This window comes from Dipodomys merriami, unplaced genomic scaffold, assembly GCF_024711535.1.
Source record: "Dipodomys merriami isolate MVZ:Mamm:240054 unplaced genomic scaffold, mDipMer1.0.p SCAF_10, whole genome shotgun sequence".
NCBI lineage: Eukaryota > Metazoa > Chordata > Mammalia > Rodentia > Heteromyidae > Dipodomys > Dipodomys merriami.
The window spans coordinates 272,433-520,484 of record NW_027202271.1 but is presented as its reverse complement, the minus strand read 5'-3'; the positions used below and the strand labels follow the sequence as shown (position 1 = coordinate 520,484).

At 41.7% G+C, this 248,052-nt stretch overlaps 2 protein-coding genes and 1 long non-coding RNA gene across 11 annotated transcripts; all 3 read left to right on the top strand.

The window, feature by feature from the left end:
- Positions 1-46,256: 46,256 nt before the first annotated feature.
- Stk38l (serine/threonine kinase 38 like) lies at positions 46,257-189,541 on the top strand. 9 transcript variants are annotated; one of them, XM_070037945.1, is made up of 17 exons: positions 61,552-61,587; positions 92,500-92,687; positions 94,147-94,189; positions 96,488-96,541; positions 99,174-99,318; positions 102,044-102,095; positions 109,783-109,905; positions 110,084-110,167; positions 113,068-113,191; positions 121,294-121,448; positions 122,048-122,150; positions 122,365-122,426; positions 124,624-124,741; positions 125,751-125,874; positions 127,061-127,156; positions 129,450-129,541; positions 166,638-167,186. In XM_070037945.1, the coding sequence occupies exons 5-17, from the start codon at positions 99,185-99,187 to the stop codon at positions 166,811-166,813; spliced, it is 1,443 nt and encodes a 480-aa protein (XP_069894046.1). In that variant the 5' UTR covers positions 61,552-61,587; positions 92,500-92,687; positions 94,147-94,189; positions 96,488-96,541; positions 99,174-99,184; the 3' UTR covers positions 166,814-167,186. The 9 variants fall into 9 exon arrangements, with proteins under 9 accessions (XP_069894068.1, XP_069894039.1, XP_069894069.1 ...); XM_070037952.1 differs by lacking the exon at positions 96,488-96,541; XM_070037967.1 differs by lacking the exons at positions 61,552-61,587; positions 92,500-92,687; positions 94,147-94,189; positions 96,488-96,541 and adding exons at positions 46,257-46,280; positions 189,078-189,541 and having other exon boundaries at positions 166,638-166,772.
- Positions 79,646-81,259, top strand: LOC138836111 (G2/mitotic-specific cyclin-B1-like). The gene is given in 5 exon segments (XM_070034605.1): positions 79,646-79,889; positions 79,921-80,210; positions 80,358-80,456; positions 80,458-80,705; positions 80,920-81,259. Coding segments are annotated over 5 exon segments (1,131 nt in total). The 3' UTR covers positions 81,170-81,259.
- Positions 189,542-195,469: 5,928 nt separating the features above from the next.
- Positions 195,470-204,779, top strand: LOC138836105 (uncharacterized). The gene is made up of 3 exons (XR_011374903.1): positions 195,470-195,623; positions 198,451-198,518; positions 204,246-204,779. It is a non-coding gene; the product is annotated as an uncharacterized lncRNA (long non-coding RNA).
- The last annotated feature ends 43,273 nt before the right edge of the window (positions 204,780-248,052 follow it).

Here is a 248,052-nt window from a genome sequence, read left to right as displayed (position 1 = left end):
ATATGAATTTTTGGACTGTTTTCTGTATTTCAGAGATATACGTCATTGGGATTTTAATAGGACTTGCATTGAATTTGCATATTAATTTTGGCAGTATTGCCATTTTTACTATATTGTCTGCCTATCCAAGAGCATGGGAGGTCTTTCCATTTCTTAGTGTCTTCCGTAATTTCTTTCTTTAACTTGTTATAGTTTTCATTAAATAGTTCTTTTACATCTTTGGTTAGGTTAATTCCTAAATATTTTATTTTGGGGGAGGTTATTGTGAATGGGGTTGCTCCCTTTATTTCCCTTTCTGCTTGTACATTGTCAGTGTACAGGAAGGCAACTGATTTTTGTGGGTTGATTTTGTATCCAACTTCTTTGATGAAGTGATTTAATGATTTCTAAGACTTTGGGGATGGAGTTTTTGGGATCATGAAGGTATAGTATCATGTCATCTGCAAAAAGGGATAGTTTAACTTCTTTCCCTATGCTGATCCCTTTAATGTCTTTTTCTTGCCTTATTGCCCTGGCTAAGGGTTCCAGGACTATATTGAAGAGGAGTGGAGACAGTGGGCATCCTTGCCTTGTTCCTGATTTTAAGAGAATTGGTTGTAGCTTTTCCCCATTAAGTATAATATTGGCTATTGGTCTGTCATAAATGGCTTTTATTGTTTTAAGAAATGTTCCTTCTATTCCTATTTTCTCCAGAGCTTTTAGCATGAATGAATGTTGAATTTTATCAAAGGCCTTTTCTGCATCTGTGGCAACGATAATCATGTGATTCTTGACCTTGGCTCTGTTGATGTGTTGGATTACATTTATTGACTTATGTATGTTAAATCATCCCTGCTTCTCTGGGATGAAGCTTCTCTGGTCGTAGTGTATGATTTGTGTGTGTGTGTGTTTCTGGATTCTGTTAGCTAGAATCTTGTTAAGGATCTTTGCATCTGTGTTCATCAAGGAAATTGGCCTCTAATTCTCTTTTTTGGTTGGGTCTTTGCCTGGTTTGGGGATGAGTGTGATATTGGCTTCATAGAATGAGTTTGGGATAGCTCCCTCCTTCTCTGTTTCTCTGAAAAGCTTGAGGAGTATGGGTATTAGTTCTTCTTTAAAGGTCTTATAGAATTCTGCTGTGAATCCATCTGGTCCTGGGTTTTTTTTGTTGGAAGACTTCTGATTGCTTCCTGTATCTCGTTGTAGGATATTGGCTTATTTAATTGATTTACTTCTTCTTTGCTCAGTTTGGGCAACTTGTATTTCTCTAAAAATGCATCCATTTCTGCCAGGTTTTCTTTCTTTAGAGAGTATAACTTTTGAAAGTAGTCCCTTAAGATTGTTTGGATATCTTGGGTACGTGTTGTGATTTTTCTCCTGGCATCCCTAATCCTGTTAATATGGGTTTCCTCTCTTCTTTTTTTAATTAATCTTGCCAATAGTCCATCAATTTTATTTATTTTTTCAAAGAACCAGCTTTTTGTTTGGGTAATTCTGGCTATGGTTCTCTGATTCTCTAATTCATTAATCTCCGCTCTTAGTTTGGTTATCTGGCTCCATCTAGTAACTTTAGTTTCCATTTTTTCATGTTTTTCTAGCTGTTTTAATTGCAACATGAGATTATTTACTTGGTGTGTCTCTATTTTCTTGATGTGGGCACTGAGGGCAATAAATTTGTAATTTGTCCCTCAGGACTGCTTTTGGTTTTTTTTTTTATTGTGAAAATACTGTACAGAGGGGTTACAATTAGATGGTCAAGATAATGAGTACATTTCTTTTTTTTTTTTTTTTTTTTTTGTCGGTCGTGGAGCTTGAACTCTGGGCCTGGGTGCTGTCCCTCAGCTCTTCAGCTCAAGGCGAGCACTCTACCACTTGAGCTACAGCGCCACTTCCGGTTTTCTGGTGGTTTTTATTGGAGATAGGAGTCTCACGGTCTCTCCTGCCCGGGGTGGCTTTGAACTGCGATCCTCAGATCTCAGCCTCCTGAGTAGCTAGGATTACAGGCGTGAGCCACCAGTGCCCTGCATTGAGTACATTTCTTATCAAGCATTGTAGCCTCCTTTGTTTCCCCTTCCCATCCCTTCCCAGCTCCGCCCCTCCAATCCTCCCCCCCCCCTCAGGACTGCTTTTGCTGTGCCCCACAAGTTTCTTTGTGAGGTGTTTCATTTTCATTGAGTTGTAGGAAAATTTTTATTTCTTCTTTGATCTCTTCCATTACCCAGGCATTGCTTAGAAGTGTGCCTTTCAGGGACTGGGAAGGTGGCTCAGTGGTAGAGCACTTGCCTTGCATGCCTGAGGCCCTGGGTTCGATTCCTCAGCACCACATAAGCAAAAAGAAAAAAAGCCAGAAGTGGCACTGTGGCTCAAGTGGTAGAACACTAGCCTTGAGCTGAAGAGCTGCGGGACAGTGCCCAGGCCCAGAGTTCAGGCCCCATGACTGGACCAAAAAAAAAAAGAAGTGTGCCATTCAAATTCCATGTAGTAGAGTAATTTCTGCGATACGCTTTGTTATTGAGAACTAGCTTGATTCTACTGTAGTCAGATAGGATACAGGGGATTATGACGATCCCCTTGTATTTGCTTAAGTTCCTTGCATGAACTATGATATGGTCTCTTTTGGAGAAAGTTCCATGAGCTGCTGAGAAGAATGAGTACTGTGTTGTTTTAGGGTGAAATACTCAGTAGATGTCAGTTAATTCCACTTGAAGTATGGCCTCACTTAATTCGGTAGCTTCTTTGCCAATCCTCTGGTTGGTAGACCTGTCCTTTGGTGAGAGTGGGGTGTTAAAGTCTCTTAGTATTATCGTATTGGGACCTATTTTATTCTGTAAGTTTGAGAGTATTTGCTTAACATATCTGGGTGCACCAATGTTTGGGGAATATAAGTTGATGAGGGTAATATCCTCCTCTTGGATTGTTCCCTGTATTAATATGTAGTGTCCATCCTTGTCTTTTTGTATTGATTTTAATGAAAAGTTTATTTTGTCAGATATCAGGATTGCAACACCTGCCTTCTTAGTGGGGGCGTTTGATTGGTAGATCCTTTTCCAACCTTTTACTCTAAGTTTGTTTGTATGTTTGGCTGAGAGGTGGATCTCCTGAAGGCAACAGATGGATGGGTCATGTTTTCTGATCCAATCTGCAGTTCTTTTTCTTTTGATTGGTGAATTAAGCCCGTTAATATTAGGAGATAGTATAGAGAGATGCATTGTGCTCCCTGTCATTCCCTGTTTTCCTCAGTTTTTCTTCCTTCCTTTCCTCCTGTGCTTGCTTTTGTAGACTTTGATTAATGCCTGTCTGGGTGCAGGTCCCTGTTCCTGGTTGCTTTCTTCAGGTTATGTTCCTCCTCTTAATATTCTTTGTAATGCTGGCTTAATGTTTATGTATTCATTTAGTTTTTCTTTGCTATTAAAAATGTTCAGTTCTCCATCGAATGTGAATGCTAGCTTTGCCGGGTATATCAGTCTGGGTTGGCAGTTATTAGCTCTTAGGGCTCGTATGGTACTTTCCCAGGCCTTTCTTGCATTCAGTGTTTTTGTGGAGAGATCTGCAGTGATTCTAATTTTTTCCCGTTGTAGTATAGCTTCTTCTTCATTTTTGCTGCATGCAGGATTGTTTCCTTATTATTCAGATCTATCATTTTTACTATAATGTGTCTAGAAGTGTTTCTCCTGGGATCTTGCTTGTTAGGTGTTCTATATGCTTCTGTTATGTAGGTAAGATGTACTTTTTTGAGATGGGGAAAAATTTTCACTGATTATCTTGTTGAATAGGTGTTGCATCCCCTTCCTTTGATATTCCTCACCTTTGTCCTCTGCAATTATACGAAGGTTAAATTTCTTGGCACTATCTGCTTGCTCTTGAATTTCCCTTTGGCATAATTTAAGTGATTTTTCCATATCTGTCATTTTTTGGTCCAGTTGGTATATTCTGTCTTCTGTTTCTGACACTTTACATTCCATTTCGTTCACTCTGTTGACTGTGGCTTCCACTGTGGTTTGCATGAAGGAAATGGTCTCATTTATGGATTCGATGTTGATTCTCAAAGTATTGATCTCACCTCTTAATGAGGTATGTACTGCCTCTATTTTGGCATTTATCTCACTTCTTAGTGGGGTATGTACTGCCTCTATTTTTGCGTGTACCTCGTGTTTGAGATCCTGCATCCCCTTCGATAGTTTGTCCCTGTGTTCTTTCAATTTCTGGTCTATTTCTCACTTTATTTCTTGAGTCATTGCCTCCAGCATCCCTTGGATGTAGCTTTTGTCTTCCATTCCTGCTTTGCTCCCTCTGGGGCCCTCCCCTGGGTGGCTGGCTATTGGGGATAGCTTGCTATCCTGGATGTTAATAACACTTGTAATTTTTCTCTGTGATTTTTGCATGGGGGTTCAGGGATTATTGGAGACTAATTTGAAATTTTGTTTTGGTCAATAGGTGTATGTCTTTGCTTGGTTGCTGTTTCTGTGTTGGTAGAGAGAGTCTATACCTGATCTCGGTTCTGTTGGGGGCTGACCTCCAGCTGCTCGTCTGACCCACATAGGATTTTCGGCTCTCTGCTGTAGATCACTGGCAGTTCCCACCTTTGGAAGGGTTGAGCAGCCTAGACTGCTCCTGTTCACTCCTACAGGTGCTCTTGGCAAGATTGGATGTGCTGGATGCACTCTCCCAGATGCTGGAGTCTGCTATGTGCTCCTGATTGTTATTTATTTGGAGGGGGGGGCCGTTGTGGGCTTGAACTCTGGGCTTGGGCACTGTCCCTCAGCTCTTCAGCTCAAGGCTGGTATCCTACCATTTGAGCCACAGCACCACTTCTGGCCCTTTCTGCTTATGAGGAATCAAATCCAGGGCCTCATGCACCCAAGACAAGCACTCTACTGCTGAGCCACCTTACCAGCCTGAGCTCCTGCCTATTATCAGGTGCTGGTGGCCTGTGTTGTCCAAATCCCATCCTAGAATTTATGGGTCGGGTTCTGGTGGGTTTGGGCTTCTCTTGTCCAGAGCCCCTGGGTCTTTTGCTGTCACAGGCATGCTTCCCAGGGGGTGCAGTTCCCTATTTTTCTCCCCTCTGCTGAAGCTTATGCTCAGCTTCTGACTTCAGTTGGGAGGGGTTGGTTGTGTTGTTCAGGCACTGGATCCCCATGCCTGGTCCCGGCCCCCGGCCTAGTGCATGCCGGTTGGACCTGTGCTGCTGTGTATCCCTCCTAGGTTATGCAGCCTGGGGTACACAGTTCAAATTTCTTCCACTATTGAGTGTCTTGACCCAGGGGCACTGTTCCTGGCTTGGGAGTTTAAGCTCCCTTCCAGGGGCGCTCTTGCTCTAGCCTGGCCAGCTGAGTGTGCTCCACGGGCTGGTGGAGCTCTCAAACAATTCCCAGTTTTAGTGGGTCCTGTGGTCCAGGTGTTGGGGTAGGGAGTCTGGGTCAGGGTCTGGGGATTCCCACCAGCTCTGGTCTCCCTTGAGGGATACACTGTCCCCTGCAGGATACTCACCCTGGAGCTAGTTGTTTTTGTGTGATATAAGTCGTCTGTTCAGTTGAGGTGGTTGTGGGCTGGGCTGGTGGTGGCTCTGTGTGATTCTCTTCTGTCTCTGCTGAGGTTTGGCCTCGGCCTCTGCCAGAGGGGTAGGGGAGGGGCCTCCGTGCAGGTTCATGCTGGGGTTTGTCTCTGTTTGCGCTCTCCAGATCAGCACCATTTCCTTGCAGGTCTTCTGCTCTGCTGTTCTCTGGGCGCCCAGTGTAGCTCTGGGGCTCCCTTTGTGGGGCCCAGTTCCAGGCTTGGAGGTTTCTCCGTTCGTCATGATCAGCAGGTCTGACACCAGTACCTCAGGCAACTTCTGCGCTGGTCATCTGCAGACAGCCCCCTGTGTGTCTCTGGGACTCTGGCAGCCTCCATGCAGGTTCTGAGTGCTGGGGTTTGTCTCTGTTTGCACTGGCCGGATCAGCACCAGTTCCTTGCAGGTCTTCTGCTCTGGCGTTCTGTGGGCATCCCGTGTAGTTCTGGGGTTCCCATCGTGGGGTCAAGTGTCTTTGGCGGGATGGAGCCTTACTGCTGGGATGGAGAGTGAGGGGTGGGATCTTTGTGCAAGCTCCCAGTTTGGAGGTTTCTCTGTTTGTCGCTATCAGCAGGTCTGACACCAGTATCTCAGGCGGCTTCTGCCCGGGTGATCAGCAGACAACCTCCTGTGTCTCTGGGACTCCAGCAGCCCCCGCCTGGCAGGCTGGCCGTGGTTTGGCATGCTGCTGAGCCCCCAACCCTGGGTTCAAGACTCAGTGGCGTGCACGCACGCACACACACACACACACACACGTTCTTGATGAAACAATAAATCTGATACTGTATCTTGAGCATATATCTTTACTATCTCTGACAAAACATAAAGCATGGGGCTGGGAATGGGGCTTAGTGGTAGAGTGCTTGCATAGCTTGCATGATGTCCTTGGTTTGAATCTTCTGTACCACATACACAGAAAATGCTCCTGTGAATGGAGCATGATGGATGTATTGAGTAAAAGAAAACCATACAGGGCTTGGAAAGTGGCTCAGTGATAGAGTGCTTGCCTTGCATGCATGAGGCCCTGGGTTCAATTCTTCAGCACCACATAAGCAGAAAAAGCCAGAAGTGGCACTATGGTTCGAGTGGTAAAGCACTAGCCTTTAGCTGAAGAGGTGAGGGACAGCACCCAGGCCCATAGTTCAGGCCCCATGACTGGCCAAAAAAAAAAAAAAAAGGAAGAAAGAAAATGATACAATTTTTAGAATTGAAAGCTAGCCACTTTTTAAAAAAATAAATGCCATTTATTATTGACTCAGTAAACAAATTATTCACAATAACTTTGTCTCAAAAATACTGTACTTCAAGGAACAAACCTTACAAAGTACTTGTCAATGATAAAATTTAACTAAAATTTTCAAATCAAAAGTAAAATTTTAGAAAATTTAGCTGGTCACAGTAGAACATGTCTGTAATTCCAGCTACAGGAGAATCTCAGTTTGAGTTAGCCTGGGCAAAAGTAACAGATGTTATCTGGAAAACAAACTTCAGGGCAAGGTAAATGGGGGTGTGGGTCAAGTGGTAGAGCTTTTGCCCTGAGTTCAATCCCTAGTACTGAAGGAAAAAATACATTTTTTTGTTGATCATGGTGCTTGAGCTCTAGGCCTCTATGCTCTCCCTCAGCTCTTCAGCTCAACGTTAGTATTCTACCCCTTGATCCACAGTGCTACTTCCAGCTTTTTCTGTTTATGTGGTGCTGAGGAATTGAATGCAGGGCCTCATGCATGCAAGGCAAGCACTCTACCACTGAGCCATCTTCCCAGTCCCCCAATTTTCTTTTCTGTCATGGGGCCTGAACTCTGGGCCTGGGCACTGTCCCTCAGCTCTTCAGCTCAAAACTAGTGCCCTACCACTTGAGCCACAGCACCACTTCTAGCTTTTTTCTGCTTATGTGGTGCTGTGGAATCAAACCCAGGGCCTCAGGCATGCGAGGCAAGCATTCAACCACTGAGCCAACTTCCCAGCCCCCCAAAATATTTTTAAATGGGGTAGTAGTTCATGTCTAAAATCCTAACTACTCCAGGTATCAGATGTGAGGATCAAAGTTTGAAGCCAACTGAAGCAGGAAAGTCTCTAAGACTCCAATTAACAACCAAAAAGCCAGACATGGAGCTGTGGCTCATGAGTGTTAGTAAGCCTTGAGCAAAATATCTCAGGTATAGCAACCAGGCCTGAGTTTAATCCCCAGAACCATGAAAAAAAGTAAATAAAAATTTAAAAAAGTAGAAAACTCATATTCTCCTTATGAGCTTGCTGTGATTTTAAAATATTGTTTAGGGTGGGGAATGTGGCTTAGTGGTAGAGTGCTTGCCTAGCATGCATGAGGCCCTGGGTTTGCTTCCTCACTACCAAATAAAAAATAAATAATAAAGCCGGGCGCTGGTGGCTCACGCCTGTAATCCTAGCTACTCAGGAGGCTGAGATCTGAGGATTGTGATTCAAAGCCAGCCCAGGCAGGAGAGACCGTGAGACTCCTATCTCCAATAAACCACCATAAAACTGGAAGTGGCGCTGTAGCTCAAGTGGTAGAGCACTCGCCTTGAGCTGAAGAGCTGAGGGACAGCGCCCAGGCCCAGAGTTCAAGCCCTATGACCGACCAAAATAATAATAATAAAAATAAAATAAAAAAAAAATAAATAATAAAGTTTAAAAAGAAAAAAACAAAATTTAAACAAATAAGCTGGGACCCATTAGTTCATACTTGTAATCCTAGCTACTTAGGAAGCTGAGATCTGAGAATCACAGTTCAAAGCCACCCCGAGCAGAAAAATCCCTGTGAGACCCTTATCTCCAAATAATGACTCAAAAACCGAAGTGGTGGGCTGGGAGGTTGGCTCAGTGGTAGAGTGCTTGCCTCATATGCATGAGGCCCTGGGTTCGATTCCTCAGCACCACATAAGCAGAAAAAAAGCCAGAAGTGGTGCTGTGGCTCAAGTGATAGGGCTCTAGCCTTGAGCTGGAGAGCTGAGGGACAGTGCCCAGGCCCAGAGTTCAGCCACCATGACTGACAAAAACAAAAAACAAACAAACAAAAAACAACGAAGTGGCACCATGGCTCAAAGTGGTAGGGCATTAATCTTGTGCAAAAGAGCTCAGGGGAGCATCCAGGCCCTGAGTTCAAGTCCCACAACCAACAAAAATAAATAATTAAAAATATATTGTTTAATGAAATGTATCAGCTGGGCACTGGTGGCTCACTTTGCTGAGATCTAAGGATTACCAGTCAAAGCAAGCCAGAGCAGGAACATGCTGGAAATTTATCTCCAACTATCCAGCAAAATACCAAAAGTGGAGCTGTGGCTGAAGTAGGACAGTGCCAACCTGAGTGCCCAGGCTGAGTTCAAGACCTACTGCCAGCAAACACACACACACAAATTCAGGGTATGAAAAATCTGCATAGCTGAACACATAATGAAGGAGTTATCTATTGAAAAATAAGTCCTTTGTGAAGAAAAATTCTATAAGAATTTAATATTCAGCGAGTTTTAAAGACAGCTGAGTGTCCTCATCCTGACATAGTTTGCCTTCTCTGACATGAGCTTATTTGGAAAGCTTCAGTTTCTAAAGAATGTCCTTCCTAAGAAGGTCACTCACAGAGATTTACCCCAACCCTGGCTTAAGACCACTTTATTACATGGATTAAAGTTAATTAAAGTTAATGTGATTTGTACTTGTTCTTTCTCTAGTGGCTGATATACAGTAATTCAGAAAGGCTTTTTGAGATTTGAGTTGCAACTTCAATTGCAACTTCAATTTTTTTTCTTGCAACATTGGCCCATTCCAAACAAAGAAATCATTGCCAACCAAAGCACAACTGTCAGAACCTGGACTTAGGTGGTGATTCAGCATTGAATTTTACTCTCCTGATGATGTTCCTGAGGATCAAAGGCTTTGACTAAAAAAAAAACAAAAAACCAGAAAATAGCACCCAGGCACCAGTAGCTTTAATCCTAGCTTCTTAAGAGGCTGAAATCTGAAGATCGCAGTATGAAGTGGACCCAGACAGAAAAGTCCATGAGGACTCTTTTCTCCAATTAACCAGCAAAAAAGCTGGAGTTGAAGCTGTGGTTCAAGTGGTAGAGCACTAGCCTTGAGTGAATAAGGTAAGAAAATGAGGCTCTGAGTTCAAGCCCTATTACTAGCACACACACAAAAACACTAATTTTAAGCTCAGTGCGAATGAACTAAATGTTTAGGAAAGCAGGATCTTACTATGCAACGCTCTTAGTTTTCTTATTCTTGTTGTTATTATTGCAGGACTGGGAATGGAGCCTAGGTGCTTACACATGCTAAGCAAATACACTACCACTGAACTAAATCACTACCTCCAGCCACCTAATTATTGCTACAATACTTTTTTCTTTTTTCCAGTTAGTCATGGGGCTTGAACTCAGGGCCCGGGCTCTGTCCATGAGTTTTTTTTCTCAAGGATAGCATTTCACTACTTTGAACCACAGCTCCACATCTGGTTCTCTGATAGTTAATTGGAGATAAGAGTCTCACAGACTTTATTACCTGGGCTGCCTTCAAACTGTGATCTTTAGACCTTAACCTCCTGAGAAGCTAGGATTACAGGCATAAGTGACTAGCACCTGGCCTACAATAACTTCTTAGTCTATTGTTGACACATCATCCTACTCTTTTCTATCTGAAAAATATAGTTGTAAACCAATTATTTATTTATTTATTTATTGTGCTGGTACTGGGGTTGAACTCAGGGCCTGGACGCTAGTTCTTAGGTTTTTCAATCAAGGCTGGCACTTTACTTAAGCCACAATTCTACCTCAGCTTTTTTGCTGGTTAACTGAAAATAAAGGTTTTATGGATTTTTCTCCATGGCTTACTTCAAACTCTAATCCTCAAATCTCAGATTCTGACTGAGCTGGCTACGGTTATAGGCATAAGCCACCAGCACCAGGCAACTTCTTAGTCTAAATATTATTGATACATCATCTTAATTTTTTTTTTTTTTTGCTGGTCATGAGGCTTGAACTCTGGCCCTATGTGCTGTCCTGAGCTTTTTCACTCAAGGCTAGCACTCTACCACTTTATGCCACAGCACCATTACTGGTTTTCTGGTAGTTAATTGGAGATGAGAGTCTCATGGGTGTTCCTGCCTGGTCTGGCTTTGAACCACCATCCTCAGATCTCAGCCTCCTGAGTAGCTAGGATGACAGGTGTGAGCCACTAGTGCCTGGCTCACCTGACTCTATTGACTGGAAGACATAAGGTATAACAGTAAATCCCAAATTTATAATAATTAGTTTGCTTTTACTTTCTTTTTTTCAGTGCCAAGATTTGAACTTAGGATCTCATACTCTCACTCAGCTTTCTTTTCCTTTCACTCTTATTTTTAAAAATTGTTATTATCATAGAGATGTACCAAGGGGCTACAATAAACCAGGTAAAGGTACATTTCTTTCTTTTTTTTTTTTTTTTTGAGGGTCCGGTTGTGGGGCCTGAACTCTGGGCCTGGGCACTGTCCCTCAGCTTTTAGCTCAAGGCTAGAGCTCTACCACTTGAGCCACAGTGCCACTTCCAGCTTTTTTCTTTTGCTTATGTGGTGCTGGGGAATCGACCCCAGGGCCTCATGCATGCAAGGCAAGTGCTCTACCACTGAGCCACCTCCCCAGCCCCAGGTACATTTCTTTTTGGACAATGTTACCCCTTCCCTGGCTTTCTCCTAGTCTTTCCCTCTAGTCCCCACCAAGTTGTATCACTCAGCTTTTTCCCTCACAGCTTGTGCTCTACTTTTTTTTTTTCAGGTAAGGGGTAGGTTTATTCATCGTTCCGGCTGGCACCAGGCCATCTTGGTCCTCCATGTGGATAGGGAAAGGCCTAGGAAAGAGAGGAAAGAGAGAAAAGAGCTAGAAAAGAGCAGAGAGAGTTTCTGGGCCTGGACTAGGCCTTATCTAGGGTATGGGCGGAGAAAGGTGTGGCCACATCAAATTCAGATGTGACCTCAGCGGATGCAGATGTGACCTCTCCCAGGTGTCCCAGTTGGCTAGGTAAGGCAGGTTCTGTAGACTTTGCTGCGAGGAGGGTGGAGTCTGTTAGCCATCCAGGAGTGGACCTTACATTACAGCCTTTAAAAATCATGAAATTGGGTGAGGATTCTCTCTGGCTACTTCCTGCTGACAAGGGGCACCGACAATAGGGGTAAATGGCTGGAATTTGGTCCCCTCCCAGAGAAGGCAGTGAGCAGCAGCTGTCCCTTGGTGGCGTAAGTCTGGAGAAGTCTCATGAGCATTGAGGGGTTGGGAAAAAAATACTAGAGAGCAAATAAATGGCAAGAGGGAGGACTTGGGGCTGAAAATGTTGGTAGAAATGTCCCTAGCTACTTCTGACATCTGGTGACTAGGTAGAGAAGTCAGGTGACAAAGGCAACAATATAAATTCCTGTTCAGTTAATAGGTAGACAGGTATAGACATTGGATGGGCAGGCTTCTTACTTCCACTGACCTCCCAGCTCTGGTTAATTTTGAAAGGGCAGGCACAAAGTAGCTGATGTGACATCATCTCCTCTTACTCCTCTCCATGTTCCCTTGTTCCCCAGACTGGCTGAGTCTAAGTGCTCATTGCTGGGATGGCTTGTCCCAGTTGGTATTCCAGGAGATTTGAACTCAAGGCCTGGACACTGTCCCTGAGCTCTTCTGCTCAAGGCCAGCACTGAACCACTTTGAGTTATAGTACCACTTGCAGAGTTTGGCTGGTTAGAGATAAGAGTTTTGAGCCATGCTTCCAGCCTGGCTCTTTGCAGGTTAGCTGGGAGATGGAGTCTTAGGGATTTGGTAGAGTGCTTGCCTTGCATGCATGAGGCCCTGGGTTCGATTCCTCAGCACCACATAAGCAAAAAGAAAAAAAACGGAAGTGGCGCTGTGGCTCAAGTGGTAGAGTGTTAGCCTTGAGCTGAAGAGCTGAGGGACAGCATCCAAGCCCATAGTTCAAGCCCCACGACCGACAAAAAAAAAAAAATACAAAGAAACCCTGAACAAATAGATCAAGCCTACATTGGCTAGCCTTTGAGAGGGAACCTAGAGGGGGGTCCCTGGGACCCAGCCTGCGTCACACTCTTCAAGGCACAAGCCAAAGTGTTGTAGAAAAAAGGGTAGAAAGTTGGACATGAATGGCAAAGAGAGAGCAGAGAGAGCCTGAAATTAAACCGACTTCTGACCATTTACTATTGCAGTAGCAAAAACTGTGTACATCTGAGAATGGCATGAAATTAGGCTCTCTGGCTTTTGTTAAGTTTTTAAAAAGAGGTAGCCGAGTAAGAACAGCAGCACGCATGTGGTATTCAGGTAAGGGCTAGATTTAGGTTTTTAAAAAGAGGTAGCTGAGTAAGAACAGCAGCACACACGTGGTATTCAGGTAAGGGGTAGGTTTATTCAGTAGACCTGCTGGGACCAGGCAAGGTTGACACTCCACATGGCTGGGAAAGGCCTGGGAAAGAGCGAGAGCTGGGAGAGAGAGGAAAGAGAGAGAAAAGAGCTAGAAAAGAGCAGAGACAGAGAAGAGCTAGAGAAGAGCAGAGAGAGCTAGAAAAGAGCAGCAAGAGCTCGTCTGGGCCTGGGCTAGGTCTTATCTAGATTATGGGTGGAGAAAGGTGTGGCCACATCAAATTCAGATGTGACCTCAGCGGATGCAGATGTGACCTCTTCCAGGTGTCCCAGTTGCCTAGGTAACGCAGGTACTGGGTGGAGACTTTGCTGCCAGGAGGGTGGAGTCTGCTAGCCATGCAGGAACAGACCTTACAGCTTTCCAGGGAACTCAGGAGGCATTTCAAAGGGGTTTCATGGCTCAGGCGTGATTCGCAGCACTCCATTAAATGAGTAGGAGAGTCAGTCTGGTGAGTGAAGGAGAGCTGACCAGGCAGAAGCAGTGTCCCGACTTCCCCCAGAGCCCTCTAGAGAGAAATGGCCAAGCCCCCAAAACCAAGCGTCCTTGGCTTCAGAGCTGACCGGCCTTTCAGCTAAAGGCCATAGGAGCTCTCTGGCGTGGCGCCACGTCTGGACAGAGACTGAGCAACAGAGAGCGGTAGAGAGTAGTTTCACTCACCACAGTAGAGAAGTGGTGTGGGCTTGGATGTGAAGGCCAGCAATGGTATTGATGCGCTGTGTCTGCAGCAGACAGATGTCAGAACTGTGGGTATTCCTCAGAGCAAAAAGGGAAAAACAAACAAAAAAGAAAAAAGAGGAAAAAAAATAGAGAGGAATCCCACCTATCCTGACTTTAAACCCTTTATCCGAGTCACAACACCATTTATGTTAGGTTTTTAAAAAGAGGTAGCCGAATAAGAACAGCACCACGCATGTGGTATTCAGGTAAGGGGTAGGTTTATTCATCCTTCAGGCTGGTACCAGGCCATCTTGATCCTCCGGAAAGAGAGAAAAGAGCTAGAAAAGAGCAGAGAAAGTTGTGCTCTACTTCTTGAGCCACACTTCCAGCCCTGCTATGTGCTGGCTAATCAAAGATGGAGTCTTGCAGACTTTTCTGACTGAGCTGGCTCCGAACTATGATCCTCAGATCTTAGCTTCCTGAATAGCTAAGTATTAGAATTAGAGTACTTAGAATTACAGAAATGAGCCACTGGTGCCTGGCTATCTTTTATTTCTTAAGCCTCACAACTCTGTAGATATTTATAGTTATTCCTTTTTTTTCTTTTTTTTTGGGGGGGGGGTCCGGTCGTGTGGCCTGAACTCTGGGCCTGGGCACTGTCCCTCAGCTCTTCAGCTCAAGGCTAGCGCTCTACCACTTGAGCCATAGCGCCACTTCCGGCTTTTTTTTTTTTTTTGCTTATGTGGTGCTGAGGAATCGAACCCAGGGCCTCATGCATGCAAGGCAAGCACTCTACCACTGAGCCACCTTCCCAGCCCACAACTCTGTAGATATTATAAGTAGGTATTCCTAACAGTAAACAGAGTCTCAAAAGTTAATTGTGCAGCTGGGGTCTCGGGGCTCATGCCTAGCTACTCAGAAGGCTGAGATCTGAGAATTGCAATTGAAAGCCAGCCTGGGCAGGAGAGCCTTTGAAATTCTCATTTCTAATAAACTGTTCAGAAAATGCTGGAAGTGGTGCTATGGCTCAAGTGGTAGAGTGCTAGCCTTGAACACAAAGAGGCTTAGGATAGTGCCCAGGCCCTGAGTTCAAGCATCAGGATTGGCATAATAATAATAATAATAATAATAATAATAATAATTGTGCATTGATCTAGAGATTACCTATCTCAATAGCTTCTCCTCAGTCTATAAATGTCACTAATTTTACTAAGCATAGGAATTATAAAAGTTTGATTTCTAACATAAAATTCAAAGGATTTGTGGAATTCATTAAGTTTATAATTTGAACTTTAAAACTTTCTGAATAAAGTATGTATGGTTGAGTTATTGGGTTATTCTTCTCCATTAGCTATATGGTTTTTATTGTCTTTATATTATATTAAAATCTATGTGTCCTCAGTACATGTTTATGGATCAAATGTTAAACTTACAAACTGAACCACATTTGATATGGTTTTCTCGAATTCTAGATGACGGAGACTCTTAACATTGTAATATCCTGTAAACTGATATGGACAATTGAGCATATGAAGGGATTTGTTTACATATTAATTAATATTTGTATTTAATATAATTTTATCCATTTATTTAAGTATTTGTTGATTACTTATTCATTAATCCATAATCATATTTTTTTGTTAGTCATGGAGCTTGAACTCGGCCTAGGCACTGTCCCTGAGCACTTCAGCTCAAGGCTAGCACTCTACCACTTGAGCCACCACACCCACTTCCAGCTTTTTCTATGTATGTGATTCTGAGGAATCAAACCCAGGACCTCATGCATGAAAAGAAATCACTCTACTACTGAGCAACCTTCCCAGCCTCACAAATAGTTATTAAACTCCTACTGTTTGCAGACACTACTTTAAAATACAACAGATGACTTTCTTGTTCTAGAAACTACCTCATGGAGGAACAGGTAAAGATTCAGTAAATTATTAAATATCATAAAAGCTGTGTCCTGGTGGCTCAAACCTGTAATTCTAACTACTCATGGGATACAATCTGAGGAACTCAGTTTGAAGTCAGCCTAGGCAAGAAAGCCTGTGAGACCCTTATCTCCAATTAACCAAAAGAAGTCAGAAGTGGAGATGTGATTCAAATGGTAGTGTCAGCCTTGAGTAAAAATGCTAAGGGAAAACACCCAGGCCCCAAGTTCAAGCCCCATTACCAACACCAATAAAAAATTGTTTTAATGTAAGAGGCCCAGGATAGCAGTAACATTCACTTGAGCCACAACTCTACTTCTGGTGGTTATGGTTGATTATCTTTTTGTTTTGTTTTATGCTTATTGGAGATAAGAGTCTAACAGACTTTCCTGCTCAAGTTGGGCTTTGAACTGAGATCCTCAGATCTCAGCCTTCTGAGTAGCTAGGATTATAGGTGTGAGCCACCCACCTTCTTGTTTTTTTAAATTTTTATTTTTTACTGATCATTTATTGTTTGTGTAGATTATGCAAACATCTTCCTTTTGGGGAAAATCATAGAAGGCAAGATTAGGAATGAAGGTTTCTACTGCACCTCAGAACTTTTCTTCTTCATTGAGGTAATTGGTGTGGGACTGTAACATAAGTACAGTATGCTTATCTATAGACACCATGGCACAGCAGTGCTTTTCCAGCAGAATGCAGAAATCCTGTAAGGCAGAATTCTGCTCGGCTTTATCTAAATTCCTGCCCCAATCTGGGTTTTCAACTTTCTGGCCTGTTGTACACCGTTTAACCCTTCCAGGTTACTTTGCTCCTTAACCCAATTTATGTTTTCTTGTTGGTTATCAAGAATTTCAAAAAAAGTGTCCAATGTGGCCTCTCACACCTGTAATCCTTGCTACTCAGGAGGCTGAGGTTGGGAAGATCAAAGCTTAAGGCCAACTTGGGTCAAAAGAGTTGATGAGATTTCATCTCAACAGAAAACAATAGGTAGAGTGGTAAGCTTCTGACATGCCAGCTTCACAAAAACAATGTAAATAAGAAGATAATTGTGAACTGACCAACCAAAGGGAAAAGTGAAATCCTGTCTCCAAAAGCTGGAGCCAGGCAAATGCTGGTGGGTTATGCCTGTAATCCTATTAGGAAGATTAAGATATGGAAGATCATGGCTCAGGCAGGTAAATTTTCGAGATTGTATCTCCAATTATCCAGCAAAATATTAGGCTGACTAAAAGCAGACTGGTTAGAGTACCATCTATGAGCAAGAAAATCCATGAGCAAGAACACAAGGCCTTGAGCTCAATCCCTGACACTGGCACCAAAATTTTTTAAAAACTAAAATGGGGGCCTGGGAATGTGGCTTAGTAATAGATTGCTTGCCTAGCAGGCAGGAAGCCCTGGGTTCAATTCTTCAATACCACATAAACAGAAAAAGTTGGATTGCACTGTGGCTCAAGTAGTAGAGTACTAGCTTTGAACAAAAGAAGGTCAGGGACAGCGTCTAGGCCCTGAGTTCAAGACCCAGGACTGGCTAAATAAATAATAATAAAATAAGATGGAGGATTTCCTTAAGTGGCAGAGTGCCTGCTTATCAAGTGTTAAGCCCTGAGTATAAATCCAGACTGGAGAGAGCCAAAATTAAAATAACATTTTTTTTCTAAGGAAAAAAAGCATCAGGTGCTATTTATTGGCTCATGGTTGTAATCCTAGCTACTCAGGATGTTGAGATCTGAGGATCAGAGTTTGAAACTAGCCAAAGCAGAAAAGTCCATGAGACTCTATCTCCCATTAATCGGCAAAAAAAAAAAAAATCAAAAACCGAGCTAGAGGTGTAGCTCAAGTGATAGAGCACCCCTATTCCTACCTTGAGCAAGAAACCTAAGCAAGGCCCCTTGTTAAGATTTTAATTAGGATACCAAGAAGAAACCATCAGGCGGTCTTCAGGCAGAAATTTTTATTTCTGAACTGCGGGCCCCAGCACAGGTTGGAGATCCATGGAGAAGGGCATGTAGCTCCCCACCCGGATTTAACCAGGGAAGGTGGGGAGAAAGTGGTGGTGGGGGGGGGGGGTCGGAGGGGAAGGAGTGGCCAGGTGTGGCTGGACAGGGAGATGGTGTGGCGACCTCAGAGCCTGGGACCCTCTCCCGTCTAAAGGAAACCCGGACCTTGCGATCCAGGATGTGACCTCTGAAATGGGGGAGCTAACTGCCTCCAGGTGTGCTAGTTATCTAGGTATCTCAGGTGCTGGGTGGAGACTTCCTGCATGGAATACAGGGAGAGGATATTGCCTTCATGAAGGTTGGCACAGGGACTGGTTCAGGGAACTTCCTGGTGGACTAACAGCCCTAGTTCCAGTCCCAGAACCAGCACAAAAAGAAGATTTGTTATACTGTACCACCCTCCAAACCAGAAAATCCGCAGAGGCACGGCTAAAGGTGACAAGGGAGCTTCATTAGCTGGTCTGCAACCCTGTCCTGGGTAACCTCAAAACTGTAGTAGCTGCAACCTCCAAGGGAGCAAGCATTTTTTCCCTTTTTCTCCTTCCCGCGGGCCTCTCCACTCATGCTGGCCTCTCCACTCCCGCAGGGCTCTCTGATTTCTTCAGGCCTCTTGGAGCTCCGCAGCCTCTTGGCTCTTCACAGGCCTTCCATCTTTCCCTTGGCCTTTCTGCTTCTCCACGGGCTTCTCCGCCCCTCTGTCGTCCTCTCAGCTCTCCTCCTGCCTCTCTGCCCTGGACGGGTGTCCCCAGGCCTCTCTTCTGGCCCAGGCTCCCCTCGGGTGGACCCAGGCTTCCGTGGGCCTCTCCGCAGGCCCGGGCTTCACCTCAGGCCCGCCGGGGCTCTCAAGCCTGAGGAGAGCATGGGCCCTGCTCTGCTCTGGGCAAAAAGCTGCTTGCCATCTCTTGGGGCGTCTCTCCTCCCTGGAGCCCCCTCCTCCCCATACCCGTGGCCCACCCCCCATGTCGCCGTTTGACCCCTTGCTTCCCAGTGGCCTGATGAGTGACATCAGGAGGGGGTGGGACTTCCCCCCACAGGTTCTCACAATATGAGAGAAAGACACTATGAAGAAAACTGACATTCTCACAGAATTACACTGCTAGAAAAGCAAGTTCCTGAAGATTCAAAGAAATACATGTGGCCAGGCACGGGTGTAATCCTAGTTACTGGGAAGGCTGAGATCTGAGTGTAATGACCAGTGTGGCCCTAAGGCCCAGCCTGCGGGAGGGGGCGGGGCATCAAGAGGCTGAGGTCACCACCCCCATTGGTAAGACGCTGAAAGGGGTGGGGCATGCCGCCAAAGGGGGCCGGGCATGCTACTGGAGCGGGTGGGGTGTGGGCCCAACATGGTGAGCTGTCAAGATTGGAGGAGGGCAGGGATGGGAAGGGGAAACAAAGGAAGAGGCAACAATGCTTGATGAGAAATGGACTCATTACCTTGCTCATGTACAGTATTTTCACACAAAAAGTATTAATAATAAAAATCAAAAAGAAGTGATTGGACAGTGGGCAGCTTGGGGAGGAGCATGGGTGGCAGTTGGAAAAACCCATTGGGGGAAAACAATCCCGAAGAAGGAAGAAGTAGAGCAACGAGGAAGTAGAGGGACAGAGAGTGGAGATACGGAGTGGAGGAAGAGACAGCAGCAGGGGAAAGCCTGCAGGAGTAGAGCAGGCCAGGCCAGAGGAGGGCAGGGCAAGTTTTGAGGGGCCATTTGGGACCTCCTCCAGAGATCATTTGGGGCCTCCTTGAGGGGCCATTTGGGACCTTCCTGTGGAGAGGCGCCTCCCAGAGCAGGGCAGGGCAGCCCTGTGGAGAGTGGAGAGGCCTGCAGAGAAGGAAGAAGGGAAGAAAGGGAAAAGCCTTCCCCTTTGGAGGTTTGGAGCTTTGGAGGTCTGAGGTTTAGAGGTTTGCAGGCCAACTGATAAAGGCCAGGGTGGCCTATTGGAGCCTTGGAGGTTTGGTGGTTGAGGCTGCCTTGGTTCTGGGTATCTAGTCCAGGACAAGGTAGTCGCAGGCTCCCTTTGTGGTGTAAATAGTGTAAATAAATTTGTTATATTTAATCGTGCCTCAATGGATTGTCTTGCTCTTTAGAGGTCATAATTTGAGGATCACAATTCAAAGCCAGCCCAGTCAGGAAAGTGTAATATCTGAGTTGCTATTAATAAAGGGCAAAACTTCTTGGTAAAGAAAAACACCAGATAAAGGCTAACTACTGAGCACCCTTTGATTCTCCATCCTTGCTAAAAAGCAAAAGAACATCTTTCCCTCAGTCAAGTTTACCAAGCTGGCAGCTTTGCAGAAGGCTACTGACAACCTTGAGGCTTATCACCAACTGCACTGAGTTGCTGTATTAGTCAGGAGCTTATAATAAAAATCATTTCTGTAATAGTGTCAATAGCATTGATAGTATTAGTCATGCTGACCAAGTCAAAATTATGTTTTGCCTATGCGCCTGTGACTCAAGGCTGTTTTTGCTGTTTTGCTTCTGTAACCTTGCTTGCTTGCCTCAGACCACCAATTGAAGACCACCACCAAGTGGTCCCACTAAGGGCAGCCTATTGCAAATTATAACAAATGATATTTACCATAAAGAATAAATAAATTTAAAGGTCATATGACCAATGAAAATGTGCCAAACCTGCCTTGCATGGCTCATCTATGTAATTCTATGTAATCCACCCCTTAAAAACCCCAGCTTGAGGACTGCTCAGGGTTGCAGTCACAGTCTGCTGCATCCCTGGCTGATCAGCTATCCACTTCCCCAATAAATTCATCTTTTTTTGGGGGGGGGTGGGTCATGGGGCCTGAACTCTGGGCCTGAGCACTGTCCCTCAGCTCTTCAGCTCAAGGCTAGCACTCTACCACTTGAGCCACAGCGCCACTTCTGGCTTTTTTCTTTTTTTTTTTTTTTTTTTTTGTCGGTCATGGGGCTTGAACTCTGGGCCTGGGCGCTGTCCCTCAGCTCTTCAGCTCAAGGCGAGCGCTCTACCACTTGAGCTACAGCGCCACTTCCGGTTTTCTGGTGGTTTATTGGAGATAGGAGTCTCACGGTCTCTCCTGCCCGGGCTGGCTTTGAACCGCGATCCTCAGATCTCAGCCTCCTGAGTAGCTAGGATTACAGGCGTGAGCCACCAGCGCCCGGCTCAGCTTTTTTCTTTTTGCTTATGTGGTGCTGAGGAATTGAACGCAGGGCCTCAGGCATGCAAGGCAAGCGCTCTACCACTGAGCCACCTTCCCAGGCCCATAAATTCATCTGTCTCTGCGTGGTGGACTCTAATGGCATGTAAAATTCCCACGGGGAGGAGAGTGGAATAACCTCTCCTGGACCCCATAACAGAAAGTCTGTAAAAACTCACAGCCCTGAGTTCAAGCCCTACTACCAACTCTAAGTTAGCAAATGCTCCCTCACAGACCTAAACTCCACGCCTCGATGACAACACCTACGAGGTAGGTGAGGTACCTCTCACCTCCTGCCCTTGACTGTATAAAAGGGTCGGAGCCATTTTCTCCTTTTCCTCATGAGAACTTTGTCTTGTCAGCTCTGCTGGCAATAAATCTTCCTCTACATGACTTTTGTCTGTGTGGTCTTTTGGGTTACTTTTCCTTTCACCAACAATAAAAATATATTAAGGCTCTGCCCTGAATGTACTTGTAAAGCTACTTCAAGTGTCTCGCAACTGTAAAGGAGAGAAAACAATGAAGTAATCTTCATCATGTGAGTGCCAGAATTTATGTCGTATGATATTGAACTTGTTAACCAGTATGGACTGTTAATGAAGTCAGAGTCTAACATAACTTTGTTGATCGGAAGCAGATTAGCCCACACTTTTGAACTTGCACCTTAGCACCAACTGTGGTTCTCCTTGGGCCCAAATATAGATATTGACTCATGGCTTAAACATTCTGAGAGACAAAATGATATCATCCAGGGGCTGGGAAGGTGGCTCAGTGATAGAATACTTGCCTCGCATGCATGAAGCCCTCAGTTCGATTCCTCAGCACCACATAAATAGAAAAAGCCAGATGTCATGCTGTGGTTCAAGTGGTAGGGCACTAGCATTGAGCTGAAGAGCTGAGGGACAGTGCCCAACACAGAGTTATGCCCTATGACCAACCAAAAATAAATAAATATATAAAATGATATCATCCAAGCAAAGGAGGATGACATCATTCTGCAAATGTTTTTTGTTTGTCTGGTTTGGAGGATTAAACCTTTTCAGTTCCTGTTTCTCATGTTTTCCATAGTGGATCTTAAATGCTACTTTCCTTGAGAGAGTCAACACCAACTTGTATCTTTAAATTTCCTGCATAGCATCGTTTCCAAATGTGTCAAAGTCTCTGCTTTCCACTTTGCTCTTTTTAAAAAAATTATTATTTTCTGGGCACCGGATGGTTCATGCCTGTAATCCTAGCTACTCAGGAGGCTGAGATCTGAGGATCACAGTTCAAAGCAGCCAGCCCAGGCAGGAAAGTCCATGAGACTCTTATCTCCAATAAACCACTAGAAAACCAGAAGTGGCACTGTGGCTCAAGCAGCACATCACTCTCCTTGAGCTGAAAAGCATAGAGACAGTGCCCAAGCCCAGAGTTCAAACCCCATGACCGATCCCCCCCCCCAAATTGTTATATTTCTAAAAATTTGTGCTTCTATTGGGGCTTGAAATCAGGGCATGGGCACTTTTTTTTTTTTTTAGCTCTTTTGCTCAAGGCTAACACTCTACCACTTGAGCCATAGGACCACTCTGGCTCTTTGGGTGGTTCATTGGAGATAAGAGTCTCATAGATTTTCCTTCTGGGTTGAACCTTGGTCCTCAGATCTTATCCTCCTGAGTAGCTAGAATCACAGGTGTGAGACATCAGCACTAGCTGGAAGATCATGTTTTTATTTTTAATTTTACTTTTCAGAACTACTCTTCTTTGTTATCAACTGCTTCTTTCATGTGCTCTAGATGCTCTACTTCAAGTCTCTGCTATGTGCACCAACCTTTGTGGTAACACGTCCTCCAATTTCCTCACTACTGTTGCCATGAGCTACTCTCAAATTAAATCTCTGCATATCACTCTTTGCTTCCATTTTCTCTCTGCTTTGGGGATAATGCCCATGCGATATCAGAAGAATTTGAAATGTTTGGGGATAAATCTTTGTAAGCCTTTTGAACTTCATTTTCCTCTTACTTCATTTTCTGTTTTGCTGTTTTCATCTCTCTGCACTCCTTATGCTGAAAAGACCTTGCAAATCCTTGAGGTTTCAATTCAAACGTCATCTCCATGAGATGTGGCTCAAGTGGGTAAGCATGGTATACATGAAGCCTTGAGTTCAAATCCTCCTTCTGTCAAATGTAATCTCTGCAAAGACTTCCTTAGGCTCTTTCTACTGTCTTCAATCTTTTTATTCTATTCCTTTAAAAATTTTGTTATTATAAAGGACATGTACATGGGCTGGGAAGGTGGCTCAGTGGTAGAGGGCTTGCCTTGCATGCATGAGGCCCTGGGTTCAATTCCTCAGCACCACATAAGCAAAAAGAAAAAAAAAAGCCGGAAGTGGCGCTGTGGCTCAAGTGGTAGAGCGCTAACCTTGAGCCGAAGAGCTGAGGGACAGCGCCCAGGCCCAGAGTTCAGGCCCCATGACCGGACCCAAAAAATAAAAATAAATAAATAAAGGAGATGTACAAAGGGTTACAGTTACATAAGTCAGATAATGAGTACATTTCTTTTGGGACAATGTCACTCCTTCCCTCACTCCCATTTTTATTTCAAGTGTCAATGTAACACTTAAAATTTCTTTTATTTTTCTGTCTGTGTGTGAGCATGCACACGCGTGCATACACGCACACACGCACGCACGCACACAGGTGCCAGTATTGATGCTTGAACTCAGGGCAACCTGGGCACTATCTCTTAGCTTTCTTTTTTTGGGGGGGTGGTCCGGTCGTGGGGCCTGAACTCTGGGCCTGGGCGCTGTCCCTCAGCTCTTCAGCTCAAGGCTAGCGCTCTACCACTTGAACCACAGCGCCACTTCTGGCTTTTTTCTTTTTGCTTATGTGGTGCTGAGGAATTGAACCCAGTGCCTCACGCATGTAAGGCAAGTGCTCTACCACTGAGCCACCTTCCCAGCCCTATTTCTTAGCTTTCTTACTTAGGGATGGCACTCTACCACTTGAGCAACATCTCTACTTCACACATATTGCTGGTTAATTGTGGATAAGAGTGTCTGCCTAGGTTAGCTTTGAACCTAATCCTTCAGATCTCAGCCTCCTGAGTAGCTAAGATTACAGGTCTGAGCCACTATGCCTGGTTTCCTCAGGCTTTTTAATGCACAGTCAGCTCCTATCTCAGGTCAGCTGGATTCCAGTGCAAAATCATCAGGAAGTTTCTCCTACACTACGGAAAGGAAAGGCCCACTCAGTTAGGTAGATTAAGCTCTTCTGTGACACAAGGGTATCAATTAGTCAATTTCTTCTCCTAAGAGATTAACTAGGTCTTAGGTAGATGTTATAATGGATGCATAAAGCTATAATTTGTTCAGTGAAATTATGTTTTTTTTTAAATATATAAGCCTGGATTGACTCAGATGTATTGGCTCAGATGTAGACAAACCAGATAGCAGCAGGCCTTGTTACAGGAGTTATGAGAACACTGTTATTATTGTGTTGTGTGGAAAACTCTTCTTGGTGAAGATCTGCTTCATCAATGGTCTCCATACAGGTCTATCTAGTACTATGCTTTGGAGCAAGACTGCATAAAAGCAACAGAAAAGTCTACTGTGAAGCCAGGCACGTGTGCTCAAGCTTGTAATCCTAGCTACTCAGAAGGCTGAGATTTGAGGATTGCAATTCAAAGCAAGCCTAGGCAGGAAAGACCATGAGAGTCTTACCTTCAATGAATCAATAAAAGGCCAGAAGAGGAGGTATGGTTGAAGTGGTAGAGCACCAGCCTTAAGTGAAAAAGATACAAAAGAGGCCAAGTTGTGAGTTCAAGCCCCACTACCCACATGCACATGTGCGCGGGCGCACGCGCGCGCGCGCGCGCGCGCACACACACACACACACACACACACACACAGCTTGCATAGTTTCAGTGGGCTATTTATAAGACACAGTACTTCTTTTTTTTTTTTTCCAGTCTTGGGGCTTGAACTCTGGGCCTGGATGCTGTCCCTGAGCTTTTGTGCTCAGGGCTAGAGCTCTACCACTTGAGTCATAGCTTCACTTTCAGCTTTATTTTTTGGTAGCCTACTGGAGATGAGTCTCATGACCTTTCCTACCCTGTCTGGCTTTGAACTGCGACCCTCAGATATCAGCCTCCTGAGTAGCAAGGATTATGGATATGAGCCACTGGCACCCAGCCAACTTTCCTCATCTTTATCCATCCAAAAGACTGCTTGAACCAGCACATTGGTCATATTAAACACTTATTGCCATTTAGTCTTGCCTATTTTGTCATCTAGGTTTGTTATAGTGACTGTACTTTCAAATCTTCTAGCCTGTATGTATCAGGTATGAGGTGAAATAAGGGCCATTCCTGGGCCATATTTTGTCATTCCCATCTCAGCTGTCACAGCCATTACCTTTAGCATATTCCTGGCATGTCCTAGGCATGTTCACTGTCAAGCCTTTTTTTTCCCTCCTATACTGGGGTTTAAACTCAAAGTCTTACATTCTCACTTTTCTCTCAAGGCTGGCACACCTCCATTTCCAGACTTTTGATGGTTAAATGGAGATAAGAGTCTCTTGAATTTATCTGCTTGGGCTGGCTTTGAACCGTGGTCCTCATATCTCTATCCCGTGAGAAGCTAGGATTACAGGTGTGAGCCACTGGTGCTCAGTTTTAGATTTCCTCTTACCATTTTGCTTACCAAATTGACGGTTTTATACCAGTTTGGCAATTCTTCATGTTTATTTCTTTTTATTAAGGCAGATTTGGGGAGTTTCTCTTTTTTATTATCTTTAAATAATTAAACAAGGGGGTTTCAGTTCGGCGTGTCAGTTTGTGAGTATAAGGCATGTTTATTTTATTATTTTTTAATTATCTTTAAGTAGTTGTATAAAGGGGTTTCAACTCACCGCTCCCATCATTCTCCCCTCTTTCTCCCAACCCCACTCTTCCTCTCAAGTTACCCAGTTCCATCCTCACATATGTACATTGAATTTTATGACTGTATTCATCTACTCAAATATTATGATTCAATTAGTCTATCCCTCCCTCCCTCTCTCTTTTTTTTGTCAGTCATGGGACTTGAACTCTGAGCTTGGGCGCTGTCCCTGCGCTCTTTATCTCAAGGCGAGCACTCTACCCTTTGAGCCACAGTGCCACTTCCGGTTTTCTAGTGGTTTATTGGAGATAAGAGTATCACGGAATTTCCTGCCTTGGATGGCTTTGAACTGTGATCCTCAGATCAGCCTCCTGAGTAGCTAGGATTACAGGCATGAGCGCCCGGCGTTATCCCTCCCTTTCTAACAACTCAAGTTGCAGCTTCCTGATATTCATTTTGTTAGCTTGTGAGTTAGTTGTTCAAAAGAGTTACATCAATGAATCCTCTCTGTGTATACCATACTTTAGTTAATATATTTGTGTATATATGTATATGACCCTGTATATGTTTACACATATATTTATAAATAGTATCGAATTTTCACATATAAGAGAAAGCATGTGCCCTTGGTTTCTCTGAGTCTGAATTACTTCTCTTAGCATAATTTTTCCAGGTCCTTTCATTTCTCTACAAACGATTTTCTCTTTCTTGATTGGACCCTGATTTGCATAAAAATGAAGATGAATTAAAGCAATTTAGTATCACAAGCTACAGATTTTTTTTCAGGCATTCTTTAAACCACCCTGCCAACAAAGTTACTCAGAAGGTTGAAACCAGTTTACATTAGACTGAAAATTAAAGCTCTAATATACCAAAAACTAGCTGGCTTAGTTGGTAGGCTCTACTTAGGAAATTCTTACTGGTAGAATAATATTGTCTAAAGAGGATGTGTTAATCAGGAAGAAACTTTTAACTGGCAGTGGCCAACAAAAAAAAATCTGTACTTCTCTTGGACTAAGGATATGTTGTAATTCTTCTTCCTTCCCTCTGTTCGTTCTTTCTTTCTTTCTTTCTTTCTTTCTTTCTTTCTTTCTTTCTTTCTTTCTTTCTTTCTTTCTTTCTTTCCATCCTTCCTTCCTTCCTTCTTTCCTTTCTTCCTTCTTTTTCATTTCTTTCCTCCCTCCTTCCCTCTGTTTTTTTCTTTCCTTCCTTCCCTTTCTCCTTCCTTCTTTCTTTTTTTTGTGCCAGGACTAGGACTTGAACTCTGGACCTAGGCTCTGTCCTTTAGCTTTTCCAGTTAAGACTAGCACTTTCTCTTAGGCACTCCTCTGTGTCTAGCTTTTTAGTGGTTAATTGGAGATAAGAATCTCACAGACTTTCCAACCTGGGCTGGCTTTGAGCCAAAATCCTCAGATCTCAGCCTCCTGAGCAACTAGGATTACAGGTATGAGCCACGAACCTGTAGGAGCAGTTTCAGTAAAGGATTACCACACCCTCCCCTGCTGCATATATGGGACCTTTGGTGCACTAGATTAATATACCACATGAAGAATGTCACCCAATAACATTGCTCAAAGGAAAATGACCTCTGATTGGGTAGACTGCCTGCGTTACACTTACCTGATATGACTTAGGAGCTCCTAGTTTCTCCAAGAGGATAACTGCTTCTACTGCATCATGTGAGTGCTAAAAGGAGTTAGAGGAAATAATGGCTTCTGGTATCCTGCAAGAATGAGACTCCACTGGATGTCAGTAGTTCACACTTGTAATCTTAGCTACTCATGAGGCTGTGATCCTTGGATCCAGATTTGAGGCCTGTCTAGGCAGAAAAATCCATGAGCCTCTCCAGCTAACCAGCAAAAAGCCAGGAATAGAGCTGTGGCACCTGCCTGAGTATCAGCCTTGGGACCCAAGCATGGGCATACAGAAAAAAAATGACTTCCTGCATGGGTCCTTTCTAACACCTTCTATATGTTTAAAGATAGTTTTTTTTTAATCAAATCTTCTCTTCCTAACAAATGGTACAGATTTATGGCTAAATTTCTCAGAGAGCAGGTAACATTATACTTTAATAATTTGTATATAAAAAATTAAAGATTCAGGTCAAATGCCAGTGGCTCATGGAGGCTGAGACCTGAGGTTCTTGTTTGAAGCCAGCTTTGGCGGGTATGTCCAGGAGACACTTATCTCTAATCACTAAAAAGCCAAGAGTTGGGGCTGGGAATGAGGCTTAGTGGTAGAATGCTTTGCCTAGAATGCAGAAACCCTGGGTTCAATTCCTCAGTCCCACATAAGTAGAAAATGTTGAAAGTGACACTTTGGCTCAAGTGGTAGAGCACTAGTCTTGAACACAGAGGCTCAGGGCAGAACCCAGGCCCTGAGTTAAAGGCCCAGGACTGGCAAAAAAAAAAAAGTGGAGGTATGCCTCATGTAGTAGAGCAACAGTCTTTTTTTTTTTGTCAGTTGTGGGGCCTGAACTCTGGGCCTGGGGCTGACCCTCAGCTTTTCAGTTTTTTCACTTGAGCCACAGCACCACTTCTGTCTTTTTCTGCTTATGTGGTGCTGAGGAATAAAACCCAGGGCTTCATGAATTCAAGGCAAGCAGTCTACCACTGAGCCACCTTCCCAGCCCAGAGCACCAGTCTTGTGAATAAAAAGCTAAGGGGCACTGCTCAGGCCCTGAGTTCAAGCCAGCATACACACATACACACAGCAAAAGGGAGGGAAGGAAGGAAGGAGAAAGAAGGAAGGAAGGAAGGAAGGAAAGAAGGAAAGAAGGAAAGGAGGAAGGGAGGAAGGGAGGGAGGGAGGAAGGAAGGGGCATTAAATATCAGGTTATTATCCAATGCTTTTATTAGGATAACTCACAGTAGTGCTGTGTAGCCTGTAGGACAGACAGCTAACAAGGGAGGCAAAGGGAGCTTCTGCCTAGATCTGTCTGCAGTGAGGGAGCTGATGTAGTGTGATTTTAACAGGTTTTAGGGAATTGTAGCTCCAGGGCAGGCTGTTTCTTTCACTCCCTGGGAATGTTCAAGGCTTCTCCCTGAGCTGAGGCTGGCTGGTGGAGTCACAGGACATTGATGTACTCTGCCTTTCAGTCAGGAGAGAGAAAGGAAGCTACAAGGTGGACAGGAAGAATGGGGAGCTGGGAGTCTCTACAGTGAATATGATGATGTCAAAGCAGTCTATGGTAGTTCTGTGTCTTAATGCTGACTGATCCTAGAAAGAGAATCAATGCCATGTAAGGAGAAATGTACACTCTCCCCGATGGCAGTGTTTCTCTTCCTGAGAAGAACAAATATTAGGATCAATAATAAAATTTACAAGGGATGGCAGGAACAAAGTGACTCACATCTGTAATCCTAGCTACTCAGGAGGATTGTGGGTCAAAGCCAGCCTACGCAGGAAAGTCTCTGGGACGCTTATCTCCAATAAGCACAAAAAATGAAAACCAAAACAAAAGGCCAGAAGTGGAGGTGTGTCTCAAGTGGTAAAGTGCTAGCCTTGGGGAAGAAGGGACAGTGCTGAGTCCTTGAGTTCAATTCTGCAATTCCGGTTTCTGGCACACACACACACACACACACACACACACACACACACACACACACACACACACACACAAATAAATAAATAATAAAGTTGTCCCAAGTTGAGGGATGTACTCTTGGATCAGGGTAGCCTTATGCCAGGGCCACCTGCAGTTTGGATGCACCTGTGAGCCAGGTTTCACCATGGCATGGGAAGGAGCATGTTAGTCCTGAAGCTGGGCTAGTGGTGGAGGTCATGATGCCTACATTTTCTTTATACATGTATTTGTATTGGGGCACATTTCATTTCCCTCTTTTCCTCCTCCTCCTCTTCCTCCTCCTCTTCCTCTTCCTCCTCCTCCTCCTCCTCCTCCTCCTCCTCCTCCTCCTCCTCCTCCTCCTCCTCCTCCTCCTCCTCCTCCTCCTCCTCCTCCTCCTCCTCCTCCTCCTCTTTTTTTTTTTGCCAGTCCTGGGGCCTGAACTCAGAGCCTAGGCACTATCCCTGAACTTCTTTTGCTCAGTGCTCTACCACTTGAGCCACAGCCACTTCTGGCCTTTTCTGTGTATGTGGTACTGAGGAATCAAACCCAGGGCTTCATGCATGCTAGGCAATCACTCTACCACTAAGCCACATTCCCAGCCCTCATTCTAATAATTGCTTCCTATCAGGAAGTGTAGTTTATGCAGCAATCTTCTGTGAGATTCTTCACACAGTCAACATAATTTGTACATTCCCCCCCCCTTTTCTGCTATGTGTATTTTTTCTATTATGTGTATATATATATATATATACATAATATGTGTGTATATATATATTTGTGTGTATATATATATTTGTGTGTATATATATATATATAATTTGTTGTTGTTGTTGTTGTTAGTCATGGAGTTTGAACTCTGGGCCTGGGTGCTGTCCCTCAGCTATTCAGTTCAAGGCAGGCACTCTACCACTTGAACCACAGCTTCACTCCCAGTTTTCTGGTGGTTAATTGGAGTTAAGAGTCTCACAGAGCTGGGAAGGTGGCTCAGTGGTACAGCGCTTGCCTTGCATGCATGAGGCCCTGGGTTTGATTCCTCAGCACCACATAAGCAAAAAGAAAAAAGCCAGAAGTGGCACTGTGGCTCAAGTGGTAGAGCGCTAGCCTTGAGCTGAAGAGCTGAGGGACAGCGCCCAGGCCCAGAGTTCAGGCCCCACGACCGGACCCCCCCCCCCAAAAAAGAAAAGAAAAGAAAAGAAAAGAAAATACTATTTTAGCCGGTGCCAGTGGCTCACGCCTGTAATCCTAGCTACTCAGGAGGCTGAGATCTGAGGATCATGGTTCAAGGCCAGCCTGGGCACGAAAGTCCGTGAGACTCTTATCTCCAATAAACCACTAGAAAACCGGAAGTGACACTGTAGCTCAAGTGGTAGAGCGCTCGCCTGGAGCTGAAGAGCACAGGGAAAGCACCCAAGCCCAGAGTTCAAGCCCCACAACCGACAAAAAAAAAAAAAAAAGAGTCTCTCAGACTTTCCTGCCCTGGCTGCTTTTGAACCTCAATCCTCAGATCTCAGCCTCCTGAGCAGCTAGGATTACAGGCATGAGCCAACGGTGCCCAGCAGGGCTTTGATTTCTTACTTGGCTTTTTTCACTCAAGGTGATACTCTACCATTTAAGCCATGCCACCAGTTCCCAGAGCAGATTCTAAAAAGGCAGAAGTAGAAATAGAAACAGAAATAGACCCAAGAGTTTACATGGATTACCAAGCCTGACTACAATAATGGTTATAGCATAAATGAATTAAATGATCACAGTTTGCTGGACAGGGTCCATACAATATCATGAGTTCTTTTTTAAATTTTGTATTGTGAAATTACATGGGCAAGGAAATGAGTACATTTCTTTTTTTTGGGGGGGGGGGTCCGGTCGTGGGTCCTGAACTCTGGGCCTGGGCGTGCTGTCCCTCAGCTCTTCAGCTCAAGGCTAGCGCTCTACCACTTGAGCCACAGTGCCACTTCTGGCTTTTTTCTTTTTTGCTTATGTGGTGCTGAGGAATCGAACCCAGGGCCTCATGCATTCAAGGCAAGTGCTCTACCACTGAGCCACCTTCCCAGCCCCCAATGAGTACATTTCTTATCAAGCATTATTACCTCCTCCTTTGTCATGAGTTCTTATTAGATCTTCAAAATGTAGTTATGCCTGAGCACGGGTAGTCATGCCTGTAATCCTAACTACACAGGAGGCTGAGATCTGAGGATCACAGTTTGAAGCCAGCCCAGGAAGGAAAAAAGACTAATCTCCAATTAGCCAGAAAAAAAAAAAGTCAGAAATGGAGCTGTGGCTCAATTGGTAGAGTAACAGCTTTGATTTTTAAAAAAGCCAAGTAAAAGTCTCAGACCCTGAGTTCAAGCCCCAGGACATACAGACACACACAGATAACTCACACATACACACAACTACACATGTGCATGCAGGGAAAAAAATGGGCGAGAAAAAAATAATTCTGGGGAGGGGGAGGGGAATAACAAAATGCAAATAACAAAATCTTTTCTCCAGTTAACCAGAAAAAAGACAATCTGACTCTGTGGATCAAGTAGTAGAGTGCTAACCTTGAGAAAAAAAAATAAGTGAGAGCTGGAGGCCCCAAGTTCAAGTCCCAATGGCAGCATACACACATTTTTTCTCTCTCTCTCTCTTTCTCTCTCTCTCTCTCCCCCTCTCTCTTTCTCTCTCTCTCTCTCTTTCTCATGCATACAAAACTTTCCCAAGAATCAGGGGGCCACAGCTCATGCTTATAATCCTAGCTAGTCAGGAGGGTGAGATTTGAGAATCACTGTTCAAAGCCACCCCATGCAGGAAAGACTGAGATTCTTAGCGCCACGAAACTACCAAAAAAAATCTGTAAGGAGACCTGTAGCTCAAGTGGTAGAGTGCTAGCCTTAAGCAAAAGAAGCTCAAGGGACCCAGGCCTCAAGTTAAAGCCCCAGGACTGTAATAACAACAAAAGAATCCTGAACTATTTCCAAATCACCCCTCTAGAATTATGTCATCACCCTCCAAACTCCCACACCAAATTTACAAACCACAACTGATAAATGAGTTTCAGTCTAGACAATCATATCATGGTCTCTTTGAGACTTGCAGACAAGACATACAAATTGCTCAATGCTTACACAAAGACTGTCAGCTAAGGTTTCTCTCTTCAGAGACTTTAACCATGCTATTTAAGGAAATATAAGTCTAACTTTTGCACTTTGGCTCTAATTAAAACTTAATATGGGAAAAGGGGGGACCAAGATGGCGACGGGGCAGTAGGGAAACACCACAGCTCTCCCCAACCAAAAAGAGAGTTCGAGTTCCAACGCTAATTTCCCCAAGAGACTGACATCAACAAAAAGATGAACACTCAGAGAAAAACCGGAGGTGGAAAATAACAAAAAAAGAAAGAGAGGAAAAGAAGAATTTCAGAACAGAGAAGAGCGAAGACCCCTCCCCCAACCTTTACTGGCCGCGCGGCAGTGTGCCAAGCCGCCGGCCAGCCGGCCTGGCAGGGGCTGCCGGACCCCAGATACACAGGGGGCCGCCTGCAGATCACACACCTGAGGTACCGGCTTGCAGAACAACTGATCACCAGGAACAGAGAAACCTACAAGCCAGGAGTCTCCAGGAGGATCCCACCGCCACCCCTCACTCCCCACCCGAGCAGAGAGGCTCCATCCCGCCAAAGCTGCCCAGCACCGGCAACGCGGCAAAGGGACCTGTCTGCAGACCACCCTCGCAGAGGTTGCCTGAGGTTACTGGACCGCCCAATAGCGATCACAAGACCTGGTGGGGGTCGTCCGGGTCCCAGAGGCACAGTGGGCTGCCTGCAGATCACCCGCGCCTGAGCCACCGGACCTGCCCAATCGCGATCACAACGACCCGGCGGGGCCGTCCAGGTCCCAGAGGCACAGGAGGCTGCCTGCAGACCACCCGAGCAAAAGCCGCCTAAAGCACTGGTGTCAGACCCACCGGATCTCTACAACCCGCGAAGAAGCCGCCTGAGCGTGGACATTGTGGACCCGACAGCTTTGATAGAGGCAAAGACAGAAAAGAATCACACAGAGCCACCACTGCCCAACCCAGCCCGCAATCACCCCAACTGAACTCGGATTGCAACAACAACTGACGATCTACACCACAAAGAAACAACCAGCTCCAGGGTGAGTACCCCACAGGGGACAGTGTATCACTCAAGGGAGACCAGAGCTGGAGGGAATCCCCAGACCCTGACCTAGACTCCCTACCCCAACACCCGGATCACAGGACCCACTAAAACTGGGAACTGTTGGAGAGCTCCACCAGTCCGTGGAGCACACTCCGCTGGCCAGGCCAGAGCAAGAGTGCCCCCGGAAGGGAGCTTAAATGCCCAATCTAGGAACAGTGCCCCTGGGTCAAGACTACCAACAGTAGAAGAAATTTGAACTGTGTCCCCCAGGCTGCATAACCTAGGTGGTATACACACCAGCACAGGCCTAACGAGCGCGCCCCAGGCTGGGGCCGGAACCAGGCCCCGGGATCGGTGCCTGAACACAACCAACTCCTCCCAACTGAAGTAAAAAGCTGAGCATACTCCTCAACAGAGGGGAGAAAAACAGGGAACAGCACTCCCCGGGAAGCACGCCTGTGACAACAGAAGACCTGGAGTCTCAGGACAAGAGAAGCCCAAACCCCACCAAAACTCCACCCATATACCCTAGGCTGGAAATTGGGCAACACAGGCTTCCAGCACCTGATAGTAAGCAGGAGCTCAGGCAGATAAAGCGGCTCAGCAGTAGAGTGAGAGTCTTGGATGGATGAGGCCCTGGATCTGATTCCTCTGCATCACAAAAGCAAAAAGGGTCAGAAGTGGTACTGTGGCTCAAATGGTAGGGTGCCAGCCTTGAGCTGAAGAACTGAGGGACAGCACCCAAACCTAGAGTTCAAGCCCACAACCAGCCCAAAACAAACAAACAAACAAAAACACACCAGGAGCCCATAGCAGACTCCAGTATTTGGGAGAGTGCATCCAGAGCATCTGATCTTCCCAAGAGCACCCGTAGGAGCAAACACAAGCAGTCTAAGCTGCTCACCCCTTCCAAAGGTGGGAATTGCCAGCAATCTAGAGCAGAGAGCTGAGAATCCTAAGTAGGTCAGAATAGCAGCTGGAAATAGGCTCCCAACAGAACCCGGATCAGGCACAGACTCTCTCTACCAATACAGAATTAGCAACCAAGCAAAGACAGACACACCAAAACAAAATTGCAGAGCAGTCTCCTGAACCCCCATGCGAAAATCACAGAGAAAAATCACAAGGTTTACCACCACCCAGGACAGCAAGCTTACCTCAAAAGCCAGCAGCCACACAGGGGAGAGCCCCAGTGGGAGCAAAGCAGGAATGGAAGACAAAAGCTACATCCAAGGGTTGCTGGAGGCAATGACTCAAGAAATAAAGCGAGAAATTGATCAGAAATTGAAACAGCACAAGGATGAACTATCAAAAGAGATACAGGGTATCAAACAAGAGATGCATGCAAAAATAGAAGCTGCACAAACCTCAGTAAGAAGTGAAATAAACTCCAAATTAGAGGTAATGCATACCTCATTGAGAGGTGAGATCAGTACTCTGAGAACCAACATTGAATCCATAAAGGGATCCATTTCCTCCATGCAAACCACAATAGAAGCCACTGTCAACAGAGTGAATGCAATGGAAGGTAGAGTGTCAGATACAGAAGACAGAATACACCAACTGGACCAAAAAGTGACAGATATGGAAAAATCACTCAAATTAAACCAAAGGGAAATTCAAGAGCAAGCAGATAATGCTAAAAAATTTAACCTTCGCATAATTGGAGTGGACGAAGGTGAGGAATTCCAGAGCAAGGGAATGCAACACCTATTTAATAAGATAATCAGCGAAAATTTTCCCCACCTCAAAAAAGACCATCTTACCTACATTACAAAAGCTTATAGAACACCAAACAAGCAAGATCCCAGGAGAAACACTTCTAGACACATTATAGTAAAAATGATAGATCTGAATAATAAGGAAACAATCCTGCATGCAGCAAAAATGAAGGAGCTATACTACAACGGGAAAAAAATTAGAATCACTGCAGATCTCTCCACACAAACAATGAATGCAAGAAAAGCCTGGGAAAGCACTATACGAGCCCTGAAAGCCAATAACTGCCAACCCAGACTGATATATCCGGCAAAGCTAGCATTCACATTCGATGGAGAACTGAAAACTTTTAATAGCAAAGAAAAACTAAATGAATACATAAACATTAAGCCAACATTACAAAGAATTCTAAGAGGGGGGACAAAACCTGAAGAAAGCAACCAGGAACTGGGACCTGCCCCAAACAGGCGTTACTCAAAGTCTAACTGAGCAAGCACAGGAGGAAAGGAAAGAAGAAAAACTTAGGAAAACGGAATGGCAGGGACAACAATGCATCTCTCTATACTTTCTCTTAATATAAATGGGCTGAATTCGCCAATTAAAAGAAAATGAACTGAGGACTGGATCAGAAAACAAAACCCATCCATCTGTTGCCTTCAGGAGACCCACCTCTCAGCCAAACATACAAACAAACTCAGAGTGAAGGGGTGGAAAAGGATCTACCAATCAAATGCCCCCAGTAAGAAAGCAGGTGTAGCTATCCTGATATCTGACAAAATAAACTTTTCATTAAAATCAATACAGAAAGACAAGGACAGACACTACATTTTAATACAGGGAACAATCCAAGAGGAGAATATAACCATCATCAACTTATATGCCCCAAATATTGGTGCACCCAGATATGTTAAACAAATGCTCTCAAACTTACAGAATAAAATAGATCCCAATACGATAAGACTAGGAGACTTTAACACACCACTCTCACCAAAGGACAGGTCTACCAACCAGAGGATTGGCAAAGAAGCTACCGAATTAAGTGAGGCCATACTTCAAGTGGAATTAACTGACATCTACTGAGTATTTCACCGTAAAACAACACAGTACACATTCTTCTCAGCAGCTCATGGAACTTTCTCCAAAAGAGACCATATCATAGTTCATGCAAGGAACTTAAGCAAATACAAAGGGATCGACATAATCCACTGTATCCTATCTGAACACAGTGGAATCAAGATAGCTCTCAATAACAAAGCATACTGCAGAAATTTCTCTAATACATGGAAATTGAACAGCACACTCCGTAACAATGCCTGGGTAAAGAAAGAGATCAGAGAAGAAATAAAGCATTTCCTACAACTCAATGAAAATGAAAACACCTCACAAAGAAACTTGTGGGACACAGCAAAAGCAGTCCTGAGGGGCAAATTTATTGCCCTCAGTGCCCAAATCAAGAGAATGGAGACAGACCAAGTAAATAATCTCATGTTGCAATTAAAACAGCTGGAAAAACAAGAAAAAATGGGACCTAAAGTTACTAGACGAAGCCAGATAACCAAATTAAGAGCAGAAATTAACCAATTAGAAAATCAGAAAACCATAACCAAAATAAACCAAACAAAAAGCTGGTTCTTTGAAAAAATAAACAAAATTGATGGGACATTGGCTAGATTAATTAAAAAAAAGAAGAGAGGAAACCCATATTAATAGGATTAGGGATGCCACGGGAAACATCACAACACGTACCCAAGATATCCAAACAATTCTGACAGACTACTTTCAAAAGCTATACTCTCAAAAGGAAGAAAATCTGGCAGAAATGGATGCATTTTTAGAGAAATACAAGTTGCCCAAACTGAGCAAAGAAGAAGTTAACCAATTAAATAAGCCAATATCCTATAATGAGATACAGGAAGCTATCAAAAGTCTTCCAACAAAAAAAAGCCCAGGACCAGATGGATTCACAGCAGAATTCTATAAGACCTTTAAAGAAGAACTAATACCCATACTCCTCAAGCTTTTCAGAGAAACAGAGAAGGAGGGAGCTATCCCAAACTCATTCTACGAAGCCAATATCACACTCATCCCCAAACCAGGCAAAGACCCAACCAAAAAGGAGAATTACAGGCCAATTTCCTTGATGAACACAGATGCAAAGATCCTTAACAAGATTCTAGCTAACAGAATCCAGAAACACATTAAAAAAATTATACATTATGACCAGGTAGGCTTCATCCCAGAGACACAGGGATGGTTTAACATACGTAAGTCAATAAATGTAATTCAACATATCAACAGAGCCAAGGTCAAGAATCACATGATTATCGTTGCCACAGATGCAGAAAAGGCCTTTGATAAAATTCAACATTCATTCATGCTAAAAGCTCTGGAGAAAATAGGAATAGAAGGAACATTTCTAAAAACAATAAAAGCCATTTATGACAGACCAATAGCCAATATTATACTTAATGGGGAAAAGCGACAACCAATTCTCCTAAAATCAGGAACAAGGCAAGGATGCCCACTGTCTCCACTCCTCTTCAATATAGTCCTGGAACCCTTAGCCAGGGCAATAAGGCAAGAAAAAGACATTAAAGGGATCCGCATAGGGAAAGAAGAAGTTATACTATCCCTTTTTGCAGACGACATGATACTATACCTTCACGATCCCAAAAACTCCATCCCCATACTCTTAGAAATCATAAATCACTTCGGCAAAATAGCAGGATACAAAATCAAAAATCAGTTGCCTTCCTGTACACTGACAATGTACAAGAAGAGAGGGAAATAAAGGGAGCAACCCCATTCACAATAACCTCCCCAAAAATAAAATATTTAGGAATTAACCTAACCAAAGATGTAAAAGAACTATTTAATGAGAACTATAAAAAGTTAAAGAAAGAAATTGCAGAAGACACTAGGAAATGGAAAGACCTCCCATGCTCCTGGATAGGCCGACTTAATATAGTAAAGATGGTAATACTTCCAAAACTAATATACAATTCAATGCAATTCCTATTAAAATGCCAATGACGTACATCACTGAAATACAGAAAACAGTCCAAAAATTCATATGGAACAACAAAAGACCTAGAATAGCCAAAACAATTCTAGGGGATAAAGACAATATGGGAGGGCTATCCATGCCGAACTTCAAACTCTACTACAGAGCTATAATAACAAAGACAGCATGGTACTGGCACAAAAACAGACCCGAAGACCAATGGAACAGAATAGAAGACCCAGAAATAAATCCACAGGCCTACAGCCAGCTGATATTCGATAAAGGAGCCAAAGACATACAATGGAAGAAACACAGCCTCTTCAACCACTGGTGCTGGGAAAACTGGGCGGCCACATGCAGAAAACTAAAAGTGGACCCCAGCCTATCACCATGCACCAACATCAACTCAAAATGGATTAAAGACCTTAACATTAAACCTGAATCTCTGAAACTACTGCAGGACAGAGTAGGAGAGATACTTGAACTAATAGGCACAGGAAGGAACTTCCTGAACAAAGTCCCAGGGTCACAACAAGTTGGAGAGAGACTCGACAAATGGGACTACCTTAAAATAAAAAGCTTCTGCACAGATAAATCTATCGCAACTAAGCTAGAAAGACAACCAACTAATTGGGAAAAAATATTTACTAGCAATATATCAGACAAGGGGTTAACATCCTGTATATACAGGGAACTCAAGAAACTAATCCCTCCCAAACCTAACAAACCAATTACTAAATGGGCAAGGGAACTAAAGAGGGACTTCTCAAATGAAGAAATAAAAATGGCAAAGAAACACATGAGGAAATGTTCATCATCCCTGGTGGTGAAGGAAATGCAAATAAAGACAACCCTGAGATACCACCTTACCCCAGTCAGAATGTCCCACATCCACAAATCAGCCAACGACAAATGCTGGAGGGGATGTGGAGAAAGAGGAACTCTATTACACTGCTGGTGGGAATGTACACTTATACAACCACTTTGGAAAGCAGTCTGGAGGGTCCTTAGAAAGCTAAAGATTGACCTCCCTTACGACCCAGTCATACCACTTCTAGGCATCTACCCTGAACAACAGGAACCAATATACAAGGACACGTGCACCTCCATGTTTATTGCAGCACTGTTTGCAATAGCTAGGATATGGAAACAACCTAGATGCCCCACCACAGATGAATGGATCCAAAAATTGTGGTATCTATACACAGTGGAATATTATGCAGCCATTAGAAATGACAAAATAATGGCATTTGCAGGGAAATGGATGGAGCTAGAAGGAATCATGTTGAGCGAGGTAAGCCAAGAAAGAAGAGACAAACGGTACATGGTCTCCCTGATAAGTGGATGCTAAATCCAAAATGTTAGGTGATATGACAAAACTAACAGGGCTTAAGAAACAAAGAACTCCCACTCATCTGGTTGAACCACTACTAAATATCCCCATGCTGCTGATCACATATATGGTATATAACATGTGAACACCGTTATATGTTACAGACTGTTATAGACAATTTGGTCCAGGAAAGTTAGAATGAACTTGTGACTTTAAATGAACATCATTATTCCACAATACTGTGAAATTCCGGAAATTATGTAATCACTTAATAACAATTAAAAAAAAAAAAGAACCTTGGGGAAGGGAGGGGGGGATGGTAGGGGGAAAACAATGGAGGGGGTAACAATCTTCAAGAGGAAGTGTACTCAATACCTCACTCATATAACTGTAACTCTCTGTATAGTATCTTTACAATAAAAATAAAAAGAAATGATACAGCAAATTTAAAAAAAAAAAAAACTTAATATGGTCAAGCATTTGTGGCTCATGCCTGTGATCCTAAACTACTCATGAGGATGAGATCTGAGGATCAAGGTTTGAAGCCAGTCTGGAAAGAAAAGTACAAAAAAATTTCTGTCCAATTAACCAGCAAAAAGCCAGAGTTGGAGGTATGGCTTAAGAGTGTCAGCCTTGGGGCTGGGAAGGTGGCTCAGTGGTAGAGCGCTTACGTTGCATGCTCGAGGCCCTGGGTTCGATTCCTCAGCCCCACATAAGCAAAAAGAAAAAAGCCGGAAGTGGCACTGTGGCTCAAGTGGTAGAGTGCTAGCCTTGAGCTGAAGAGCTGAGGGACAGTGCCCAGGCCCAGAGTTCAGGCCCCAGGACCGGACCAAAAAAAAATAGAAAAAAAAAAAAAAAAAGAGTGTCAGCCTTGAGCAAAAATCTGAGAGTGTGAGGACTTGAAGTTCAAGCCTCAGAATCAGCACCAAACCAAACCAAACCAAACAAAATTCATAGCTGGTGCCAGAGGCTCATGCCTGTAATCCTAGCTACTCAGGAGGCTGAGATCTGAAGATAGTGGTTCAAAAACAACCCAGGCAGGAAAGTCTGTGAGACTCTACTAAACTTCCAAAAAAATGCCTGAAGTGGAGCTGTGGCTCAAGTAGTAGAGCATTAGACTTGAGCAAGAGAAACTCAGGGACACAAACAAAAAAATAAATACCATTATTATTATACATGAATTCAGCTGGATAATTTCCTTTATTTCATCTCATAGTAATTTTAATTTGGTCATGTGTTAGCATACAGACTAAATGTGAGGATATTCTTCTGAACATATGGCTTCCTGTTGTTGATTGTGGGGCTTGAACTTGGGGCCTGGTCACTGTCCCTGAGCTTTTCTGCTCAAGGCTAGCACTCTACTTCTTTGAACCACAGTTCCACTTCCAGTTTTGTGGTGGCTAATTGGAGTTAAGAGTCTTACAAACTCCTGCCTGCGCTGGCTTTGAACCACAATCCTCAAATCTCAGCCTCCTGTGTATCTAGGATTACATGCATGAGCTATCTGTATCAGTCTAGTGGTGAATGTTTCTTTTGCATTGATTGACTGATTGATTGCCAGTACTAGCGCTCAAACTCAGGGTCTGAGTGCTGTCCCAGATTCTTCTCAAGGCTGGTGCTCTACCACTTGAGCCACGATTCCACTTCCATTTTTTAAAATACATGGTTTTTCTTCTCTCTCTCTCTCTCTCTCTCTCTCTCTCTCTCTCTCTCTCTCTCTCTCTCTCTCTCTCTCTCTCTCTCTCTCTCTCTCTCTCTCTCTCTCCTTTCTCTCATCATGTGTATATTTATGTGTGTACATAGACACTGCTAATAGCACTTGAATTCCAGGTCTGGACACTGTCTCTTAACTTTTTCACTCATGTCTAGCACTTACCATGTGAGCCACAAATCTACTTCCTGCTCTTTGACAATTAATTGGAGATGAGTGTCTAGTGGAGTTTTCACCTGGTGTGATTTTCAACTGTGAAACTCAGATCTTACCATCCTGGGTAGCTAGAACTATAGGTGTTACCCAGCTGTGCCTGTTTTTATGTACTTTCTTTAGCTGTGCTCTTCTGTTTGCATCTCTTTCCAGTTCAAAGTTCTCTATTCCCTTTTTTTCAGGGGGGTGAAGGGGCAGGTTTAGGGGTCTGGTCCTGAGGCATGAACTGAGGGCTTAGGCACTGTCCCTGAGGTTTTTTTTGTGCAAGGCTAGTGCTCTAAAACTTGAGCCTCAATCCCACTTTTGGCTTTTGGGAATTAATTGGACATGTATGTCATGGACTTTCCTTCCAGGGCTAGCTTTGAATGGAAATCCTCAGATCTCAGCCTCCTAAGTGGCTAAGATTATAGGTGTGAGCTGCTGATGCCTGGCTTCTCCATTGCCTTTGATAATTACTGAGCAATAAGTATTACGTGTGTAGAATGTTAGATTATTTTAGACTTTGCCAGAAAACCATGCAGACATGGTACAGAGAACAAAGAAAGGTTTATTGTCAGAAAAGTGGCCAGCAGGACCCCTTCTCACAGGGAGAAGTGAGAAGAAGCCCTGGCTATTGTCTGAGGTGACCTATATAACTAGGAAGTTTAGGAGGGGCTAGAAGGGGCTAGGAGGCGGAGATCCTGGTGTGGACATAAGGACCAGGGGCTTCATCGTGGAAGACAGGATTTATGGCTGCTGCCCAAATTGTAGATAAGGGACCCCGCAGTTGCCCAGACCTGAAGATCACTCTAAGGGACTCCTGTTGCCTTATATGGTGGTAGCTGCCCCAGAGAAGTGCCATCCCAAGGTAGAGGGGGTTGGCAGCTGATTATTTACTGGCTGATTATTTGCTGTCTTTGCTACATAAGCCTAGCATTTGCCTAAAAGGGGAGCATGCTAAGCTGTGGAAACAGGAGAGTGTACTAAGCTATGGGAATGGAGCTCTTTGGGCTAAAATAGAGCAACTTCAATTAAGTTACATTTTAAATCGTTCCCTGGAAACCAAAGGTATAACTCCACTGAACATTTAAATTACTATTTATCGAAACAAATTTACGAAATGGAAACAGGTGTTTCTTTGGTTCTTGCTGTTGTTGGTGGTGGTGATGATGATGTTTGGCTTTTGATTGTGGGTTTTTGGTGTTTGTCTTGTTTTTTTGTCTTTTTAATGGGAGCAAGAGGGGAATGCAGAAATAGAGGGACAAAGGGTAAACAAATAACAGTCATGGTATTCAGTATACACTATGTGGAAAATGAACTGTGCAATTTGTGGGTGGAAACTGGGAGAAAACAAAGGAAGAAGTGACATTGTTCAAAAAAGAAATGTACTCATTACATGACATGAAATAGTAACCCCTCTGTAAAACAACTTAATAATAATAAATTTATATTTTAAAACAACTGGAAGCACAGCAGTGACTCAAGAGCATAGTGCCAGCCTTGAGTGAAAAAGCTAAGGGAGAAATTTGGAGCCAAAGAAATTTGGAGCTTTAAGCTAGGATGGTAATCCTAGCTACCTGGGGGGGTTAAGATAGGAGGATTGTCATTCAAAGTTAGCCCAAGCAGAAAAATCTGTGAGATTCTTCTTAGCATTATGCCCACCTTTGGTCCTCAGCTCCAACTAGACTGAGCTCCTCCTGGTCCCAGAGTTCCCACCATACAGCTGGCCACTTCCTCTTTCCACCCAGATCCATCTGAGCACATACTACCTCACTTCCTGTCCCCCAGTCCCTCCTGCTACCTGGATAGGGACAGATGCCATGTGCTTCCTCTCCTGAGAAATATGGCCCCTCTAATAAATCTTATTGAAGTGACCCTGAGAGGAGACTGGTACAGCTTCTTTCCAGACTTTGCCTTAGTCTTAGGGGTTTTAGGAAAAAAAGAAAAAACCTAAACAAGGTTAACTCGACCTTGGCTCCAACCAGCCCAGTTCTTGGAATGGAAAGAATGCATCTAGGTTTCCCTCCTCTTAACAACTTAACCCACCTTCATTGTTCTGTTAAGGACTGACCCCTTAAACAGGTAGCCAGTTATCTGGCTCATACGGGCAACATCACGAGCTTACCATAAACTCCACCTTTTTCATGTGCTTATGTCAAACTCCACCAAACTCCTCCTTTGTGTATGCTTACCGTAAGCTCCGCCTTACCATTGAATTCGTGAGTTATTTAAACCAAAAGTGATAGGCTGGTTTAAACAGCCATTATGTGACAAAGTGTAACCTCATTGGCCACCTGCGTGTGGTCTAGTATGACTGTGCAATCTTTTGGATGTGTGACAATCTCATTGGTCACCTGCGTGACCAGGCTTGACCTTGTGAATTTTGCCTTTAAAAACCTAAGTACATGGGCCGCTCGAGGTCGCAGAATCAGCTCCTGAGTCTGTGCTGCCCTGGCAGGTCAGTGTAGGAACCTTCTCAATAATGTTGCTTCTTTATTAACAACTTTGTTGCGATGGGCTCTGTCACTCCGGATGACTAGGTGGGCTTGCATGCCTGAGTGGGGTCTTCCTACTACACTTACAATAATCTTTCTCCTCTGCCTGCTTGCCTCCATGTAGTCCCCTGGGATGGACATGGAGGATCCTTTCAATTCTCATCTCCAATGACTTATTAGCAAAAAGCCAGAAATGGAGGTGTGGTTCAAGTGGTAGAGCACCAATCTTGAGGAAAAAAATAAGCAAGCAGGAACACAAGGCCCTGATTTCCCCCCAAAGCAAAACAATACAAAGGAAAGAGACCAAAACTGGAATTCTGCCAATAAGCAAGAAGAAAGGATGGTTGTATTTTTTTTCTTTTTGTGGCAGTACTGGGGCTTGAACGGAGGGCATGGGCACTGTCCTTGAGCTTTTCCCAGCTCTACCAGTTGAGTGACAGTTCCATTTGTGTTTTTTCTGGTGGTTAATTAAAGTTTCATCCAGGCTGGCTTCAAACCATGATTCTCAGATCTCAGTCTCCTTGGTAGCTAGGATTACAGTTATGAGCCACCAATGCTGATACTCACTGTTGCATTTTGCACCTTTTGTTAAAATTATAACCCGAGGTACCCAGGAGGCTGAGAGCAGAAGATAATGGTTCAAAGCCAGCATGGGCAGGAAAGTTCAAGAGACACATCTCCAGAGAAAGAAGTGGAGCTGTGGCTCAAGTGATAGAGCACTAATCTTGAGCAGGAGGAGCTCAGAGATGGTGCCCAGGCCCAGAGTTTAATCCTCAGGACCAGCCAAAACAAAACAAAAAAAAGTAAGGATAAAGTCTAGAAAGGATGTAGAGAGAAGTGGCCATCTGAGGGCCTGGGTACTGTCTACATCTGAGCCACTGAGTCTGTGCTCAGAGCATGGTACTTGCTGGTTGATTCATTCTTAAAAGTCAGCAATGTGTCTACAAATAGAGCTTCAAAATAGGGAAATATGACATGATAGAGAATATGTTTTAGTCTGAGCTAATTGTAGAAAACTGGTAAATAATTTTTTCTCCTAGTTTCCTAAAGTCTACTCAGTGGTTTTGTGTGTGTGTGTGTGTGTGTGTGTGTGTGTGTGTGTGTGTGCATGTGTGTGAAATTAGGGCTTGGTTGCTGGCCCCCTGAGTTTTTGTGCTTAAGGCTAGGAAGATACCACTAGAGACAGAGTTCCACTTCCAGCTTGTTTTGGGGGAAGTCGTGTGGGGAGAGTTAATTGAAAATAGGTATCATGGACTTTATTTCCTCAGGTCTCAGCCTTCTGAGTAGCTAGGATTAAAGATGCTGGCCATTGGCTCCCAGCCCCACTGTTTGTTATTTACCAGCAATTAGGACCTCCATGTCTCCTATTGTCAAAGAGATGAAAAGCATGACCAATTGTAAATTAGCAGTAAGGAGTTTTTAAAGGTTTTTCAGTGTTTTCTAAAAGTTTAAAGTAGATACAGGCATACAGTAGAAAATGGAGAAAAGTATGATTAAAATACTTATGATTTCACAAATTATAAGTTATCAGCACTATAGATTCCATACTTTCAATCTCTTATGACATTTACACATTGTTGGATATAAATATTCAGTATATAATATACATATAACTATATATATATACTATATATAACTATATATATAACTATATATAGCTATATATAACTATATATAACTATATATAACTATATATAACTATATATATAAAATCACTTTTTGCCCAAGCCAACCTTGATAATGATCCTATTTCACACATCCCACTGTAGGTGAAATGACAGATTCAAACCACCAAACCCAGCTTTACAACACACTTTCTTATCATTGTTTTTCTGAATTATTCTTATGTAGTTATACAAAGAAGTTTCAATTCAACATGCGAGCTTATAAGTGCAATGAATCTTGACCAATGTGCTGCTTTTTTTTTTTTTTTTTTTTTTTGGTCGGTCATAGTGCTTGAACTTGGGGCCTGGGATCTCTCCCTGAGCTCTTTTGCTTAAGGCTAGCACTCTACCACAGTTCCAGTTCTGGTTTTCTGGTGGTTAATTAAACAGTCTCATGATGACTTTTCTGCCTGGGATGGCTTCAAACTGCAATTCTCAGCTCTGAGCCTCCTGAGTAGCTAGGATTACAGGCATGAACCACTGGCACCCAGGTGCAACACACTTTTTATTACTGCATTCTGTTTGGTTGGGTTCACATTCCAACTTATTTAACCAATCCCTTAATTATTGGGTATTTCCATTTCTTCTGGATTTTCATTACTCTAAATGATGATGAATACTATTTGTAACTCACTCCTACCCCTGATTCTTTAATAATAGGAGAGGATGACCATTGTATTTGGGTATCTCTTGTTTCTGTTTGCTCAGAATTCCTATCCTAGTTCAGATCATGGAATTGAAGTCTCTCTTCCTCATTTATTTTCTTCTAGGCACTGCCTCTGCCATCAGTGAGGATATCTAATCACATGGCTGGGGGTGATTGAAGTACCCAGCTCTTGTCACTCAGCACAGGGTACAGGAGGAGCAATTAGAGGGAATTTTTTGAGCCTAATAATGCAAAGTGAGTAATATCTGTTTCTTTCTAGATGTGTGTGTGTGTGTGTGTGTGTGTGTGTGTGTGTGTGTATGTGCATGTGTGCATGCACACATGCATACTAGTCCTGGGCTTGAACTCAAGGCCTGGACACTGTCCCTGAGTTCAAGAATGGCTGATGCCCTACCATTAAGCCACATCTCCACTTCCAGCTTTTTGGTGGTTAACTAGAGATAAGAGTCTCATAGACTTTCCTGCCCTGGCTAGCTCTGAACTGTGGTCCTAAGAAATGAATCTCAGCCTCCTGAGTAGATAGTATGATAGGTGTGAGCCACTAGTAACTGACTCCTTCTGCCATTTTTAAAAGACACTGAAGACCATTTAAAATGGATTCTAATGAGTTTCATTTTGATGAAACATATATAAGAAAACACAGCTGAGCCATAGATCAGAAAGGGGGATCCTGATGACAACACTGGAGCACCTGCTCCAAAGAAAGATGCCAATTACCAGAAGCCCGCTAGACTGGACCAGTTCCTTGCCTGATGATTTTCATTTCTTTCTTGTATTCTTTGCTGTTCATACCAGTCCTGGTGCAGTTTAAATTAGATACAGGTATTATAGACAGTAGAGAAAACTATCATGTAACACACTCAGGGCCTGGGAGTTCTCTTTTAGCTTTTCTGCTGAAGTCTGGTGCTGTACCAATTGAGACACATCTCCATGTCTGGCTTTTTATTTACTTTAAAAAAATGATACACAGAGAGGTTAGAGTTAAGTAGTGAGTACATTTCTTTTTGAACAATGCCACCCCTTCCCTTGCTCTCTCCCACAACTTCTGGGTTTTGTTTTTGTTTTTTTGTTTTTTTTTTTTTACCAGTTAAGAGTCTCATGGGGCTGGGAAGATGGCTCAGTGGGTAGAGCGCTTGCCTTGCATGCCTGTGGCCCTGGGTTTGATTCCTCAGCAAAAGAAAAAAGCCGGAGTGGCACTGTGGCTCAAGTGGTAGAGTGCTAGCCTTGAGCTGAAGAGCTGAGGGGCAGCGCCCAGGCCCAGAGTTCAGGCCCCACGACTGGACCAAAACAAAACAAAACAAAACAAAAAAAAAGAGTCTCATGGACTTTTCTGCCTAGGCTGGCTTTGAACTGAAGTCCTCAAGTCTCAATCTCCTGAGTACGTAGGATTACAGGCAAGAGCCACTAGTTCTTACCTCCTTTCTTATTTAAACTTAGTTGAGCTGAAATGGCATTTTTTTTCATTGAAATCTAAAGTTCTTGGCTAATGGATACGTTCTTAAGGCTTCCATATATGTTTCATTTTCTTTTCCAGAACAAATAGAGTTAGGGAGTATGGGATTTTAAACTGAAGTAAGTCAGTATTGCTGCAAAGGGTCAATATAGACTTACAATGTGACACATTCCCACTGAGATTTTTCATATTGTTATTCAAAAGGAGAACACCACATGGTTCATGAGATGGAGGTGTGTGGAGAGTGAAGAGAAGTAAAGCTGGAGGGAGAGAGGAAGAGAAAAAGAGGGCGTCTGCAAGGACAGAGAAGTGAAGAGAAAAAGAGAGGGGACTCTGGGTGAGTGGGATTATATAGGAAACTTTGGGAAGTATAACCAAAGTGGATGTGTAATTGATCTCAGAGCCTTAGGTACCTCTCACTGTCCTAAGGAGGCATAATGGGGTGTTTCAGGAAGTGATATCAGCAGATGAGGAAGTTACCTCATAGCCTGGGGTCATATGCTGACTCACAGTCAGGTGATTGTTGGTTTCAGGCAGGTGATTTCTGGTAAGGCTACATGTTGTCTTTCACAAAGAGGAAAGGATGAGGCACTGTTCTCCCCAGCAGACCTAGTTGGTATCAGTTCCTGATTAAAGCAAAGCATTCCAGTCAGATCAAAGAAGGGTGAGGACTGTGATGGAGAGAGATCAGAATAAGATTGTATTTTAATAGTGCATCAGGTAAAGTAAAAGTTTTTGTAATTGGAGATTGAGATGACTCAATATACAAAGTAGCCAATTACCTAGTGTGTCTCGAACACCTTTAATTCCTTCACAACTTCAGAAGCAAAGTTAAGAGAGGTCTGAGGATGGATCAGTTTATAAAAGAGGGTTAGAGAGGGGGACCCAAGATGGTGAGGGAACAGTAGGGAAACAACACAGCTCGCTCTAACCAAATAAAGAGTTCGAGTTCCAATGCTCAGTTTCCCCAAGAGACTGACAACAGCAAAAAGGCGAACACTGGAGAAATACAGGAAGTGAAAAAAGAAAAGGAAAAAACTACAGAAACTACAAAAAGGTGGAAACATTCGAAGACCTTCCTCTACCCTGTTGGCAAGACTCTGTGCCAAGCTAGCAAAGTGGCCCTGCCCATGGCTGCCAGGGACCCCAGAGCCACAACAGTCCTTAGAGCACCAGCAAAAAAGACTCCCATAATGCTAGTGCTGGACCCAGACAATATAAACAGAGACAGAGACCATGAAACTCAGACCCAGAGCCCCAGCCTACCACCTGGCCCAGCTTACAATCATCTCAATGGATGCGGAATGTGGTGGTGGCCAGCGACCTACAATGCACAGAAACAGCAATCTGCCACAGCACTGCTGGACAGCCCCCAACCAGTTCCAGGATAAGTGAGTATCCCATGGGTATGCCCCCTCCACCTTGCCATGGGAGATTAGTGCTGGTGGTAACCCCCAGAGCTTGATCTGGATCCCTCCCTCTACCACATGGGCTACTGGTTCCACTGAAGCTGGGAGTTGTGCAAGCGCCCTAGCAACCGGTGGAACACACCCAGCCCACCAAGGTTGACCAAGAGCACCCCTGGGAGGGAGCTGGAACATGGCCCATCCAAGGCTGAATTCAGGAACTGTGCCCGCAGGCCTCAGTAGCCAATGGCTGAAGATGCCAATTACCAGAAGCCCGCTAGACTGGACCAGTTCCTTGCCTGATGATTTTCATTTCTTTCTTGTATTCTTTGCTGTTCATACCAGTCCTGGTGCAGTTTAAATTAGATACAGGTATTATAGACAGTAGAGAAAACTATCATGTAACACACTCAGGGCCTGGGAGTTCTCTTTTAGCTTTTCTGCTGAAGTCTGGTGCTGTACCAATTGAGACACATCTCCATGTCTGGCTTTTTATTTACTTTAAAAAAATGATACACAGAGAGGTTAGAGTTAAGTAGTGAGTACATTTCTTTTTGAACAATGCCACCCCTTCCCTTGCTCTCTCCCACAACTTCTGGGTTTTGTTTTTGTTTTTTTGTTTTTTTTTTTTTTACCAGTTAAGAGTCTCATGGGGCTGGGAAGATGGCTCAGTGGGTAGAGCGCTTGCCTTGCATGCCTGTGGCCCTGGGTTTGATTCCTCAGCAAAAGAAAAAAGCTGGAGTGGCACTGTGGCTCAAGTGGTAGAGTGCTAGCCTTGAGCTGAAGAGCTGAGGGGCAGCGCCCAGGCCCAGAGTTCAGGCCCCACGACTGGACCAAAACAAAACAAAACAAAACAAAAAAAAAGAGTCTCATGGACTTTTCTGCCTAGGCTGGCTTTGAACTGAAGTCCTCAATTTATACTCTTCAAACTTTGGTGCACCCAAATATGTTAAGCAAACACTTTCAGACTTACAGGAAAAAATAGGTCCAAATACAATAATACTAGGAGACTTTAATACTCCACTCTCACCAAAAGACAGGTGTACCAACTAGAGGATTGACAAAGAAGCCTCTGAATTAAATGATGCCATATCTCAAAGGGATTTAATTGACATCTACAGAGTTTTCCACCCAACAACAACCCAGTACACATACTTCTCAGCAGCCCATGGAACTTTCTCCAAAATAGATCATATCATAGTCCATACAAAGAATTTAAGCAAATACAAGAGGACTGACATAATCCCCTCTATTCTATACAACCACAGTGGAATCAAGCTATTTTTAAATAACAAAGCATACCACAGAAATTATTACAATACATGGAAATTGAACAGCACACATCTGAGCAACACCTGGGTCACAGAAGAAATTAAAGAAGAAATTTAAAGTTCCTACAATTCAATGAAAATGAATATACATCACAAAGAAACCCATGGGACATGGCAAAAGCAATCCCAAGGGGCAAATTTATTGCCCTCAGTACACACATCAAGAAAATAGAGACAGGGGCTGGGAAGGTAGCTCAGTGGTAGAGCATTTGCCTTGCATGCATGAGGCCCTGGGTTCGATTCCTCAGCACCACATAAGCAGAAAAAAAAGCCAAAAGTGGCACTGTGGCTCAAGTGGTAGAGTGCTAGCCTTGAGCTGAAGAGCTGAGGGACAGTGCCCAGGCCCAGAGTTCAGGCCCACGACCAGACCAAAAAAAAAAAAAAGAAAGAAAAGAAAATAGAAACAAAGTAAATAATTTCATGATGCAACTAAAACTGCTAGAAAAGCAAGAAAAAAAATTGAACCCAAAGTTACTAGAAGGAGCAAAATAACCAAAATAAAAGCTGAAATTAATGAGCCAGAGAGTAAGAAAACTATAAATAAAATTAATTTTAAAAAGCTGTTTTTTTGAAAAAATCAATAAAATTGATGGACCTCTGGCAAGATTAACTGAAAAAAGAAGGGAGGAAACTCAAATAATAAGATCAGAGATGCCATAGGAAAAATTACAACAAACATTCAAAACATCCAATTACAAAGAACTATTTCTAGAAGCTATACTCACTATGAAAGGAAAACCCAGCAGAAATGGATGAATTTTTAGAGAAATACAAATTGCCCAAACTGAACATAGAAGAAATAAATCAATTAAATAAGCCAATAACTTACAATGAGATAGAGAAAGCAATCAGAAGTCTTCTAACAAGGAAAATCCCAGGACCAGATGGATTTACTACAGAAGTCTATACGACCTTTAAAGAGAAAATAACATCCATACTTCTCAAACTCTTTTGAGAAATAGAAACAGAGGGAGCAATCCCAAACTCAACGTATGAAGCCAATATCACACTCATCCACAAACCAGGCAAAGATTCAACAAAAAAAGAGCACTACAGAAGAATCTCTTTGATGAATGCAGATACAAAGCTCCCCAATAAAATTTTAGCCAATGGAATCCAGACACATATCAAAAGAGTCATACATTATGATCAAGTAGGCTTCATTCTAGAGATGCAGAGATGGTTTAACATGCTTAAATCAATAAATGTAATCCATCAAATCAACAGGTCCACAGTCAAGAACCACATGATTATCTCCATTGACGCAGAAAAGGTTTTTCATATAATACAACATTCATTCATGTTAAAAGCTCTGAAGAAAATAGGAATAGAAGGAACATTCCTTAAAACAATAACAGCCATGTATGACAGACCAATAGCCAATATTATGCTTAATGGGGAAAAACTACAACCAATTCTCCTAAAATGAAGAACAAGGCAGGGTTCCCAACTGGGTGGCCACATGCAGATAATGAAAAGTGGACCCAGCCTGTCACCATGCACTAGCATCAACTCAAAATGGATTAAAGACCTTAACATCAAACATGAAACTCTGAAACTACTGCAGGACAGAGTAGGAGAGACACTTGAACTTACAGGCACAAACAGGAACTTCCTGAACAGAGTCCCAGGGTCACAACAAATTGGAGAGAGACTCAACAAATGGGACTACCTTAAAATAAAAAGTTTCTGCACAGCTAAAAACATAGCTACCAAACCTGAAAGACAGCCAACTAATTGGGAAACATATTTACCAGCAATATACCAGACAAAGGCCTAATATCTGTTATATACAGGGAACTCAAGGAACTAATCCCTCCCAAATCTAACAAACTAATCATGAAATGGGCAAGGGGGCTAAAGAGAGACTTCTCAGAAGAAGAAATAAAAACAGCAAAGAAACACATGATGGGGGCTGGGAAAGTGGCTCAGTTGTAGAGCTCTTGCCTTGCATGCCTGAGGCCCTGGGTTCGATTCCTCAGCACCACATAAGCAAAAAGAAAAAAGCCGGAAGTGGCACTGTGGCTCAAGTGGTAGAGGGCTAGCCTTGAGCTGAAGAGCTGAGGGACAGTGCCCAGGCCCAGCGTTCAGGCCCCACGTCCAGACCCCCCCCCCAAAAAAGAGAAAGAAACACATGATGAAATGTTCATCATCCCTGGCTATAAAGGAAATGCAAATAAAAACAACCCTGAGATACCACCTTACCCCAGTCAGAATGGCCCACAACCTAAATTCAGCTGATGACAAATGCTGGAGGGGATGCAGAAAAAGAGGAACCTTACTGCATTGCTGGTGGGAATGTACATTAATACAACCACTTTGGAGATACCTCAGAAAGCTAAATATAGACCTCCCCTATCATACCACTCCTAGGCATCTACCCTGAGCAACAGAAACCAGGATACAAGGACACATGCACCTCGATGTTCATTGCAGCACTGTTCACAATAGGCAAGATACGTAAACAACCCAGATACCCCACTACAGATAAATGGATCCAGAAATTGTTGTACCTATATACAAGGGAATATTATGCAGCCATTAGAAAGGACAAAATAATGGCATTTTCAGGGAAATGGATGGAACTAGAACAAATTATTTTGAGCAAGGTGAGCCAAGATTAGAGAGACAAATGGCACATGGTCTCCCTGATATGTGGATGTTAAATCCAAAATGCAAGGAGATATGAGAAAGTAAATAGGACTCAAGAAACAAAGGACTTCCACTTAATTTGGCATATTCTTTCTAAATGACTTCCATTTTCTTGACCACATATATGGTATATACATATGTATGTGTGCATCTATCTATCTATCTATCTATCTATCTATCTATCTATCTATCTATCTATCTATCTATCTATCTATCCATCCATCCATATGTATGTGTGCATCTCTCTCTCTCTCTCTCTCTCTCTCTCTCTCTCTCTCTCTCTCTCTCTATATATATATATATATATATATATATATATATATATATATATGGTTAAATTACTCAAGGTAAATTGCCAACTTCAAGTTGTGATCTGAGGCAGAACATTCGAGAAAGAAACTGTTTCTCTCCACACTAGGAAGAACTAGCAATTCTGAGTCAAGCCAGTGGGAGCCAAGATGGGAAGATCTGGGTAAGGAGGCCAAATTTACATTGCAAAACAAATTCCAGCACATCACTGGAGTGAATCAGAAGGTAGGAGCTATTGCCACATTTTTTTTTCTTTCCGCTTGTTGGATAGTTGTGGAAATAAAAGTTGGCCTGGCTTCTGGTGGTTCATATAGGTAGTCCTAGCTACTCAGAAGACCCAGATCTTAGGATCATGGTCCAAAAATGATCTGGACAGAAAAGTCTGTAGAGCTCTTACCTTCAATAACCCAGCAAAAAGCTGAAAGTGGAGGTGTGGCTCAAGTGGTATAATGCCAGCCTTGAGTGAATAGTAAAGCAACTGTGACACTCTGAGTCCAAAACCTAGCAGTGGCACAAACATGTACAAGTGCACACACATGCACATGCACACACATCCACACACAAATTTATTCCAGTTTCACTGAAATAAACAAACTCGATGAGACATCACTGGACTTGGAAGGAGCTCCTACACCAAGCCCTATAAACCAAGTCAATTGGAGTCATCCATGAGTCCTTCATGACCATCCCAGGGGACCACACAGAGGCAAGCAGGCACAGAATAAAGATATTATAAGGTTTATTAGAGGGACTATATCTCCCAGGAGAGGGTGCAATGGTGTCTGCCCCAATCCAATTGGCAGGTTGCTTGAGGGCAGGAAGTGAGGTAAGTGCAGGCTCATGTAGGTCTGGGGGGAGAGAAAGACTGGCCAGCTATATGGGGAGCTCTAGGGCAGGGAGGAGTTCAGGTCTGGGGGGAGCTGAGCACCAGAGAAGGGGATAATACTAACATTCCCAGCTCTTTTGTTTAATAATAATAATAACAACTAGGTATCAGGCCTGGGGTATGGACAGAGGTAATTTCTTCTGGAGCTACTTCTTGCTGTAAAGAGGCAAAGTAGTCAAGGGTTCCTGATTCGTTGCTTGGCTGGGTACCATCCAAGAAGCATTTGCTTGGCAGTCTGGTTGGTAAACATCCTCATCTTTTCCATGACAATAGTTATCTAGAAGGCAAGACACAATTAGTAAAAGGCAAAAATTACTGCTATCAGGACCAAGAGAGGAATAAACCAGGGAGGGATTGATTCCAAGAAGGGGCTATCAAAGACCCAAGATTGCCTTTTCTATCTCATATTGGAGACATAGCATGGTACCTGACTCCCTGCATCCTGGAGGGGGAGTAAGACTTTTCCCTGCTTTAGGATCATAGTAACCTGGGGAGGAGGTAGCAGAGATATTTAAAGGTAGCAGAGCCAGTGGGTGTCATGGGCTCTTTTGGCTACTTCCTTCTGGCCTGGGGGCATGAAGGAGTCCCTGGAGCTAGGGTCTTTAGGGTATGGGTCTGTGCTGGGCAAGGCAGGGCAGTGTAAGTGAAGTCTCTGGTTGCCTTGACTTATTCTCAGGTGGTGTCCTGGGTAGGGGTTGTTATCCTGTTAAAAGAAACTTTTGGAAAGGTCAGGCAAAAGGCTGACAAGGTCAATTAACATGAATAACATAGGAGAACATATACTGGCTATAGGCCAGAAAAGTTCCATTTAGAGCATAAACCCAGTTGTGGCCAATTACAGGGAAGGAGAAATAACTGGACTTGGGGCAGGAAGAGGGGTGTCTAGGGTTTTGGCAACTGGGTAGGAGAAAGCATAGTGGACTGGTTGGGAGTAACCAGTCAGAGACTACTATGAATACAAATGACAGTAACAAAGGCAAGTCTATAATTTTCTGTCCAGTTAGAAGGTATGGATACATAGCAACTATTTCTCTTGATCTCCCAGCTCTGATTAATTTTGAAAGTGTGAGTGTAAAGTGACTCCATTTAGAATGTTATCTCCTTTTACTCCTCTCCATGGGTCCCCATTGTCAGGACTGACTTGGTCCTGGGTCTCAGGTTCATTGCTGGGATAACTTGTCCCAGTTGGCATTTACAGGGATTGGACTCAAGGCCTGGGCACTGTCCCTGGCACTTGTGCTTGAGGCCAGTGCTCTATCACTTAGAGTCACAATGCCACTTCCAGCTGTTGGTTGGTTATGTGGAGGTGAGAGTTTCTCAAACCATGGCTTCAGCCTGAATCTTTGTTAGAGGGATTCTCTGTGCCCAGGCTGGCTTTGAACTGTAGTCAAAGGTGTCTTTGTTACAAAAGCCCTTTTTATTTCCAATTAAAGCAACAAGGCAATCCATGAAGATACAGGTTACTTGAAACTTGTTAACAATTGACTAACAATTACTTGCCAGAGTTTTGTAATGACAAAACTCAGTAGCTGTTTTCAAATGGCAACTGAGTAGCACTCTAGGTACTGCCCATCTCCTTTGGGCAGCCTGTCTAGAATGCTTATGTACAACATTTAACGTTTGGCAAATGCACAGAGCTTTTCCTGGGTTACAGCAATGTAGCCTGTTTAGCACTCCGGTTTGCAAAAACATTTTTCTGTCTGACTGAGGAAAGTTGATCTCTAGTGACCCTAACAATGCCTAAATTGCCTGTGTAGGCCTTTAGACAGATTTCAATAGGGACATAATCTGAGGTCCCCAAACTTTCTTACCTTGATAGATGAATTTATATGACTGGTGCCAGCACCAAAGTCACTGACAATTAGGACTTTGAGCAGATACAGGGGGTTTGGGAGTTAAACTATCCCCCACATTTTACAACCTTAGCTTTTTACTACCCACTATCACAGATGACTGGAAGTTATGAAATTATGAAGTAGACAAACATGGGCATTAGAAAGGCATACTTATAAACTACTTTTCAAGACCTCCAGGCTCTGATCACTTTTGGAAGGGCTGAACTCAAGTAACTCCAGGATCTGATACCATCTCTGTCATCTAGCTGGGATGGCCCAACTTTCCCCTAATCTTTTTTTTGGGGGGGGGGAGCATGGAGGTGAACTCAGGGCCTGGGCTCTGTCCCTGAGGTTTTTAACTCAAGGATAGTACTCTGCCACTTTCAGCCACAGCACCACTTACAGTTTTCTGGTGGTTAATTGGTGATAAGAATCTCATGAACTTTCCTGGCTGGGCTGGCTTCAAATCATGGTCTTCAGATCTCAGCTTCCTGAGTAGTGATTATGTGTATGAGCCACTGGCACCTGGCTCCCTTAGCCTTTTCACTCACACAGGTGCTCCACCACTTTGGCCACACCTCTACTTCTGCCTTTTTGCTAGCTAATTGGAGATAAGAGTCACAGAGACTTTCTTGCCCAGGCTGGTTTTGAACCCTGATCCTCAGATCTCAGCCTCCTAAGTACAGGCACAAGCCACCAGTGCCAAGCTATCCTGTGGCTTTTTATAGGCAGTTTTCTAGGATTCCAGGTTTTACTTTGAGGACTCTGTTCAGGAAGTTCTTTCTGTGCTTATAAGTTCAAGTGTCTCTCCTACTCTGTCCTGCAGTAGTTTCAGAGTATCAGGTTTTATGTTAAGGTCTTTAATCCATTTTGAGTTGACATTAGTGCATGGTGACAGGTTAGGGTCCACTTTCATTTTTCTGCATGTGGCCACCTGCCACCCAGTTTTCCCAGCACCAGTAGTTGAAGAGGTTATGATTCTTCTGTACATCTTTGGCTCCTTTGTAAAATATCAACTGACTGTATGTGTGTGGCTTTATTTCTGGGTCCTCTGGTCTGTTCCATTGGTCTTCCAGCCTCTTTTTCTGCCAATACCAAGCTGTCTTTGTTGTTATGGCTCTATAGTAGAGCTTGAAATCCAGTATCCTGATCCCTCCTGCATTTTTTCTTTTGCCTAGAATTGCTTTGGCTATTCTAGGTCTTTTGTTGTTCCATATGAACTTTTGGACTGTTTTCTCTATTTCAGTAAAGTACATCATTGGGATTTTAATGGGAATTGCATTGAATGTGTATATCAATTTTGGCAGTATGGACATTTTCACTATATTAATTCTGCCTACCCAGGAACATGGGAGATCTTTCCATTTCCTGGTATCCTCTGATTCCTTTTTTTAAGGCTTTTATAGTTTTCATGAAATAGACCCTTTATATCTTTGGTTAGGTTAATTCCTAGATACTTTATTTTTATTTTTTTGAGGTTATTGTGAATGGGGTTGTTTCCTTGATTTCCCTTTCTGCTTGTATGTTATTGGTATACAGAAAGGTGACTGATTTTTGTGGGTTAATATTGTATCCTGCTACTTTCTGGCTCTACATTTTTAAAAATTAGCTTACATTAGTTAGTTATACAGAATGGGATTTCATTGTCATCTTTCTACTATCCTCCAGATCTCAGCCTCCTCAGTAGTTAGGTTTACAAGTGTAAACCACCAACTGTTCTTGCTCCATCCCACTTGAATTGGTATATTTTATGTAGTATGGATTGCAGCATGAAAAGAAAAAAATAGATTACTTCAGTTATACCTATTGTGTCTGTGGTCTAACACTTAATCCTGAAAATGACCAGATAATGTAGTGATACTGATTTTCTCAAGGATAAATTTATGATTAGGCTAGTGCTTTCCCTAAGTACTTATAAAGCAGAGTGTATGGTTTTTTGTTTTTGTTGTTTTTTTGTCATGGGATGGGGCTTGAACTCTGGGCCTGGGTGCTGTCCTTGGTAGTATTCTACCACTTTGAGCCATAGCTCCACTTACAGTTTCTGGTGGTTAACTGGAGATGAGTCTTATGAATTGTCCTGCCTGTGCTGGTTTTGAACCACAATCCTCAGATCTCAGCCTCCTGAGTAGCTAGGCTTAGATACACAAGCCACCAACTCCCAGCTTATATGAGTCATTTCTAAGTGACTGCATTTTACTAGGTCTTGATAAGCCTAATCAATTTGTAGTTTGGGATTTGTTGTTGTTTTTGAACTCTGGATCTTGCACTTGCTGAGCAGACATTCTGCTACGAGTTATAACCCCACCTTTTTTTCCTTTTATTTATTTATTTTTTTTGTTGTTGTTGGTTTTTTTGTCGGTTGTGGGCCTGAACTCTGGGCCTGGGCACTGTCCCTCAGCTCTTCAGTTCAAGGTTAGCCCTCTACCACTTGAGCCACAGCGCCACTTCCGGCTTTTTCTGCTTATGTGGTGCTGAAGAATTGAACCCCGGGCCTCATGCATGCAAGGCAAGCACTCTACCACTGAGCCACCGTCCCAGCCCTTCCTTTTATTTTCATGTATGGTCTTGCTCTGACTATCCTGGAATGAGATTCTTTTAGGTGTCCCAAATGGCTGAGATGACAGGAGTGCACCATTGCACCCTCTGCTGAGATGAGATCTTGCTAACTCTTTGGCTGGGCTAGCTTTGAAGCAAGATGTGCCCAACCTCTGCCTCCACAGTAGTTTTTGTGTTGGTATTTGATAAATACTTCAAGAGTTGTACAAAGGGTTTTCAATTCAACATGTCAGTTTGTGAGTGCAATCCATCTCAATCAATGTCATCACTCCCATCTTTCTTACCCATCTTTCCCACAGATTTTATTTGACCTATCCTTTTAACTTACCTGGTTTCATTGCATTGAATATTATGACTCAAATTTCCCACCCTTCTCTTCATTGGTCTGCCCACCTCTTCTTGCTTTCATCTCCTTCTGACAAAACATGTTTTGGTTTCCTGGTATTCATTTGGTTAACTTATAAGTTAGTTGTTCAGAGGGGTACACCATTGACATCCTCCACTGTGTATACACTAATTTGTTTGTGTATATATGCATATGGCTCTCTATATATTTTCATATAAATCTCCCTTTAACAAAACATATATAATTTGGGGCAATACTTGGTTTGAATTTAGGGCTTTGGGATTACTAACCAAGCATTTTGCCATATCCCCTGCCCTTGTATATCATTTCAACCATCTAAAGGCAATTTAACAACTTCTAATATTCAGATTAAGGATAAGCTGGTTAACAATTGGAAGTGATTTTTCTCTCTTTTTTGTTCTAGTACTGTAACTTTGAACTCAAGGAGTGGACACTGTTGCTGATCTTATTTGTTTTGGGCTCAAGGCTAGCATTCTACCTCTTAAGCCACACCTCTACTTCTGATTTTTTTTGCTGGTTAACTAGAGATAAAGTCGCACTAATTTCCCTGTCTGAGCCTCCTGAGTCTAGGATTACAGGCATGAGCACTAGTGCTCAACTGGAAGTAATTCTCTGAGTTTCTTGTCAGAAGGCCAGCTTTGTCCTCTTCTTCTCAAAGCCACTCCTCTGAGTCACCTTACAGAAAGTTGATTTTCATTATATTGTAGTCCCATCCCCCTTAATCCATCATATCACTTTCCTCCACTTTCAGCTTCCCAGAGTCAACATTTCAAAAATTTTAAGTGGAAAAATACAGAAATAAATGATTCATAACTTTTAAATTGAAGCCATGCTTAATAGATTAATGAAATCTTATACCATCCCAGTCTGTCCCATCCAGGAGGTGAATTATTCCTTTATGGATTTTTGTTGTTATTGTTGGTTATGAGGCTTGAACTCAGGGCCTGGGCTCTGTCCCTGAGCCTCTTTGTGCTCAAGAATTACCCCTTGAATCACAGCACCACTTCTGGTTTTTGAGTGGTTTATTGGAGTACCACAGGGTACCACAGGGGCTTTTTTTTTTTTCAGGCTCAAGACAGTGTTTTATTTCCATAATGAATCCATGAAAGACACTTTTCATACTGGCAAATACACTTTGAATGTCTCAACAACTTTACACTGTCTCCCAACAAGACTATCAGTTCTTAAAGACAGGGAACACCATTTATTTTACAGTCCTCTTAGCATGTGCCTCATGGAGGCAGCCCAGACCTCAGAGCACTTACTGTCAAAATTAAAAACTAAACTAGATCCACAATCTCCGGGCATGCAAGCTGAAGTTCCAGTAGGGTTTGAGGACTCCATCACAAGACAACTGAATCTTCCAGGGACAAAGTAAACCAAAGCCATGTTCATTTGATCCCAGCCACAGTGATCCTTACAGTCTGACCCAGCAATGGCAGCAATGCCCAGCAATCTCACTGAGTTCCCACAGGGGCTTTTTTGTCCGGGCTGGCTTTGAACCGTGATCCTGATCTCATAGCTAGGATTACAAGCATGAGCCATTGGCGCCTGGCCTCTCTCTCTCTCTCTCTCTCTGTGTGTGTGTGTGTGTGTGTGTGTGTGTGTGTGTGTGTGTGTGTGTGTGTGTGTGTGTATTGGTCCTGAGGCTTGAATTCATGGTCTGGAGACTGTCGTGAGCTGTTTTGCTCATGGCTAGTGCTACCACATAGCTAGGATTACAAGCATGAGCCATTGGCACCTGGCCTGTGTGTGTGTGTGTGTGCGTGTGTGTGTGTGTGTGTGTGTGTGTGTGTGTGTGTGTGTGTGTTGGTCCTGAGGCTTGAATTCATGGTCTGGAGACTGTCGTGAGCTGTTTTGCTCATGGCTAGTGCTACCACATAGCTAGGATTACAAGCATGAGCCATTGGCACCTGGCCTCTGTGTGTGTGTGTGTGTGTGTGTGTGTGTGTGTGTGTGTGTGTGTGTGTGTGTGTTGGTCCTGAGGCTTGAATTCATGGTCTGGAGACTGTCGTGAGCTGTTTTGCTCATGGCTAGTGCATGAGCCATTGGCGCCTGGCGTGTGTGTGTGTGTGTGTGTGTGTGTGTGTGTGTGTGTGTGTGTGTGTGTGTGTGTGTGTGTGTGTGTGTGTGTGTTGGTCCTGAGGCTTGAATTCATGGTCTGGAGACTGTCGTGAGCTGTTTTGCTCATGGCTAGTGCTACCACCTAAGCCACAGGTCCACTTCTGGCTTTTGGTATTTAATTCTGCGCAGGGGGGCTGTGGCCCTCGATCCTCAGATCTCAGTCTTCCAAGAAGCTAGGATGACAGGTAAGCTACGGGTAAGCTACCGCTCTTTACAGAATTGTGATGTACTTAAGAAAAACCCTCCGGACATCTAAGACGAAGACGAGTGAGTCGCGTCGTAACACACTGGGAGACAAGTTTGAGGCCTGAATTTAGTGAGGGCGAGCGCGAGGACCACAGACTCGCTCACCATCCAGCCCGGTGGGCGCCGGAGGGCGGAGCCTGCGCTTACGACAAAAGACTACTTCCCGTCGCTGTCCTGTGACGTCAGAGAGAGTTGGACGAGCTTGGAGGCTGAGGGAGGCCCCTCCGGGGCCGGCGCTGTGGAGGCTGCGGCGGCCGCTCGCGGGACGGGGGCCGGGGCCAGGGCCGGGGCCGGGGTCGGGGTCGGGGTCGGGGCCTGCGCCGGTGCTGAGGAGGCTGCGGCGGCTGCGGCGGCCCGGGGGCCGGGTCTGGGCCAGGTGAGTGCGCGGCGCCGCGGCGGCCCGGCAGCGGGAGGGGAGCGGCGCCACACGCGCCTCGCCTCTGCACAGCCGAGGCTGGTGTCGGTGTCTTCGGTGTCCCGGGAAGGCGATGCCGACGGGGGTGTTGGACGTGTCTGACGGCCTGGGCTCTCCACGCTCCCGGATGGGACCGGCCTCGCGGGCCGGGGAGGCGGCTTCCAGCCCCGGAGAGGGGGCTTTGGCCTTGGTGAAGTCGCTCTTCCTCTCTCGACGGTGGGTCTCCGGCATCCAGACTCCTCACCCGGCTTCGCGGTTGCGCGTGGCCTTGCTTTGCGCCAACCGCGCCGCGCCTCGGCCGGTGTCTTCGGGGACCGGGCTGGGCTCGAGCTTCTCGGTGTTGGGGCTACGGGGACGTCAGATTGCCGAACCCGCGAAGATTCAAAACAATTTACAGCCAGGAGCCAGTGCCTCCCGCCTGTCACCCTAGCTACTTAGGAGGCTGAGATTTTAGTCTGGAGGTTCGAAGCCAGCCCAGGCAGGAAGCCTCTTACCTCCAACAACCCAATAACCCTCGTCACAAAAAATCTGCCCTTCAGTTGGAACGCACCCCTTTCAACATCATTTTCTTCCACTCATCCTTTCATTCTCCCACCTTTTTTTTGGGTCCGGTCGTGGGGCCTGAACTCTGGGCCTGGACGCTGTCCCTCAGCTCTTCAGCTCAAGACTAGCGCTCTACCACTTGAGCCAAAGCACCACTTCCGGCTTTTTTCTTTTTGCTTATGTGGTGCTGAGGAATCAAACCCAGGGCCTCAGGCATGCAAGGCAAGCACTCTACCACTGAGCCACCTTCCCCAGCCCCTCCCACCTTTTTTTTTTTTTTTTGCTTAGCTTTGGTATCTAGAAAAAATGGTTGGTGTCTCATATGTGTAAATAAGAAAGATCAAATCCATTGTGTGGGGGTTATTTCACCTTTAAAAAGTTGTCAGGTTGACAGCAAAAGAACAAACTACTTTCAAAACTCAGGCTCTTGCGTTTGCTGATGTAACTTTTGTTTTCTGGGCTAATGGGGTTGGAAAGGGGTCAGGGGTGAGGGCACTATCCAAAGATGTGATAGGATTTTCGTTGCTAGGTAACACCCCTGTGCCAATACCCGAGCTTGAACTGAAGGCCTCACAATCTCGCTTAGCTTTTTTGCTCAAAGCTGTCTTTCTACCACTTTTGTTTTTTGTTGCTTAATTGGAGATGAGACCGGACTTTTCTGCCTATGTTGGCTTTGATCTGGGATTGTCTGATCTCAATCTCCTGAGTAGTTTAGGATTATAGGTGTGAGCATCATTGCCCTACTTGGGGTAATCTTTTATAGAAGCAGCTGACTTGGAAATGGCCTGAGAATTAGCCTTATTACTGATAAAATATGAGGAAACTACTATGCTTATGACTTTAGGAGGGGATTGATGAATGAGAACTTGTCTTCGGTGTGATGTTTGAAAGTTGATTGGTCTTCCCTCTACTGTAAGTTTTTCTTCAGCCTTATTTTGCTTTCCTAATAGAGATTTTTGTAAGTACACTATATATTGTATGCATATATTGTATAAAGTACTGGAAACCTCTTTGAATTTGAATGGCTTTTCTCTCTATGCCTCTCTATATAAAACAATTACGTTGTTTATTGAACTCCTTCTCCTGTGGCTGAGAGGCAGTGCAAGTGAATCAACCCTCTGGTGTTTATTTGGAGAGAGAAATTATTCCAAGATAAGATGTTAAATTACAATGTTATTCGTTGCCTAGAGGTATGAGTCATTTTTTTTTCTTGGACTTCACTGAGCTTTGTAACTTATAGGCATGGATGGGAAGGGGAAACTAGGGGGAAAGTGAAGGAAGGGGTGACATTGTTCAGAAAAAGAAATGTACTCATTACCTTACTTTTGAAATGATAACCCCTCTATATAACACTATAATAATAACAATGAAGTTATATTAAAAAATTAAAGAGAACAAAAGATGAGATGTTTTCCATTTTCCCATTTGGCTGGGATTTTTGAATGACATGCATAGTTGGGTGTAGTTAGTTGTGTTTTGAAAGACCCTGCCACTGGAGAATCAGAAAATTAGACTTAGAAAAACCACATTCAATGAGGACAGCTCTTCTCCAGATTTTTTTTAAAATTTTTTAAAAATTTTCTATCAGTCATGGGGCTTGAATTCAGGTCTTGGGCACTGTCTCTGAGCTTTTTGCTCACGACTCTACCACTTTGAGCCACAGCACCACTTTGTTTTCTGGTGATTAACTGGAGATAAGAGTCTCCTTCTTGGGCTGACTTTGAACCACAATCCTCAGATTTTAGCCTCCTGAGTAGCTATGATTACAAGGTGTGATCCACCCATGCCCTGGCTATTTTTTGTTTTTGTTTTTGTAAACAACAAATAAGTCAAAGAATAGAAATGTAAGATTATTTGTGCAAATTATAAGTTGTCCTTAGCAATTTCTTATTCTGAAATTTAATTTATTTTTATATTATTATAAAGTTGATATACAGAGTTGCAGTTATGTGAATCAGGTGAAGAGTACATTTCTTTTTGGACAATGTTACCCCTTTCCTTTTTCTGTTGGTTTTTTTCCCCTTCTGTCTCTACTCACAAGTTGTGTAGTTCATTTTTTTTTAATTTAATTTTATTTTATTTTATTTTATTTGAGAACATACTGTACAGAGGGGTTACAATTACATGGGCAGGATAATGCATACATTTCTTACCAAGCATTGCAGCCTCCTTTGTTTACCCTTCACCTCCCTTCCCAGCCTCTCCCCTCCCCCCCACCCAATCACCCCCCCCCCCCACACCAACATTGTAAAGCTGGTTTTGACATGACATTTTGTACTTCTCATTGTTGCAACAGGTCCACCTGAATCCTTAAACGACTTGTTTGTCCCCATCTCCTCCATATGTTATACTGACATCAAATATAGTGAAAGCCGGGGTTACCCTGTGGGGGAGGGACATACAAAGCAACAAAGAAATAATCTTATAAATGCGTTAGAAACACATGCATGAAAGAAACGAAAACATTAAAATACATATTTAAGGGTTCATTTTCCTAACATCACATTATCTGACCTTTTCCGCTTGACTCATACCTATACTAGATATTGCAAATAAGGGAAACCATGGGACCTATGTTTCTTTGGGCCTGGCTTACTTCACTTAATATAATTTTTTCCAAACCTTTCCATTTCCTAACAAATGGGCAATGTCATTCTTTCTGATGGAGGCATAGAATTCCATTGTGTATATATACCACATTTTCTTGATCCATTCATCTACTGAGGGGCATCTGGGTGTATAGTTCATTTTTAAATGTATCTAGTGAGTACCATTGTGAAATTTAATTTCAAAAGCTAGGACATTATAAGAATGAAGTAATAATTATACCATCTAGAAAATGATAAAATAGTGGGTTTAATTTAACCCTTTTCAGAAAAAAACTTTTTTTCTTCTTTAAGTAAGGAAAACATTGTCTTAGTAAAGTAAGCTAACACTCTAAAAGGTGATATCCAGTGATCTGCTAAAAAGACTTTAAAAGTGATTTTTTTTTTTTTTTTTTGGTCAGTCATGGGGTTTGAACTCTGGGCTTGGGCGCTGTCCCTGTGCTCTTCAGCTCAAGGGGAGCACTCTACCACTTGAGCCACAGCACCACTTCCGGCTTTCTAGTGGTTTATTGGAGATGTCTCACGGAGTTTCCTGCCCAGGCTGGCTTTGAACTGTAATCTTCAGATCTCAGCCTCCTGAGTAGCTAGAATTACAGGTATGAGCCACTGGCGCCCCGCTAAAAGTAAGTTTTTTGATAGTACATTTTTGTTGTTGTTGGTGGTCATGGGGCTTGAATTCTGGGCCTGGTGCTGTCCCTCAGCTCTTCAGCTCAAGGCTAGCGCTCTATCACTTGAACCACAGCTCCACTTCTGGCCTTTTCTGTTTATGTGATGCTGAGGAATCGAACCCTTGGCCTCATGCATGCGAGGCAAGCACTCTACCACTGAGCCACCTTCCCAGCCCCTTGATAGTACTTTTTTTTTTTTTGGGTCCGGTTGTGGGGCCTGAACTCTGGGCCTGGGTGCTGTCCCTCAGCTCTTCAGCTCAAGGCTAGCGCTCTACCACTTGAGCCACAGTGCCACTTCTGGCTTTTTTCTTTTTGCTTATGTTGTGCTGAGGAATCGAACCCAGGGCCTCATGCATGCAAACGCTTTACCACTGAACCAATTTCCCAGCCCCTGATAGTACATTTTTTAAGAGGGTACAAATTAAAGCCAGAAATTATGAAGATGATTTTATGTTACATAAATAATTGTATGGTAAATTAAGTGAGCATCTGAGAATTCCATCAAAAGCAGCAGATGGGCAAGTTATAATTAGGTTAGACTTGACATATGCAGAAAGTTTGCTATTGGACTTTCTTTTGGGGGGGGTCCAGTTGTGGGGCCTAAACTCTGGGCCTGGGCACTGTCCCTCAGCTCGTCAGCTCAAGGCTGTACCACTTGAGCTACAGTGCCACTTCTGGCTTTTTTCTTTTTGCTTTGTGGTGCTGAGGAATCGAACCCACGGCCTCCTGCATGCAAGGCAAGTGTTCTACCACTGAGCCACCTTCCCAGCCCATCTATTGGACTTTTATATTTAAAAGCACTATAGCTTTTTGAAGGAAATAATGAAAGCAATCTTTGGCCTTGAACTCAGGGCCCTGCTTCCAACTAATTGGAGACAAGAGTCTCTTGGGCTTTCCTGACTTTGAACCCTGATCCTCAGATCTCAGCTTCCTAAGTAGCTTGGATTATTGGCATGAATCAGCCTGCATCTGGCTTGTTAACTTAAAATAATAATTAAGTGACTCCTTTCTTTTTCCCTTCTCCCTAATGTTTTTTTTTTTTTTTTGTGAAAATACTGTACAGAGGGGTTATAATTACATGGGCAGATAAAATGAGTACATTTCTTATCAAGCATTGTAGCCTCCTCCTTTGTTTCCCCTTCCCATCCCATCCCATCCTCCCCCCTTCACCCAGCCCCCCCCCCCAAAGTTGTAAAGTTCGTTTTTGACATAGGACTTGTACGTCTCATTATTGCAATGGGTCCACCTGTATCCCTATTTAAACGATTTGTTTTTTCCCTTCCCCTCCACAAATTTAACAACATCAAATACAGTGAAAGCAGGGGGTTATACCTGGGGGAGGGACATACAAAGCAATGAAGAAATAATCTTATAGATGTTTTTTCTTTTGCATGAAAGAAAAAAACATTTGAGCCGGGCGCTGGTGGCTCACGCCTGTAATCCTAGCTACTCAGGAGGCTGAGATCTGAGGATTGCGGTTCAAAGCCAGCCCGGGCAGGAGAGACTGTGAGACTCCTATCTCCAATAAACCACCAGAAAACCGGAAGTGGTGCTGTAGCTCAAGTGGTAGAGTGCTCGCCTTGAGCTGAAGAGCTGAGGGACAGCGCCCAGGCCCAGAGTTCAAGCCCCACGACCGACAAAAAAAAACAAAAAACATTTGAGGTAGTAGACACCATTTTTGTTCTTTTTGTTGTTGTTGGTGGTGGTCATGGGGCCTGAACTCTGGGCCTGGGCGCTGTCCCTCAGCTCTTCAGTTCAAGGATAGCGCTCTACCGCTTGAGCGACAGCGCCACTTCCAGAAAAAAACATTTGAATACATATCTTAGGGTTCATTTCCCTAACATCAACTTATCTGATCTTTTCTGCTTGACTCAGACATATACTAGTTATTGCAAATAAGGGAAACCATGGGACCTATGTTTCTTTGGGCCTGGCTACTTCACTTAATATAATTTTTTCCAAGTCTTTCCAGTTCCTAAGAAATGGGGCAATGTCATTCTTTCTGATGGAGGCATAGAATTCCATTGTGTATATATATCACATTTTCTTAATCCATTCATCTACTGAGGGGCATCTGGGTTGGTTCCATATCTTAGCTATGGTAAATAAGGCTGCAATAAACATAGTCTTGCTGGTAGCTTTAGTGTGGTCTTGTTTGTGAACATTTGGGTAAATGCTCAAAAGTGGGATTGCTGGGTCATAGGGGAGCTCTATGTTGAGTCTTTTGAGGAACCTCCATACTGCTTTCCAAAGTGGTTGAACAAGTTTACACTCCCACCAACAATGCAGTAAGGTTCCCTTCTGTCCACATCCCCTCCAGCATCTGTTGTTATCAGAGTTCTTGATTATAGCCATTCTAACTGGGGTGAATTGGTATCTCAATGTTGTTTTGATTTGCATTTCTTTTATGGCTAGAGAGGTTGAGCATTTCTTCATGTGTCTATTGGCCATCCTTCTTTCCTCTTCAGAGAAGTTTCTCTTTAAGTCTTTAGCTCACTTATTTATTGGGCAGTTGTTTCTTTGAAGATTTGTTGTTGGGGGATTTAATTTTTTGAGTTCTAGGTATATTTTAGATATGAGACCCTTGTCTGTTGTATGGCTAGTGAAGATCTTCTCCCAATCTGTGGGCTTTCTATTGATCTTGCTAGTTATGTCCTTTGTCATGCAGAAGCTCTGCAATTTCATGCAATCCCATTTGTCCAACCTTTCTTTGATTTGTTGTGTTTCTGGGTCTCTATTAAGAAAATTTTGGCCTGTGCCAAGGAGACCTAGTGTTTCTCCTATTCCATCCTGTAATGTTTTCAGAGTGTCTGCTTTGACTCTGAGGTCTTTGATCCATTTGGAGTTGATTCTGGTGCAGGGTGATATATAAGGATCTAGCTTTAGTTTTCTACAAGTAGTTAACCAATTTTGCCAGCACCATTTACTGTAGAGGCTGTCTTACTTCCATTCTATTTTTTTAGCTCCCTTATCAAAGATTAGATGTCGTTAGGTCTGTAGGTTCATTTCTGGGTTTTCAGTTCTATTCCATTGGTCCTGAGGTCTGTTCTCCCTAATGTTTTTTGTTCAAATCATAAACATTTGGCAATGTATGTCCAGTATTTACATGTACTTAAATAAACTTTCAGTATCTAGGTAAGTACTCATTGACTGGATATTATTATTTACAGCCTTTAGAGAGAGAGAGGAATGAGAGGCAACAAGGAATAAGATACTGCCTAGTACACTAAAGTGTGTTGTGATTTCTCTCTCAAAGGATGTTTCATCTAATAGGAGAGAAATGTACCCATCCAAATTAACTAGGGTACAAAATGCATCTTATCTGGAAGCAAAATAGGGAGGGATTGAATTCTATCAGACCACCTGAACAAGGCCTTTGTGAACATAATTCAGGTGATCTAGTCCAATGATAATAACACTCACTGTATAATGCTACTTGTTATTTGGAACCTTTTTCTTACTTTTTCCCTTACTTACCTGGGTTTAATCCTCACAACTGTCTGGAGTGTTTTTATTGTTCTAATTTTACTAGAGTAAATGAAACATTGAAGTCAGAGTGAGCCAGGCGCCTCTGGCTCATGTCTAGAATCCTATCTATTCAGAAGCCTGAGATATGAGAATCATGTTTGGAAGCTGTCTTGGTCAGTCCAAGAGATCTTATCTTCAGTAAACCACCAAAAAACCAAAAGTGGATGTGTGGCTCAAGTGGTAGAGCACCAGCCTTGAGCAGAAAAAGCTAAGGGACATCATTCAAGACCTTAGTTCAAGCCCCAAGATCAACGCGCTCATGCACGTGCACACACACACATACAAAATTCCAACCTAGGGAGGGGGGAGGCTGGGAAGGGAGGTGAAGGGTAAACAAAGGAGGAGGCTGCAATGCTTGGTAAGAAATGTATGCATTATCCTGCCCATGTAATTGTAGCCCCTTTGTACAGTATGTTCTCAAATAAAATAAAATAAAATTAAAAAAAATTCCAACCTATAGATTCTGGCTTGCTCATATATTTATCAGTTACCTTACTTTTCCTTCCATTCAGAATTGCCTTTCTCAGATATACCTGTCAGGATTCAGAAATGAGAACTTGTAACTGTTATTAACTTCTTTACAGAATAGAATGTTCAAATCATTGTGGTTGTTCTCTTGAATTTTTTTTTTTTCCTGCTAGTCCTAGGGCTTGAACTTAGTCAGGACTGATGCTGCGCCACTTGCCACAACTCTGCTTCCAGCTTTTTGGTGGTTAATTGAAGTGTCTCATGGACTTTCCTACCCAGGCTGTCTCCTGCGCAGGCTGTCGCTGAACTATGATCCTCAGATCTCTCAGCCTCCAGAGTGGCTAGGATGATGGCTGTAAGCCATGGGTACTGGGCATATCTTGAATTTTTTTTTTTTTGTCAGTTATGGGGCTTGAACTCAGAGCCTGGGTGTTGTCTCTGAGCTCTTCAGCTCAAAGCTAGTGCTCTACCACTTGAGCCACAGTGCAACCTCTGGTTTTCTGGTGGTTAACTGGGATAAGAGTTTGATGGATTTTCCTGCCTAGGCTGGCTTTGAACCGCGATTCTCAGATCTCAGCCTCCTAAGTAGTTAGGATTACAGGAATGAGCCACTAGCCCTGGCTTATCTTGTAATTTTTATTTTATTTATTTTTAATTTTTTGGGTCCGGTCATGGGGCCTGAACTCTGGGCTTCGGCGCTGTCCCTCAGCTCTTCAGCCCAAGGCTAGCGCTCTACCACTTGAGCCACAGCGCCACTTCCGGCTTTTTTCTTTTTGCATATGTGGTGCTGAGGAATGGAACCCAGGGCCTCAGGCATGTAAGGCAAGCGCTCTACCACTGAGCCATCTTCCCAGCCCTTATCTTGTAATTTTTAAAAGCCACTTACTGTTTTTGGATGTTACATTTAACTATTTATTGACTGAAATTCAGTGTCAGTACTTTGTTTTTATCCACAAATAACTGTGCTGATAATGGCTGAAATAGGGTTTGAATAGTGTTGCATATGTATACAATGAAAGGAGTTTAGTTATTGATATTTAATGTTGGAGCAACTTTGAAAGTTTATTGAAGGTGGTTCAAAGCCAACCCCCAGGCAATCAGAAAAATATCTGGAAGAGGTATGGCTCAAGTGGTAGAGCTGAAGCCTTGATCAAAAATGCCAAGCAAGAGATCAAAGCCTAGAGTTCAAGGCCCAGAACGTATAATAAAATCATTGTTATTCTCATCCCAGAGATGACCTGGTTTCAGCCTATTCTGAATAAAGTAACAAACTTTCCTATCACTCTACAGGAAATAGAAACTTCTTTGGGATGTTGAAATAAAAGTTGCCTCTTAATACCCTAGTGAATAATGAGTTATTTAAAAAAATAGTCCAAGCTGGGCACTTGGTGGCTCATATAATCCTAACTGTACTTGGGAGACAGTGATCTGAGAATTGAGCTTTGAAGCTAGCCCAGGCACAAAAGACCATGAGATTATTATTTTCATTTAATCATCAAAAAGCTAGCAGTGGAGTTATGGCTCAAATGGTAGAATACCAGCATTGAGCACAAAAGCTCAAGGACAGCATCCTGAGTTCAAGCCCCAGGACCAACACACAAAAAAGAATGGCATAGGGGCTGGGAAGGTGGTAGAGTGCTTGCCTTGCATGCATGAGGCCCTGGGTTTGATTCCTCAGCACCACATAAATAGAAAAAGCCTGAAGTGGTGCTGTGGCTCAAGTGGTAGAGCACTAGCCTTGAGCTGAAGAGCTGAGAGACAGTGCCCAGGTTCAGAGTTCAAGCCATAAGACCAACCAAAAAAAAAAGTTTATTTATGAATTTTCAGTGTATTACCTAAAAATTGGAACCACAGTAAATTCAATTGATTCAAAGGGAGTATAGGGAGTAAATGGTAGTGGGACTATTGTCTACAGAAACTCAGGCTCTTCTGCTCCTTTGTCACAACACTAATCTCTTAGTGTAAGGAGAGTTGCAGAGACTGGTATCTGAACAAATATATGTAAGTTCTTGAATATATGGAGACGTTGCAGAAGATCCTCATATTGGTATAGTATATGGTTGATGAGCTTAAACGTAGTGGGAAAAGTAGCAGTACTAGTCCCTGGATTTAAAACCCATAATTTTATAATAGTAGAATATGGCAGAGATACAAAGCAAAAAACCAAAAACATTTCATTTTTTGTTGTTATTATAAAGGTGATGTACAGAGGGGTTGTAGTTATATAAGTCAGGTAATAGGTACATTTCTTTTTGGACAGTTTTACACCTCAGAAATTTGCTTTTTAACATAATCTTAAATTAGTAGTGATGGTATACTATTACTTTACTACCCCATGATTGACGAAATCTTCTAGATCATCAACCAATAATTTTGTGGAGATGCTTAGAAGTCAACTTAGAAGTCAAATGTTATAAAACATTTACAGGTTACTCTAAGTACAGGTTTTGCAAGTTGTACTTAGTAAAAAGGAGCATGACTTGGTCCATTAAAGAGAAAGCAGACATACTCTCACCCTCCTCACAGAAAAAAATTGTGTGTGGGGGCATTCTTTCCTACAACAGGGATGCCATCTAGGGGCACTGGTCCATTCTTCACCAGGTACAGAATTAAGAGGCAGAGGAGCAGTGAAGTAGGAAAGCAGCAAGATAATTGAAAATAGAGTACAGATTCTGTAGAGAGGCAACCTGGGGTTGAGAGTCCAATGAAGTCCCTCAGGAAAGTGGCCTTTATGCTATATTATTAATTTTCTTCCTACCATGGTTGTGATTGGTCAGTGAAGGTTCACTGGTGAATGTGGGTCCCTCATTGGTCTCTGATACAGGGCATGCACATGGCAGTAAGTTTGGTCATACACTACCAGGCATGCACTACCTTACTCCTGAGGTCAGATTTTGAACAGGAACCATGGTCTTTATGAGAATAAGCCAAGGGAATTATGGGAACAAGAAGTACCATGATGGGCTGTATGCTGTCTGGTATGTTATGTCTTCTATTTTCTAACATTTCCCATTTCTTTTCCTTAGTAGAATTGCTTTGTCTGCACTGAAAACCTCTTGAGATACATAGCCTCCCTCTTAGATCATCCCTGAACAGATCTCAGGGGAGAACTTAGGCTATTTAATGATCTGACCATTCACATTGGTATGTCAGTTGTCTGTGGCTTACAATAAAAGCATTAGTATTATGCTTAGCTTCCTTTCCTTCCTCCCTCTCTGTCTCTGTCTGTCTCTCTCAGTCTGTGTCTCTCTGTTTTTTCTGCTTATGTGGTACTGAGGAATTGAACTCAGGGCCTCATGCATGCAAGGCAAGCATTCTACCACTGAGCTACTTTCCCAGACCTCTCTGTGTCTCTCTGTCTCTCTCTCTCCCTTCCCTCCTGGTTATGGGTCCAGAACTCTGGGCCTGGGTGCTGTCCCTCATCTCTTCAGCTTAAAGCTAGCGCTCTACCACTTGAGCCATAGCACCAGTTCCAGCTTTTTCTGCTTATGTGGTGCTAAGGAGTCGAACCCAGGGTCTCATGCACTCTACCATTGAGCCACTTTCCCAGCCCTCTGAAAGACTGCAAATTAATTGCAAAGTAGCAGAAGTGAAGGTGTGGCTCAAGTGATAGAGTGCTAGTTTTGAACAGAAATCCAAGTGAGAGTAAGAGGCCTTGAGTTCAACCCCAGTATGGGTGCGTGAGCGCGCGCGCGCACGCACACACACACACACACTTTAATGATAAATCAGTTTTTTTGATGATGGCTTCTAAATCTGTTGCATATCTCTATGTCTTGCTCAGACTTGTCTCCTGGGCTCAACTATTTTCTATGGAGTCTGAACTATCTATCACCGTCTCCTAAATATCACTAACTAGTATATTCATGGATGGATGACTCGACTGCCCAGAGCTGAACTTACGTTTTCCCATTCTAGAACACCTTTCTCTTGCTTCTTATTCTCCAGCTGCCGCTGCCACTGCCACTGCTGCCTCTCCTCCTCTTCCTCTTCCCTCCTCCTTCCTCTCTTCTCCCTTCTTCCTTCCTTCCTTCTTTCTCTTCCTCCTCTTCCTCTCCCTCCTTCCTTCCCTTTTCCCCTTCCCACCTTCATTTTCCTCAAGATTTTGCTGGCTTTTAATTCATAACCCTCCTGCTTCAGCCTCCTGAAGTATTATTGTTTACTTGGTAGCCTAATCCACAAGTCTAGAAATCATCCTTGACTTTGGCTTTTATCACTGATATTTTATCACACATTTATCATGAGTCTGATTAAATATCTCTATACTTAAAACTTTCCATGATTCTTCATATCTTCTCATAGATTCACTTTATTTTGTTTTCTGTCTGTACTGGGGCTTGAACTCAGGGCCTGGGCACTGTCCCTTGGCTTTTTTGTTCAAGGCTGGTGTTCCACCACTTGAGCCACAGCATCCTTTCTGGCCACGTTGGTTAATTGGAGATAAGAGTCTCTTGGACTTTACTGATCAGGCTGGCTTGGAATCTTGATCCTCAGATCTCAGCCTCCTGAGTAGCTAGGATTATAGGTGGGGGCCACCAGCCTGGCTCCTACTCAGTTTTGATTGGATTTGTATAACTCTAGATCACACATTTTCTTTTTCAGCAACTTAGTTTGCTGGCTAATTTCTACCACTTCGTTTCATTCATGCTGGTGTTAGAGAGTGATTTAATTTTAAAAATTTAGGGCACTTTCCCTTTCTATGACTACAAGGCCCTAAGCTCATCTCCAAGTTCAATCTACCATTACAGTGTAGAGTATGGTACTTTTTTCCTTAGTATGACACACAAGTCACTTTATGATACAGCACTTTTTTCATTCTATGCCTTTATCTCTCAGTGTACTTATCTGTGTCTGACACACTACTTTCTGGAATGCCCTTTTCCAGTTTTTGGCTAGTTTCTATTCTTCAGTGCTTTTTTTTTTTTTTTTTTTTTGTACTGGTTCTGGGGTTTGAACTCAGGAGCCTAGGCTTTGTCCCTGAGCTTTTCTGCTCAGGGCCAGTGTTTTATCACTTGAACCATAGCTTTGCTTCTGGCTTTTTTTTTTTTTTTTTGTAGACTTTACTGCCTGGGCTGGTTTGAACCATGATCATCAGATCTTAGTCTTTGTATTTATAGGATTATAATAAGTATAAGCAACCACTGGCTGGCTTAGTACTGCTTTATGTTTTGCTTTGTTGTTTTTTAGTACTCTGTTCTAACTTTTTTGTTGTTGTTGTTGTTCATGGGGCCTGGACTCTGGGCCTGGGCACTATCTCTCAGCTTTTCAGCTCAAGGATAGTGCTCTACCATTTGAGCCACAGCACCACTTCCAGATTTTTCTGCTTATGTGGTGCTGAGGAATCGAACCCAGGGCCTCATGCATGCAAGGCAAGCACTCTACCACTGGGCCACCTTCTCAGCCCCAGTTCTAACTTCTGGTGTCTGTGTGCCAGTCTATCTAATCTATCTTAACCTATTTTATCTAGCATCTTTTTAATCTGTTTTATCTAGCTAATTTTTCAAATTGACTTTATACATTTATTTAATCTACATTTTTCTGTCTGTCATATCCATCTTATCTGCCTATTGAATCTATCTTATCTGCTTATAATTCATATAATCTGCCCTGTATCTAGCTGCCTTTTATCTAAATTTATTATCTGTTTATCAGGATCCACTGCACCTATTTTATCAATTTAATCAATCTTATCTGTCTACCCATCTGATCTTAAACTCTGGTCCTCAGCTGTGCTGCCTTCTTCCTACTTTCCTTCCCTTTACTCTCTCCTCCCTTCTTTCCTTCCCTTCTACTAGGGGGTAGGAAGGGGGGAGAAAACTAATACCCTGATTCAAATTACCCTGATTTTATTTTTCATATTGTAACTTGAGATGTAACCCAACTCTCCAAATGTATTGAGATTTATTTATTTATTTTTGGTTGGTTGTGGGGTCTGAACTCAGGGCCTGAGTACTGTCCCTGGGCTTTTTATTTTAAAGACAGCCTGCCCCTACCATCTTAGTATTTTTCAAAAAAAAAATTTTTTTTTTAAAGCAAATCTGCGGGGCTGGGAAGGTAGCTCAGTGGTAGAGTGCTTGCCTTGCATGCATGAGGCCCTGAGTTCTATTCCTCAGCACCATATAAACAGAAAAAAAGCAGGAAGTGGCATTGTGGCTCAAGTGGTAGAGTGCTAGTCTTGAGCTGAAGAGCTGAGGGACAGTGCCCAGGCCCAGAGTTCAGGCCCCATGACCGACCCCCCCCCCAAAAAAAAAAAAAAAAAAAGCAAATCTGAGTAATTTAGGAACTACATAAAATTTGTAATTTCTCTTAAGAGCAAAATGGATCTGAAACTTATTTTACTTGAGTAAAAAAAAAAATCTCTAAGCTTTTTAGATTTAAGTAAGAATACAATAAGAATGAAACCTCCTAGCTTCTAATTCATTCATTTTCCTTGGGCCAGTAGTAAGGGTTGAACTCAGGGCCTTGGACTCTCTCCATGGAGCCTCTCACTTCCAGCTTTTTGTTGGTTAATTGGAGATAAGAGTCTCAGACTTGGCTGCCTGGGCCAACTCTGAACCTTGATCCTCAGATCTTAGCCTTCTGGATTAGATTAGGAAGGATTACTGGTGTCAGCCACTGCCCCTGGCTTTGCCAATATTTTGCATTAAACTCCCTTTATTGGATAGACAAGACTGTGGAGAGCCACTGTGTATATTAGGATAGTGACTCAACAAGGGTGTGCATATTAGTGGAAAAGTTTAAACCTTTGCTCTGTGCCTTAAATACTATGTTTTCCTCTTCTGCTTTCATCAAGAAAGGACCAGGAAAGTAGCTCTTTTCCTTCCTTTGTATGGCCAAAGAAAGGATTACAAACTAATTGGTTGTATTGAAAGCATCACACGACTGAGTTTCCTTATTTGTATTGGAAGGAAATTGAAACTTGGGTGTGGGGTGACTGGTCTGTGCTTTGTGATGCTGGGTTCAACTTCCTTGTATTTCATGATGCACCCCTAGTGTTCATGATATGGAAGTCATTCAGGAGAAACTAACTCACTATATGTGGCTTTATTTTCTTTCAGCAATGCAAAATTTACTTCTGCAGAAGGGTTTGCCATCAGCCTACATGTGACTTTTGTATGTTCTTACTGGGGCTTGAACTCATGGCTTGGGTGCCCTCAGCCTGGTGCTCTACCACTTGAGCCATATATCCACTTCTGACTTTTTGCTCGTTAATTGGGGATAAGAATCTCTCTTGACTTTCCTGCCTGGGATGGCTTTGAACTGGAATCCTCAAATGTTAGTCTCCTGAGTAGCCAGTATTACAGGCATGAGTCACTGGTATCTGTCTCTTGTGGTTTGTTTTCAATTTTTCTTTCCCAGCCTGCCTTCCCCCAATTCATATATAATACATATAAAGGCTCTTTCACCTGCCTGGTCTTTGGTAAAAGGCTTTAAAACCATTAATAGTAGTCATTCCTTTCTGTGTAGGCAGAGAGCAGTAAATTGCTCTCCAGCCTTTTCTGAGGCCTTTGATATATCCTAAAAACACCTGACGGATAAATGTAGACTGAAGCAATATATAAAGAAGTCCTGGGGAAACAAAAATAAACTTATGGATTAAAAGGCCGAATGATTAGAGAGCTGAAATGCAGCCAGTTGCTCGTGGCTCATACTTGTAATTCTAGATACTTGGGAGTCTGAGGTCTGAAGATTATGATTGGGAGCCCGCCCAGGCAGAAGAGTTAGTAAGACTCTTATCTCCAATTAACCAGCAAAAAAGTCAGAAGTGGATCCTTGGCTTCCATGGTAGAATACTAGCCGTGAGCACAAAAGCTGCACCAAAAACAAAAGAAAAAAAATACAAATAATAATAGAATAGAAAAGTACCTTGGAGGGTTTAATAGTGTTAAGTTACTGGTTTTAGTGAGATTGTATGAAAACCAACTCACAAGTAAGTTTTCTATTTTCAAAGAAAATCCTTGAAAAAAGAGGAGCTGTTTACCTTCCCTGAGTGACAGTTTCTGAAATAACATGGTAAAGGAGTTAGGGGATCCCTTCACTTTGCATTATCTCATAATGCTTTTACAATTAAATGACCAGCCCAGGTGTATCCTCACATCTGTAGTCCCAGACATTGGGACAATCATGGCCAGCCCAGGTAAAAAATAAAAATTATAAATAGAAAAAAAGACATCTCTCAACAAATGAGCTGAGTGTGGTAGCTCATCACTATGATCCTATCTACGAGAAAGCCATGGATAAGAATATCATGGTTGGTCCTAGGCAGAAATTAGGAAACCCTATCCCTAGGACAATTAAAAAGGGTTGGGTATATAAATTAGGTTATAGAGCATGTGCCTAGGAAGCATGAGGTATGAGTTCAAACTCTAATACCATTTTTAAAAAGCTACCCCTATTTGAATATTACACAATGTATACAGATGTCAGAACACCATGGCCCCCATAAATAGGTATGTGTCAGTTAATTAGGTACATTATAAAAAATGAGATAACTGGAGTTTGCATATAATTTAGTTTTTTTTTTCTTGGTGCTGGTATTAGGGCTTGAGCTCTGGACCTGAGCTCTGTCTCTTGGCATTTTTACTGGTACTGTACCACTTGAACCACATTCCACTTCTGGCTTCTTGCTAGTTAGAGATAAGTATGTCATAGATTTTTCTACCTGGGCTGGCTTGGAACCTGTATCCTTAGATTTCAGCTTCCAGCTAGGATTACAGGAGTGAGCCACTAGCATCCCACATAATAATATATACACTTTTAAATTAAAAAAAAATTTTTTTTGGTCAGTCGTGGGGCTTGAACTCTGGGCTTGGGTGCTGTCCCTGTGCTCTTCAGCTCAAGGCGAGCACTCTACCACTTGAGTCATAGTGCCACTTCTGGTTTCCTACTGGAAATTTCCTACTGGAAATTGGAGATAAGAGCCTCATGGACTTTCCTGCCTGGGCTGGCTTTGAACCATGATCCTCAGATCTCAGCCTCCTGAGTAGCTAGGATTACAGGCGTGAGCCACCGGCGCCCGGCTTTAAAGTTAAATTCTGATTTAAAAAAAATTCTGTGCCTGTCTTGAAATTTGAAATCAGGGCGTAGGCACTTTGCTCTGCCACTCAGGGCTCTACCACTGGAGCCATAGCACCACTTCTGCATAAGTAAAAAAAGTTTTTTTTGTTTTTTGTTCTGTTGGTTGTGGGGCTTGAACTCCAGGCACTTGAGTCACAGCTCCACTTTAGGTTTTCTGGTGGTTAATTGGAGATAGAGTCTCATGGACTTTCCTGCCTGGGTTGGCTTGAAACTTTGCTCCTCACATCTCAGCCTCCTGAGTAGCTAGGGTTAGCAGGTGTGAGCCGCAGGCAGCAGGCATAATTTAAATTTTTAAATGCAAGTTTCTGCCCCAGTTCTAGATCAATGCTCCTAGTTATGTTGAGCTTAGGTTTCCTTCCTGGGAAGGAGATATGGTGCCCATCTTATTTATCCAACTAAAAAATACTTACCCCCCCCTCTTTTTATAAATATTCCTAGTATTGCTAAAAATCTGACTCATTTTTGGAATTAATTCTCTACACAAGTAGATGAACACATACTAGGTCTTCTGAGTGGCACAATAAGTTCCCATGATGTCAGGATACTGGGTGGCATTTCTGTGGATGCAAGTCCTATAGAATAGGAACTTTTCTGGGTTTGTGTCAGGTTATCAAGATCTGGTTCTGGTATGAAATAGCCTGAGAGCCAAAAAACATTAGGGGACTGGTTTGCCTTGACATTAATCTAGTGGTGGCTGTCATTTATGGGCGTGATCTGAATAGCTGTTGCTTGAACTATGAGAAGTGCTTGCTTATTGGGTCACCTTCTGTGCTGGAAGATGCTCTTTGTAAAAAGCAACTGAGCCAGATGCAGTGGCTTATTTGTGTAATTCTAGCTACTTAGGATGCTGAGATCTGAGGATCACAATTCCAAACTAGCTCAGGCAGAAAAATCCATGAGACTCATTTCCATCTATCTAGCAAAAAGCTGGAAGTAGAAGTGTGGCCCAAATGGTAGAGCACTAGTCTTGAGGAAAAAGCTAAACAACAGAGCTTAAGGCCCTGTGTTTAATTTCTAGTACCAGCACATACATGCACACATGAAAGTGCAAGTTGAGGGCATGCTGGTAAGGAAAAGCTGTTGGTCTGTGAGGCTCCGGGTTCTGCTTCTGCCTGGTGAAGAGGAACCATGGCACTCTGGGTCACCAGAAACATGAAAATTAATGCTGAAAATAAGGTCAACGTCACCATGGCAGGCTCAAAGTGTGTGCTTGTGCCGACTGCGGCAGCTTCTAAACTCGGGCTGAGACCAAGAACTGCTCTTGGAGATATTGGTAATAAAAACAGTGAACAGCTACAGGCCAGAGTGCCTCTGAAGAAGGAAGTAAAAGCTTCAGCTACTGGAAAAGTTGCTAAAAAGCTACCAAAACCTGGTAAAGGCCCCTGTGAGTGTGGGCGAGATAGAACAGGAGTCTGAGCCAGAGCCAGAGCCAGAGCCAGAGCCTGAACCTGAACCTGAGCCTGTAAAGGAAGAAAAACTTCCACCTGAACCTATTTTGGTTGGTACTCCCTCTCCAAGCCCAATGGAAACATCTGGATGTGCCCCTGCCAAAGAATATTTGTGTCAGGCTTTCTCTGATGTAATACTTGTAATGAATGATGTGGATGCAGAAGATGGAGCTGATCCAAATCTTTGTAGTAAATATGTGAAAGATATTTATGCTTATCTGAGACAACTTGAGGAAGAACAGTCTGTCTGACCAAAATACCTGCTAGGTCGGGAAGTCACTGCAAACATGAGAGCCATCCTAATTGACTGGCTAGTGCAAATTCAAATGAAATTCCAGTTGCTACAAGAGACCATGTACATGACTGTTTCCGTTATTGATAGGTTTATGCAGAATAATTGTGTGCCCAAGAAAATGCTGCAGCTGGTTGGTTTCACTGCCATGTTTATTGCAAGCAAATATGAAGAAATGTATCCTCCAGAAATTGGTGACTTTTGCTTTTGTAACTAACAATACTTACACTAAGCACCAAATCAGACAGATGGAAATGAAGGTTCTAAGAGCTTTGAATTTTAGTCTGGGCCGCCCTCTACCCCTGCACTTCCTTCATAGAGCATCAAAAGTTGGAGAGGTTGATGTTGAGCAGCATACATTGGCCAAATACCTGATGGAACTGACTATGATGGATTATGAAATGGTGCACATTCCTCCTTCTCAAATTGCAGCAGGAGCTTTTTGCTTAGCACTGAAAATTCTTTTTTTTTTGGTCTAGTCGTGAGGCCTGAACTCTGGGCCTGGGCGCTGTCCCTCAGCTCTTCAGCTCAAGGCTAGCGTTCTACCACTTGAGCCATAGCGCCACTTCCGGCTTTTTTCTTTTTGCTTATGTAGTACTGAGGAAACGAAACCAGGGCCTCAGGCATGCAAGGCAAGCGCTCTACCACTGAGCCACCTTCCCAGCCCTGAAAATTCTTGATAATGGTGAATGGACACCAACTCTACAGCATTACCTGTCTTATACTGAGGAATCTCTTCTTCCTGTTCTGCAGCACCTGACTAAGAATGTAGTCATGGTGAATTGGGGGCTTACAAAACACATGACTATCAAGAACAAGTATGCTACATCTAGGCATGCTAACATCAGCATTCTACCACAGCTGAATTCTGCACTAATTCAGGACTTAGCCAAGGCTGTGACAAAGGTGTAACTTGTACATTTGAGATGGAGTACTATAATGATAGCTGCAAATAAAATTGGCACCATGTGCCACTTGTACATACTATACTACATTTACTTGGTTTTTAAGGAAGGATGCGGCCATTTTTGCTTTTAATAGCTTAATTCATCTAAATGTCATTACTTCCTATTCTGGGGTAACCTGTAAGTCATATTAAAAAGTTTTTTTTTGGTTTTTAAAAAAAACTTTTTTGTTTTTAAGCTGCTTTCAGTTTACCAGGGACTCCAACTGATGTATATAATTGTCACTTACATGTTTATATACTTGACTGTTTTAATGTACCTAGATTTTCCTTTTGATATGGTAAAGATACATAAGACAGATAGTCTCATAAGACATAACTGCATGTGAGCTAAGTCATTTTAGAGAACTTCTTACCTAGTTCTGTTTTTCAGTCAAAGCTCATACCATCTCATCCCTAATTCCCTTGTGTTGTTTCTTCAGGAGCTTGCTGCTCTGTTTTTACCACTTTCTTGAGCTATCAACTTTATCTTTTTCTTTACTTTCTCATTTTAAAAATCCAGTTTTCATTTTATGTGTTTGTTTTTATTTATTGGTTTGGAAAATAAAACAAGATGTTCAAAACAAAAAAGTTAATTTGCCCAACCTTTCTGACCCTCATCTGTTTAAAGGATATTGACAGATTAGATGCATCTAGCTCCCCTACCCTCTCTAAACATCCATATATATGAGTTGCCCTGGAGAATTTTCAATGGGTCCATTCAGTACACAGCAACATTCCTTCCAATGTGTAGGCCTTTCTGTGTTTATTTATATATCACATACTATGGATATACTGTATGTAATGTACATAACTATTGCCCTGTTGACATTCAGAATACATTTTTCATTGCCTAAACAATGCTGGTTAAAGATCACTTTATACAATTGTTTTCTGATGTGATAGATCTCCCAAAGTGTTTATATTCACTCAATCACATGACTTTCTCAGTGTTGTCAGCAGTGTACACAAATGCTTTTCTCTGCATCTTTTTTAAATCTAAAAGTAATCTGTCTTAAATCTTTGTGAATGTAACTAACAACAACTACTCTATCTCGTTTGTTGTTTTAATTTATACTCTTTTACCTGTACATGCTATGTTACCCCAAGTTAAAGAAATGGTTGGTTTTATCAATGTGAAAGGAAAAAAAAAAGTACAAGTTGAGACACTCTTTCATCACACTTACCTAAAGCCAGAGGGATTACTGGTTTACCTTGTTTCTGCTGGTGTTTTCCACCTATAGCTATCCTAAAGCCCCCAACTCTCCATCTTCCTGCCTCATCCTTCCTTCTAGGATTATAGGTGTGTTCCTCCATGCCTCATTCTCTAAGTTATTTATTTATCTACTACTTACTTTGTGCTAGTACTAGGGCTTGAACTCAGGACCTCACTCTGTTGCTCTACCACAGGAACCACACCTCTACTTTCTCTATTATTTATTTCCTGTCATCTGTAACAGGCATTGTCAGTTAGGATACAACTTTTTTAAACTGTAACTTTCAGCAGAGCACTGGTGATTCTCCTATAATCTTAGTTACTCAGGAGCATGAGATCTGAGAATCTGAGAATTCAAAGTTAGTCTGGGCAGAAAAGTCCATAAGACTTTGTATCTCCACTTAACCAGCGAAAAGCCAGAATTGGAGCTGTGGCTCCAGTGGTAGAGCACTAGCCTTGAATGAAAAAGCCAAGCAAGAGTGCAAGGCCCTGGATTCAACTTCCAATGCTGGCACAGAGAGGGGTGGGGGAAGTGGAGGAAGAAAAAAAAGGAAGGAAGAAAACACTCTGGAAGATTATATTGCTAAATAGGTTATGAAACCAGGCTCTGGTATAAGGCTGGTTAGGTATCCTTTTTTTGTGTGCCAGTCCTGGGGCCTGAATTTAGGTCCGGGACACTATCCCCGAGATTCTTTTTCTCAAGGCTAGTGCTCTACCACTTGAGCCACAGCTTTACTTCTGCCTTTTTTGAAGTAGTTTAATGGAGATGAGAGTCTCACAAATTTTCCTACCTGGGCTGGCTTGGAACAGCGATCCTCAGATTTCAGTCTGTTGAGTAGGATTACAGATGTGAGCCACCAGCTCCCAACTGGTTAGGTCTTTTTTTTTTTGTAGATAGTGGGGTCTCAACTCTGGACCTGGGCACTGTCCCTCAGCTCTTCAGCTCAAGGCTAGCACTCTACCACTTGAGCCATAGTGCCACTTCCAGCTTTTTCTGCTTATGTGGTGCTGATCGAACCTATGGCTCATGCATGCAAGGCAAGCACTCTACCATTGAGCCACCTTCCCAGCCCCTGGTTAGGTCTCTTTTATTGGTTGTATTCACTTGAGCTGCTTCCTTAACTAAGCCTATGTGTTCATTTATTCATGTGTGTACACATGTTCTTCAATGGAAGAACAAAGCTAAGAGAGCATTGTGCATGCTCATCATTTAGCACTGCAGATAGACACGTGACATATATGGCTATTTTTAAAAAATCAATTGATAGCAAATGTAATAAAATAGATTAAGTTCAAAAAGGCATTATTTAAAATACGCTGAGATAGGAACTAGTTAAACAGATTATAGAAAGGCAACTTTATTTTCAACTCAGTCTATTTTCTTGTTGTTGTTGAGCCACAGTGCCACTTCTGGATTTTTCTGCTTATGTAGTGCTGAGGAATTAAACCCAGGACCTCATGCATGCAATGCCACCTTCCCAAGCCCTCTATTTTCTGTTTGAAGGAGATAATCATTTCCCCTTTTAGCCAATTAGACTGAAAGTTGAAGAATTCTTGGTTATGCAGTGAAAGAGCATAAAAGAAAACCTGTAGAAAGAGCATAAAAGAAGACCAGTAGAGATTCCAGCTCCCTTCCTCTCATTTGAGTTGGTACTGGTAATGAAGTTCTTTATTTTATGGAGAACATGAGACTAGTAAGTGAGTTTGAATTTCAGCACAGAAAATTAGGTTAGATGTCAAAAGAACTTTCTAATACTAAAATGCCAAAGGCCTAAGAAGGACTCTTTTGTCACTACTGTGATTCTATGCCAGTGGAACTTTACCTTTTGTACTTCCTGAGGCCTTTTTTAGGGTTCCTGGGAAACCATCTAGATGCAACTCAGATCTGGACTTCATCCCCAAATCCCTGCCAGTGAATTCTGGATGCCATCCATTGAGATTTGTCCTGGTCATGTAAGAAAACCATTCATGATCTTTTTCCTTTTGGAAGTTTTGGGATATGAACTCAGAGCCTCATACTTGCTAAGCAAGCACTCTATCCACTTGAGACATACCTCCAGCCCTTTTTGCTTTAGGCTATTTTTAAAGAAAGGATTTCATGTTTTTCCCCTTAGGTTGAGCCTGAACTAGCCTCCTACCTATAGCCTTCCTACTACCTACAACCATGCACACTTCCTTTGTGAAATGGAGTCTTGTTAACTTTTGCCTGGGCCAGCCTCAAACCGTGGCCTTCCTGATTTCTGCCTCTTAAGGAACTGGAACTCCCATCTCTGCCCATGAATTGCATGGTTCACTTTTGTTAATGTCCAGTGCAGCTGCTGCACATTTTCACCCACTTTCCACTGATTCTGTCCTCTCCCCCCTTTCCCTCAGAGGTGCATGTGTATCACTCTGTAAAGAAAGAATACAGAGTCATCAGAAAATGAAAACACAAATTAAGAAAAGTTGCTTTGTTTCTTCCTTGCAGTTTGTTTCAGAATGTATATTATTTTATGTACATATGAAGAGGCACTTGGGTATTACAACTTGGTGTTTTTCTCTTAACACTATCCTCTTTGTCTCACTGTATATGGGTGTCTAGAATCCTTTTTTTTTTTTTTTGTCAGTTGTGGGGCTTGAACTCTGGGCCTGGGCACTGTCCCTCAGTTCTTCAGTTCAAGGCTAGCACTTTACCACTTGAGCCACAGCACCACTTCCTAGGATCCTGTATAATTGTCATATCCTGTTGCGTTTTCATGATTTTCCTTTCTGCTTGTACATTGTTGGCGTTCAGAAAAGGCTACTGTTTTTTTGCGGGTTAATTTTGTATCTTGCTACTTTGCTGAGGTGATTGATTAGGTCTAGGATTTAGGAGTGGAGTTTTGGGGGTCTTTCAGCAAATAGAGATAGTTTAATTTCTTCTTTCCCTACGTAGATCCCTTTATTTTTTATTTTTATTTATTTATTTTTTTGGTCTGGTCCTGGGGCCTGAACTCTGGGCCTGGACACTGTTCCTCAGCTCTTCAGCTCAAGGCTAGTGCCCTACCACTTGAGCCACAGCGCCACTTCCGGCTTTGTTCTTTTTGCTTATGTGGTGCTGAGGAATCAAACCCAGGGCCTCAGGCATGCAAGGCAAGCGCTCTACCACTGAGCCAACTTCCCAGCCCCACGTAGATCCCTTTAATGTTCTTTTCTTGCCTTATTGCTCTGGCTAAGAATTCCAGAATTGTATTGAAGAGAAGTGGAGAGAGTGGCCATCCTTGCCTTACTCCTGATTTTAGGGGAAATGGATTTAGTTTTTCTCCATTTAGTATTATATTGACTGTTCCGTTGTGTATCTTTTATTGTTTTAAGAAATGTTCTTTCTAGCCAGGCTAGAAGGTGGCTCACCTGTAATCCTAGCTACTAAGGAGGCTGAGATCTATCTGAAGATCATGGTTCAAAGCCAGCGTGGGCAGAAAAGTCCGGGATGCTCTTTTTTGGGGGCGGGGGGGGTCCAGTCGTGGGCCTGAACTCTGGGCCTGGGTGCTGTCCCTCAGCTCTTCAGCTCAAGGCTAGCACTCTACCACTTGAGTCACAGCGCCACTTCTGGCTTTTCTCTTTTTGCTTATGGGGTGCTGAGGAATCTAACCCAGGGCAAGCGCTCTACCACTGAGCCACCCTCCCAGCCCTGTCCGGGATACTCTTATCTTCAATAAACAACCAGAAAACGGGAAGTGGCACTGTGGCTTACCTTGAACTGAATAGCTGAGGGACAGTGCCCAGGCCCAGAGTTCAAGCCCACAACCAACAAAAAGAAAAAAAAAAAAGTTCCTTCTATTGCTAGTTTCACCAGAGCTTTTATCGTGAATGGGTATTATATTTTGTCGAAGGCTTTTTCTGCATCTCTTGAAATGATCATCATGTTGTCCTTGGCTCTGTTGACATGGTGAATTACATTTATTAATTTGTGTATGATAAACCAATCTTACATGGGATGAAACCTACTTGGTCATAATGTATGATTTTTTTTGTTTCTGGATTCTGTTGGGAATACTTCATTGAGGAACTGTGCATCTGTTCATCAGAGAAACTGGTCTGTAGTTTTCTTTTTTTGTTGGATACTTAATCTGATTTGGGGGTGAGAGTGATAGTGGCTTCATAGAATGAGTTTGGGATTGCTCCCTCTGCTTCTTTCATGGAAAAGCTTGAGGAGTATTGGTATATTCAGTGGCGAATCCATCTGGGCCTGGGCTTTTCCTTATTGAGAGACTTCTGACTACTTCCTCTATCTCATATGGTTTGTTTAGTTAGTGTATATCTTCTTGGTTCAGTTTGGGCAGTTTATATGTTTCTAGAACCCATCCATTTCTGCTAGGTTTTCCTTCCTTAGTGAGTATGGATTTTGGAAGTAGTTCTTTGTAATCATTTGCATTTTTTGGATGTTTGTTGTAATGTTTCCTGTGGCATCTCTGATCTTGTTGATTTGAATTTCCTTTTTTCTTTTTTCATTAATCTTGGCAAGTGGTCTGTCACTTTCACTAATTTTTTTCAAAAACCAGCTTTTTGTCTCATTGATTTTATGTGTAGTTTTAAAACATTTTTTTCTAGCCAGGCGCTGGTGGCTCACGCCTGTAATCCTAGCTACTCAGGAGGCTGAGACCTGAGGATCACGGTTCAAAGCCAGCCCGGGCAGGAGAGACCATGAGATTCCTATCTCCAATAAACTACCAGAAAACCAGAAGTGGCACTGTAGCTCAAGTGGTAGAGCGCTCGCCTTGAGCTGAATTGCTGAGGGACAGCGCCCAGGCCCAGAGTTCAAGCCCCACGACCGACAAAAAAAAAAAAAAAAAAAAAAAAAAAAAATTTTCTAGGTTCTGTCCCTGGACTCTTCAGCTCAAGGTGAGCACTCTACCACTTGAGCCACAGAACCACTTCCGGTTTTCTAGTGGTTTATTGGAGGTAAGAGTCTTACGGACTTTCCTGCCTGGGCTGGCTTTGAACCGTGATCCTCAGATTTCAGTCTCCTGAATAGTGAGGATTACAGGCATGAGCCACCGGCGCGGGCTAAAATCAGGATTTTGTTTTGTTTTGGTTTTGGGTTTTGTTTTTTGTTTTTGTCTGCTGTGGGGCTTGAACTCTGGGCTTAGGTGCTGTCCCTGAGATCTTCAGTTCAAGGCTAGCACTCTACCACTTAAGCCACAGCTCCACTTCCTTGAGTAATTTCTACAGTATCGTTTGCTGTTAAGAACTAGTTTGATTCTGTGATCAGAGAGGATTCAAGGGATTCTGCCAGTCCTCTTGTATTTGCTTAATTAGGTTCTTTGTGTGAACTATGATATGTATGATATAATTTGTTTTGGAGAATGTTCCATAAGCTGCTAAGAAGAATATGTATTGGGTAGTTGTTGGGTGGAAAACTCTGTAGATGTCTGTTATTTAGGTTATGGTGCCATTTAATTCAGAGGCTTCTTTGCTTATCTTTTGTTTGGTTGACCTGTCCTTTGGTGAGAGTGGAGTATTTAGTTGTTCCATTGTTTGGTCCATAGACATTGACCACTATGATTTCCTCTTCGTGGATCATTCCCTTTATTAAAATGTAATGACTTCCTTGTCTCTTTGTACTGATTTTTTTTTTTTTTGTCAGTTGTAGGGCTTGAACTCTGGGCCTGGGTGCTTCTTAGCTCTTGAGCCACAGCACCACTTCTGGTTTTCTGGTGGTTAATTAGAGATGAGTCTCACAGACTTTCTGCCTGAGCTGGCTTTGAACTGCAATCCTCAGACTTTCTGCCTGAGCTGGCTTTGAACTGCAAGCCTCAGATCTCAGCCTCCTGAGTAGCTAGGATTACAGGCATAAGCCACCTGCACCCAGCTTTTTGTACTGATTTTAATAAAAAGTCTATTTTTCAGATATCAATATGGCTATTACCGCCTTTTTTTTGTTTTTGATTTATGGGGTTTGAACTCTGGGCCTGGGTGCTGTCCCTCAGCTCTTCAGCTCAAGGCAAGAGCTCTACCACTTTAGCCACTTCCAGTTTTCTGGTGGTTAATTGGAGATAAGAGTTTCATGGACTTGCCTGCCTGGGCTGGCTTTGAACTGCAGTCCTCTGATCTCAGCCTACTTAGTATTCAAGATTACAAGCCTGAGCCACTGGTGCCTAGCTTACTCCTGCCTTCTTGCAGGGTGCATTTGCATGAAGATCTTTTTCCATTCCTTCACTCTGAGTTTGTTTTTCTCTTTGGCTGTGCTATGGGTCTCTTGGAGAAAACAAATGGATGGATCTTATTTTTTTTAATTTAATTTTATTTTATTTGTGAACATACTGTACAGAGGAGTTACAATTACATGGGCAGGATAATGCGTACATTTCTTACCAAGCATTGCAGCCTCCTCCTTTGTTTACCCTTCACATCCATTCCCAGCCTCCCCCCTCCCCCCCAATCCCAATCCTTCTCCTTCCCCCCTTCTCTTCTCCCCCCCCCTCCCCCCCCCCCCCCCCCCCGCACCGACGTTGTAAAGCTCGTTTTGGACTTGACAACTTGTACTTCTCATTGTTGCAACAGGTCCACCTGTATCCTTAAACAACTGGTTTTTCCCCATCTCCTCCACAAGTTATACTGACATCAAATATAGTGAAAGCGGGGGTTACACTGTGGGGGAGGGACATACAAAGCAACAAAGAGATAATCTTATAAATGCGTTAGAAACACATGCATGAAAGAGAAAAACATTAAAATACACATCTAAGGGATCATTTTCCTGACATCACATTATCTGACCTTTTCCGCTTGACTCATACATATACTAGATATTACAAATAAGGGAAACCATGGGACCTATGTTTCTTTGGGCCTGGCTTACTTCACTTAATATATTTTTTTCCAAGTTTTTCCATTTCCTAACAAATGGGGCAATGTCATTCTTTCTGATGGAGGCATAGAATTCCATTGTGTATATATACCACATTTTTTTGTGGATCTTATTTTTTGATTCAATCTGCTGTCCTTTTTATTTTAATTTGTGAATTGATTCCGTTAATGTTTAGGAGAGGTATGCTATGCTTTCTGCCATTGTTTTCCTGTATTTTGCTTCTTTCTTCCTGTGCTTACTAAGTTGGTCTTCTAGTGATTTTTGTCTGATGTGTTTCCTTGATTTTGATTGTTTTCTTTTGATTATATTCCTCCCATTAGTATTCTTCATAGTGGTGGTTTAGTATTCGTGAATTCCTTAAATTTTTTGTTTGTCATGGAAAGTTTTAGTTTCACAGTCAAATGTAAGTGATAGCTTCACTGGGTACACCAGTTTGGGTTGGCAGTTGTTGATCTTCAGGGCTTAAATAGTACCTTTCCAGGCTCTTCTTGCGTTGAGGGTTGTGTGGAGGGTTTGAGGTCTGCAGGAATTCTGATTTTCTTTCCATTGTAATATAGTTCCTTCTTTGATTTTGCAGCATTTAGAATCAGTTCCTTGCTATTCAAGTCTAATGTTTTTACTACGACGTGTCTAGAAGTGTTTCTTCTTGGATCCTGTCTACTAGATGTTCTATATGCTTCTGTTAGGTGGATGAAATTTTTCTCTCTTAAGATGGGTGTACTTTTCTCTATCTTACTGAATAGATATTCCATGCTTTTACTATGAAATTTTTCCTCCTTGTCAATTCCAATTATACATAGATTTGATTTCTTGGCTGAGTCTGCCAGTTCTTAGATTTTTCCTTTGGTAAGTGTTTTTTCCATACCTTTGACTTTCTGTTCCAGCTCCTCTGTTTTATCCTAAACTCCTGATATTTTGTTTTCCATCTCATTCATTCTGTTACCTATGGCTGCCACTGTGGTTTGCATTGTGGAAATTGAACCATTTGTGCTGCTGATATTGGTTCTCAAAGTGTTAATTTCATCTTTTAATGAGGTATATACTGTGTCTGTTTTTATCTGCACCTCTTTTTTGATGTCTTGGAATTCCTTTGCCATTTCTTCTTTGTGCCCTTGAAATTGCTTTTGCAACTCCACTTTTATTTCATTGGCTAATTCTGTCATCATTTCTTTTATTTATTTTTTTATTAAAAAAATTTGTTGTTGTTGTTTTCCTTGTTGGTCATGGGGCTTGAGCTCTGGGCTTGGGCACTGTCCTTCAGCTCAAGGTGAGCACTCTACCAGTTGAGCCACAGCACCATTTTCTTTTTTTTTTTTTTTTTTTTTTTTAATTGTATTTTATTTTATTTGAGAACATACTGCACAGGGGGGCTACAATTACATGGGCAGGATAATGCATACATTTCTTACCAAGCATTGCAGCCTCCTCCTTTGTTTACCCTTCACTTCCCTTCCCCGCCTCCCCCCTCCCCCCCACCCAATTTTACCCCCCTCCCCCCACCCAATTATACCCCCCTCCCCCCCCCACACCGACATTGTAAAGCTGGTTTTGACATGACATTTTGTACTTCTCATTGTTGCAACAGGTCCACCTGAATCCTTAAACAACTTGTTTGTCCCCATCTCCTCCACATGTTATACTGACATCAAATATAGTGAAAGCGGGGGTTACACTGTGGGGGAGGGACATACAAAGCAACAAAGAAATAATCTTATAAATGCGTTAGAAACACATGCATGAAAGAAACGAAAACATTAAAATACATATTTAAGGGTTCATTTTCCTAACATCACATTATCTGACCTTTAGCACCATTTTCTTAAAAAAATTTTTTTTTGGTCAGTCATGGGGCTTGAACTCAGCCTAGGCGCTGTCCCTCAGCTTTTCAGCTCAAAGCTAGCACTCTACTAATTGAGCCATAGCACCACTTCTGGCCTTTTCTGTTTATGTGGTGCGGAGGAATCAAACGCAGAGCCTCATGCATGCAAGGTAAGCACTATACCACTGAGCCACCATCTCAGCCCCTGTTATCATTTCTTTAGTGGGTTTTTTTTTTTACCTCCATCATTCTCACTGGAGTTCTTTCCTGGATTTCTGTTGGCTTTTGGATTTGGTTTGTTGTCTTAGTTGTGCATGAATCTTGTAATTTTTGTGACTTATGCATTTGGGTTCAGGGATTGTGAGGGTCGTGGCCTGAGCTTGGCCTGTTGATGTCCAACAGGCGGCAGCTTTGGCTTGGCCAGGGCTAGTTCAACTAGGTAGACTAGCCCATACTGGGTCCCCAGGCCAGCTAGTGTCTGTTGCAAGTGCTCAGTCCTGGACTAGCCGAAAGGAGCGCAGGGCAGTCTTCAGTAGGGGCTGGGGAGGTTAGATTGAAGCCTCTGGCAAAGGGGTTAGCTTCAGAAGGGTTGGGCTCCCCATGGATGAACAGGATTTTGTGTGCACCTTGGCCCACCACAGGTTGGTTCTCTCCCACAAGTAGCAGGCACTTGGCTCTCCATGTCTTGTGTGCATGTGAGAGTCATTTCAGCTCCCAGCAGGGAGTACTCTATCAGCTGTAGGCTTGTGCACACACGATTCACAGCTCCCAATGGGCCAATGTACACACGATTTGCAGCTCCTGATGGTCTGGCATGTGCACATGTTTTGCAGGTCCCAAAAGGGGCCTGCACATGTATTCACCAAGCAGTTCCTAGTGGGGGAATGCTCTGCCAGCAGCTGTATGCTCAGATCTGTCTGTTGCAGAAGGCTGGAGGAGGGAGCAGTGGGGGACTCATTCAGGCATAAAGGGGCTGATTCTCATGGGTGTGCAGGCTTTTTTCTTGGACAGTCTGGTTACTCTCCTAATAGGGCTATGGAGGACACAGGGTCCTAGCACTCACCAAGTATGAGTCCCTGTGACCTCCCTCTGGAAGCCAATGGGTTGGTTTGGGGGAAGTGAGGATGGTCTTTGACCTCTTGGTTCTCTTCAAGGGTGGTGTTCCTTCTTGGGCAGGAGCAGAGGTCCAGGTCATGCTCTGTCTCCCATGTGTGGGGGTGGGCCCAGCAGGGTACTCACCAATCCTGGAACTGGTTGTGGCCGACGGTTGGTGCTGTGGCAGGTCTCTGGATCTGTGCACTGCAGCTCTCAGTTGAGTCTCTTGGGCCGCCTTGCTCCACAGCATTGGTTTTAGTTGAGCGTTGACCCATTGGAGCTGTCTAGGTTTGGTTGTCTTGGTGGCTCATCCCTGGTTTCTGTGTTTGTGTGCTTCCAGGTCCAATACTGTGGGACTTTTCTGTGTCTGGATTCTGCAGTCCGCTGGTGGTCCTGGAGTCCCAGGGAGCTGCGAGTTGCTCTCACTACTAGGTGTTTCTTAAAAAGGGTGAAGTGGAGCCAGTGTGAAGGTTCATGAGTGTAATCTCAGCATTTGGGAGGCTGAAGCAGGCAGAATGTGAGATTGAGGTTAGCCTGGCTGCACTTTAAGGGAAAGGGAGGAGAGGACATCATGGTTCATGCCTGTGATCTCAGCGAGTCCAGAGGTTTAGACCAAGATGATCACATCTGGATACCAGTCTCAGCAAAAAGTTAGTGATACCCCATCTCTATAAGTAAGCCAGGTACAGTCGTCATGCTTGTAACTAACAACAAAAAGGGATGCTTAGGTAAGAGGAGTCTGATGCAAGCCTGCTATTAGGCAAGTAACACAAGACTATTGAAAAAATGTCTAAAGGCAAAAATGTTTAAGAGCAAGGCTTAAGTGTGAGTGTGAAGCCTTGAGTTTAAGCTTCAGTAACTACCTCCCTTTAAAAAAAATGAAGTGGAGGGGCTAGGAAGGTGGCTCAGTGGTAGAGTGCTTGCCTTGCATGCCTGAGGCCCTGGGTTCGATTCCTCAGCACCACATAAGCAAAAAGAAAAAAAAATAGAGAAAAAAAATATGAAGTGGATTTATTTATATCCAAGTATGTCTGCAAGATTATAAAGGAAAACAAGTGAAAGAGACTCACAGTCCTGCCTCTCATAATACCTATTTAAGCTACTAAGTGAGACACTAAATCTCCATTGCCTGGCTTAGATTCAGGGTTCTTATTAAAGTACCTGCCTGATATGTTTTAGGCACTCAGAAAAGTGACTGAGATCCAATCAACTGTTAACTGTTGCTATGTCCTTCTAACACTCTAATGCACATATAATCATACACTTTCACTATTAACTGTCCATATAACATGTTTTTCCTTTATAATCTTGCAGGCACACTCATCTCCAATTAACCAGCAATAAGCCAGAAGTGGAGGTGTGGCTCAAGCAATAGATAACCAGCCTTGAGCAAAAGAGCTAAGAGAGAATATGAGGCCCAGAGTTGAAATCCCAGTATTGGCACACATACCCAACTGGGGGCATGGTTCAAATGGTAAAGCAGCAAGTCCTGTGTGTAGTTCCCAATACTACAGACATTTTTTAATGTAAGTTTTGTGATGGTCTTACAACTAGATATTTACAATGAAAGTTGCCTTCTCATATCTCTTTTTTTTTTTTTTTTTTTTGGGTCCGGTCGTGGGGACTGAACTCTGGGCCTGGGCGCTGTCCCTCAGCTCTTCAGCTCAAGGCTAGCGCTCTACTACTTGAGCCACAGTGCCACTTCTGGCTTTTTTCTTTTTGCTTATGTGGTGCTGAGGAATCGAACCCAGGGCCTCGAGCATGCAATCAAGCTCTCTACCACTGAGCCACCTTCCCAGCCCCGCCTTCTCATATCTCCAGTGAGGCCTAGAAACAGGCTGAGCAGAGTTGAATTCATAGGCTGATTAATGGCAGGGTTTGCCTGACCATTTATTTGAATTACAGGATATCCTTGATAACAACCAACTATACAATTTACTTTTTATTCCATTTTAGGCATTTATTTCTTCTTCTATTTGTTTTCCAGATAATCCAGAATTAGATCCTAAGGATCAAAAGTCAACAAAATGGTATAGTCTTATTTAATACTCAGTGATATGTGGTTCAGGAATTAATGATAAAGGTTATTCATGAGCACTTTTTTTTGGTCTTGTAGAATTTTTGTATTTCGGTGCCTTAATATGGTTGCTGTGTTCCAGATTTTCTCACGGTTTCTGAAGTCAAATACTCAGTATGGCTAATAATGAAATAGCACTGTGATGAGTCACGTAGGCATGTCTGTTTTTAGTTGGAGGTTTTCTTTAGTTACTTGTGATTGTCAGAAAGTCTGTTGGGCGAGTTGTAAGTGACTCAAAAGCCAAGAGGCCCTCATAACTCCGAGTCCTTATACTTAAGTAAGCTTGATCATATTAGGTTCTAATTTTGGTCTTATCTAATTCTTTTCCCTAAAGACATTGCTGTTTCTGGTTCTAAATATATTAGTCTGATGCCTTTTAAGGAGTAGTTTGCATGTTGATGGCTTACTCCTGTAATCCTGGCTATTTGGTAGGCTGAGATCTGATGAAGCTGGTTTGAAGCCAGGAAGAAATTCTGTAAGACTCCTTCAATTAAACAACAAAAAGGCAGAAGTGGAGATGTGGCTCAAGTGGTAGAAAAAGCTAAGAGTGTGAGGTCCTCAGTTCAAGCCCCAGTACTGGTTCATACAAAAAGAAGGAACAACTTTTATTTGAAAGGAACAGCAAAAAAAAAAAAATCATAATAAACTAAAGATAAGAAATATCAAGAAAGCTGGGCATTGGTGGCTTATGCCTGTAATACTAACTACTCAGGAGGCTGAGATCTAAAGATTGTGGTTCAAAGCCAGCCCAGGCAGGAAAGTCTGTGAGACTCTCATCTCCAGTGAACCATCAGAAAATTGAAAGTGGTGCTGTGGCTCTAAGTGGTAGAGTGCTAGCCTTGAGTGAAAGAGCTCAGGGACAGCGCCCAGGCCCTAAGTTCAAACCCCATGACTGACAAGAAAGGAAAAAGAAATGTTAAGGAATAGAAACAATTGAGAATTGCACATAAATGTCTCCCACAGCTCAGTAATGTAGATTTGAATGTTTTAAATGGGAAGTTAGAATAGTACTATATTTGAAATGTATGTTTTAAATTGTATATTTAAAATCCTCTCTTAATCTATTTTCAAGTTTCAGTGTATATGCAAATGTCGGTCTTATTAATTCCTATTAGTTTTTTTTGTTTTTGTTTTCTTTTGTTTTAGTTTAGCTTTATTTTATGGGGCTTGAACTCAGGCCTAAACTCTACCACTTTGAGCCACAGCTCCACTTTCAGTTTTCTGGTGGTTAATTGGGGATGAGTCTTATGGACTTCCCTGCCTGGTCTGGCTTTGAACCGTGTTCCTCAGATCTCAGCCCCCTAAGCAGCTGGGACTACAGTTGTGAGCCACTTGGCACCCAGCTAGAAGTTTATTTTTAAGAAACTGAAGTGCAGACCAGGTACTCATGCTTATAATCTTAGCTGCACAGAAGGCTGAGATCTGAGGATTCTGATTTGTAACAGAAAAGTTTGTGAGGCTCTTATCTCCAGTTAACCAAGAAGAGGTGTAGCTCACTTGGTAGAGCACCAACCTTGGGTAAAAAAGCCAAACAAAGCTGAACTGGAAAGTCCTTGTGACTTTCCAGAAAACTGGAAGTGGCACTGTGGCCCAAAGTGGTGGAGCACTAGCCTTGAGCAAAAAGAGCTCAGGAACAGTGCCCAGGCCCAGAGTTCAAGCCCCATGACTGACCAGAAAAACAAACAAACAAGCAAGCCAAACAAGATTGAGAGGCCCTGAATCTAAGCCAAGTACTAGAGAGAGACAGAGAAAGAGGAAAATGATAGATGGGAAAGAGAGAGGGAGGGAGGGAAAGGATGGATGGAGGGAAGGAAGAAAAAAAAAAAGGAAATTAAATGAAATGTGAGTGTTCAAAGATGACTGAGCTTTTTATAGTCAGCCACTGGGTGATTCATCTGTCCAGTCTGCTTCCAAAGCTAGCTCCACCTTTTCCTTTCCTAGGATGTCACACCACCTCTTACCACTTGTCTCCTTCCCTTGCCTAGTGCATTCATTGGCTGTTCTTTGCTCACATTAAACCTTCATCTTTCAGCACAAAATCTGCATTTTTGGCTGGACTAATATTTTGAATAAGACATTATCTTCCTTAAAGCAGGCCAAGGCTTTTTTTGTTTGTGTTTTGCTTCATTTTGTGGAACTGGCGATTGAACCTAGGGCTTTGAACTTGCTAGAAAAGTATCTCTTGACCCATGGCCTCAGTCCCTTTGTTCATATTTTGGTTTTGAGATAGGGTCTGTATTTTTTCTCCCAGGCTGGCCTTGAACTTGGGATCCTGCCTTCAGTTTTTGAGTATCTGGAATTACAGGTATGAACTAGCTCTTAAATAAGTCTTGAAAATGATTGAGGTGAGATTTCTACTGCCTTTCTTCAGTTCTATTTTTTTTTTTCTGTCTTTTATTTCTGGTGCTAGTATTAAGAGCTTGAATGTAAGGCTTGGTATGTTGATCCTTAGTTTTGCTTTTGTTTTTGTTTTTTGGGTTTTCTTTTGGTCCTAGAGCTTGAACTCAGGGCTGAGGCACTGTCCTTGAACTTTTTTGCCCATAGGACCACTTCTAGTTTTCTGGAGGTAAATAGGAGATAAGAGTCTCATAGACTTTCCTGCCTGGACTAGCTTCAAACCTCAATCCTCAGGTTCTCAGCCTGTTGAATAGGTAGGATTACAGGCATGAGCCACCAGTGCCCAGCTCAAGGCTGGCTCTTTGTCACTTGAATCACAGCTCCACTTTTGCCTTATTTCTGATTAATTGGAGATAAGAATCTCATAGACTTTTCCTGCCTAAGCTGGCTTTGAACCACAATCCTCACATCTCAGCCTACTGAGTAATTAGGATTACATTTGTGATTTACAGATATCTGGCCAGTTACCTTACTTTTGGAGTTTGATATGAACCTTTTGATCATCAATAGTAAAGCCACCTGAGAAAGGTACCAGTTTGAGCTTGTGTAGTTGCATGCAAGTCTCTGTTCCAGTTTGAATTGATTTTGTACAGGATGAGAAAGAGACTAGTTTCAATCTTATACATGAGAATATCTCATTTTCCTATGCTGACGAGGCTGACATTTCTCCAAACTTGTATTTTTGGCACGTTTTGTCAGTGATCTGATGGCCTAAGCTATGTGAGTTTAATCTGCATTTCTGTTTCTGTGCCAGTACCATGTTGTTTTTGTTACTGTGGCTCTGTTGTATACTTTGAAGACTAATATTGTTTCTTCTCTATCTTTTCCTCAAGATTGCATAAATTGTTTATAGTCTTTGTTGCATCTACATAAATTTTATATTTTTTTCTATTTCTATGAAGAATGACAACTATAGACTTTTTGCAACTATAGACTTTTTGGCAATGTAGCCACTTTCATGATATTAATTATTTTATCCAAGGACTATGGGAGATTTTTTTCATTTTCTAATATCGTCCTCAATATTTTTCTTCAGTGTTTTATAGTTCTTATTGCAGAGGTTTTCACCTTCTTAGTTAAGTTTATCCTTTTATGCTTTTTGTTTTTTGAAGCTGATTATTTTCTGAAATTTTTTCACACCTGATTTGTTTATTAGTAATTGATAAATTACCTAAATTGTGGCTAGTTTGATATAGGGAACCTGTTTCATTGCTTTAATGTTTCTTTGTCTTCAATTTGTTGTTGTTGTTGGTCATGGGGCTTGAACTCTGGTCCTGGGTGCTGTCCCTCAGCACTTCAGATCAAGGCAAGTGCTCTACCACTTGTGCCACAGCACCATTTCTGGTTTTCTGGTTACATGGTCAGTGTTGTCTAGATAAGTCTTAAGGTCAGTGCCAGTAGCCCAGAGGCTTCAGTCTACCTTCTATGAAGCAGCCCACTTTGCTTCCTATCATATCTAATTGAATTATCTTCAAAACAGTACTTTGGCTGGCTCAGTGGTAAATGTTAACACTTGAATACCTTTAAATTAATCAAACATTTACTATTCCACCAGGTACTGGTGACCTAGACCTATAATCCTAGCTCTTCAAGGTTTAAGGTTTGTGGTTCAAAGCCCGCATGGCCCAGAAAGTCCATGAGAATTTATCTCTTAACCAGCAAAAAACTGGAAATGGAGGTATGATTCAAGTTAGTGGAATACCAGCCTTGAATGAAAAAATCTAAGAAACAGCACCCAGACTCTGAGTTCAAGCCCAGTAATGGTACTCACAAACTATACATTATATAGTTTATAGCTACAGAACTTTATTACTTGACTGGGTTCACATATTTGTGTTTCCTGCCTGATTCTTTTTTTTATGGAAACATTTTATAATTTATATATAAAAATCTCAGTACAAAATCATGTAAAATGACAGGAATGAAGTCTGGGCTTGGGCGCTGTCCCTGCGCTCTTCAGCTCAAGGCACGCTCTCTACCACTTGAGGCACAGTGCCACTTCTGGTTATTGGAGATAAGAGTCTCATGGACTTTCCTGCCCGGGCTGGCTTTGAACTGCGATCCTCAGATCTCAGCCTCTTGAGTAGCTAGGATTATAGGCGTGAGCCACCAGCACCTGGCTTCCACTAGTATTTTTCTGTCTTTTGGTGCTGGTCCTTCACTAGGGCACTGGTCCTTCATTTTTTTGTTCAAGGCTAGCATTCTACCATTTGAGCTACAGCTCTACTTTCAGATATTTTGGTGGTTGATTGGAGAGAAGAGTCACAGAAGTTCATGGCTGGGTTGACTTTGAATTGTGATCCTCAGATCTCAGCCTCCTGAATAGCTAGGATTATAGGTATGAACCACTGTGCCCGGCTTAAAATTAATCTTTTTTTTTTTGCTTTGTGAATAATGCTTTTTTCTTTGATTATTAGATTTTTATTTAAATCTAATGTAGAATTTTTGCAAGTAGAGTTAAGCATTTCCAGAGCTTGTTACATGGAATAGGAAAGTTTTCCCCTCCTATTAAATAATTTGTTTTTAATGTGTCCTTTCAGTGTCTATTACTATGGCAATGATGGCAGGGACTACAGCCTCCTTTCCTATGAGCAACCATACCCGGGAAAGAGTGACTGTGGCCAAGCTTACACTGGAAAATTTTTACAGCAACCTGATTGTTCAGCATGAAGAGAGAGAAACCAGGTATATAAAATTCTGGTCACATTTTTGTGAAATAAACTAGGCTGGGTATATTAGTGAACCTCTGTAAGGCTATAGGAGGAGAATTGTGAGTTTGGGGACTACATGATGAAACTAAGAAAGAGGGGGTGAAGGAGGGAGAGAAGAAGGGAGGAAAATGGAAGGTAAGAAAGAAAAAAGGAAATAAACAAGGAAGCAAACTTGCTGTGATTGGACAGTAAGCATATCTTTCACAAACAATCTAGATATTATAGATAATTATCTGCTGACTTAATTTTTCTGCCCTGATACTGTATCTAGTTAGATTTTTACAAAATAATTTTCTGGGAATCCAATGCTCTGCATGTCAGCTCAAAAATAGTGGTATATCTTTTGCATTTTCTTTTAGAATGCTGCTTTATCACAACTGTCTTTAATTTCTAGTATTATCTTACACTTATAGTGTTGTATATGTATCAGTGGGGATGGAATAATGTTAATTTTTTTAAATTCGGGGCCTAGGTGCTGTCCTTGAGCTTTTTCATTCAAGGCTAGCCCTCTACCACTTGAGTCACAGTTCCACCTTCAGCTTTTTGATGTTTAATTGGAGATAAGATTCTCACAGGTTTTTATGCCCAGGCTGGCTTTGAACTGCAACCCTCAGATCTCCTAAGACACAGATGTGAACCACCATGCCCAGCTCTCTTTTGTTACTTGATCTGCTTACTTAATCAAGTTGGAGTGCCATTTAAAAAGTTGAAAGCGGGGTTGGGAAGGTTGTTCAATGGTAGAGTGCTTGCCTTGTATGCAAGAGGCCCTGGGTTCGATTCCTCAACACCACCTAAACAGAAAAAGCCGGAAGTGGGCACTGGCTCAAGTGGTAGAGTGCTAGCTTTGAGCTGAAGAGCTGAGGGGCAGCACTCAGGCCCAGACTTCAAGCTCCACGACCAGCAAAAAAAAAAAAAAAAAAGGTAGAAAGCTAGGTAGGCACTTAGCCTATATTATGCCTATAATTCTAGCTACTAGGGAGGCTGAGATTGTGAGGATCGTAGTTTGGGGCTACCCTGAGCAGAAACATTCACAAGCCTTCTCCTCAATTGAACACTAGATATGATTGTGCAATGGTAGCCTAACATAGGCCCATCATACCCAAAGGTGCACCTGAGCAGGAAACAAGAACTCAGCTAAAAAATAACCAATAGAAAACAAGTCTGGACATATGTCTCAGCAGTGAGAGCCTGTACTTAATAAGCATGAGGCTTAGAGTTCTAATCCCAATACTGAAAAAGAATTTTTTTTTATTTTTTTGGGTCCGGTTGTGGGGCCTGAACTCTGGGCCTGGGCGCTGACCCTCAGCTCTTCAGCTCAAGGCTAGCACTCTACCACTTGAGCCACAGCGCCACTTCCGGCTTTTTTCTTTTGGCTTATGTGGTGCTGAGGAATCGAACCTAGGGCCTCATGCATGCAAAGCAAGCACTCTACCACTGAGCCACCTTCCCAGCCCCTGAAAAAGAATATTTTAAATTAAAAAATAATACCTGAAATTGGCTGTATCTTGAAAAGCAAATGTGATAGAGAGTATATGCATAAAGGACCTCCCAGTTTCCAAAGAATTCTAATGAAATTAAATATACTTGTTGCACTGAACATATATCCTTGAGTAGGAAAATTAAGCTTCAAGTAAATGATTTACATTTTACCAATAAGTGTTAGAATTAAGATTCAGATACAAGAAAGGATAGACATCTTAAAAGGTATGCTTTCAACATTATTACCTTCCTCTACTAGTATAAGCATGAAGAAATAATATTTTAGGTAGCCAGAATATTAGATAATAATTCTCTATTAGAATATTAGTCATCTTTATTAACTAACAGTTCGTTACAGGAAAGGAAAGAAGCTTTAGCAATAATGATTTGAGCTAAAGATGTAGTTCAGTAGTAGAGCACCTGCCTAGCATATGTAAGGACCTAAATTTGTCCCCCAGCACTGGAAAAAAATAAACTAAAAAGCTTTATAGTGGCTCAAACCTGTAATCCTAGCTACTTGGAAGGCTGAGATCTGAGGATCCCAGTTCAAAGCTAGTCTGAGAAAAGAAGTCTAAGACATTCTTATCTTTAATTAGGCAGCAAAAAGTCAGAAGTGGAACTGTGGCTCGAGTGGTGACTAGCATTGTGAAAAGGCTCAGGCTCTGAATTTAAGCCCAGTACTAACAACGACTTTGGCCAGTATGAAAAACAAAGTATATATATATATATATATATATATATATATATATATATATATATATATATATGTGTGTGTGTGTGTGTGTGTGTGTGTATATATTTGGTAGTTATGGTGGTGGTGGTCATGGTCATGGTTATGGTGCTTATGGGGCTTGAACTCAAGGCCTGAGTACTATTCCTGAGCTCTTTCACTGAAGGCTAGCATTCTACCATTTTGAGCCATAGTTCCAGTTCCAGTTTTTAAGTGATAAATTGGATATATGAGTTTCATAGGGACTTTTTCTGCCCTGGCTGTTTTCAAACCAAATCTCGATCCTAGGATCCAGCCTCCTGAGTAGCTAGGATTACAGGCATGAGGCTAACACTTATATCTTGAGAGTTCTTTGTAAACACCTGAATCTTGATTCAATGTGGAAGTTTCTTTTTAGCCTAGCATTCAGAGTGGTTAACTTAAATAAATATATTTCTTAAATAGAAATAAGAATACATGTAAAATTTTAACTATCTTGTCTTTTGAAAAGGCAGAAGAAATTAGAAGTGGCCATGGAAGAAGAAGGATTAGCAGATGAAGAGGTAAAGTGATCTATAGTAACTGTACAAAAATTAATCCCAGTGATTTTATCAATGTCAACTGGTTTTATAACGTAATACTTCTATAACTTTTAAACTCTTTTATAACAAATGATTTCACCATTTGACTATGGGCTTGTTTGTTGCAATTCTAGCCACCTTTATAAGGAGGCAGTATTTTTTTTTTAATTCCAACAATATTTGGTGAACATTATTTACGGTATTCTAGATAAATAGAACAAAAATTTTAGGCCCCTGAGAGTTAGTCTATTGTTCAACTCTTCTCAAAATTTTTTATAAGGCCAAGTGCTGGTGGCTCATACCTGTAATCATAGCTACTCATGAGGCTGAGATCTGAGGATTACAAAAGTGGAGATGTGTATTAAGTGGTAGAGCACTAGCTTTGCGTGAAAAAACTAAGTGAGAACATGAAGCCCTAATTTAAGTCCCAGGATTGGCACAGACAAACAAAATCATTTCTAAATATTTTTTAAAACCTTCTTTCTTGTGGGTGGGGACAGTGGGAGAGACAAGGGGTGACATTGTCCAAAAAGAGATATGCTCTTTATCTGATGTATGTAACTATAATCCCTCTGTATATCCTTTATAATAACAATTTTGTCTGTCGTGGGGCTTGAACTCTGAGCCTGGGTGCTGTCCCTGCGCTCTTCAGCTCAAGGCAAGCCCTCTACCGCTTGAGCCACATGCCACTTCCAGTTTTCTAGTGGTTTCTTAGAGATAAGAATCTCATGGACTTTTCTGCCTACACTAGCTTTGAACTGTGATCCTCAGATCTCAGTCTCCTTAGTAGCTATGATTATAGGCATGCGCCACCAGTGCCCGCTAAAAATTCCTTTAAAAAACACAAAAAAATTCTTTCTGCAGTCCAGCCCTACTATCCTAATTTCAGCTACTGTACATTTCACCTACAGAATGACTGACCTGAAAGTCTATTTTCTGCCCATTTTTTTTCCTTCACATTATAATCAGAATGATCATTTGTTTCCAGAGTTGCTCAGTTTCTTTCTTTGCCTTCTGAAGGTAAGGGCAAACTCCTGCACACCCATGTGTAGAACTCTTTACCCTTTATTTTCTCTCTAACTTCATTTCTGGCCACCCTCTGCCTTCCACAATGGCCAATATGGAATTGCCAGAGCTTTTAGATCTTACTTTGCATATCCTTTCCACTGGGAAATGTTTTCTGATTGCTCAGTTATTTGTCCTACCCTCTATCCTAATTGTGCTTCTCTCCCAAGGCAGCCTTAAAATGCAGCTTCCCATAGAGGGAGACATTAATGACCTCCTATTTTTGATACTACATCACAAAACAAATCAACATATGGATTTTATTATTTTTAAGTACTAAATATCTACATCTTCACAGAGACTAAATTATTTTGTAATTTAAAACTTCTTAAAATAAGGACCCTTGGTGACTATTGTGGGTAGGGTCTAAGATTAGTTTTATACAGAGTTTTGCCTTTCCATCTAATGAGTCCAGTTACCTGTGCTATACAAGTTTTAACTCTGGACCTTTGTTGCATACACACTTGATAAGTTCATTTAAGCTTAAATTTGTTTCAGTGATTTCCCTTAAAAGAAGAAAAAGTGTGAGTAGCATTATCTTTTTGAAGTATTATAGCATTATATTGTCAAAGTACTAGTCATCAGAAGTTGTACTTTTAAAATAAGTATGAGATATTGGCCAGTAATCTTGTATTATTTGATATCTACATGGAGCAGTGGGAGATCTTTTACATTTGAATGTAAGTTCATTTAGATTTTAATTCCATCTCTGTGATATTAGGCAAATTAATAATAACCCAGTGAAAGAGGAAATTATTTTACAGCTGATTGTGAGCATTTTAAGAAATAAGTTAAAATGTCTAATCTTAGTGGACATTCCATTCATTCATATCCATCTTCCTTCTTTCCTTCCTCTCTCCCTTCCCCTCTCCTTTCCTTCCTTCCTTCCTTCCTTCCTTCCTTCCTTCTCTCTCTCCCTCCCTCCCTTCTTTCATTCTCTCTCTCCCCTCCCCCTTCCCTCTATCCTTCCTTCCTTATACTGATTTTAGGCTCAAGCTATAGTACACAATAAAGATGAAATAAAATGTGCATCATATTTTAATCTCTAAAGCTAAAAAGGGAAATTTTATAATGTCTCATTCAGTAAATCATATGATTGTGTGTGCAGGTATGAAAATATGTATATATGTTATAGTTCTGGAGGGATAGTTCAGGATATAGACCTTGCCTATTATGTTTAAGGTGCTAGGTTTCATCCCTAGCATGGCCAAAAATTAAGAAAAAATGCAATCATAAATATTTATACACTATAAGATATGGCAGTCTTTAGTAAAACCAGATGCTGAGAGCTGGTGGCTCACACTGTAATTCTAATTACTATGGAGGCTGAGATATGAGGATTGACTCATTTTCTTGGTTTTTTTTTGTTGTGTTTTTTTGGTCATCATGTGGGCCTGAGTGCTGTCCCTCTGCTCTTCAGCTTAAGACTAGCAGCACTCTACCACTTGAGCCACAGTGCCACTTCCAGTTTTCTGGTGGTTTATTGGAGATAAGAGTCTCACAGACGTTCCTGCCTGGGCTGGCTTTGAATGGAGATCCTCAGATCTCAGCCTCCTGAGTAGCTAGAATTACAGGCGTGAGAAACCACTACCTAGCGAGGATTGTGATTTGAAGCCAGCTTGAGCAGACAGATCTGTGAGGCGTGCGTGTGCGTGTGCGTGTGCGCGTGCGCGTGCGTGTGCGCGTGTGTGTGTGCGCGTGTGTGTGCGCGTGCGTGTGCGCGTGATGGGGCTTGAACTCAGTGCCTGAATGCTGTCCCTGAACTCTTTTGCTCAAGATTAACACTCTACTGCATAAACCACAGCACCCAGCTTAGAGTCTTATCTCCAATTAATCAGCAAAAAGCCAGAAGTGAGCCTGGTGCTAGTGGCTCATGCCTGTTATACCAGCTGCTTAGGAGGCTGAGATCTGAGGATTGTAGTCCAAAGCCAAACTGGGGCAAGAAAGTTTGTGAGACAATTAACTACTCCAGTTAACTTCTAAAAGAGCCAGAAGTGGACCTGTGGCTCAAGTGGTAGAGCATTAGCCTTGAACAGGCCCTGAATTTAAGCCCTAGGAACATCACCCCCCCCCCCAAAAAAAAAAGCCAGAAATGAAGGTATGGTTCAAGTAGTAGAGTAACCACCTTGAGTGAAAAAGCCTAGGGATAGCATGAGGCCTTGAGTTCAAGCCTCAGTATTGGCACAAAAAAGACAAACAAATATCCCTGCAGATTATCCATCATCGGAAAAATAATGTTTCATGAAAGAAGTATTAGTTGATTTTGATGGACAAAGATCTTCCATCTTCTGCAGGGTGTTACAATTTGAATCTTAAAGGATGGGAAAATTTTGTATTATAGACAAGTAAAAGACAAAATTATATGTATATATAAATATATGTGAACATGTCACATAAGTTGATAGCACTAGTGGAAAGCTACTCTTAGAATAATTAACTAAGAAAGGTAGACTATTTGCTAGATGACTGGGAATCACAACCTAGTTGATGAATAGCCTCCTGACTAGCTAGGGTTATAGGTGTGAGCCACCAGCACCTGGCTCATTGGTGTTCTTTAATTTGAATTTGCTTCAGACACCTGAGCTGCAAAGAAGTATACTACAAAAAACAAAAATCTTGAGATCGAATTTGTTTTTGAAGTTATATAATATTACAGGTAATTAATTCCCATTATGGTATTACATGATCCATACAATGATGATTCTTCCTTTTTGGTATAATTTGTATTCAAAACTATGTAAGCATTATTAATGGCCACATTATATAAGTTGTCAGATATTCCAATGAACATCATCTCATCATTGATTTGGTTGATTCCTGTCTAGATTTTTAGTACATGTTATGAAACTGTACAACTGGCTAGACTTTTTTTTTTTTGTCTTTCGTAGGGCTTGAACTCCAGGCCTGGGTGCTGTCCCTTTGAGGAATCGAACCCAGGGCCTCATGCATGCAAGGCAAGCACTCTACTGCTGAGCCACCTTCCCAGCCCTATGGCTAGACTTTTTAAATTAAACAAGTTTCTGCACCTATACTAACTGAATTCTGTGTGTTGGTGCTGGTATTGGGGCTTGAACTCAGTATGTTCTGATCTTGGCTTTTTCACTCAAGGCTAGCATGCTGCCACTTGAGCCACACCTTTACTCCTTGCCTTTTATGGTTAATTGGAAGTCTCACGGACTTTCCTGCCTAGAATGGCTTTGAATTGTGATTCCTAGATCTCACCCTTCCAAGTAACTAAAGATTACTTACACATGCGAGCCCCTAGGCCAGGCCTGTACTTTGTTATGTCAACAAAGCAAAAGCTTTTTGGCGAACATGATACTATACTGCCACCACGTGGCCTTTTCAAGAAGTGATAGTTTTAAATTTGAAAACAAAGTCCTTTTAAGGCTGTGAATTCTTACAAACAAAAAAGAGTACACCATTAATTTCTTCTTTTTGTAAAAAGAAGTAAAATCTTCCTTACTGTTGATGTAGAATGTTAGTTTTTATCATTAATATAGTTGTAACTTTTTTTTTTTTTTTTGGTCGGTTGTGGGGCTTGAACTCTGGGCTTGGGCGCTGTCCTTGTGCTCTTGAGCCACAGCACCACTTCCAGTTTTCTAGCGGTTTATTGGAGGTAAGAATCTCACGAACTTTCCTGCCCGGGCTGGCTTTGAACCACGATCCTCATATCTCAGCCTCCTGAGTAGCTAGGATGACAGGCGTGAGCCATGGGTGCCCGGCTTATGGTTGTAACTTTCATTATATGCAACTATTTTATAGATTTAAAGCCCAGAACATACCTATTAAGTCTGTATATCTCTTAGGAAAATAATGCTTGTTTCATTTTTATGTTAATTCTCATTGCCTGATTTGTGTGTGTGTGGTGTGTGTATGTGTGCACGTGCGTGCGTGCGTGCGCGCGCACGTATTTGTGTCTGTACTGAACTCAAGGCTTCACTTAGCTGATTTGCTCAAGGCTGGTCAACTACCACTTGATTGACACCTCAACATGTGGTACTGAGGAGTCGAACCCAGGGCTTCATGGCATGCTATACAAGCACTCTACCACTGAGCCACATTCCCAGCCCAATTTCAGCTGAATTTAAGAGCAGTATTTCTGAACCATTACGGACATTGTGACTTCTTCTGAATTGAGCCAGTTGAAAATGAGCAGGTGTTTAAATTTTTTCACAATGTTTGTTGTTGTTTTTTTGTTTCTCATTCTGTGTTACCTCTATTAAAAACTATCAAAACCACGCCTGTAATCCTAGCTACTCAGGAGGCTGAGATCTGAGGATCGCGGTTCAAAGCCAGCCCGGGAGAGACCGTGAGACTCCTATCTCCAATAAACCACCAGAAAACCGGAAGTGGCGCTGTAGCTCAAGTGGTAGAGCGCTCGCCTTGAGCTGAAGAGCTGAGGGACAGCGCCCAGGCCCAGAGTTCAAGCCCCACGACCGACCAAAAAAAAAAAAAAAAAAAAAAACTATCAAAACCCCAGAATTTTTTTTTTGTGAAAATACTGTACAGAGGTGTTACAATTACATGGGCAAGATAATGAGTATATTTCTTATCAAGCATTGTTGCCTCCTCCTTTGTTTGCTCTTCCCATCCCTTCCCATTCTTCTTCCCCCCCCTCCCCCCCCCCCCCGCCCCCTCCCAGAATTATTTTTGGTGAGGAAGAAAAAGTGACATTTAGAACAACAGAATAAATACCTATTCTAATTGTAACCCTCAGGTATTAATGTTATTTATTTATTTTATTTTTGTTTTTGTCCAGGGGTTTGAATTCAGCATCTGGGCACTGTCCCTGAGCTCTTTTACTCAAGGCTACTTCTCTACAATTTGAGCCACAACTCCATTTCAGCTTTTTTTGGTAGTTAATTGGAGATAAGAATCTCACAGATTTTTCTGCCTGGCTGGCCTCAAACTGCAATCCTCAGCTCCCATCCTGAGTAGTTAGGATTACAGGAATGAGCCACTAATATCTGACAATGTTATTTAATTTTTATAATCTTTGTACAAGCAAATATGAAAGTGATGATGAATATTTTATTGATTTTTTTTTTGTGCCATTATTGGTTCTTGAACTCAGGGCCTAGACAATGTTTGAGCTTTTTTGCTTGTGGCTAGTGGTCTACCATTTAAGCCACAGTTCAACTTTTGGCTTTATGGTAATTAATTAGAAATAAGAGTTCACAACCTGGTTTAGCTTCAAACTGCAGCCCTCAGATCTCAGCCTCCTGAGTAGCTAGAATTTAAGGTGTGAGCCACCAGCATCCAGCTTATGTATGTTTCTTACAATTCTGTATTTTCAGGAAATTTGTTGTCAATTCATAAGTTTGTTTAAATTTATCTAAAAGTAAATTCAACTAGAACATTATGATTTGGGAATCATAAATCTTAGTAGTTGTAAGAGAACCATCTTGGGAATAAGAATTAAAGCAAAGTAGATTTTCTGACAGAATTTTCTGACTATCAGAATTCTTAGATTATTTTTCTAAAGTTTAATTTTGTTTTATAATTAAATTGGCATATAGAAGAAAGAATTATATGTGAACTCGTTAATTCTTTTGCTTGTTTATTTTTTCTGTTTGGTTGGTTGGGGGGCTTGAACTCTGGGCCTGGGTACTGTCCCTGCGCCCTTCAGCTCAAGGCTAGTGCCCTACTGCTTGAGCCACAGCGTCACTTCCAGTTTTCTAGTGGTTTATTAGAGATAAGAGTCTCGGGGCTGGGAAGGTGGCTCAGTGGTATAGTGCTTGCCTTTCATGCATGAGGCCCTGGGTTCGATTCCTCAGCACCACATAAGCAGGAAAAAAAAAGCTGGAAGTGGCGCTGTGGCTCAAGTGGTAGAGCGCTAGCCTTGAGCTGAAGAGCTGAGGGACAGCGCCCAGGCCCAGAGTTCAGGCCCAGGACAGGACCCCCCCTCCCCCCCCCCAAAAAAAAAAAAAAAAGAATCTCACAGACTTTCCTGCCCAGGCTGGCTTTGAACTGTGATCCTCAGATCTCAGCTTCCTGAGTAGCTAGGATTACAGGTGTGAACCACGGGCACCCAGCTTATCATTAATTATTTTATGAATTAAGTTAGTGAGTTACATAGGTGAAAAATGATTGTAATGAGATTAATCTTAGTTAATCTCAAGATTAGTTCATCTCAATTAAGATTGAGAGTAATTAAGGTGAAATAATAAAAATGATTCTTGGCCACATACTCTGTAAGGCCCACATTTTTAAATCTCAGGAGGCTGAGGTTCTGAGGAGCCTGATTCAAAGCCAGCTTGAGCAGAAAAAGCCGAGAAAAATCTTACATTCAATTAACCAGCAAAAAGCTGGAAATGGAGCTTTGGCTCAAATGGTAGAGCACCAAGCTTGAGTTAGAATGCTCAAAGACAGTACCCAGGCCCTGAAATCAAGCCCAAAGACTGACAAAAAAATAAATACATAGATAACATTAATTAGCAAACACAGATAAATGCACACAAATGTTTTAAGATTGTTTTATTCTTTCTGTGTTTAATGAATATTTTATGATAACTAGATTATTGTACAAGTGTATACGATTTAAAATATTTTACCTCAGTTTTATTTTAAAATCTTTTTTTAAATTGTCTCTTTTCTATAGAAAAAGTTACGTCGATCACAACATGCTCGCAAGGAGACAGAGTTCTTAAGGCTCAAGAGGACCAGACTGGGCTTGGATGATTTTGAGTCTCTGAAAGTTATAGGAAGAGGAGCTTTTGGAGAGGTAAGCTGTTTTTCTTCAAGTTATCATTGTTGAAGGTATGTATCCTAAATGGTTTAAAATGTAATTCTGGGAATGCTACCAAAGGCAAGTTGCTACTTTCTTTAATGGTATCTGCTTTTCACTCTTGAACAAATAGGTGTGACTGTTTTACTTCTATAATATATAGTTTATTTTCTAGGTGAGGCTGGTCCAGAAGAAAGATACAGGCCATATCTATGCAATGAAGATATTAAGAAAAGCTGATATGCTTGAAAAAGAACAGGTATGAGTTCTTTCATATCTACAGTGCAAAGGAACACCACCACAATTAAGTGGGGTTTTTTTTGTTTGTTTTTTGTTGGTTGTGGGCTTGAACTCTGGGCCTGGGCACTATCTCTCAGCTCTTCAGCTCAACTCTACCACTTGAGCCACAGCACCACTTTTGGTTTTCTGGTGGTTTTTTTAATTGGAGATGAGTCTCATGGACTTCCCTGCCTGGGCTGGCTTTCAGCCATGATCCTCAGATCTCAACCTCCTGAGTAGCTAGGATTACATGTGTGAGCCACGTGCACCCAGTTTCAATTAAGTGTTTTAGAGTAAGTGCTTATATTGGAATTTTTTAGAAGAAATCAGTTTTTATGTAATCTGTTAATTTTTTTTGCTGTGGTTTTATTGAGAAAAGGTCAAATTATGTTGCTCAGGCTGGCCTGGAACTCAAGATCCTTTTCTCTCCACCTCTCAATGCTAGGATTATAGACACAAACCTACACACCCAATTGTAATCTACTAATTAATTGGTGACAGCTTTCTAATGTAGTGTTTTTCAGTTCTTATTTAAAATGCCTTTTAATTTTATAATCTGTGCATTAGTCTGCTTGGGGCATTATGACAAAATACCACAAGCTGGGTGGCGTAAATAGTAGAAATGTACTTTCTCATATTGTGGAGACTGGAACTCCAAGGCCAAGGTTGTGGTAGGATTTGGTTCATAATGAGATCTCTCTTCCTGGCTTGAAGATGGCTACCTTCTCTGAAATCCTCACCTGATCTTTCCAGCAAAAAGAGAGCAAGCACACTCAGAAATTCTGGTGTCTCTTCTTAAAGACCTTATTCTCATCCTTATTACCTCATTTAGCCATAATTATTTTCTTAGAGGCCCCATCTCCAAATGAAGTCACCCCAGGACGGAGAGACTCAGTCTATAACATAATGCTTTCTGAAAAAATTTCTTTTTTGAATATACTGAAAATTAGGATCAGGTTTCATTCAGCAGTTTTCAATCCTATCCCATATCAAAGAAGCACAACTTGTTTCCTGAAGATTTGCTAATTGCAAAATCTTTTCACCGGATGCCAGTGGCTCACACCTGTAATCCTAGCTATGAGGAGGCTGAGATCTGAGGATCATGGTTCAAAACTAGCCCTGGCAAGCTGGAGACTCTTTATCTCCAATAAACCATCAGAAAATCGGAAGTGGCGCTTTGGCTCAAGTGGTAGAGCACTAGTTTTGAACTGAAGAGCTGAGGGACAGAACCCAGGCCCAGAGTTCAAGCCCCACAACCAACTCCCACACCCCCCAAAAAAAACATCTTTTATGGGTATGTGAGTGTATGTGCTCACACACGTGTTTGTGTGTGCATGTGTGCATGCATGCATGTACTCTTGCCGATACTAGATCTTGAACTCAGGGGCTTGCCTCTCACACAGCCTTTTCAGCTTCAGGCTGGCACTTGAGCCACATCTTCACTTCTGGCTTTTTGCTGATTAATTGTACATCATAAGCATCTCCTAGATTTTCCTGCCCAGGCTTGTTTTGAACTGGTATCCTCCTGAGTATCTAGAATTACAGATGTGAACCACTGGCACCCAGCTTATCAGTCAGATTTTCATCTTTTTTAGGGGGGTCCAGTCGTGGGGCCTGAACTCTGGGCCTGATCACTGTCCTTCAGCTCTTTAGCTCAAGGCTAGCGCTCTACCACTTGAGCCACAGTGCCACTTCTGGCTTTTTTCTTTTTGCTTATGTGGTGCTGAGGAATCGAACCCAGGGCCTCATGCATGCAAGGCAAGCGCTCTACAACTGAGCCACCTTCCCAGCCCAGATTTTCATTTAATTACCAAAAAGCCAGAAGTGGAGCTTCTGTGATTGATAGAGTACCAGCCATGTGTGAAACAGCTATGGGACAGTGCCCAGTTCCTGAGTTCGGGCCCCAGTACAGGCACAGCAAAATAAAATGAAATACAAAATTTAAATTAGATTAAAAAATGTTTATATTTTGAAGGAAGAGCTAGCAGAATTTGCTTTGATGGGCTGTTGAAGAGGTAGAGAATGAGGAAGAATCTTGAGGGGAAGGAAGAAAAATCAAGGAGAAAGAATTGGGGAAGATAAATTGCCTAGGCAGAGTATAGCTATCTCAACATTTACTGCACTAGGAATAATGCAGTCCTTCTTAAGGTGATGTCTTAAGTAGATCATATTTTATTACCCTGGAACAGTTTGCAAATGTGTTCTTACATGCTTTTGGTCTGAGTTCATAATGGTGAAAATTTCAAAAGTGAGCCAGTGCTGTTGGCTTCAAGGCCTGTAATCTGAGGATTACAGAGATCAGAGATCTGAGGATCATTGTTTAAAGCCAGCCCAGGCAGGAAAGTCTGTGAGACTCTTATCTCCAATTAACCACCAGAAAAAGCCAGAAGCAGTCCTGTGGCTCAAGTGGTAGTGGGCTAGCCTTGAGCAAAAGAGCTCAGGGACAGTGCCCAGGCCCAGAGTTCAAGCCTCAGGACTGCCCCTCTTTCCCCTCTCCCCAGCAAAAAAGAGAAAATTTCAAAAGCATAAAATCAAATCTTGTTAGCTTGAAGAAAGAATATATAATTAAAAAACATCTGACTCCTGGCCCTTGTGGCTCACACCTATAATCCTAGCTACACAGGAGGCTGAGATCTGAGCATCCCAATTCAAAGCCATCCTAGGCTGATAAATCTAACAGACTCTTAGCTCCAATTAACCAGCAAAAAGCCAGAAGTGGAAGTATGGAATTTCCTGATATTCTCTATTTCATGAGAACATGAACACATGTGTTTCCATTTTTTCTCTAAAATTCCAGATGTCCTATATTACTAGATGGCTAAAAGACAAGCTTAAAAAATGTGTAATGTGTTACAGTTTTTTCAATACATTTTCATCTAGGTGGCTCATATCCGAGCAGAAAGAGATATTTTGGTGGAAGCAGATGGTGCCTGGGTGGTGAAGATGTTTTACAGTTTTCAGGACAAGAGGAACCTTTATCTAATCATGGAATTTCTCCCTGGAGGTAAATAACAATGGCTGACTGGCAGAGCACATCTTTATATACAATAATGGCATTGATTCTTGTATACATTCCTTCCTCTGAAGGTTTACACAACAGCCATGGTTTCTCAGAATTTACTTCCATAATAATGTTCATTTTTACTCCGAGTCTTTATTTTGAATGATGAGTTAGGTCAGCACATTTTAAATATACTAGTCTGGGTCCATTCTAAGCAAGGTACTATTGTATATATAGCGTTAAGAAAAATAAGCCAATAAACCAAAAGAGAAAACCCCACTGGGCAAATAATAAATAATGTACAGAAGAGATACATTGGTTAGTTGATAGAAGAAATGTTTAAGCTTCTCCAGCATTCAGGAAAATGCAAATTGAAGATGAATAAATCCCATTCCACACTCATCAGATTATCAAAAACTTTATAAACTCTTTATTTTTGCCAGTCCTAGGGCTTGAACTCAGGGCCTGGGCATTGTCCCTGAGCTTCTTTTCCTCAAGCACTCTACCACTTGAGCCACAGAGCCACTTCCACCTCTGTTTATGTGGTACTGAGGAATTGAACCTAGACATGCTAGGCAAGCACTTTACCACTAAGCCACATTCCCAGCACTATACACTCCTATGATGCTGAGTATATGTGAGACTGTGGGGGTCACCAGCCTCTTGTAAACTGATTTCTCCTTTCTTTTTTTTTTTTTTTTTTTTCTGGTTTTGAGGCTTGAACTCTGGGCTTGGACACTGTCCCAGAGCTTCTTTTGCTCAAGAATAATGCTCTACCGTGTGTCACAGCACCACTTCTGGCATTTTCTGAGTAGTTTATTGGAGATAAGAGTCTCATGGACTTTCCTGCCTAGGCTGGCTTTGAACTGCTGTCCTCAGATCTCAGCCTCCTGAGTAACTAAGATTATTGGCATGAGCCCCCAGTGCCCAGAGATTTCTAGCTTTAATGGAGAGAAATCCAATGAAGCTGATAATGCATGTGTCCTACAACCCAGCACTTCACATACATTAGTTATTCCCAGGAGATTTTTCCCAACATGTACAAAAGAGACCTGTAAAAGAAACACTGGGTGCCAATGGCTCACACCTCTAATACTAGCAACACAGCAGATTGAGATCCAGAGGACCATGGTTTAAAGCCAGTCTGGACAGAAAAGTCTATGAAACCCCATCTTGAAAATAACTAGCAAGCTTGCACCACTGGCTCACACCTATAATCCTAGCTATTCAGGAGGCTGAGATCTAAGGACAGTGCTCAGACCATGAGTTCAAGCCCCAGGACTGGCAAAGAAAGAAAGAAAGAAAGAAAAGAAAGAAAGAAAAGAAAGAAAGGGAGGGAGGAAGGGAGGGAGAGAGGGAGGAAAGGAAAGGAAGAAAGCTAGCAAAAAGTTGGACAGAAGCTCAAGTGGAGGAGCACCAGCAGATGTGCTTATAATCAAGAGGCCCTGAGGCCAAACCTAGTGTATTTAAAAAAAAATCTAGGAGAGCCAGGGTGCCAGTGGTTCATGCCTATAATACTGGCTACTAAGGAGTCTGAGATCTGAGGATCTGAGGATCATGGTTCAAAGCCAGCCCAGACAGAAAAGTCCGTGAGATTCTTATCTCCAATTAACCACCAGAAAACCAGAAGTAGTGCTGTGGCTTAAGTGGTAGAGAGCTAGCCTTGAGCAGAAGAGCTGAGGGACAGCACCTAGGCCAAGAGTTGAAGCCCCACGACTGACAAAAAAAAGAGAGAGAGAGAATGTTTACTGCTACATTGAATTTATAATAGTGAAAACTTGAATGCAAGATGAGTTCCCCTCAGAAGATGGGAAAATAAAATCCAGCATAGTTACATGGTGAAATAGTTAAGAGTAGTTAAAAGTTACAAACTATGTTCATTTTAACATTAAAACTCAGAGTGAAGTAAAATAAAACAATCTGTGAAATCATACAGTGACACCATTTATGTAATTTTACTGTTATTATTTTATTTTGAATTAACAAATTTGTGATATGAGGGGGTTTCATATTATGCATTGTTGTATTTCCATATATGCACATAGTACACTTGGAACAAATTCATTCATGTCCTCCACCATATTTCCATTCCTCCCCTCTAATCTCCTCTATTTTTCCAACCGCATTTGTGTGTGTGTGTGTGTGTGTGTGTGTGTGTGTGTGTGTGTGTGTGTGTGTGTGTGTGTGTGTGTGTGTGTGTGTGTGTGTGTGTGTGTGTGTGTGTGTGTTTGTGTCTGTTTGTGTCTGTCTGTCTGTCTGTCTGTCTGTCTGTCTGTCTGTCTCCTTGGGCTTGAACTCAAGGCCTGAATGTTATCCCTGAACTTTTGTGCTCAACGCACTCTACCACTTGAGCCACAATTTCACTTTTGGCTTTTTGGGTAGTTAATTGGAAAAGAAAGAGTCTCATAGATTTTCCTGCTCTGTGTGGCTTCAAGTTGTGATCCTCAGATCTCAGCCTCCTGAGTAGCTAGGATTAAGGTGTGAGCCACTAGCGCCCAGCAAATATTTGGCTTTTTAAGCTTGGCATATCTCATTGAACATGGTGATTTAGTTTTATTCATTTTCCTGCAAATGACATACCATTTTCATTTATGGCTCAGTAATACTCCATAGTATATATATACACCATAGTTTTTTTTGTCCATTTATCAGGTTATTCAGAACAGTTGATTCTACAGTTTATCTGTTGTGAGAACAGAGTTGCAATAAACTTGAGTATGCAGGTCTCTTTGTGTATCTGTGTGTGTGCGTGTGCGTGTGCGTGTGTGCATGTGCATGTGCGTGTGTGTGTGTGTGTGTGTGTATGTGTGTGTGTTGATCATGGAGCTTGAACTGTGGGCCTGGGCACTGTCCTCAGCTCGTCAGCTCAAGGCTAGCGGTCTACCACTTGCCACTGTGCAATTTTTTGGTGGTTAAGAGTCTTCCAGTTTTCTTGTGGTTAAGAGTCTGGAGATAACAGTCTCACTGACTTTGCTGCCCTGGCTGGCTTCGAACCATGATCCTCAGATCTCAGCCTCCTTAGTAGCTAGGATTACAGGTGTGAGCTACCTGTATCCGGCAACAGGTCTCTTTCTTATATACTGATTTACTTTGCTTTGTATGAATGCCCAGGGGTGATATAATGGATCATAAAATAGGTTTATTTTAGCCTTTTGAGGAACCTCCATACTTATTTCCATAGTGGTTGCAGTATCATACATTCTTACCAATAGTGTATGAAGGTGCCTTTTTTCCCATCCCATCATCCTCTTCAGCATTTGTCTTTTTTTGTTTTCTTGATGATTGTCATTCTTACAGAGATGAGACAGAATCTTAGTATAGTTGTCATTTGTAAAATGCAAGGATATCAAACATTTTTTCTATGTATTAGCCACTTGTATTTCTTTTTTGAAAGCTGTACATTTCATTTACCTATCAATTGGATTATCTGTTCTTTTGCTGTATTATTCTAGATATTAATCTCATATCCACTGAATACTTGGCAAATATTTTTTTCCCATCCTGTGAATTGTATCTTTTGTTTTGTTTTGATGTGTTTGTATATATGTTAGTACTGGGGATTGAACTCTGGGCCACTTGCTCTTGCTTGATTTTTCCATCAAAGCTGAGCCAACCTCTACTTCCTGATTTTTTTGCTGATGGAAATAATAGTCTCATGGACTTCCTGCCTGGGCTAGCTTCAAACCTCCTCAAACCTCAGTTTCCTGAGTAGTAAGGATTACAGATGTGAGCCACCAGGTCCCAGCAAGTTAGCTGTATCTTGGTTCTAGTAATTGCCCTTTTTGATGTGCAGAAATTTAAATGTTTTATTCTCATTTTTTATTCTTATTTTATTTTTATTTTTAAAATTGTTATTATAAAAGTGATGTACAGAGGGGGGGTAGTTACATATTCCCTCCCATTCCCACCACAAGTTATCCACAAGTATCCAGTTAGTACTTTTTTTTTTTTTTGGATCCTGTCGGGGAGCTGAACTCTGGGCCTGGGCGCTGTCCTTCAGCTCTTCAGCTCAAGGGTAGCACTCTACCACTTGAGCCACAGCACCACTTCTGGCTTTTTTCTTTTTGCTTATGTGGTGCTGAGGAATTGAACCCAGGGCCTCATGCATACAAGGCAAGCGCTCTACCACTGAGCCACCTTCCCAGCCCCAGTCCAGTTAGTACTATTGCCATTTGTCTTTTATTGTTTTTATTTCTGGGTAGTTGGAATCCTATTCAATAAACAGATTACTATAGGTGACCTGTAGTAATCAAGATTTCAGGTCTTATATCATGATCTTCAATCCATTTGGAGTTGATTTTTCTTCTGCAGGATGAAAGGTAGTCTAATAGATGATCAGTTTTCTAGCACCATTTGTTGAAGAGGCTGTCATTTCTCCAATATACTTTTGGCTCCTTTGTCAATAATCAGATAGCTATACTTGTGAGGTTTTATTTCTGGGTCTTCTAGTCTGTTCCGCAGGTATTTGTGTCTGTTTCTATGCAGTACCAAGCTGTTTTTGTTATAATTTGAAGTCTGATACTGTGATACTTCCAGCATTGCTCTTTTTAATCAGTATTACTTTGGCTGTTCAGGGTCTTTTATGGTGTCAAATGAATTTTAAGAATAATACTTTGATTTCTGTGAAAAATGACCTGGGATTTTGGTGAGGATATATTGAATCTGTAGATTGCTTTCTGTAGTGTGTCAGTTTTCCATGAACTTGAGAAATGTTTCCATCTTCTGTCTTCAATTTCAGGTTGTGTAGTTTTAATCACAAAAGTCTTTTACTTCTTTGGTTAAGTTTATACTTAGGTGTTTGTTTTTGAGGCTATTTTGAATGGAGTTGTTTTTCTAATGCCTGCTTATTGCTGCTATAAAGAAGAACACCCTTTGGGGTTTTTTCTCATGTATGTTGATTTTATTGTTACATTGCCCAAAGTGCTGATAGATTTTGTAGAATAATTTTTTCCTGTTTAGTATGATGTTAACTATGAGGTTGTGATATACAGCCTTTACTATGTTCAGTTATAGTGCTTATTTTCCTAGCTTCTTCAGAATTTTTATCATAAAAGAATGCTGAATTTTGTCCAAAGTTTTTCTCATCAATTGAGGTAATTAAGTGATTTTTATCTTTCATTCTGGTTTTGTGCTATATCAGGTCTATTGATCGACCTATGTTGAGCAATCCTTCAATCCCTAATTGGCTGATGTTCTACAACCTGGGCCACACTTCTAACCCTGGTGTATGATATTTTTTTCTTTTTCTTATTTTTTGTGTTAGTACTGGGACCTGAATTCAGAGACTAGACACTAGCCCTTGTTTTTTTTGCCCAAGAATAGCATTCTATCACTTTGAGCCACTGCTCTCCTTCTAGCTATTTTTGGTGGTTAATTGGAAATGTGGGTCTCACAGGCTTTCCTGCCAAGGCTGGCTTTGAACTATGATGTTGAGATCTCAGCCTTCTGAGCAACTAGGATTACAGATATGAGCCACCAGCATCCAGCTTGATCTTTTTAATATGTTGATGTATTTGGTTTGCAAGTATATTGAGAACTTTTGTGTGTGTTCATTGGAGATTGGTCTACATCCTCTTTTGTTATCATGTTCTTGTCCAGTTTTTGAATGAATGTAATAAAATGACTTCATTAGAATAATGTTGGTATGATGCTTCCCTATCCATTTCATGGAAATATTGGAGGAGTACTGGTGTTAGTTTTTTGTTAAAGGTCTGGTGGAAGTTGGCAGAGATTCTGCCAGAGGCTTTTCTTGGAAGATTTTTCAATTTCATTGCTTTTTATAGATCTATGTATGTGGCTTATATCATCTTGGTTCAGTTTTGTACCAGGGTCTGCCTGAAGGTGTGTCCCAGGTCCTGTGCTTCGATCTCTCAGGTCCACCTGGCAGTGAGCACTCTGCTATTTATAGGTTTGGTGTTATTTCTGTAGTGATGCTCAGGGCTACTGACTGTCAGTCAGTTTCTTCACAACAGTTCCTTGTTGCTTTATCTTCTTAGCTCACCCATATGAGCCACCATTTCCTGGGTGTTCAACTTCTCCAGTTATGTCAGTCTCTAACAGGAGGCCCACTCTCAATATGGCACCTCCTTGCTACTCTTTGTGATATGAGGAGCAATGGGTTTCTTGTCTAATGCTTACCTGTCGTGCTGGGGAAGTCACTGGTCCATAGCATTCCTACAGTGGGGTTTAAAACTTTCTGGTGGTTTGGATTTGACCCACAACTAAGTTTGCCAGTTCAAGGTTGCCTGGGTTACCTTGTGGAGGAGGAGGCCTTGGTTTCTGCTAATTCCACCAAGCAGAAATACAAATTGATTAAAAAAATTAACTCTGTTGCCTTTCTGTTTTGCCACATGTCTGGCTATCTTTTTCTGTGGTGAGGTTTGTAGTGTTCTTCCAAATGCAGTCTCTCCTTTGGTTATCAGACTTTTCTTACTCATGGAATCTTAAAAAGAAAGTTTTTATTCCGGTCCTTTCCCCATTTTACAATTTAAAGAACATGCAAGAGTATACATTTATAGATTAATATGTATAGGAAAGCAAAATTTAAAAGTAAGGAGGAAGAGCTGGCTGCCAGAATCTTGGTAATCTTTGCTAACACTGGCTGAGATCTGAGGATGGCTATTCAAAGCCAGCCCTGGCAGTAAAGTTCGTGAGACTCTTATCTCCAGTAAACTACAAAAAAAAAGTCAAACGTGGAACTGTGGCTGAGGGGGTAGAGTGTTCACTTTGAGCAAAAAAGCTCAGGGTCAGTGCCCAAGCCCAGGCCCTGAGTTCAAGCTCCAAGACCAGCACAAAAACAAAAACAAAAACAAAAACAAGTAAGCTGGAAGGATATACACCAAACCAAATCCATCTATCATTGCTCTGCTGAGGGGGGGAAGAGGGGGGAATAAAGTGGGAATGGAGGAAAAAGAATACTTCTATGTATTATTATTATGATTATTACATTGTTATTATGTATTTTGTGTGCCCTACTAGGGCTTGAAATCAGGGTCCAGGCACTGTCCCTGAGCTTGTTTGCTCAAGGCTGAGTTCTACAACTTGAGTCACAGCTCCATTTCTAACATTTTGGTAGTTAATTGGAGATGAGTCTCATGGCATTTTTTTTTTTTTTTCTTTGCTTGGGCTGGCTTTAAACTTCAGTCTTCAGATCTTGGCCCTTGAGTAACTGGGATTATAGGCATGAGTCATCAGTACCTGACTTGCATATTATATTTTTCAAGACTTAAAGCATATATTAAAAAAGTTATCAGTTGTCAGTTGTGTGTTAGAACTACATTAGGGTTTATAGTAGTTAAAACATTTCCCTTTGTAAAGAAAAAAAACTTGAAAATAAAAGAATGTCTAGAAGTAACTTTTGTAGTGGGCTGATACACTATTTTACTTGGACTAATAAGCTCAGCTATTTGTTTCTATATGCCAGAACTGGGACTTGAATTCACGTAATTGTATTCTTGCTTGGTTTTTGCTCAGGGCTGGCACTCTACTACTTAAACCATACCTCTACTTCCTGGTGTTTTGCAGCATAATTGGAGATAAAAGTATCTCATGGATTTGTCTTCCTAGGCTGGCCTGAGCTTTGATCTTAATATGTTAACCACCTGAATAGCTAAGATTACAGGCTTGAGCCACCAGTGCCCATTTCAGGCTGTTTATGAAACTTCAGAAGGGAATGTGTCTAGATATTCTGATTCTTTTGCACAATTTGGCATTTACCTTCATCAATTTATTCTGAAGACTGACTTGTAGATGATCAGATCTGCTCTAATTTGATTTGATACTCTGTCCCAGAGCCATTACATGTGACATCCCACAAGTGGTTATAAGTGTGACTATGAAGTGCCAAGTCAAACATAGAAAAAAGCAGGTCAAAGGCAGCTCATGCCTATAAAAAAAGCTAGAAGTGGAGCTATGGCTCAAATGATAGAGCCCCAACCTTGAGTAAAAAAGGTGAGGGACAGGGCCCAGGTCCTGAGTTCAAGCCCTAGTACTGGTACATGTGCACAAACACATACACACACATTCACACACTCATACACAAACTTTTGCAGCATATTTTTCCCTTCAAGGCCTTTTCAGTTAACATGGTACCTTCCTTTATTTAGGTGACATGATGACATTGTTAATGAAGAAGGATACCTTGTCAGAAGAGGAAACACAGTTCTACATTTCAGAGACTGTTCTAGCAATAGATGCAATCCACCAGTTGGGTTTTATTCATCGAGATATTAAGCCAGACAACCTTTTATTGGATGCCAAGGCACGTGACTCAACTAGAGGCTTATTAGGCTCTGCTGTTGTTTTACAGAATAATAGAGCTGGTAGTTTGGTTGAAAATGGTCACCCACAGTTTCAGATCATTGGTAAACTACATTGTTTCATAGAATGATACAGTAAGATAGGATTGGAGGGGAAGGACACCATGGGGATATGACTCCTATTTTGTCTGTTTTCTACTTTTTAAAATCATCATCCTGAGATGTTTATAATTTTGCATTTTCACCATGATGAATTCTTTTTTCTTATTGGGGCTTGAACTCAGGACCTGGGCCCTGTCCCTTATCTTTTTCATTTAAGGCTGGTGTTCTACCACTTCAGCTACTTCTAGCTTTTTAGCTGGTTTGTTGGAGATAATAATCTCATTGATTTGTCTTGGACTGACTGGCTTCCCACCAGGATCCTCAGATCTTATCTTCCTGTGTAGGCCTGAGCCACCAGGTCCCAGCCAATATGAGTTCTGAGCTAAGAATTTTTATAATACATTCTAAAAGAAGAGTTTCTAATAAGATGTTTTTGTTTTTGGTTGCTATTTTCAATGTTAATATATAATCTGGTGTTACTGGGACTTTTTATTTTTAGGGACATGTAAAGTTATCTGATTTTGGTTTATGCACGGGGTTAAAGAAAGCTCACAGGACTGAATTCTACAGAAATCTCACACACAACCCACCAAGTGACTTCTGTAAGTTTGCTTTGTTACTTTTTTCTCCTCTTCCAATTAAAATATAGCTGCTTTAATTCAATACTATTAAGAACAGAAGTTTTCTTCCTCTCTCTGCTCCCTAAATTGATCCATGTGTTATATATGTATGTGTGTCTGGCTGTCTGGCTATGTGATTTGGGGTTTTGGTGAGAGTTTTCCCCTTATGATGACAATTTTGTCCTGTTGAAATTAGCATTTCAGAACATGAACTCCAAGAGGAAAGCAGAAACATGGAAGAAGAACAGGAGACAGTTGGTGAGTCAGCCACATTTAATATATGAGTGTTTGCACCCATACTGTGGATAGAACTCAGGGCTTGGGCACTGTCACTTAGCTTTTTTCTTCAAAGCTGGTGCTCTACCTCCACTTGGTTGAGGAGATAGGAGTCTCTCAGTTTTGTCTGGCAGGGCTGGCTTGAATCTTGATCCTCCTGAGTAGGGAGGCTTAATAGGCATGAGCCACCAGTACCCAGCCAGATGCTGATATTCTTAAGATTAGGAATGTGCCTTTAGAAAAAAAATTATAAATGAAAATGAAAAATTAAATGAAAAAAACTAAATGTATTTTTATTATAACGGTACAGAGGGGTTAATATTTTCTAAGTGAGGTAGTGAGTACATCTCTGTCACCCAAGAATGTGCCTTTTGATTTTGTTTTCCTCATTTTTTTTTAATTCAATGCCGAATACATATAGATACTTTAGAAATATTTGTTCAACCAAGTGATGAAAAGGTACTAATTCAAATAATATTCTTAACACCCATTAAAACCATATAAATGAGCCGGGCACCTGTGGCTCACTCCTGTATCCCTAGCTACTCAGGAGGCTGAGATCTGAGGATCACTGTTCAACGTCAGCCCAAATCTGTGAGACTCTTATCTCCTCTAAAGCACTAGAAACCAGAAGTGGTGCTGTGGCTTAAATGGTCTTGAACTGAAAAGCTCAGGGACAGCACCCAGGCCCAGAGAGTTCAAGCTGCATGAGCAAAACAAAACAAAAAATATAAATGGCCTCTGGATCATTGAGTTCATTTTCTCACTAATCCAAGTAATTACAAACTATGCTAGAAAATCTTTCCAGGGTCATAGCTTGTTTTTTACATGTAATGGACTCAGCATGCCACTAAGGCTGGCCTCAGTCTCACTGTCCTTTTGTTCAGTTCAGTTCAGTGTTGTTTTTAAACATCAAGTTTTGCATGAAGGTGAAAAACATTTTCCCTTTAAATGTATCTGCTTTAGATTAGATTTTATAGTTGAGAAAAGAATTGCTGTATTTCCTACTTATAATAGGTGAATGGTGTGGTAGGGGTCTGACATGTTGGCACATCCCAGCATTCAGGAGATTGCGTTGGCTTCTTAGTTGAGACCCTATCTACAAAGCAAAACAAAAATATGGCAGCAGACTTAACAGATGACAGAGTGTTAACAGATGGTAAGTGCTCATATTGGTGTTTCCCAAGGGAGAAGTCAAGAGTAATGTATTGGTATTTGGAGTAGGAAAGTTTCTCTGCCCACAAATTACAGTCATGTAGTCATAGAGATGACAGAATCTGCTGTCACATATTTTCAAACAGTTAGGACCCCTTATTGAAAACAACTGCCTTAAAGATAGAATTTTTGTAGGATTTTATGGGAATTAAGAATTAAAACAGTAATTGTAACCCTCTGTACAGTATGTTCACAAATAAAATAAAATAAAATAAAAAGAATTAAAACAAAAAAAGACTAGTCACTAGCCTGAAATCCTAGCTACTCAGGAAGCTGAGATCTTAGGATCATGGTTCAAAGCCAGTATGGGGAGAAAAGTCTGTGAGACTCATCTCCAGTTAACCACCAGAAAAGCTAGAAGTAAAGGTATGGCTCAAGTGTTAGAGTACTAGCCTACCTGAATGGAATTACAGACATGAACTAATAGCACCCAGCTTACTTGAGCTTCTTATAGGAGAGAAATCACATTTCTATAGCATCTTATCTTACTCAGTACCATCACTAAACCTTACACTTGATAAACATGGAAAATGTATTAGTCAAAAAATCTACTTCCTTGGAAGTGGTGCTGTGGCTCAAGTGGTAGAACGCTAGCCTTGAGCACAAAGAAGCTCAGGGATAATGCCTAGGCCTTGAGTTAAAGCCCCAGGACTGGGGGGTGGGAGGGAGTGACTTTCTTGTCTAGTGCTATTTTTTTTTCAATGGTTTGTTTGAAGCCAAGCACCCATGGCTCATGCCTATAATCCCAGCTACTTAGGAAGCTGAGATCTGAGAGTCATGATTTGAAGCCAGCCTGGGCAAGCATGTCCATGAAACTTATCTCCAATTAACCAGCAAAAAGCCAGGAGTAGAATGTCAGCATTGAAGCAAAAGCTAAGTCCTTGAGTCCAAGCCCCAGTACTGGCACACATACTCATACTCTCACACACACAGAATGCCGGTTTAAAAAGCTGTTCTTTTGCAGGCATACTCCACAGTTGGGACACCAGATTATATTGCGCCAGAGGTGTTCATGCAGACTGGTTATAACAAACTGTGTGATTGGTGGTCTCTGGGAGTCATTATGTATGAAATGTTAATAGGTATGTTCTGTTCTTAATTTATATACACAGTGTGGACATTTCCTTTGAGTGCTATTGTTTGAACCTATTTACAGATAAGGACAAAAGTAGCTGCACTATTTTAAATTCACTTCCACCTTCTCAGTGTTATGCACATAATGATAAATACCAGGTCCTGTTGCAAGAAGCAAAGTTGGTTAACCTCAGCTGGTTCCCAGTGGTCATAACCTATAATCCTAGACAGCTGATAAGACACTTAAGATTCAAGGGGTAGAGTGCTAGCTTTGAGTGAAAGAGCTATGCAAGAGCTCAAACCTTGGGTTGGGAATGTAGCTTAGTGGTAGAGTACTTGCCTAGCATGCATGAAGCCCCAGGTTCGATTCCTCATTATCACATAAACAGAAATGGTCAGAAGTGGTGCTGTGCCTCAAACAGTAGAGTGCTAGCCTTGAGCAAAAAGAAGCTCAGGGACAGAGCCCAGGCCCTGAGTTTAAGCCCCAGGACTGGCAAAAAAAAAAAAGGGGGGGGGTGGGAGTGGGGCGGGGGGAGAGCTCAAGCCTCAGTACCAACACCAACCCCCCCCCCAAAAAAAAAAAAACAACTTTGGCTCTTCAGGTGAATTGAGAGGATGGATACCCTAAATCCATTATTGATAAATGTGTGGGCTGGGAATGTAGCTTAGTGGTAGAGTGCTTGCCTAGCATGCATGAAGCTCTGTGTTCGATTGCTCAGTATCACATAAACAGAAAAGGCCGGAAGTGGTGCTGTGGCTCAAGTAGTAGAGTGCTAGCCTTGAGCAAAAGAAGCTCAGAGCCAGTGCCCAGGCTCTGAATTCAAGCCCCAGGACTGGCAAAAATACATAATAAATAAATAAATAAATAAATAAATAAATAAATAAATAACTATAAATGTTAGCGTTACTTTATTGTTATCAAAGTATTCAGGGTTGTTTTGTTGTGGCAAGTATTTGGTAGATGTAATTTAATTGATCATGAAAGTTGATGGAACCTTTGTTTTTCTTACTATGTAGGCTATCCACCTTTCTGTTCTGAAACACCTCAAGAAACATACAGAAAAGTGATGAACTGGAAAGAAACGCTAGTATTTCCTCCAGAAGTACCTATCTCTGAGAAAGCTAAGGATTTAATTCTCAGGTTAGTGGTTAAATTCTTGGAGTAGCTTAGGGTGTCCTAAAACCTCACTGGTCAAGTATTTGTTTCATTTTTGTAGGGGGAGAGAGAATGTTATTGATTTATATAGGCCAGCTTCCTAAAAGGAAGTCCACAGGGAAAATGTGGGAAGAGGAAAAAGAGCTAATTTCTTACATAGTTGCAGATATTTTTTAAAAGCAAAAGGTCATAACCAGGTGCTACTGGCTCACACTTATAATCCTAACTACTTAGGAGGCTGAGATCTAAGACTCGAAGTTCAAAGCCAACCTGGGCAGGAAAGTCCATGAGACTCCTATCCAGTTAAACACAAGAAAACCAGAAGTGATACAGTGGCTCAAAGTGGTAGATTGCTAGCCTTGAGCAAAAAAACTTAGGGATAGTACTCAGGCCCTGAGTTCAAGCCCAATGGCCGACAAAAATAATAATAATAAAAATGTAATGACCCAGTGCTATTGAAGAGAAAAGGGGGGGAAAAGTCTATGTATGAAATGCAAGCAAAATTTCCATTCTTTTCCTCAACCAAGAAGTGGTGTTTGGTACAGTTTTGTGTGGCTGCAAAGAACAAATATTGGGGTAACTTGTAAAATTAGATGATTGATAGATATTATATAAAATATTCAAGATGGAACATGATCTTTGATATATCCATTCTGCTTTTGCATACCTGTAATCCTAGCTACTTGGGAGGCAGAGATCTGAGGATCACAGATGAAAGCAAGCCTGGGTGGGAACCAGCAAAAGGCTGGAAGTGGAACTGTAACTCAAGTGGTATAATGTCACCATTGAACAAAAAAGCTGAGGACATTGCCCAGGCCCTTAGTTCAATCCCAGTATCAGTGTTCATATATACATAGTGCACACCCACACGTACACACATACACACATGCATGCACACACACACCAGAAAAAAGGAAAAATGAAAAAAATTGAATTTATTAAGGGTATTTGACTTTGGAATTTCTTCAAGTGGAAAAAATAGCCCTAAAATACTTCGCATTTTATCAGTATAGTATCTAGAATATTATTATAGGCAATCAGAAAGAAATGGCTTCAAAAACGTCAGTAAACAGAAAATAATTGTAATGCTTAAAACCTAAACCTTACAAAATAATGCAACTTGAGTACTTTAAATGTAATTTATACATTACTTTTTTTTTTTTTGCTCTAGATTTTGTATTGATTCTGAAAACAGAATTGGGAATAATGGAGTAGAAGAAATAAAAGGGCATCCTTTTTTTGAAGGTGTAGACTGGGGGCATATCAGGTATGTTCCTAGATTTTGAATCAGAATGGTTTCTAGATTTAGTGGGTAATTTACCTCTATTTCTGTCTGATATAATGCAAGAAGCAACACTGTTACAATGTTACTAAGTCAGGTTTTTGTTGTTAGTGGTGTGTGTGTGTGTGTGTGTGTGTGTGTGTGTGTGTGTGTGTGTGTGTGTGTGTGTGTGTGTGTGTGTGTGTGTGTGTGTGTTGGTGAGAGACTTGAACTCAAGACTTTCACACTCTTACTTAGTTTTTTCCCTTAAGGCTGATAGTCTACCACTTGAGTCATACCTTCACTTCCAGTTTTGCTGGTTCATTGGAAATAAGAGTCTCATAGACTTTACTACCTCGGCTGACTTTGAACCAGGATCCTCAGATCTCAGTTTCCAAGTAGCTAGGATTATAAGTGTGAGCCACTGGTGCCTGTCTAGAATCCTAACTTTTTAGTTTTGAGGCAGCTTACAACTTTATTTACTTATTTACTTCTGCCAGTCCTAGTACTTGAACTCGAGGCCTGTGCACTGACCCTGTACTTTGTGTTCAAGGCTAGCTAGAGTCCTCTTTATTTTTTTTCCCCAAGCCTGAACTCAGGGCATAGGCGCTGTCCCTGAGCTTGTTTTGCTCAAGGCTAGCACTCTACCACTTGAGCCACCATGCCTCTTCTGGCCTTTTCTCTTTATGTGGTGCTGAGGAATTGAACCCAGGGCTTCATGCATGCTAGGCAAGCACTCTACCACTGAGCCACATTCCCAGCCCAAGTCCTAACTCTTAGCTGCTGAATGTATATGGTTATTAAAGCATGTTTAGATCATTTCATTGATATCTTACTACTATTGTAGCCCACTTTTTTTTGTTTTGTTTTGTTTTTTGGGTCCCGTTGTGGGGTCTGAACTCTGGGCCTGGGTGCTATCCCTCAGCTCTTCAGCTCAAGGGTAGCGCTCTACCACTTGAGCAATAGCAGCACTTCCGGCTTTTTTTCCCTGCTTATGTGGTGCTGAGGAATCGAACCCAGGGCCTCATGCATGCAAGGCAAGCGCTCTACCACTGAGCCACCTTCTCAGCCCCAGTATCCCACTTTTTAAGGTTGGAAAGATGTTTGAAGACTACTAATCCAGTCTCTCAGTTTTATAATCAGAGAGCAGTCACAAAACAGGGACTTGCTTGTCCAAGTTCATACTGATAGTTGATGACCGGAAGGGTTAAAGCTCAGATATCCAGAATTTATGGTTCTCTCTCTCTCTCTCTCTCTCTCTCTCTCTCTCTCTCTCTCTCTCTTTTTGGCCGGTCATGGGGCCTGAACTCAGCCTGGGTGCTGTCCCTCAGCTCTTCAGCTCAAGGTTAGCACTCTACCACTTGAGCCACAGCACTACTTCAGGCTTTTTCTGCTTATGTGGTGCTGAGGAATCGAGCCCAGGGTCTCATACATGCGAGGCAAGCACTCTACCTACCACTGCGCCACCTTCCTAGGCCCCCCCCCCCCAATCTTTTTTTTAATTGTGAAAATACTGTACAGAGGGGTTACAATTACATGGTCAAGATAATGAGTACATTTCTTATCAAGCATTGTAGCCTCCTCCTTTGTTTCCCCCTCCCCTCCCTTCCCATCCTCCCCCCGCCCTCCATCCAGTCCTCCCCGCTCCCCCCCCCCTCGCTTTTTTTTTTTTTTTAAGCTGGAAGTGAAGGAAGCTGTGGCTCCAGTGGTAGAGTGCCAGCCTTCAGCATAAAAAGCTCAGATACAGCACACAGGACCAGCACCAAAACAAACAAACAAAAAAAGCAACGTAACCTATAAAGCTAAGTATGGTGGTATTCCTTTATTATCTCAACTACATGAGAGTCATAAATAAGAGGATCATGATCCAGGATTGTCCAGGGCAAAACTCAGGACTCCATTTGAAAAATAACTGAATAAAAACAGCTGGAGATATTGTTCAAATGGTAGAGCACTTGCTATACAAACCTAAGTTCAAACCCTACTATTGCCAGAATAGACAGATGATAGATAGATGGATGGATGGATGGATGGATAGATAGATAGATAGACAGATAGATTGATAGAATGAGAATATTTTGTTATAAAAATACAATAAAAATTCCAATTAAATGAAATATATTAAAAAATTATACTATACTAGTTTGAAATCTACTTTCTTATTCTCAAGTTCACATTAAATGTCTTTGGCCTTTCTAATATTCATAAAACAGTATGCAGAATTTTCAAGAATTTTTTGTTGAACTATTAAAGAGTTAAAGAGTGCTTCATCATGGTTGTTTGCTCCCTGTTTTTATAGGGAAAGGCCAGCAGCAATCCCTATAGAAATAAAAAGTATTGATGACACTTCAAATTTTGATGACTTCCCTGAATCTGATATCTTACAGCCAGGTAAGAGAGTTTTATAATAAGTTGTCATTCAGAAGTTGAAGGTGATGATAGTTCACTAATGACAGTTTTTTTGCCCATGGTTCCTTTTTCCTCTCTAGTGCCAAATACCACAGAACCTGACTACAAATCCAAAGACTGGGTTTTTCTCAATTATACCTATAAAAGGTTCGAAGGGTTGACCCAGCGTGGGTCTATCCCCACATACATGAAAGCTGGGAAATTGTGAATGAAGGTCACCATCACCCATAGCCAAGAGAACTCAGGTAGATGCATCACAAGGCTGGCTTGGAAATATGACACTGAAGACTGTAGTGCTTACTGACTGCAGAGGAAACACTTCCGGTTTAAGGGTTTGTAGGACTACTACCGGAATGGGTAATGCTAACTAGCTATGTTTTTTATTTTTTTTTTCACTTAATTATATGAAGGTACTAGAATACAAGGAATGTACATACCTTTCTAACTGCACTACCTATGTGCATATTAAGGTCCATTCTGCCTGTGTGTACTGTGGCTTTGAACTGTAACAGCTCTAGTCAGTTCAGGAGAAATACATATCCTTTAAACCCGGGTAAGCTAATCTATAGTAACACTGTGGTCCTGCTGATTTTGCTGATTTACTGTACATGTTATGGGTCTAGGTAATCAGTACAAGCCATCTTCCATAGTTAGTGCTAGAACATTCACCCTGCTGGTTTGGGCATATATAAAATATGAAGACAATTTTAGTGATGGTTTTTAAGACATTAAAAAGAAATACACTACATCCTTAAAAATATAATTTATTGTCAAGTCACTACATAAACTCCACAGTTGGGAGTGACATGTTTCTAATAAGGAAGAGGAAGTTTAACACCTTCACTCAAACACCCCACTAAGATACTTAATTTGCATATAGAAGTATTGATGAGCTTTATTTATATTCATAGTCTGTATATTCATAGGGAAATATCCTGTATAATATAAAATGTAAAGTTGCTTTTCCTGTGACAGGATTCTTTTTTTTTTTTAACAAGACATGACAATAATTTGAATTTCAGAAATGATCATGAAAGCTATTTGTAGAACCTAGTATATTTTTATTTAACTATTTTTTAATGTCAAATTTCTGATCTTGTAAAAAGACTTGCAGAGAACTAAGAGCTACTTGGGTTTTCTAGAAAGTTGCTACATATCATAGCTGGTAACCTTTTAATACTTCTGATGAAATTTTTTCCTTTGTTAAACTTGTATTGTTGTGTCAGTGTTTTTATTTATGCTCTAAAAGTACCAAAGAATCTGAACAGAGTAGGTGATCCTATGGGAGCACTGCATTCAAACAGGAAAGATTTTGAAATGGCCAGCCCTGTTCGGGTTCAGTTCCATTACTGTGGTCAGTACCACGGAACCAAAAAGGAAGAACAGACCAGAGGGTTGTCATTAGAGTACTGGGCTGATAATGTCCCTTAAAATTGTCTGAGCATTTACCTAAGAATCAAGTAGTCTTTAGTTGTTCAACATTTTATTGTAAATTGACCTTGCAGGGTTCTGGCTCTACAGTTGAAAAATAATATGTTGCCAAAGAATGACCTGTTTATTTCTGTTAATTGATAGAATTACAAATCCTCTGTTCCAAACCTTAAGCAATGATTTATGTGCAGGAATGTCTTTCCTAAGGGAAAACAATTATATACAAACATTATGCAAATCTACAAAAGCTTGGGCTCAGTGGTAGAGCGCTTGCCTTGCATGCCTGAGGCCCTGGGTTCAATTCCTCAGCACCACATAAGCAAAAAGAAAAAAGCCGGAAGTGGCACTGTAGCTCAAGTGGTAGAGTGCTAGCCTTCAGCTGAAGAGCTGAGGGACAGTGCCCAGAACCAGAGTTCAGGCCCCACGACCGGACACACACACACAAAAAAAATCTACAAAAGCTTTTTATAAATGTGCTGCTAGTAACTCCACAAAATTCCAGTGAGGCTGCTCTTGTCTCTTATTTGTTCTTGTATTTTCAGTGATTTGGTGAGTTCTTATGTGTTCACCTAGAGTCCATCTCTGGTTTTCTAGTTTGGGTCATGTGGCCCAGTACTTAAGAGAGGAACTATAAAAATTGAACTCCACTAACTGATCTTTCTAGTTATAGCTGCCTTTATTTTAAAACAAGACAAAAAAACAACAAAAAAAGACCCTTACCATCTAAAAAGGTTTATGAGATTTTCCAACTTCTGCTCACGTCATTGTTAATGGGATTGCCATAGCTAAAAGATATTTTTTCTGAAATGTTAAAATTGAGAGCATAGAAGATGACTACTTTGCTGCAACCATAAATATTTCCTGTTTTATTTAAATTTTACTCATTTTTAAAATGATTATATTGCCAGTGTAATGAATAGATAAGATATGAAGAAACTTCAATATTCTTTTGTTGATGCATGCTAACTATTCTAGTTTAGAAAATTCATGAATTTAAAATAACTGAAAGGAAGATTGAGACTAATGGAGAGGAATTAACCAAATTGCTTCTAATTGTATCATAATGGAACATCTTATTTTCAGAAAGAACATGAAAATAGCTATCATTTCTTAACAGTGGAAAGTTTACTTGGTGTAGCATCACGTTTTACCCTGGCATTGAATGATTTACAATATAGTGGGAATTCTTATTAAAGCATTTCTAAGTGCCTATCTAAAAGCAATTAAAGACTGTGTCTGCCCTTTGGAAACTAAGAATTTCATTCATCATGCAAATTAACCAGATAATTTGCAAAAGACCCTTGAGAGTGACTTTTGTCTGTTGCCCATTTTCCATGTTTCAGGTGAATCATTTAACTGAAATGGCAAAACTATTTAGTCAACTAGGTATAATGACATTTTCTTTAAATTAGACTAATTTAAGAGTTTTATTATAAAGTGCGTGTTGGGTTTTCTATATGGAAAGCTGTACAGTTTAGATTTCTTGGTTCCCTAATGTAGACTTTGACCTTTTTTAATTAAAAAATGTTTGTATTAAAAAGCAAGTTACAATGTTTTTCTTTTATGTATTTGTTGACATAGATTTAAAAATCTAAAAATATTGAAGCATCAAGCTGTCTGAAAATAGAAAATCATCAGTTATAAGTCAACCACTTTAAAATCTACACATGGTTTAATAATCTTGTTAGTTTCATGGAAACACCAAATGTGGACTCTTGAATCTTTGGTTGCTAAAGCTTAAAATAGTTTTAATTCCATAACAGCATATGGGTTTTCACACCTATGTAACTTTGCATGTTCATTCAGAAATTAAAGTATTTTAGGGTAGAAAATCTTTATACAACCCCTCAGTCTCTCCTGGTAGGAGAAACCTCATATAAATTAAGATTTATTTATATATTTATGTATGTATTTATATATGTATGTATTTATTTTGTGCATGCATACTGTAGCTTGAACTCAGAGCAGCATATTCTTACTTAGCTTTTTCACTCAAGGCTGGTATTTTCCCACTGGGGCCACATCTCCACTTCTGGTTTTTTTCTACCTAATTGGAGATAAGAAGCTCAAGGACTTTTCTGCCTAGGGTAGTCTAGTCTCAGCCTCATGAGTAGAGTTACATGTATGAGCCTTCTGTAAAGAAGTCTAATTTCCATGATAATCCAGATGATTAATAAAGATAATATATTGCTCTAGAACCTCCTTCAGCACCCCTTTGGCCACCAAGTTATAGAGCATGCTTCTCTAGCAGATTATACATGCACTTTGGATCTCAGAAAAATGTACAGATGATATGACAGAGTTGTTACTTGGGGGAATGACTGCAAGTGACATTGGGTAAAATGGCTTCACCAATAAGGAATATGGGGAAGTCACGGTGGCTCCTGCGTGTGTGGGACATGTTAAAGCAGCGGAGGGAGTGTGGAGTTCTACAAGGGAGAAAGAAACATTGTCTAAATCTTCAGGAAGTTGCATTGATCAGAGCCTAGATTTTACCATGGACATTTCTCACCTGACATTATGTGATCAAGTTCCATCCACACAATCTGACCAGGGCCTTGACCCAATTACTCACACAAAAGTGAGGTGATTTCAGACAGCTGGGTTTGTATCCCAGTATACCCAAACTTGATTTGCTAAAGCTGAGAAGTCAGATCATTGGAGGGCTGCACATGGGTCATGTTATTTGAGTCCACAGCAGAATTAAAGGCAAAAGAACGGTGAGCTGATTCTCTGGTATACTTCCCAGTATTTTTTTCCAAATTAATTAATTTGTCCTGCTGCAAATAGTTAATTGTTGGAAAAATTATCAAATACTGGGAATACATGAAAATGTTTACCTACCTTTCTTTCTTTCTTTTTCTTTCTTTCTTTCTTTCTTTCTTTCTTTCTTTCTTTCTTTCTTTCTTTCTTTCTTTCTTTCTTTCTTTCTTTCTTTCCTTTCTTTTTTTCCTTCTTTCTTCCTAGGACTTGGAATGTGTGAAAATGTTCACATTTATTTCATCTTTTTTTGTGTGTACTTTGTTTTGTTTTGTTTTTAAGTAAACGCTGCTAGGCACCCATGCCTCAAACCTGTAATCCTAACTAGTCAGGAGGTTGAGATCTGAGAATTATGGTTCAAAGCCAGCAAGGGCAGGAAAGTCTATGAGACTCTTTATCATCAGTTAAACTCCAAAAACCCAGAATTGGAGCTCTGGTAGAGTGCTAGCTTTAAATACAAAAATCTAGGGACAGTGCCTGGGCCCTGAGTTCAAGCCATAGGACCAACACCTAAATAAATAAATAAAGTGCATATTTTTACATTCTTTTTAAAAAATTACTTTCTACCATTGGGACTTAAACTCAAGGCTGGGATGCTGGCCCTTAGTTTGTTTTGGCACTCTACCATATGAGCCATACTTCCACTTCCAAATTTTTGCTGGTTAGTTGGAGATAAGAATTTCTTACCTTTTTCCTGGGCTGGCTTGGAACCAAGATCTTCAGATCTGAGCCTGCTTAGTAGCTAGGATTAGAGGGAGGCATGAACAACTAGGGGCTGGCAGAACTCTGTTTCTTAGCCAGTGACACAAAGATCAGTTATGGTAAGTGAGCACAGGTTTGCTGGTCAGTAGTGGGAAAGACATCCCCTGCATTGGGCTAGGGGCTCTGCTTGGTGCCTAGTTGGTGTTGTACTCCCATTTTGGCTGGGGCAACCCAGAAATGTACCTGAGTCTCCCATCAACCAGGTCCCTATCCCACACTCGTGGCTTTGGTCTGGTATACTGTATTCTCAAAATGAGTACACTGAAAAATTCTGAAGTTTATTTTCAATTTTAAAACCAGGACAACAGGGGCTGGGAAGGTGGCTCAGTGTAGAGTGCTTGCCTTGCATGGGTTCGATTCCTCAGCACCACATAAGCAGAAAAAGCCAGAAGTGATGCTGTGGCTCAAGTGGTAGAGCGCTAGCCTTGAGCTGAAGAGCTGAGGGACAGAGCCCAGGCCCAGAGTTCAGGCCCCACGACCAGCAAAAACAAAACAAAACAAAAAACTGGACAACAGCAGTTTCAGGTTATCTGCCTCTGAACTTTTGGAAATTTCTTGTTACTATTTTCACCAAGATGACCATAGTAATTTGGCTGACAGGTATAATGCAGGTGGGTATGCGTTGAGTGATTGTGGGGAGAGGGGTAGATTCTTTTTTGTGTGAGTGCTGGGGCTTAAACTTAAGTCCTTATGCTCTCTCTTGACTTTTCCACTCAAGACAGGTACTCTGCCATTTGAGCCACACCTCCACTACTAGCTTTGTACTGATGAATTGGAGATAAGAATCTTAGCATATTTGTCTAGTTGGGCTAGTTTTGAACCTCATTCCTTAGAACTTTGCCTCTTCAGTAGCTAGGATTATAGGCCTGCCCAGCAAATGTCCTCTTGTAGTTTTCGTCTTTTAAGTTCCCTCTCAAATGCTTCTTTCCATATGGCCCTGGTTTTCCACCAACTACTTTTTCTTTTCATAATCCCATGGGTTAGCAGGGAAGTAATACCTGGTGCACAATCAAGTGTGATTAATGGGATTTACTTCCACATTCAAGCCCAGTGCCAGAGACCATTGAGTCTCTGGAGCAGGGTGAGAAGCAAGCAATGAAGCACAAAGACCACTTTACTGGGGTACTTCACTGGGCTCTGATTCTAGGATCCTTCTCTAGTCTCCATGCTTTTTAAATTTTGTGTGTGTGTGTGTGTGCTCCTGGGGCTTGAACTCAGGATGTGGGCACTGTCCCTGAGCTTTTGCCCTTTTTTTTTTGGCTCGTCGTGGGCCCTGAACTCTGGGCCTGGGCACTGTTCCTCAGCTCTTCAGCTTAATGCTAACACTCTACCACTTGAGCCACAGCGCCACTTCCCTTTTTTTCTGCTTTGGTAGTGCTGAGGAATTGAACCCAGGGCCTCATGCATGCAAAGCAAGCACTCCAGCACCGAACTACCTTTCCTTTCCTGCCTGCAGCCTTCAAGGCCCTGAGAGACCAATACAGCCATGGTTCACACGGGTAGCAGCTCCAGAATGAGGCCTAGTGGGGAGAATGATCCCATGGGGGAAAGCTGGCAGGATGGACCTGCCCTGTCCAGACACACAGCGCAGGTCACCAGCAGAGGTCACATATGCAATTTCAAATTTTCTAATAGCTTCTTTTAGTAAATTAAAAAGAGCCAGAAGGAATGAATTGGAATATTGTATTTTATTCAACAAAAATATGTACTCTCTACGACTACAGCATGTTTCAGTGTAAAATTACACATCTTACATTCTGTAGTCTATATTTGTATATTTTTGTTTCTTTTACAGTAAGTGCTATATTTATACACAGTTTTCAGTTACAGTATATCTTCATTCCCATTTTTTCCAAAATATTCAGCTTATATAATCTCTTTTTGTGACATTTATTCAGCTTTCTAATGTCAGTTTGCCTATTATGGCACTTATAACACAAAAATAATAAAGTTCACTATTGCCATATAAGGTAAATGAATGCAATGTGGGAAATGACATACACAGTCATACAGTAAAAACAAAAGGGGTGTAATAAGTATAAAACTACTGTATGTACTGTTAATAAAGGGGACAAAATTAAACTCGCATTCTTCCCAGATTCCATTGTGAAGAAACTTCCCTGGTCAAGGTCTGCTCCACCAGCCCTTCCCCTCAGACCGCCAGCCCGAACCTTCTTTCCTGGTTCAGGTTTTGTTCTGCTGCTTGTCTCCCCGCGTCTCCCGCGGTGACCTCTGAATTTAACAGCGCCCTAGGCGGAGGCGGCTGTGACTGCACCGCTGGACGCAGAGCGCTGCCTGAGAGCCGTTTTGGAGGCGATGGAGTTCATCGATGTTTAAACTCCGTGCTTTAGAAAGCGCACAGCAGCGAGGCAGCCGTATGCAGGCCAGCTCGTCCGAGAGGCGGACAGAGACCCATTCCGCGGCCGCACGCAGGGAGCTGAGGCTCTGTGAGCTCCGCACACCGCGCCCTGCAGCTCTCCCTTCCCCGGCCGTGCGCGGGCGCCCAGGGCCCGGGGCCCGGGCCGTGCGAGGCCGGCAGCAAGGCTTGCGAGGAGGCGGCCTTGGCCGGTGGCCGCCCGCGCGGTGAGAGGCAGGAGCCCGAGGCACCGCTGGTTCCGCGCTGCCCGGGCCTGCCGGAGCCATGGGCGGCGGGCGCTGGGGAGACGCAGCCCGGGCCCGCCCCCTGCCCTCAGATGTTAGGGAAGTACTACGACCTCCACCAGCGCCTCCTTGTCCCGTGACTGTATTGACCACGCATTTTAGGATGCGGGCAGCAAGGCTCCGGAGGGTCCAGACCCCGCGCGGCCCGGGCCGGGGCTCCACGCGGTGAGGCCCACGCGGCTGGGCTCGCAGCAGGTGTCCTGGCCCCATGCCCAGGGCACTCTTGGGCTTGGGACCCCGGGGCCGCCAGCAGCTCCTCCTCCGCATCCCTGCGCTGCCCCGCAGCCTTTGGATTTTCATCTGCAGGTCCGTGCTCCCCCTTGCAGAGTGCGCAGGGCGCCCGCCAGCCACTCGAATCCGCGCCACACCGAGTGACCGCCAGTCGGTGTCAGGCCAGCCCTAGATTGCCCTTGCTGCCGACCCTAGCACCCCTAGACACAGCCCAGGCCTGAGGACATGGCTGAGTAGGGAAACGCCAATATTCCATACTATTCTGAAGATGTACTGAAATAAAGACTTTTCATGTCTGCCATTTAATTAGTATCTTCTCGCTACCCTTCACCACGTCTCATTTGCCATAAGGGGCAAGTGGCTGGATCTGACTAGGGACTCCTGGAGTTTGGGCCTGGTTCCTAAAGACTTCGTTCTGTGACCATGCTAACCCCACGATTTTCTTTACCTGAATCTTAGGTCCCATCGCTCACACCTGTAATCCTAGCTGTTCTTGAGGTTGAGATCAGGTGAATCAATCACCTTATAGTTCAATCCTGGAAGAAATATCAAGAGACTCTCAAAACATGGAGCTGGGCCCAGTGGGGACCACTCTTCATCCCAGCAGGAAGTCTGAACTAGGAGATCTATGTCTATGTGCAGGCCTGGGCAGAGAGACACTATCTCAGGATCATTTCAAAAGGGACCAGATGATTCAGCAGTAGTGAGAATATCTAGAAACTGTGAGCCTTATAGATCAAATCCCACTACTGCCACGTATACACAAACACATTTATATAGCTCCATCTCTGTATTCCTGTTCTAATGCTGATTGGTGTGGGAGGGGGGAGAAGAGGAGAGAGATAGAGAGAGAGAGAGAGGAGACTGACTTTTGGGAGTTTGTCTCTTTGGGGCCTAAACTCATTGAGTGCAGGAAGCCTTCTTAGTTCTGTCCCTTCCCCCACCCCAGCCCCAGCATCTACCATGTCTTGGCCCCAGAAAGTACTTTCATTATTTTCTGCTGTGGAACAAGCCACTGCCAAACTTGGTGACTTCTTGTTGGGTGTGGGTGGCTCACAATTTATAATCCTAGCTTCTCAGGAGGCTGAGATTTGAGGATCATGATTTGAAGCTAGGCCAGGCAAGAAAGTGTATGAGACTCATATATTCAATTATGTACCAAAAAAGCCATTAGCAGAGCTGTGGCTCAAATGGTAGAATGCTAGCCTTAAGAGAAAAATCTGAAGGACAGTGCCCTGGCCCTCAGAACCAGCAAAAAGATGAAAGAAAAAGAAAAACACCAAAAATTTCAGTGACTCGAAGCAACCAATCATTTCTTCTTCTGAGTTTTGGGCTGTGGTGGAGTCACTCTTAGGCTGTGGCTGGCCACTCTCGCTGTGCTGGAAAGTCCTAGAAGACCTTGCTCCTATGTCTGGCACTCAGCGGCACCTCTACCAGAGTTCCCCATCTCCTTTCTGTCCCCCATTCAAGAGTCTCACAAATTTCTTTAGGGCATGACCCTTGGCCAAGAACAAAAGAAGCCACCACGTTTTACAGGCTTCACTCAGAAGGACACAATATGTATCCCTTTCTACTGGTCACAGCAGCTTCAAGACCTGCCCGGGCTCCAGGTGGGAGGGTGATGGTGGCCATGGAAGTGGACTTCCACTGAACTGCACCCAGAATTGAGCCTGAACCAAGCTTTCAAAGACAAAAACCACATGTTGGGGCTGAGATCAAGCCTTAAGTGTTATACAGGGGCTGGGAAGGTGGCTCAGTGGTAGAGTGCTTGCCTTGCATGCATGAGGCCCTGGGTTTGAGTCCTCAGCACTACATAAGCAGAAAAAGCTGAAGTGGCACTGTGGCTCAAGTGGTAAAGCGCTAGCCTTGAGCTGAAGAACTGAGGGACAGTGCCTAGGCCCAGAGTTCAGGCCCCACAACTGACCAAAAAAAAAAAAAAAGTATTATACATAAAGCAACCAGCTAGCTCAAGGAACAGGGCTTCCCTGGGGCTAAACAACATGGTTCATCTGCATATTCTGAAGCAGAGCTGTCCTAGCTCTCCTGGAGCTAAGCATCTGCAGTTCAAAGAATGGCTTGTCTCACCTCTAGGCCTTTGAAGCTGGGTGAATAGCCCCATAACCCAACTCAGCACCAAGATGGATTTGAGGGCAAGATATTATTTATACCTAGTCTCCTTATGTCATTCCCCACTACATGTTTTATGTACATGAAATCAAATTATTGATTTCTCAGTGAGAAAGCTACATTGGATCCTTAGGACCAAGAGCCTAACCAAGTTACTTTTAAAATTTTTATAAATATTTTACATGTTTCCCCGAAGGCCATACAGTTTCCCTTTAGTTTTTGCCTGGGATGTTTCCCCCTGCAATTTAAGGAGTCTCCAGCAGTCAAATCGGGCTCCGTGTGCCATGTAGTCAAGAGGCTTTGAACTTAAACATAATCAACAACTTTTTCCCAGGTCAGGCTTGTAAGCATTATGCCCACCTTTGGTCCTCAGCTCCACCCAGACCTGAGCTCCTCCCAGCCCTGGAATTCCTGCCCCACAGCTAGCCACTCCCTGAACACCCACCTACCTCACTTCCTGCCCCCAGACCCTCCTGCCACCTGGATAGTGAAGGGTGCCAGATGCTCCTTCTTGGGGGAAATATGGCTCCTCTAATAAACATAATAATCCTGTGCCTGCCTGTCTCCATGTGATGATCCCCTGGGATAGATGTGAAAGATTCCTTTCAAGGCTGGGCACGGTTTATGAATCTATGTAACACAGAAAGTGTCACACAAAAAAGGGTCTAGGGAAGGAGTTGACAGAATAACACAAAAGTCCTAACTTCAGCAGATCAGAAGTGGCCTTCCATCTGGAATCAGCCCTGTGTGATGGGGCCAGGCAGGGGCCCAGTCTATTTTTACTATGGTGAGTGTTAGCCCAATGAGCTCCCTTCCCCTTTCCAAAGCTTAGCATGTTCCCTTCCTAGGCAACACTAAGCCCATGTAGTAAAGGCAGTAAATAATCATCCTCCAGGGCTGGGAAGGTGGCTCAGTGGTAGAATGTTTGCCTTGCATGCATGAGGCCCTGGGTTCGATTCCTCAGCACCACATAAGCAAAAAAGAAACCGGAAGTGGCGCTGTGGCTCAAGTGGTAGAGCGCTAGCCTTGAGCTGAAGAGCTGAGGGACAGCGCCCAGGCCCAGAGTTCAGGCCCCACAACCGGACCAAACAAATAATCATCCTCCAACCCTGAGAGTGACCTTCAGGTCTGGGCAGCTGCTACTACTTGGGCAGCAGCCAAAATCTTAGTCTGCCATGATGAAGCCCCTGATCCACACATCCACACAAAAGTCTCTACCTTCTAGCCCCTTCTAGCCCCTCTTAGCCTCATATAGGTCACCTCAGACAATAGCTGGTACTTCTTCCTACTCCCCTCTTGTGAGAAGAGGTCTTGCCAGTCCCTTTACTGACAATAAATCTTTCTTTGTTCTTTGTACCTAGATGTTTGTGTGGTTTTCTAGCAAAGTCTAATATACTCTACCAGTTGGGGTGGCCAGGATGACAATGTAGGGTCCCTTCCAAGTGGCTGTGTGGCTATTCTTGACAAATTTCTTCCTTCCTTCCTTTCTTTCTTCCTTCCTTCCTTCCTTTCTTTCTCTCTCTCTCTCTTTCCTTCCTTCCTTTCTTTCTTCCTTCCTTCCTTCCTTTCTTTCTTCCTTCCTTCCTTTCTTCCTTTCTTCCTTCCTTTCTTTCTTCCTTCCTTCCTTTCTTCCTTCCTTCCTTCCTTCCTTTCTTTCTTTCTTTCTTTCTTTCTTTCTTTCTTTCTTTCTTTCTTTCTTTCTTTCTTTCTTTCTTTCTTTCTTTCTTTCTTTCTTTCTTTCTTTCTGTTGTGGGGCCTGAACTCTGGGCCTGGCGCTGTCCCTCAGCTCTTCAGCTCAAGGCTAGCACTCTACCACTGGAGCCACAGTGCCACTCCTGGCTTTTTCTGCCTATGTGGTGCTGAGGAATCGAACCCAGGGCCTCATGCATGCAAAGCAAGCACTCTACCACTGAACCACCTTCCCAACCCTCCTTGACAAATTTGTTAACCCAAACAGGATTTCCAGGTTGGAAAGGATGGGCTGGATCTGACTTGGGCAGTAGCAACATCTCCTGGACCTTTTAAACACCTCCTGCTGAGTTGCCTGCAAGAACTGCAGAGACTTAAGGTAGCATTATTAACTTAACCTAAGGCAGGAGCCTGACATTAGTGGAATCTATTTCCCAATATTTAACTGGTTGCTTCCAGATCCCATTGGTTTCCTTCCTTCCTTCCTTCCTTCCTTCCTTCCTTCCTTCCTTCCTTCCTTCCTTCCTTCCTTCCTTCCCCCCCCCTCCTCCTCCTCCTCCTCCTCCTTCTTCTTCTTCTTCCTCTTCTTTTTCTGGCCAGTCCTGGGGCTTGAACTCAGGGCCTGGGCACTGTCCCTGAGCATTTTTTGCTTAAGGCTAGCACTCTACCACAGCACCACTTCCAGCTTTTCTGTGTATGTGATACTGAGGAATTAAACCCAGGACTTCATGCATGCTAGGCAAGCACTCTACCACTAAGCCATATTCCCAGCCCCTCACTGGTTTTCAATGCAGCTTTTAGGCAGTGGCCCAGGGCAAATGTATCAGGGTGAAAACTTTTGGTGGCCAGATTTCCTCCAATAAGCCTAGGATTTTCTGGGCAGACATAGAAGGTTTGGGCCTATACTACTGTTTTTCCATGCCTCTTCCTTTAATCTATGCTGCCTCATTTTTCCAAAATGACTTTGGTCTCTTGATCTTAAGGGGAGTTGATGGGTGAAGATCCAGCTTCTGTAACTTCTTCAACTGACTGAGGGGATTGACCCTGCCTTGTCAGAGACATAAAGCCTTAGTCTATTTTACCAAGGGGCTTCCAGGATCAGATGTCACCAGGAGCAATATTTTACTCCAAACTGGAATGTACATACAATATCTAACTTTTAACAATTATACAGATTTCTCCTTGGGCTACAGTGTCTTTTTAGCAGTCTGGTTTGCAGACTGCCTGGGGAACCTGCCTTTTGGTGACTCTTACAATACATAACAGATACCTGTGAAGGTTCCCAGACAGCACAACAGGGACACAATCTCAGGTCCACAAACTGTCTTTCCTGAACAGATGAATTTATGTGGCTGGTGTCTGCCCAAAACTCACTGGTAATTAAGACAGAGCATATATTGGTGGCTGGGATTTCTGTTAACATTAGACTATCCCCCATAACTTTAAACTATTCCCCCGTTTGATAACCTTAGCTTTTTGCTACTCACTATGACAGATGACTAATAGGCAAGGGTGTAAGTTCCTGCCCAGTTACAAAGTAGACAGACATAGGCATTAGATAGATATGCTTATAAACTTCTCTTATGACCTCTTGGCTCTGATATTTCTGAAGGGCCAAGCACAAGTGAGTCTAGGATCTGACCCATTTCCTTTTATTTGAGCAGGACCTTCCAACTGCCTCTGAGTGCTCCCATTGTAGGAAGATCTTTATCTTCTCCATGCTGGGATAATGCCCCACTTGGCATTTCCTTTGGTTGGTGGCTGGTTTTTAACTCAGCGTCTGAGCTCTCCTGTGCAGGCTAGTGCTCTACCACCTTGAGCCACACCACCACCTCCACCATTCTGCTGGTCAATTAGAGATGAGGATCTCACAGGAACCTTTTTGCCCAGGTTGGCTTTAAACATGAACTGCAGTCCTCAGATCAAATGAATCTTTGTTAATAGCCCCTTTACTCCAACTGAAGCAACAAGGAGATCCATAGAAATAGTTTTAAGCATGAATTCCCTGGAACTTATTAAGAATCAAAGTTACATCTGACATACTTGTAAGAGTCCTCTGTCCCTCTGTGGGCCTAGCTGTAATGGCTACAGAAGACCAGTAAAGGCAAAACTGAAACAGCACTTAAACAAACATATTCTCTTATTAAGTGAATGTAGCACTTTAGGACACTAATTGAATCCAATGTTACCAAGACAAACCTTTGGGATTACAATGCAGAATGTAGGAAAATGGCTGTGTATCCAAGGCAGCTCACATCCTTGAGAAGCAGACATTACTCAGCAAAAATACCTTAACATAAGTGAGTTTTGGTAGTTCTAACTTTCCCTTTTTCCACTTTGAAACAAAATTTAGGACAATTCTTACTTTCCAAATTTCCAGGAACCCATTCCTAATTTCCTTTCCAGAGCCTTTTTACTGACCTTTTTCTCTTTACATTTCCATTGCTTTAGGTCACATTTAAAATAACCCTTTAGAAACCTTGAAAAAGTAAACCTCTTTGCAGCCTAATTTTAAAATTGCCTCTTGCCAGGCGTCAGTTACTCACACCTGTAATCCTAGCTACTCAGGAGGCTGAGATCTGAGGTTCAAAGCCAGCCTGGCAGGAAAGTCTGTGAGATTCTTATCTACAATAAAACACTCACAAAATCAGACATGGTACTGTGGCTCAAGTGGTAGAGCTCTATGCTTGAGCTGAGGAGCTGAGGGACAAGGCCCAGAGTTCAAGCCCTACAACCATAAAAAACAAAAACAAACAACAAAAAACCCTGCTAAATGTAAGAATTACACGTAGACTAGCACTGCCCCAAGAGTCCAGGCTTAACAACTTAAGCTTTAACCGCAGACAAGTTTTGCTTTTCCCAATACACATCTAATTGCAAAATAGTATTGAAATGTGAAATTCTACATGCTAACTTATATTAAGACCAAATTGCATTACACAGAGATTAAACCTTTTTTCCCTTTTAACCCCCCTTTTAAAGCTTTTCTAACACATTTTTAAAAACATCCCAAGGGGCAGTTTTAGGAATATTAATCACTTTACCCACATTACCATCAGGTTTTCAGTGTCTATAAGGAAAAGAAACAGAAGCAAAGATAGGCCACTGACTGATTCATCCTCTAGAGTGAGCATACACCCATCCAAGTCCAGCTGAATGAACTGCACTTTTGTGCCTGCTCATCCCTACTTCTAAAAGATAGGCCCATGCTATCCTTGGGCATGTCCCGAGGAGCTGAAGCAAACCAAACTTTTCTCTTGATTCCTTACTGAGATTAAAAACCAAAGAAGTTCCAGACAGACAGACAGAATGGACAATGTCTTTGACAGTGATAAACCTTTCTACTTAAATTTATGATATTTAGCCCCAAATTTTAACAGTGGAGGGAAATAAACCCTAAGTCATCAAGAGAATTACATTTTTATTAAGCCAGATAATTCTTTTTTTTTGTTGTTGTTGGTTGTGGGGCTTGAACTCTGGGCTTGGGTACTGTCCCTGTGCACTTCAGCTCAAGGCGAGCGCTCTACTGCTTGAGCCACAGCACCACTTCCAGTTTTCTAGCAGTTTATTGGAGATAAGAGTCTCACGAACTTTCCTGCCGGGGCTGGCTTTGAACCAAGATCCTCAGATCTCAGCCTCCTGAGTAGATAGGATTACAGGTGTGAGCCACTGGCGCCTGGCTTAAGCCAGATAATTCTTGATTACAGGCAGTTTTTATCTTGAACATGTTCATACACTCACACACACATGCATATACTCTCTCTCTCTCTCTCTCTCACACACACACACACACTTGTACACAAAGAGTGAGCTTTAAAGCTCACAAAAATGAATACTGGCCATAATTTTCTGGAATTCCAGTGGCAAGAAATACTTTTGCCAACAAACAAGCACAATCTCTTGCTCTTACAGATGAGCTGGATCTAGGTGCTTATACAAGCTTTTCTAACAAAGCGTAATAGGTGGACCTCATTTCTCCAGGGCTTGCTTATTATATTAGCAAGGCACATTAGCATGCCATTGAATCTTTGAATATCTTCAGCAGAGAAAGGGTGGGAGGAGGTGGTCACATGGAGCTAAACTCTTAGCCTACCTGGTGGCCTGACTCTTTTATCTGATTTTTGACCAGGGTAGCCCATGGCTGCCTACACTGTGCCTCCAACTGCTGCAGTGCAGAGAGAGGCCACAGGAGGCCCGTGACCATCTCTAGCTAGATGCTGGAATTTTGATTTCTCCCATAGAGATGTTTAAATGAAGAAGAAAGACACAGAAAACAGCGATCCACATACAAACTGGTACCAATTCTTTGTGTTTTTTTTGTTTGTTTTTTTTGGGGTCCAGTCATGGGGCCTGAACTCTGGGCCTGGGCGCTGTCCCTCAGCTCTTCAGCTCAAGGCTAGCGCTCTACCACTTGAGCCACAGCACCACTTCCAGCTTTTTTCTTTTTTTGCTTATGTGGTGCTGAGGAATCGAACCCAGGGCCTCAGGCATGCAAGGCAAGCGCTCTACCACTGAGCCACCTTCCCAGCTGGTACCAATTCTTAAGAAGATGGAATGAGAGATTAACAAGTTGAAGACAAACACAGAAATCAAAGCCAGCTGAGTTGTGGCCTCTCCCACCTTAGCTGTAACCAAACTCCATTGTCCTGGGAGCCAAGACTCTCACAGTATGAGAGCCAGCTGGGGTGGTGGCTCTCCCACCATGAGTGGGTCTCTCCCACCACAGCTGCAACAAAACCCCAGCATTGTCACACTCTGGAGATCATGGGGTGGGATACTGAGCGTTCACTCCCCTATCCTCCACTGTTCTAGATGGATCAATCCCCAGAAAAAGTGGTCCCCCCTGGAGTTCCTATCCTTTGGTAGCCGGCTCACTGAGGCCATCTACCAGTGCCTTTAAGGAACCCAAGTTACTCCCTTGGCACTGGGATCTAAGTGGGACCTCCACATGTTGTACAGAGAAGCCACATCTTTTATTTTTTGTTGGTCATGGGGCTTGAACTCTGGGCCTGGGTGCTGTCCCTCAGCTCCTCAGTTCAAGGCTAGTGCTTTACCACTTGAGCCACAGCACCACTTCTGGTTTTGTGATTTATTGGGGATAAGTCTCACAGACTTTGCTGCCGGGCTGGTTTTGAACCGTGATCCTCAGATCTCAGCCTCCTGAGTAGCTAGGATTACTGGTGTGAGCCACCAGTGCCCAGCAAGAAGCCACATCTTGAGTGGTTCAATTGGGAGTCTATTGGAGAGCCAGCAACTGGAGGTGGACTCTTATCACAAAGACCTGCATTCCAGAATTGAGCCTGAACCAAGCTTTTAAAGACAAAACCATATGTTGGGGCTGAGACCAAGCCTTAACAAAAGTGTTATACATAAACAAAACAACCATCTAGATCAAGGAGCAAGGGCTAAACAACGTGGTACATCTTCGTATTCTCTGAAGCAGAGCTCTCCTAGCTGTCCTGGAGCTAAGCATCTGCAGTAAAGAATGGCTTGTCTCACCTCTAGGCCTTTGAAGCTGGGTAAAAAGCCCCCATCACCCAGCTAGGCACCAGGATGTCTGTGAGGACAAGGCAATATTACTTAGACCTAGTCTCCTTATTTCAATACCAAACCTCGTATACAAGTTTGGGATGCCGGTGCCAGTGGTTCATGCCTGTCATTCTAGCTACTCAACAGGCTGATATCTGAGGATTTTGGTTCTAATCCATCCTGGGCAGGAAAGTCCATCAGACTCTTATCCTAAATAACCACCAGAAAACCAGAGGTGGCACTGTGGCTCAAAATGGTAGAGTGCTATCCTGAAGCAAAAAAGCACCCAAACACCGAGTTCAAGCCTATGACTCAAAAAAAAAGTTTTGAGGAGAATTGTTCCTGTAATATTGGTCAAGTTAGTTAACATTCTTAAACCTCAGTTATGAAATAGTTAACCAGTTAATTAGTTTCTTCGTAAATGCGCTGATACTGGCACTTATACTCAGGACTTCATGCTCTTGCTTAGTTCTTTTGCTGCAGACTGACACTCTACCACTTGAGCAAAAGGTCTACTGCTGTTTTTTGCTGGTCCATTGGAGAGAAGAGTCTCTTGGATTTATCTGCCCAGGCTGGCTTTGAGTTGATATCCTCAGATCTCAACCTCATGAGCCGCAGGATTACAGGTGTCAGTCACCAGTGCCCAGCTCAGTGTTATTTTTGGTGGAGAAGGAAACACAACACCCTGTCCACTCAGTTCCTCAGCATAGGTGAGCATCAGCATGAAATTCTGGTGCAGAGGCTGTAGTAGAGCCCCTCCCGGGGTTTTCTGTGCACTCTGGAGAGGCTGTGGCGTCCTTCGCCTATTCCTTTGCCGGGAGCCTCACCTCCCTGCGTCTGCCTTTTTCCTGTATCCCCATTGGTGGCTCAGTAGTTCATGTTTGCTTCCTTGGATTTTGTATCCAAAGTCACCAGATCCTGTCAAGCAGTGCTTCTTAGTCTTGGCTGTACCTCAGATTTCCCTGGGTTGATTTCACATCAGTGCAGATAGCTCTAAGCAGGGCTACATAGTGAACCCATGGAGGAAAATAGGCCGTTGGGTCCATTGTCAATACAGGGCACCTGACCCTGAGTGGATTGCTCACACAGTGATTGAAGCTTATGAATTTACCTTATAATCATAAAACCTTGCACTTGGAAGTTCCCTAGACACACAGAGTGAGCAATGGGACAGCAGAAGGGGGCTCAGCTGGCAGAGGAAAGGGTGCACTGTGGTTAGATGAGAGGTACTGGGAACTGCATCCTGAAAGTCTTCCCTGCCACCGAGATCAAAGTGGGGTGCAGACAAGGCCCCCCCTCAGCCAACCCCTGAAGCTGCAGCACATCAAGGGGAGGGACTTTCAGAGTGGACAGAACCATTTCATATAACTTGTCCAGCTGTCTGCCCACTGGACACCGTACTTTGCTAGATCTCAGATAACCATTAGAGCCTTGCTTTCTCTGGGTTTTGTGTCTCCAGGTACCTTCTTTGTTTCTGCGCAGGTGCTGTCTACATCTTCCCTCCTGATGCTGCTGTCTCTGTGTATTTAAGGTTCTTATTTGGAGGCTCATGGACATATTTACAAAACAAATAGACTAAGCTATTATACAGGGGAAGATTTACCAAAATGAATACCAGGAAGCTAAAGTGTGTTTTGTAACTGGGCTGATGGGGAACAGGCTAGTGGAGCGAAGAAGGGTGAGCGAACATAATCTTCAATGCATACAGGTGAAAGTGGAAATAGGTAACTTGAGGAAGGGTGGGTTTGGGAGTGGAGGGGGAATAATGGAAGGAGTGACATTGGTCAATATGCATCGCACTCATAAACTGACATGTTGAATTCAAGGCTCTTTGTACATGCACTAAAAGATAACAATATTCAGAAGTTCTTATGTGGGGATTGCTGCAGATTCGCCAATGCCTTGTGCACTAATGCAGTTACCCAATGTGCCATGTGCCTTTACCAAGCTCCACCATGGCGGCTCCATGCAGGAGGCAGATCAGAACATGGGACGCTTCAGTCCCCAGCCAGGCCCAGTGTGCCCCTGCGTGTCAGTCCCCGCCCTCAGCTCCTCGAGCCATGAGCAGTCTTCTTTCTCTTCAGTCTGGTCTTGCCCACTACCTTCACCCCTTTTCTGATTCTCTAAGGACCTTGTAAACTTAGCAGCACCTGATATTAAGAAAACATGAAGTCAGCTGTCTGTGGCTCATGTTTATAACCTAACTACTTAGGAATCTGAGAAACAAACCACAAATTGAGGCCTGCCTATCTTGGTGGGAATTTTGGAAAACAGTGTGGTGATTCTTCAAAATAACCACTGGGCATTGTGGCTCATGCCTATAATCCTAGCTACTCAGGTGGCTGAGATCTGAGAATTGTGGTTCAAAGCCAGTCCAGGCATAAAAATCTGTGAGAGTCTTGCCTCCAACTAACCAGCAAAATGTTGGAAATAGAGCTGTGGCTTAAAGGATAGAGCACCAACCTTGAGTGAAAAAAGCCAAGAGACAGTGCCCAGACCTGTGTTCAAGCCCCAGTCTGGCAGACACACACACACACACACATGTGTGCGTGCACACGCGCACACACAGAGCATGTAAACATTCATACTAAATTTGACAAAGTGGGATTAGAAAGTAGTTTTATATTAGGTGAAGTCAGGTTTTGCTAAGTTCAGGTTTTGCTGTCTGTAACAAAAAAAAATCCATATTCAGGGTGTTTAATTTTTGGAATTGTAAAGAGACCTATCACAATACAAACAGGAAATGTAAGAGGAGAGAGGGACATTTTTTTCTCTTCATTTAAGGCCTTATCCATTTGAATTCTTGACATATACATTTTTAAGTTGAAATTTAAAACATTTATTAATGACATGGGACTTAGAAATATTTATGGGACAGCTATTGAATACCCACTCAGCTATGGGCTTTGCTTGAAGTAATGCTTGCACTGTATAATGTATGCACAGAACTATGCATCATAAATTTCTTCCACAAGAGATTCATTTCCTACTGTGCAGAACTAATTTTCCTATATAGTACTCTGTAGTGTTCTCATGTATGACCTGTATACTTTTGGTCATCTAATCTTAGACTGATTTCATTAGTATTTCAACTTGCCTTTCAGATTCTGTTTTGTTTTGTTGTTTTGTTTGTTTTTGTGCCAGTACTGGGTCTCAAACTCAAGGCCTCAAAGTCTTGCTTGGCATTTTCATTCCAGACTGGTGCTCTACCACTTCAGCTTTATGTTCATGTTCAGCCTTTTTCTAGTTAATTGGAAATAAAGAGACTCTCAGATTTGTCTTCCCTGGGGCTGGAACTGGAATTCTCAGATCTTATCTCCTATGTAGCTAGCATTGCAGGCACCAGTCACCAACACCCACCTAACATATTATTTTGATTTAATTATTTAAAATGTGCATCTATATCCAAATAAAGTAAATGTGTACAATTTTTTTCAGTTACACCTAAATTAAGCTAAAGGGGTTAGGGACATGAGCCACAGGGTAATGAAGCTATTTAATCAACAATCCTGTGGAAAATCCCTAAAATGGGCCACCAGCTTTTCCTGCCTAACTCAGTTCATGCTGGGTTGAGTTTTTTCTGTTATCTGTTAGCTGCTTTGTTGGGAATGCATAAAGAGAAAGTTGTGTTTATGTAATTCTGTTCCATGTGTAGGTTTTTATTGATTGATTAATTGATTGGTTTTTTTATATGGGTCATTGGATTTGAATGTGAACTTTTTTATTCAAAGCTAGTGCTCTACCACTTTGAGTCACAGCTCCACTTCCAGTTTTCTGGTGGTTAATTAGAGCTAAGAGTCTCATGGGCTTTTCTGGCCAGGCTAGCTTTGAACCTTGATCCTCAAATCTCAGCCTCCTGAATAGCTAGGTGTGAGCCACCAGCTGGTTTAATTGGTACTTGGGATAACATATCAGGGTAAAAATAGGAGCTACTTTCTACTTAAGAAGGATTATAGAATGCTAGCAAACATTTACTCTGTTTTGTCATACAATGTGTTAGAGTAAATCAGGCTCAGCCAGAAAACAATGTGGACATCCAGGTAGGAAGAACAAAGGAAAAGGTTTATTGCCCCTTCTCATCAGGTGAGAGGAAGTGAGAAGTGCCAGCTATTGTCTCAGGTGACCTTTTATAACATCCAGGATTTGGGGGATCTTGCTACCTTATGTGGTCATAGCTATCCCAACAGAATGCTCTCTCAGGGAAAGGGGGGTAGGGACTGATCATTTGCTGCCTTTTCTACATGGACCTAGTGTTGCCTAGGGAAAGAGCATGTTAAGTATGAGGGAGGAGGCTTCTGGGCTAACATCCTCCACCCTTTGGTTTAATAATTGGATGAGGGTGGCACCAGGTCAGGAGCAGCAGGGGCGAAGGTCATTTCTTTTTTTTTTTTTTTAATTTAATTTAATTTTATTTGTGAACATACTGTACAGAGGAGTTACAATTACATGGGCAGGATAATGCGTACATTTCTTACCAAGCATTGCAGCCTCCTCCTTTGTTTACCCTTCACATCCCTTCCCAGCCTCCCCCCTCCCCCCCAATCCCAATCCTTCTCCTTCCTCCCCTTCCCCCCCCCCCCCCCGCACCGACGTTGTAAAGCTCATTTTGGACATGACTACTTGTACTTCTCATTGTTGCAACAGGTCCACCTGTATCCTTAAACAACTGGTTTTTCCCCATCTCCACCACAAGTTATACTGACATCAAATATAGTGAAAGCAGGGGTTATACTGTGGGGGAGGGACATACAAAGCAACAAAGAGATAATCTTATAAATGCGTTAGAAACACATGCATGAAAGAAAAAAACATTAAAATACTTATCTAAGGGTTCATTTTCCTGACATCACATTATCTGACCTTTTCCGCTTGACTCATACATATACTAGATATTACAAATAAGGGAAACCATGGGACCTATGTTTCTTTGGGCCTGGCTTACTTCACTTAATATAATTTTTTCCAAGTTTTTCCATTTCCTAACAAATGGGGCAATATCATTCTTTCTGATGGAGGCGTAGAATTCCATTGTGTATATATACCACATTTTCTTGATCCATTCATCTACTGAGGGGCATCTGGGTTGGTTCCATATCTTAGCTATGGTAAATAATGCAGCAATAAACATTGTTGTGCTGGTAGCTTTAGTGTGGTCTTGTTTGTAAACATTTGGGTAAATGCCCAAAAGTGGGATTGCTGGGTCATAGGGGAGTTCTATGTGAAGTCTTTTGAGGAACCTCCATACTGCTGTCCAAAGTGGTTGAACAAGTTTACATTCCCACCAACAATGAAGTAAGGTTCCTTTCTGTCTACATCCCCTCCAGCATCTGTTGTTGTTAGAGTTCTTGATTTTTGCCGTTCTAACTGGAGTGAGGTGATATCTCAATGTTGTTTTGATTTGCATTTCTTTTATGGCTAGGGATGTTGAACATTTCTTCATGTGTCTATTGGCCATCCTTCTTTCTTCTTCAAAGAAGTTTCTCTTTAAGTCTTTTGCCCACTTATTTATTGGGCAGTTGTTTCTTTGAGGATTTGTTGTTGGGGGGGTTAATTTTTTGAGTTCCAAGTATATTTTAGATATGAGACCCTTGTCCGTTGTATGGTTAGTAAAGATCTTCTCCCAATCCGTGGGCTTTCTATTGATCTTGCTAGCTATGTCACAAAGGTCATTTCTTCTGGAGCTGCTTCCTGCTGAGAAAGGGGCAAAGTGGTCAAGGGGGGACACTTGACCGGGTACCCTCCTAGGAACATCTGATTGACCGACTGATTGGTGAAAAGTCTCATCTTTCCCATAAGGATGTTCTTCATGCACTGACTTGTCGCTACCGCCTCGGCCGGTAATGACGACGCGACACCGGACTCTTCTCTCCGCAGTTTATTCAGGACCTTTTAGTAATCTTCTGACCCCAACCCCGGGGAGAATTCCCCACAGCCTTAAATACCCGCTGGGTAGCCAACCCTGATACGCCACGTGGGAACCGCCAATAGGTTCAGGTGCACAGAAGCAAGCCAGATTCTTCGCCTTAGCCATATCAGGAGTTGTTTACCACGAGAGCACTCGCCATCGGGAAGGCGGAGGGCGGAAGCCGGCGCCATCTTCCAGGTGCGGCCTCTCGCAGCTCTCTACAGTTCCCCCTTTTTTGTTTAAAGAACACAGATGAGAACAGAGGTCTGATCCCTGTTGTGCAATTGCAAGGACTGCATACAAGCCTTCTCCCAGAGGGTACCTTCTCTAGGGATGACTCAGCCTGTCCATTGATTCGTTTTTCACAAGGATGGGAAAAGGCGAATCGAACCCGTGTGCAATCAAACATGCTCTCCTCGAGGGCAAAACTCATGCCTCTCGACTGCAGTACTTTGGCTTTGCAATCTGTGTTCATTGTTTTAGGGTGGCAAGCCAAGTTTAGGGGGACTGACCTGCTCCAATGACTGTAAAGGCTTGGATAACCATGGCTGCACTGCGACGCTGAGAACCTCTAATTTGGCAAATGCACCACAGACATACCAAGGAGGCTAACACCAGGAGGCCTGTCAGGGCTCCCAAACCCGCCCCCTCCTTGAGATGATTCATAGCAGCGGAGATCCATGAAGATAACCCCTCCGCCAATCCGGCATCCACTCGGGTCGAGTTCACCACGACGATGGCAACCCTGAGCTGTTCCATCAGGCTGTCGAACTCCCCAGTTCAATTACCTAAAAGATAACTAAACAACTGTTTAGACAAATTTGCAGCGTTTTTTGAATAGGTTTTTTCCTGGGCCTGAACTCTGGGCCTGGGCGCTGTCCCTCAGCTCTTCAGCTCAAGGCCAGCGCTCTACCACTTGAGTCACAGCGTCACTTCCGGCTTTTTTCATTTCTTTTTGCTTATGTGGTGCTGAGGAATCGAACTCAGGGCCTCAGGCATGCAAGGCAAGCACTCTACCACTGAGCCACCTTCCCAGCCCTCATTCTTCTGGGTTAATTGCACCACAGCAGCAGCTAATCCAGCATTAGTTAGTGGTCCGCCCAGCTCTCTGCAAGCTTTCATCCATGCTTCTAGTCCCCTATTCTTATATGGGGTTATGGCGGCTCTGCATTCCTTAGTGCACTGCTCGTAAACAAGCTGTTTAATTAATGGCATGGCTGCGTCTGGGTCACCAAAAATTCTACCAGCAGCCTCAACCATACGAGCAACAAAGTCCGAAAACGGCTCCATAGAGCCCTGCAGGATTTTGGTGAGATTGCCACTCACCTCGCCTTTATTTGGTAAGGCCTTCCATGCCTTTATGCCAATTTTATTGATTTGTTCATAAACTTGGACCGGGTAGCCTATCTGCTGATTGGCGAATCTCCCCTGTCCAAGCAGCATATCTCTGTCCCAAGCTGGGTTTCCCCCAGCCTGATTGGCCGCAGCCTCTTCACTAGCAAATTCAATCAAAAAGGCCTTCCAATCTAAATACTGACCTGGGCTCAAACAAGCTCGTGCGAGCCCACTCCAATCACCGGGTGTCATGCAGTGTCTGTTTAGGGCCTCCACCTGGGCTACAGTAAAGGAGGCCGTGATTCCGTATGTCCGCACAGACTCAGCTAAAGATTTTATCACCTTAAAATCTAAGGGTTCATGATACCGCTGTCCCTGTGGATCCTGAAATATTGGACAGGCTAGATGTAACTCGGTTCTGACCGCTTTCCACACTCCTGGGCTGAAAGAACAGCCAGGGCTGCCACTTCCAGGGTCCTCCGCATAGAGCGGAGGGGCCGAAGGTGTGGGGCGGTGCACGGAGGGCGTGCATTCGTCTTTATCTGGGTCCTCTCTCTCCTTCCATTTCCTCCTCTTTCTTATCTTTGTTTTTTCTATTCTATGATTGATTGTAATTCCTCTGAGTCTGTAGACTCAGAGGTCTCTAGTTCGGCAAAATCAGGGTATGACCCCCCCCTGCTCTCCTCCTTTTCGCTGTCTGCCCTTTCTGATCTTTCTTCCTGCAGCATTTCTAAGGCGGCCTGACCATTCTCTACCGCCTCACTGCAACGCTGGTCCTCGAGACAGCCTCTTATCAGTTTCCATATTGGTCTCACTCCGCTCTTAAGCGTTCCTTGTTCAGAGGCAAAATCTAGGTCCCTCCCTAGTTTCTCCCAAGAGGCCACCGTGAGGCTTCCAGAGACAGCGAACCATGGGGCAACGGTGTCACATTCATTCAAAAATCTCTCTAAAGTACTCTTTTTTATTTTTAACTTTTTTGAGTGCAGTAGCTCATTGAGAGCCAAAAAAATTGGGTGCGAAAAAGAAGCGCCCATGTTTCAAACATTTAAAGCTGGTAAACAAGCTTTTACTTTCACTTTTGGCTACTCTACTGACTAGCCCCGGGTTCTCACTCTCTCTTTATCTACCGAGAAGAGCAAAAATCCCCCCCCCCCCGCTCTTGTGGCGGATTCCCCTTTTACTTGGGAACTTACTCCCCGCTCTTGTGGCGGATTCCCCTTTTACCTGGGGACTTATCCCCGCTCTTGTGGCGGATTCCCCTTTTACCTGGGGACTTATCCCCGCTCTTGTGGCGGATTCCCCTTTTACCTGGGAACTTACCGGTGCACCACCCTGACCACAGAGAGTTCTGAGTCCTCGTTGGGGTTGTGGCTGAGTCCCCGTACGGGCCACCACGTGTCGCTACCGCCTCGGCCGGTAATGACGACGCGACACCGGACTCTTCTCTCCGCAGTTTATTCAGGACCTTTTAGTAATCTTCTGACCCCAACCCCGGGGAGAATTCCCCACAGCCTTAAATACCCGCTGGGTAGCCAACCCTGATACGCCACGTGGGAACCGCCAATAGGTTCAGGTGCACAGAAGCAAGCCAGATTCTTCGCCTTAGCCATATCAGGAGTTGTTTACCACGAGAGCACTCGCCATCGGGAAGGCGGAGGGCGGAAGCCGGCGCCATCTTCCAGGTGCGGCCTCTCGCAGCTCTCTACACTGACTAGGCAAGGCACAATTAGTATGAAGCAAAAATTGCAAGGGACCCAAGGTAGGCATGAGCCAGGGAGTAATCCACTAGAATAGGTCACATCCCCCTTCATTCTGTTGGATATTTTCCTCAAGTTTTCTGAGATGTTTGACTTGTTCTTTGATAGCATAGCTGCTATCAGTAGGTCACAGCAGCACGTTTTTAATCTCCTCTCACAGTTGGTGGTGGAGTAAGAGTAATTAAGGCAGCGTGATTGTCAAGGATAGCAGTGCAATGGCAGTGGAGGTGTTGTTAATGCTTTTTGCCACTATGCATGCCAAATAGATAGGCTCCTATCACCAGCCCTGGTATCCCAAGCAAGGAAAAAATGAGGGCAATGTGTAGCTCTCATTCAGTACTAGACAACTTGTTGAGGCTGGAAGAGCTCCTTGTGGGGGTAGTACAACAGCTAGTTGGCTTAGGCAGCATTGGGAGTTATGAAGCAGATTGGCAGGGATATAACTAAGAGTATAATTCTCACAGGTTAAAAACCAGCCATTGGGTAAGGAAGCATCGCCCTAAGCACATAAGATGTGTTCATAGTTGGCACAAGCAAAGTTGCCCCTCTTTAGTTCTGTACAGTCACTGGTACAATTTTGAACCTGGGCACAAGTGTTATTTTCTGGCATTATAACCTGGTGGGTGCATAACATTGGAGAATCTGCTGGTTCCTCATGTGAAAACTTTCCCCAATTATAGGCGCCAGTATAGATGGTATTTATATCTGCTGCAGGTTTGCACACTGGAAGCAGGCGGGGCCTGAGCACATGTCCCATCTTCATTTCCTGCCTCAGACAAAAGTTTGGGACAGGTGAAACCAGATGTTATAATGCATGTGGTCCTGCAAGGACTCTGGGAAGGATTCTCCATATTGGTATTTTAGGTTGCCAATATCTGATGAGACAGGGGCCAGTCTGGCAGGGCTGCTGTTCCTAAACCCACCCAAGAGGAAATGGGTTAGATGTTACTTGTTTGGGGTGGATAGGATGGCTGATGATGTTGTTTCTGCCTTTGATATCCTTAGCACCTGGCATTTCTGTAATGCAAGGGCGACTGGATGGATCCAAGTTGGCTTGTCTGGTCTGGTAGACGCAGGAGTGAAAAGGCTGGTTGGGCTGGTGGCACTCGATGTGCCAAGATGAATCCAGTAGGGGAGCAGCCTTGGACCTGTACAGACTGAGACTTGCACAGGGCCCTTCCCAAGTGGATCTAACATCTCCAGCCCTTTGATATGGAAGAAGACACAGCTTTCTGCTGGCAAGGGGTGTCGACCTTAGGGGTAAAAGGCGGAGATGTGTAGATGTGGTCCCCTCTGGGAGAAGGCAGCAAGCAGCAGCTGTCCTTTGTTGGTAGATGGGAGTCTTTGAACGAATTCTGGAAGAATCTCATGAGGCGGGGGCTGGGCAATAATAAAAATACTAGAGAGCACAAAACACAAAAGGAAGGATTTGGGGCAGAAAATTAAAAATTGGGTGACTTGGCTAGATTGGCTAGTTCTTATTTCCTGAGTTCCAGGAAGTCCTGGAGTTAGTGGAAAATGTCTCTAGCGACTTTGGACATCTGATGACTAGGTCAGAGAGAGCATGTTACACCAGTCAGCAGTTAGAAGCTGGGACTGGGTGGGGTGGATAAGGGGCTTGACTGGAGGCCTAGGTAGATGTCTGGATTATGGGTATGTATGGGAGACCCAGGAAGCTGCCAAGGCTAATAGCCCTGAGTCTAAGACTCATTATAATACTAATAGCAGGTAAAGAATGTAAATGCCTGTCCAGTTAGAAGGTAGGCAGGTATGGATATTAGATTGACAAACTTCTTAACTTATTTCCTTTGATCTCCCAGATCTGGTTAATTGTGGAAGGGCAGGCACAAAGTGGCTGATGTGACATCATCCTCTCTTACTCCTGTCCACAGTTCCTTGTTGTCAATGCTGGCCTCATCCTGGGATTTGCTCGTTGCTGGGATAACTCATCCTACTTTGCATTCATTTGAACTCAAGGCCTGGGCACTGTCCCTAAGCACTTCTGCTGGAGGCTAGCGCCCTACCATTTTGAGTCACAGTGCCACTTTTAGCATTTGGCTGGTTGATTCTTGAGCCATGCTTCCAGTCTGGGTCTTTGCTGGTTAGTTGTGAGATGGAGTCTCAGAGGGATTTTTCTGCTCTTGTTGGCTTTGAACTGCAATCTTTGTCACAAAAACTCTTTCTTATTTCCAGCTAAAGAAACAAGTAGATCAATGGGAACAAGCAGAGCTTACCTGCACTCTGTCCAGAATTGAACAACAAATAGTTGCCAGAACTCCACAAAGACAAAACTCAATAGATGGGATGAGAGTTTTAGCACAGATATAGTATAGCGGCTGACTGGAAAACCTGATAACCAAAGTTCACAAGAGGCTCTCCTGGCTTACACCTGTTTCAATAGCATAACAACATAGCCAGCATTTTCAGGTCAGGCTGGGTAAGGTTGACAGAGAGTGTCCCACAAGAGTCTTAGGTTTTGTAACTCTAAAGCAGTCTTTTACCAAGAATCAGCTGCATGTGATGGAGTCAGTCTACCATGGTGGAGGTAGTCAGGATGGTTCAGGCAGAATCTGAGCTAGACTGTGTCCCTTGGATGAATTGTCAAATCTCCTGCTTAGTTGCTTACAAATTTATATACAGACTGGTTAAAGACACTTGACTTTAGATGGACCTAAAGAATGACATGCTGGTTTTACATAAGTATTAAATCACAGCTAACTCCATTACATACCAATTTTAATGAGCTTTATTTTAAGAATTTATGAGATATTCATACCATCTGCTACCTACTAGAAACTTCTGGAGTTTGTCTTAATTTCTACCTTTTCTATTTTGGAACAAACACTTAAGACAAGTCTTCCTTTCCAAATACTTTCTTATCCAAAGGTGTTTCCTCAGTTTCCCTTTCCTTTTTACTAATTTTCCTCTTGGTTTACATTTCTTTATGACAGCTGGTTGGACTCCCTCTCTTCTTACATCATTATCTTGAATATGTACACACACATGTAAATAATTTTTAGTGGCAAGAGATTTTTTTGCCAATCTTACTCCTGCAGATGACCAAGGCTTAAGACAAAACCTTTTTTTAAACAAAACACTTTAGCTGGAGCTCATTTTTCAGGGCTTGATTGCATAAGCAAGGCATTTGACTAGTTTTTGAACCAGGCTCTCTTCTTGCAACTGCCTTCTTACAGAAGGAGACAGAGCACAATTCCAAACAGAAGGATTAATCCCTGGGTTTTTGGGGAAATGCATAAACATAAAACAGGAGAGAGAAATAAGAGATTTTTGGAAGATTTTTCAGTGACTCCAAAAAGATGTTTGGATGGCATATCTGGCATCAATGAGCTGGCTGTCAGAGTGGTGGAAAGACCACAGGGTCCTGTAATTTTTCAGGGGGTGCACTTCCCCTGTAGGGGTTTCCATTGCCTGGCAGCTAGCCCACTGAGACCATCTACCAGTGGCTTTATGGAACCCAGATGCCCTCCTTGGCATTGGGATTTTGGTGGGACTTTTATAATAAGGTTGGGAAATTTTTGAATGATTAAATCTTGGAGCTCATTGATACACTTAATACAGCTAAGAAATAGGCCAGAGAAGATAGAACAAAAACAATAGCAACTGCTGGGCACTAGTGACTCATGCCTGCAATCCTAGCTACTCAGGAGACAGATCTGAGGATCACAGTTCAAAGCCAGCCCAGGCAGGAAAGTCCGAGAGACTCTTATCTCCAATAAACGACTAGAAAACTGGAAGTGGCACTGTGGCTCAAGTGGTAGAGTGTTAACTTTGAGCTGAAGAGCACAGGGACAGCGCCCAAGCCCAGGTCCAAGCCCCACTACCAACAGCAACAACTGAAAAATAGCAACAAACCAATTGAGCTCAAATGGAGAGCTGAAGTGGGATGCCATGGTGACCAGACAAGAGCAAGCCAGGAGACAAGCCACAAGACATGAATGTGGAGGCGCATGGCATGGCATCTTCTTGATGCCTGAGCTGTTCCAGGCCTAAATGGGGTATATTTACAGGCTGGTGATTTTAGCCATTTAGGAAGTTAATTAATGCAGAATCAGAGCACTGGGTAGAGAATTTCCTCCCAGCAAGAGGTACCAGGATGGCTGCAAGTAGTTACTTAGAATTAGAAATTTGACAATAGAATAAGTTTAGACATCTTTGCCAACAAAATATATTAGATGATCCGGTCTCAGTTTACATGGCCTGCGAAGAAAGGCAGTAATTCTGTTAGCAGGGCATATCAGAATAGGAATTGAAATCATTTAACACCTAGAAGAATGAAGAAGAGTTAGCTTGGTGGAAGAGTGGGGGAGGGTGTAGAAAACCCACCAGGTGTCTTTTGTCTCTTCCTAGGTGTCAGTTTCCAAGGCCAGTAAAGAGAATTTGGGGAGGGGGTTGCTGAGCAGGTTTTTAATGAGAGGAGGTGATTGGATAGAGGTTTCCAGATAGGGATGTGCCTAGCACACACCTGGACCCTAAAGAGCCCAGCTCCAGGGATTCCTTGATGCTCCCAGGCCAGCAAGAAGTAGCCAAAAGAGCCCATGACACCCGTTGGCTCTGGTCCCTTAAATATCTCTGCTACCTCTTCCTCAGGTTACTGTGATCCTAAAGCAGGAAAAGTCTTACTCCCCCTCCTCCAGGATGCTGGCAGTCAGGTACCATGCTATGTCTCCAATCTGAGACAGAAAAGGCAATTTCAGGTCTTTGATAGCCTTTTCTGGAATTCAGTCCCTCCATGGCATATTCCTCTCTTGGGCTGCTAACAGCAATTTTTGCCTTCACAGCAATTTGGCCTTTTAACTATTGTCATAGGACCTTTACCAACCAAACTGTCAAGCAGATGCTTCTTGGACAGTACCCGACCGAGCAACAAAGCAGGGACCCCTGACTACTTCACCTCTTTATAGCAGGAAGTAGCTCCAGAAGAAATGACCTCCTCCCATACCCCCAGCCTGGTACCCCTATTTTTATTAAGCAACAAAGCAGGGAATGCAAGCATTATGCCCACCTTTGGTCCTCAGCTCCACCCAGACCCGAGCTCCTCCCAGCCTTGGAGTTCCCACCATCCAGCTGGCCCCTCCCTCTCTCTGCCCAGACCCACCTGAACTCCCATCTACCTCACTGCCTACCCCCAGACTCTCCTGCTACCTAGAGAGTGAAGGGTGCCATGTGCTCTCTCTCCGGGGGAAATATGGCTCCTCTAATAAACCTTATAATCTTTCTCCTGTGCCTGCCTGCCTCTGTGTGGTCTCCTGGGATGGATGTGAAGGATCCTTTCAGTTGTAACCTGACCCCTATGTCCTGGAGCCTCAGGTCTGGGTCCTGGGCCCATGCCTCAGACCCTAAGCCTTCAGCTAGAGACTCGTAGCAGCCCAATACCCGGGCTTTTGGGTGTGGGTTAAAGAAAAGTTGGTACTATGAGTCTGAATAAAAGAATTTCACCTTAGGAATCCCAAGTCCACTTACCCCGTGCAGATGAATGAAGGCCGGTGAATTGGATGTGGAAAAGCACTGGGTGGCAGGAGGGAGGCTGCATGGTGGCTATGTCAGTCTGGCAGAAGTCCAGGCTCTGGGGATGGCAACTCTGAATGAGAGGGCAACTAGCACAGAGGTAATTGAGAACCAGACTCCCAGGAAGCTTGGATGAGCAAATTCACCAAAATAAATCTAGTTCCTGGCCATGCACCACTGTTAGAGTAAATTAGACACAGCCAGAAAACCATACGGACATCCAGGTAGGATGTACCCAGTAAGGGACCAGCAAGACCCCTTCTCACCAGGTGAGAGGAAGTGAGAAGTGCCAGCTATTATCTCAGGTGACCTTTAATGACCTCTGGGATTTGGGGAATCTTGCTGCCTTATATAGTCATAGCTACCCCAACAGGGAAAGGGGGTAGGTACTGATCATTTGCTGCCTTTACTACATGGACCTAGGGAAAGAGCATATTAAGTTATGAGGGAGGAGGCTTCTGGGCTAACACAATGTCTCAATAAGAAGGGATTTCTTTTTTCAGCTAGTACTGGAGCTGGAACTCAGGGCCCGGGCACTGTCCCTGAGTTTTTGTATTCAAGGCTAGTGCTCTACCACTTGAGCCAAAATGCCATTTTCTGCATTTTGGTTATTAATTAGAAATAAGAATCACAGACTTTCCTGCCTGGGCTGGCTTTGAACCATGATTCTCAGATCTCAGCCTCTTGAGTATCTAGGATTACAGGCTGAGCCACTGGTGCAAGGTTCAGTTGGCCTATTTTACTTTTTTTCAGTTGTGGGGCTTGAACTCTGAGCTTAACTCTGGGCTTGGGCACTGTCTCTGTGCACTTCAGCTCAAGGCGAGCACTCTACCTCTTGAGACACAGCACCACTTCTGGTTTTCTAGTGGTTTATTGGAGATAAGAGTGTCATGGCCTTTCCTGCTGAGGTGGCTTTGAACCATGATCCTCAGATCTCAGCCTCCTGAGTAGCTAGGATTACAGGCATCAGCCACCAGCACCTGGCTTCAGTTGGCCTATTTTAAACTGTTGTTCTTCTGTTTCTTTGTTTGCTATATTAAAAGGTAACATGTTTTATTTATTTATTTTTTACCTCAGAATTTGTTTCTCTATTAAAAATACAGTCTTTTTCAATACTCCAGAGTCAGCAATTTAAGCCTGACACTTAACAAGTCAGTTTAATTGTAAAAACTATGAAGACACTCAGTCTCACATTCTTGTTGCATATCAATAGATTCTTATGTATTCAAAGGAGGAACTTTCCTTCAAATATGCATATTTCCTCAGGATACAAATCTCCTCTGAAGAGGCAAATACCATTGTAATATACAAATTTGTAGGAATGTACTATTCACTGGCTACATAAGCATCATCTGAACATATAAATATTGTCAGAATATGCAAATTCTCCTACTTTGTAATGTTATCAGCATATGTAATTACCATGTAACTATGAAAATCCTTTCAAATTTGTAAATATACTTGAATATGTAGTATAGTCTATATGTAAATTTCATCTGAATATAATTCTTACCTGAATATGTGAGCATCTGAATATATACATGTGATCTGAGCATGCAAATTTTTACCAGGATATATACATTATTATGAATATTAACATTTAAATATTATTTAAATATTATTTGATCATGTTTATGAAAGTGTCACATTAATGTGCAAATATAGCCTGAATATGCAAAAATAACCTGAATATGAAAATATGGTGCTATGCCTGGTGCCAGTGGCTCATGCCTGTAATCCTAGCTACTCAGGAGGCTGAGATCTGAAGATCACAATTCAAAGCCAGCCTGGGCAGGAAAGTCTATGAAAAAGAAAATGTGCTGTTAATATGTAAATAAAATGTGAATATGTAAAAGTCAATGAATATGTAACCACGCTGATTATATACATTTCTTTGAACATATAAACAAAACAAATGCTTTATATTTTCATTTTTTTATTGTGAAAATACCATACAGAGGGGTGACAATTACATGGGCAAGGTAATGAGAACATTTCTTATCAAGCATTGTTGCCTCCTCATTGTTTCCCTTTCCCATCCCTTCCCATCCTCCCCACCCCACCCCTGCATGCCAAAGTTGTAAAGTTTGTTTTTCGACATAATATCTTGTACATATCATTGTTGCAATGGGTCCACCTGTATCCCTATTTAAATAATTGGTTTTTCCCCATCTCCTCCAAAAATTATACCAACATCAAATGCAGTGAAAACAGGGGTTATACTGTGAGGGTGGGACATACAAAGCAACAAAGAAATATCTTGTAAATATGTTAGAAATAATAGCAAGAAAGAAAAAACAACATTTGAGTCCTTATCTTGGGGTTCATTTCACCTAACATCAACTTATCTGACCATTTCTGCTTGTCTCAGACAATACTAGTTATTGCAAATAAGGGAAAACATGGGATCTATGTTTCTTTGGGCCTGGCTTACCTCACTTAATATAATTTTTTCCAAGTCTTTCCATTTCCTAACGAATGGGGCAATGTTATTCTTTCTGATGGAGGCATAGAATTCCATTGTGTATATGTACCACATTTTCTTGATCCATTCATCTACTGAGGGGCATCTGGGTTGGTTCTATATCTTAGCTATGGTAAATAATACTGCAATATACATATTTTGTGCTGGTAGCTTTAGTATGGACTTGCTTGTGATCATTTGGGTAAATACCCAAAAGTGGGATTGCAGGGTCATAGGGGAGCTCTATGTGGAGTCTTTTGAGGAACCTCCATACTACTTTCCAAAGTGGTTGAACAAGTTTACACTCCCACCAACAATGCAGTAAGGTTCCCTTTTGTCCACATCCCCTCCAGCATCTGTTGTTATCAGAGTTCTTGATTATAGCCATTCTAACTGGAGTGAGGTGGTATCTCAATGTTGTTTTGATTTGCATTTCTTTTATGACTAGGGAGGTTGAGCATTTCTTCATGTGTCTATTGGCCATCCTTCTTTCCTCTTCAGAGAAGTTTCTCTGTATATCTTTAGCCCACTCATTTATTGGGCAGTTATTTCTTTGAGGATTTGTTGTTGGGGGATTTAATTTTTTGAGTTCCAGGTATATTTTAGATATGAGACCCTTGTCCATTACAGGGCTAGTGAAGATCTTCTCCCAATCCATAGGCTTTCTATTGATCTTGCTAGCTATGTCCTTTGCCATGCAGAAGCTCTGCAATTTCATGCAATCCCATTTGCCCAACCTTTCTTTTTCTTTTTTCTTTTTTCTTTTTGTTGGTCATGGGGCTTGAACTCTGTGCCTGGGAGCTATCCCTCAGCTCTTCAGCTCAAGGTGAGCACTCTACCACTTGAGCCACAGTGCCACTACTCAGTTTTCTGAGTGGTGTATTGGAGATAAGAGTCTCATGGACTTTCATGCCCAAGCTGGCTTTGAGCCACAATCCTCAGATCTCAGCCTCTTGAGTAGCTAGGATTACAGGCATGAGGCACTGGCACCCAGCTATATTTTCAATTTTTAATGGTTCCAGTCATCCAAATAACAACAGACCAAATAGAAGAAAATCACATTGTGAACTTCACTATATAAATATTTTCATAAATGTTAATAGTCATAAAATAACTGAACAATTTACTTCTCATCAAATACTTCTTTTGAGAAAAAAGAAATGGACTCAATTCTAATGGACTCTGGTTTTCAAGAGTTGTGGCTGAGGCTGGGAATGTGGCTTAATGGCAAAGTGCTTGCCTAGGCATGCATGAGGCACTGGGTTAAATTCCTCAATACCACAAAAAAAATTTTCAAAAAAACCCAAAGGGGTGTCTCTCTGTCTCTGTCTGTCTTTCTCTGTCTCTCTCTCTCTCTCTCTAATTATGGCTGAGAATAAAGTCATTAGAGACATGCCATCTGGGCCTCAGTTGTGACTCAGAGTTACTGCTTTCTAATCCTGAGTTTGTCATTTAAGCTATCTGTGCCTCAGTTTTCTCATTTGTAAATCAGGGATATTAATTATATATCCTCTGGAAGAATGTGAGAATATAGGTGATTCAATACAGAGCCAAAACTCAAATCCAGGCTCCAGTGGCTCACTCCTGTAATTACTCAGGAGGGTAAGATCTGAGGATCATGATTTGAAGGCAGTTAAGTTCATGAGACTCTTATCTCCAATTAAATAGCAAAAGGCCATAAGTAGAGCTGTGGTTCAAGTGGTAGAGTGTCAGGCTTGAGGGGAAAAGCTAAGGGACATGTCTACTCAGACCCTGAGTTCAAGCCTTAGTACTGAAAACAAATAAATACAGAAATAAACAAAACCTCTCAAAATGATGCCAAGAGCACATAAAACTTAAGTGGTTGTTGTGGTCATTCTTTTAATAGGTTTTAGTTCAGTGGACTAACTGTACTCTTGTGGTTTAAAGAAAACATTCAAATAAAATAATCACAAGGTAAGTACTCTCTGCTATTTCATTTAATTTAGCCGAGATACATCATTGCATATGTTAAAAAAAAAAGACTAAATGCTTAGCCAAGTGCTGGTAGCTCATGCCTGTAATCCTAGCTACTCAGGAGGCTGGGATCTGGGCAGCCTGGGCAGGAAAGTCCATGAAACTCTTATCTCCAATTAAAAAGAAACACACACACCAAAAAACCAGAAGTGGTGTAGTGGCTCAAGTGGTAGAGTGCTAGCCTTGAGCTGAAGAGCTGAGGGACAGAGCCCAGGCCCAGAGTTCAGGCCCACGACTGACAAAAAAAAATAAATAAAATAAAAATTACTAACCCCAGCACTGTCTGGGAGAGAAACACAATAATCTGTGTATAGCAGAGACAACAGAACCAGTAAAGCTCTAGTGAAAATTAGGTGGAATTAAAATACAAAAGGACAGAGCTGAGCCTGTAATCCTAGCTACTCAGGAGATTGAGATCTGAGAATCAAGATACACAGTCAGCCTGGGCAGAAAAGTCTGTGAGACTCTTACGGCCAATTAACCAGAAAAGTGAAGAGAAGGTGTGGATCAGGTGGTAGCCTTGGGCAGAAAAGCTAAGTAAGCACATGAGGCCCAGAGTTCAAAGCCAATACCAGCACACAAAAAACAAAAGAAGGAAGAAGGAGGAGGAGGAAGAGGAAGGGCTAAGAGAGGGAGAGAGGAGAGGAGGAGGAAAACAACTTCCTGAGCTTTGGAGTCCTGGTTTAGAATCACTGCTACACAGCAGGAAAGATATTAGATTAGTCAGGCTTTTATAATCCCATTGCAATACCAGATTTGGACAATCTGATGTATGTGGCAAGCTGGGTATGGAGCCCACTTAGTGACGTGGAAGTGATGGTGACAGGCCCAGGCTTGCTCCTTTGCTGAGCAGTTTTTCTCTCCAGTAGCAATGTCACTAACAGCTCATGTGCCTTTCCCTTCCAGATGTTACCAAGGAGTTGTACTCACTGTGCCCTGAGTCCAAGGTGCCAAGTGACACCCGGCCAAACCAGAACACTGATGCCATCCAGAACCATGAGCTTCTCAATCAGAAAAATGTCCTTGACACTGGACAACCTGGTGAATTTTCCAAAAATGCCATCTCCCTCCCTATATTTTAAAGCCCTTAATTAAAACACAGGCCAGTGCTTTCATTTGTAAGTGAGTAAGCCAGGATGGATTACGATACAGTCTCCATCTCTCAGAAGCAGAAGGGGCCTGACAGACTGAGGATTTCAGTGACACTCAGTAGACATTTGAGAATTTGAATTTTAACTCCAAGGATGAGAAATGTTTTAAAGCATTTCATTTTCAAAACAAATTCTTCAGTACTGTACTAATACCTTTTTAAAAAATATTATTTTTGTAGTAGGAAGACCCCTACTCAGGCAGGCAAGCCCACCTAAGTTGTCTGGAGTGACAGAGCCCACCACAACACAGTTGTTAACAAAGAAGCAACTTTATTGAGACGGTTCCAACACTGACCAGTCAGGGCCGCATCACAGGCTTGGGAGCTGATACTGCAACCCCCAGCAGTCCCCATTCTTTGGTTTTTAAAGGCAAAATCCATGAGGTTGAGCCTGGTCATGCGCAGGTGAGCAATGGGATTGTAACACTCACAAAGGATTGTACAGTCATACTGACTACACACAGGTGGCCAATGAGGTTACTGTTTGTCTTTAATGGCTGTTTAAAGCAGCCTATCACTTGGTTTAAAATGGCATGCAAATTCAGTGGGTAAAGCAAGGTCTACCTTTTTTGGTGGGCAAAGGTGGAGTTTACCATAAACATAAGCACGTGGTATCACCAGTTGGAGCCAGATTACAACCTATCTGTTTTATAAGTCAGTCTTTAACTCAATAATTAAGGGTGGGTTAGGTTGTTAAGGGGAGGGGGATGAGATGTATTTTTTTTATTCTGGGAGCTAGGCCCATCAAGTCTAAAAATCCCTAAAACAAAGGCAAAGCTCAAAATGGAATCAGACCAGCTTGGGCCCCATCAATTTTATTGTAAAGATGCTGTACAGAGAGGTTACAGTTACATAAGTTGTTGTAAGGTAAATCATCCCAGAAGCCACATTTTAAAATATGGAATATTGGAGTCTTTATTATACAGAGAACAGGCTGCAGGTTGCCAGTTGTAACAAAGGCCTGCAGCACGCAAATACACATAACATAGCTAGGAAACATGCTAAAGAGGAAAGAAATAACAAAAACAATACCAACAAGCCAATTAAGCTCCAATGGAGAGCTCAATTGGGACTCCATGATGACTGGAGATGAGCCAGGAGGCAGGACACAGGACACGATCACGGAGACACACGTGGCATGGAGTTTTGCTGGCTAGGCTTATCTGGGCCTAAATAGGTCGACACAGGGGGCAGGTCCTTAGGAAATTCCAAGTCCCAGGCACTAGACTGACAGATTCAGTAGCCTATCAGCCAAGTGCCTTCTCCTGCCTCCAGGGGTCTGGGTATGCCCATTACCTGGGAGGCAGGGGGAGGAGATTTCTTTCCTCCATCATGAAGACAAGATGCCAGACCCTAGCATCCACCATGTGGCCAATATGGTGGCCAGACCTGGCCTCCTTACTTCAGAGTAAGGTAATTATAAGGCTTTAGGTGAGGAAAGAACACCCAGGAGGAGGTAGAGGTGAAGGAAGGAAAGTTTATTGGGGCACACTCCTAGGTGAAGTCCCTGGTAGAGATCAGAGAAGTTGCCCAGAGTCTGGTTGTAGTAGGATTTAAATGGCTGGGGTCAGCAGGAACTTTGAGCACATAACTTGTTTTGCAAGTTTGGGCAGTTTCGGGTAACCCCAAAGGACAGGACAACTGGGACAGGTGGTGTATAATTGGGACAGGTGATGTGTAATTGGGACAGGTGGTTTATAAGGAAGTGGCTTTTCTCAGCTGCCTCTGCCCTCCAGCAGCCTGACAGTAATGAGTACATTTCTTGTTGAGCATTGTTACTCCCTCTTTTGTTGTTCTCCCACTATCCCTTACCTCCCTAACTCCCCTCCACCCACCCCGAGGTTGTAAAGTTTATTTCCAACATAGTGTCTTGTGAGTATCATTACTGCAATGGGTTTCAAAGCATTTCATTTTCAAAACAAATTATTCAGTACTGTATCAATACCTTTTATCATTGTACATTGCATGGATGTGTGGGTTTTGCACAGGATGTCTTGGTCATGCTTGGCTTTTTCTGTTCAAGGCTGATACTCTACCACTTAAGCCACACTGTCACTTCCAACTTTTTCCTGGTTAATAATGGAGATAGGGATTTGTTTGTCCAGAGTGACTTCAAACTGAAATCTTTAGTTCTTAGCCTCCTGTATAGCTAGGAATATAGGCATGAGCCACCATACATGGCTCTTCTTACTTTTTTTATGTGTTTATAATAGGGCTTGAACTAGGAACATGGGTACCACCCCTGAGGCCTTTTGCTCAAGACTAGCACCCTACCACTTTGAACCACAGCACCACTTCCAGTTTTCTGGTGGTTCATTGGAGATAATGAAATAAGGATACTGGGTTTAAGCAACATCACCTTGTCCTCACAGCCATCCTGCTTCCTTGTTTGATGAAGGGGACTTTCCAAAAGGATGGAGGTGAGATAAGCCATTCTTTGGATTGCAGATACTTAGCTCCAGGAGAGCTAAAAGAGCTCTACTTCAGAGAATATGTAGATATCATGTTATTTAGATTCAGTTTTGCTCTCCCTGACTGTTCCCCACCCCAACATGTGTTTTGTTTTGTTCTTTAAAAACTTGGTTCAGGCTTGATTCTGGGCTGCAGGTCTTTGTGACAGGAGTCCACCTACAGTTGCCAGCTCTCCAATAAATACTCCCAATTTGACCTCTCAAGTGGCTTCTCTTACAACTGAATTCCTGTGAATTTGGAGGCCCCAGCAAGATCCCAGTGCCAATGGGGCACCTGAGTTCCTTGAAGTCACTGGCAGATGGCCTCTGTGAGCCAGCTGCCAAGAGATGGTCACCCCACTGGGGAGGTACTGCATGAGACATTCTAGGGCCCATGGTCTTTCCTCCACTCCAACAGCCATCTTGTGGATACTTGACAGGCCACTAAATTTTTTTGGAGTCACACAGGAAACCTCCAGAGTAAGTCTGTTTTCTTTGTTTGTTTTCTGGGATTGATCCATCTGGAAATGTGGAGGTAAGGGGAATGGATACACTCAAGACATGCCCCACCACCCTCAGGATTAGTGATGACAATGGAAGGTTTGGGGTTGCTGAGGTGAGAGAGGCCCATCCAGCAGTCTCTCATACTGAAGAGAGTTCTGATTGTGGCTGAGGTGGGAGATCTGTGGATCAGGCCTGCCCAGTGAGCTCTCATTATTGGGATCCCATCTTAATGTTAGGATCCAGTGAGCATATGTGACTCCACCATGGTTAAGCATCCATCTTGTTTACAAGTCTAGGAAAAATGTGGTTTTCAAGTCCCTGATAATGGAGCGTAGAGAACAAAGATGAGAGGCCAGGTGGACATGCCCAATCAGTAACAAGCACAGATCTAAACCCTCCCCCCCCCCCCCCACCAAGAATGCAAACCCAGCCTTTTTCACCCTACCAAACCCATGCACCAAAACTGACCAAAGTGGTAGGCTAGTTTAAGCTGCTTAGGGATAAGTTGTAGCGGGGAGGGGCAGTGAGACCACTCAGTCCGCAGTGAAAATGTAGATTTTATTGAGTGAAAAGTGCGGATGAACCAGGACCGCACCTGGAGTCAGGATCCCAGGAAACGGCCCTGAGTGGCAGCCCACATCAGCTAGGGTGGGGAAAGGGGAGGCTGGGTGTTGGCTTTAGCCAATGATTGTTACAAGAAATGTGCACCTTAAGTTTAAATTTCCCACCAAAGTTTTGCTGGTGGGAAGCAGGGGAATAGAAAAAAGGGTGGTGATGGTTCCACTGGGTTAGGGCTCACATTGCTCAGAAAACAGCAAAAGCAGAGTTATAGAGTTACAGAGTTACAGATTTACAGGGTGACAGGATTACAGAGAAACAATTACAGTTATTAGCTAAAATGGCGTTACCAGGGAAGTCTTATCCAAACACACTTACATTTATATCTTAAAATCATTCAGTATCCATTTTACACAATCCAAGTCAAATAGCATATCCATCTTTATGTCTTCCACCATATCAGTGGTTTTGTTTAAAATCATTATTTTAAAGTACTGTAGATTTCTTACAGAGACAAGGGAAAATTAAGAAACAGAACAGTTTAAATTGTGTTATCAGTTGGTTTCCACAATATTGAACTATGGACAAAACTTTGTCAGTGACCAACTAGAGTTTAAAAAAACATACAAATACCAAGACTATAAACATAAACCTAAGTTGTAGAGCCTTTCTATAAAGAAACCAAACCATGAGGCTAGCATTAATACTTACATGCTTGAAAAGTAAAAAAGATGATGCTTGAGGATTGTAAGCCAGTGTTAGCTGAGTGACTACATTGGGTCCAGAATCATGTTCTGTGATGTGCATTTTCAAAAAGAGAATTGGGAGCTAGGTATGTTAATTTCCATTTCACTCTAAGCAACTCAGTAACCCTCACATTTCCACCTAGAGTAAGTAAATGGCAGAGCTGGTTGTTTAAATTCCCAAATCTGTATTGTTTAACAAAACATGTAGTTGTACAATGTAGTCTCAATTCAACCTATTAGTTTCTGAGTACAATGCATTTGGTCAATGTCACTTTTTCCTTTGTTCTCCCCCATCTCTCCCAACCCCACCCATCCCCTCAAGTTCCCTGGTTCAGTTTTCACACATGTACTGTTGAATATTATCACTTATTCACCCATCCTTCCTCCCTCCAGTTGTCTGCCCCTTCCTATGACCTCCCCTGTAACACATTTCAGTTTTCTGGTACTCATTTTGGTAAACTTTTAATTGTTCAAAGGAGCTACACCATTGGAATCATCCATTGAGTATACTTACCATCCTTTAGTCAATTCCTTTGTGTGTATATGCAGATAACCTTGTGCATGCCGAACCTGACCTTTTCAACTGCTCATCAATTATATCATTAACAGTTTTGTTAGTATGAAGTAGAAATGATTAGATGTGGAGCCTATTTGTGTCTTCTTCCCAGTTTTCTTTAAATACAATTTGAAAGGCTAAGGAGGTATAGACTGCAAATCTCTGCCATAGTACATGATTAAAAACAACAGCCTGGCGCTGGTGGTTCACACCTGTTACCCTAGCTACACAAGAGGCTGAGATATAAAGATCATAGTTCAGAGCCAGCCCAGGCAGGCAAGTCCATGAGACTGCTATTTCCAGTTAACTACCAGAAAACCAGAAGTGGCAATGTGGCTCAAAGTGGTAGAGCACTAGCCTTGAAACAGCTCAGGGACAGCGCCCAGGCTAAGTTGCTAGGAGGGAGACCCACACCTGTGAGCATCAGAGCCATGACACCCTAAAGCCTGGAGACCCACAGTTAAGCTGAAACTAAACTGGGACCCAAAGGATGAAAATTCTTATTCAAATTAAACATGCTCCCTATCCTCACCCAGGAAGAGCAGGCTACTAAACAGAAAGGTGTGTGGGGGAGGACCAGTGGATGGAAGGAAAGAAGCCTGTGAGCCTCTACTGTGTCCTGGCCCTGTGTTAGAATCCCCTATGTTCACATTTCTGTATATTCTTTTTTTTTGGGGGGGGGGTCCGGTCGTGTGGCCTGAACTCTGGGCCTGGGCGCTGTCCCTCAGCTCTTCAGCTCAAGGCTAGTGTACTACCACTTGAGCCACAGCGTCACTTCTGGCTTTTTTCTTTTTGCTTATGTGGTGCTGAGGAATCGAACCCAGGGCCTCAGGCATTCAAGGCAAGCACTCTACCACTGAGCCACCTTCCCAGCCCCCATTTCTGTATATTCTTGTAGATGGTTAAAGGAGATAGGTAAGTGAGTATGTGTCTGCCAACTTTTGCAGGCAGTCCCAGCTGGTAATCCATCGTCCCTCCCACCTACTGTACAAGCTGCTTTGGTGAATTCACCAGCTGCTTTGTGCAGGTGCAGAATCAAGTGCTGAGGACAGATAGACAGCTGTGTACTGGTGGCTCATACCTGTAGCCTTAGTTATTCAGAAGGCTTGAGATCTGAGGATCACAGTTTGAAGTCAACCCAAGTACACAAATCCAGGAGACTCTTACCTCCAATTAGCCAGCAAAAGACAGAAGTGGAAGTTGGGTCAAGTGGTAGACTTCCAAGCTTGAGTGAAAAAGCTAAGAGACCATATCCAGATTCTGAGTTCTAGTCCCAGTCCCAACACCACTCCCCTGCCCACCAAAAAACCTCACATAGGACAGAATGGTTGCCTTACAAGTAATAGTACTAAGCAAGCTACAAGAACAGCTAAGACATGGAATCTAGACATATAAATTTCATGAAGCTGCAAGGAATATGGAATACTTTGTGAAGTAATTGGTAGTGTGTGTGTGTGTGTGTGTGTGTGTGTGAGAGAGAGAGAGAGAGAGAGAGAGAGAGAGAGAGAGAAAGAGAGAGAGAGACTCATAGTCATGTGATGATAGTCTCCCAGACTTTCCTGCCCAGGCTGGCTTTGAACTGCAACCTCAGATCTCAGCCTCCTGAATAGCTAGTGTTACAAGCATGAGCTACCTGTCCCCAGCAAGTAACTGGCATTTCTAACTCTCAAAAAGTCAATAGGATTTGTCTTAGAGTGGTGAGTAAAGACTGATCCTTCTTGAAAAATCCCAAGAATAATCCATAGTTCAGAGAATTGATGGGGGAGAACAAAGGGGTGCCATCTTAGGACTTGTGCTGAAATGCTGGGGTAGTTCTTCCGACTAAAGAACAAAGCCTCTGAAACCCTTTGATTTCAACAACAGCTTCACTGGAAGCTGCCATTCCCTTGCAGCCTACCTGGGAAGAAAACTCAAGCATGAAGAAGAAAACATCCAGAATGTGTGCGTGCAAGCCGGGCTTCTGAGACTCCAGAAGGAATTTAACATTTCACATGCCATGCAATGATTATCAGGGTTGTTCATAAATGTTCTTTAATTGAAGCTCTTTGAAAAGGTCTGGAGTTCCATAATGGTTGTACTTTGTTGTTGTTGTTGCTGCTGATGCATACCTGTCTCTGAAGTTGCAAGAGACAAAGCAGTTGTTGAAAGTGACAGGGTCTCAGGTATCAACAGAAGACCTTCTGGGCTGGAACGACCCAGTGTTCAACTGCTGTTAGGCAGCCACAGAGCCCTAGAGAAGCACCAGTTGCTGGCCTACCAGAAAGGGTGAATTAGCTGTGGCTAATCTAAAAGAATTAGAGGTGACATGAACATAGCTAAGGTGTAGATAAAAACTTACAAAAGAGTCTTTAACCTTCTTTCCATGGTCTTCATAAATATGAGGGTGGTTTTATAAATCACCCAATGACTTTTGGTAGTAATTTAAGTTATGCTGAGCATTTTAAGGTTGTTACTCTGGTGAGGGAAGGTATGGCATTGTGTTGGATGCCAGTTGTTAGGAGGAGAAAGGAAGGAAACAGGCTGGATTCAATCTTCCCCAGAGGAGAACTGTTTATTGAGATAGAGCGTTGAGGGGCACAGCCTTCCCTCAGGCTCGGAGACTGTGCAAAGAAGTGGGACAGGAGTTGGGTTTTATTTTTGAGGACTAAGTAAGGAAGCAGAGGTTAATGAGAGGTCTAGAGAGGTCGGGGCTTTTGGTTGGGTCACAATGGAATGTTTGTAGCCAGGCTTAGATGGATCGCCCTCCTGTGTCATGCACTCTGTACATATCTTGGGTGGCTGGCCTGTTGTCAGTATGCACCTGGGAAAACAGGGTGAGGGTCAACACTTCACCAGTGGCTCAGATCTGTCATTCCAGCTACTCGAGGTGCTGAGATCTAGAGGATCCTGATTCAAAGCCAGCTAATTCAGACTAAAAGCTGGAAGTAGAACTGTGGCTCAAGTGGTAGCACTATCCATGAGCAAAAAAGTTAAATGGCAATGTCCAAGCCCTGAGTTCCAGTCTCTATACTGGAACAAGAAAAGAAAAAGAAAGAAAAAGTTGAAAGTCATAACAAAGAGAGAATTAAAAATAGCCCATATCTTTTATATTACACCTTAAAAGTATCCCTTTACTTCTTACAGTCCCCCCAAGTGTGCTTAAATGGGAAGCATTTGTTTTTTAAATTATGGTATATAATGCTTAGAACACAATGGAGAATATATCCTAATGCAATTTAAAACTTGTTTGGAAATCTACTCTTAAAAATAAGGCATATTTTGTTCTTATATTATCTGTGATTAATATGCTTTGAGTATTTGTGATCAGAGAATTCTGAAGCTTTATGAATTCAGTTACAAAAAAATTCATTAAGGGGGCTGGGAAGGTGGTTCAGTGGTAGAGTGCTTGCCTTGCATGCAAGAGGCCCTGGGTTCAATTCTTCAGAACTACATAAACAGAAAAAGCCAGAAGTGGCACTGTGGCTCCAGTGGTAGGGTACTAGCCTTGAGCTGAAAAGCTGAGGGACAGCACTCAGGCCCAGAGTTCAGGCCCTAGGAATGACCCTTCCCCCCCCCCCCCAAAAAAAAAAATTCATTCAGGTTACCAAAAAAAGCAGTTAAAGGTGCTCTGGGAAAACAAAAAGTTATACACTGTTCAACTTCTGGATGAATTCCCTACCAAAAAAGGAATTCCAGGAGTTTAGAAAGTAGGAGGGATTGGGAAAGGGAAAGAAAAGTGAGTAGATGGGTGGCCTGGCCCTGGAGCTGCTTGGAATGTGAGGGTCAGTGGTGCCAGAATGTAATGTACTTCTCTTAATTACTGTTTGGTGCTGGGGCTTGAACTCAAGAGTGTAGGTGCTGTTCCTGAGCTTTTGTGTGCAAGGCTAGTGCCCCACCAGTAGAGCCACAGCCCTGCTTCCAGCTTTTGGGGGGTTAATGGGAGAAGAGTACTGTGAGTATCAGTGGCTCACTCCTGTAATCCTAGCTACTCAGGAGGCTGAGATATAAGGATCATAGTTCAAAGCCAGCCTGGGGAAGGAACATCTGTTAAGATTCTTTTTTTTTTTTTTTGGGTCCGGTCGTGGGGCCTGAACTCTGGGCCTGGGCGCTGTCCCTCAGCTCTTCAGCTCAAGGCTAGCACTCTACCACTTGAGCCACAGCGCCACTTTTGGCTGTTTTCTTTTTGCTTATGTGGTGCTGAGGAATTGAACCCAGGGCCTCATGCATGCAAGGCAAGCGCTCTACCACTGAGCCACCTTCCCAGCCCCCTCTGTTAAGATTCTTATCTCCAACTAACTACCAGAAAACCAGAAATGGCACTGTCACAGCTAGTCTTGAGCAAAAAAGTTCAGAGCCAGAGTTCAGGCCCTGAGTTCAAGCCCCACAACCACCACCACCAACAAAAGAGTTATCATGAACTTTTCTGCCCGGGCAGGTTTTGAACTATGATGCCTGGGTCTCAAGCTCCTGAGTAGCTAGGATTACAGGAACAAGCCTCTGGCATGCAGCTTTGTTTTCTTAGTTTTTAGAAACTCTTCTGGTTATATTTAGTCAAATGAAATTGTACAAAATCACAAAGATCTATGGTAACAGAATTTGATTATGCAAATATGTTGTTCTGTATGCCATGGTTAAAATGTGGGAAATTACTATAAAGAGAAGACCTTTGGCTTGGGCTGTTTAAGAGACTCTATAGTATCCCCCACCCCCTAGGTGAAGGGTTCCACAGTGAGACTGAATGAGATATTCTACATATTTGCTGTGTAGTAGCTCATCCTCAAAATAAAACTCCAGGGCTGGGAATGTGGCCTATTGGTAGAGTGCTTGCCTAGCATGCATGAAGCCCCTGGTTTGATTCCTCAGTTCCACATACACAGAAAAAGTGAAGTGGTGCTGTGGCTCAAGTGGTAGAGTGCTAGCTTTGAGCTGAAGAGCTCAGGGACAGCGCCCAGGCCCAGAGTTCAAGTCCTATGACTGACAAGACAGAAAAAAAGCATGGTTTGTTTTTCCCCTCAGGAATTAAAATAAGGTTATACATAGTTGCATTAATTTTATTTTTGGACAGTTTGACATTGGTTTTACACTAAAATTGAATTTTTGGTCTGATTGATCAAAATTATTGTTTTAATTTTTTGGTATTCTGAGGGGACAGACTTATTATTGACAACATTACCCACCAGCACTTGGAAAACATTCATTCTATTACAGTGAACTTCCTGCTTTTCCTGACTTACTACACTAAGAATAACAGACAGACTAGAAGAGTCTAATGATAGATATTTTTTAAAACATTGATTACACATCTATTACACAGTACCATTTTACATAATGGTTATTGGACATAATAACTTTGCAGTGTGTGTGTGTGTGTGTGTGTGTGTGTGTGTGTGTGTGTGTGTGTGTGTGTGTGTGTGTGTGTGTGTGAAACAGGAATTTGAATTTAGAGCTTTGTACTTAACTACTTTGATTTTCTGGCTCTCAGGAAGCTTTCTACCACTTGAATAACATTTCCAGCCATGACTCTTAACAAGTGAGAGGAAATCATTATAGATCACCAAGAGATTCAATAAAAACACAAATCATATAGATAAAAGTCATATAGAAAGAGAATGGCTCCAAAGCTGGTAGCTCACGCCTAGAATCCTAGCTCTTTTGGAGGCTGAGATCTGAGAATCACAGTTCCAAGCCAACCTAGGCAGAAAAGTCCTTGGAACACTTATAGCCAATTAACCAGCTTGAAGCCAGAAATGGAGCTGTGGCTGTAATGGTAGAGCAGAATATGCCAAGCAAAACAGCAGGCCCTGAGTTCAGGCCTTTGTACCTTCACTAAAGAAATGACTAAGTGAGAGAATGAATAAGTGAATGAGTAAGTCATTTAAATGCAGAATCAACCTTTTCAAAATGAACATGGCTAGTGTGGGTAATTAATTCAAGGAGAGTATGCCTGCATTCCCCAGGAAACAAGCTCTCTTCCTCTCCACATGCCCAGGACAGAGTATGGCCAGTGTGTGACCCTGTCCCCCACTTGGGGACAGATGCATGTGTGTGCCTCCCATTGTCATGCTTGGCTCCATTGTGCCCATCCACAGAAACCCCTGTCAGCCTGGAGAGTGACATGAAATCCCACTTTGTGTAACTAGGGTATTCTGAATGTCCAGACAATATGACTAATTCACTTGTCAAGGGTCCTGCGGGACTCAGCTAGAAGTGCTCCTCTAAAAGTTGAAAATTGACTTGGGAGATAAGATAACCTCTTCCTACTGGAATCTGGCCCTGTTCATCTGTCCACACATAGCTACTAGAATGAACTTTGTAGAATCTCACTACATCTTTCCCCAGCTGGCATTGCTCGGGGTTCTTGCTGTTATCTATAGGAGGCAAATCCCTGTTCAGCATGGCATGGCACTCTGCCTGCAGCTTTTCAAACTTCACCTCCACCTCCCTGGCCTCCCTCCCCACCAACACACACACAGGCAATTTCTCTAAGGGTTTCTTCCTTCCTCCAGTACCCTCCTCCTCTTTATCAGGTTAACTTGTACATGTCCCAGTTTCAGACCCCTGAAAGAGGCCTTCTTCCATCATATATTGTCAGGAGAGAGAGAGAGAGAGAGAGAGAGAGAGAGAGAGAGAGAGAGAGAGAGAGAGAGAGAGAGAGAGAGAGAGAGAGAGAGAGAGAGAGAGAGAGAGAGAGAGAGAGAGAGAGAGAGAGAGTAGCAGTGCTGAGGTTTGAACTCTGGACCTGGATGCTGTTCCTGAGCTTTTTTGCTCAAGGCTAGTTAGCATTGCACCACTTGAGCCACAACTCTGTGTCCAGCTTTGTGGGTGGGGGGAGTTAATTGGAGATAAGAGTTTCATGGACTTCTCTGCCTGGGCTGGCTTTGAACCATAATCCTCAAATCTCAACCTCCTGAGCAGCTAGGATTGCAGACATGACTGGTGCTTAAATTTGGGGCATCACACTGTAACTTGGCTTTTTTTGCTCAAGTTTGGAGCCCTACCACTTGAATCACATCTATCCTTTTGACTTTTTGCTTGTTACTAGGAGATGAGTCTCTTGTATTTGTTTGTACAGGCTGGCTTTGAAATGGATCCTCAGATCTCAGTGTACTGAATAGCTAGAATAACAAGCATACACCACCAATACCTTGTTCAGAAGGTGTTTGAAGCCAGTTGAGTCATGAAAATTGCAAAGGTTGTGAAAATACATTTGGCAGTTTAGGTGAAGTGATTGAAGGAATAGCAATTAGATTGGTAGGAAAAGTTAGCCACATTGCCATTGCTAACTAATCTCTTCACATCTTCAGATTCTTTGGACACAACACACACACACACACACACACACACACACACACACACACACACACACACACACACACAAGCGCAGCTCTGGTGGCTCACACCTGTAATCTGTAAGACAACTATCTCCACTAACCTTCCAGAAAAGCTAAATGTGGCACTGTGGCTCAAGCAGTAGAGTGCTAGCCTTGAGAAAAGCAGGGACAGTGCCCAGGCCTTGAATTCAAGCCCCAGGACTGGTACCCACAAAAGTTTTTTTTAAACCCAAACAAACAAAAAGCCCTATTGGGGTTTTAACTCAGGTTGTTGCACCTCTCTTAATTTTTTGAGGGGGGGGATCCAGGGTGATAACTTATCATTTTAGCTCTGTCTTCCAGCTTTTTTTTTTTTTTACAAGAGTATTCAGACCAGGTAAGACAGAAGGTTGCTGTTTCCTGTGAGCACTATACCTCTGCAACCCTCTGAACCAACACCCTCATCATCCTCCCCACCCTCCCAATCGTCCCCCTCCCCACCCTCCTCCCATTGCTTGCCATTCCTCCCCATCCTTCACCATCTTCCCCTTTCTCATTGTCCTCCCCACTCAGAGACCTCCCCCCTTCTCCCCACCATCCTCCCTTCCATTCTTCTCACCCTTCACTGTCCTCCCCTCCTCCTCATCCTTCCCAGTCCCCACTGTCCTCCCTCCCTCTCCCCATCATCCCCTCACTGCCCTCCCCACCCCCACAATTGCTTGCACCAAAGAAGAAAGGCAAATTTGCCCTCAGCTCCCAACTTCTCCCTTCAAGTGGATTCCATCAAAGGTCTGTGGTATCATTACATGAAAAGGTTTAGGTGTTTCATGAGTCATTATTAATTGAAATAATCCCTAGTAATCATCACCTCAGGAGACGTGGAAAGGACATTATGCCCTGTGAAGGGGACTGGGTGAAAGCACAGTAATGTTACCACCAACCTGAAAGGAGGGACATCAGCCAAGAAAACAAAAACAAAAACAGAAAATGTCCAATGCAGCAGGACTGGTAAACTTAGCAGAGTAAAAGCTCTGAGTTAATCAAACACAGCATACATTAAACATGTATGACAGCTTAGCTCTCTTTGTAGAAGGTATTCATTTTTAAAGGTATGGAAAAATTTTTTTTTCATTTTTTAAATTTTTATTTTATTTTATTTTATTTTATTTGAGAACATACTGTACAGAGGGGTTACAATTACATGGGCAGGATAATGCATACATTTCTTACCAAGCATTGCAGCCTCCTCCTTTGTTTACCCTTCACCTCCCTTCCCAGCCTCCCCCCTCCCCCCCACCCAATCATGCCCCCCTCCTCCCTCCCGCAAACCGACATTATAAAGCTGGTTTTGACATGACATTTTGTACTTCTCATTGTAGCAACAGGTCCACCTGAATCCTTAAACGACTTGTTTGTCCCCATCTCCTCCACATGTTATACTGACATCAAATATAGTGAAAGCGGGGGTTACACTGTGGGGGAGGGACATACAAAGCAACAAAGAAATAACCTTATAAATGCATTAGAAACACATGCATGAAAGAAACGAAAACATTAAAATACATATTTAAGGGTTCATTTTCCTAACATCACATTATCTGACCTTTTCCGCTTGACTCATACCTATACTAGATATTGCAAATAAGGGAAACCATGGGACCTATGTTTCTTTGGGCCTGGCTTACTTCACTTAATATAATTTTTTCCAAACCTTTCCATTTCCTAACAAATGGGGAAATGTCATTCTTTCTGATGGAGGCATAGAATTCCGTTGTGTATATATACCACATTTTCTTGATCCATTCATCTACTGAGGGGCATCTGGGTTGGTTCCATATCTTAGCTATGGTAAATAATGCTGCAATGAACATAGTTGTGCTGGTAGCTTTAGTGTGGTCTTGTTTGTAAACATTTGGGTAAATGCCCAAAAGTGGGATTGCTGGATCATAGGGGAGATCTATGTGAAGTCTTTTGAGGAACCTCCATACTGCTTTCCAAAGTGGTTGAACAAGTTTACATTCCCACCAACAATGAAGTAAGGTTCCTTTCTGTCCACATCCCCTCCAGCATCTGTTGTTGTTAGAGTTCTTGATTTTTGCTGTTCTAACTGGAGTGAGGTGATATCTCAATGTTGTTTTGATTTGCATTTCTTTTATGGCTAGGGATGTTGAACATTTCTTCATGTGTCTATTGGCCATCCTTCTTTCTTCTTCAGAGAAGTTTCTCTTTAAGTCTTTTGCCCACTTATTTATTGGGCAGTTGTTTCTTTGAGGATTTGTTGTTGGGTGGTTTAATTTTTTGAGTTCCAAGTATATTTTAGATATGAGACCCTTGTCCGTTGTATGGCTAGTAAAGATCTTCTCCCAATCGGTGGGCTTTCTATTGATCTTGCTAGCTATGTCATTTGCCCTGCAGAAGCTCTGCAACTTTATGCAATCCCATTTGTCCAACCTTTCTTTGATTTGTTGTGTTTCCGGGTCTCTATTCAGAAAATTTCGGCCTGGGCCAAGGAGACCTAGGGTTTCTCCAATTCCATCCTGTAATGTTTTCAGAGTGTCTGCTTTGAGTTCAAGGTCTTTGATCCATTTGGAGTTGATTCTGGTGCAGGGTGATATATAAGGATCTAGCTTTAGTTTTCTACATGTAGTTAACCAATTTTGCCAGCACCATTTACTGAAGAGGCTGTCTTTCTTCCATTCTATTGTTTTAGCTTCCTTATCGAAGATTAGATGGCTATAGGTCTGTAGGTTCATTTCTGGGTTTTCAATTCTATTCCATTGGTCCTGAGGTCTGTTCTTATGCCAATACCAAGCTGTTTTGATTACTATGGCTTTATAGTAGAGTTTGAAATTTGGTATTGATATTCCTCCAGCAGTGTTCTTTCCGTTGAGGAGCGTTTTTGCTATTCGGGGTCTTTTATTGTTCCATATGAATTTTTGGATTGCCTCTTCTATTTCCTTGAAGAATGAGGGTGGAATTTTGATAGGTATCGCGTTGAATTTGTAGATAGCCTTGGGAAGTATTGCCATTTTCACGATGTTAATCATGCCAATCCAGGAGCATGGGAGGTTTTGCCATTTTTTAAGTTCTGTGTTGATTTCCTTTTTCAAGATTTTAAAGTTTTCATGATAGAGGTCCTTCACTTCTTTGGTTAAGTTAATTCCTAGGTATTTTATTTTTTGTGGGGCTATTACAAATGGAGTTGCTTTCCTAATTTCAGCCACACTTTTCTCATTGTTGGCATACAGAAAAGCCATTGATTTTTGGGGGTTAATTTTATAACCTGCTACTTTGCCAAAGTTTTGAATCAGCTTGAGTAATTTGGGAGTGGAGTCTATGGGATTCTTTAAATACAAGATCATGTCATCTGCAAAGAGGGAGAGTTTTATTTCTTCTTTCCCTATTTGGATCCCCTTTATGTCTGCATCTTGTCTTATTGCTGTAGCTAGGCATTCTAAATCTAGATTGAAGAGAAGTGGAGAGAGTGGACATCCTTGTCTTGTTCCTGAGTTAAGAGGAAATGGCTTTAGTTTTTCACCATTGAGTATAATGCTGGCTGTAGGTTTGTCATATACAGCCTTTATTGTATTGAGGAATGTTCCATGGATTCCTAATTTTTCCAAAACCTTCATCATAAAGGGGTGTTGGATCTTGTCAAATGCTTTTTCTGGATCTATTGAGATTACCATGTGGTTCTTATTGCTGCTCCTGTTGATGTGATGAATAATATTAATTGATTTGCGTACATTGAACCAGCTTTGCATCCCTGAAATGAATCCTGTTTGATCATGGTGTATGATTTTTTGGATGAATTGTTGAAGTCGATTGGCCAAAATTTTGTTGAGAAGTTTTGCATCAATGTTCATCAAAGAAATGGGTCTATAGTTCTCTTTCTTTGATGAGTCCGTGCCTGGTTTTGGGATGAGGGTTATGATGGCTTCATAGAATGTGTTGGGTAGTGAGCTTTCTCTTTCAATTTCATTGAAGAGTTGGAGGAGTATTGGTGTGAGCTCTGCTTTGAAGGCCTTGTAAAATTCCGCTGTAAAACCATCTGGTCCTGGACTTTTTTTAGCTGGGAGGTCTCTTATTGCTGTTTCTATTTCAAGCCTTGATATGGGCCTGTTAAGCTGGTTTAACTCATCTTGGTTTAGTTTTGGCATGTCAATATTTGCTAGGAAAAGGTCCATTTCTGTCAAGTTCTGGAAAAGGTCCATTTCTGTCAAGTTCTCAAACTTATTAACATAAAGTTTTGAGAAGTATTCCCTTATAATGTTCTGAATCTTGGTTGTTTCCGTGGTGATGTTTCCATTCTCATCTCTGAGTTTATTAATTTGGGTGTGTTCTTTCCTTTTTCTGATAAGGTTTGCTAAGTGTCTGTCAATTTTGTTAAGTTTTTTGAAGAACCAACTCTTTGTTTTGTTGATTCTTTCTATAGTTTTTTTGGATTCTAACTCATTTAATTCTGATTTAATTTTGATTATTTCTTTCCGTCTACTGGATTGGGGTTTATCCTGGTGCTCTTTTTCAAGGAGGTTTAGATGTGTCATTAAATTGTTGGTTTCAGATCTCTCCAATTTGTTGATGTAGGAGCTCAGAGCTATAAACTTGCCTCTGAGTACTGCCTTTGCTGTGTCCCAGAGGAGCTGGTAATTTGTGTGTTCATTTTTGTTGAATAGCATGAACATTTGAATTTCCTTTCTAATCTCTTCCATGACCCACTCATGATTCAGCAGTGTGTTGTTCAGCCTCCATGTGATACCGGACTTTCTTTGGTGGCTTTTGGTGTTGAGTTCTAATTTTATTCCCTTGTGGTCAGAGAGAATGCAAGGTATAACTTCAATGTTTCTGAATTTAGACAAGTTTGCTTTGTGGCCTAAAATGTGGTCTACTTTAGAAAACGTTCCATGTGCTGCTGAGAAGGTGTATTCTGATGCTGCTGGGTGAAATGTTCGGTAAATATCTGTTAAGTCTAGTTGATCTATGCAGCTGTTTAGATCTGCGGTTTCTCTGTTGAGTTTTTGCCGAGTTGATCTATCTAGTGGGGAGAGTGGTGTGTTAAAATCCCCAACAATTATTGTCTTTGGATCTATATGGGATTTGAGGGAAAGTAGTGTTTCTTTGATAAATTTGGGTGCTCCATTTTTTGGCGAATAGATATTTAGAATTGTAATATCCTCCTGAAGGAGAGATCCTTTAATTAGTATGTAGCGACCTTCTTTATCTCTTCTCATGAATTTTAATTTGAAGTCTATTTTATCTGATATTAGGATTGCAACTCCCGCCTATTTATGAGGGCCGTTTGCTTGGTAGATTTTGTTCCAGCCTTTAACCTTGAAAATGTGTTTGTTTTTATGGGCAAGATGTGACTCCTGCAGGCAGCAGATAGAAGGGTCTTGTTTTTTAATCCAACTAGACAGTCTATGTCGCTTAATTGGAGAGTTCAGTCCGTTAACGTTAAGAGATAGGACTGAGAGATATTTGGGAGTTCCTGCCATGTTATCCACCTTCTTGGGAGCTGTGAAAACTGGGTTCTTCCTAAGGTTCTTGGATTCTCAGTTTGGGTGCAGTTTCTTGGCCTTTGTTGCGGTCTTGTTGGTTTTCTATGTGTAGGACATCTTTAAGAATCTTTTGTAGGGCTGGTTTGGTGGAGATGTATTGTTTCAATTTTTCTTTGCTATGGAAGGTTTTTATTTGGCCTTCAGTTATGAAGGAGAGTTTAGCTGGGTACAGTATTCTTGGTTGATAGTTGTTTGTTTTTAGGGCATGGCATACATCATTCCAGGCTCTTCTTGCTTTGATTGTCTCTGCTGAGAAATCTGAGGTGATTCTAATTGGTTTCCCTTTATAGGTGATTAACCTTTTCTCCTTGACAGCTTTAAGGATCTTTTCCTTGGTCTGAGTTGATCCTGTGTGGATTATAATGTGATGGTGGGATGTCCTATTCTGGTCTGGTCTATTTGGAGTTCTAAAAGCTTCTTGTATCTGAATAGGCCTATCTTTTTGTATGTTTGGGAAGTTCTCTGCTAGGATCCTGTTAAACAAATTTCCTAGACCATTAACTTCTCTTTCTAGGTGCTCCTCTACACCCATTATCCTTAGATTGGGCCTTCTGATGGTGTCTTCCAGGTGTTGGATAGACCTATCATATTTCTTGGACTTGTCTTGGATGGTTGTATGTTCTTTCTCTATAATATCTAGGCTGTCTTCAATCCCTGAGATTCGATCTTCTGCATGGTCTAACCTGCTGTCAAGACTCTCTACTTTGTTTTTTATCTCTTTTCCTTCTAATTGGTCAGCTTTGATGGCTTCAAGTTCTTTGTTGAAGCTCTGTTTTAGGTCTTGTATGAATTTCTTTACTTCCTTAATTTGGTGTTCAGTGTTTGTTCTCAAATCACTTAGTTGATTGGTTATGGTTTCTTTGGACTCCCATTCCTTCTGTTGGGTTCCATTCAGCATTCCCTTTGTGGTCTCCCTGACTTCCTTCAGCTCTTTGTTAATGGATTCCATGAATGCCTTTAGTGATCTTTGTGTATTCTCTACCTGGTCTCTCAATTCCTGAATTACTCTTTGATTAGCTTCCTCCCGTCTGTGGGATTCCTGCAGTTCTCTTTCTTCCCGTTCGTGGGATTCCTGCAGTTCTCTTTGAGTGTTCTCAGCCTGCTCACGCCATTCCTCCCTTTCTCTTTGAGTATTCTCAAGTTGTTCACGCAAATCCTGTATCAGTTTTTGAGTAGCTTCCTCACGCTTATGATATTCCTGTATAAACTTTTGGGATGCCTCCTCTCTCTTCCTATCACGCTCATACAGAGTCCTTTGTACATTGTCAAACTTCTCATTTATCATGTTTGCTAGTAGTGTTTGTAGAGCTATTTGGGAACTCTCCTCTGGATTATTCTTTATCTGTTCTAATCCCTGATTATCAGGATTGGGAATTGAGATACCCGAATTTGCCATTTTTCTTGTGTTTTTCCAGCTTACTCTGCCCATTTGATATGAAGATAGCACCAGTTTTGTGCTAGAACACTATCTTAAGGCAACCATCAACCAAAGTTTGCATTTGTACAGTCAATAGTCTACAGATACAATCTAGTTCAACAGATACATCTATTCAACATCAAACAACTATATGTTAAAGGACTTCGAACTGCGGAAAAGAATTTGGAAAACCAGAAATTATTAGGATTAGGGAGAGATGTGGGTAAGAAATAGGAATAGATTGGTGTGGGGAGGCACAGGGAGAGTTAAGTATGTCCTAATCACAATGCAGGAAATGGGTTTGGTAGGATGCAAGTAGAGAGAGAGAGAGAAAAGGAAGAGACGGAAAGGGGAATGAAAAGAGACCAGAAAAAAAAAAGAAACATAAAAATTAATGTTATTATAGAGATTAAAAGACCATCTATTTAGAGAGGAATGTGAATATGTTGAGAGAAAGGGAGGGACATAGAGGAGATGTGAAAAACTTTAAGGATGGGAAAGGGAGAAGAAAAGATCAGAAGTTCAGTAGAGCTAGACAAAAAACAAAAAGATGATTAAGGAAGAAAGAAAAAGAGAAAGAAGACAAGAAAAGAAAGGAAAACGCTCATTCACATATTCCTAAAATAAAAATTATAAAAGGAGAAAAAAAAAGTTACTGGAAAACAATTATTTTTTCAGAAGAGGCAAAAATTAAATATTAATAAAAGTTTTAGAAGAGAAAAAAATTTATATATATATATATAAGGTAACAAAAAACAAAAAACAAACAAAAAAAAGAAAAGAAGAAGAAAAAAAAGTCCTTTGATTTTTTTGGGGGGGTGGGGGTGGTGGGAAGAATCCTGTATCTCCCTTTTATCTGTAGCCAGCCTCTTGTTGGAGTCTCTGGTCAGCTTGAGGTCCTGTGGTTTGATTGGTTTCTTAAGTCAGTTTGTTGGAAGAGGCAGAAAAATGCTCTGCTTTACCCAAGATTTTGAGATCCCCCTCCCAGGTTAGTTTTCTGGGAGGGTGATCAGCTTTGAGAATCACAAAAGGGGAGGATGCAGTGATGAGGCTAGGTTCTGGGTAGAGTTGAGGCCTTTCAACAAACAGTAGCTTTTCCCTGGGGCTATTTTGTGATAAAACTCACAGCGCCCAGCCTGGAGCCATTCTCAGGGTTTCGGTTTTTCAATTGATTGTGGTGGCTGCTAGAGGGAGGGGCAGCCTCTGGCTCTGGTTACCCAGTGGGGAAAGCCACTCCAATGGCTGGCGCCTGAGCTGGGTGACTTTTCCCTGGATGGAGCTGAGTATGGCAGGTCACTTCACCGTTAAGTTCTTGTGACCTGCTAAATGACTCGTTTTATTCCAAGGCCTGAGCTGGAGCTAGCAGCTCCTCCGAGCTTTGTCGGTATCCAAGATGGAGATCACCGGTGCTGGGGGGGGGGAGGGGTGGCCTTCCCTCCTCTGCTCCCTGTGAAGGAGTGAGGACGTCGGGCTTGTACTCACGCCGAGTCTTGGATCCTGGGTCGTCTCTGGTCTGCAAACTGCAGGATGAAGATGTCTGTTCCTTGTTGGTTCTTGTTGGTGTTGAGTAGAATCTGCTCGTCCGCTGTGTCTGGCTCCTTCGTCCCGGACTCTCTGTGTCTCAGGTATGACCCCGCGGCGGTGGTCGCCGCCGCGACCCTGCCACCGCAGCGGCAGCTGCTGGCAGGCGCTCAGATGTGTCTCCTTGGCTTCCCCTCTCTTGACTAACTCTCTGTTCTGTGATGGCACACTTGGTGTGATTCTCTGGCTTAGGACTGTTCACTGGAACTCTAAAACTGCTTTCTATGCGAGAGCTTGTTCAGATTCCAGCTTCTCCTCCGCCATCTTCCTGGAACTCCATCTGGAAAAAAATTTTGTGTTCCAGAGTCTATCCAAAATTACTCTCATTTCCAAGTGCTAGAACTACAGACATTCACTACCATGTTCAGCTACATATTGCTTTTGAATGGGAGAAAAGATTGCTTTCCTTATTCAACCTTAAGCTTATGACTGACAGTGCTAACAGAACACAGATTTAACATGAGAAAAGTATATAGCATTATTTAGTGTACATTTTAGATGACATGGGAGCCTTCAGAAATGAAGACCATGAGAAACAGGCCAATGTGTACAGGCAGAATACAAGTGTACACTGTAGCTATGATCTAATGCTGATGGACTAGGGGAAATTGAGCAAGGCCTGGTTGTTCAGATTATTTCTTATACATATTCTTAGGGGAGTATTTCCCAGATCCTTCTGTAAATATTTTTATGACTTAAGGAGCTTAGCTTGATTTGTGTGTCTGTCTGTTGGTATTAGAACTTGAACTCAGAGCCTTACAGTGTTCTTGTTCAACTTTTTCTCTCAAGGATGGTACTTTTTGTTAGTTAATTGGAGATAAGAATTGCTCAGTTTGTCTGCCCATGCTGATTTTAGACCTCAGCCCTCAGATCTCAGCCCTTTGAGTAGCTAGGATAAGAGACATGAGCAATCAGCACCTGACCAGGTTATTATTTTAGTGGTAGCTGATTTAATCATTCATCCATAGCTGCAACCACTTAAATGTGTGATTTTAGTGAAAGACATGGCTGAGTTGTATGTTCAGCAGTCATTAACTATTTTATATCTGGTTGAATAGAAGATGAGTTGCCTTAGAGAGATTAGTTTCCACCCATAAAGATATTTAGTTGCCTTTAAAGCAAAATTCAACTAAGTTTAAGATTGCTTTAAATTGGGGTTGGGAAGGTGGCTCCATGGTAGATTGCTTTCCTTGCAAGCATGAGGCCCTGGGTTCCATTCCTCAGTACCACAAAAGCAGAGAAAGCCAGAAGTGCTGCTCTGGCTCAAGTGGTAGAGCACTAGCCTTGAGCTAAAGAGCTGAGTGACACACCCAGGCCCAGAGTTCAGGCCCCATGGCTGACCAAGGTGGGGGGAAATTGCTTTAAATCTTAGAACATGGTTGTAATTCTAATATACTGATCCCAAACACATACCTGCTTACGCTATTAATCTGCATTATTTGTTGTTTGAGATTCATTCTTTAACAAAGAAATCTATGTGTCATCAAGCAGGTGAAGTATCAGAAATTGCATCTTTTCTTTTTTCTATATTCTGCAGGAAAGCCCAGGGTTTAAAATCTCAATCATGAAGCCAGGTCCTGATGTCTCCTGCCTGTAATCCTAGCTACTCAGGAGTATGTGCTCTGAGGATCTTGGTTCAAAGCCAACCCTGGTGGACAAATTGAAGAAGAGAGTCTTATCTCTAACCAGCAAAAGACAAAAATAAGGGAAAGGGAGATGGGAGGGAAAAACAGAAAATGAGGGAAGAGGTGACACTGTTCAAAAAGAAATGTATTCATTTCCTGACTTACATAACTGTAACCCCTCTCTCTCTATCACCTTAACAATAACAATGAAAAGCATATATGTAAAAAAAAAAAGACAGAAGTGAAGCTGTGACTCAAATGGTAGAGCACCAGTAGAAAAGAATAACAAGGCGGCAAGGCCCTGAGTTCAAGCAGCATGTGAGCACACACACACACACACACACACACACACACACACACACACACATGCACAAATAGAATCATGGGCTTTGGGATGTAGTTGAATTCTAGCACTTCCTAAAGGCTCTCAATCCTCAGATCTGAAAAAAATAAAAAATTGTATTTTTTCTCTGATGCCAGCTACCTTCTAGTTATTTTAGAAACCATTAAACCTGTCTCAGTTCATTTATCTGAAAACAGAAGGAGAAATTAGCTTCCTTATAAACTTCCTTATGATAGCAGTAAAGGACTATTTCAGAGCTTTTTTGAATGGCTAAGGAGAGGCACCATAAGACAGAATGATTGGTTTGGGTATGAAAAGCATGCTAATAATACAACAGGGTTTTGGTAAATGACAATTTGGGATGAGCAGCTTGCCGTCCAGCAGTGGGAAGGAGAATCCAGTGCAACCTTCTGCAATTAGAGGCAAGTCCATTAAGTTGCCATGGCTGTCAGTGAAGGTGGTGACAGCTGGCTCAGCAGAAATGATTTCAGCTCCTTTAAGACTGAAATGTGGGGGGAGGATGGGAAGGGATGGGAAGGGGAAACAAAGGAGGAGGCCACAATGCTTGATAAGAAATGTACTCATTATCTTGCCCATGTAATTGTAACCCCTCTGTACACTATTTTCACAATAAAAAAAAAATAAAATAATTCATCTATCCATTAAAAAAAAGACTGAAATGTAAGGAACGCATAGAGTTTGCCTTAAAACGGTAATGCTCAACTTAAGTTAAATATTTTACTTCTGCCGGGCATTGTTGGCTCATGCCTGTCATTTTAACTACTCAGGAGACTGAAAGCTGAAGTTTGAAACCAGCCTGGGTAGAAAAATTTGTGAAATTATTTTTTTTCGGTTGGTCATGAGGTTTGAACTCTGGGCCTGAGCACTATCCCTTAGCTCTTCAGCTAGTGCTCTACTACCTGAGCCACTGTGCCACTTCTGGTTTTCTGAGTGGTTGGCTTTGAACCATGATCATCAGATCTCAGCCTCCTGAGTAGCTAGGATTACAGACGTGAGTCACCGGCACCCAGCAAATTTGTGCAATTCTTTTTTTTTTTTAAATTTTAAATTTTTATTTTTTGTGAACATATTGTACAGAGAGGTTACAATTACATGGGCAAGATAATGAGTACATTTCTTATCAAGCATTGCAGCCTCCTCCTTTGTTTACCCTTCACATCCCTTCTCAGCCTCTCCCCGCCCCCCCAATCCACCCCCGCCCGCTAACACCCCCCCCCACAAAAGTTGTAAAGTTCGTTTTTGACATGACATCTTGTACTTCTCATAGTTGCAACGGGTCCACCTGTATGCTTAACCGACTTGTTTTTCCCCATCTCCTCCACAAATTATACCGACATCAAATATAGTGAAAGCAGGGGTTGTACTGTGGGGGAGGGACATACAAAGCTACAAAGAAATAACCTTATAAATGAGTTAAAAACAAATGCATGAAAGAAAAAAACATTAAAATACACATCTAAGGGTTCATTTTCCTAACCTCACATTATCTGACCTTTCCTGCTTGACTCATACATATACTAGATATTGCAAATAAGGGAAACCATGGGACCTTTGTTTCTTTGGGCTTGGCTTACTTCACTTAATATAATTTTTTCCAAGTTTTTCCATTTCCTAACAAATGGGGAAATGTCATTCTTTCTGATGGAGGCATAGAATTCCATTGTGTATATATACCACATTTTCTTGATCCATTCATCTACTGAGGGGCATCTGGGTTGGTTCCAGATCTTAGCTATGGTAAATAATGCTGCAATGAACATAGTTGTGCTGGTAGCTTTAGTGTGGTCTTGTTTGTAAACATTTGGGTAAATGCCCAAAAGTGGGATTGCTGGGTCATAGGGGAGCTCTATGTGAAGTCTTTTGAGGAACCTCCATACTGCTTTCCAAAGTGGTTGAACAAGTTTACATTCCCACCAACAATGCAGTAAGGTTCCCTTCTGTCCACATCGCCTCCAGCATCTGTTGTTGTTAGAGTTCTTGATTATAGCCATTCTAGCTGAGGTGAGGTGGTATCTCAATGTTGTTTTGATTTGCATTTCTTTTATGGCTAGAGAGGTTGAACATTTCTTCATGTGTCTGTTGGCCATCCTTCTTTCTTCTTCAGAGAAGTTTCTCTTCAAGTCTTTAGCCCACTTATTTATTGGGAAGTTGTTTCTTTGAAGATTTGTTGTTGGGGGATTTAATTTTTTGAGCTCCAAGTATATTTTAGATATGAGACCCTTGTCTGTTGTATGGCTAGTGAAGATCTTTTCCCAATCTGTGGGCTTTCTATTGATCTTGCTAGCTATGTCCTTTGCCATGCAGAAGCTCTGCAACTTCATGCAATCCCATTTGTCCAACCTTTTTTTGATTTGTTGGGTTTCTGGGTCTCTACTAAGAAAATTTCGGCCTGAGCCAACGAGGCCTAGGGTTTCTCCTATTCCATCCTGTAAGCAGACACATCAGAGTGTCTGCTTTGACTCCGAGGTCTTTGATCCATTTGGAGTTGATTCTGGTGCACAGTGATATATAAGGATCTAGTTTTAGTTTTCTACAATTAGTTAACCAATTTTGCCAGCACCATTTACTGAAGAGGCTGTCTTTCTTCCATTCTATTATTTTAGCTCCCTTATCCAAGATTAGTTGGTTATAGGTCTGTAGGTTCATTTGTGGGTTTTCAATTCTATTCCATTGGTCCTGAGGTCTGTTCTTATGCCAATACCAAGCTGTTTTGATTACTATGGCTTTATAGTAGAGTTTGAAATTTGGTATTGATATTCCTCCAGCAGTGTTCTTTCCGTTGAGGAGCGTTTTTGCTATTTGGGGTCTTTTATTGTTCCATATGAATTTTTGGATTGCCTCTTCTATTTCCTTGAAAAATGAGGTTGGAATTTTGATAGGTATCGCGTTGAATTTGTAGATAGCCTTGGGAAGTATTGCCATTTTCACGATGTTAATCTTTCCAATCCAGGAGCATGGGAGGTTTTGCCATTTTCTAAATTCTGTTTGGATTTCCTTTTTCAAGATTTTAAAGTTTTCATCATAGAGGTCTTTCACTTCTTTGGTTAATTACTAGGTATTTTATTTTTTGAGGGGCTATTACAAATGGAGTTACATTCCTAATTTCAGCCACACTTTTCTCATTGTTGGCATACAGAAAAGCCATTGATTTTTGGGGGTTAATTTTATAACCTGCTACTTTGCCAAAGTTTTGAATCAGCTTGAGTAATTTGGGAGTGGAGTCTATGGGATTCTTTAAATACAAGATCATGTCATCTGCAAAGAGGGAGAGTTTTATTTCTTCTTTCCCTATTTGGATCCCCTTTATGTCTGCATCTTGTCTTATTGCTGTAGCTAGGCATTCTAATACTAGATTGAAGAGAAGTGGAGAGAGTGGACATCCTTGTCTTGTTCCTGAGTTAAGAGGAAATGGCTTTAGTTTTTCACCATTGAGTATAATGCTGGCTGTAGGGTTTGTCATATACAGCCTTTATTGTATTGAGGAATATTCCATGGAGTCCTAATTTTTACAGAACCTTCATCATAAAGGGGTGTTGGATCTTGTCAAATGCTTTTTCTGCATCTATTGAGATAGCCATGTAGGTCTTATTCTTGCTCTTGTTGATGTGATGAATTATATTAATTGATTTGCATATATTGAACCAGCTTTGCATCCCTGAAATGAATCCTGTTTGATCGTGGTGTATGATTTTTTTTTGGATGAATTGTTGAAGGCAATTGGCCAAAATTTTGTTGAGAAGTTTTGCATCAGTGTTCATCAAAGGAATGAGTCTATAGTTCTCTTTCTTTAATGAGTCCCTGCCTGGTTTTGGGATAAGGGTTATGATGGCTTCATAGAATGAGTTCGGTAGTGAACTTTCTCTTTCAATTTCATTGAAGAGTTGGAGGAGTATTGGTGTGAACTCTGCTTTGAAGGCCTTGTAGAATTCCACTGCAAAACTATCTGGTCCTGGACTTTTCTTAGCTGGGAGGTCTCTTATTGCTGTTTCTATTTCAAGCCTTGATATGGGCCTGTTAAGATGGTTTAACTCATCTTGGTTTAGTTTTACCATGTCAATATTTGCTAGGAAAAGGTCCATTTCTGCCAGGTTCTCAAACTTATTAGCATAAAGTTTTGAGAAGTATTCCCTTATAATGTTCTGAATCTTGGTTGTTTCCGTGGTGATGTTTCCATTCTCATCTCTGAGTTTATTTAATTTGGTGTGTTCTCTTCTTTTTCTGATAAGATTTGCTAAGAGTCTGTCAATTTTGTTAATTTTTTCGAAGAACCAACTCTGTTTTGTTGATTCTTTCTATGGTTTTTTTTGCATTCTAATTCATTTAACTATGACTCCATCAGAAAGAATGGCATTGCCCCATTTGTTAGGAAATGGAAAGGCATGGAAAAAGTTATATTAAGTGAAGTAAGCCAGGACCAAAGAAACATAGGTCCCATGGTTTCCCTTATTTGCAATAATTAGTATATGTCTGAGACAAGCAGAAAAGGTCGGATAAGTTGATGTTAGGTGAAATGAACCCCAAGATAAGGACTCAAATGGTTTTTCTTTCATGCAATTGTTTCTAACATATTTGTAAGATAATTTCTTTGTTGCTTTGTATGTCTCTCCCCCACTGTATAACCCCTTCTTTTACTGTATTTGATGTTGGTATAATTATGGAGGGGAAGGGAAAAAACAAATTGTTTAAATAGAAATACAGGTGGACCCATTGCAACAGTGAGATGTACAAATCATAATCGTTATGTCGAAAAACAAAGTTTACAACTTTGGGGGGGGCAGTTGGGAAGGGGAAAAAAAGGAGGCACATTGCTTGACAAGAAATGTACTCATTATCTTGTCCATGTAATTGTAACCCCTCTATACAGTATTTTCACAATAAAAAAATAAAGCCTTTTTTTCTGGTAAAATGAAATCATTTGGTTATGAGCTACATCTTAATTATAACATAGATTATTTTTTCACAAGCCTGTTGCTCTTTTGGCAATACCATATACCTTTGATTCTTCCAATGACTGTTGTTTATTCTTAAGAATTCAAAAATTTGCTAGGTGCCAGGGGTTCACACCTGTAGTCCTAGCTACTCAGGAAGCTGAGATCTGAGGATCACAGTTCAAAGACAGCCCAGCCAGTAAAAGTGAAGACTGTTATCTCCAATAAACCCCAAAGAGCAGGAACTGGAGCTGTGCCTCAAGTGTATAGAGCACTGGCCTTGAGGAAAAGAGCTCAGGGACAGCACCTAGGCCCCAAGCTCAAGCCCCAGAACCAGCACAATAAAAAAGACAAAAAAGAACTAAAAAATCCTGTCCTAAACGGTCAGGCATGTGCAACCATGCAGCAGAGGCCTAGTAAGGTTGGTGTGCAAATTGCCTCCACAGACCAATGGAAGGCTACCAGGGAGCCGCGAGAGGAGGGGGCTGGGCAGGGGTATCAACGCTGGAGGCTGCTCAGTGAGTAAAGTTCTCAGAATGAAGAAACAGAAGCCGCTGATGGAAGCTGCCACACTCAAAGCCAGAGCACCCGCTGGTTCTCACCTGAGGCTCACTTCCTAATTTAACACCTATTTATCTCATGCTAATGATCGTGCTTAGTACAGGAACAAGGGAAACGTTCCTAACCGGGATTTGTGAGACAGGACTCAGAGGCACAGAAGAGCTTCTACCGCCCTTCCTCACTGACGCAGAATGCAAAACCCCATCCCGAAACCTGAGGCCACGCCCACCTTGTGGAGAGCTGCGGGAGCGGCGACCAAAGACAGCAGGGCTCCTGCCTTCGGTTTTCCCGGTACGAGTGCTCTCTGTAAAAAACAACTTATAGGCTATGACTTGGCTCCTAGTTTGCTTCCGTGTTTGCAGCCCTATCCCTATATGCCATGTGGCGCTTCGGGATTGGCCATCCAGGAGGCTTATAACTGGAGGGGGGGGGGCGCGGAGGGAAAGAGAAGCAGGAAGAAGCGGGCAGAAGAAGTGAGAGAGAAGATGTTGTAAAAGGTCCTGAATAAACCGCCTGAAAGAAGAACCTGTTGTCGGGTCATCCTTGCGGGTCGAGGCGGTCGCGACACACCTTGCACACATCCAGGGAAGAGAAGTGTGTCCCAGGTGAGGGAGGTGTGGGGAAGGCCCGGGAAGGTGGTTGGGAGCTCGTAGTGTGATGCTATGAAGGAAGGCCCCAAGCGTCCAGTGCAGGGAGAACACGGCACGGGAGGGAAGTGGTGCTAGGCCTCCAGGGAAAGGAGGGGAAGGCTGGTGCAGAGAGCCCAGGTGGCAGGGGTACAGGGGCCTGGAGACAGGGGAGCAGCGCCTCCCAAGCAGCCAGACAGGTCCCTGGTGCACCCAGGGCCCCGCCACTCTGGCAGCGCCGCCAGCAGTCACTGGACGCGCACGAGGATGCAGGCTCTGACCCAGGCCTGGAGGCCACGTGGCTGGAGTGCATGTCCTCCTACATGAACTTCCCATGAGCTGGAATCAGTCTCATCCCTGTTGGGCAGATGAGAGGACACGCCCTGATTTTTGTGGGCAAATCTGGATTTGCACCTAGGTTTTTGGCTTCAGAGAGTGCTGCCCAGGGTGAAATTGCTCCCTGAGGTAGGAGAAAACACTGCACAGGAAGCTCAGGTTGGGCAGGAGGTGCGGCCAGCGGGAGGTGCTGGGTGAGGACGGGCAGCCGGCCAGGAGAAGGCCCTGGCTGGGCAGGACGGCTTTGCAGTGAGTGCTGAGAAGTCTTCGGGCAAAGCAGGGGTGCAGACAGGGGCAAAACCGCCCAGGAAGAAAAAGGGAAGGGCGGGTGTTACCCGGAGAGCCAGACATCCACCACCAAAGGGCTGGTGAAAGCCACCGTCTGGGAAGAGCTGTAATCAGTGACTAACTCTAAACCTACTTATGTTGTTTTAGGTTTGATTTACAAAAATGATTTAGAAGTCAGAATGTTTTTGGTTTTTTTTGGTCAAGAGGCTTGAACTCTGGGCCTGGGCGCTGTCCCTCAGTTCTTCAGCCACAATACCACTTCCAGCTTTTTTCTGCTTATATGGTGCTGGGGAATCAAACTGAGGGACTAATGCATGTGAGGCAAGCACTCTACCAATGAGCCACCTTCCCAGCCTGTAGAAGTCACAATGTTTTATGGAAGGAGGATGAACTGGACTTGTGGGGTTGAAGCAGAAACTCAAAAAAAATATGATTAAAGATTAGAAGTCAGGAAAACATGGATTCATGAAATATGGATTTCTCATCCAGAAAAGAGAGTTCACATATTTCAAATAATTCATTGTACATTTATTTATTTATATCTTCATCCTCTTACATAAAATATGCATAAAATGCTCTATTTTTTCAACTTGTATTATCTAATGCACATATTCTCAGGTTCTCTTTCTGTTTTACTTTCTCATAAACTGTCAATCAATGCATTTCCTCAAAGAACCACTTTGCTTGGATGTAATTCTCAACACTTAAGAATTATGAGGTAATCACATTCTCAAAGAATGTATTTCTACCAACTCTACTACAATGGACCCAGATTTCCAATTTACAAGTTTTAAATTAATGGCTGTTTGCTATAAAACAAAAAGTTTGTTATCAGAGGAAAAAAATCGTGGCAAAATACTGTCACCATCCACTGGGCTCACACAATCATCCATTCTTAGGAAATAAAATAGAACAAGAAAGTTCTTTTCTTCTTTTTTAAATGTAAAAATAATCAGTTATAGAGATGTTACAAAATATAGAAAGTTAGTTTCAGAAAGTTATTTTCAGTCTTTATCTGCTTTATTTAAAAAATTGAAAACTTTTCTGCTTTAACTTCTCTACCTAGCTCAGGTGAATCTGCAAACACAGAGAAGAAACTGGCCACTTAGGTCACCTTAAACATTTAAATCCATTACAAGCCAATTACCAAAAAATTCAGATGTCAAAGGCATGGACTAAAACACTGAATTTTGGGTCCAGTGAAGTACCCCCTGCCCTACTGCTCTTCATTAGGTTGCGGCTGCCTGCACAGAACAGGCATGTCACCTGCTACCCTGACTTTCCCAAATCTCTTTTGCCAAGGTGGAGAGAATTGCTGGAGAAAACAGCAGAGCCTCCAACAGAACATTAAACGACTCATCCGACTCATCACTCCAGCTGAAATTATTAGTGTGGTCAGAGGACATCGCCATGGCTTTTTAGTTCAGCTTTGCCATTAAAAGCAAACCATGGAAATGGCAGGATGACCACATCTCATGAATTGTGGCAGAACATTCCACTTTGCCCAAGACGTGGGCTTATGATGTAACTAATGCCACAATGACTGGACTCATTCCAGTGAATTAAATTCCTCTTGAGTTCTTATCTAAAATGATATGGAGTTTCATAGTCTATCACTCACTGGTCAGAACTGCTTTGCCACAATGAAGCTGCTGAACACAGAATCCCTGAGAGTTGACAACTCGATTCATGAGCTGCATTAAAACTTACAAAGATGATGATAAACGCACACACTGCAAGATAGGACTCATTTGTAGCCATCTCCTATTTAGTAATTTATGCAACATATTGACATTTATGTCTAATCAGTATGAAGATTCTTAAAGCAGGATCCCAGTCAGATTTTGATTATGTAGGCTTAGTATGAGATAATTACTGAACCAATGGATATAAAATCTTTTCAGGATTGATTTTTTTTTGTTTTTTGGGTGTTTTTTTGTCTTCAGAGTTGGAGGGAGCACCTTACACCTCTCTGGAATGATGGATAAACCACTGAGCTGCAATACCAGCTGGGTCTAAGACTTCCCTTTGTAGATTCTCTTGTCCTGTCTTAGGTACTATACAGTGGTGCCTGAGCCTATGTAGACAGATTGTAAATTGTGTGTTCATTTGGTATTTGGGTCACCTTGCATTTTACCTGAAAAATGCTGCTACTGTCTGACTTGCTATCTTTCCCCTTAAGGCTCAGCTGTGATGACAGGAAGCCCTGTCAACCAACGTGGGGAGAGACTACTCAAGGCCTTCGCAAGGGTGCGTAGCCCATCTTCATGTTAAGTAAGGTTAACTCAATCTAGACATGTACGCTGTGCTCTTTCAAGTACTATTGAAGCAGAAAACAACTGTTTACAATGCACCTGGAACTGCAAAATGCATGCACATGTGCCAGGGTCCTTGTGCAACTGTTTAGTGAGCTAAGAAAATGTCACTATGGGCCATGGATTTTGTCACTTTTAAGGCATTTTGAATATCAAATTCAATTATTAGGGTAAAATTTCATACACTCAAAAGCTGAACAGTTGATCCTATTAATAACAAGTTATTTTTATGTTCACCTTGGTTTGCTTTTCCTGTATTAATTACTGTAAATTGATGTAACTTAATTTTATATACCTAGGCTAGAAGCTCTTAAAAGACTGAAAAAATCTATCTTATACAATTTACAATTTGTATTTTATCACTGCAACCACAATGTCCTCACATTAAAAGACACACTCTCTACATACACACATGCTTTCAGCACGAGCTCCTCCAGTATCAAAGCTGGTCATTAAGTATTCTTCCATTGTAAGTCTGTGTTTATTACTTACTCATTGTATATGCACAATGTGAGTGTTCAGGCATTGTGTATTTAATAAATTAAATAAAAATTAAAACTGGTATATTTGAAAGAGGGGTATGCATGTTGAGAAGGAGATATTATCCAGGCCAGGTATGGTTGTATACGCCTGCCATCCCAGCCATCTGGTAGGTAGAAATCAGTAGGACAGCTTGAGTGAAAATGCCAGATCTATCTGAAAAATAACTAAAGCACAACAGGTCAGTAGTGTGGAAGACATGGTAGGGAGCTCCTTCTTAGCTCAAACCTTAGTGCCACACACAAATAATGATTAAATTATCTAGCGGACTCTTCCAAATTAAATTATGAAATCTTCATGTATAAATATCCACTGTACTTTCCACACTGTCACTAGGACCTCTCTTTGTGCTGAATTCTGAAAGTAGGGGTGCTATTTATTATTTTGCTTTTTTTGATTACAGCAAAAATTCAGCACAAATATCTCAACTCACACCCATTTATAGGAGGAATACCTGCTTACAGATGTGAGGCTCTGAGTGATAAATGAATGGAGTGAATAAACTTAATAAAAGCACATTTTCTGAGGGCAATCATTTTGGAAAGAACTACCACCAAAGGCTTCTCGAGCCCACATCCACTGACTGCTCAGCTGTGCCATGGCTTATGCCTGTGGTGGACGCCCAGTCAAGGGATGATGGGTAAGCAGATAGGCCTGCGGTGAAGGGTAGATGAGAGTGGTACCTTGAGTACGAACAAGATGACGACAAGAAGGCTAAAGCTTTAAAACTTGTAATTTGAATACATACATATTGTGTCAGAAGAAAAAAGGCTAGCGAAGTGGAAAGGCGGGAAATATTTTTTTAAAGTGAAGGAGTTGAAGACCTTGGAGAAGTGACATACTGAACAGAAACACTGTTTCAAATACATAAATTATACAGGGAGATCCTGAAATAGAGAAAATACCTTTAAAATGTCTTTTGATAGTAAAAAAATACTTTGTGAAATATAATTTGTCACACTGGATATTCAAGACCCCGAGAGGTTCATAATCTTACCTTTTCTGTGTTCTCATTGGATAAGTGAGAAATACAGTACTTGATTTGAGGAGAGTAGCTCACACTTAGTAACATTTCATTTCTTTCTCTTTAGAGATTTAGTTCATCTTCCAAGTTAAAGATGATGATGATAATGATAGTAGTGGTTGCCAATAAGATAAATATAGTAAAACCCAAAAATACTTTAAGCCTGAAAATGGTAAAGATACTGAACTGATAAATTTTTTGAAACTCTACAGTACCACATCACTTTTAAAATGATATGACTAGGGAAATGTTGATACAAAGCACATAGAATTTGTAATCATCCTTTTTATTTAATTTCAAAAGATCAGTGAATACATACCTAAACATGCAATTTAGTATAAGTGTCAGCAAAACACTTAAATAATGGATACTGTAAGACTATCATCTTGCTGTGTATATTGTAAATAGCAAACAGCCTGGGCTAGATTGAACTCTATTCTTTTTTATGTTTTATTTTTGTACAAAGTCAATACTTCTTTGGTTATTTTTATCCCTGTAGATTTTTAGTTTGTTTGTAAACTTTTAAACCTTGAGTTTTGTAGAAAACTTAGACTAATGTATGACAAATTTTACCAAATATCTGGAGTATGAAAATTTGTCTTACATGTAATGAAGTGTATTTCCAATGTGTAGTTTTATGAATCTTTAGTTCCACAGTTTTCCCTACACTCTCAGATATGCTTTCAGCCTCTGAACAGTTTCATCGCTTTACAGCAAAACAAAAACAAAACAGTAGGAATGGCTTTGGTCCTGGCAGGCAGATGGTATTTTCCTCTTTCAAACTGTATCAGTCTATAACTTCTGCCATTTCCTCCAATGTCTTTCCCCCTTTATATGGCATGTAAGGAAAAATAGCCCCAAGTGTCCAAATGCCCATCCCATTTCTGCTACTGGAAACACCCACATAAGTGTTTTCATTAGAGCCTTAGATCTGTGAAACCAAACAGATGGTACGGATGTCCTCCTCTATAGCCATCCTCCCATCCCTCTGAGAATAATCAATATGGATATATGGAATTTATTTGAGCCCTAAAAACATGTTTTCTACATACTCTGGGATTTGAAACATTTTTTGTAATGTGAATTGTCTTTGCAGAACCAAACTTCCTCCTGGAAGTTTGGGAAAACCATACATGTTTCATGGGATATTGCTGATTCATTTGGGCCATCCATTTCTTAACACAAAGACCCCAATATGAAGGCAGTCCTAAGTTTTCTGTGTCTGGATTTGGTGCTCAGGGGTAAGTAGTTATCTGCCCACCTATCCTGCTAAGCAGCTAGGCCTACAGAACACCAGAATGTGTCATGTCAATGGGGAACTCTGGAATGCTTGTGGCCCAGCTACTGTCTCTGCATCTGCCACCTGCACACTGTTTCCCTTTGAAGTCTTAAATTTCATTTTTATTTTTAATGTTTTCTATGGAAGCAGATAAAATACAATGAATAGCAGCATGAGTTTTTAAGTGGGGGGGGGGAGGGAATAAGAACACCGGTCCTTTCTGCAGCTCGCTAGCATTTCCTATTGAAAAACCAGAGCTCGCTGGGAAGGTGGCTCAGTGGTAGAGCGCTTGCCTTGCATGCATAAGGCCCTGGGTTCGATTCCTCAGTACCATATAAGAAAAAAAAAACTAGAAAAACCAGAGCTCTTGTTCCAAGGAACTGGCATGGTGATAAAAATGATAAAGAGAAGAGAAGAGGACCAAAGGAAGTAATAGCATGCTCCCAGACAAAAAACAGCCAGTGACCTAAGAAGCTGGAAAACACCTTTTAGATGTTTTTTTTTGTTTTAATTTAAAGATTATAAAATTGGTTTACTGCAAAAGAAATTCAAGAATAACCAGTTAAATTCTTACCCCATGCTACCCAACACAAGCGAGAGGCGCTACCCCTTCTAGGTCAGGAACCAAGGCGCACAAAGAAGCCTGCTTGCAGGCTGTTACTGGGAGAAAGAAAGCAGGGTAAGGGCAGCTGCGACCTGGAACCCGGGCTGCGGAACGCTGAGGTAAAACCACGCCAGGGCGGCTAGGGGAGAAGGCTGCACATGTGGCCCTGGGTCTATGGGAGAGACTGAAGTTTTAGGAACGCCTGACTGCCTTTAGCGACAGCAGGAGGCAAGATAAGTCTGTACTGAAGAGAAAGCCGTTCATCAAGGTTTATCCTGTCCCACACTCTCTCCAGAGCCCACTCCCACTCCCTAACCCCCTCAGCTAAAGCTACTCTGCCCATAAAGAAGATGCAATCCAAGCTGGGCTTACTGGTAGATGCAGCCCCCATCTCCCCACCACCCACATTCTCCATTCTGTGCTGCAGGTAGAATTTCATCACTGTTCTAAACCCAGTGCCTCTGCATAGGCGCCATTCCTTCCCCCCAGACTTCATTCAGCATTGAATCTTTTGGCTACTTTTTAATAAAATCCTTAAGAGTCAATTACTATGAAAGATCAACCTACTGATGATTATTAGATTATTACAATCAAATTCTCTGTAAGAAGCTTTCTAAGTTTTTCTTTTTCTTTTTTCTTGTGAGAATATCGTACAGAGGAGTTACAATTACATGGGCAAGATAACGAGTACATTTCTTTTTTTTTTAATATTATTTTATTTTATTTGAGAACATACTGTACAGACGAGTACATTTCTTATCAAGCATTGTTGCCTCCTCTTTGTTTCCCCTTTCCATCCCTTCCCATATTCCTCCCCTCCCCCCACCTGGTCCTCCCTCCACCCCCACCAAAGTTGTTAAGTTCGTTTTTCGACATAACGACTTGTACATCTTATTTTGCAATGGGTCCACCTGTATCCCTAGTTAAATGATTTGTTTTTTTTCCTTCCCCTCCACAAACTAAGTTTTCCTTAAATCTTTACTTACACTACATTATTATTACTCATGTTAGCAGATGAACTTACAACACAGAATTAAACATGTCTATTTTTAATCTAGTTGTAGGAAAATATTCCAGACAGAATAATCCTTTATTTTTTATGAAAACAAAAAAATGCCATTCAACAGAGAAGTTTATGACTACAGTGCTTCTTGATCAATGTCACCCCTTTTAACCTTCTCATCCACCTCTCCCAAACCACACATTTTGTTCAAGTTCCTTAATTTTTAGGTTATGCATTGAATTTTTGTCATTTAACAAATAAGTTTATGTATACAATGCAAAAAAGAAAATGGTTATCAGGTTTGATTTAAAAGTCTTTTAACCCAAAAGATTAGTTGATTAATTATTTGTATGTTTGTAACAAAACAAGAAGTATCTATTATTCAGTTTTCTAATGAATTATTTAAGATAATATTAGTATCAGATAAATATGACTGTTTACCTATTTTGCTAAGTTTTGAATTAAAATAATGTGATAAGAAAGAACTAGGGTTGTGACTTATTTCAGTTACAAAAGGAAAATTTTTGTTTCACAATGCTGTTTGTGATGTCCAACCAGGGTGAACCAAAACATACACTAGGATACATCTTTGGTCACAACTTTTCCATTTGTCTTATTTGAAGATAGATGACCAAGTAATATATGTCCTAGATTTTGTGTGTAAAAGTTTTAACTTTTTTGGAAGTGTTGGGAAATATTAAATGATGAATACAATGAAAACAAAACCAACCACCTGTATTTCCACAGAGCTAAGTAACTGTTGGGTTCTGTTCTTGGTTTGTATCTAGCAGTGTTACAGTGTAAAGTGTGATAAAAATTTAAATGTTGCAAAATTTATCTAGTCGATGCATCTTAAACTTTAAATAAATTAACAATAAATTTCTTCACAATTTCTTCTTGTATATACAACTTTCCTTCATTTCAACGAGGAAAAGACAACTCACACCATTCATTCATTTCATCCTCACTGTCAAGTTAAGTCCAATCCCTCAGCCTGCTTTGCCCAGTTCCAGGAGGGACTGACTTCTTGAGAGCCCCCGTCTCTGTGGCACTGAGGGGACACCTCCTGCGCAGTTCTCACTGTCAGCACCCTTCTGTCATTATGTTATTTGGAGTGTTGTGCATTGAGACAATTTAAATTAAGATGATTTAACTTTAAAAAACTCCAGGTAATTGATTAAAATGACCAAAACATGTTTGATCTCCTGGCAGGAAAAACATGAAAATACCTGAGAATATTGTTTGGAGCAGAATAAACAGATCAGAAGGCATGTGTGCAGAAGTGATGGAAACATACTCAAAGCCTGGCAGCCCTGGGCCTCCATCGCAAGCACAGGAACTGCTGCAATCGCTGAGGAGCCTCCATTGCTCCTAAAAGGCCAGGTGGAGTTCTTAAACCACACAGAATCATCAAGCCCATAATAGGAGAAAGGTTAGGAGAACAGTTATGATGATTATATTACACAAAACAGTGCCTGTCTACACATCAGTCCCTAAATCATGTCTATGCTACTCAGAGAAAAAGATTAACCAGAAGATACATGTTTTTATTTGTATTTTCTTTCCTCCTTATCAAATTTAAAAAATACTGAATTCTTCTAATGAGTAGAGAGAAAAAAAATTGAATGATAAAATAATTGCTTCTGTAAAAATGCAATCAGTGTGGGATAGACAACCAATAGTCAAATGCAAGCAGTAACCAAATAAAAATTAACATTTGAAACTGGTGGTTCAGAGCAAAAATACATCCTGATAATTCTTTAACTGTAGTTTTTGTCTTTTTTTTCTTTTTTGGTACTGGGGATCGAACCCAGGACATTGCACTTGCTAGGCAAGCACTTTGCCACTGAGCTACATCTCAGCCCCATCCTGGTAATTCTTTTAACTTTTTCATAACATCTGTTAAGTTCTATAACGTAGTAGACATTTGATCACACAGAAAGTCTAAGGGAGCAGTAAGAATGATAAATGAGAACACTACATCATTTCTTTCCTATACATCAATACTCCAGCAACAACCTGCTAATTTGGGGTCCCTGGCACTTCACACCTCTTACAACAAAAGTCCATTCAGAAAAGATAGCTTTGTTTCAGCAACACATCAACTCCAGGGATTGTTTTAGTACCTTGGGATAGGATCTGGATATGTGCTTGATCATGTCCTCACTGGACAACTAAACTAGATGGTTTCAGTCTGCTTTTTTGGTTGCGGACTTTTCTTTCCTCCTCTTTGTCAGACATCCCCACACTCAGGGGAATCTAATCACGTTTTTCTTTTTAATGGAGCTCATTCTCATGCAAGACTTGTTTTGGGTACTTCTTTCTCTTTTACCTTCTGCAACACTATGAAAATCAGTAGATAAGTATTTGAAGAACAGGTTAATAGCTTGCATAGACATGAAGGACATACTATTTGGTGTGACATGATTCACCAAAGTAAACAATAAAATGTATTTGCTTCAAAATGCGTGTTGCTCAAGTAGCCAAGATAAAAGCAAAAACACAGAAAAATCAGAAAAAAATATAAGTAGCACTTAATGGAAAAAACAACTATAAAATGTCCATACACTGAGAAGAAATCATTTTAATTTTTGCTCTAAAAATCCAACACTTTCTAAAAGATCTTAAGTTCAGTTTATTTTCACAAATAAGCATTGTATACCTTACCGGCAGCATCGACTACTTCTAAAAGATGAGTTTTTTTTTTTTTCTTTTTTGGATCCGGTTGTGAGGCCTGAACTCTGGGCCTGGGCGCTGTCCCTCAGCTCTTCAGCTCAAGGCTAGTGCTCTACCACTTGAGCCACAGCGCCACTTCCGGCTTTTTTCTTTCTGCTTATGTGGTGCTGGGCCTCATGCATGCAAGGCAGGCGCTCTACCACTGAGCCACCTTCCCAGCCTAAAAGATGAGTTTTTTAAAAGAGTAAAACATGTTAAAGTGGAAAAAAAATACATGAGTAAAATATTCAAGTGGTCTAGATCATTTTACTGTCATAAAAGAATACTTTTAAAATAGAATCTGTGATCAAATAACTTTGTAAAGGAAAAATAAAGACTTCTTTTTTAAGGGAAAAAATGACCAAAAAAGAGATAATCACATGTAAGATATGCACATAAAATAAAGACCAGGAAAAATTAAAAACCCAAATAGAAAGAAAGCATTCAGTTACCAGCAAGCATAGGTGAGTATCCTGAGTTCTGGCAAGAGGGACATTGTCTTTGTATTTGGAATATTAGAGTGAGAAGACCCATGTATATTCACACAAAAATACAACATCTATGCGCAGAGAAATTAAGGAAGAGTTTTGGTTTTCAGACCTACTGTCTGTCTCCTTTCCGAAATAGGCAGAGCTACTGTCATCCACAGAGAGAAGTAAGCCTCGAGAAGGTCACGGAGTTAGTACAGGAAACACACAAGAAGTCACTGAGCCGGCTGACCTGTCCCACAAATCTATTTTGTCATTACCCATCTGCCACGTATGTGGTCTGTTTTCTTTTTATCAGGCTGGTAGGGTTTATCCTAGATTCGGCCCTGGACCCTTAGAATGCTGCTTCTCATCAAAACCCAGAAAACATTTAGTTACATTTACTTTAACTCTATTAATTGAGATTAATAAACTGAGGGAAAGGAGGAGTGACCTGTTCATGTCACAGTAAAGGAAAAAGTGTGATAGCAAATGCTATCACATACAGCAGGTTTGTAAGAAATGTCTATCAAAGAAAACTGCTTGACTAACAGATCTCATGCACAGGAATATTTTCAAAACTTCCTGTTCTAAAATATAAATATTCTCTTCCATAACTACCTTCAGAATTATGCCTTATGTAATTTAAGCTTAGATTATTGAATGAGAAATTAGACACAACTGTAATCCTAACTACTCAGGAACCGAGATCCAGAGCATAGCATTTCAAGGGCAGAGAAGTTTAAAATAACTAGCAAAAACACAGACTAGAGGCAAGGTTCAAGTGGTAGAGTGCCACTATAACATGGAAGGCAAGCAAGTATATGCTCTGAGTTCAAGCCCTCGTACTGAATATTTTTATATCAGAGACTTAAATATTTTGATGTGTTCAATCTGGTCATTTTTCTCATTAAAAATAGGTTTATTTTGTATATTATCACAAGTAAACCAAAGCTATTACTTTTAAATCATGTAAAAAAAATTCAGTGACTAATCCAAAATTACACAGCAAGTTGTTAAATAATGTTCACTTCAGTCAATGCTTAACCCTTCCGTCAGCTCATATTTCCTAGCACCAAGAATTATAAGCCGTGCTGGCAGAAAAGAGCACATAAATAGTCTCTTCTTTGCTAGCAAGAGCTCAACTGTTTGACGTGTGAAGTGTCTGGAATGGAGATGTGTAAAGGAAATATGGGAATCCTCATGGATTTGGTAAAATAAATATATTGGTGGAAATAAATGAAAATTGTAACTCAGGACAGAAAGTTCTTTAGGCCATTATGAATTTTAAGTGAACACCAAAAGAAAAAACAGGAAAAAATGTTTTACGCCTTTGTTGTCAAATGTGACTAATGAAACATTTTAAATTATTGAAAAATGATAGAAATCACAAAGAACTGCAGCCTAAGGATCACGTGGGAGAAGAACATGACTATAATTTCTCAAGAGACTTATAAGTGATAAATTTGAATTTTACCAGACTACAGTATATACGTGTATGGAAGTACAGCCTGAAACTCCTTTGTATGATGAATATACACTAATATTTTAAAAAAAGAAAAGTTCATTATGAGTTTGATAAGGATGAAGTGTTCTATGTCTATCTTATGCAAATATTGTAGACTAGATTGTCTTAAAAGAAGTTTGATTAAATTTTACAAAATACGTGAATTAATTTTAATATAAAAAGTATATATGAAATGTGTGTATATACATATATATGTATATACACTGTGTGTATATATATGTATATATATGTATATATATGTATATACATACACACACTCTACACTGGCTTAAAAATTCTCATTTCACCATATAGAAACACTGCAATTTATTAATTATAAATGAAAATTATTTACAAAAATCTTTCAAGTGCCTGAAAAAATTAGAAATCTATTATATTCTATTTATCATAACTAAGCAGCATAAATTGGAATTATTCAGAAATTACATGAAACAAGATGGGAAACAGTTCACAGTTTTTAATCCTAAGTCTTAAGTATAGCAGTTTATATACTTCATTACTTTTTAAAATATATTAGCCTCTAATGTAGAATTATTGATCACAAATGCTCAGAAAATAGGCCTCCACTGGGTTTCCACTCGTTTGAGCTTCCGACTGGTCTTTCCTGCTCTAAAGTGCTGAGAACTTCATGTAACATAGTATCAGAGTCTTACAGTCGCCTAAAAAATACCATGTCATAAACAAGTCCTCGTGTTTGTATCTTCAGAGTAAGGAAGCCTATGACACTAACTCAAATGCATGAATCTTGAAACTGAGAGAAACTCCTAGACGTTTAGTAGAAGTGTTTAAAATATATTCCAAAAGACCACTCAGAGACTACTGTTATTCAAAAGTGCATGGCAGGATGGAGAGGGCAGACCCTCTCAGTTTATACAGCTCTCCAATAGGTTTTCATGGATTTGGGATCACTGTAGAGTCTGCAGGAATACTGCATTTTAGCTAAGCTCATTTAATAAATATGATGAAATCATCCCCTGTTATAGCTATCTAGACAAGCTTCCGTCTTGATATATTTTAATCTTCACAAAAATATATATCTTTATGCACAAGGTAGACAAAGCCACAAATGCTTACTTTTTCACTCAGAGAGCCTTCTACCCTTTACTGACATCCTTTGGCCCTAAGTAGCTAAGTCACTTGACACGGAACCATGCTGCTGCCTCTGAAGTTGGTGAAAGCATTTTAGTTGATAAAATAGCAATGAACTGCATCTGTTTGCACATATACACTCACATCTGACCAGTCACATCTTTAACAGTTTTACAAACAACTGGTGTATTTTTACAAGCAAGTACTTTGTAATGATTCCAAAATAAACACAGCTCACTCGCCTGCCCATGATTTGACTTTAGATCCTCCTAGTAACTCTTCAATCCAGTGACTGAAACCACTTCATAAGTGCACCCTTCATTCCCCCTTTCCCCAAAACTCCAGGCTTCATATACATTCCCCAAACAGGGGTGCATCTGAGCCTACCAGGACCACGTACTGCACTAATGCATCTTTTCCTTTCTAGCTTTTCAGGGTTCTAACTTCCTGTTTAGTTGTCTATGGAACAAGAAAGCAAGCAAGCATGCTATCTCTCTATTTCATTGCTTTGTACGGGTTTTGAACAAGATGAACTGGAGCATCCCACCAAATGCGAAGCTCTGCACTGACTTTCCATTTCAACTACGGTTCAGGTCACCTTCGCACACCCCTGCAAGTTCCTTCTCAATTTCTTTCTATATCACATTCTCTTTCTGTCACTTTAACTCAAAAATTTTATATCCTCATCATTTAAGTTAATACGTGCCTGTCATCTTCTAGACTGTCCTGTTTAAGCTCCCACAGACTGAACATACAGAACTTAAAGCTACATTTACATGTCTCAGCGTGGTTTCCCTGAGACAGTGTAAGTTGATAAACACTGCAGGCATTTAACACCAACTTAAGCTTTGCTTTTATCGTTAGGGTCACAAGGCTAAGCTACACAGGGCAAACTCTAGGCTTGCTGGAGGTCAAGGGTCTCGGTACTGGCGCTTCAATCGGGGGTAGCCTGTGTGAATAGCCTCCCTCCAGCCTCGGACCCATCCTTGCATCTCAGGCTTTCTGGCTTTAATAGCCTCACCTCTCCATGCCAAAGCAGGGCTGCACGCTGATTTTTTTTCACTTAGAGAACGGACGGGTTGCACGTGGGTAAATCTTCGCTCAAACAACTCCGGAGTCGGTGTTTCTTTTTTTTTTTTTTTTAATTTTATTTTATTTTATTTGAGAACATACTGTACAGAGGGGCTACAATTACATGGGCAGGATAATGCATACATTTCTTACCAAGCATTGCAGCCTCCTCCTTTGTTTACCCTTCACCTCCCTTCCCAGCCTCCCCCCTCCCCCCACCCAATTATACCCCCCTCCCCCCCCCACACCGACATTGTAAAGCTGGTTTTGACATGACATTTTGTACTTCTCATTGTTGCAACAGGTCCACCTGAATCCTTAAACGACTTGTTTGTCCCCATCTCCTCCACATGTTATACTGACATCAAATATAGTGAAAGCGGGGGTTACACTGTGGGGGAGGGACATACAAAGCAACAAAGAAATAATCTTATAAATGCGTTAGAAACACATGCATGAAAGAAACGAAAACATTAAAATACATATTTAAGGGTTCATTTTCCTAACATCACATTATCTGACCTTTTCCGCTTGACTCATACCTATACTAGATATTGCAAATAAGGGAAACCATGGGAACCTATGTTTCTTTGGGCCTGGCTTACTTCACTTAATATAATTTTTTCCAAACCTTTCCATTTCCTAACAAATGGGGAAATGTCGTTCTTTCTGATGGAGGCATAGAATTCCATTGTGTATATATACCACATTTTCTTGATCCATTCATCTACTGAGGGGCATCTGGGTTGGTTCCATATCTTAGCTATGGTAAATAATGCTGCAATAAACATAGTTGTGCTGGTAGCTTTAGTGTGGTCTTGTTTGCAAACATTTGGGTAAATGCCCAAAAGTGGGATTGCTGGATCATAGGGGAGATCTATGTGAAGTCTTTTGAGGAACCTCCATACTGCTTTCCAAAGTGGTTGAACAAGTTTACATTCCCACCAACAATGAAGTAAAGGAACCTTACTTCATTGTCGGAGTCGGTGTTTCTGAGCCTCGTGAAAGCGAGAGGCGCTAGGTAACTTGAAACGAAACGGGGGTGTTGGCGGGGTCTCGGCTTTGACCACGGGAAGGGTCAGGTCCTCATGGTAATTCTCGCGAGCCGCTGTCCGCTCCCCGGTCTCCGCACCCGACTTCCCGGTCCCAAGTCCGCAACTCCTCCGCGGAGCCAGGTCCCTAGCGCCAGTGGGCGGAGGCCTGGGCCCCGCGCCGCCCTCCGCTCCCGTTCCAACTTTCCCACGTCCACGGGCGGGGAGTTTTGTTTTCTTGATCTCAACTTGAAAAGCCAAGTACTGATTATTTGGTGGTCCCATAAACAGATGGCCTTCCTTGTATTAGTGAATCTCTTGGTGTTTGTTTGCTGTGATTTACCATGGCTCACAGGCCAAGACACCTCTCTCTGGCTTTGCTCCTTTAATAGGGACTATGCATTGCTCTGAGCAGGGATTCTATAACTCTATATGAATCTGTTTCTAAGAGAAAGATTAAACATTTGCTTGTATATATTTGACACTTTGTTATATTTTATTATATAACTATATATACATATGTATGCATATAATTTATACATAGTAGATTAAATATGTCTGTATACATATATATGTATATATATGTGTATATATGGTGTATGTGTGCTAGTAATAGGACTTAAACTCAAGGCCTATGTGCTTTCTCTTTTTTTTTTTTGTTCAAGGTTGGCACCATTCCAATTGAGCCACAGCTCCACTTTTAGCTGTTTGGTTCTTAGTTGGAGATAAGAGCTTCATGGTCTATTCTACATGGTCTAGCTTGGAACTATGATCCTCATCTTTCAGGCTCTTAAATAGCTAGATTTAAAGGCATGAACCACTAGCAGCAGTCCTATTATATTTGAATTGAAAATAAATGTAAAGAACAAAGACTTGTAGTATTTTCAAATCAGTATCTTTTCTTTTCTTTTTTTTAAATTTTATTTTTTATTGTGAAAATACTGTACTCACGGTATAACCCCTGCTTTCACTGTATTTGATGTTGGTATAATTGGTGGAAGGGAAGGGCAAAAACAAATCGTTTAACTAGGGATACAGGTGGACCCATTGCAACAATGAGATGTACAAGTATCTTTTCATTTACACTAAAACACACTGCTTTTCAAATTGATTTGTTTTGTTATTCCAACTCACTTACCAAGGAAGGAAAGGAAATGAAAAAGGAAACATTGAATACCAATGAACCTCTGAATATACCAAGGCTCAGGCCTGCTAGCCATTCCTATTTGCTAGGAAATATAACAGGATGATATAGTCTACAGGTAAAGCAGGAGAACAAGCTCTCCACTGAGGCTGCAGAAAGGCTGATGAGGATGGGGCAAACAACTTTATCTAGGAAGTTTCACAAAGCGTTTGATGTGGTAGGCTGACTCTAGTGGATGTGTAGCCAATGTTAGAGGACATCCATTTTAAAAGGCCATATAGAGATGAGGAGGATAACTGAAGGTGAATATGTGGTTAGAGAGGCTTGCTTTCTTGAAGATAGAGTAGGTTTTATACTGTTGAAAATGAGACAGTTAAGGAAGGGATGTTTATTTAATTTTTTAGTTCCAGGAATTAGAAATATTTAACACTATCTTTGAAAATTGATAGTAAAGTAAGTGTATTTACAATTTCAATTGCAACATATAGTCTTACCCAATAAGTGGTTGTTCATTCTGAATGAGTTTAGAAATGAGACACCATAATATACTTGAACACACAAAAATAATGACCTAACAACTTGCCATGCATGGAATTAAAAAATATGTAACAAGACTCATGTCTGAAATCCCAGCTGCTCAGGAGGCTGAGATCTGAGGATAGCTGTTTGAAGCCAGCCCAGACAGAAAAAAAATTGTGAGACTCATATTACCAATTTGGCTCCAAAAAAAGTAGGAGATTGATGTGTGGATCAAGTGGTAGAGTACAAGCCCTGAGTAATATGGTTCAGAGACAGCACCTGGGTCCTAGTTCAACCCTCTGTATTCATGCAAAAGAATAAATTATGTGACTAAAGCATTTGGTGTATATTAAATAGAGTTCTCATTTCTCATGCCATTCATAGTATATATAACACAAAATTCAGTTTTGTACATGTATTAATTATAGTTACTATAGTAATATCAATTATTATAAACATATTATACATATATTATAGATTACATAACATTAATGATATTATAATATATTATTCCTACATTATTTATAGTAATTATAGTAATATCAGTAAAATAGATATATGTTTTAGAAAAGGGAATACGTTTTCTTTGGTATAATGAGGAAGTAACAGTCACAAAATTTTTCCTTTTAGATTATATATATATATATATATATATATATATAATTATTTCTTTTGCATTCAAGATGTTGAATGTTAAAAGCACGTTTTCATATGCACTGGTGTTATTGGCATGGAGTTGTTCTCCAAAAGCATTTACTCCAGGCAGCATAAACAGTGGAAGCCTGAATGATGGTCATTCAGGAATTTCTTTAGAAAATTAACTTATCTTGATTTGATTACTAACAAATTTGTACCCAATACCTTTTCATTTATAAAATATTTTCCTTCTATAGCAATTTTATTGCCATTATAGCTATAATTAGAAAAATAATGTAGATTCTTCTGCTCCTTATCTCTTAAAAGGTAATGTGACATTCACAGAACATTCTCAGATAAGCATGATGGAAAACTGGATTTGAATTCTAGGTCTGCAACTGGTCAGTCTCAAGTACTTGGGAAATTTGGTTGGCCTTGCCTGCCTAGTTCTTTAGATAGATAGATAGATAGATAGATAGATAGATAGATAGATAGATAGATAGATAGAGCTATAGATATAATGAAGTATTGAATAAAAAGCACAGAATCTTTTCTCAAGTATGTATATTTACATTTTGAAAAGGTAATTTAAAAAGCATAGCCATTATTAAACGTATTTCTTTGAAAAAACGAGTGCATGTCAGGAATAACTTCACTTCAGCTCATATAAGAAGATGAGTAATTGTATCTTTTGTATGTTTGCCATATGGTATTGCATGTATTTTCAAAAATGCATGTGCATTTTAAATAATGGTATTTATTTCATAGGTCACAAACCAAATGATTGGAGTGGATGACCCAAATGTTTTATTTCAGTTGCCTGAATCAGACTCACAAGAATCTAAATTTCCTAGTTATGAACATTTCTCCATGCAACCTTAACAACATAGAATAGAGTGTGAAGGTAGAGCTTTTATATATATTAGAGTAACATGCACCTACACTAGTCAGCACTCATGAAACACTGATATATTATAATTGTGTTCATATCAGAAATATACTTTAGCTTAAAGTAAAATGAGATGGGCTGTATACTCTCAACCAAAGAGCAATGATCACCCACTGCAATTTTTCTCAGCGGGAAAACCCTCCCATGTATTCTACTGACTTAACTTCTATTTTGTGCTTTACCATTATTGGAGAGGTCACCTTATGTCTACATACAATGCTGTAGCAGCCTTAGCTGACTTTCAGTTGTACCTCCATTCTTATGATCATGGTCAACTCTGTAGCTGTAATCACATATTTAGTGGACATTTGATCTTTTCAAGCCCTGATTTAAAATCCAGCTTTCACTTCTCATTGTCACAGTGTTAAAGATATCACTCCTGTAAATTTATTTTTATCTCCTTGTATTTCAGACACTGCCTTAGATGTGATATTTTAAAGTAGAATTTTTGTACATTTTTATTGTAAAAATACTGTACAGAGGGGTTACAGTTAAAATGACCAGGGTAATGAGTACATTTCCTATGGAGCATTGTTGCCTCCTCTTTTGTTTTTTCCCCTACCATCCCTTCCCTCCCACCTCCACAGCTACTCCCTCCTTCCCCCCACCAGTTTTAAAGTTTGTTTTCAATGGAGTGTCTTATACATCTCATTGTTACAATGGGTCAACTTTTATCCCTATTTAAGCATTTACTTAACATCATCCTATATGGACATATATCCATAGATTTTGACCTTTTTTGCTTCTCCTAGAAAGAAGTAGAAATTTTACTTTGCATTTGATCTGTTGAGGTGTTAGTGATGCCTGATCAACTGCATATATAATAATGTTAATAATGTGATGTTTAGGCATATAGTTGTTTAATTTTACAATTGAGGAAGTAAATACACATCACTTACAAAACTTTTCATGCACTTTTGTATTGCTTTATTTTACAATTGAGGAAGTAAATACACATCACTTACAAAACTGTTTTTATGCACTTTGGTATTGCTTTGTTGTGAACTTCCTAAATGCCAGGCATGGCAGCACATATTCAAACTCCCATCACTTCTGTGGCTGAGACAAGGCTGGAAAGTTCCAGGCCATCTGGGACTACATAGCAAAAAGAGAAAAAGAACCTTCCAAAGGTTTTATTACATACTTTTTACACTTAGCCATTATGACCATCATAATGGAACTCCACTTCTTCACTAATGACTCACAGAATGATTGCTGATGATTGTATCTTGCCAGGTGCTCATGTATGTTTGTGTATCTTCTTTGATAAAGTGTGTTTCCACAGTTTGTATTGAGGAGCTCAGAATATCAGTTCTGTCCATGACCACAACTCTGGAACATCACAGATGATGGGATACCTGACCAACGAACTGAGAAATTACAGAGAGGGATAGGAAAGAGGGACCCAAAGGCTCACCACCAGTTTTTGGTGGCCCTGCTTAACAAACTTTTTATCCAATTTAATATAGGGGTGTGGCTAAAGGTATGTGCACAAACTAGGTCATCAATCTATCTTGTGGTTACAACCACTAACATGAGGTATACTTTGTATACATAGTGACAATTAACTCTCTTACTGTTAGGGAGCAGAAGGGAGGAATACATATTTTAGCCATAAAATATCTCATCTCATCTCCAAGATCTTACTATTTTAGTGTCCTAACAGCTGTATCTTAAACACACTTAAGGTAGTAACTTATACCTCTATCATGCCTTGACTATTTGACCTTTCCAGGGTACATATCTCAGCCTTCTGAGTCCTGTTTAAGATGGCTTTCTAATCTTTTATCCCTTTCCAGATCTCACAGCTCAGCTCTAGAATCCCTCACAAGTACTCTTACAGTTGTATATTTTTGGAAACGATTTTTTTTTAGGATAGGCTTCACTTTTTAAACTCTTAAGATTCCCTTTATCTCTCCCTGTTCCTGTATCTCCCCCTTTGTGTGTGTGTTTGTGTGTAGGTTGTGAGTGTGTGTGGGGGGGGGTGTAGTAATGAGATTTGACTTTGAGCCTTGAACTCTTGGTGTTTACACTCATGCCTGATGCTGTACCATGTGAGCCAATGTTCCACTAGGCCTTTGACTGATCAATGGAACATCAATGTCTCATGGATTTGGCTACCCCAGCAAGCTGTGAGCTACTTTCCTCCAATCTCAGCCTCCTGGGCATTTAGGAATAGGGATGAGCCACTAGCATCCAGATCTGTTGCCAAGTGGTTTTTGGTTTTGTATTGTTGTTGTGTTCATCCAAAATCTGTAAGGAAAACAAGTCATTTATCATCAGGACTATTCACATAAAATGGGCAGTGTTGAAAGATTAATTATGTTTGTCATCCTGTATGATTTTTATCAGTTTACAGATACAGTATGTAATTTGAATTTTTGAATTCTATTGTTGGAAACAGTTGAGTCACATATATAATTTGATTCTTCTTGATTTGGTTTTATAATGTGTTATAATGTGTTGTTTCAGAACAGAGTGTATCAAGGCTTAATTTTGCACTACTGAAACAAGACTTTTATGATTATTCAGTGTCTTGTAAATTATAAGTTAATCATTTCTTGGCATCAAGTGAGTGCCCCGTAGTTTCCTGTAATCTTTCCATGTGTTTTAGGACACAATGCCAGACACTTTTCTGAAAACATTTGAATTTACTGTTCTGACAAGTATGTAAGATTGTAATTTATAATTCTCCTGGGATTTTCACTGTACTTCTCTGTACTCTCCAGTGATAAAGTCATGTGACAGTTATGTTGATTTTCTCCTGTGTTACATTCATCATTGCATCTTGGGAACTAGTAGTATGCACTCCTGTCCTTCAGTCCATTCACGCCTTGGCCTGTATCCCTCTCACAGCAGAGAGCCAGAGACTGGGAATATTTTCTTCGCTGTTTATCTTGGACATCTGTCTTTACTTTCTAGCAATATATTTATTGAATTCACTCTCTAAAGTCTAATAATGCCTTGAAAATGATTACTGTATTTCCATGGCTTTTTTCTTGTTATTTGGCTTCAGGGAAGAACTTAGGTCAAGCAGATTGCAAACAAGCCTCAATAATGTTATTCATTAGATAATGTTAACTTCATGGTCTGACTGCCTGCTTCCTTTTCATTGTTTATTTTTCAATGTAGCCTTTTCTTGTAGAAAATATTTCTGTGCCTATTTAATATTAATTCCTACCATAAGCAGTAATTAATTTTATTCCAACATCAATTCACAGTATCCTGTGAGTTTCTTCAGGGTATTGTTTTAGGGTACTTCACATTCTTGGATATCTTTTAACCATCAGCGCATCCAATGATAAAGGCATATTGCTTAAATCACCATTTTGATCACTGAAAAGAAAACCATACTGCAATCTCACTATATGGCAAACAATTTTCTGATTTTAAATTATTTTAGATTAAAATTGATGCTGCAAGAATGAACATTCTGTGTATAATTTTATTATATTTTCCTATTTATTTAGTGTTAGTATAGGTTCCAATATAGATAAAGTTAAAGAATTACTATTACTTAGTTTAAATTAAAATTTCTAAAATGTTCAGAGGAAAATTTCTATTTATTCACAGTTTTAAGTCAATAGAGTGTCCATTATGACCAATTGAGAGAGTTTAAAATTTTTGTGTTCCTTAAAGGTGTTGCTGGGTAATCAAATCCAGTGCTTCATGTGTCAGTCTACTGTGTGCCTATGAGCCTGATGTGATCTGTTGTTTTATTCTCACTCAATTAGAATAAAGAAAAAGTTCAGTAGGAAGAAATTATTACTTGGTTAGTTTATCCAATATCTCTCATACATACAGAAATAGAATTAATTCTACACTGGCTGAAAATGGTATTCTTGCATTATTTTTATTAGTAGTTGATGTTTTTTTTATAGCCTCTCCCTTCCCCCTCGAAGTCCTGCCTCTATCCTATCCCCTCTCACAAGCTCAACTTGACCCACTTCCAGTCAGCCCCTCTTTCGAAACCCTGTCCTGCTGCACCTGAAATCTCACCCTCAATTAACCTACACCCTAGTAGCCCTGCTATAAACTTTCAAAGCCCTGTTTGCAACCAGCCTCCTTCCTCAAATCTCTGCTCTGCTACTTGGAAATCCCTCTTCCACTCCATCTCCTCTCTTCTCTGCCCCACAGAAACATATCTCCTCCCTCAATGCCCAACTTGTTCCACCCAGAACCTCACCTCCATCCAGCTCCTCCCTTGAATCCCCACCCTTATTCTCTGGATGTCCTGCCCCTAACTAACCTAGTCCCTCCAACCCCAACCTTCCCTTTCACCCTACCCTCAACAAGCCTTCTCCCTCAAGCTCCTTAGAGGCTCCAGGGAACATTTCTCCCCTTTGCCCTCCCCACCCCATAACTAGCCTACTTCTACAGCCCAGACAACCCTTTCAAAGCCCTTCCCTGAACTACACTCCTCCCATGAAGCCCTGTCCTACTACATCAAAATCCATCCACCACCCTATATTTGCCCTTGAAGCCCTGCCTTGTTTCACTGGAAGCTACTGGCACAGCCCACCTCATCCTTGGAAAGCCCAAGTACTCCACCAGGTACCTTCCTACTTCCCCATCTATTCTCTGTAAGTCCTGCCTTTCTCCCCAAATAATCCAACCCTCAGCTGAGCTCCTCATCCAACCCCTAGTTGGGGTTCTCTGTGGAATCCACACTCCGCTCCACAGGATACCCTGCATATAATTATCCTAAACACTTGTAGCCTTACCACCTTCTGAAAGCCCCACCTCCAACTAGCCTCATGGCTCCAAGCCCTGCCCTTCTCCATCAGAAAATCCCACCATCCTTGCTCATTCTGGAAGCCCACATTGCTCCACTGGAAACCATTCCACCAGTTGGCCTCCTTCTGGAAGGCTTACCAGGCTCAACTGGAAGCACCTGTCCATCCCTATTCCCTTCTTTGAAGGTTTGCCTTGCCCTACTGGAAACCCTGCCCACAGTAGGCTTGCTCCTGCCTCCTAACACTGAAGTCCCCAACCAATCTTACTCCATCTCTCCAAGTCTTGGCTGGCTTCACCGAAAACCCCACCCTAACTAGTCCTTTGGATCCTCAAAGCCCTGTCCTGACAAGGCTCATTTGACCATTGCTGCCCCCTCCTGCTCTGCCAGAAATCCTTCCATCTTACCACATGCCAGAAAATATGGGGTTTTCCACCAGAAATGCTGCCCTTTACTAGCCCACTCCTTCATAACACTGCCCTTCCCCCTCAAAGCCACACCCCTCAATAAGCCTCTCCCTGTCAGCCCAGCCTTCCTCCAACAGAAAGCCTGCCTTCCATCAGCCTCTTCCCTCAAATTTCCCACCCTGTTCCACAGGAAATCCCACTCTACCTAACCCATGGAGACCCACAGCGCTCCACCAGTAACCCCTCCTTTAAGTAATCTCTGTGAAAGCTTGAGGGGCAGGAAGTGCTGCCCCATGCTGATTCCATCTTCATGCATGCCAGGCCACTTGGGGGAGAGGGGTCAAAGGGTGGCTTGGGGGACAGGCCACCAGATATAGCAAGAGGGGTTTCTGGGGAGGGGATGGAAAGAAGGAGATGCCACAAGAGACACATGACAAGAGACATGGCTCCTGGAGCAGAGCAGTGCCCGGCTCTCCTCAGGCTTGAGGAGAATCTGGAATAGCCCAAGGAAGCTGGATCAAGGAGAGGTCTGGGAAATCCCAGGCTGTCAGAGAAGGCCGGAGGAAGTCCGGGCAGGCAGGGAGACCTGGGGAAGCCCTAGCCAGCTGAGAGGCCTGTGCAGAGCTGAGAGGCCTGTGAGGAGCAGGGAGGCCTGCAGAGAGCTGAGAGGCCTGTGAAATGGGGAGAGGACTACAGAGAGCCCAGAGGCTTGTGAAGAGGTGGAGAGGCCTGTGGAGAGGCAGAGAGGCCTGCAAAGAGGCCAATGGAGAGTGGAGAGGCAAGGCTTGCAAGGAGAAGGAAAAAGGAAAGCAACTTGCCCCCTGGAGGTTGCAGTTGCTCCTAATTCTAGTAAGCTAGGACAGGGTTGCAGACACATTAGTAAAACACCTTTGACATCTTTAACTGTGCTTATGTGTATTTTCTCACTCACAGGTCATTACATCTCCTCCCTTGCAGCCCCATTCTTCTCTTAGCCAGGCCTGCAAACAACATCTTTCCCGGTAACCCTGCCGTTTTCCACTGAACATGGGGCTATCTCTTAGCCTCCTTCCTAAAGCCTTGTCCTGTTCCACTGGAAACCCCCGCCCCGACAAATCCAATACTTCCTACCCCCTCCCAAATGTCTCAAAGCCCTACCCAGACTGGCCTCCACTCTCAAAACCCTGCCCTGCTCCACCACAGAGGCTGTGGCAAAGCAAGCTCCTTCCTGGAGAACCCAAGAGGGGTTGACTGGAAACCCCATACCACCTCAACCACGAAGGTCTTACCTAGTAACTGTTTTATTCAAATGTGATTTTTAAGATTTTTAAGTTGGTATACAATTTATATTACTCAACACGATAAAACAGTTTTACAATAGGAAACATCCAAGTGTGATAGCTATTAGATGCCTTAGTCTAGTTTGGGGTTATGGTACCAGAGAGATACATATTGTGTGAAGGAATTATCTTATATTGTAAAGCTTTCTTTGCAAGTATTAGTAATGTTTCATAAGTGATCATTTTATTTCTAGAAAATGTATGCACATTTGTGCCCATTAACTTTAAGAATATTAGTTATTTTGGTTGAGGAAAGAGTATTAGTGTGCAAAAGTTTGACTTTCAACTCATCTGTCTAATGAATAATTTCAGAGTTACTTTCCATACTATGCACTGGAGTTTTAATAACAGAAGTTCTCTAAATACCAGAATGAACTTTCAGATTCTTCCTTCCACTAAGGTTCCCTTTGGGAAAAAATGAATTGGGATTATACAGGTAAAATGTTAGAAATAAAAAAGTATAATTATATAGTTATATAATTATAACAGGTGAAGAACCACCCAATGTGCTTTCATTTTCTAACAAAAGGAACTTAAGGATATTTAACTATAGACTTTCTGAAGGCAAGAAGACAAAATATAAGAAGTGCCCTGTGTATTTCTGAAAACAAAACCAAGACAACGAAAGACAATAATGACGCAGAAGGGAATCAGGAACTTTGTATATGTGATATATAACTGGAGACTGTAAGAAATACAATGAATCAGGTAAAAATATCTTTGGTCAAAATGTCTGTTTTATTGTAAATATTACTTTTGTTAACCTCTGACTGAATATTTGTTTCAGCAGTGAAATGCCCAGGGAACTGTGTGGTTAGGCAGTTTCATCATTGCAAGATCATCAGAATGATGGTCTCCCACACACTTTACCATACCTGCTAGATATGCCAATTCTGTTGGTCCAACACTTTAAGCCAGACCTGTGTTTTATCAAAGTTATGTATATGTATGTTATTGGTTTATTTAGGCTTTATTTTTGTTTATTTAGATGTCTTCTGATCCAGGAGGAGGCATCAATAACAGTTCATTTGTGGTGAACACATGTATGTATCCTTGGCTGAAATCTGCTCTTGTTTTATCTAGGCTGCTCCTAGAAATAAATGATGACAATTATATCTAACATGGTATAGTGTTACTATTAATATCTATCACATGCTGACTATATGTCTTTTATATTTCTTTCTACCACTTTCTTTCTCTTTCTCCCTTCTTCTCTCCTTTCTTCCCTCCTTCCTTCTTTCCTTTGTTCCTATCCTCCTTCCCTCCTTCCTTATCTCCTTTCCTTCCTTCCTTCCTTCCTTCCTTCCTTCCTTTCTTTCTTTCTTTCTTTCTTTCTTTCTTTCTTTCTTTCTTTCTTTCTTTCTTTCTTTCCTTCTTCCTTTCTCTTTTAATTTTAATTTAGATATTTTGTTTGTTAGACAGGTATTCTACAAATAAGGACACATCAACAATCTATTTTATTTACTGACTTTGCCCATACATTATCAGTTTTGTTGATGGCAAAACAGAGACTAGGCTAAGCTCATTCTTACCTTGGTCTCCCAAGTAGCTGGGATTATGAATGCATTCCAACTTGCCTGGCTTTAGGGAGATATGGAAATCTTATTACCTCCCTTCCCAGACTGATTCTGAATTGTGATCATCTCAAATTCTACTTCTTCAGTTAATTATGTGAACTTCAATAGCCTGCCCTCTGTATAGGTGATCCAAATGAATGATTAAAGGCAATAATAGTCTCTTTTTGCCAGTCTTGGGGCTTGAACTCTGGGTCTAGTCAATGTCCCTAGGCTGTTTTGACTTGACACTAGATCCACAGTGACACTTCAGTATTTTTCTGTGATTAATTTTGGAGATAAGAGTCATACAGACTTTCCTGCCCATGCTGGCTTTGAACCATGATCCTGGGGTCTCTGTCCCCCAAGTAACTAGGATTACAGTTGCAAACCACAGTTGCATGCCTGCAATTTGAGTTTAATCACTGGCATAAATATTAAAATAGTTTTTTTATGTTAAAATTTAGGGTAAGATTGAAAATATAATTACACTAGTCAGATATTTTAGAAAGTAATTTTGTTTCACATTAGTAACTCATCTTGACCAGAATTAAGGGATTATTTTTCTGTTTGTCATCTTGTATGTCATTTGGAAAATTAAACGTCATGTCTTCCAAGTGGGATAAAGGATTATGAATGGCCTTATGTACCAGCTCACATCTATGATCACTATCAGAAATCAGAGATCAAGAGTATCACACTTTGGACATAATCTGGACAAAAATTTACAAATCCCAATGTGCACAAATAAGTGAAGCATGGTAACTCATGCCATTAATCTCAGCAACACAAGAGGCATAGGTAGGAATATCATGGTCCATGCATTGTCCACACAACAAAGAGATTTTAAGATAACCTAAAAGCACAAAAGGCAAGAGGTACAGAAAGACTAGCGTTATAAACAATAAATACATGTAAAATTATATGCATATTTAAAATAATTAATTTTAATTGGAAATTTGATTTCATACCTATTTCTCCTTTTTTTGTTAGTTATGGGCCTGAATTCTGGGCCTAGGTGCTGTCCTTCAGCTCTTCAGCTCAAGGCACTTGCTCTACCACTTGAGCCACAGTGCCACTTTCTTTTTTTTTTTCTGCTTATGTGGTGCTAAGGAATCGAACCCAGGGCTTCATGCATGCAAGGCAAGTACTCCACCACTGAACCACCTTCCCAGCCCCTATTTTACACCCTTTATGTCTTCATTAGTTTGCCTTTCTGCTCTTGATTTCACTTCCACATATGATTACTCGATTCCTGGTGTTTATTTTATTGGACTACAGTTAGTTTTTCTAATAAATTATATCATTTAATTTCTAATATGAATCTATCATATTTCACTCCTTACAATTATGTACACCAAGTTTACCCAATTGTCTATTGTCTATTTATAGATTAATTCTGTCTTCCTCAGGTGAAAGAAAACACACATTCTTAGTTTCTCTTGGCTTAACTTAATCTAGTTTTCACCAGGTCCTACCATTTCCTTAAAATGATGCAATATCATCCTTTCTAATAGATAAGTAAAATTCCATTGTGTATATATTCCACCTTATCCTGGTTTATTTTTCAACTGAGTGAAAATGTCTAAATGTCATTTCTTGTATTTGGTGTGATCCATCTCTCAATGTAGCATTTAAATTTGCATAACTTTTGTCTTTTTGTGTTTCCATGTGTTTTATGTTTTGCTTTTGCTTTTTATTCTTTATGCCATTTCTGGCATTTGCATTAAGGGACTTGCACTCTCCTTTGACATTTTGCACTCAAAGCTGGCATTCTGCTACTTGAGCCACAGTTCCGTTTCTGGATTATTGCTGGTTAATTGGAGATGAGAGTTTTATGAACTTTCTATCCAGCCTTGCTTCACACTTCAGTTCTCAGATATGCACATTCAGAATATCTAGGACTATACACAAGTGTCAGCCTCACCAGGGAGATTCTCTGTGTTTTACGTTATTCCTGTCATCTTACTGATATTAGGTAAATGGCAGCAACTTGTTATCATTTCCCTAATATTGTGCATGCAATCTATTCTGTAACAAAAAGTGCCTTTATTCACTCCTTGGCCTGATGGCTTACATTTTTATATATGTCAATATATAAATCATTAGTTCAATATGATAAGTAAATCTGCTTTAGAGGGAAGGAATGAACATTTGCTTGTATTTAGATGACAGTTTCTAATATATATATACATATATATTGCTTTACCATATATATTTCAAATATATTTAATTATATTATATATTCGGTATAACAGTACTTATTATATAATTGTGTATACTATATAATTAGTATATGTAATATTTATAATGTATTTATAATACAAATTTATACTATACTATATAATATATAAAATACATAGTATAATAAAATATGATAAATATAATATAACCTAATGTAATATATAATGAAAATAAATGTTTATAAATCAAATGGATAAATTAATAAATATGTGTTATAGAAATGTTATATTTTTATACTTATATATACAATGTTATTTAGATGACAATTCATATTTTATTTCTTCATAAATTTAAATAATTAATTTTTGCTAGCTCTGGGATTTGAACCTGGGGTACAGCTGCTTTCCTCAACTTATTTTCTGAGAGCAGGCACTCTACAAATTGATCCATAGCTCCACTTTTAGCTTTTTGGTGAAGAGTCTCACAGAATTCCCTGTCAACTCTAGCTTCCAACTGTAATGTTCAGATCTCAATCTCCTGAGCAGCTGGAATTAAAGGATTGAGACACTATTAGCACCCCTCTACTATAGTTGGAGAGACGAATGAATTAAGAGAGTTGTAATTTTATCAAACTTGTATATTTTCAGTAGCACTAAATCACAGTTTTGTTTTGTTTTTGTCAGTTGTGGGGCTTGAACTCTGGGCCTGGGTGCTGCCTTTCAGCTCTTCAGCTTATGGCAAGCGCTCTACCATTTGAGCCACAGCACCACTTCCAATGTTCTATGGTTTATTGGAGATAAGAGTTTCACAGACTTTCCTGCCCAGGCTGGCTTTGAACCACAATTCTCAGATCTCAGCCTCCCAAGTAGCTAGGATTACAGGCATGAGCCACCAGCTCCTGTCTTAAAATTTTTTTTTATCATATTTTTGGTATTTTGAGTCACATACAAAGAAGAGAATATACCAATGCTTAAGCATGCTAGTCATAATTACTTTGCTGGGAAATAGAACAAAACAATCTAGTTATAACAGTTATCACATGGCAAAGAAGAGCAGGAAGGAGAATTTTGTCATTTAAGGTATAACTACCCAGCTATATGGAAATATATGAACATATTCTGTTTAAATCCATATGTAGGAATTCATAAAATCTCATGGAGACTTTTTGTTTTTTGGTTCTGAGGCTTGAACTCTGGGCTTGGGCGCTATCCCTTTGCTATTCATCTCAAGGCTAGCACTCTACCCTTGAGCCATAAAACCACATCCGGTTTTCTAGTGGTTAATTGGAGATAAGAGTCTCACGGACTTTTCTGCTGGGGCTGGCTCTGAACTGTAATCCTCAGATCTCAGCCACCTCAGTATGTAGGATTACAGGCGTGAGCCTCCGGCGCCAAGCACAGGAAGAAGTTTCATCATTTGGAATTTCCTCTGAGTTTCTTCAGGGTTTGTTTGGTTTTGCTTGACATTCTTGCATAAGTTGTTGATCAACAATACATCCAATTGGAAATGCATATTTCTTAAATCACAATTTTGATGCCTGAATAGATCACCCTGAAGTATCTCTATATGGAAAAGTTTCCTGGTTTATTTATTTATTTATTTTTTTTATCGGTCGTGGGGCTTGAACTCTGGGCCTGGGCGCTGTCCCTCAGCTCTTCAGCTCAAGGCGAGCGCTCTACCACTTGAGCTACAGTACCACTTCCGGTTTTCTGGTGGTTTATTGGAGATAGGAGTCTCACGGTCTTTCCTGCCCGGGCTGGCTTTGAACCGTGATCCTCAGATCTCAGCCTCCTGTGTAGCTAGGATTACAGGCGTGAGCCACCAGCGCCCAGCTCCTGGTTTAATTTTTAAAAATTAAAACCTGTTCATGTTGCAAGAATGAACACTGTATATGTAATTTTTTTTGTCAGTTGTGGGGCTTGAACTCTGGGCCTGGGTGCTGTCCCTCAGCTCTTCAGCTCAAGGCGACCACACTACCCCCTGAGCCACAGCACCACTTCTGGCTTTTTCTGTTTATGTGGTGTTGAGGAATTGAACTCAGGGCCTCATGAATGCAAGGCAAGCACTCTTTCACGGAGCCATCTTCCCAGACCAAAAATTCATTATTTTATTTTATTTTTTGTCATTCAGGGGACTTGAACTCTGGGCCTTGGCACTGTCCCTCAGCTCTTCAGCTCAAGGCTAGTGCTCTATCACTTGAGCCAAAGTAGCACTTGTAAATAATTTTATAGTTTACTATTTACCTTCCATAAATGTTCCAATATAGGATTATAAAATTAAAGTAGTAACATTTAATTAGTTTGGGTTACTATTTCTAAAGAATTCAGAAGAAAGCCTCTATTCCTCTCTCTCTCTCTCTCTCTGTGTGTGTGTGTGTGTGTGTGTGTGTGTGTGTGTGTGTGTGTGTGTGTGTGTGTACTATAGAATGGCTTTTAAAAAAAAACAATGTGAGATAGTTTTAAAATTTATGGTGGTTCTTCTTTTGGGCAATGCCTAGATCAATTCTATTGCTTCATGTGTCAAAGTCTATTCTGTGCCTTCCAAGTCTGACATGACCAGTGGTGTTATGCATACTCATCAGATATTAAAGGAATTAATTCAATCTAATTCCACATGCATACAGAAATAAAATTATTTTAAATATATGCTGAAAGAAAACATTATTCTTTTTTGTATTATTGGTAAATGTTTTATTCCAAATTTTATAGTTTATAGATTTCATACTAAGACAAATAGTGTTAGACAAAGGACATCCAAAAGTATGGTAGCAGCCAGGCACTGGTGGATTACACCTGTAATCTTAGTTATTCATGATGCTAAGATCTGAGAATCACAGTTCAAAGCACACCCAGGCAAGGAAAGTCCATGAGACTCTTATCTCCAATTAACCACAGAAAACCAGAAGTGGTGCTGTGGTTCAATTGGTAGAGCCTTTGCCTTTATCTGAAGAGCTCAGAGACAGTGCTCAGGCCTAGAGTTCAAGCCCCATGACTGAAAAAAAAAAGTATGGTAGCAGATACTAGATTCCTTAGCCTAGTTTTGGGTTATGCTAATGGCAGATACATATTGTGTAACATTGGGTGAAGGTGCTGCCTTACACTGCAAATAATTCTTGGAAATATTTTCTTGGTAAGATTATATTTCTAGACCATTTATGTGCATTTTTGCACATTAGCTTTGAAATGTTACTTATTTTAAATTATTTGATTTAGTTGAGGGAGGAGCATGAGTGTGTAGAAAGGTGAATTTCAAGTCATCTCTCTAATGAATATTTTCAGAGTTCCATCTTCATAATACTTATTGCAGAGGCTAGTAACAGAAGCTCCCAAAGTAACAGAATGATCCTTCATTTTCTCCTTCCAATAAGGTACCATTGGAAAAGATGGAAGGGAGATCTACAGATGTAAGTCTAGGGCAGAAAATCTACTTGAAATTATAAAAAATTAATTTGATGACATATGAAGAGCCAGATTAGACAATATGCTTTTCATTTTCTATTAAAAGGAAATTTACACAAGTATGTTTAATGGAAGACTTTTTGAAGAATAGAAGAAGACAAGAAATACTCAGTGCTCATCTGAAAAACAAGGAAAAAATAATATCATAAAAAAAGCTGAAGGGAATCAGCAAATCAGCAACCATGTAAGTGTGATATGGTGTTGGATGCTTTAAGAAATGCATTGATTCAGATAAAAAATTATTTGGGAAAAGTATCTGTTTACTAAATTTATTCATTGTAAGGTTATTTTTACTTGTGAATATATATGCATATATGTATGTATATATATTTACGTACATGCAGTTCACTGGGCAGATCCTGCTGGAACATATATATATATATATATATATATATATATATATATATATATATATATATATATATATATACAGTGAACTATATGGTTAGGCAATTTCATCATGTCAAGTTCATCAGACGGATGGACTTCCACAAACCTTAACAACCCTGCAACATGGTTCACTGAACATGTGAATTTAAGTGGCCACCATTGTATGCCACACCTCTGTTTTACCAAAGCTTTGTATAAGTCTGTTATTCTTTTGTGTAGGTTTGACATAAAATGTGTCTTCCCCTAGAAATAAATGATAGCATGTATAGCTAAAATAATTAAGTATAAATCTTTACATTTAACACATGGCTTAATATGGGTTCTCCTTTCCTTTCCTTTCTTTTCCTTTCCTTTCCTTTTTTTTTTTTTTTATCTTCAGGACATTGATTTGAGTTTAGATGTTGTGTTTGCAAGCCAGATACTCTACCATTTGAGGCATTCCACCAATCCTTTCTTGTTTAAGTTAGTTTGCTCATAGATTAGCAATTTTTGCACACAGCTGTACAGAGGCTATACTCCTACTTACTATGTCTGCCATGTAGCTGGGATCATGGTTGCATTCCAATATCCCTACCTTATAGGGTGAAATGGGTGATAATTTCCTTCCTAAACTCTTTCTGAACTGAAATCCTATCAAATTCTACCTCTTTAGTTAATGGTGTGAGCTCCAGTGGCCTGCCTGCCCCTAGTATATATGACTGAAATAAAATGATTGAAGGCAATTTAAGCTTAGTCACTGGCATAATATAAGTGATTTGAAATTAAAATATAGGGTAAGTTTGAAAGTATAATTATAGTAGTCATATATTCTGCCAAGTAATTTTGTTTCACATTAGAAACACATCTCTAGTTAAACATTTTGTTTTTTTTTTTCCTTTCCCTTCCTTAAATTATACCAACATCAAATACAGAGAAAACAGTGGTTATATCATGGGAGAGGGACATAAATAGGGATACAGATTGACCCATTGCAACAATGAGATGTACAAGATGCTATGTTGAAAAATGAACTTCACAATTTAGGCATGGGTGGGGGGGTGGGAGGGATGGGATGGTAGGGGAAAAACAAAGGAGGAGGCAACAATGCTGGATAAGAAATGTACTCATTACTTGCTCATGTAACTGTAACCCCTCTGTACAGTATTTTCACAATAAAAACTTATTTAAAATAAAAGAAAGAAGCACATCTGTACTAGAATTAAGGAATTACCTTTGCTTCTATCAACTTATATGTCATCTGGGAAATTAAACTTCATGTCTTGTATGTAGGATCAAGGACTTTGAATGACTGGTTGTGCTGGCTCACTCTATAATCACTGTCAGTAATAAGAAATCAGTAGGATCACAATTTGAACATAGCCTAACCAAAAATTAGGAAGTGCCCATCTCAACAAACAGGAGGATCTTGATGAATCATGCCATAAATCTCAGCAACACAAAAGACATAGTAGGAGTAACATGGTCCAAACATTGTTCACCTAAAAGCACAACAGGGCAGAGGTGTGGCAGAAGTGAGGCCATTTACCTATTAAGCTAGAAGGCTTGAGCTTATTCTTTGCTACCAGGGAGGAAAAGGTTAAGCAGCCCAGTGCTGCATGCACGTGCATGGCTGCACACTGCTCAGCACCAGAGCTGTGCATGTGCATGGACCGTGGCGCAAGGTGAGTCCGCCTGGCGCCACAGCTCTCACTGGAGAAGGAAGGCTGCCATGGCTCCTCTCCTGGCCTTGGCGCCAGATTTCTTGGTTCCACCCGTCCATAGCCGGTCATGGGGCTGGGGTCAATGTCCCTGCCGCTCTCCCCAGCCGGTCCTGCACCCTAGGCGGCATGGCAGTGGGGCCTCTTCTGTGTCACTGCTTGGGCGTTAATGTTTCTGTTGTGCATGGGCCTGCATGCAGGGTGTGCGGAGGATGCACTAGGTAGCAGTAACGGTCCGTGCTTTGAGGTAACCATATCCTGCCTTGTGAGCCTGAGGCCTTTGGTGCCCCCAGGACCCCAGAGCCCCTTCCCCTTCTTCCTTGGGTTGGGTCACTAGGCTGAGGTCCTCTGTGCTATGCCCATGTTCCTGCCTAGGCCTCAGTGGTGCAAAGTGTCTGGACTGGAGCACTTAACACCCGCATGGATCTTCTCTCTGCCTCACAAGACTTTCTGAGACTGGGGAAGTTGCCCACATTTCAGCCCAGCAGGTGCTGCATTTTTTGTAAGGTAAGTGCTTGAGCCTCCTTGCTTTCTGCCTCCAAATGCGTTGAGATGCCAAGCTGCTAGGTTCATAGTATTCCATTCCAGCGTCCTGTGGCAGAGGAAGGAAACACTGAATTCCACATTAGCCATTTGAACTGCTATTTCCAACCTATGGGTTCAGAACAGCAGTGGGGATTTCATTTTTTGAGGGTTGAAAATATTGAGGTAGAGGAGGGAGGGAGAGAGAGACAGACAGAGACAAAAAGAGAAAGAAAAAAATGAGAATGAGCTGAGTCAACTAACATGGCAGAGGTAGTACCATTACAGGGAGTTTCTAGTCAGAAATTCCTGGATATTTTTGTGACACACATGAGTTTGGTAACCTCAAAGCATAATCTCAATCATCAGTTGACAGTATGATTCTGTCCAGAATCTTTAACAGCAGTTAATTAACCTGAAAGTCTTTTTTTTTTTTTTGCTTATAGTCATAGAGTTGTTGGGGCATACAGAAAGGAACTCTGGCTTCTTGTTTTGTCACCACCTTGGGCAATACAACCTCTATGCCACTAGCTCAGATGATGGACTATGAAAATCTGGGAGGCAGAGCAAAAGAGCATGCACTTCATCAGGTACCATGGCTTACTGATTTCTCAGATTTGTTTAAAAAATAATATAATTTTATTGTTATTACTGTGTTGTACAGAAGTGTTACCATTTCACAAATCAGGTAATATGTACATTTCTCTCTTGGACAACACCACCCCTTCCTTTTCTATCTCCCAGTTTCTATAGTTTTGTTTTTGTTTTGAATGCCTGTTCTTCTGCTTGAACTCAGGGCCTAGGAGCTATACCTGAGTTTTTGTTCTCAACGCTAATATATTATTTGTGCCAGCTCCATTTATAGCTTTTTTGGTGGCAAATGTGAGTTGAGTTTTATGGACATTTGTGCTCCAGCTGGCTTTGATCTGCAATCTTCACTCTCTTGAGTAGCTAGGATTACAAGCCTGAGCCACTAGTACCTGGCTACCAAAGTGTTGATTTCATGCTTCCTGGTTTTGTTACAATTTTCCTCCACTTTTGGTGCTAATTCTATACATTGCCTAGAACAAATCTGAAAAGATATGCTTTTATTTTGGGGAAGGCAGGAATAGGAAACTGTAGGCCATAAGGCCATATAAGATACACAACATCACTTTGTATGTGGCAGGCAGACAGACATGTGGGTTTATTGTCAGGTACCTGTGTTTTGTCTGTCTATACTGATAATTTTGCATACATAGGCTCTGAATGATGTTATAAATACCTAAATGGCCCTTGGCAGAACAAAATGTTCCTCTTCATGTTCTAAAAACAAAACAAAAAGAAACAAAAAAGAATACTTCGTATGAGTCCAGTAAATCCTCTAATTAGAGATTAGTCTGTTCTAGTGTATGGACATGTTTCCATTTTCAAAGTGTTGCTACTTTTTCTAAATACAAACTTAAAAGCTGTAGTACTCTGTAGAATTGTATGTCACTGCTGTCATTTTATTAATTCACAAGTAATTGAGATGTTCAAACAGTTCATTTAAAAATGTTGAACTGCTAGGTGCCAGTGGCTCACATCTGTAATCCACGCTACTCAGAAGGCTTAGGTCTGAAGATTACAGTTTGAAGCCAGCCTGGGCAGAAAAGTCCTTGAGACTTATCTCCAGTTAATCATGAAAGTTGAAAGTGGAACTGTTGCTCAAGTGGTAGAGTCACAGCCTTGAAAGAAAAACTTCAGGGAAAGTGCCCAGGCCCTGAGATCAAGCCCCAGTTCTAGCTCGAGTGTAAGCACGCATGCGTGTGCATACATGCGCACACACACACACACACACACACACACACACACACACACACACACGCAGCTGTGAAACCACCTTGATTGATGAGACAGACCACACTACCACGTCAATTTCTCAATCGATAGAATACACAGAACCAGAGACAAGGCACTGTTAACTCTATGAGTTAATGTTATATCCAAGGACAATATAAAACAAGGGTAGGGAAGAACTTTTTTATTGCCAAGGGCCACATGAATATTTATTACATTATTCTCCTGCCTGGGGGTTTTGAAATTTGAAAAAGCTCCCATATTTATTGGATTTCAAGTTGCCTTTGTGAGACCAGACCAAATGATTTTGAGGATGTCATGTGGCCCAAGGGCTAGATGTTCCCCAGTCTTCATGATGAAGTGAATGAGTAGGCAGAAAATTGTCCTGTGCTCTCTAAAGAGATGCTGGTATCGGGCTGGGAAGGTGGCTCAGTGGTAGAGTGCTTGCCTTGCATGCATGAGGCCCTGGGTTCGATTCCTCAGCACCACATAAGCAAAAAGAAAAAAGCCGGAAGTGGCGCTGTGGCTCAAGTGGTAGAGCACTAGCCTTGAGCTGAAGAACTGAGGGACAGCATCCAGGCCCAGAGTTTGGGCCCCATGACTGGACCCCCCCCCAAAAAAAAGAGATGCTGGTATCATTTCTGTTAAGCCAGTAACAAAAACACTCCTTTTTCATCCTTATTCACACAAAGAGATCAATGCTATGTTGATATTGTTAAAAACAAATATATATTGAAAACACACACACACACACACACACACACACATATGTATATTTGTTTTTGATATGAAGGTTGGATTTCTTAACTTTTAACCTGTATTATAAATGTGCCTAATTCTAGTGATGCTGTAGGTATTTAAAAGAATAGAAGCCAAATGATAGCAGTATTTAGACTACTCGGGACCAAAAAATCTTCCTTTTCCTCTCTCCCTCTCCCTCTGTACCTCTCCCTCTCCCTTTCTTCCTCTCCCTTTTCCTCTTTTTCCCTATCTCCCTCCTTTTCTTTGCTAGTACTGGGTTTAACCTAAAGGCCTCAAACTCTTGCTAGGCATTCTTTTTATTGTTGTTGTTTCCTAGGATGGGGCTCTGAGCCAGGATCAGGAGGTCTGTGCTAGACCTTGAATACCAGGGTTTTTTGATGGAGGAGGGGGGAGGAGGGATGAAGGATGGTAATTATCTCAGAAGGACCACTCGGAACACTGTCTGTGTATATCAGGGGATGGGAAGGTGTGATTTGATGGTGTTCGGTAGCAGTTGGTTGCTTCTCAGGGGCTAGCCATGAAGAATGGAAATTCAGAGAGAGAGAAAGATTAAACAAGATAAAACAGTGAGGAAGGTGGCACAGCCCCTACTGCAGAGAGTTTTTTGTACAGTGCAGGAGGCAGACACCAAGCCTAAGAGTCAGTCACCTAAAGAATACTATGTAGGAGGATGCTGGGAGCAGAGAGACTATAACTCATCATTCATGATTTCCTTGATCAATCAAGGAAATCATGAATGATGAGTTATGGTTATCTAGCTGCTTGAAGAGGAAGAGTGATTGAGCAAAGAGAAGACCTGGCATAAGGACCCACTAAAGGAGCTGGTAGCTGCCAAATATGACTGAGATATATTATGGAGGAAGAGTGGCAAGGGACAGAGTTGGAGAGCTGGGAAAGGCCAAGACAGTGAAGGTTTGTTTTGGATCTTTGACTTTATCCTTAAATCAAAGTATGATTGGGAAGAGAGCAATCAGGAGGGTGGATAGAGCTGGTTGTAGGAGAGCTTTGAGAAATGGAGTGAGGAAATGAGCCATATGCTTTAGAGGAACTACTGTGGTTTGTGGTGTGGCAGCATGGATGAAAGAGATATGGAGGCAGGGGCATAAGAGGAGGCTGACAGGCTCAGGAAATCAGAGGTACAGTATATGAGTGAGGTGACTCCTAGAAGTTGAAACTGCAAGCACTAAGAGGCTGACTGATAACAGGAGAAGGAAAAAGGTACTGAATCTGGGGTTTTAGCTTGAGCAGATGGAAGACTTAGCACCTTTCTCCAGGAGAGAAAATGCTTGGGGGAGAAGGAGATTTGTAGGGAAACTAATGAACTCAGTAATTGTCCTTCTGAGTTTGACATCCTAGGGGACCTTTGTGGTGTCTAGGTGTGTCAAATGGACAAATAAGTCAGGAACAGGAGCCTGACGGAGACACTTATTCTTCAGAGATAGACATAATAATTAAAGTTGTGCTTTAAATTGTCAGGCATAGTGGTACATAACTGTGATCCTAGCACTTTGCCAGCCTGGGTTACCTAGAAAGACCCTATAAGAATGCATGGACTGGGAAGAGATGATAAGTTAAGTCATTGTGTTGCAACACCAAGATTTAAGAACCAACAGAGAAAAACTTACCTGGAGAAGTAGTGGAAAACAGAGCTGTATACCCAAGAAGCCAAGGAAAAAGAAGCAGGGAATGGCTGTGCTTTCAAGTGTGACATAGTCAGAAAGATAAGTACGTCTGTTGGATATAGCCATAGACATCATTGGTGATCCCTTCAAGGGTATTGCCTCTTCCCTAATCCCTTCCCCAACTGCTGCTAACTTACTTTCAAAACTCATGGAGCAGGATCTAGACTTTATTTGTGGTACTGCATTTTACAAATGACAAGTGTTGAATTTAATAGAATTCATGAAATATCCAGTATGGTACTTCTTGTACTTTAATGTGCATTTATATTATACCAAGAGATTTTCTGACAGTGCAGGATATGATTCAGAGCTCTGGGTAGGCTCTGAGACTTTTTTGAAGCTAATGTCTCACTAGTAGTCAAGGTTGGCCAAAAATTCACACCTCTGCTACTTCATCCTCCAAGACGTAGGATTACAGGTGTGAACAAATCACCATGCCTGGCTAAGACTTCATTTCTAACAAGTTCCCAGATGATTCTGATACTTCCCATTAATGGACCACACTTCTAGTAGCAATCTAGCCTAAGTACCTCTACTTGAATATTTTTGCCAATCCTGGGCTTGAACTCAGGACCTGGGCACTGTCCCTGAGCTTCTTTTCTTTTGCTCAAACCTAGCAGTCTACAGCTTAAGCCACAGCACCACTTCTGGCCTTTTCTGTTTATGTGGTACTAAGGAATGGAACTCAGGGCTTCATGCATGCTAGGCGAGTCTCATGGATTTTCTTGCCCTAGGCTGGTTTTGAACTGTGATCCTCAGATCTCAGCCTCCTGAGTAGCTAGGATTATAGACGTGAGCCACCAGAGTCTACCTTGAATTTTTTTCTTTTTTTATTGTTAAAATACTGTACAGAGGGTTTATAATTACATGGGCAAGATAATGAGTACATTTCTTATCAAGCATTGTAGCCTCCTCCTTTTTTTCCCCTTCCCATCCCTTCCCATCCTCCCCAGCCCTCCCACCCAATCCTCCCACTCCCCCCACACCAAAGTTGTAAAGTTTGTTCTTGACATAACGATTTGTACATCTCATTGTTGCAATGCGTCCACCTGTATCCCCATTTAAACTATTTGTTTTTGCCCTTCCCCTCCACAAATTATACCGACATTAAATACAGTGAAAGCAGGGGTTATACTGTGGGGGAGGGACATACAAAGCAACAAAGAAATAATCTTATAAATGTGTTAGAAACAATTGCAAGAAAGAAAAAAAAACATTTGAATACATATCTTAGGGTTCGTTTCCCTAACATCACCATATCTGACCTTTACTGCTTTACTCAGACATATACTAGATATTGCAAATAAGGGAAACTATGGGACCTATGTTTCTTTGGGCCTGGCTTACTTCACTTAATATAATTTTTTCCATACGTTGAATTGTTTTAAGCAGCATCCCTGACAAATTATCATTCAGCCTCTGTAGAATGTTGGTGCTGGCAAACTCACTATCAAAGCCCTCTAATAGTAGAAAATGCAGTCTAAAAATGCAGTCTAAATCTCATTTCTATTCCGTGGTTTTAATTTCAGTTCTCTAAAGGAATTGGAACAAAAGATATGCTTAACATAAGACTTCAAAAATTTTGTCACACAGTGTCTTTCAGTCTATCCAAAATGATTTTTTGTTTTTGGGTTTTTTTTGTTGTTGTTCATGGGGCTAGAGCTCAGGGCCTTGGCACTGTGCCTGAGTTTTTCTGTTCAAGGCTAGTGCTTTACCATTGTGAGTCACAGCTCCACTTCTAGTTTTTAGGTGGTATATTGGAGATAAGAGTCTCATAGACTTTCCTGCATGGGCTGACTTCAAACTGTAATCCTTAGATCTCAGCCTACTGAGTAGCTAGGATTACATGTGTGGGCCACCACTACCCAGGCAGGATTTTTATAAACTTGCCACACAATGTTTTTCAATGTATAAAGGTTAGTTTTTTCAACCTAAACATAGGCTTTCAGCCTAAACATAGGCTTATTTGCTTTTTTCCCTTAATGATTAATTTTAGCTGGTTCTAACCTAAGTTACTTGTAAATCCTGGTTTTTTTGGCCTGTATATCACTACTTGCATATAGAAATTCACATGTTAATGTGCATGCATCTGCTTGCCCATTTTTGTTGTGTCCCTCTGGTCAACATGGTGCAGGGCTAGCTGTGTACTGGCTGTGCATTTTTAAGAGGTTTATTATTCAACTCTCTTTGTATCCTGCCTACTATACAGTATAGATTAGACAGTGACGTTGCTTCTCACTTCTCTTAGATCTTTCCAGCTCTTTGTATGGCAGAGGTTTCCTTGAGGACCCTCAGAGTGTAAGCTTGTTGCTGTGTATGATGGCAGATACTATAATCCCAACACTTGGGAGGTAGAGGCACACAAGAATTGAGAGTTTGAGACCAGCCTGAGCTACATAGTTGCAGGTTGAACCAGGGCCTTGCATTTCCTAGGTAAGCACCCTACCACTGAGCTGTATTGCAGCCCTTTAAAAATACATTGAAAAATCTCTTAAATTTGCATTGCAGAGGAGACTTACAGTTTTGGGTTAAGCAGATTCTACCCATTCCAATGGGGTCAACTGTATTATGAAATGAGAGAATGTATTCTCCTCTTTGTTAATAAAACATACTTTGGATTCTTTTTTTCCCCCTCCTTTCTGTGGTTGCCTGGGTTTTTTTGTTGTTTTTGTTTTTTTGGTTTGTTGCTTGTTTGTATTTGCCAGTCCTGAGGCTTAAACTTAGGTCCTGGGCACTGTCCCTGAACTTTTTTTTTTTTGGTCGGTCGTGGGGCTTGAACTCTGGGCCTGGGCGCTATCCCTCAGCTCTTCAGCTCAAGGCAAGCGCTCTACCACTTGAGCTACAGCGCCACTTCCGGTTTTCTGGTGGTTTATTGGTGATAGGAGTCTCACAGTCTTTCCTGCCCGGGCTGGCTTTGAACCGCGATCCTCAGATCTCAGCCTCCTGAGTAGCTAGGATTACAGGCGTGAGCCACTAGCGCCCGGCCCCTGAACTTCTTTTTGCGCAAGGCTAGCACTCTACTACTGAGCCACATTCACCTGGGTTGTTTGTCCTATCCATATAAGCTACCTCAGTACTAATAACTTGGTGGCTAAATCACAAGCTAAGTACTAAGTTTTTAAAATTGTACTTGAAAGGACTACCTAATGTGGCTCTTTAGTTATTTAGTCCCTGAAAGGAAACAGCATTTACCTATCTACTTTTTTTTTTCTGTCAGTTGTGGGGCCTGAACTCTGGGCCTGGGAACTATCCCTGATCTCTTCAGCAAAAGGCTAGCACTCTACCATTTGAGCCACAGCACCCCTTCTGGCTTTTTCTGCTTATGTGGTGGTGAGGAATCGAACTCAGGGCCTCATGCATGCAAGGCAAGCACTCTACCACTGAGCCACCTTCCCAGCCCCTACCTACCTACTTTTAAAAAAAGAAATGGCCCCAGCCAGGCATCGGTGGCTCATGTCTATATTACTAGCTACTCAGGAAGCTGAGATCTGAGGATCACAGTTCAAAGCTAGCCCAGATAGGAAACTCCATGAGACTCTAATCTCCAATAAAACCACTCAGAAAACCAGAAGTGGCCCAGTGGCTCAAGTGGTAGAGTGCTAACCTTGAGCTGAAGAGCTGAGGGACAGTGTTCAGGCCCAGAGTTTAAGCCCCATGACTGACAAAAAAGTGGCCCACTATTGTAGAAAACTTTCCTAGAAGGACTTTTTTGGGGGGGAGGGGAGGTGCTGGTCCTAGAGCTTGAACTCAATGAACTCAACATCTGGGCACTGTCCCTGAGCTGCTTTTGCTCAGAGTTACTAACCTACCACTTGAGCTACAGCTCTCTTTCCAGCTTTTTGGTGGTTAATTGGAGATAGGAATCTCATGGACTTTCCTGCTTGGACTGGCTTTGAATTGCGGTCCTCAAATCACAGCCTCATAGGATTATAGGCGTAAGCCACCAGTGCCTGGCTTAGAAGGACTTCTTCAGAACTAAAAAGAACATGAAGGCCTATGAAGAGTGATTTTTCTTTGTTTGAATTCCAGAGTCTAAAAGCTCCCAGACTTTTGCTTTCAGCTGTTTGTGAGTGCCCAGACCCCACACTGGTCACACATTAGGCAGACAGATGTGTGGAAAATGAGCCAAAGAAACTGGGCCTCCATTTCCATAGCTCTTTTGAGATATAGTGGTCATTTTGCCTCTCTCATGAGAGTCTCATTAAGTCTGGTTCTTCAGATAAATCACTGTATAGAGAAGCAAACTTTCTTAACTTTCATTTTATAGATGAGGTTGCTGCAAATTGGGAGGACCTCTATCACTACTACCTCATGTGTTCCCAGTGGGTAGTGGGTGCTATTCCTGGTCCCACTTTTAATTGACATGCTTTGTATATGAGGTAACTCCTATATAAAAGTGGCGTTACTTGCTGGATTCTGGAGAAGCTTAGAAACAGGAAATTGTTTTGATTGTCATTCTGTACACAGGGCTTACTGTTCATCTGAAGACCTTGGAGAAGATGACCCTATGGGCTGGTTTGAGCTAGAAGAAGAGTGGGATGAAACAGATGTCAAACTGCAGCAGTGCTGAGTTGCCAAAGTAAGCATTAGTGAGCACAACACTTGTATGTTCTACTCCTACCCTCTTCTTATTGTGTATACTCTGTGCTAATTGTAGGCCAGCCCTAAGCCAAAACAGAACCCCAGAGGTGGAACAATTCTCAAGGAATCCCTAGTCTAGTGGGAGAGACAGATATAATATGGCTGTGATAAAGGGATATGCAGGGGCAGTTGGAACCCACAGGAAGAAGATTCAAAACAGCCTTGAATGCACTAGGAAAGATGGTGTGAAGTAAAGGGCCAGAAGTTAAGCCATCATCCTTGACTTGGTGGAGATGTGTGGAGAAGTCCATCTTAGACTGAGAAGCAAGTAAACAGGCATATGTGCAAGAGATGTGTTTGCCTGGCAGTGAAAGAGACTGTCAAAGAGCTATCTGGGCACTTAATTTTTCTTAACTTCAAGTATCAATCTGAGGCTGAGACTTAAATAAGAGAATTAAGAACTATCTTCAAGGCTTTTTATGCAGTTGAATACTAGATTTGGAAAAGCCTTTAAAGAAGGAACTTTTACATAAAAAGCAATTTGTACAAAAATTGGGCTTTTAACTAGTCACAGTGGCTCATGCCTATAATCTTAGAAACTTGGGAAGGCTGAGATTGGGAAGATCACAGATGAAGATCAGCCTAGGCAAAATAAAGTTGACAAGATTTCATCTTGACCAATAAAAAGCATTCTATATATACATTTTTCTAATTTGGGAAGGCGAAGGGAAAAAACAAAATCCTTAAATAGAGATACAGTTTGACCCATTGTAACAATGAAATGTACAAGATGAACTTTACAACTCCATGCAGGGGAGTGGGGGAATGGTAGGGGAAAAACAAAGGAGGGGATAACAATTCGATAGGAATGGTACTCACTACCTTACTCATGTAACTGTAACTCCTCTGTACAATATCTTTATAATATATATATATATATATATATATATATATATATATTTAAAAAGACAGTATGTTGGAAATGAACTTTATGACTTGGTCTGGGGAATTCTGGGGGCCAAGGGAAAGTGGGAGAAAAATGAGGGAGAGGGTAAAAATGTTCAACAAGAAATGTACTCATTACCATATATATCTATATATCTATATATCTGCAACCCCTCTGTATATTACCTTCCCAATAAAATTAAATTAAAAAAATCTGGGCACCATAGTGCATACCTGTCATCCTAGTTGTGCGGGATATGTAAATAAGTGAATTTTGGTATTGGCTAACTTGGACAAAAGATGAGACTATAAAATATAAAAAACAGAAGAAAAAGTTTGAGGTGTTTTCTTTCTTTCTTGAGAAAAGAGCAAAGATAATTTATTGGAAAAAAAAGAGACAATGTAAAATAAATGTCAACTGGACAATCATATGCAAAAGATTTTAAAAAAAGAAAATCTAGACCCAGATCTTATATACTTCATAACTCATCACTCAAATTGGATTATGACCTAAATATGAAACCTAAATTTCAAACTTTAAAAACATTTTTGTTGTTATTATAAAGGTGATGTGCACGGGGGATTACTGTTTCATAAGATGGGTAATGAGTACATTTCTTCTTGGACAGTCTTTGTTCTCTCATAGTTTTTCCCTTCTGTACCCACTCAAAAGCTGTATGTATAGTTCATTTTCAACATGATTTCTACTGAGTACCACTGCTGCATTTATTCACTCCATGTCCCTCCATTTTTGTGCTGGTTGGGGTGTTTTCAAGGTGTAGAAAACATAAGACCTCAGTTCAAACCCAGTACTGCCAAAAATAAAAAATAATAAATAAATAAAATAAGTTAATTAATGAAAAAATAAAGTTGAGCTTTGGGAATGACCTTTGCTTTGTGTAAACAAGATTGCATCCTCAAGTCCCAGCACATGGGTTATATATGCCAGTTGGGGACTATGAGGTGATTCTTTAGGGCATTGGTCTTTCATTATATATCAGTTTTTTGTTTCAAAATTACTATACTGAAGAAGTCTTTTTTACTCTCATATTTTTTTAATTTAAATTTTATTTTATTTTATTTGAGAACATACTGTACAGAGGGGTTACAATTACATGGGCAGGATAATGCATACATTTCTTACCAAGCATTGCAGCCTCCTCCTTTGTTTACCCTTCACCTCCCTTCCCAGGCTCCCCCCTCCCCACCACCCAATCATACCCCCCTCCCCCCCCCCCACACCGACATTGTAAAGCTTGCTTTGACATGACATTTTGTAATTCTCCTTGTTGCAACAGGTCCACCTGAATCCTTAAACGACTTGTTTGTCCCCATCTCCTCCACATGTTATACTGACATCAAATAAAGTAAAAGCAGGGGTTACACTGTGGGGGAGGGACATACAAAGCAACAAAGAAATAATCTTATAAATGCGTTAGGAACACATGCATGAAAGAAACGAAAACATTAAAATACATATTCAAGGGTTCGTTTTCCTAGCATCATATTATCTGACCTTTTCCGCTTGACTCATACCTATACTAGATATTGCAAATAAGGGAAACCATGGGACCTATGTTTCTTTGGGCCTGGCTTACTTCACTTAATATAATTTTTTCCGAGCCTTTCCATTTCCTAACAAATGGGGAAATGTCATTCTTTCTGATGGAGGCATAGAATTCCATTGTGTATATATACCACATTTTCTTGATCCATTCATCTACTGAGGGGCATCTGGGCTGGTTCCATATCTTAGCTATGGTAAATAATGCTGCAATAAACATAGTTGTGCTGGTAGCTTTAGTGTGGTCTTGTTTGTAAACATTTGGGTAAATGCCCAAAAGTGGGATTGCTGGGTCATAGGGGAGCTCTATGTGAAGTCTTTTGAGGAACCTCCATACTGCTTTCCAAAGTGGTTGAACAAGTTTACATTCCCACCAACAATGAAGTAAGGTTCCCTTCTGTCCACATCCCCTCCAGCATCTGTTGTTGTTAGAGTTCTTGATTTTTGCCATTCTAACTGGTGTGAGGTGGCATCTCAATGTTGTTTTGATTTGCATTTCTTTTATGGCTAGGAAGGTTGAGCATTTCTTCATGTGTCTATTGGCCATTCTTGTTTGTTCTTCAGAGAAGTTTCTCTTCAAGTCTTTAGCCCACTTATTTATTGGGAAGTTGTTTCTTTGAGGATTTGTTGTTGGGGGATTTAATTTTTGAGTTCCAAGTATATTTTAGATATGAGACCCTTGTCTGTTGTATGGCTAGTGAAGATATTCTCCCAAACCGTGGGCTTTCTATTAATCTTGCTAGCTATGTCCTTTGCCATGCAGAAGCTCTGCAACTTTATGCAATCCCATTTGTCCAACCTTTCTTTGATTTGTTGTGTTTCCGGGTCTCTATTCAGAAAATTTCGGCCTGAGCCAAGGAGACCTAGGGTTTCTCCTATTCCATCCTGTAATGTTTTCAGAGTGTCTGCTTTGAGTTCAAGGTCTTTGATCCATTTGGAGTTGATTCTGGTGCAGGGTGATATATAAGGATCTAACTTTAGTTTTCTACAAGTAGTTAACCAATTTTGCCAGCACCATTTACTGAAGAGGCTGTCTTTCTTCCATTCTATTGTTTTAGCTCCCTTATCGAAGATTAGATGGCTATAGCTCTGTAGGTTCATTCCTGGGATTTCATTATTCCATTGGTCCTGAGGTCTGTTCTTATGCCAATACCACGCTGTTTTGATTACTATGGCTTTATAGTAGAGTTTGAAATTTGGTATTGATATTCCTCCAGCAGTGTTCTTTCCGTTGAGGAGCGTTTTTGCTATTCGGGGTCTTTTATTGTTCCATATGAATTTTTGGATTGCCTCTTCTATTTCCTTGAAGAATGAGGTTGGAATTTTGATAGGTATCGCGTTGAATTTGTAGATAGCCTTGGGAAGTATTGCCATTTTCAAGATGTTAATCTTTCCAATCCAGGAGCATAGGAGGTTTTGCCATTTTCTAAGTTCTGTTTTAATTTCCTTTTTCAAGATTTTAAAGATTTCATCATAGAGGTCCTTCACTTCTTTGGTTAAGTTAATTCCTAGGTATTTTATTTTTTGTGGGGCTATTACAAATGGAGTTGCTTTCCTAATTTCAGTCCCACTTTTCTCATTGTTGGCATACAGAAAAGCCATTGATTTTGGGGGGTTAATTTTTTTTTTTGTCAGTCATGGGGCTTGAACTCTGGGCCTGGGCGCTGTCCGTCAGCTCTTCAGCTCAAGGCGAGCGCTCTACCACTTGAGCTATGGGGGGGGGGGTGTTAATTTTATACCCTGCTACTTTGCCAAAGTTTTGAATCAGCTTGAGTAATTTGGGAGTGGAGTCTATGGGATTCTTTAAATACAAGATCATGTCATCTGCAAAGAGGGAGAGTTTTATTTCTTCTTTCCCTATTTGGATCCCCTTTATGTCTGCATCTTATCTTATTGCTGTAGCCAGGCATTCTAATACTAGATTGAAGAGAAGTGGAGAGAGTGGACATCCTTGTCTTGTTACTGAATTAAGAGGAAATGGCTTCAGTTTTTCACCATTAAGTATAATGCTGGCTGTAGGTTAGTCATATACAGCCTTTATGGTATTGAGGAATGTTCCATGGATTCCTAATTTTTCCAAAACCTTCATCATAAAGGGGTGTTGGATCTTGTCGAATGCTCTTTCTGCATGTATTGAGATAACCATGTGGTTCTTATTCTTGCTCCTGTTGATGTGATGAATAATATTAATTGATTTGAGTATATTGAACCAGCTTTGCATCCCTGAAATGAATCCTGTTTGATCGTGGTGTATGAGTTTTTGGATGAATTGTTGAAGTAGATTGGCCAAAATTTTGTTGAGAAGTTTTGCATCAATGTTCATCAAAGAAATGGGTCTATATTTCTCTTTCTTTGATGAGTCCCTGCCTGGTTTTGCGATGAGGGTTATGGTGGCTTCATAGAATGTGTTCGGTAGTGAACTTTCTCTTTCAATTTCATTGAAGAGTTGGAGGAGTATTGGTGTGAGCTCTGCTTTGAAGGCCTTGTAGAATGCTGCTCTAAAACCATCTGGTCCTGGACTTTTCTCAGCTGGAAGGTCTCTTATTGCTGTTTCTATTTCAATGCTTGGTATAGGCCTGTTAAGATGGTTTAACTCCTTTTGGTTTAGTTTTGGCATGTCAATATTTGCTAGGAAAAGGTCCATTTCTGTCAAGTTCTCAAACTTATTAGCATAATGTTTTGAGAAGTATTCCCTTATAATGTTCTGAATCTTGGTTGTTTCCGTGGTTGTTTCCATTCTCATCTCTGAGTTTATTTATTTGGATGTGATCTCTTCTTTTTCTGATAAGATTTGCTAAGGGTCTGTCAATTTTATTTTTTTCAAAGAACCAACTCTTTGTTTTGTTGATTCTTTCTATAGTGTTATTGGATTCTAATTCATTCAATTCTGATTTAATTTTAATTATTTCTTTCTTTCTACTGGATTGGGGTTTATCTTGGTGCTCTTTTTCAAGGAGGTTTAGATGTGTCATTAAATTGTTGGTTTCAGATCTCCCCAATTTGTTGATGTAGGAGCTCAGAGCTATAAACTTGCCTCTGAGTAGTGCCTTTGCTGTGTCCCAGAGGAGCTGGTAATTTGTGTGTTCATTTTTGTTGAATAGCATGAACATTTGAATTTCCTTTCTAATCTCTTCCATGACCCACTTGTGATTCAGCAGTGTGTTATTCAGCCTCCATGTGATACCGGACTTTCTTTGGTGGTTTTTGGTGTTGAGTTCTAATTTTATTCCCTTGTGGTCAGAGAGAATGCAAGGTATAACTTCAATGTTTCTGAATTTAGACAAGTTTGCTTTGTGGCCTAAAATGTGGTCTATTTTAGAAAATGTTCCATGTCCTGCTGAGAAAACGTGTATTCTTATGCTGTTGGGTGAAATGTTTGGTAGATATCAGTTAAATATAGTTGATCTATGCAGGTGTTTAGATCTGCGGTTTCTCTGTTGAGTTTTTGCCGAGTTGATCTATCTAGTGGGGAGAGTAGTGTGTTAAAATCCCCAGCAATTAATGTCTTTGGATCTATATGGGATTTGAGGGAAAGTAGTGTTTCTTGGATAAATTTGGGTGCTCCATTGTTTGGCGAATAGATATTTAGAATTGTAATATCTTCCTGAAGGAGAGATCCCTTAATTAGTATGTAGCGACCTTCTTTATCTCTTCTCACGAATTTTAATTTGAAGTCTATTTTATCTGATATTAGGATTGCAACTCCTGCCTGTTTATGGGGGCCATTTGCTTGGTAGATTTTGTTCCAGCCTTTAACATTGAAAATGTGTTTGTTTTTATGGGCAAGATGTGACTCCTGAAGGCAGCAGATAGAAGAGTCTTGTTTTTTAATCCAACTAGACAGTCTATGTCACTTAATTGGAAAGTTCAGTCTGTTAACGTTAAGAGATAGGACTGAGAGGTATTTGGGAGTTCCTGCCATGTTATCCACCTTCTTGGGGGCTGCGGAAACTGGATTCTTCCTATGGTTCTTGGATTCTCAGTTTGGGTGCAGTTTCTTGGCCTTTATTGTGATCTTGTTGGTTTTTAAGAATCTTTTGTAGGGCTGGTTTGGTGCAGATGTATTGTTTCAATTTTTCTTTGCTATGGAAGGTTTTTATTTGGCCTTCAGTTATGAAGGAGAGTTTAGCTGGGTACAGTATTCTTGGTTGATAGTTGTTTGTCTTTAGGGCATGGCACACATCATTCCAGGCTCTTCTTGTTTTGATTGTCTCTGCTGAGAAATCTGAGGTGATTCTAATTGGTTTCCCTTTATAGGTGATTAATCTTTTCTCCTTGACAGCTTTAAGGATCTTTTCCTTGGTCTGAGTTGATCCTGTGTGGATTATAATGTGATGGTGGGATGTCCTATTCTGGTCTGGTCTATTTGGAGTTCTAAAAGCTTCTTGTATCTGAATAGGCCTATCTTTTTGCATGTTTGGGAAGTTCTCTGCTAGGATCCTGTTAAACAAATTTCCTCGGCCATTAACTTCTGTTTCTAGGTGCTCCTCTACACCCATTATCCTTAGCTTAGGCCTTCTGATGGTGTCTTCCAAGTGTTGGATAGATTTATCATCTTTCTTGGAGTTGTCTTGGATGGTTGTATGTTCTTTCTCTATAATATCTAGGCTGTCTTCAATCCCTGAGATTCAATCTTCTGCATTGTCTAACCTGCTGTCAAGACTTTCTACTTTGTTTTTTTTTATCTCCTTTCCTTCTAATTGGTCAGCTTTGATGGCTTCAAATTCTTTGTTGAAGCTTTGTTTTAGATTTTGTATGAACTTCTTTACTTCCTTAATTTGGTGTTCAGTGTTTATTCTCAAATCACTTAGTTGATTGGTTATGGTTTCCTTGGACTACCATTCCTTCCGTTGGGTTCCATTCAGCATTCCCTTTGTGGTCTCCCTGACTTCCTTCAGCTCTTTGTTAATGGATTCCTTGAATGCCTTTAGTGATCTTTGTGTATTCTCTTCCTGCTCTCTCAATTCCTGTATTACTCTTTGCTTAACTTCCTCCTGTTCGTGGGATTCCTGTAGTTCTCTTTGAGTGTTCTCAGCCTGCTTATGCCATTCCTGCCTTTGTCTTTGAGTATTCTCAAGCTGCTCACGCAAATCCTGTATCAGGTTTTGAGTAGCTTCTTCACACTTATGATATTTCTGTATAAACTTTTGGATTGCCTCCTCTCTCTCCCTATCACGCCCATACAGATTCCTTTGCATGCTTTCAAACTTCTCATTTATCATGTTTGCCACCACTGTTTGTAGAGCTATTTGGGAACTCTCCTCTGGATTGTTCATTATCTGATGTGACCCCTGATTATCAAGATTGGGAATTGAGATACCCGGATTTGCCATTTTTCTTGTGTTTTTCTGGCTTACTCTGCCCATTTGAGATGAAAATAGCACCAGCTTTGTGCTAGAACACTATCTTAAGGCAAGCATCAACCAAAGCCTGAATTTGCACAGTCAATAGTCTACAGATACAATCTAGTTCAACAGATACATCTATTCAACATCAAACAACTATATGTTAATGGGCTACGAACCGCAAAGAAGAATTTGGAAGACCAGAACTTATAAGGGTTAGGGAGAGATGTGGGTAAAAAATAGGAATAGATTGATGTGGGGATGCTCAGGGAGAGAGAAGTCCAGGAACAGATGGTTTTACAGCGGAATTCTACAAGGCCTTCAAAGCAGAGCTCACACCAATACTCCTCCAACTCTTCAATGAAATTGAAAGAGAAATCTCACTACCCAACACATTCTATGAAGCCACATAACCCTCATCACAAAACCAGGCAGGGACTCATCAAAGAAAGAGAAATATAGACCCATTTCTTTGATGAACATTGATGCAAAACTACTCAACAAAATTTTGGCCAATCGACTTCAACAATTCATCCAAAAAATCATACACCATGATCAAACAGGATTCATTTCAGGGATGCAAAGCTGGTTCAATACATGCAAATCAATTAATATTGTTCATCACATCAACAGGAGCAAGAATAAGAACCACATGGTTATCTCAATAGATGCAGAAAGAACATTCGACAAGATCCAACACCCCTTTATGATGAAGGTTTTGGAAAAATTAGGAATCCATGGAACATTCCTCAATACCATAAAGGCTGTATATGACTAACCTACAGCCAGCATTATACTTAATGGTGAAAAACTGAAGCCATTTCCTCTTAATTCAGTAACAAGACAAGGATGTCCACTCTCTCCACTTCTCTTCAATCTAGTATTAGAATGCCTGGCTACAGCAATAA

Coding starts and splice junctions, on each gene's coding strand:
- Stk38l (XM_070037938.1), top strand. Junction 110,168..113,067: donor ATATGCTTGAAAAAGAACAG/GTATGAGTTCTT, acceptor ATTTTCATCTAG/GTGGCTCATATCCGAGCAGA. Junction 124,742..125,750: donor TATGTATGAAATGTTAATAG/GTATGTTCTGTT, acceptor CTTACTATGTAG/GCTATCCACCTTTCTGTTCT.